The sequence below is a fragment of the Neovison vison genome, chromosome 6, assembly GCF_020171115.1.
Source record: "Neovison vison isolate M4711 chromosome 6, ASM_NN_V1, whole genome shotgun sequence".
Lineage (NCBI taxonomy): Eukaryota > Metazoa > Chordata > Mammalia > Carnivora > Mustelidae > Neogale > Neogale vison.
The window spans coordinates 139,712,572-140,000,777 of record NC_058096.1 but is presented as its reverse complement, the minus strand read 5'-3'; the positions used below and the strand labels follow the sequence as shown (position 1 = coordinate 140,000,777).

Genomic DNA, 288,206 nt, shown 5'->3' with positions numbered 1-288,206 from the left:
CTTTTACGTTTTGTTCACACGTATTTTTCTGCAAAAAAAAAAAAAAAAAAAAAGCCTACACATGAATAATTTTCACATAAAATTCTGAGTTATTAATAACACTTAGCTTGAGCCATGAGTTAATTTAGCCACTCAGCTCTCCCAGCTTAACCAAAATGTGCCACCTGAGAAATTGCTTCAGTATGTCAAGATTCTCCCAAAAGGGCACTGATTCTAGAGTCGGGCATTGACGCATTATTCCATCACCCCTCACATCCAGCCAAACACTGAATTAAATTTAAAAAAAAAAATGCCTTCATATCTGTTGACTGTTCTGTGGAGACCCTGTGATCCCTGTAACAATGTCTCATGTTTATACGAGGCATTCACGTTCTAAGGCCTTTTGTTAAACCACAAATCATAAACCATAGAACTGTTTTTATAGTTAAAATAATTTTTTCGTTCACAGTGATCTTATGAGATGACAAGGGCAACCATTACACTTTTACCTGTTTTAGAGATGAGGGAAACTGAGGGACAGAGATATATTCTTTTTTTTTTTTTAAGATTTTATTTACTTATTTGACACACACACACACACACACACAGAGGGAGAGAGAAAGTACAAGCATGGGGAGCAACAGAGGGAGACGGGGAAGCAGGCTCTCCACTGAGCAGGGAGTCTGACATAGGACTCTATCCCAGGATCATCCCAGGATCATGACCTGAGCTGAAGGCAGACACTTAACCAACTGGGCCATACAGGAGCCCCAACAGAGATGATACTCTCAAAATGATTAGCAGACTAGTCAGCGCAGAGCTCTCTCCACTGTATGAAGCTGCTCTATATGGGACAATAGGAAATCACAGGTACCATATTTCTCAACTCATTAGCTAACCCAGGCCAGTAGGCATACTGGCAAATGTTTAACAAGTGATCTCCAAGTGACAAAGCCATAATTTGTAGCACTTGTCAATTTCCATGGTATAAATACTGCTACCCATGCTGATTTCTGGGTATCTTGCGATATCAGCCAGTGCAGCTGGAAAGCAACACTCAGCAGTACACCATTGTTTAGGGATTCTGTACAATAGACCTAAGTAGCCTCAAGAACATGATAATAGTAAAATGTAGCAAAATCATTAGAATGTGAAGAATTTTGAGTATTTATTACCTCTACTTTTAAATAGAATTTAATCTTAAATTTGTATAATTTAATTTTTAATAATGCCTAAGTTTATGTGACTTAATTTTTAATATCACCCAATTCCTGAAAATTTAGCAACTGGCTCTCATATTCAGGAGGAGCTAATTCCACATGCCCTAGACATAAGCCTCCTTTCACATTACCTGAAATTCAAAATAAAATACAAATCACCCTGGGGCTCTTGGGTAGCTCAGTGGGTTAAAGCCTCTGCCTCTGGCTCAGGTCATGATTTCAGGGTCCTGGAATGGAGCCCCGCATCAGGCTCTCTGCTCAACAGGGAGCCTGATTCCTCCTCTCTCTCTCTCTCTGTCTTCCTCTTTGCCTACTTGTGATCTCTGTCTATCAAATAAATACATAAAATCTTTAAAAAAAATACAAATCACACTTAGGGAGCATGGTGTACACCTTAACACCATCCTCCCCAACCAACACACATACTTGGAGAATTTTTAAGTCGCACAAGTGAAGGCGTAGCAATTTGTGGATGGCCTAGGCTAAAAGTCAAAGAAAGGTGCTGGAACAAACTGTTGGTTCTCAATCTGGGTGGCACATTAGAATATCTTCAGGGAGCCTTAACCATTTCCGATTTCTGGGTCCCACTCTGATTTTAATTCAGACTTGTTCTGGGATGGGCCCTGGCATCATTTTTATTTGTTTTTAAAGCTTCACTGTGATTATTATATGCAGCCAAGGTTGAGAACCCCTGCATAATAAAAACAAGAATAATAATAACCATCTGAGCGGAAGACCAGATTAGTTAAGAAAGGGCACGTTTTATTTACCAGGGTGTTGAACATCAGTGTCTGTGTCCTTTCCCATTGTTAATTCATTGTATTCTCTGTACCCATAAAGAACTATCTATTTAAGAAAAAATGAAAACTGGGGACACCTAGGTGGCTGGGTCGGTTAAGGGTCTGCCTTCTGCTCAGGTCATGATCTCAGGGTCCTGGGATCGAGCCCCACATCAGGCTCCTTGCTCAGAGGAGAGTCTGCTTCTCCCTCTGCCTCTGCCTGCTGCTCTGCCTGCTTGTGCTCTCTCTGTGTCAAAAAGAAAATAAATAAAATCTTTTTAAAAAGTGAAAAAATGAAAATCAAACCAGCAGGTAGCACGTTGGCCTAGATGAAAGGCTCAGAGCCCGATTTGGTGGCAGAGAGAGACCCGGCCCAGCACGAGGCATCACAGTGTTCCAGCAGGCTGGACTTTTTTGCACTCTCAGTGGGAAAAATGCTTGTAAGGCAAATCAATATGTAAACAAGGGCAATGTTTGGTATTCTTAACCCACTGAGCCACCCAGGTGCCCCATAAGAAGGAAAGCTAAGAACTCTTTCTGAGTACTGGTAAAATTATTCTGAATAGGGCCCCTGACCAAACAATGACTTTGCTAATTTACAAACCACTCCTCTTACTGATTAAGAAAGACACAGAAGATCCTCCAAAGGGAAGAGTGGTTTTACCATTTTCATCATTGGTGTTTATCAGGAATTTGAGATAAGAGGTCTGCATTTATTCGGGAATATTCTAAAATAGAGGCTTTTCGATAGCACACATATACCTAGAGATCTTTATTTTAAAAGAGAAAATGTAAACTCTGTCAGTCAGTTGGTGGTGGGGTTATCTGATTGCATACCTTTGTCAAAACTCCAAGAACTGCAGACTGAAAGTAGGGAATTTCACTGTTAAGTAAATGACACCTCAATTTTTAAAAAATGAACACAGGGATAGGCACAGATAAATGTTTGCGAAGGGAAGGAAAGACACAGGAAGACTTTCTTTTCATTTTGCTAAACTGGAAAGTTTTCACTCTCTAAATAAAAATACATTAGTCTCAGCTATTAAAATAGCTCTTTTTAATTTTTTTAAAGATTTTTATTTATTTATTTATTTATTTATATTTATTTTATTTATTTATTTTATCTTATATAAATATAAGATTTTATTTTATTTTATTTATTTATTTTATTTTATTTACAGAGAGCACAAACAAGAGGAACAGCAGAGGGAGAGGAAGAAACAGTCTCCCCGCTGAGCAGAGCCCAACCCTGGGCTCTATCTCAGGAACCTGGGATGGTGACCTGAGCCAAAGGCAGACTCTTAACCGACTGAGCCATCCAGGCGCCCCTAAAATAGATCTTCTGTAGACGTTGTTTGCATTGCAGGCCAGCATCTCCTCTGCCCTGAGACTAAAGACCCACTCAGCTGCCTGTGTAATCGTGGGCGCCCTGTTTAAGCCAAGCTATTTGTCTTTGAGAACCAATAGAATCAGGCATTAGAAATCATGGTATCACCTAGAATAAATTTTCCGTGAATTCAAAAGCCACCATAATAGAATGTTTGCCATATGTCAGGCACTGTAATGGGATGATCAATTTTCTTTTTTCGAATGGGAGCATTCTGGCTCCTATGCTGAGAAGCGTTAGAGATGGTGGGAGGAAGGAGGTGTGAACAGAGTGGAAGCAGGGAGGCTCCTGGGAGGGTATTGCAACATGCAAGTGAGAGACGATGATGGCTTGTCCACAGTGAAGGCAGCGGGAGTGGTAAGACATGGTTGCATTCTAGATGTTTTGAAGACAGAGTTTACAATCTTTGCCAATAGATTGGATTTAAGGCATTTAGAGGAAAAAGGGAGTCAAATATGCCCTATAGATTTGAGCCCCTGAACAGCTAGAACAGCTAGAAGGAATGAGTTGCCATTTCCTGGGATGGGGAAGATAGAGGAGAAGCAAGTTTCAAAGGACAGAAGGTGAGGTGTCCAGCATGTTAGGGTTAAGACATCTACTAGCTGTCCAGTAGTGTTTTTAAATGGGTGATGGGATGCATGAGTCTGGAGGTCATAGGAAGTGTCAGCGCTGGGGGTGGATGAGCTGCAGGCATGACGCTAGATAACCAAGCATTGGGGGAGGGGAGGAAGAAAGAAGAGGGGCAAGGGCAAGGATCTCGGACACTGCAACTTTAGGAAGTCATGGAAGTAAGGAGGAACTGGCAGATGAGACTGAGCAGGAGCAGCTGAAAAGGTAGGAAGAGGGTGGTGTCCTGCAGGATGACGGAAGAGAGTGTATCAGTAGGGGAAAGATCTGCTGTATCAAGAAGATCTTGGAGGTCAAAACTTCAGCGAAGTATCCCTGGATCCCAGTCCATGAGGCCACCCTTCCTTCCTCACTGTCCCCTTCCCCACTTCTCTCTCTGTCACATGTCTTATTACTATCCCCTGTAATCTAACTCGAGCTCTGCTCTTGGTCATTTCACTGTTTCCAGGGCCTAGTATATGCTCAATAAATGGTTATTGACTAAACAAAAGATGGATGAATGAGTAAATGGTCAGGGGTGAGGACTGAACCTGAGAGAAGTTTCGATGCCTCTCATCCCCAACATCCAAGGAAATGTGTTCTTTGTCAAGGGCCCCCAGGATCAGGGTTGAGCTGGAGCCTCTTAGACTGACTCATGTCAACTGTTATATATTCAGGAATTCTGAGAGCTGGCTCTTTAAAACACCCATAATGTAAAACTATATTATGCAGGGATACCTGGGTGGTTCAGTCAGTTAAGCGTCTGCCTTCAGCTCAGATGATCCCAGGGTCCTGGAATTGAGTCCCACGTTGAGCTCCCTCCTCAGCAAGGAGCCTGCTTCTCTCTCTCTCTCCCTGCTCCTCCCTCTGCTTGTGCTCAATCTCTCTCTGACAAATAATAAATAAATAAAATCTTTGGGGGGGTGGAAACTATATTATTGCAAACATACCCAAATAAATACATTAAAAACAAAGGTGACAAATATTCAAAAACCTCTACATCCCCATTATTTCACTACATTTTACTGTTCTTCATGCCCTCCGCTTTACAGCTTCTATTGTATCTGAATGGTGGAGACACTCTAACATGGTTGGCTGCTGGCTACCCCCTCCCACCATCACATTCAGTGATACGTTGGGAGTTTGGAACAGACTATGGTGAGAAGACTGGCACCGCAGCAACAATCACTTTCTACCAATCAGGACTGTCCCCCCGAGTCTGTTGTTAAACATCTGCCTACTGACCACTGGTTATTCTGAATTTCCAACAACAGCCTCCAGTAGGCAACCTTCCTTCAGTGGGGAGGAAAAACACCACTGAATTCTCTGAGAAAGGAGCATCTTCTTCTTTCAGCTGCTTTTACTTGTGTGGATTGCAGGTGGACAAAACAGTGGATTCGCTGAATTCCTTCTCTCCCACCAGCGGTCTGATGGCGTGCAGACACCTGCCCTGTGTTTAGGGCCATCCATCCAATGGGTTTCAACATCCCCACGGATGACGACTCCTCCCCCAGCCACCGCCCCGCAGCCTCGTCTGCTGGGTTCTTATGAGAGAAAAAGTTTAGATTTATAAAAATCACTCATTATTATTTAACTGGGTCGGCAGCTGAGCTGGTTATGAAACATGTGTCTGGATCGGAAATGTGGGTATAAACTGCCAGACTTTAAGGAATTTTTTTAAAAAGCATATATGGTAAATGTGGAGGAGAGTCGGATTATTCTCTTTGAAAGCTAAGACTCCAGCCTGATTCCTCTCCAGGTCTCTTTCCAGCTCCCCAATGATGCAATTCTTCTCCCCACTGGAGTGCATTATGCTCTCTTTAAAGACCGAAGAGCTAATGGAATGCTGAGAAAATCAATCTTCTTATTATGCAGGCCTGCTGTTTGGTAAATGGAAAGCAAATTCTTTCTCCTTCTAAGTAGGCAAAAAGACAGCCCTGGGAGACACCTTGATTATACCTTCTACATGTCCTGAATGAGAGTCTACATGCCATATCCGTCCTTAACATACATTTATTTTGAAAGGCCAGGTGCATATCTACTCACGGTTCAATGGAGAGACTGCACACACGCACTCTCTCTATCCCTCTATCTGTCTCTCTCCCTCCTCTGAAGAGGGCACATAACAATGCGGCACTTTGGAGGAGATCTATTCAACTGACATCTAACATCCATAATCATATCTACCATTTATTAAATGTTTACCATGTGCCAAGTAACAGGCTCTAAAGATCTTTTAAAAACAACAACAATAAGGTATATTGTATTTTTATCCCCCTTTTGCATTGAGCAAACCAGGAGATAAATGGACTGAGATCGCTGTAGAAAGTACAGTCCAGATATAAACCCTGTTCTGTCCGACTCCAGAGCCAGGGTTACTAAACACTTTGTTCCATGCTGATGATCATGTCAGTCTTACTTTTCACTCTCTTGGTTAAAGACTTCTTCGCTCACATTGGCAGGCTGAGTTCCTAGGGAAGCAGAAATAGTCAGAGACTAGAAGGTCTGATGTCTACTCAGGAAAGCTCTTGAAATTAACACCCGTGGTGGGGAGGAAAGGGGAAGGATTGCATGGACACAGGGAGAAGTCCTGGCAAGAAAGTTTCAGCTAACCCCCAGGGGGACTTCTGACGATTGGATGGCCTTCAGAGTTCCCCTGAATTGGGATAAGATTGACAGACTCTACTCCCATGTAGACCAGTCATTGGATGTAGGCTGCTCCAGGAAGCTGGCATGAGCTTGGGCAAGATGGCTACCTTCAGGAAAGACCCCAAGAGGACTGAGAGGAAGGGCCATCTGCTAGCAGTACACCATGAAGCCCACAGAGTAAGCCCTTCAGTCCTGAAAGGGGATCTGGGCAACACGACATAGTGTCCCTGCTCCTCCCTCTACCTGCAGAATATACTCCACTCTTTTTCTGACCTGCGAGGCCCCTCACAACCAGCCCCTGCTACGTCTCCAGCGCCATCTTCCTCCACTCCCTATTGCCTAACCCAGATACATTCCGCTCCTCAGGAGGTTCTTAAATGTGCAGCTGCTTTCATGATTTGTGCATACACTTCCTGCCTACAAGGGTGCCCTTACCTGCTATGTCAGGCTCTTCTGGCCCTTGTAATCATCCACCAGTGCCTTAAAATAATGTACATTATTTCCTCACAGTCCTGGAGGTCAGGAGGCTGACCTCGGTTCCACTAAGGCGAAGCAAAAGATGTCATCAGGGCCATGCTCCCTCAGAGAACTCCGGGAAAGAATCCAATTGTCTTTTCCAGCCTCTGGAGCTGCATTCTTCACATTCCTTGACTGGCAGTTCCTTCCTCTGTCTTCAAAGCCAGCTGGGAAGTAAATATCTTGTTTCCTCATTGTCACCTGCACTTGTGCTGCTGTTACATCTGCCTTCGTCACCCTCCTCCAAGGGTACTTGTGATTGCATATGGGGGTGCACCAGATAATGTGGGGTAATCTCTCTCCCACCTCAAGATACCTACTCACATTTGTAAGGCTCTTTTGTCCTATAAGGTAACACGCGCAGGCTCCAGGGATAGGGACCTGGATATCTTTGGGGCCATTATTCCACATACCACAACGGCCTACCGCCTCCCTCTCTTTCAAGTTCCAGATCAAGCGGCACCTCTTCTGTGAAACTCCCTGACATTCTCAGGTAGACTGAATTGGCACCCCTTTTTCACTCCTCAGTGCGTTGTCCATGTGTCTCTTCTACCAGTTACCCTATTACGCCGTCATTCATTCACAGAAGAGTGAGTTCATTCGTTCACTGAGCACCTCCTGTGTGCCAGGCACTGTGCTTAATGGGGCCACAGCAGTGAACAAATGGGACAAAAAGCCTGGCCCTGTCTAGTTTCTGTTCCAATGTAGACAGACAACTTAAAAAGTTAAAATAAATACCGTGTTAGAAAGAAACAAATAGGCAAAAAGAAGAAGAAGAAGGAAAGAAGAGCACAAGTGAGAGCCAGATACAGGAGATTAGAAATGTGGCAGAGGAAGACGGAGACAGTTGCAATTTGAAACGGGTGGCCAAGGAAGGCCTTCATGAAATGGTGACAGTTGAGTAAAGCCTTGAGGGCGATTTGGATGGATATCTGGCAGAAGAGCTTTCTGGGTAGAGGGACGTGCCAGCGCCAAGGTTCTGAGGATAGAGTATGGCTTATGTGTTCAGGGAGGTGAGAAAAGAGCTCCTGGAGCATTTTGTGCAGAGGGGTAATGTGAGCTGACTTGTAATAGGACCCCTTTCCCGGGGCTGTCACATGTAGCCACATGGAGTGGACCGTCCACAGCACAGTCGAGGGGGTTCCTTTTACATTCAGTTTGTGTACATAGACCATACGTGAGACATAGCAACCGTAATGGCTCCTGGCTGAGGGAAAAGGAAGGAGATGCCAGGGTGGAAGCAAGAAGAATTATTAAAAGGTCTTTATAATAATAATCCAGGCAATGTATCTATTGCTAGGACTATTGCATCCCCAGCACCTAGAACACTGCCTGGGACATAGTAGGCAGACAAAGAATGAATTGCCTACATTCTGTATCACAGTATAAGGTAGACTTGAGGACTCACATCTGTGTATTCCCTGGGCACTCACTTGTTACTTCTTGGATTCATATTCTCAAATTAAGTGGTAGACCCGGTGATTTTTCAAATCTAAAATTCTGTCAACCCAACTGCCATCTGGTCTTCTCCACTAGGATGTTCCAATATCATCCCCAATTCCACATCTTTAAGCTGATTTTAACCCTTTCTCCCCTCCCCACCTGAAACAACTTGCTCCTGGCTTTCCTCACCCTGACGGAGGCATCATTTTCCTTCCCAGGTTTAAAATCTATTATTTTAACCAACCTTGTCCAGGTTCAAATCCTGGGACACCTCTTTTTTACAATTCCACTTCCCATCACCCAATCCTGCTCTTGCCTTATCTCCCCAGGAGCACACAATGCCTCCCATTCTCTATTTGCCACCAAGTTTCTGCTTCTTGCCATCCTTCCCCACTCTTGGGTTGTTCGCATATCCTTTACTCTATCTCCAGGACCTACATCCAAGCTCAAGTCCTTCGTAGTCCTTCGTTAGTCCTTACTGGCCCCATCTCTCCATAATCCCCATCCTCTTCAAAATTCCTCTGCCCGTTGTGGTCTGTCATTTGGAATTATCTTGGGAAAAGGTATTGGGTAGGGAAAAGATTGTAAGTTTTGGAGGCAGTCAGTTGGGATTCAAATCCCAGCCATCTCCTAGTGTGAGATCTTGGAAATTCATTCATACCCTCTAAGTCATAATTTCTTGATATTGAACCTTTTTAAAAAGATTAAAACTTTAAAAAGTCTATTTCATAGACCTGTGTGAGCATCCAAAGATAAGGTTTACAAAGCATCGCGTATGCATTAGGCGCTCCGTAAATGCTGATCCTTCTTCTTTACCTGCTTGTCCCTTGCCTGCAGTTCTGCTGCTTGCACTTGGCCTTTTGATTCCTTTCCATACCACCTTATTTTATTCAGTTAAGTTCTTATTTATAAACATAGATTAGTAACACACTTATTTCAGGCCATAACAGCCCAGGTTAGAACACAAGTTTTCGGAAACCCTTTCTCAGTAATTACCTACTTAGATGTGCATCAAAATCATCTTAAAATTGTCACTGTCAATTTTTTAAACTTATTTGGATATTTTCAAATACACTCTATGCTAGAAGAGAGTACTGTAATGAACCTCGTACCTGTTACCCAGCTTCAATAATTCTTAGCCCGTCTTGTTTCATCTATCCCTTACTCTAAATTTTTTATTTCCTAAGCATTTTTCCCCCTGAGTATTTTATTTTAAGATTTTATTTATTATTTGACAGAGAGAGACATAGTGAGAGAGGGAACACAAGCAGGGGGAGTGGGAGAGCCTGATGCGGGACTCGATCCCAGGACCCTGGGATCATGACCAGAGCCGAAGGCAGAGGCTTTAACCCACTGAGCCACCCAGGCGCCCGATGCCTGGAGTATTTTCAAGAAAATCTCAGTCATCATATTGTTCGACTCACAAATAATTTAGTAAGTATCTCTACTATGTAGGACTAGTTTTAGTTTACTAGAGCTACCATAACAAAATACCATAGATTCAGTGGCTTAAACAACAGAAATTTAGTTTCTAACAATTCTGAAATCTAGAAATCCAAGATCTAGCATCAACAAGTTTGGTTTTTCCCGAGGCCTCTCTTCTTGGCTTACATGCAGATGGCCACATTTTCACTATAATCCCACATGGCCTTTCCTCTCTGCGCATGAACTCATGGTGTCTCTTCCTCTTCGTATAAGAACATGCAGCCTATTGGATTAGAACCCCACTCTTATGATCTCATTTAATCTTAATTATTTCCTTAAAGGCCTGTCCCAAAAAATAGACACATCGGGGGTTAGGGTTTCAACATTTAAATTTGGGTGGGGGGCAACACAATTCAGTCTATAACAAGACTTTAAAAAAAACACGATTATAACATCATTATTATACCTTAAAAACAATAATAATTGTTTTATTATTAAAACAGATCTAATATCCTATCTATGTTCAAACTTTCCTAGTTGCCCCCAAAATATTTTTTTAATAGTTGGTATGTTGAGTATATATCCTGCGAAGTGAGCACAATGATTGATTTGTATAAATTAAGGTTCAGAAGGTGGCACATTGTTTTAGAAATACAGATTCCCAGGGCCTACCCTGGAATTGGGTGTTAGCTTCCACCTAGCTGCATCTTCAGAAGGCAGCTTCTATGGAGTCATGATAATTTTTTATTGTTATTTTACCCCAGTGGAAATTTGACCATAAATATTTTCATCAAAATTATGCCAACATTGGTAGAGTCCCATCAAGAAAGTAATTTCTAGAGTAAATGTCTTTTTTTTAATTGAAGTATAGTTGACATACAATATCCTATTAGTCTTAGATGTACAGCATAGTGATCGACAATTAGACACATTACATAATGCTCCACTCCATAAGTTTGGTACATCTGTCACCATGCAACATTATTGCAATATTATTGACCATATTCCCAATGTTGTACTTTCCATTCTTGTGATTTATTTATTTTACACATTTATGCCTCTTAATCCCTTCCACCTATTTTACCACTCCTTAACCTCTTCTCCCTCTGATAACTACCAGTTTGTTCTGTGTACTTACGATTCTGTTTCTGGTTTTTTGTTTGTTTATTCATTTGTTTTGTTCTTCAGTTCCACATATGACTGAAATCATGGTATTAGTCTTTCTCTGTTGGACTATTTCACTTACCACAATATCTTCCAAGTTCATCCATGTTGTCACAAATGGCAAGACTCCTTTTCCTTTTTATGGCTGAGTAATATTCCTCTGTGTGTGTGTGTGTGTGTGTGAGTGTGTATGACATTTTCATTCATTGTCAGTGGACACTTGGACTGCTTCCATAGTTTGGCTATTGTAAATAATGCTACAATAAACTTAGGGCTGCAATTTCTTTTTGAATTAGTGTTTTTGTTTTCTTTAGGTAAATATCCAGAAGTACAATTATAGGATCATGTGGTATTTCTATTTTTAACTTTGACAGTCCTCATACCATCTCTCTTCCTACCAACTGTGTGTGAGGGTTCCTAGAACAAGTATCATTAAGTAATAAAATTCATTGATCAATTTCCCCTAAAGCATAATTCATTTCCAGTTTTGCCACTTTTATTATAGTTTATGGGAATTTTTTTGTCAGCATTAGATCTTTTTCCATTTAAATGATACATCAAGATCTGATTCATTATCAGGTTTTCATCCATGTCGAATTTTACTAGTTATAACGTTTGCATTTGTGAGTTTCTTTTTGTGGCCATTATTTCTACCAACTCCAATTGTTTCCCAGTTAGATTTGGAGGTCTACATTTTTTTAAAGATATTATTTATTTATTTGAAGCCAGACAGAGGTACTGAGAAGAGAGCATGAGAAGGGAGGAGAGGGAGAAGCAGGGTCCTGCCAAGCAAGGAGCCCAATATGGAACTCAACTCCAAGACCCTGGGATCATGACCCAAGCCAAAGCCAGACACCAAACAGACTAAGCCACCAAGGTGCCCCCTGGAGGTCTAGATTTTGTCAAGATTTTATTCTTTGGGCCATTTTTCATCAATAATCATTTTTTCCCCTGTATGTACTGTTCTATTGTTACTCTTATTTTGTGTTGGTTATTTCCATCAGGGATATTCATTATTACTCTGATAATAGACTGAGAGCTTAGATTTATTTCTTTACTTTTCCAAGAAAAAACATTATGTATCTAAGACATAGCAAGGGAGATGAAGTGTAGGAGTTAGAAGATGTGGAAAAGAGACACGCACAAGGGAGATGGAGACAGATTGAGACAGAATCAACAGCTATCTTCAGATAGTATTTGCTAGGCTCTCCAAGGGGTCCAGTTGTCCAGAGGTTCAAAATGACAAGATTAAAACAATATGGAGCTTGCATTATGGTCGTTGAGCATGTGCTGGGCAAATGGTACCTGGGCTTTAAATCCTAGGAAGTTGAACACACAGTGTCACTCACCCCACCACCTGACCCTTTATGACTCTTCAGCTCCTTCTTATCCTTGCCAGGGGCCTGAATTTCAGCCCTCTGCTCTTCTTGAACTTTATAGATGGATGCCAGCCTCCTCCAAATCTCTCTTCCCTCCTTTCCCCTGCCCATTAAGTGCCTTTAGCAAGGGTGACCTCCCACTTGGTTTTATCAGTGCCTTGCACAGTGCCCTGCATGAGTGGGTGTCCAATAATTACTTGTTACTGGTTTATCTTAAACTATCACCCTTATGACTTAAACTCCCATAAGCTCGGCCACTGTTAACAAATCCAAACACATCTGACTCGACCTACCACTTCCTGGGGTGTAAGTGGGAGGATGGAGCCAGATTGGGCAATTCTGAACTGTTGGGGGGCCTCTCAATCTGTCTGCAGAAGTGAAGCTTGAAAAGTTTTATTTTTTGCCGACGTTCCCTAGCAAATGCCTGCTGCACACCCACGCACTTAGCCAGCAAGAAGAGAAGAGCTGCTGCAAGAATTTTCCCTCTGGGACCAATCATCAAGGAGCAGCCCTCCCTGAAGATTCATCCACCTGGGGGCGGGGTGGGGGGTGGCCCAGTCCCCCTGGTCCAGCCCCCCCAGCTGCCATCAGCAGAGGCTCAGGAGGAGGAGGTGTTGAGAGGAGGTGCTGTGATGGGCTACAAATGGCAGCCCCTCATGGAAGAGTGAGGTCCTTGGGGGTGAACTTGTGGAGGCCAGGAGGAGGCACACAGCATCCAAGTCAATGGAGAAACAAGTAGATAAGGAGGGTTAAGTTTTTGCAGTTGTCTTAAACGGTTTGTAAGGGCAGGACACATGATGTGAACTGTGATTACAGTGTTAAAACCTGAGGAATTAAAAAAAGAAAACAGAAGGAACAAGAGAAGTCTTCTGGCCTTTAAGGGAATAGGAGAAATGAGAAGGACGTGGGTTAGACTTGATGTTTCTCAGACTTGGCTGCAGGTGGGATCACCTAGGGAGCTTTAAAAAGACTGAGGTCTGGGTCTCACCCCCAGAGACTTAGTTAACTGGTCTGGGGTGGGCTCTGGGCATCCAGATTTTTTAAAAGCTCCCCAAGGAATTCTAATGTACAGCCAACTGAGACCAACTGAGCTAGACTAAAGACAAAGAGGAAATATGATCTGTTGTGTCTTCCATGGCCTAGCAATGCAAGAGAGAAGGATGTTGGGCCAGACGCCTCTCTGGTGTCTGTGGCAGGCTGTGGGGCTCAGTGGAGAGAGCTGTGAGTGAGCATCTCAAGGTCCGGTTTCTGGTTTGGGAATGACCACTGGCCATGGTGTGACCTTGGCCAGAGAAGACCCGAGATAACTCTGTGCTGGGCTGGTCACTTTTCCCTGCCTGCAGTTCCCCCACAACATCTCCAGCTCTGAAACATTCTGAATCTCTATTTTCATTAAAATAGCCCAGTCACTTCTAGTTCAACAGATTTTTTTTTCATGAATTATTCAAACTCGGGAGTTGAATGTTGAAAATAACATGTTCGAGTTGTCCTCATTAGGAAGCTTTTAGCTGCGGATCTCCTGTCTTCCACTATATTTACAAAGCCTGTTCTCTGCAGAGTTGAGGGGATGAACACAGTCAATCATTTACAAAGTCTCTAGAGAATGCCACGTGGAAATAAAGTAAGTAATAAAACCCACACAATAAACAGAGACGGTACAACCAAGGGACCAAGAGTTCACAGCTTTCACTAAGCTTCTCCTGCTCACTGGGCTTCCATTTTAGTTACGTCCATGAATATCTCTTTCATGCCTACCTTGTAAAAGGGGAATTAAGCAGATGACTTTTGCCTTTGGAGGACCCCTGATCTGGGGGATTGTGCCAGACGCGCAAATGGCCGATAGTAAGGGAATATGAATGAGAGGCAGAATGAGGTACAGGCTTTTAACTTCTGACTCCTTGACTTTTAACCATGAAGCAGGAGATCCAGAATAAACAGAAGGTAGGACCGAAGAGTGATAGCCCTTGGAGGGGCCCAGAATCTCTGCCTGTGGGACATCATGACAGATGTGGCCACCTTCCAGACAACACAGAGCTTCACTGTAACTGCAGCTGTAGAGATGGGATTGTTAAGGTGTGGAAATGAAAACCTCGTGATCTGCATAATTTGTAATAAAGTTATAAATACATTGTAACTCTAGAGGAAAGGTATCTTTAGAGAACAGAAGGGAGATCAGATTCGTTTGCCTAGTTTGCAAGGTAGTTCTCCTTTTTAGTGCCCTATGATTAAACAAACCCCACCCAGGGAGGTGGAGCAAGTTCTCTCTGATGACTGTGCTCATGCCTAGCTCTCCAAGAATCAGCAGAAAGTAACATCTGGGATGTATACAGCATACGTCAAGGAGGTGAGGAAATTGAAATGCTAAGACATTCATGCTATCATGTTACTTTGCATTGGAAAAGATGGTCGTATGCTGTTATAATGTATGCCAGGAATTCACAGCCTCAGGAGTGGACCTGAGTCCACATATAAGCTTTGCTGAAACACTGATTGGTGGTCCAGGCCCCAGGGTTTCTGATTCAGGAGGCCTGGGCCAGAGCCGGAGTATTTGCATTTCAGACAATTTCCCCAGTGATGCTGAAGCTGATTAGGAACCACACTTTGAGAACCACGGATAGCGGTATCTAATTTCACTATTCAAAATGCTGTGCAAAGCAGCAAATACAATGCATCTGAGGACTTCTTCTCTTCTACTGTATGACCTCTCTTTCCCATTCACGTTCTGACTTAGTTCTCATAACCTGTAGCACAGATCTGTGGTTGAGCAGCTGTAGAAAAACGTGTCCCTTCTTGGCCACCATCATCTTAAATTACTATTCGCCTATAGAGCTGTTGTAAAATCTGAAATTTGACTCACCAGAGAAGATCATTTCCTCCTCCAGTATTTTCATGAGTGAAGGAGATGATTTTTAAGAACTTGCCCCAGCCTAGAGTCCCATGATTTTATGAAGCAATGATTTTAAGAAGCACTGTCCAATTTGTTTTGGAAGGAGGAGGAAAATCACTTTATGTATGTCCATTCATCTACGGATGCACGGAGTCTCATTTAATTCTCCTGTAGCCATTCGGTTGATGGCCATCTTTGAGATAGAGACCTGGCAGTTCGGAGAGTTTAAGTAACCTGTCTGCATCACCCAGAGAATGAGCGATGGAATTGATTTTGACCTCTGAGCTGTCCTTGCTCTGTCCAGCACACTGCAAGCTTTTCTGCTGCAGAGGCAAAATGAGAATGATGTTGGGGAAATGCTTCTTCCCACGAACTTGTGCTTCCAAACACCACGCCACTTGGATGTTTGCACCCAGGACGAAGGCTTTGGCTCTAGGCCCCCTTGTTTATACATCTGGAATCCCACACACGGAAAGTGAATATGGGGCCAAAAGGAAGGGCGGAAGGCTAGGCTGAGCCTGGATGGCACAACTGTCAACACAGCAAAAATGTAAGGAAAGGGAAAAACATTTCAAAAATACAACCACAGCCATTTTCTTCTTGCTAGAGCCAAAAGCTTTTGACCCTTGATTTGAATGGGCTTTTATTTTCCCTAAAAAAAAAAAAAAAAAAAAAGGCTGTTCTATTTGTAGCTCTCCTAATGACAACGTTCACAGGAATGATAGGAGGAAACCTCTCCGTGACACAGGCGGATCTTGCCAATCTTAACATCAAGTAACGCAAAATCACAGGCTGGAGTGACACTCAGGGAGGAAAACAGATCTTCCTGAATCTGAACATTAGCGAGAAGGAAGTAAGAGCTATCAGCTACCACTTAACCAAGGGTCCCTTAGGGACAATCTAGTCTTATATAAGCAGTCTTCAAATTATTTGTAATGAGAAAGCCCAGCTTGGCCAATCCCATTGGCTGCTAGAAATTGAATCAGGGGACTTGTTGGAGAATTGAAGCCAGGAGCATGAGCAGCAGATGCTGAAGCCTTGTTTAACTGATAGCCTACCCTGGGAAGGAGCTCACACAAGGGCCAAGGACAGATTGCAGGCGATGAAGCCAGGTTTTGCCCGGAGGGGAGGGGCTGTGGTCCAGCCCGGTGTTTCTCAAGCTTGCATGTGCTTACAAATCACCCTGAGATTCTGTTAAATGCCGATTCTGATTTGGTAGGTCTGGCGTGGGCCTGAAATTCTGCATTTCTACCCAGCTCCCAGCTGATGCCCATGCTGCCCACACACAGGCCACACTCCAATAGCAAGAGTCTAGAGAACTTTCCATGTTGATTCTTGAATTGTTTTACTGGAATCAATGTTCAGATCCTCAAAGTACATGTTCACTCTTCTCTAAAAGCTACCTAAGAGTGAGCTCAGAGTTGTATGTTTCCCTTTTGAAATGGACTTCTTCTTGCCTTACAGAGCTAAGACCCTCCCCTCTTCCATCTCAGATCTTAAGGGGTCCATTGCCTCAGAGTGCAAAACCCACCAGGTTCCCTCGTAAAGCAACAATCAAACAATCATCTTTATTATTGCTGAGAAAGTGACTAACTCTAATAACTGGTTACAAATCTTTTCACAAGTCAAATGGCATTGATTCATTGCTCACAACAGAATTGAAGGAGATGTGAATTATCCACCGAGAGGTTTTTGAAATAATTTTGAGAAAAAAAGTGATTTTGAGCATTTAACTCAAAAAGAATTCAAAGAATCAAATGACAATTCTATAACAAAACCTGCAATCCCACTGCTTAGATATGAACGAAATGTCTCAGCATTCATATCTTAAAAAAAAAGAAAAGAAAAAATAGGTTGAGTATTGATGCTGAATTCTGTTCCCTTTTAGCAATAAGTAGTTAACATGGATATATTACTTGTTTTTTAAAAACAGAGCAACATGAAGAAAAAATATCTATGTCATGAAAAGATCTGTTTCCAATAAACATTTTGTTTAAAAACAATTACCAAAACACATTTATGTTGTTTCTATCAATTGTGTACCAGTAATCACTGTAGGACTCAATCCAGAAGAAATGTTTTAACACTTAGAGACTTATGGATTCTGAATTTATATACATTATTTTGTTATAGAAAAATATGAGACGGATTTGTAAACCCCGGAGTGAGGTTCTGCCTACCCGAGGCCGCTGCCGTGCGGAGACCCTGGGTGAAGCACCGTCACCATGTCTGACCAGGAGGCAAAACCTTCAACTGAGGACTTGGGGGATAAGAAGGAAGGAGAATACATTAAACTCAAAGTCATTGGACAGGATAGCAGTGAGATTCACTTCAAAGTGAAAATGACAACACATCTCAAGAAACTCAAAGAATCATACTGTCAAAGACAGGGAGTTCCAATGAATTCACTCAGGTTTCTCTTTGAAGGTCAGAGAATTGCTGATAATCACACTCCAAAAGAACTGGGAATGGAGGAAGAAGATGTGATTGAAGTTTATCAGGAACAAACAGGGGGTCACTCAACGATTTAGATATTCTTTTTATTTTTTTTTTCTTTTACCCTCAATCCTTTTTTACTTTTAAAAATAGTTCTTTTGTAATGTGGTGTTCGAAACGGAATTGAAAACTGGCACCCCATCTCTTTAAAACATCTGGTAATTTGAATTCTAGTGCCCATTATTCATTATCACTTGTTTTCATTGTGCTGATTTTTGGTGATCAAACCTCAGCCCTGTTCATATTATCCTCTCCTTTTTAAAAATTACATGTGTGCACAGAGAGGCCACCTTTTCCAGGACTGTGCATTTTCAGGCTTGTGATAAATAAGATCGACCAATGCGAGTGTTCATGATGACTTTCCAATTGGCCCTGAAGTTCTAGCATGTGATTGCTTCACTCCTGGACTGTGACTTTCAGTGGGAGATGGAAGTTTTTCAGAGAACTGAACTGTGGAAAAATGACCTTTCCTTAACTTGAAGCTACTTTTAAAATTTGAGGGTCTGGACCAAAAGAAGAGAAATACCGGGCTGGAGTCAAGATGACAGAGATGGTGAGAGTAATGACTAACTCCAAAGATGGCTTCACTGAAGAGAAGGCATTTTAAGATAAAAGAAAAGTCTTGTCAGAAGATCCCAGAAAAGTTCTAATTTTCATTAGCAATTAATAAAGTTATTCATGCAGATGTGTATTCAACAACAACAAAAAAAAAAGAAAAAGAAAAATATGACATGAATTGTGTTTTATAAGGATAAGGTTTTTTTTTTTTTTTTAAAGATTTTATTCACTTATTTGACAGAGAGAAAGAGATCACAAGCAGGTGGAGAAGCAGGTAGAGAGAGTGGGGGAAACCGGCTCCCCACCAAGCAGAGAGCCCGATGCGGGGCTCGATCCCAGGACCCTGAGATCATGACCTGAGCTGAAAGCAGAGGCTTAACCCACTGAGCCACCCAGGCGCCCAGGATAAGGTTTTATAAGGTAAAGGAATGGAAAGATGAATCCAAGAGAAGAAAGAACAATGTAATATTTAAGAACTTTTCTAGGGGTGCCTGGGTGACTCATGGGTTAAGCTTCTGCCTTTCGTTAGGTCACTATCCCAGAGTCCTGGGATCCAGCCCCACACCGGGCTCCCTGTTCCATGGGGAGCCTGCTTCTCCCTCTCCCTCTGCTACTACCCCTGCTTGTACTTTCTCTCTCTCTGTGTGTCAAATAAGTAAATAAAATTTTTTAAAAAATTGTTCTTCTATTTCTAAAAGGATGCTGATATCAAATCACATGGCATATAGGTTCCATTGAAAGCATTTTTAAAAATTATTTGAAAGTCTTACTTTAAATGTCAATAGTTTGAGTTCGTTCTTAGAGAATAACTTATTGTTCTTATTGGATATTTTATATCAAATTACTATAGAATATAGTAATTGGAAACATTTTTAAATTGTGTAAGAGGCTTGTTTTAAAATGTTGGCATTCATAATAAAGAGATTATCGCATTATTTCCAACTACTTAAACTTAGAATAAAAAAAATTTTAATGTAAACAAAAATTGTGAGCCATACGTAGCTTTTCAATTTTAGTATATGTGCTGCCGAAGCGAGCACCATACGTAGCTTTTCAGATTTTCTTTAAAAAGTTCATAGCAGGGGCGCCTGGGTGGCTCAGTGGGTTAAAGCCTCTGCCTTCAGCTCAGGTCATGATCCTGGGGTCCTGGGATCGAGCCCCACATCGGGCTCTCTGCTCCGCAGGGAGCCTGCTTCCCCCTCTCTCTCTGCCTGCCTCTCTGCCTACTTGTGATCTCTGTCAAATAAATAAATAAAATCTTAGAAGAAGAAGAAGAAGAAGTTCATAGCAAAACAAACAAAAAGTTTGAAGACCACATGTCTGAAAGCTTTTCCTCTGATCTTCAAGGCATAGCAAGACTTATCACGACACAGAGTCACCTTGTCTGTGATGTAGCCCTCTCTGACCCCTCAGGCAAGCAGAGCAAACTACTTGTGACCTTGGGCCCCCAAGTCTGCCCAAGACCTGATTTCAACCTCACACCATCATCCTACAGTGTGATCACCTCTAAGTCTTCTCCTTATCATCTCCATCGGGTTCCCAGCCCTGGCTAAAGGAGGAGCTCAGCACTGGAGGGCAAATGAAGGATAGATGGATCCATGCATACATGGACAGATTCTGAACTCTAGTATGCCAGGCACTCTAGATTATTCGGGATAAAATCACTCGGTTTTAGAGTTAAAAAACAATAGCTCTTTGGGACCCTGCTCTCTGTATAATAGCATTTCACCAGGTTATCACATCTCCTGCTCATATCATACAGTGAATGATGCATCTGACTGGGAGGAGTCAAGGACACGGCAGAGCAGTTCCTCAGCCTTTAGGGGGATGTCCTTGGTATCTTGGTTTTACTGATCCATTTCCTTGTTTATTTGTTTACTTTTTAAATAACTGTACCTGAATTATGGGTTATTTATGTTTGGTTTTTGTTTTCTTTTTTGGCAGTGGGGAGGCAGGAGTAATGAGGAGGGTTGATAGAAAAGATAAAAGAGAATAGAGATCGGTTTCTCCAAAAGATAGTACTTCCTTGAGTTATTTAATACATAGCCATCCATTCCAATCATCTTCTTCTCTCTTATCTCCATTTTTCTTCCTTTATACTTACAAAAAGTGTAAGTTATTAGTTATGATAATAATATGAACTTTCATGGATCTACCACACTGCTCAAGAAACAGAACATTATCAGTTCCAAGTTCTTTCTGTGCCTCACCTTTGTGCCATTCTCCTGACTTTTCTTCTCCTAAAAGCAAGCACTGCTCTAAATTTTGGGTATATCTTTCCATCACTTTTTTGAAAATAGATTCTCACACATGTCTTAACAATATATGATTCGGTTTTGCCTGTTTTTGCACTTTCTTTTTTTTTTTTTAAAGATTTTATTTATTTATTTGTCAGAGAGAGAGGGAGAGAGAGCGAGCACAGGCAGACAGAGAGGCAGGCAGAGGCAGAGGGAGAAGCAGGCTCCCTGCCGAGCAAGGAGCCCGATATGGGACTCGATCCCAGGACGCTGGGATCATGACCTGAGCCGAAGGCAGCTGCTTAACCAACTGAGCCACCCAGGCGTCCCTGTTTTTGCACTTTCTATGTTATCATATTGCATATATTCTTCCATAACGTGATTTTTTCACTCGACATTTTGTTTGAAAAAACATCCATATTGATGTACATAGCTGAAGTTCATTAATTTTCATTGCAGCAAGTTATTCATTATACAAGTATGGCAAAGGACCCATTCTAATGATAGCCATTTAAATTGTATTTTGTTGTTTTTACTACAAAAGAAATGTTGCTCTGTACATATTTGTACATGCATCAATTGCACATGTGTAAGAGTTGGAGTTCCTAGGAATTCCAAAGAATTTCTGGATTACAGAACATTTTGTGTATATGTTAAACTTGACTAGATAATGCCAAATTATTTCTAAAAGTTGTTGAAGTAATTTATATTCCCACCAGCAGTGTATAAGACTCTACATTAACCCATACTTTTACCAACATGTTTTAAAAATGTTTTAACAATTTGGGGGCTATAAAATGTTATCTCATTCTGGTTTAACTTGTATTTCCTTAATTATAAATAATGGAACATGTTTGCCTGTTTATTGGATGTTCATGGTTTCTCTTCTGTTAAATGGTTTTCTGTGCCTTTTGCCCATTTTTTCAATGAGGTTTTTGCCTTTTTTATTGATTTTTAAAATATGTGTGTATTATACATATGTGTTATAAAACATAGGTGTTATATATATTAAACAACATACATTTTTTTTCTGGATAGAATTCCTTGTCAGTTATGTTTTGCAAATTTCTTTTCTCAGATTAGAGCTTGACTTTCACATTGTTCTGCCATCTTTTTTTTTTTTTAAGATTTTATTTGTTTATTTGACAGACAGAGATTACAAGTAGACAGAGAGGCAGGCAGAGAGAGAGAGAGGGAAGCAGGCTCCCTGCTGAGCAGAGAGCCCGACGTGGGACTTGATCCCAGGACCCTGGGATCATGACCCGAGCTGAAGGCAGCGGCTTAACCCACTGAGCCACCCAGGCGCCCTGTTCTGCCATCTTTGATAATCAAAATTTTAATTGATAATCTTAATTTTAATGAAGCAGAGTTTGACAATGTTTTCCTTGTACTTTTTGTTCTTTATTTAGAAAATTCTTTCCTGTGTTTTCTTCTAAAAGTTTTGAAGTTTTCCTTTTTACACTCAATTCTTTGATTTACCTAGAATTGACTATTATGTACAGTGTGAAGGAGGAACCAAAATTTTTTTGCCTGTAAGTATGTCCAATTTCCCCTACACCAGCTATTGCATGGTCCATACTTTCCTCACCAATCTGCAGTGTCAGATCTACTGTATCAAACATTTCTGTCCATGTATGGGGAAGTTCTGGGATCTACTCTGTTCCGTTGGTTCTAGTTTTTAGAATCCCATTTTGGTTAGCTTCTTTCCAATTGTGCTTCAGTCAATATAGAGAAGTCACACCATTACCCTAATCTTGGCTAAGGGTTCTGGGGGATATCTGGGAACTACGTATATCTGTATCTATCTCATAGCATTGTAGTATCTACACCAATATATCTACCTTTTAGCATTGGTGTAAAGTGATCAAACAGGCTATGACATACACATTACTTAATAAAATACCTGACTCAGAGTGTACGTCCCCAGTAAACTATGATTAACATTACCATGGCAATTTATAATGTCCGTAATTTACTTTCTTTAGTGTCACAATGGCTACATTCCTCAAAAAAAAATAAATTAGCTGAGGATCTTCAGGGAGGGGCCAGGCCACATATGCTTTAGTTAGCATAAATTAACTAAAGGAAAAGAGGAATTAAGTGACCAAAAAATATGTGTGTATTTCATAAGAAGGAATAATAAAAGGAGAAGCGGGCTCTTTTGCCAATGACAAGCCCAGACCAGATCTGAGAGTGTTTGAAAATTTCATCAAGATTTGAATTTAAGGCATCTTATGGATTGTGATGGTATTACAGTATGTCCACAGATTCTTTAACATTCCTCTCAAAAAGTGGAGCCTAATTCTCCTTCCCTCTAGTGTGGGCCAGACTTAATGTCTCCTACTGACTAATAGATTATGGTGTATGTGATGTTTATGTGACTTCCAAGATTAGGATGCAAGATGTATGGCTTCCTTCCTGCTTTCTTTTGAATCAGTCACACCAGAGGAAGGCAAGTGATTTGTTGTGAGGACACTCAGGTAGCCTGTGGGAGAGGTCCATGTGGTGAGGAGCTGAGACTCTCTCCAATTGCATGTTAGGGAGCCATCTTGGCAACAGATCATCCAGCCCCAGTCAAGCCTTCAGATGACTGCAGCCCCAGCAAAATCTTGATTGCTACTTCATGAGAGAACTTTAGCCAGGACCACTCAGCTAAGTAGCTTCCAAATTTCTAAGCCCCAGAAACTGTGAGATTATAAATGTTAGTTGTTTTAAACCACTAAATTTTGAGTTAATCTATTATGCAATAAATAACAATATGTGGGTCTTCCATTAGAATGAGGAGCTGATAAAAATATATTTAAAAATAAATGTAAATTAATAAATGAAAAATAAAAAATAAATTAAAAATAACTAATTAGAAAATTAAAATTTTTTAAAAAATAAAGAATAAGAAGCTGAAATGGAGAAGACAGTGATATATATGAAGAAATGACTTTAAGTTTGGATCTTGACAATGACCAAGGTGGATAGAAGTTTCCACAGCCCAGTGATGTGTGTGCAAAATTAGAAGAGGTACTCTTCATTTGTTAATTTGAAGTTAACTTGAAGTTTGGATCTTGACAATGACCAAGGTGGATAGAAGTTTCCACAGCCCAGTGATGTGTGTGCAAAATTAGAAGAGGTACTCTTCATTTATTAATTTTCTTATTTTATTTAATGAGGAAGAAAGATTAATATGAAGGATAGCATTTTAAGTACATTATGTGTTTTCACTGTTATCATTGAATAGCTCTATTTTACAGAAGAAGGAAATATATAGTTCCTTACATGACTAGTAAGTGGGGGAGTCTGCCCAACTCCAGAGCCCTTGCCTTAAAATTTGTTATACTGGAATTTCTTATGATACCATAGTCAGTCTTATTATAGAATATCTAATTTCCACTATCTGATTTCATAAACTTATTGAACACCCACAGTGTAGTAATATCACTACCCATGTGAACCCAGATTAAATCTGAGCCAGTCCTTGCCCTTTGCCCTTGAGTTGTACACAATCTCAAAATATACCTAAAAGCTGTATGCTTCTGTCTACCTCTGCTGGCACACGGTACTCCAAAACACCATCATGCCTCACCAAGACCTCTACAAATAGCTTTCCCTGACTGATTGCCTTGCTATATTCCTGCTCTGCTCCCTGTTTTCCACATAACCAAAATGTTCTTGTTAAAACACCATTTTAATCATGCAATTCACCTGTTAATATCTACCAATAACTTTCCATGGCACTCAGAAAAAAATTCAATGCTTTCATCACAGCAGGCAAAACCCCACAAAGTCTAGTCTCTGCCTGTCTCTGATACCTCTTTATTCCCATTGGCCTCACTCTTCAGCCAACAGGCTACTTCTCCAGTCCTCAGTCCTATAAGTCCCCTTTCTTGCTGGAAAATTTGTCCTGCTCTTCCCATACTTCAGATCTCAGCTTAAATGTCTCCTCCTCAAGGGAGACTTTCCAGAACATACCCTCAGTTGCCCTCTCCCTTACTCCACGCACCTTTCTCTCTCACAGCACATCATGGGTTTCCTTACAGCAATTATCACAATTTTATGAACTAATATATTTGCTTATTTTCTGTCTTCCCTACTGCAATGTAAATCCCTTGAAGGCAAAAAACTATGTTTATCTAGATCACACTCTTTTATGTCCAACCTAGTTCTCTGCCTCCATAGAGTGGATGCTGAACTAGTTATTGAATGAATCAACCAATCAGCTGAGGGTGGGGAAGAATCAGCAAATAATTACAATGCAGGTGTCAATCATAATAGTTAGCGTTTCTCAAATGCTCCTGATGAGCCAGGTGGTGTATTCATACATTTAAAATCTTGTTTTGTTGAGTTCCTTTATTGTTCCAAATCCTTACAAATATCTTTTTTTTTATTTCCATAAAAATTCTGCAGGACAAATGCTATCATCCTCTTTATTTCAGATCAGGAAACTGAGGCTGTATACAATTTATAACAGAGTTTATAGATGTTTATGTGACTCCCAAGTTTAGGATCCAAGATGTATGGCTTCCTTCTTTTGAATAATTCACACTGGAGGAAGGCTTATAGAAGTCTTACAGAAGACTACTAGACCAGAAAGTGACAAACTCAAGATGTCCACAGAACAGCCTTGCTTCAAAGACTGCATCTTTGCCTTACAGCACATCATGTCTGTAAAACTTGACACCTTACCAAAAACATGGGCTAAGATCAAAGCCTTCCATCACCACCACCCTATTCTAGCCAATAAATAAAGAAGCAGCTACAACCAAGGGACATACCAAGTGCTATTAAGCTTCTGGCTCTTACCTCATGAAATATAATTAGATACATTAATGCATTTACATATGTAAGGTGCTTAGCATAGGGGCAGACACAAAATAGTCACTCGACAAATGGTTACTATAACTGGGAGGTGAACTCTCATAGTGGTTAACAGCATGGACTTACGAGCCAGACTTAACCTGAATTTGAAGCTGGTATCTTCAACTCACTAGTTATGTGACTTGGGTAAGTTAGCTCACATCTCTGCACCTCCATCTCTTCTTGGATTTGCTGAAAGATTAAACGCATTTCAAATGCTTAGCATAGTACCGGGCACAAGGCAAACAGCTAACAATCAATCATTTTCTTCCTGTTGGCTATTGAAGTATCCAGAGAAAGTATTTAACTCTCCCTAGGGCAGCTGCCTGCTGTGTCACCTGATGTTAGCACCTCTCAGGGGGCCACACGGCATGGGTCCATCAATGCTACCCCATTTATTTGGCCATAGGGCTGACCCTGAATCTTTCACAATGTCTCCTAATAATATGGAGTATTTGTTTCTCCTGAAATTCTTAATTTGTGGTAATGTTTACCAAATGAAAGAAAATTATAGTTAAAGTGACCCAGGAATTTTAATTGCAGAAAAAGGAAATATTGATTAATTTAATAATGCCATATTTTTAATGTAAAGGAATGTTGAAGCCAGAGAAAACTGACCTCTAAAATCAGCTCCACCTAGCTGTGCATGCTTGGGTTACTTAAGTAAATTTTCTGGGTTTCTGTTCCTTCATCTATAAAATGAATACAGTAAAACTTACTTGCTAGATTGTAACGATTATTTGAATGTATGTGAGCCATACATGGGAGAATGAATTGTGCATAGGAGGTCCTCAAACCATAGCAAATAAACATATTTTCCATCCAAGGAGACCCAGACCCTAAGTTAGATAGCAAAACTTTAAAAAAAAAAATCTTTCTTCATCATAGATTCCTAGCACATGGATTACAAATTGGTAGTTTCATTTGGATCACACAGCAGTATTGAAACATTTAGAATCTGTGGCCAACATTTAAATATTGGCAGATATATTAACACTGTTGGATGACTTCCACCCTCTTTGAGGTACATTTTCACTAGAAGTGTCAGTAGGTATTGTCTCCTATAAATTAAACACTATGTTAATAATTCACTAATTTACACTGAAAAACATTGACAGTTTTAGGAATCAGAACCCAAGTCTTCTCTCATCAGCACATTCTCTTCTAGGAGGAAATGCACATGGATGGCCAGAGTGTAGACAGAGGATTTGTTGGTGAAGAGGAAATCAGAACAGAGGGCAAGTTCAACAATCCCAATGGCCAGGGACATCAATCTATAATAAGCTCAACCAGCCATAGCCTCCACTAGAAGAGAGCTCCAAGGGGCAGTTGCCTGAGTCTTCTTTCTCTAACTGGCAGCCCTGGAGAACACCATCAACTTTTAATTCTTTTGTACCTTTGATTCTCCTTCTTTGGTTAGGCTCCATGCAGATGTAGTTCAGTTCCAGTCTTCCTATCTAATAATAATAAAATTTATAAGTGTAGTGTGTTAATAGAATATCCTTTTTTTTTTAAGATTTTATTTATTTCTTTGACAGACAGAGATCACAAGTAGGCAGAGAGGCAGGCAGAGAGAGAAGGGAAGAAGCAGGCTCCCTGCCGAACAGAGAGCCCAATGCGGGGCTCGATCCCAAAACCCTGAGATCATGACCTGAGCTGAAGGCAGAGGCTTTAACCCACTGAACCACCCAGGTGCCCCAGTAGAATATCTTTTAAAAGTAAATTGGAAACAAGTTCACTGGGAAAAATTGGGAAATTATTTAAAAAGACTGTATTTAATATTTTATTCCAAAACATTTAAAAGCACCTTCACATGCCAATCTTTTGATCTAGGGCTAAGGGCTATTCTTCCACTTTTACCTCATTTCCCTTGCACAATGCCCACCTGTAAGGCATCATCTACAATTTCCTTTTAGATTTCTTTAAAGTAGAGCAAGAACATAAAGACCCCTATGAAGCAATTTGAGAGCAGAATTCTAGATTTTTACAATTTCAGCCCCAATTTGTCTCCTTTACATATCATTCAATGGCAAATTTAAGGGGTGCCTGTGTGGTTCAGTCGGTTAAGCATCTGCCTTCGGCTAAGGTCATATATCCCAGGGTCCTGGGATTGAGTCTCACATTGGGGTCCTTGCTCCGTGGGGAACCTGCTTTTGCCTATCCCTCTGCTCCTCCCTCTGCTTGTGTTCTCTCTGTGTCTGTCTCTCTCTCTGTCAAATACATAAAAAGTAAATTCTTTTGGGTGGCTCAGTGGGTTAAGCCGCTGCCTTCGGCTCAGGTCATGATCTCAGGGTCCTGGGATCGAGTCCCGCATCGGGCTCTCTGCTCAGCGGGGAGCCTGCTTCCTCCTCTCTCTCTGCCTGCCTCTCTGCCTACTTGTAATCTCTCTCTGTCAAATAAATAAATAAAATCTTTTAAAAAAAAACAAAAAACAAAACAAACAAAAAAAACCTTAAAATTAAAAATAGAAAATGGCAACTTTGCTAAAAACACCTTCATCATATTTTTCACAGCACCTAACTTAATTTTCACCAAAACAGGCACTCATCATCTTTTGCACTCATTATTTCATCACGTGATACACTTTCTTTAACTATATAATTACAAAAGGCACAACTAACATAAACAGGTTTGGGAACAAACCCAACTGACTCTAGGAAAATCTATTACGTAATTGGTAGGCACACAACAGACTGGACTCCAGCTGGAGTTTTCAGTGAGATGTGGGCATTCATCAGTATATCTTACAGAGAAAACAGCATATCAGTTTCTGGCTTCTATAACTGGTTGGACCTATGCTCTCTTAGATACAGTCACAGCCCTCTCTTGCCTGCCTGAGAGCACACTCACTATTTAGCCACCCAATGAGTGATTGTTAAGTCAGGGAGATTCCCTTCTCATTTACCACGAGCTCATTTTATAACTCCAAGTTTGGAACTTGCTGTAGCCACTACCTGGTGCCTCCAGGATCTCTTGTAAGGATCAAATTAAACCATATCTGTGAAAAACACTTTGTAAACTCGAAAGCTTTCATCTAAAGGCTGTCATTCATTCCGTGTGTATTTATCACACCATCCTATTAGATTGTAGGTTCCCTGAGGACACGAACAAAATCATTCTGTATAAAGCCAACAGAGTACTGACCACATAGTGAGCACCAGGATTACTTGGGGATTGGTTTTATATGAATGTATGAAAATCTTTCTTGTTGTTCTTATCTGCCAGGTAAAGGCCCATGCTGGATAAAAGATCCCATCAATCCTGCCTGCTCCATAAATATGGAAGCATTGTCAGTGATCAAGAAAACAATGAATTTGGGAGCCTGGGTGGCTCAGTGGGTTAAAGCCTCTGCCTTCAGCTCAGGTCATGATACCAGGGTCCTGGGATCAAGTCCCGCATCGGGCTCTCTGCTCAGCAGGGAGCCTGCTTCCTCCTCTCTCTGCCTGACTCTCTGCCTACTTGTGATCTCTGTCTGTCAAATAAATACATAAATTCTTAAAAAAAGAAAGAAAGAAAACAACGAATTTTACAGGATCTTTTACTCCAGAAGGAATCAGCTGATGGCAGTTCCTAGGAATTACCAGGAATGACAACGGAGGTTGACAAGGAAGATGAGCAGGTGGTTTTGTCTGAAAGGAGCGGCACTTTCACATAAAACCACAGCTCAATTTTTTTGACATGTTTCTTTGCTCTTTCCTATGCTATTAAAAGTCTGTTTTTGCAGTCATTGAATATATATTTTTACAGGCAAAGTTTCTGGTTTTTTTCAGGAACAATAACAACTTGCTATTACTGATTTATTTCTTCCTGGTCACTGGCAATATCGTTGTGGCATTTCTTTTCTTTTTTCTGTTTTTTTTTTTTTTCTTTCTTTCCTACTTTTTTTTTTCCTCAAAGCTGGTGGATGGTGATGGAAGAGTATAAAGAAGCCTCTGTTACAGATAAAATGCATCTGGATTCTTTTTTTTTTTTTAAGATTTTATTTATTTATTTGACAGCGAGAGATCACAAGTAGGCAGAGAGGCAGGCAGAGAGAGAGAGAAGAGGAAGCAGGCTCCCCGCTGAGCAGAAAGCCTGATGCGGGGACTCGATCCCAGGACCCTGAGATTATGACCTGAGCCGAAGGCAGCGGCTTAACCCACTGAGCCACCCAGCCACCCAGCATCTGGATTCTTGATGTCCCAAAGCCAGAGCAAGTCTTCTAAGCTCTACTGTTCTAGAACAATTGTCTTTAAACTTTAACCTGCATCAGAATCTCCTGGAGGGTTTGTTACAACAGATTGCTGAACTCGACCTCCAGAGTTTCTGATGCAGTAGGTCTGGGATGAGGCCCCAAGAATTTATATTTCCAACAAGTCCCCAACTGATGCTGACACTATAGGTTTGGGACTGTACATTGAGCATCACTGCCTTCATCCTAGAATGTTAGTGCAGCTACCATATATTGTACCCCTACTATGTGCCAGGCTTTGTGCTGGGGACACCAAGAGAGGTGAGACTCATTTTATGCCCTTGAGGAGCTCATAGTCAAAGTGGGGCAACAAACAGACATGTACATGAACTCATGTGTTCACTGAGTACAGTTAAGGGAATACAGCACGAGTGTTCTTTCTCTGGGCCTCCATTTCCCTCCCCATATCCCAGGCCTCCGGTCGTACTATCTGGTAGTACTGATCTTTTTGATACTAGCTCTTCCCTTCTCTGACTGGTTCCAGAAGGTCACAGCTGAAAAGGAACCTTGGGTGTAGAAGGGCTGATTTCTTTTTACTAACATGTCAGTGTAGCTCCCTTCTGAGCCAAGAGAACACAGAGGAAGGATCCAGAGGGGCCTGGACACAGGACGGTAGCATTTTGTTGTGGAGGGCAAAGTGGGCATGTCAGAAATTATCCCTTTACCCAGTCTTTAATCCCCAAATCCTTATTTGCTCATATCCAAATGTCACCCTTACTCTAAAGCTTGGCTTAGATGTCATCATGTGTGAATCCTTTCTTGGTCCCCTACCCTTCACTGTCTCACTGAACACCAACCCCCCCACCCCCAACCCCTGTGAGCAGTTACAGCATTTTATTCTTGCTTCCTCTGGGGCAGCTGTGCCTTCCTGTCTTTTAGAATAGCCCAGCCTTATCTCTATTGCTGACTGTGAACCCCATCTTTTCTCAGAATCCTTCACTGCACAAGGAACCATGCCTCACGTAACATTCAACACACATCAGAGAAATAAAGAATGAATAAACTGAGAGCTCATGCTATACAAATCACTTCTATTCCCAAACCCACAATATGAAGCAAAAGAAAGTGGAAGACAAGTTAAGATAGAAAGAAATGGAACATGGAGTAGGTAAGCTGGCTGGTTCCAGAATCCGGCTTGAAACTGGACAGAGGGGAATATAGGCCTTGCCAGAGATTATGATTTAGTGGAGGATCACAGGAGTTCCAAGACTCCCTCATTCACTCAGGGGTTTGCTTAGTTTCTCCTTTCTTTCGTTTTCGAAGTGCGGCCAGGCAACCTTGGGCAACAACTGCTCTCACCCCGAACCCCCCTTGAAACAGAACTCAGCGTTTGACATGTCCCTCAAAACAGACCCACAAAGCACTCACAGAAGAGAATTTACTGCAGATTTGGTGGAAGGAAGGGAGAAGGGATTGGCCCCACACACCACAAAGCAAAGACTTCTTCAGCTCCTCAGGGGTATCTTGCTTCCCTTCAGAATCCTCTTCCAGTCATATCCCCCATCACTCCCTGCTGCCTTCCCCAAGTAACCCCTAAAGCCCTGTTTGCTTCCCCAAGTGCTTCAGGTCTTCACAGGTGTAATACTTCACTCTACAAAATGGAAGCCTACAAGTTAGTCAACTGCCATCACCTATGGTTCCTGAGCAAGTCCTCTGGGGGCCCCAGAACATCCTTCTCCCACACTTAGTCTACACAGACATATATGAGCTCTTGTTAGCCAACTTCCACACTGCTCCCCACTCAATGATCATGACCTTAGAGAGTTCCCTCCCGCACGAATTAAAATGGCCTTGAATTCTCTGCTTTACTCTTCCAGAATGCTTGACCAGCTCCTAGTGCCTTGACCAGCGTGTAAGATGTCCAGTCATCCTGAGGCCACAAGCTAGAGGACCACTGGAGAAATCTCAGCAGGAGGCTTGGCACTGTGTAAGGAGAGAATGAAATGCCCCACCAGCCCCCAGCTGATCTGCCCCAGCCATTTGAGTCACTCCAGCCGAGGGCACGGGTGTGGCATGAAGCAGAGAGAGACAAACTCTGCCCAAACTGCAGATTCCTGAGAAATTCCTATTGCATTAGGCTAGTAATTGTGGGGATGGCTGGTTATACAGCAACAGATAGCAAGAGTATCCTACTACTGAACTGCTAACTCACTGGGCACTGGGAAAGCCAGGAAAACACTGCTTCTTGAGGCTGTTGACCCAGGACACACCTTGGGAGATCCTACTGTTGTCCCGTGAGTTCCAAGTCAGCTCCAGAGCCCCTAGACTGAAGACTGTTAGGGTCCGTGATCAAAGGAACGAGACTGATACAAAGCGAAGGTCAAGCAAAACTTTATTTCGCGCCAAGCATCAGGAATCAAACTACCGGTCAGAGCTACCTCTTACGAAAAGGCGGTGACGATGAACCCAACAAGGTCACTTCCAAGAAGGCCACTCTGGACGAGGCCGCTCTAGATGACGTTGCTGCTCCACAGATGAGGCCGCTCCATGATTGGAGCCGTTCCCAAGAAGAGGCCACTCCCAAGACAAGGCCACTGCTCAATGAAGTTTCTCCCCGGACAAGGCCGCTCCCAAGAAGAGGCTGTTCTGGACAAGACCATTTCCTGGATGAGGCCACTCCCAATGACGAAGAAGCAACAATGACAAGGAGGACAACCCAGATGACACGGACTCTGCTCCCCACGATGCTACTCTGACCAGGCTTCCACCCAGAGGAAGCCACCACTGCGGACAAGGCCACTTGTGGTTCGGGGGTGGCGAGGCATTTTGCAGGGAGGCTGCTGGTGTCTAGGGGCCATTGGCATCTCAGGGTTGCTTACGCCTCCAGACTGCTGGCCTCTAGGGTCTGTAGGCATCAGGACCGCAGGCGTCGAGGGACCGCTGACAACTGGACCGCAGATGTCTCAGGACCGCAGGCGTCGAGGGACCGCTGGCAATTGGACCGCAGATGTCTCAGGACCGCAGGCGTCGAGGGACCGCAGATGTCTCAGGACCGCAGGCGTCGAGGGACCGCAGATGTCTCAGGACCGCAGGCGTCGAGGGACCGCAGATGTCTCAGGACCGCAGGCGTCGAGGGACCGCTGGCAATTGGACCGCAGACGACTGGACTGCTGGGCCGCCGGAGGCTGCAGGCTGCAGGCGATGGCTCGGGGCCGCCGCCGGAGGCTGGAAGCTGCAGGCGGCGGTGCTGGGGGCCGCCGCCGGAGGCTGGAAGCTGCAGGCGGCGGTGCTCGGGGCCGGAGGCTGGAAGCTGCAGGCGGCGGCGCTCGAGGCCGGAGGCTGGAAGCTGCAGGCGACGGTGCTCGGGGCCGCCGCCGGAGGCTGGAAGCTGCAGGCGGCGGTGCTCGGGGCCGGGGCCGGAGGCTGGAAGCTGCAGGCGGCGGTGCTCGCCGCCGGAGGCTGGAAGCTGCAGGCGACGGTGCTCGGGGCCGCCGCCGGAGACTGGAAGCTGCAGGCGGCGGTGCTCGGGGCCGGAGGCTGGAAGCTGCAGGCGGCGGTGCTCGCCGCCGGAGGCTGGAAGCTGCAGGCGGCGGCGCTCGGGGCCGCCGCCGGAGGCTGCAGGCGGCGGCGCTCGGGGCCGCCGCCGGAGGGTGCAGGCGGCGGCGCTCGGGGCCGCCGCCGGAGGGTGCAGGCGGCGGCGCTCGGGGCCGCCGCCGGAGGCTGCAGGCGGCGGCGCTCGGGGCCGCCGCCGGAGGCTGCAGGCGGCGGCGCTCGGGGCCGCCGCCGGAGGCTGCAGGCGGCGGCGCTCGGGGCCGCCGCCGGAGGCTGCAGGCGGCGGCGCTCGGGGCCGCCGCCGGAGGCTGCAGGCGGCGGCGCTCGGGGCCGCCGCCGGAGGCTGCAGGCGGCGGCGCTCGGGGCCGCCGCCGGAGGCTGGAAGCTGCAGGCGGCGGCGCTCGGGGCCGCCGCCGGAGGCTGGAAGCTGCAGGCGGCGGCGCTCGGGGCCGCCGCCGGAGGCTGCAGGCGGCGGCGCTCGGGGCCGCCGCCGGAGGCTGCAGGCGGCGGCGCTCGGGGCCGCCGCCGGAGGCTGGAGGCTGGACCGCCAAACGCGGTTATAGCTCTTACAAGAGCTGTTACAGCTCTTCTATACACCGTTGACTCCCCTGCTCTTCTGCGACTTCCACCGCTCTCCGCTCCACTTCACCGCTCTCCGCCGACTTCACCGCTCTCCGCCGACTTCACCGCTCTCCGCCGACTTCACCGCTCTCCGCGGACTTCATCCCTCCTGTAGCAGCCGCTGCTCTCCTGCAGCAGCCCCCCGGCCCTCCTGCAGGAGCCCCGGCTCTCCTGCAGGAGCCCCCCTTGGCAGCCTGGCAGAGCAACCTTTATGGGGGTGGTTGAGCCCCGCCCCTACACAGGTGGCCAATTGAATTTCAACCTTCCCAGTGGATATACATACGGCTTACTGATTGGATGTCTCCACGCAGTCTGCCCCACCCTTACATTCAGGGTCCACAAGCAAGTTCCTCTGGGAGGGGCAGACCCTTACAAAGACAGCCCTATCTTTCTGCTTCTTCATAATGCTCTTTGCCCCATTACCGCTTCTCCAACCTTCACTGGTCCCGTGAAAAGTCAAACTCCCTGCTTAGAATCCCCGTGGGTTTCATGGCTCCCAGAATAAAATCCAAACTTCTTACTCCTTTGCACAATTTAGCCCCTACCTAAGGGTGTAACCTCATCTCAAGGACTCCCTTCCACTCTTTCTCTGCCCACCACACCCAGCCCCACTGGCTCCCTTCAGTTCCTCCAGCAGACCAAACTTCCACTGCAGGGCCTTTGCCCTCACTGTTTCTTACCTGGATATTCTTTCCACACTGTTCTCAGGGGTGGTTCTTTTTGCTCATCTTAATTGGTCTCTCTCAGCTGGAATGACACCTTTTCCAAAGAGGCTTTTCCTGAGTTACCCTCTATACAAGAATCCCAGGATCCCAGTCCTTATTTTTGCTATCGTACTTTCTTAACTCCAAAAACATTTTAAAACTCTATCCATTGACCTACCCGCTTTTTCTTTTTTTAAGATTTTATTTATTTATTTATTTATTTATTTATTTAACAGACAGAGATCACAAGTGGGCAGAGAGGCAGGCAGAGGGGGGGAGAAGCAGGCTCCCCACTGAGCAGAGCACCCGATGTGGGGCTGGATCCCAGGACCCTGAGATCATGACCTGAGCTGAAGGCAGAGGCTTAACTCACTGAGCCACCCAGGTGCCTCCTACTTGCTTTTAGACAATCAGCCACACTAGAATGGAGGCTCCAAGGGCTCGGGGACTGGATCCACCTTGTGGAGAGCACACAGGAGGGTGCCTCACTCACAGTAGGTGCTTAATAGACATTTATGGGATGTTAATGCCAATAACTAATCTTGCACCTGTATGCACTGAAGCTTTCAAATATCTACCAGAACTTTCTTGCCAAGATTTCCCTTGCTTGTAAAGCCTATGACTGTCAAACACTATAAATAGATTGTATTTCTAGATACTACCAACTCTAGAAGGAAAAGAATTTTCTAGTTCTTACAAAACCAGTGTTACCTTTTAACTTTTTATTATAGACAATTTCAAACATACACAAAAATAAGGAAAAGGGATTAATGCACTCATGCAAATTCCACAACCAGCTTCAACAAATATCAACTGATAGCCAGTTGCGTTGCATTTATTCTATCTCCCACTACCCTCCATATTATTTTGAAGCAAATCCCAGATATCACATCATTTCATCTGTAAGTAGTTCGGTATGTATCTGAACATTTTTTTTTTTTTTTAAGAAAAAAACAACCACAACAAGCTGGTCACACCTAAAAATTACTTAACATCATAAAATACACAGTCTGTTCAAATTTCCAATTGTCTCATAAATGTCATAAATAGTGTGGTTATCTCTGTGTCTCTCTTTTTCTTCTTTCTGGTTTGTCTAAATCAGGATCCGAATAAGGCCCACACATATGCTTGGCAGATGTGTCTTTTAAGTCTCTTTAATCTTAGAGTCTCCTTCTACCTCCATCTGTTTCTCTGTTTGTTTGTCTGCCCTCTCTCTCTCTCTCTCTTTCTCTAATTGCAATTTATTTGTTGAAGAAACTAGGGTGGTTGTCCTCTGGAGTTTCCTATGTATTAGTCTGCTTGGGCTGCCATACAAAATAGCCTGAACTAGATGCTTAAATAACAGAAATTTATTTTCTGATTATTCTGGAGGCTACAATGTGTTGGCAGGGTTGGTTTCTGGTGGAACATCTCTTCCTGACTTATAGGCAGCCACCTTTTCACTGTCTCCTCATATGATTTTCCCTCTCCTTGTATGTCCTTGGAGAAAGAGAGGGGTCTCTGATGTCTCTTTTCTTTTCTTATAAGGATTCTAGTATTACTGCATTAGGGCTCCCCCCTCATGATCTTATTTCACCTTAATTATCTCCTTACCTGCCTTATCCCTCAATAGAGGCACATTTGGGGTTAGAACTTCAATACATGAATTTGAGGGGTAGGAGGAACATAATTCAGTCCAAAATATGTATAGTCTGACTTTGGTTGATTGCATCCGCATGGTGTCATTTAACATGTTCTTATGTCCTCTATATTTTCTGGTTTTTGTTTTTTGGGTTTTTTTTGTTTTGTTTTGTTTTGTTTTTGAGAGAGATAGCATGAGCAGAAGGAGAGACAGAAGGAGAGGGAGAAACACACTCCCCACCAAACAGGGAGCCTGATGCAGGACTCAGTCCCAGGATCCAGGGATCATGACCTGAGCTAAAGGCAGCCACTTAACCTACCGAACCACCCAGGTGCCCCAATTTTCTGTATCTTTGGATCAGATGATTTCATGTGGTACCATGTATCTCCATCTATAATATCAGTTTATATAATCGAAACCCACATTTCTTAATGAACTTATACTTTAATTATCCAAAAATGGAATTCAATTCCTCAAAGCACTCAAAATACAGAGTATATTTTCTTATCAAACCCTATCACATTTTTCAAAGGTAAAAATCATAAAACTCAATAAAGAGAGCTAATAGTTAATGCGCACTATGTGCCAGACACTTTGCCCCTATTCTTTAGAACAATCTTGTCATGTGGGAATATTGTGTCTTGCTTTTGCCAATTGGAAAAAATAAGATTTTGGAAATCTTAAACTGACCTTTAAAAACATTTTCTCAAATATTTGGTCAAACATCAAGAGACTTGAATTCACTTTTGAAAAAGGTTTAGATGGGATTGGGTGATGCATTAACTTATGAGCGTTCTCCCTGGGAAGGCTAGAATAGGTTGCCAATTAATATTCATCAAGTTAGTGATATCAAGTTTTACCGCAGTGGTTCAATCCATTGTGAGACTAAAATGCAAAATTCGTGTAGATGAATAGATTCCCCTCAACCCCATTATATTTCCTATTATTTGTTTGAATTCTCACTGCCTGTGCTTCTTGCTACATTTATACATTTTCACCAATTTTTATTAAAAACCCTCATTTGGTTGGACACTAGCCCTGCAGAGTTTTTTTATTTTTGTTTTTTTTTGTGAGGATGACTGTATATAGGTTCTATGATCCACTTTGTGGATTAACTCAATCAGTTTTCACAACACACTATTAGGTAGGTATTTTTATTATTCTTATTTCATAGAGGAGAAAAATGAGGGTCAGAGAAATGAAGTAACTTGTCCGAGATCACGCAGCCAGTGAGCTGGGGCGTTGAGATCTGGATCCAAGCAATCTGGCTCCAGAGTCTGTTCTCACAAGGCCAGATGCTTTCTGTGAACTCCGAGCCTTCTCTAACGTGCAAATGTCAAAGGTGTGGCCCTCACGGACCATTGTTCTTCAGGGGGCCACAAAGCCACAGGCACCATGATACAGTATCTGACTCACCACCACCTCTCCCAGTCTGAAACTTCTGGTTCTCCAACAACCAGGCACAGGATATGCTCCGTTTCACCCCAGAGCGATTCAAATTCCTAAAAACCAGTTTACACATCCAGTAAGTTCACTCTCAAGCTCACCAGGACCCTCCTGGGGGGCCAGTCTTCCATTTTTCTCACAACAGGGAAGGCTCTTTGGAAAAAGAACTTTGGGTCAGAAAACTCAGAGCCAAGGGAGTGAACAATGCGATGGAAGAGTGCGGCCCGGCACGTGGAGCTGAAGTGGGAGGAGGGAGGAGTCTGCCTAGTGTTCAGGGTATGAAGGAAAGCACTGTTCGATGTGTTCATGTGCTGGCTATCCTTGGCCTGCCCTACCCTTCTGCATACCTTCTCCACCTTTCTCTGTCTTACTCTGTACTCAGGGAAGTCATCCCAGTGAACTGCCTCAGCAGGGCTCTCTCACCAGCTGGCTTCTGATTGGACTTGGTAAGGAGAAACACCTGCAGGAGACAGGAGAGTGGGAGGAGACAGGATTCAGCTTTGCACCTTGTATGGCCCTGGCTGTGCCCCTCCACAGCTCCAGTTTCTCCATGACTCCAGCTCACACAGCCTATGGAAAGACTCTCTTTGCCCCTTGCCCCTAGCCAGCTTACAAGGGTAGTAACGGCTTCCCACTAGTCTCTGGGTTTGCCTCAATACCCTGTGGATTCCCTTGACCTGAATCACACCTCCGTAAGCAGTTCCCTCCTTTAAGTCTTTTCAGTTGTACCATCTGCGTGAAGTTGATTTCATGCTGGGACTCTGATTCAGGCGCCCACGTGTGCATGTAGGCTGAGCAAGGGTGAGTTGGTGAAGAACAAGAAAGGGCAGACTGGGGTGGGAGTGTTTGAGAGCTGGCCCTTCATGGAGGTGTGAATGTTAGATCCCCTCAGACACAGTGCTGGCTGGGCCCAGCAGGTGATTTTAAGAGGACTTATTTACCATTCACCCATCTGGTAGCTGGGGGGAAGCCCTTCCTTCCATATGAGAATGATAACCCAAGCCCTTTACAGTCTTCACGGTCACCATGACTCTAGAACAGAGCTGGAGAAATCCTCATACATGCTTTAGCTTTTGTTTTTGCAAACATTGCAATGTGCCCTTTCTAGTGTAAAAGTTAGATGTTTCTCTGCCTCAGTTCAGAGCTTGACTCTACTCCCTTGCTGGCCGTGTGACCTTGAATAAAGGTCTTAGATAAAGAACAAACTATTAAAAAAAAAAAGTTAAGAAAACTTCTGAGAAGTTGATTTGGTTTCATTTTGAGACTAATAGCTTAAAAGTACCTCATGAGGGGCGCCTGGGTGGCTCAGTGGGTTAAGCCGCTGCCTTCGGCTCAGGTCATGATCTCAGGGTCCTGGGATCGAGTCCCGCATCCGGCTCTCTGCTCAGCGGGGAGCCTGCTTCTTCCTCTCTCTCTGCCTGCCTCTCTGCCTACTTGTGACCTCTCTCTGTCAAATAAATAAATAAAATCTTAAAAAAAAAAAAAAAAGTACCTCATGAAAGGGGATTTCAATATATTATCCAAATTCCCTGATCATTAAACCAAGTATGAATAATGACTAAAATACACTGGATCAGATGCACTGAAATGAGTAAGTCACCCCAGGAGAACCCTAGAGGAGTGCCCCTACTTTCCCCACCATCCAGAGTGGACCACTCCCCTCCTCGGGGCAGCACACCTCCCTGCGCACACACCCAGGAGGCAGACAGCCACCATCTAGGGCCCAGGGTCATGACTGTGTTTTTTGGAAAATTAGACTCTTGAACTAGACTACTTTTGTTTTCCTGCCTTTCACTGTCTGCCTTTCCCTTCATAAAAATAAAAGCATTGACTTTGGGGTAAGGGTTTTAACATCTTGATACTGAAAGTATGGCGTGTGAACCAGCAGTATTAGCATTAACTGGAACTTGTTAGAAATTCTCAATCTCGGGGCACCTGGGTGGCTCAGTGGGTTAAAGCCTCTGCCTTTGGCTCAGATCATGATCTCAGGGTCCTGGGATGGAGCCCCACATCGGGAATCTCTGCTCAGCAGGGAGCCTGCTTCCTCCTCTCTCTCTGCCTGCCTCTCTGCCTACTTGTGAGCTCTGTCTGTCAAATAAATAAATAAAATCTTAAAAAAAAAAATTCTCAATCTCAAGGGGCACCTGGGTGGCTCATTAGTTAAACGTCTGCCTTCAGCTCAGGTCATGATTCCAGTGCCCTGAGACTGAGTCTCGCATCAGGCTCCCTGCTCAGCAAGGAGCCTGTTCCTCTCCCTCTCTTTGCCTGCCGCTCTGGCTGCTTGTGTGTTCTCTCTCTCTTTCTCCCTGTATAAATGAATTTTAAAAGAAGAAGAAGAAGAAGTAATGTTCAACCTTGGGCAGCACCCCAGACCTGTTGAATCAGAATCTGCATTGTAACACGATCCTCAGGTGATTCATAGGCTCATTAAAGTGTGAGAAGCACTGTTTTAAACTTTCTGAACCTCATACTTACCTTGCAAGGTTATTGTGGGAGTAAATGTATTTAAAGTGCCTGGTAAGCCTTAGGTGCTAAATACCTCATCATCTTTACCCAGCACCTGGCACTCTCATGCCTCTGCGCCCGGCTCCATCGGCCTGAGCCCTTCTCCTTGGCCTGGGCTTCTGAAAGCTGGCCTTAACTTGCTTACTCAGACTCTGCACTGGGCCAGTGCCCCAGACTGACCTCAACTCTTTCCTTGGAGTCCCTGGCAGACTCGCTGGGGCCTGTTGCTATACTTCTCAGGACTCCCTCCTGGCCTAGACTCTACTACACTCATCCCTGCCTTCCCCAAACCCCACCTCTCTTGGCCTGTCCCTACATTTGGATACCAAAAAACCCACAGCAGCACTTATTTTAGTCATGTTGCCGTTACTCAAAATGGCCTTGGAAATGGTCCTTGGAATTTGCCTTCACAACCTCACATGACACCTGGCCCAGCATAGGCACTAACTAAATATTCCTTAGTGGAATGAATGAAGAACAAGTCTTCATACTGGGTCACAGTGTTAGGGTTTACATCTCCTCTAGGGGATCCAGTCTCTTTGCTTGTCCTTCTTCTCACTTATCTTTGCCATCCAAAAAGTGTGATGCAGAAGGCTGAGATTCAATGTTAACCCAGGAAGAAAGGGCCAATGAGAATGTCTGACTTGTTAGGATTGTAGACCTCAATTCTCTATGCAAGGGAGCCCTCATGGCTCCAGAGTCCAGCCCTGCTCATATGATTCCACACTGGGGCTTGAGGCCAGAGGTAATCATGTCTGGTCCTGGCCTGGCCCTCTGTATATTTAGGAGGCTCTGGGTTATCAGAGACCTCTCCAGATCTCCTTCACTAGCCCGCACATGCATCTCCCAGCTGCTGCAAGTGCAAGAGCTGGAAGCTTCTATTCGTGACCGTCTTTGGACAATTGCTATTGGATGAGCAATCTTACCTAGAAAATTTGGGGATATATCATCCCCTCTCTCACCCAAGCAACCAACGACTGATGGATATGGGGCTATAAAGCTGGGTCCCCTTGCTTCAAGGTGGAATAAGTCTGTAAAACACTTTACATTGCAGAGTCCACACAGCATGGACCAAGGCAGGAATTTACCTGAGACCACATCCATGACCAGCCCATTCCTCTGCCTGTCATGCTTCCCTTACTCCCTTACGAGTTTCTTTCCAGGGCACCCCTCAATAAATTGTGTGCACCTAAAACTCTCTCACATTCTGCTACCTGGAAAATGGGCCTAAAACAGTGCTCTGTGAGTGAATGGCAGGACAAGGTTTCTGTGTTCAAGATCTTGAGGGCTCACCAAACGCCATCTCAACACCAGCCCAATATGACTTACACTGGCATCTCCTCCCCACTCCCAGCAGCCCATGGAGGCCCCAGAGCCAAGTCTAAGGGGGAGGGATAAGAGCCTAGAGCTGTATTGCCCAAAATGGTAACCACTAGCTACATGTGACTGCTGAACACTCAAAATTGGGCTCATGCAACTGAAAAACTGAATAATTTCACTTAATTTTAATTTAAAAAATTAGTATTTTTCTTCAATTATTGGAGAACTATTAAGCATGTTTGTAACAACTTGGGTGTGTAACTCTACATTTTCTCAAGTTGTAAATTTTATAAAATCTAGAATTCCGATGAAAACCTAGCATCCAAATTGAGAGGTGCTCTATGTATAAAAAATGTGCAAAACTGGGTTCCAAAGATGAAGTATTAAAAGATAACATAAAAGATATTTTTAATGCTAGTGATATGTTAAAATAATATCTACTTTGTTCAATAAAATGTTATTAAACTTCATTTTCAAAATATGGCTACTAGAAGTTTTAAATTACATACCTAATTAAAATATGCACTAATTACACATGTAATAAGAATTAATGTGAGGACCAGACAAAGTACTAGAGCTCACATTGGAATGTGACCAACAAGGGACTTGTAAATGCTGAGCCCCAGAGATGTTAAGATATCTCAGTTGCTCATATAGCCTCTCACTTAAGAGATGAGACATTTCTCATGTCTCAAGTGGGGTTCCCCAGAAACAGACATTGAAATGAGGATTAATGTGCAAAGCAATTTATTAAGAAAGTGCTCCAGGAGAAGCTGGTGGAAAGTGGAGGACAGGAGAGGGACGCAGGGAAAGCTCAGCGTGTGTGATTTCAGCAATCTTGCTCTCTCTTCGATTTGTCTTCTGGTTTTCAGAATGTTCTCTTCAGAGTTTCCTCTTGGGTCACCATTAAGCCAGGAGAGCCCAGCTGGTAAGAGCTTCCATGCCTTCTACCTGGCTAAAAGTGAAGCAAGTCTACTTTTATTTGTATTATGTATTGGGCTTCCATATATGCTCTTGCTTAAGCATAGGTCTCTGCAGCTAAAAGAAAGCCTTGAGAACTGCCGTGAGAGACCATGGTCAAAATGAGTGTATTAGTGGGGTGCCTGGGTGGCTCAGTGGGTTAAAGCCTCTGCCTTCGGCTCAGGTCATGATACAAGAGTCCTGGGATCCAGCACCACATTAGGCTCTCTGCTAAGCAGAGAGCCTGCTTCCTCCTCTCCCTCTGCCTGCCTCTCTGCCTACTTGTGATCTCTGTCAAATAAATAAAATCTTTAAAAAAAAATAAGTGTATTAGTTTTTTTGTCAGTGCATAACAAATCACCAAAAACTTAGAAGCTTAATATAATATACACTTTTTTTTCTCACAGTCTCTGTAGGTCAGAAGTCCAAGCACAGCTAAGCTCAGAGTCTTATAAAGCTGTCATCCAGGTGTTGGCAGAGGCTGTGTTCTCATCAGAGGCTTGACTGAGGAAATATCTGCTTCCAGGATCCTTCAGGCTGTTGGTAGAATTGATCTCCTTGTAGTTGTAGGACTAGGGACTGTTTTCAGACTGTCAGTGCAGGCTGCTGTCAGCAAATATTGGCCACTCAAAGTTTCTTGCCATGTGGTTGCCTTCCTAGGCCCTTTTGTGGCATGGCATCTTACTCCTCCAAGGCCTATTGGAGTCTCTGTAGTACGTGCTAGCAAGACAGAGCTATATATGTACATATTAACTTAATCACGAGAGTGACATATAATAATATAATCATAAGAGTGATACACTTGCCATATTCTAGGGTGAGTAACTAGTGCCACCCACACTCAAAGGGAAGAGATTATACAGGGCATAAGAATGGAGCCATAGGGGCACCAGGGTGGCTCAGTGGGTTAAGTCTCTGCCTTCAGCTCAGGTCATGATCCTGGGTCCTGGAATGGAGCTCCACATCAGGCTCTCTGCTCAGCAGGGAGCCTGCTTCCCCCCCCCTCTCTGCCTGCCTCTCTGCCTACTTCTGTCTACTTGCAATTTCTCTGTCAAATAAATAAATAATATTTTTAAAAAATGTTTCATTGGAGGCCTCTTGGTAAAGTCTTGCTGTGTAGAAGAAAGCATTGCTACATTTCTAATTCTTCCATTCACACCAACCTGGTCTTAAGCAAGCAAACAAGGTCTTTCCCATGCAGACCCTAAGTGATTTTGATCTATTCCCTTGCTTTCTGACCTCTCATATCTGTGTGCACAACACATTTTCAACTGGTACCTCTGGACCACTGGTTCCAGTCTTGAGTTCCCCCTGGCTAGTTACATAATCCTGTCTCTGTATTCTTATAGCTGTTGCCTGTGGCCCCACACCTAATAGTCTTTTTTCGGTTAATCTCCTGACTCAGTTTTCATATATTTGATCAAAACTGTCACATGGGGAAAAATTACAGCTCACAGGCTCAAACAAAGAACATTATAATTATTACATAAGCAAATCTTGGTTAAATTTCTTCAGATAAGGAGCTATTTTAGATGGACTGTATGTGACTACCTTGATAAATTTGACATCATTTAGATTTTTATTCTAGCCTTGTAGTAATTTTCAAAGAACATCCAGAGGATACCAGCTTTAGGGGATTTGGCCAGCATTACTAAAAGTCACATTTTGCTGAAAGCTTACTGAATTTAGAGCACACATTTTATGTAAAACTTGAAGACTTTGATGTTTAATAGCTCCAATTTATTATCTCTCTAAGGTCTTAAAATGTCAAGATATTTATTTCACCAGTGAAAACAGTTAATAGTAAACATCAGTGAATGAAACAAAAACATGTTACTCATCAAGCATTATCAGGGAAAAAAAAAAAAACAACAACTAAGAGTCACCAGAAAAACAAAGGAATTTGAGAACTGAAGATCATTTCAAAGACTGAGTGATCAGGAGTGGCCAACATTTAGCATAGATGCCTCAACTTCCCTGGCTTGTGCCTGTGGCAGACATCATCAATCCATCACTACATTCTTCTGCTGGGTATGAATGGAGCTTTGGAGTTCTCTGTTTTCGGAAACTACTACTGCTTTAGATAAGGCTTTTCAGTCACAAGTAATAGAAACCAACTTGAGCCACCATGAGCAAATAAGGAGGAAATTCATAGAAATATACTAGGCTATCATAAAATAGTCAAGCTCAAGAATGCAATGAGGCCTAAGGAACCAGGAACCAGAAATGCAGCAGAACTCTGTCCCTTATCTTTGCATGTTTCTGCCTGCTTGTTTCACTTTTGCTCTCTGCAGTCAGGCTTTCTTGGCCTCTCCAGTCTCCTTGAGGTCATGCGGCCACTCCTAGCACCATGTTTACTTCTTCCAATTACCAGCCTCCAACATTGACTCTACTGAATCTCGGCATTGAATTCTGGAAGGAGAAACTCTAACTTACTGTGCTTGGGTCAGGTGACCCCACCTGGTCCCATCAGCCCTAATCTAAAAGGAAGTGACAGTGCCCGCTCCTTTGGAAAGGGGAGCAGTTCTCAGAGAGGGTAGGGATGGCTCACCACCTGAGCGGAAACTATGAGGTGTTTCTATTACTAGAAACATCTCTTCTACAAAGATGTGTTCTATTACCATTATCAATCAATAGGGGCATTAAGAGATGAAACGTATTTTCTCCTTGGGGTCTAGATGAGGGTAGACTGACAAAACGTTCGTTGATAAAGGACATGTTCTGTATCCACGTTGTCAGATAAGATAGACACTTAGCGCACTGTGCTGTTGGGTACTTGAAATGTGTCTGAGGAACTGAATGTTTTATTTTTAAAAATTTTTTTAAAGATTTTTAAAATTTATTTATTTGACAGACAGAGATTACAAGTAGGCAGAGAGGCAGTCAGAGAGAGGAGGAAGCAGCCTCCCTGCTGAGCAGAGAGCCCGATGTGGGGCTTGATCCCAGGACCCTGGGATCATGACCCAAGCCGAACGCAGAGGCTTTAACCCACTGAGCCACCCAGGCGCCCCCTGAATGTTTTATCTTATTTATTTTTTATTTAAAGTTAAATAGCTATATAGAGCAAGTGGCTACCATACGAGGCAGTATAGTTTTAAAAAATAAGGAAACTGGGGCGTCTGGGTGGCTCTCTGCTCAGCAGGGAGCCTGCTTCCCCCTCTCTCTCTGACTGCCTCTCTGCCTACTTGTGATCTCTGTCAAATAAATAAAATAAAATAAATAAAAATAAGGAAACTGAGTTCCTGACCAAATAGTTAGTTATTAACACAACTGGGAGTGAAAGCTTTCTCACCTCCTTTAAATGTTTCCATCCTCTTCCTTGTAATTGAGGAATCTGCATATTTTCCCAGATAATTCAAATTTGCCATTTTCAATGTCCATACTTAACCATTCTTTGATGTAAAGCTTTCTGAGGTGTACTGCACAGTTTCCTGCCTTGGAAAATAGCCAGATGACCGTAATTGTAGACTTTTCTTAAGAACACAAAGCGTGAACCTCAGTTGTCGTTCTGGATAATAAGAATGAGGCCCTCAGAACAGGGCCTAGTGAGGCTTACAGGGCTGTCTTCCCCATACTTAATGTCTCTGCAGCTGGGAATGATTTGGCTGTTTCCTCTCGCCTTGTCACATCTTGATGTGGTAGCTTCTGACAGGATCCCACCTCCCTTTTCTAGCTCAGCAATGAACCAAGTACAGGAACTTGATCCATTAGTGAGCTTTATTTCACTTATGATTCTAAACCATCAGGCCTGGGGGAGTTTCACAACTGAGTCAGGTACACGGGGTTTTATACAAAATCTTCCCCAATGCACACTTTTCCTCTTAAAGGTGTATAATGACATGAGTATCACAAAACTGCTGGCGGGATAAATGGTACGCTGTTTTGTTTTACTTTGACTATGCCACTAGTCAATATTGCCATGTTTAGGGGACCAAAGCAGAATAGGTTTGTGCACAAAATATTTCAAGAACTGAGACTAGAACTAGGTGTGGATTATTTTAGATGACTTTCCTGAGCTTTTTCCATAGTGTATTTTCAGGTTGTGGGGTAGTAACAGTTCTACAAATCTTTTGAAAATATTCAAAAACCAAAGTGAATTCTAAGAACACTAAAAGAAATAATAATACATTCATTTCCATATTCTCTCCTTAGATAGGGGCCAGACTTGCAGTAATTGGATCTATACAAAACATAGCTGAGAGCATGAGTGCCAGAAAGGGCTCAAAGCAAAGGGAATAGTTGTCACAAAGCCCATGCACTAGAGCCCCTGACCTCTAGCCAAGAGAAACAAAACACTCTGATGGCGTTAAGCCTATGTCTCATGCTCTACTCCTCAGCCCAGACTGAGGGTACGTGAGAAGGGTGGTTCAGAAGGAACTCTGAGGGGCGCCTGGGTGGCTTAGTCAGTGAAGTGTCTAAGTCCTGATTTCAGCTCATGTCAGGATCTCAGGGTCCTGCAATTGAGATCCTCATGTCGGGCTCTGTGCTCAGCAGGGAGCTTGCTTGAGGATTCTCTCTCCCTCTCTCTTCCTCTGCTCCTATCTACTCCCTCAAACAAACAAACAAACAAATAAATAAATAAATCTTTAGAAGGAAATTGGGGCCTGGTTTCCTGGACCACTGAAAGCTAATATATGACTACACATTCTGTTCATCATCTCTGGGGAGAATATAATCCATTTTAGAAAGACTTTCCTTACACGGTTAAGATGTTGGGAGTTTTTTGTTTTGTTTTTTTTTTTGACGTCTGTGAGGGTAGCATTCAGTTCTCTGAAGCAATTGTTGATGTAGAAGCACGACCACCAGATAGGTGTTCTGCATTTTCGCTTGGTCTTCTGAAGCAGCTTGACCTTTTGCTCAAGGGAAGCACTTGGTTTGCCTGGGTGCTGCTTTACCAAATAACTTCCCTAATGCGTTCATCCTTTCATTAGTTATTTATAGTCAAGTTTTGATTATCCACTAGGCAGGTTCCTGGCACGGTTTTCAGCCCTCTGTTTGCCTTTCTCACCTCCCACTGACACACACTTCAGCAGCTTGTAGCAACTTCGAATTTCCCCTGAGTCACAGCTCCTCTACCTTGGTGCCAGCTCAGCCGCCCCTCCCCCAACGAGTCTACAAACCCAAACAACAGCTACCTACCTCTCCTCTCCAGATGAGGTCGCCAGAGAGGACGCTGGGACCCCTGGGCAGAGGGCCAGAGCTTCTGGGAAGGCTGGAGAAAGGTCAGTAAGCAGGATGGTTGGAGCCCTCGGATAGCTTCCCATCACACTCCGCAGCGTGGCATCATTTTGTTTGAAGTGTTATGTATTCCCAAGACATGGGACGCACTCTCCCCTCCTCAAATTCCTAAGTTGCAGGAGAGAATTCTTTCTCTTCTATCTGCACTCTGGGCCTCAGGGAGAGTGGCACTGGCACATTTTTATGCTGAGGGACAGCTTCTAGGTCTCCTGATACCTAAGCCAGAGCTGTTTCCATGTTACCTTAGAGCAGTGGTTCTCAGTCTCAGGAAGTCTGATGCCTCGGCTCCAGAAATTCTGATTTTAACTGGTCTGAGTTTAGGCCTGAGTATTGGGCTTTTCAAACATCCCCCAGGTGATTCTAACGTGCGGCCAAGGCTGAGAACCACTGGCTGAGAGCCTCACTTGGCTAATAGTGATTGTGGATACTGCTCTTCAACGGCACAGCTGTGGCTCCGCTGGGTTAGAATAAATGTTTGACTAGGAAGGGGGGGAAGACATACACACACACAGAACAATTCAGGAGCTGTTGTTCATTGCCAGGGACAACACTGCATTCACTCATTCAGTCAACAAACATTTACTGAGGGCTGCTACTAGAATGGGTAGATGCCAAAATGCATGGTAAAGTCACTACCCTCTCTCGGTATCTCCCTGAGATCTAACAATTCCCTAGAAGAAGCCTTTTGGGCATGTTCTCTGGACCCCCAGAGTCCATTACAGGGACAATCAATTCTAGCCCTTCCTCCTTCCTGGTTTATGCCCAATTAGTGACTCATAATTCCCCTGCACTTGCACATGACTTGACTGAACATATATAATCCTGGTGCCTATAGTCTCTGGTTGCTCTGCAGAGTACAGTTGCTTGAATTATGACAGTTATCTCTGCTAATAAAGTTCACTTTTTTACTGCAGAGTTATAAATACATATGCAGCTTGCATATTCGAGGAGGCATGTGGGAGGAAACGCTGAGCTGTGGGGCCCTTCTAGAACAGAAGCCACTCCCTGGAACCTGCACATACATAACTTTGCTGATACATCCCCCCCCCCCCGCCCCCCAAGGCTCATCTTCAGGGCTTTCTTATAAAAAGGATTTACTGTAAAGAACCCTGGTGAGAAGATCAGAAATTAGCATCCTTGACATTTGCATTCTTTCCTCTGCCCCCAGATGGACTCACAGCCACCAGCTTCCCTTCTCCCAGGGGAAAATGGGTCCCACAGTCTCTGAGGAAACTGGAATGGCATTAAATGGGATGTGAAGCAACAGCCAAATGGGGATTAGGAAGAAGTAGGAAGAAGGGCAGCAGGAAGGTGTGTGTGGGGGGTGGGGGGGGGAGATGGCTTGTAATCTTGTAAATTTGAACCGTGCAAATAACGTTCATTAAATCTAGGAGATGCTCAGGGCTTTGCTGGTAAGCCATATAAAGAAGCAGCAGACAAATGAATCTGGCCAGTTATCTGAAAAAGCGAGCTAATGGAGGCATTTTCTAGAAGGAACTTCAACTTCTTACTGAATGCAATAGCACTATACATTATCAATGTTTAGCTGACTATAATTTTACAATTTAGCCTGGAATTTGAACTGCTTGTAGGAGATTGTACCTTGTGGGTAATAACAGGTATGTATAGAGAATGTTATACAGCATTAAAAAAAAAAATTATATATATATATATATATATGGCGAGCTACTTTGGTAACAAATATGTTTATTTGCAAAGAAAATTATGATTATGCTGAGACCCAGCATGGAACAGGCACCACTGGTTGTCTAACCAACAGTTTTTCCTTACTTTCCTTGCTCATCAAACATGATTTGCGAGGGAGGCGGGTGGGTTTCAATCCTCCCTCAAGCAACATGTTGAGAGTGACTTTACCCTACCTACAGGATCAAAGGGAAAGCCTAATGGTCCTCAATCAATCTCAACCATTCCCCTTTGCTGGAGCTACTTTAGGGTGGGTATGCTGGATTGTCTGCTTTCAACGTGGTCCACTATTCCCCTCTAAGTCTAGGACCCATGCTCTCCAGAATCAGTCTCTGTCCTGCTCCGGGTCATTGCTCACAAGAGGAACTAGGCTCAGGATTTGCAAAGAGGGTGCTGTTCTTCCTCTAGAGATGATTGTAGCTGTATAGGTGGGTAGATGAGAGAGTCCCAGCAGCTTCCTAGCACAAATTTGAGGAATTACACACTTAGGTGTTTGAGGCTAAGGTTATTTGGGGTCAACTCCTCTGATCTTTAAGGAGAGAGTTTCTGAAGTCTGCTTCCCCGGCTTTCCCAGGAGTTGCATATGCCCCCAAATTCTATGTTAAGCCCCTCCAATCCAGAATATGTAGAGTGGCTTTAGTTTTCTATCTTGAACCCTGACTGATACCGTGGCCAGGGGTCCGTTGTGGCTGACAGGATGGAGGGCATTTCTTTCCTCCTGAGAAGTAGACTGTAGAAGAGACAGCCCCTATCTGCCTCTGGACAACGTGGCATTTGGATGTGATGCCTGGTACAGCTGTCACCATTTGTTGCCAGCCTGAAATAGAGCCAATATGCAAGTAAAAGGAGAGCCAAGAGAAATGTCCAGCGGGGGGTGGGAGGGGTGGGCTGAAGTCCCAACGCACCTGCAGCTGATGGTTTTCTAATTGGTGTAGACTTCTTCTTGAAGGAAGCAATGTTAAGATGGTTTGACAGCAGATGCCATGTTTTCTGAGGATGAGACATTATATGGAGATTCACACCTGTTTTTCATCCCTTTCTTCTTACAGTCTTCTTCCACACCAGGCAAATGAGTACCCAGGTGATCTCTGTCTCAAATGTATCACACACCTTTGAAATACGTACCTGGATTATTGGTTTGCCCTGGCAGATGTGTCTACAATATTATTGCACCTTTTTTTTTTTTTTTCAGACTCTAGTTATACTTTAAAATAGACTTATACTGCCAAGGCATTAGTTCAATCCCATCGTTTTGAATTTCTTCTTATTCTACCTGTATACAGGCCGTCCTCACTTTGCATGCTAGTGCAGGAGCACAAAAATGACCAGGCAAGCTGAAAGTGTACAAAGCAATCTTGATAATTAACAGGAAAAATGACAACTGCCCCATAATATCTTTTTTCCAAAATGTTGAAGACTTTCATTTACAAACGAATAGGGACATTTTAAAAATAGGAAATGTTACATTTACAAAGAGTGTTACTTAAAACATTAGAAACATTAAATGTTTTATTTCTTTGAAGAATTCTATCAAGAGTAGTTTGAACAGCACTTACCTTCAGAGTGTCTTTCGTCTGCCTTGGCAAATTGTCATATCCATTCTAACTTTAGGTCTGCTTCCAACATTTTATCCTTTAAGCTTATGGTGAAATACCCTTGAGAGTTCCTTTAATATGAGAATGTTGCCAGTGTCACTTCCTCTGAGACATCCTTCTTTTTGTCATGCCACTCACTGATGATAAACTTGCCTTCTGGTTATGTATCTAAGTTTCTTGAATAAGCTGCAGTATCAACATTCTCACTATAGAAATATATGTGTTATTTGCAATCCAAATAATTGTGATCTAGGAACCATTATTACTATTATTGTTGTGAAGTCCATACAGAAACTTCCTGGTGAGATCTAAATCAGTTATAGTAGTAGAACTTCAAGAGAACTATCTATAAACCTTGGGAGTTTGTCTCTGGAAAAGCAAAAAACACCAAAACAAAACAAAACAAACGACCAAACAAAACATGTTCTATGAATTCTCCCATCCTAATGAGTATTGAATTCCTGAAAGCCCTCTTTCCCAGGGCTTTCCCAGGGCCACAACAAGGGATTGTTTTGGTTAGAACCTATCTACTCTTCTGGAAAAAAAGAAAAGAAGGGTGTGAAGCCAAGGTTTTACATGAGGAAAGCCAGCAGGACACAAAGAAAATTCATTTTGTGAACTCATTATCCATCCAGGCTAGCAATCATTGGAGTCTTATGGGTCGAGTGGCAGGACCTCCCTGGGTCACTGTGTCAAAAAGAACTTTGAGACTATGTCTAGGCTCAATAGAAAAGAGTATTGCAATTGACTAGCAATGTCTGTCATGGTTAAGAGAGCAGAGAGTTGAGGGCACATGCTCTGTACAGGCCATTCCTAATCTAGGTGCTGCCTCTTAGTAAGGTCAGAGATTCAAGTTTGCCAGCATATGAAAATGTATTTGATACCTGAGGAATGAACTTGTGCCAGCCAAATTCATAAGAAACTGATACATAAATCCGAAAGACCATTTATTGGCTAGATTTAGGAAGACAATCATGAATGCGCACATGTTATTAAATGGGAGCTTGAATGTTATAATGAAGGAACTTGACCTTTGGAGTCAGGCAGACCTAGTTTTGTACCATGGCTGCAATTCTCCATTGCTACATAGCTCCTTTATAGCGTTCTGTTGATAAGGACACTGATGCTGTGTCTGGAGTCAGTAGGAAAAAAAAAATGTCCTGGTTAATTGACTACGTCTGAAATAGTCAAGATTGGTAAAGTGGGAGTGGCTATTATTGGCATATATTGTTATACGTTCTATTTTTTTACAATTGAATGCATGTTCTCCCAATAATAAAGTCTATTTTCTAGAATTAAAAACCTGCTTTGTGAACAAGGATATAAAAAATGTTTGCTACATGATTTGTATGGCTCGTACCATTGAGCCATCTTCACGGTATAAACACAAATGACACATAAATAAGAAATGACAGCTTGTGGTTGTGGACACCCACTCTCCTGCTCAGAGCTGGAGAAAAAATGGTCACATAGCCATTCTCCATTTTATATACACCTTAGAGATCAGTACTGACTGATAGAAATAGAATGCAAGCCATCCATGTGAACTACATAGGTTATTTTAAATTTTCTAATAGCCATATGAAAAAGATGAAGAGAAACAAGCCTGCTTTTACAAAAATTCTACCAGTTTTATTACCCATATACCTTGTGTTCCACACCCTCAATTTCAGAGGATAGTTTTTATATTTAGGTATTGTGGTATCTCTAGCTGAGGACTGTTATCTTAGAGGAGACTGGGGGCCTTAGACTTCTATAGTCTGCACTTCCTGCTGGATGGTAGATGGCAGCTGCCCAGCCTGACATTTGTGGTTCTCTCTGTGGAGCACTGGTCTCTCCACAACCACCACTGTCAGGCCCTCAGCCAAGCTAAACTATTTTTCTACCTTGGATTCTTTCAAAATTTCTCCTATAATCATAATTTTTTTTAACTTAGAGAAAAGAACAGGCTCCTTTTCCTTCTTTAAACTGCGTTTCTGAAATCCCTTACTGCTCTTCTCTAAACCAGTGGCTCCCATACTTGAGTGAGCATCAGCATCACCAGGAAGGTTTGTTAAATTACTGGCGCAGCTGGAGTTTCAAGTTTCGAATTCAGTAGGTCCAAGGTGGGGCTGGATCATTTGCATTGCTAAAAGCTCCTAGGGGATGGCAATGCAACTGGTCCAGGAACCACACTTTGAGAACCACTGATCTGTATCTTTCATGTCAGTGGAGGAAGGAGCTGAGAAGCTTTGGGTATTTGAAAGTGAAAGAATTTTTGGAAAGTGAAAAGCATCAGGTTACAACTTTCCTCCAAAATAAGTCAACCCCAATTCTGTTATTTCCCTGAAGCAGCATCTTAGAGTGATCTAACACCTCCTCTTCTGAGATTTCTCCCCCAGTATCCCACTAGAGGCAAAGCAACTGGGCCTCTCCCTTTCGCAGACCTCTGTTACAGCCCTCTATTGTTCCCTGGTGTGGTCAGCATCTGGGAATGCATGTTGACAGACACTCATGGGCAGCAGGGCTGGACACTTCTTCTGACAAGCTGCACCCTCTCCCTAACACCAGGACCTCTCATAAAACTCTCCCGGCCGAAGAGTACTGAATGATTGAGTGAATGAAGGATACATGTTTGGAGAACAAGAAGAGAACTAGTCACATGTTACTTAAAATTTTCCTAAGCATCATAGATAACAATGACACAAGGAATTGTTAAAAACCTAAACCAAAACAACAGAAACACTTGGACCTTCTGAGAACTCATTATGTTTTTAGTATCACATGGTATCTCTCACAAAGAGTTCTAAATACCTAGCATTGCTTTATAGAAGGACTCCTAATTAACACAGATGCTGTTACTTGGAGTGATGGACCTAAGGTGTGTTATTTTGAAAAAAATGGATTCATTGCCCTTAAACACTGGGTTCTCAGAGGGCTTTAAAAAAAAAAACTTTTTATTTTGGAACTTCAAATATTTATAAAGGCAAAGAGGACAATACAATGAACCTTCGTGAACCAATCGTCTAGATTCAGTAATATTAACTCTTGGCCAATCTTGTTTAATCTATAACTTCACCCATTTCAACAATACATGTAGTTTTTTGAAGGAAAACCCAGTGTCATATCAGTTCATACATGAAAAGTTTCAGTGTGCATCTCTAATATACAAAGATTATTTGAAGAACATAGCAACACTATCATTATCACATTTAAATAATAAATCTTTTAAAAAAATTTTTTTAAAGATTTTATTTATTTATCAGAGAGAGAGAGGGAGAGAGAGCGAGCACAGGCAGACAGAATGGCAGGCAGAGGCAGAGGGAGAAGCAGGCTCCCTGCTGAGCAAGGAGCCTGATGTGGGACTCCATCCCAGGACGCTGGGATCATGACCTGAGCCGAAGGCAGCTGCTTAACCAACTGAGCCACCCAGGTGTCCCTAAATAATAAATCTTTAACATCAAATATTTACCAGTGTTTAAATTTTCCATTGTCTCATAAACTTCTTCAATTTACTCAAACAACTTGTAGTCAAGTTGTATTGTTGTATTCAGAATACAAATAAGTTCATAAATTGTCATTGGTTGATAAGCACTTAAGTCCCTCTTTTTAATTGCTAGGTTCTCATTCTTTCCTTTTTGGGTTTTTTAAAAAATTATTTTTTTGAAGATTTTATTTATTTATTTGACAGAGAGAGATCACAAGTAGACAGAGAGTCAGGCAGAGAGAGAGAGATAGAGGGAAGCAGGCTCCCGGCTGAGCAGAGAGCCTGATGCAGGACTCGATCCCAGGACCCTGAGATCATGACCTGAGCTGAAGGCACCGGCTAAACCCACTGAGCCACCCAGGCGCCCTAAAAAATTATTTTTATTAACATATAATGTATTATTTGCCCCAGCGGTACAGGTCTGTGAATCGTCAGGCTTACACACTTCACAGCACTCACCATAGCACATACCCTCCCCAATGTCCATAACCCCATCACCCTCTCCCTACACCCCCCCCCACCCCCCAGCAACCCTTAGTATGTTTTGTAAGATTAGGAGTCTCTTCTGGTTTGGGATTTAAAAAAAGATTTTGGTTGAAGAAAGTGGGTTGGTTGTTTTATAAGGTTTCCCACAGATTGGAGTTAGAAGATTATATTCTTATTGTACCATTTACCTTATTCCTTCTTTCCCTCTGTAGGTAATAATTTCTTTTGCAAATTTTATATTTTATCCTTTCATTAAAAAAATAGTTAAAGAGTAGCATACCTTACACACTTTTTCTCTGCCTTCCTTTTTTTTTTAGCTCAATGTTACATGCTGTTGATTACTCCACCATACTTTGCTGAGGAATCCCTCATTCCTTTTTTATGGCTGCATATTACTCCCCCATGTGGATGTTACATATCTTATTCAGCCAGTCCCCTACTGCTAGATGATTGATCTGTTTGAAATTTGTTGCTACTACAAACAGTGCTGCAATAAATAGCTAATACCTCTCTCTCTATTTTTGCTAGGGTATCTTTGGAATAGATTTCTAGAAGGGAAACTGCTGAGACAAAGAATAACTATATCTGTAAATTTCTAGAAATTGCAGAAGCTCTGCTTTTAAATGCAATGTGTTTCTAGAAGTTTTGTTACCAAATGGATCCTGACACAGATCTTATTTTAGTTATCTCTTTCTACATAACAAATAACTCCCACAAGTAGTGGCTTAAAACAATAGCATTTATTATTTCTCATGATTGTGCAGTTTGGGTGGGGCTCCTCAAGGATGGTTTATCTCTGCTCCATTTGGTTGGCTGGGACAGTTTGGCTGGCACTGGAGAATCCATGTGATTTTATTCATGTTCTGTGCCTCAGCTGTAGTGAGTGGGATGGTTGGACACTGGCTGGGTTTCTCTCTTTCTCCAGGTCTCACATTATCCAGAATCCCAGGATTCCAAGCTTCTTAAACATGGTGTCTACATCCTGAGATAGTAAAACTGGAAATTGCAAGGTCTCTTAAGGTGTAGTCCCAGACTCATAAAACATTACTTCCATAATTTACAGGCCAAGGCAAATCTCATGGTCAACCAGATTCAAAGGGAAGGGAAACAAACCCCACATCCTGTGGGAGGAAGAACATGAATAAATAGAGATGAAAGCAACTGTTGATGGCCATCTTTCAGGCAATCTACCACAGATCCCAACTGCATATATGTGTTATATAAACCAAAAACTCATGCCCTATTCTTATCTACTTTAGTATCAGCAGAATCTGTGGAAAGAGTCCATAAAGGTGGTGAGAAATGAAACACCTCTTTATGTTGCAGTGTTAAGTGTGGGTGATGGTTAAACTCAAGGGAACCCAAAGAGGAAAAAACATCTATTAAGGAAAAGGGAGAAAGTCTTGCTTTGAGGTGCTTGATCACCTATCTAGAACATAAATAGTCAATAGCTATTGTATTCATTCATTCTTTTTGTGTTTATTCAAGGACACTGTTTCAGGTTCAAAGACTACAGTGGTGAACATAAGAGACAAGGTCCTAGCTCTTGGAGTACTTAACTTTCTAGATTGGGAAATGCAGAACAGGGTAAGGGATAGAAAGATAAGAGAATATCCTACCCTTGAAGAAGTTACAGTGTCCAGTAGTTGAAAGTGGGGATGATAAGTAATTGTGACCTAGCTAGAACCAAACAGAGATAATGGAAGACAAATACAACAAAGAGGTACAGACAATTTGGAGGAAAGGAGGGGGTTTGGAAAAATCTGGAGGAAAGGAGGGATCACTGTGTTGTGGGGAAGTCAGGGAACACTGTATAGTGGTAGGGAGGCATGGTGGGGACCAGAGTCCTCTTCTGTGTAATGACTGGGATGGTTGAACACTGGCTGGGTTTCTCTCTTTCTCCAGGTCTCACATTATCCAGAATCCCAGAATTCCCAGCTTCTTAAGCATGGTGTCTAAATATGACATACTGGCAAGTCCCAGGGTTGCTGAGTGATTAAAGGTTCTCACCAAAATGGCTTCCCTCCATGATGGCCTCCTCCTACTTGCTAAGAGAAAGGCAAAATGGGGTTTTAAAACTGATTGATCTGGTAGGTAATGCAGTTCTATATAAAATATATTATTCAAAGGCCCAAACTGGAGTCCTATGACAGATATTCAAGGCATAGTCCTCGCTGTCAGATCTGCATGTTCTTCCTTGGTGATCTCACTCAGCTACGTGGCTTTACATAGTATCTAAATGCCAATGACTCATAAAAGGATATCTTCAGCTCTGACATCTTGCCATACTCACATACCAACCATTTAATCTACATACTCATTTGGAAGTCTGATAAGCTTCACACAGCCAAAATGGAATGCTTGATTTTTCCCTGGAAAAATGCTGCTCCTCCCCCGTTTTCCCTATCTGTTAGTGGCATCACCAGGACCAAGTTACTTAAGCCAAAACACTGGAGTCTGTCTTGACTTCTTTCTCTCTTTCTCACACTCCACATCCAACCCCTAACCTTGTCCTGCGGTTCTACCTTCAGGATGGATCTCAAATTCAACTACTCTATGCCTCTTCTCTGATGCCAAGCCACCATCATGTCTCATGTCCTAACCCATCACCTGCCTCCTCTCATGTTCCCCTCAGTCTATTACCCACACAGATACCAGAGCAAACTTTTCAAAGTGAAAGTCAGGTCATATAATATCTCTGACTAAAACCGTCCAAGGGGTTACCACAGCAATTAAATTAAAACTCAGACTCCTAGCCTTGGCTTACAAGGTCCTACATTATTCTAGCCCTGACTCTTGCTTCAGCCTCACCTTCTGTCACACTGACCCACCCTTACAGCTCTCCAGCCACAATGACCCTTTTATGTTTCTTAAACATGAGGAACTTGTGGCTTTCTTGGGAACTTTACATTGCTCTTTCCCTGCCCTCTTTTTTGGACGGCTGAAAATGCTTCATTTTTTAGGTCTCAGTTCAGATGGCACCTTCTTAGAGATACCTCTCCTATTTAAAGGAACCCACAGTTAAATTTCACTGATCAAGGGGTGCCTGGGTATCTCAGTCGGTTAGGAATCTGCCTTCAGCTCACTTCATGATCCCGGAGCCCTGGGATCGAGCCCTGAATCAGGCTCCCTGCTCAGTGGGGAGTCTGCTTTTCCTTTGCCTCTTCCCCGTTTGTGCTCTCTATCAAATAAATAGAATCTTTTTTTTTAAAATTCACTAATCAAGGCACAGAGGGTACAATGATGAATAATAAAGTACTAGCTCTTATGAAACTTTCATTCTAAATGGAGAGAATGCAGAACATGGTAAGGGACATACTGTTTTATATTCAGGGATATACTATTTTATATTTTCCATAGCATTGATTATACACTGAAAAATACCTTATTCATCTTCCTATTTATGTCCATCCCTCACTCCATTCAGTATACATTGGCAAAGGGAGATAGGATAGGGCCCTTGGCTGTCTTGCTCTCCACAGTATTTCCAGCTCTTATAAAGGTGCTTACCATATAGTGGTTCTCAATGAGCATTTGTTAACTATATGACTGAATGTGTTTGCACATATTAAAAATTATAAAAATAACATTACAGTTATAAAGGAAGAATTGGTTAGAGAGGAAAACCTGTTTATAGCCCCTTTATTCTAATTACATCTTTCTAAATCTTGATTTCTAATCCCACCCCAGCATTATGCGGACGTCAAGGGTTATTGGACCCATTCATTACATCTGCCACCAGTGAAATGCATGTCAGCCTAATTACTCCAGAGTGACATACATTTCCTAGAGGGCAACATACCTCTTTGCTTCCTGTAAAAACGTGTTCTTTCAGGGCTGTGTTAAACATTGGTGCTCCAGTTATGGTTTCTGAGTCCTTTCTTTGTTCTTTGACATACACAATCATGATCTAGCCAGAAATAAATAGAGATAATGAAAAGACAAACAGAACTTTATGTAAGTGAAGGGAAAAAACATAGATTGGGACATCTACTCTGTACCCCGTAAGATCTAACACTAACAACAATGAACCTGACTTAATAGTCTGATGCTGAACAAATTATATAGTCACTCATGGTTCAATTTCCGCTTTCTGTAACATCTGAATAATAGTGCTTATTCTTCCAAACTTCCTTGTGAAATGTGCATTGTTTTATATCATAGAACTAGGGAATGTTAGGCCCTTGGGCATCTTGGGAATCATCTAATCAGTATCCAAATGCAGAAACTGAAGCCTGGTGAGGGTAAGCAGTTTACCTAAGCCCACAGCTAACTATTGGCGTGCCTGGAACTAGAACTCAGATCTTCTGACTTTTAGACCAGTGAGGTTGTTTTGACTTTACCATACTGCAATGTCCACTATTTAGCTTTCCATGGGCATCTGTATTATCTTCAAGTTAGCTTATACAATTCTCCAGGATCGTGATAACTTGTTTCTCTCACAGTGCTTACTTGTTCATATAAAAATATGTACCTAAAAAAAAAAGAAGAGTCTGTCCACAACACTTGCTACCCCTCCCTGTTGTGATCATCTCGAACTTTCCAGTTGTTTCCCCTGATTCATTGAAAATTTCAGCCCTTTACTTGCTGTCGTTTTTTCCATGTGACTCCATTTATTCTTGGTGATTTCAACAAGCTCCTAAATGAACTACATGATATTCTGACCACTTCATTTACTGAACTCACCTTTAATGAGATTTTTCTCTACCCCACCCCAGCCATCCCTTCTCATGCTCAGATATTTGTTCCCCTCTTGTTTTCTAGTTCACTTATTCTAATATCCTGACTCCAACCATTCTTTGACCCCATCAAGCTCTGATCCTTTGGCTCTATTCATGTTTCATGGTTCTTCCTGTCCGCCCTCTCTTCTTCATCCAGCCTAGAATCCCTGGTCCATCACTGTAATCAGTCTTTTGTGTATATCCACAACTCCACTGCCATTTTCTTTCTCTACCACTTGCTCGGAAAAACTCCAAACCTGCTTCAAGTCATCTCTCTATCCATCTTGTCCCTACACCCAAGCAGTGGAATGAACCTGGTTAAAACAGTCATAACTTGCAGTATTTAAATTTAGGATTATAAATTAGAGGAGGGCCCTCAGTAGAGCCCAGTAATTATTCATTTCCTTGGTTAATCCCCTCTCATTCTTCTACACTTTATGTTTACTTAAATCCCACATTCTCAAATGTCCAGTCCTCACTCTTACCTGATACTCTCACCCACTGATACACTGGGAAAAAAAAATTAAATTAAGCAAAAGGGAGACTGGCTCTTTTCCAGTAATCTTAGCTTCTCCACTTCCCCAATATCCATGCCCTAAAATGAATGAATTGTCCACGCTATTAAGGCTAAACTCTGTTAAGATATAGTTCTTCATGTGTCTCTCACATTTGTTTTGATTCAGATTGTCTTATCAAGGATATTTGTAGAGTGAATAGCCTTGGAAGATAGATAATGTCTTCCTTTGGAGCAAACAGTAGGGATGCTTACTGTCCATTATAATAAAAATAATGTCTTTTTCTGAAGCAAAAGACAGGCATGTTTACTGCCCAATGTAAAAGACTCAGGTTCACTAAACTCAGATTTTCTTACTTGTACAACCCACTCCATGTGCAGGCATTACCTGGCCCTCTTCCTACACTGCTCTGTGGGAATTGAGGTTCAGGAAATTGATGCAATAAAACTCTGATCTCTGGCTACTGCTATTGCTGTGAGAAATGAAATCCTTTGTCTCTGACCCAGGAGTCTCATGTTTTTTTCGCATCCATGAAATTATGAGAGGCTAACTTGTTAGTATGCAAGTTGGATAAAATCTCAGACATTTCAGAGTTCCTGGCACTTTCTACTTCTGAATTGCATCTCATTTCCTCTTGCCTTTTCAAGGATTTTGCTCCTATAGGTTATCTGCTCTCTCTTTTGCATTGTTAATTTTTCCCTTTTCACTGTATCATTCCCCAGCCTATACAGGTGATGTAATATCTACCACCTTAAAAGACAAAAACAGCTCCCCTTAGGCTTCTCATTTCTCTTCATCTACTGCTCCATTTCTCTGCTGCCTTTTAAAACAAAACTCCTTCAAAAAGTCCCCTTAATTCCCTTTCTCCACCTCTTCACTTTTCATTCCCTTCTCACTCCAATCAGATTTTTAATTATACCATTTTTCTGAACACTTCCAAAAGTTGTCCACAACCTTCATGGGGTTTAATCCAATTTTTCTACAAAATCCAATTTCTCTTTTTGTTGGACTTTAGCAGCCACCAACCAGTTTACACTTTCTCTTTCTTGAAATACATTCTCAGTTTCTGGTTTTTCTTACTCCACTTAATATCAGTTGCTGACTCTTCCTACTCTACAGAAAGACTATGTGGGTTTTGCCTTTATTCCATTAATAGCATACATTAATTGATTTTCAGATGTTAAACTAACTTTGCATTCCTGGAATAAATCCAACTTGAGAATGATATATTCTTCTTCTTCTTTTTTTTTTTAAAGTTGTTTGATTCGATTTGGTAATATCTTATTAAGGCTTTTTTGCATCTTTCTTCACAAGGGATATTGGTCTGAAGTCTTTTCTTGTGATGTCTGCCTGGCTTTGGTATCAGGGTAGTACAGGCCTCATAAAATAAGTTGGGAAGTGTTCTTTTTCTCAAAGAATTTGTGAAGGATTGGTCTTATATCTTATTTAAACATTTGATAGATTCACCAGGGACACCATCTGGGTCTGGCTTTTGTTAGTAAAATTTTATTATTTTATCTTATTTTAATCTTTTACAATGATTTTATTTATTTGTCAGAGAGAGAGAGCACACAAGCAGGGAGGGCAGCAGGCAGAGGGAGAAGCAGGCTCCCCACTGAGCAAGGAGCCCCATGTGGGACTTGATCCTAAGACCCTGGGATCATGACTGGAGCCTAAGGCAGATGCTCAGCTGACTGAGTCACCTAGTTGTCCCTGTTAGTGAGATTTTAAATTTCATACTCTCTCTCTTGCTCTCACACTGTGTCAAATAAATACAAGTCTCTAAGGAAAAAAAAAATTACTAATTCAATATCTTTACTTGTCAAAGGTTTATGCAGATATTTTGTTTCTTCTTGAGTCAGTTTCGGTTACTTGTGTACTTCTAGAAATTGTTCCATTTTATCTAAGTTGTTTAATTTATTGGCATTCAGCTGTTGGTAATTCCTTTATAATCCTTTTAATTCCTGTAGAGTTGGTAGTGATACCCTTTCTTTCATGATTTTAGTAATTAGTGTCTTTTCTCTTATTTTCTTGGTTAGTCTAGTTAAAGGTTTATCAATTTTATCGATCTTTTCAAAGAATCAACTTTTTAAAAAGTTTCTCTATCATTTTTCTGCTATAATATTTATTATCTCATTCCTTCTGCTTGCTTTGTGTTTAGCTTGCTCTTTGCTATCCCATTTCTTAATGTGGAATCTTTGGTTTTTAATTTTTCAAAATCTTATATAGGCATCTTAAGTTATGCATTTCTCTTTAAGCACTGCTTTATTTTTTTAAGAAAGAGAGAGTGTGTGCATATGTGTGCAAGTGGGGGGAGGGGCAGAGGGAAAGAATCTTCACGAAGATGCCCCACTGAGTCCGGAGCCCCACTTGGGCTTGATCCCACAGTCCATGAGATCAGGACCCCAGCTGAAACCAGGAGTCAGTTGCACAACTGACTGAGCCATCCAGGCGCCTGTAAGCACTGCTTTAGATATATGCCATGAATTTTGATTAACTTCCCTCATGATTTCTTCTTTGACTCATTGGTTATTTAGAAGTATGTTTTTTAATTTCCAACTATTTGTTGTTTTCTCAGGTATCTTTCTGTTATAGATATCTAATTCCACTGTGGTCACGGGACATACTTTGTGTAATTTTAATATTCAGTTTTCTGTATTTTATTGGGACTTGTTTTGGGCTATAGTATATGGTTTATCCTGGAGAATGTTCCATACACACTTGAAAAGAAATGGGTATTCTATAGTTTTTGGGTGGAGTGTTTTATAAATATTAATTAAGACAAGTTGGTTGGTAGTGTTCTTTTTTTTTTAAAGATTTTATTTATTTATTTGATAGAAATTACAAGTAGTCAGAGAGGTAGGCAGGGAGAGAGGAGAAGCAGGCTCCCTGCTGAGCAGAGAGTCCAATGCAGTGTTCGATCCCAGGACCCTAAGACCATGACCTGAGCTGAAGGCAGAGGCTTAACTCACTGAGCCACCCAGGCACCCCTGGTTGGTAGTGTTCTTAAAGCCTTCTATAGTTGTTCTATCAACTATTGAAAGTGGTATATTGAAATCTCTATTGTCTAGTTCTCCTTTCATTTTTGCCAGTTTTTGTGTCATACATTTTGGGGAGTTGGTTCTTTGATTGATATATATATATAGCTGTTATATCTTCTAGATGTGTTGACCACTTATCAAAAATGTTTCCAGTAATACATCTTAAAGTTTGTATATTAACATAGCCACTCTAGGCTTCTTATTATTACTGTTTTGTATCTTTTCTATTCTTCACTTTCCATCTACTCCTATCTTTAAACTCAGGTATGTCTCTTGTAGGCCTGTGACAGAGTTGGGTCTTGCTGTTTTATTCTGTCTGATAGTATCTGCCTTTTGAGTAGCATGTTTTGTGCAATCATACTTAATGTACTTATTGTACACTCAGAATTTCTCTTTGCTAGTTAGTTATTTTCTGTATGTCCCATATCTTTTTTTTTTCTTTTTTTATGAGAGAGAGAGATTGACCATGAGCATCCACAAGTGGGGGAAGGAGGGCCAGAGGGAGAGGGAGAGAGAGAGAATCTTAAGCAGGCTTCATACCAGTGCAGAGCTCAACTGGGTGATCCATCTCATGACCCTGAGATCATGACCTGAGCTGAAGCCAAGAGTTGGTCCCTCAACTAGCCAAGCCACCCAGATGCCTGGATGTGTCTCATATCTTTTTTACTCCACTGAAGTAATGGAATCATGAAGCACTAATATATTTGAAAACAACTTAAACAATTTCTCACTAAACAAAATATGCAGAGCATAGAAAAATAGAAGAAATGACTTGTACTTCTGTCATTCAACCACAACTTTATTTAATATTGTGGTATATTTTTTTCCAGTCTTTTAAACCTTTTTCTATTCAGATTTTGTTTTTTTCTTTACATAGTTTATTTATGCACACAATTGTATATCTATAGTTTATGCAGTCTATTATATCCATTTCCTATGTATTTCAGCCATGGAGCAGCCATCACCAACAGAGAGATATCTGAAGCAAAGAAGCAGAAATCCCTTTGTAAGAGCTTTTGACCAAATGAAGTCATTCAGAATGACCTTATTAAAATAACCACACTTGCAAAAACTGGGTATGTCAGAGGCTTGGTTTGGAAGACAAGGTGTCCGAGAAGCACCTGGTGCATCAAGTCCTGGTTGTACGTTTGGTTTTTAGCTTCCTACTTCCTGACACAAAACAAAGGAAAGGCATTTTCTCCTGTACACTTGGCAAAACCCACCTGTAAAATGGCTGGACTAAGTTTCTTGGAGGAATGGTATCTATTTTTTACTATTGATTATGGGTTGTATGTGTGTGTACATATAATCTCACATAATATTAAGCTTATTGATTCCTTGGTATTCTAACCTTTTTTCTACTTGTTTATTAGTTTTTGATGATGTACTTGTCAATTTTTCTATGTAGTTCCATCAAACTTTGCTCTATTTAGTTAAGTGGACATAGGTTCATGATTGTATCACAACTGTAGGATAGTTCCTTTTAAAATTACTATACGTATGAAAGTCGGAGGTTCAAAGACGATCAGATAAAATTACTACATGTTACCTCTTTATCTCTATCAATCCTTCTTGTTTAAAATTGTTATGTTGGATATTAATGTTATTAGATGAATCATTTCTTGGTTAGTATTTTCTTGGTAGTTCTTTAAAAAAAATTGCCTTTCTCCAAATGTTTTCGTGATATATTCCAACCATGGTTTGCAAATAGCACATGATTTGGTTTCTTCTTTAAAAAAACCCAATCTAAATGTGTTTTTTTGTGTCACTGTTTTTTTTTTTAATGATATAAACCATTTATTTTTTATTGTGACTAATAACACTTGGACTTCTCTCTAGAATCTCATTTCCTATGTATACTTTTCCTTTTCTTTTTCTTCTTTTTTGCCTGCTAATTCAGTAACTAAGTTTTCTCTAGGTGTTTTTTCCCCCCTCTATCAATTTGGAAGTTAGGCAATCTATTTTTCTAATTTTGATGAATACCCTTCAATGTTTAATGTGTATATCAGTAACAAACTGTCATTTTCAAGGCTGCCACAATCTTTTTTTTATTTTTTAAGATTTTTACTTATTTATTTGACAGGGAGAGAGAGAAAGAGAGCACAAGCAGGGGGAGTGGCAGGCAGAGGGAGAAGCAGGCTTCCCACTGAGCAAGGACCCTGATGTGGGGCTGGATCCCAGAACCCTGGGATCATGACCTGAGTTGAAGGCAGACATTTAACAGTCTGAGCCACCCAGGCACACCTCCCATAATCTTTTAAATAGCCCTTCTATTTTTAGGATAGTTCCCTGGTTATAAATCTCACTTTCCCGGTATAAATTTTGGAACTCAGATTTCCTGTCTCCATTGCAACCAGGATCCAGACCTATGACATAGGCTCTGCTAAGCAGAAGCACCTGTGGAAATGTGAAGATTATGAGAATACAAGCTCTGCACACACCTCCATTTTCCTGGTATAGGTAAAGATAGAAGAGGCATCCAGACTGTAAAGGTGGCATCGGTTGCAAGATCAAAGTTCTGACACAGAACTGGCTGATAGCAGGAACAGATGAAGGAAAGCTGAGTTCCTGGCATTTGGTGCTTGATGGGAATAGCAGCAGTTTCTTTATCATGTCAGTTCTGTTGCACGGTTTAGGGCATTTTTTTTCTGGCACTTTAATCCAAGCCTTCCCGTTTGTTTGTTTATTTGTTTGTTTAGCTTACCCAATGACTCTGGAGCTGCTGAACATCAATTTAAGAAATTCTTGCTTGTAGTGTGTTGTTTGCAACAAGGAATTTTAACCAATATCATAACTTGTCAAAGTCTAAACTTAAGGTGTATTTCACTTCTGAGGAAAAGAAATCAAGTCTTTAATTCAGAATTCCCTTCTACCATCATTTACCATATTTTTAAGGGTTAATACATTATTTTATGTTTAAGAGAGGGAGAGAGAGAGGGAAAGATAGGAGAGGAAGAGGGAGAGAGAGAATCTTAAGTAGGCTTCATGTCCAGCATGGGGCCTGATGCAGAGCTCAATCTTACCACCCTGAGATCATGACTGGAGCCAAAATCAAGAGTTGGATGCTCAATTGACTGAGTCATTGATGCTCCCCATTAAGGGCTAATATTTTAATATTACCTGGTTTTAAACTCCCAAATACTGATATGTAATAAAATATTACTGATTTAAAAAAAAATATTACTGATTTAGGTTAGCTGAGATATTTGCTCATTTGTTTATCCTTTCTTTTCCCATCTTACTTATTCTTTTTGGGTTCAGCCTTTTTGATATCGGAGCAAATTCTTTAGTATCTTTCAATGAACACCTGTGACTATTAAATTTAAAAATGTGTTTATTTTGTTCTTCCTCCTGAAAGATAGTTTAGCTAGGTATAGAATTCTAGTTTCTCTGTCATGGACTCTCAATACTTTAAAGATATTTTCCATTGTCTTCTGTCACTTATTGTTGCTTATAAATCTGCTGACAGGTCATTCCTGTCAACATGACTCATTTCCTGTCAAAAAGACTATCACTCCTTTTAGGATACTTTGATTTTTCTCAGTGGTAACTTTTAACATTTTCCTATTACATTTGGTATTCTGTAATTTCACTAGTAGGTACAGGCCTTAGTTTTAAAAATTTCTTCTGCTTGAGCCTCGCCATTTTCCTTTGGTTTGATAACTCATGGTTTTCTTCAGGTCTGAACAATTTTCACACATTTTCTCTTTGGATATTGCCTCTCCATATTCTATTTTCTCTCCTCTAGAAACTCTTTTAAATGTGCATTGGGCCTTCCATTTCTATCTTCCAGGTTTCTGAACTTATCTTTGCTGCTTTAGCAGTTTATTATATGCATTTTCCATGTAATTCAGTCTCTTCATAAAAATCATTTTTATAATATAAAGATTATCTGGCTCAAAAGTGATCAGTAGTGTATTTCCTACCACATTAGTTACTCTCCTGGCTTTCAAGGCTCTCATGCATCCAGACCCTGGCATTAGTTAGTTAGGTAACTATGGGCACACAACTTTTCTGGGTCCCAATATCCCAACACAGTGATTACTGAGATTATTGAAAAACTCAAATGAGGTAAAGCATTTAAGGTGCTGACAAGAGCCCAACACATAGCAGCATACTAAATAAAACTTACTGTGGTTGCATAGCTCGTAGCAATTTCCCCAGTGTTCACATCTGTATAACATCTTTCCTCCTCCCATTTTAGATATGAATTCTGAATGGAAGCTGTTACCAGTTCTAAGACCTTGCTTCTTTGGTTGAAATGACTGGCCAAGGCATGGTCAGATGAGTCTAAACCAACTGATTAGTCATTCCTTGAGACTTAAAATTTTGTTTCCTTTATGACAGCAGAGTACTTAAAATGTAAGTAAGGCTGCTGGCTGTAGTAAGAGAAAATGAAAATGACATTTAGAAAAGGGAGTACAGGAGGTGGGGGATAGATGGGAGAGAGATTTACAGACACCACTCAAGCTCCTGGTCTCATTAGCTTTGATGATACGGGACTTTTCAATACTATAGATTCCTTTAATATTTGAATACTTTATAATAGGGAAAAATAATTTATAATAAAGATTTTGAAAGATTTTTATCAGATTTTGAACAAGAATCTTAACTTCATTTTACTGCTCAGTTACATAGATTTTTATTCCCACTTTCCAGAATGATTGTTATCCTTTCTCCAGCTATGAAAATGTAGCTGTAATACATTATATTTGAATGGTCCTTCAGAGTTCCCACAGCCTTTCATGTCATTATCTTATTTGATTGTGTGAGGTGAGTGGGCCAGGTAATGTTAAGCTTAGTTTTTACAAATCATGATATTAAGACCCAAGTTACATGTTGTTCAGGATGGAGAAGGTGAGAACTGAGCTAAGTATTGAGCTAGGTATTAAGCATTCCTTACCAAGAGAGCTCAGAGCTTACTATTTGGAAGGTTGTCAGAGATGGTACATTATAAAACATTTTCATTAATTATTGTTAATTAGGATTTTCAGAAGAGCCCTGAAAAGTTTCATTAGCTCAATCATAAGACCTATTAAAATGCACTCAAGTCCACAATTTAAAATCATTCTTCCCAATGCACTTATCTTTCCCCAAAAGTTAATCTTTGCTATGTTCTCAATCAAGTTCCTGTTGTGCTTTTAAACTCTAGAACTTCAACCTTGAGAAGATATTATTGGGGGTGGAGTGGGAGAGAAAGGGGTGTATTATTCCTGTCTAGACATCCAGTGCTTAACAGGTTCAGATATAAATGAGCATAAATTCCTGCACCCCTTGACTAAGATAGAACTCTATATTGGCTATAGCACATGGCTAATTATTTACAAGGTAATCACAAAGTACTGGAGCAATATTATCACAACACCCTTGTTTTGGAGAACTCACATGCTTTCACAATTTAACTCATTTTACCCTCACTGAATCCACAAGGAGAGGCTAGATGACAAGTATTTGCTGAAGTTTTTGAAGTAGAGTGAGTTACTGAAGATAATGCAAAGCAAGCATGGTTTAGCTTCCTTTTTAGCCTCAGCATGATTGTACCTGTTATGAGAATCTTTCCATTTTACGTAGAAAACACAATTTATGAGGAGGATTGTTTCAATTTTAGATAAATTGTTTCTATGGAATCAAGGCATAAATGTGTCAAATACTGGAAGGATCATACTATTAGTTAATCAGCAGTGTTTTTCATTTTGCACTCTTAAGCCTTTTGTTTTAAGCACAGTATTATAATAAACTGACAGTCCTGGCGTAGCTCCCCTTTTCTCCTGACTGCCATTAGACTAAAATCGATCCTCTAAATAAAGTCTGTCCCAAGAGACACAATTGATGTAGGGAAAAGGGGACTTTTTTAAGCCGAGCCTGACGTCACACATCTGTGCTCTAACCATCTGTACCTTTTATTAACCAGGGGCTGGAGCCGCCCAGGCGGACAGACATAGGCGCACAACAGCCTTCTCCCACACAAGCCTGGAATGGCAACAGTGTGCGGCTGCCTTAGAAAGAAAAGCCGTTTCAGAACTCCGGGGTGGCATGGGGGTGTGTGTGGCAGGGTGAGGGAATCATTTTTTTTCTTCTTCTTCTCCATCCAAGGATGCTATTTATTGGAAATCCAGCACATCTTTAATTTTTTAAATTGATTTCTCTCGCGTGGGAGGCAAAACCCTTCAGATGCGAAGGAAGAAAAGGGAAAAAATGCAAGTTGGCAGGAGGATTCTGGAGAATTGCAGCCTTGCTTCGGATTGGGACTACAGGCAGAGAAAGACTCCGGCGTCCACAACCTGTTTGGCTGCAAAGATGCCGCCGTTCCGCCCCGAGCGCAGCATCGCTCCCCTCCCCTCCCCTCTGCCCCGGCCCTCGGCCCGGTTGCTGCCCCCGGGACGGCAGCAGCCCCCTCGCGTCACCTCTCACACCCTGCGGTGACTAGTCCACCCAAGTCCGGAGGGGCGTGTGCTGGGGAGGATCGCTCATTCTCCTTCGACGCGCGAGACCCGGGCAGTTCACGCTCCCCCACAGTCCCCTCCTTCTGGCCTTGCCCACAGCCCCCGGGAGAGCAGTAGCCTCCCTGTGACCGCCTCTTCATCCTCCACAAGCCCAGAGGCGCATTCTCACTGTCCCTCCACGTGCGCGTCGGGTTCGCCCCTCTCCTTTCGCGGCTCCCAGGAAGGCAGCAGCCACCAGGTGCCCACCTCTCACGCCCCTTCCGGCCCCTCACCCAGTTCCTTCATCCTCCTCTAGCTTTGGGGAGAGTCCACACTCCACCTCCACGTGCGAACCCAGGGCCGTTACCCGGCTTGCACAGGCCCCCCACCTCCAGCCCAGGCTCCGCCCACCGCGCCCCGGGCACGCGCCCAGGAGTACCTGGCCACCCCTCCCCCTGCTCGGCTCCGCTCCCCTCCCGCCTCCCCCGCCCCACACGCAGCAGCTCGCAGCCCACCCCTCGCAGCTTCCTTCCCTCCGCCCCCTCCCTCCCCAGAAGATGGGAGGGGGCACGAACGAGCGCGGTGGCGTGGCCAATGGGCGCTTGGCTTACTCTGGCCTCTCCCCCGCGCGGCCGCCAATCGCGGCAGGCGGTGGTGGTAATATTGTGGAGTGGAGTTTGGATGCCGCCGCTGCCGCGGGTTGGAACGGCGCGGCCGCGGGGGCTGCCAGGGTATATCGGGAAGGGGGCGTGAGGAGGCGGCGGCGGCGGCGGCTGTGGCAGCAGCAGCGTGTGTAGGCAGCGGAGAGAAAGAGAAAGAAAAGAAAGAAGAGGGCGGGGGAGTACTCAGAGGAGGAGGCGGGACCGACCGGGCTCCTCACCTCTCGGTAGCGGCGGCGGGCGGCTCGGGAGGCGGCACCGCCCCCTGCCCGCGGACTCTTCAACGCAGCCGGCCGCCGACCTGCGGACCCCGGGCAGCGGCCGAAGCGACGGGGGCGGACGCGGTGGGCCGGGGTGGCGGTGGAGGAGACCGCCATGGCGTTCCTCAAACTCCGTGACCAGGTAGGTGAGGAGCGGCGGGGCGGGATCGCGCGACGGGGGAGGAAGGAAGGGAGGGCGGCGGGCCAGCGGTGTGGGCCGCCTGGACTCCTGCCCGGCTGGGTGGGTGCGAGGGAGGCGGGGTGCCGCCCCGGGGACTGGCGCGCGGAGACCGGGCCGGGGACCGCGGCCGACCCGCCTGTCAGCTAAGCACCGGCCGTGTGAAGCCCACGTGCAGCTGGGGGGCTCGCCGCGGTCTCCGGTCGCCGCCGCGTGAGGGGCGGGTCCCTTTCTGGCCGCCTCGGCGTCGGCGTCCGGCTCACTGCCGGGTATGCGCCTCCTCTCCTACCAGGTGAGGTTCCGGCCTAACAGGTGGCTTCTCGCTGCGCGGCGGGAGCGGTGCTGGCGGCCGTGACCTTAGGTCACGACCTTGCGCGCCTGTTTGCTTCCCTGGTTAGTTGCAGGCACACTGTCTTGGGGTTAAAGGCGGCAGATTCTGCTTCGAGACCAGTTATTCAGCCGTCAAGTTCCCAGACTTGTTTTCTTTTGACGTCTTGTGCACCATCTTGGTTACTTTTCTTGACTTAGCAAGAGCTGGTCAAAGAATACCTGAAGTGCTGAAAAGAGTAGTGACTGATTTGGACGGAAAATAATTTTGTCTAGGGACGAAATCACAGCTGTATCAGAATGATTTGTACCTCTGAATACGTGGAAAGATGGATAAAAAGACTTTCAGGCGATGCAGAGGCTTCTAAACATTTGTATCTCTTCTTTAAGGAAAGGGAAATGAACGTGTGAAATTTGCCGAGTGGCAGTAGACGTAATAGTGCTGAGAATTTATTTTTGCCATTTGTTTTGTTTTGTTTTGTACATAAGATATTAGGCAGCTTTGAAGGGGAAGTAACTTGCATATATTGGGAAACTATTCTTAAAGTGAATACTCCTTTTGTGAAAACAGTGGGGGAAAATTGAGATATCTTTAATATCGTCTCTTAGTGACTGTTGGGCCTTAAATTCTGAATCTTGGTATCATCAGTTCTCATTTCATAAGTGAATTTCATTTTCTGTTTAGGCCGTTGGCTTAACTTATGTATCATTAGTTATCAGGAAGGTTTTAGCTGGTGTTAACATCCTCAGGCATGATACTTTGAAAATCTCTGCTGTTCAGTGAAGTTTGTACATTGTATTTCAGATAATAGAACCGCATTGTTCAATATCATAGCCACTAGCCTACATGTGGCAACTTAAATTTTAATAATTAAAATCAAATAAAAAGTTCACTTAGATTTGCTAGCCACATTTCAAGTGCTCAGTAGCCACATGTGGTTATTGACTATGGAATTGGACAGCACAAGTACGGAACATTTTTATCATCAGAAAGTTCTATGGGACAGGACTGTTAAAAAAACAACATATAACACAACTAATTCCTGCTAATTTCTATATAGTCAACTCACATATTTTTAAAGGTGTAAAACTCAAGATCTGGATCCTTTAATCTTTATCAGTCTAATGGCACTTTGTGCTTCCATTAGTAATAGTTGAGGTAGTGATTGATTTTTGTTTTGTTTCTAGTCCTACACTTTTGAAAAAGTTATTTTTGCAATTTGGATCATAGTGTGCATTAGGAATTTGGTGAACTTTTTGGAGACCATCCCTTTTTATTCGCCATCAAGTTTAAGCAGAAGCAGGATTGTGGTTTCAATTGGACATAAAATCCAATTGCACTTTTGCATTTGTGTATTTAGGAATTGCAATTATAAAGGAATTGTGAGGCTACTCCAATTTTATATAATATCTATTGATACTCAGTGGTTGCGATGATAATGTAAAATGTCACCTGTAAACTTAAGGATACTTGGGCAAGTTGAGAGGCATGGCTCAGAGGGGGAGGAACATTGAAGTTTACTTCTGAACTACTAAGTAGTGGACTCATCTGATCTCTCTTTTGGAAGACTTTGAGAAATGAGTTTGGTTTGTCTATTTCAAAGGGAATAGCTGCTTTTAGGTGTTATCTTGTATGTTGATATTTTATTGACTATTAGAAATGATGATAAAAATGAAATGGAATACAAATAGTATTTTAACCTTTCCTATCTATAGGAAAAGCAGTTCTGCTAGGTGAGTTATTTTATCTGGCAGAAAGGAAGAGAAAATGTGGATAAATACACAGAATTTTAAAGCTGGAAGGTTCTTGATGTAGCATTTAACTCAGTCTGCATTTACACTTGGAATAGGATATAGTTCAAGTTACTTTTTTCTGTTATTGCCATATTCACCATGTGTTTTGTTTTCTTTATAGCTCTGTAAATGCAGCCTAATACGTAGAACCTATTAATGGGTAGGAGTTGGTCTTTGTGTGTGTGTCAGGTGGGTTCTAGATAAAATATAAAATAAGGGAGTAAACCAATTTGATTTCATATCCAACAAATAATCTGGATAATACAGCTTTCCCCCTGGTATCTTAATATTCAGTGTAGTAGTAATATGTGAAATGTCACCTGTAAATTTGAGGATACAGGGAAAAGGACTCAGACTAGTGCACTACTTTTTTTTTTTTTTTTTTAAGATTTTATTTATTTGACAGAGACACAGCCAAAGAGAGAACACAAGCAGGAGGAGTGGGAGAGGGAGAAGCAGGCTTCCTGCTGAGCAGGGAGTCCGATGCATTGCTCAAACCCAGGACCCTGGGATTGTGACCTGAGCCGAAGGCAGTTGCTTAACGACTGAGCCACCCAGGCTCCCTTACTTTTGTTAATAGGTGAAAATAACTTTTAATTGTAAATGAGGTGAAAATAATTTTTCTGTTTGTAGGACTAGAAACATGTACCTTTCCCTTGATTTCGGCCCCTCCCATTACAGTGTTTATACAGCCTGAATCTCTGACAGTTGCAGGATTTTATTCAATAGGTATCACATGCAGATTTTTATCTTTACAGTTAGTAAAAATGTAATTGTATGATCACATTTAAATTTTAAAAATTCTATTTTTAGTTTTATTGAGATTATTGATATATAAGGTATACAGTGTGATGATATCATACATGTATATAAAGCAAAATGATTACCACAATATGATTAGTTGACACTACCAGGGGTGCGTGGGTGGTTTAGTCAGGTTGGTTTAATTGGTTAAGTGTCTGACTCTTGATTTTGGTCAGGTCATGATCTCAGGCTCGTGGGATTGAGCCCCACATCAGGCTCTGTGTTCAGTGCATAGTCTTCTTATCCCTCTCCCTCAGCTCTTTCCCCAGCTTACCTGCATGCAGGCTTGCTCTCTCTCTAACTCTAAAATAAATAAATCTTAAAAAAAATAGGCTAGTTGACACTACCATCCCTTCACACAATTACTGTGTGTCTGTGTGTATGTATGTGTGTGTGTGTGTACATAACATTTAAGATCTACTTTAACAACTTTGAAATATATATATACACACACACACACACACACATGAAACACAGTATTATTAATTATTGTTGCCATGCTGTATATTAGATCCCTGGAACTTATTTATAGTTGGAAATTTGTACCTTTTGGCCAATTGCATAATTATATTTTAATTTATCAGCAGTGATTCATAGTATACCCTGATAAGAAAGAAAAGACTGTTCAGGATGTGTAAGGTAACAAACTCACAACTGGAAAGCTAAATGGCAATTGGTACTTGGCTTTAGTATCTAGAAGACAGTAGGGAGTGATGGAGATCATGCTGATAGGAGCAGGTATGTTAGTTGCTGCTTAGCTGCAGGACATTGGTGCTCTGCAGGTGTGCCTAGTATTTTTAGAACTCCAGTTTTCTTTAGGTAGTTAGAGATCCAGATATTTATGAGAAATCTCTCTATAAATGTTGGCAAGTTGGTAGTTAACCATTGATAAAAATTTAAAGCTGTAGTTTTACATAGGGGTGAGCAGAGGACCGGTTTGTAATCACAAGTTTAACTTATCTTCAGAAAATGAACTTCAAAATAAGATTTCTATTTTATTTATTTTTTAAGAGATTTATTTATTTGAGAGAGAGAGAGAACTCACACTTGAGTGGGAGGAGGCACAGAGGGAAAGAATCTCAACCAGACTCCCAGCTGAGCTCAAAAGAGGGCTCGATCTCATGATCCTGAGCCAAAGTTAGGCGCCTAACTGACTGAGCCACCTAGGTGCCCCAAGATTCCTATCTTAAAAGAACAGTTTTCTTTCAGATAAAGTAGTCAAAAATGGTTTTAAAGTTAGGAAAATTGAGATATAAAAAATTGAGATACAATTTATATACCGTAAAAGTGTACAATTCAAGTCAAAGCTAATGTGAGAAAGAACAAAGCTAGAGGTATCACAATCCCAGATTTCAAGATCTACTACAAAGCTGTAATAATCAAAACAGTATAGTACGGGCACAAAAGTAGATATATAGCTTAATGGAATAGAATAAAGAGCCCAGAAAAAAGAAAACAAATACATATTTATTTGGTCAGTTAACCTACGACAAAGGAGGAAAGAATTTACAATGGGGAAAAGACGGTCTTTAGTAATGTAAATGGTACTGGAAAACTAGATAACTACATGCAATGTAGTAAATAGTGTTGGAAAAACTAGATAACTACATGCAAAAGAATAAACTGGACCACTTTCTAACACAATATACCAAATAAACTCAGTAGATTAAAGACCTAAATGTAAGACCTGAAACCATAAAACTAGAAGAAAATACTGGCAGTAGTATCTTTGACATTGACCTTGGCAGCATTTTTCTAAATGTGTTGTGCAAGCAGGAGAAACAAAAAAAGTAAAAATTTAAAAAACAAAAAAAGTAAAAATTGTTTACAAAAAGTAAACAATAAGGATTACACCAAAATAGAAAGCTTTGCACTGTGAAGGAAGCCCATGGACGAAACAAAAAAGCAACCTACTGAGTGGGAGAAGATATTTTCAAGTGATATATCTGGTAAGGAGTTAATATCTAAAATATATGAAGAATTTATAGAACTCGGCACTGGTGGGGGGGGGATAATAATATGATTAAAAAATGGACAGAGGACAGTTTTCCAAATAATACATTTTTCCAAATACGATGGCCAACAGACATGGAAAGATGCTCAACAACACTTATCATCAGGGAAATACAAATAAAAAAACATGTGAGCTATCAGCTAACACCTGTCAGAGTGGCTAAAATCAAAAGAAGAAGAAATAACAGTTATTGGTGAGGATGTGGAAAAAAAGGAACCCTGGTGCACTGTTGGTGGGAATGCAAGTGGGTGCAGCAACTTGGGAAACAATATAGAGGTTCATCAGAAAATTAAAAATAGAAAAACCATAGCATCTGGTAATGCTATTGGATGTTTACCTAAAGAAAATGAAAATGGTAATTCAAAAGGGGATCTGCACCTCCGTATTTATTGAAGCATTATTTACAGTAGCCAAGATTTGGAAGCAATGTAAGTATTTATCAGTAGATAGATAGAGATGTTGCACACAGAGAGGAATATTAGTCAGTCATGAAAAAGATGATCTTGCCATTTACTGCAACATGGTTATATCTTAGAGGTCACTATGCTAAGTAAAATAAGTCAGCAAAAGACAAATACCATATGATTTCATTTACATGTGACTTCTTAAGAAAAAAACAAACAAAAAGAGCTGAGACAGTCCCATAAGTAAAGGTTGTTGCCAGAAGGGAGATGTGGGGGGGATGGGCAAACAGGGATGAAGAAAGGGTACAAGCTTCCAGTTATGGAATAAATTATAGGGATTTTGTTTCAGCATAAGGAATATAGACAGTGGTAGTGTAATAGCAGTATATGGTAACAGATGGTAGCTACACTTGTGATAGTAGCATAATGAGTTGTTGAATTGCTATGTTGTATACCTGAAACCAGTGTAACATTGTGTGTCGTCGACACTTCAATTAAAAAAAAATTCAATAAATAACATCTCTAGAAACGTGTGCAATTCAGTAGTTTTTGGTATATTCACAAAGTTGTACAACCATTACCGCTATGTGATTCCAAAACATTTCTGTCCTTTCAAAAAGCAATTGGCCGTCACTCCCCATTTCCTCCAATCCCCACCCCTTCCCCATCCAAGTCCCTGGCGAGCACTAATCTCTGTCTCTGTGAATTTGCCTATTCTGGATAATGATATAAATGTAATTCTACAGTATGTGACTTTTTGTGTCTTCTTTCACTTAATGTAATCTTGTTAAGGTTCATCCATTCATGTAGCATGAATCAGTTAATTTATAAACTTTATATCATGTTTGCTTCTTCTAAAGAAAGTTCCTACACTTTTATGCTGTTTTATTGCTTTTTATATGCAAATCTATAACCTGGGATGTCTGTTTCTATTTTCTGAGTTGGTTTTAAAACTGGAGTTAGACTTTGTTTGCAGTAGTACTAGAGGATAGTAGTTTTTTTTTAAATATATTTTATTTATTTATTTGACAGATCACAAGTAGGCAGAGAGGCAGGCAGAGAGAGGAGGAGGAATCAGGCTCTCTGCTGAGCAGAGAGCCTGATGCGGGGCTCAATCCCAGGACCCAGAGATCATGACCTGAGCCGAAGGCAAAGGCTTCAAACCACTGAGTCACCCAGGCACCCCGAGGATAGTAGTTTTTACATCTGGGTTACTTTTTTGTGTGTAGGAGCTGTTTTTGTGTTCTCTTCTGGGCTAATGGTTATTAGGTAAAGGTTTTGATAAGTTGAAGGTTGATTTTTTTTTTTTTTTTGGAACAGTCTTGGCATATATCAGTAAGTAATTATTGAATGAATGAGAATAATTTGACTGCTATTTTGGATAGTTAGTTAGCTCTCACTTGATCAAGTATCCCTTAAGGTTAGACCATTATTTGACTTTTCAGTAGAAAAACAGTAAGTGATCCTTGAAAAATCTTATAATTAGGAATACAGAATATACAAAATGCCTGAAAAACATTTATGCTCGGATATTCAGGTATTCTATATTGAGTGTTGCCTTGCTTTGTGTTGGAGGCTGTGGGGCACACAAGGGTACAGTAGTCACTATCTCTGTCCTTAAAAATCTTATTGGCTAGGAAAAGACAAAAGATACATAAAGGCACAGTATCTGATACACTCACCTGAAAAGGTTTATAGAGGTTGAAGAAAAACATGTGGAGCATATTATTTAGAAATGTATCTAACATAGTTAAAAAATAAGTGTGTCTTGTGTTTACTGATTTTTTTTTTTGTGCCTTGTATAATACAGTGTAGAACATGTAAAGATGTAGAACATAAAAAATGTATATAACATACTTCACAATTCAGAAAGGAATAGATGATATGATTGTAGGCAGAGGGAAACTTCATGGTAGGGGAGATAGTTGGAGGTTCACAGGAAGGATTTGTTGAAAGCAAACAGTTGTGTAGGAAAGCAACAAGAGAGAAATAAAAAGGAAGCCAAAAAAAAAAAAAAGAGAATGGTGTATCTGTGCTGCCGTGAGGAGATAAACCTTATTGGTATGTGTAGTTGGAAAGTATAGGAGATAGATTAGCTCAATTAACAGTGACTACATTATGAAGTACTTTGAATATAAGGCTAGGAAGTTTGTACTTGACTGGAAGGTGTTGGGAAGTTGTTACAGATGGGTTACTTGTTCTAGGGTCTGTGAAATGCTTTTTTGGAGGAATGTGCATACATCTACTTAAGAGACTTCGTAACATCTTTTAGATCTTCTGAGGAGTCCATGACACCCAAAAGTTAAATAACTGCTATATTATAGGTTTTAGAAGAGTGAATTACAGAAGACAAACAACAGGAACACCCGAGACCAGTTAGGGGGCTACTGCTATAATTCAGAACAGATGTAAAACATTTTAGTGCAAGTCAAGTACATTAAGTACTAAGCAGGAGTTTGAATGGAAATGAGTGCCTCTTTAAAGGATCCTCATAGCTGTATTAATGGCTCACTTAAGTGTACAACTGAGAGTGTCCTATATTTATATGGCAGTTGACAATTTTTTTTGCTGCATAGTCCCACTAGGGTAAATTAAATAGGAAAAAATAGTTAAACATTGATAATTCAAGTAGTTAGACTTGGATTATATTAGGTTTTCCAGCATTTTATCTTATTTCCTTTTTATTTTCCAGTCTAGTGTAAAATTTATATTCAGTGAATGCACTCTACCTGGGTTAAAGTGAGTTGCTCCTGGAGAAAGTTTTGTGCCTGGAGAGAATAGTTGGGGGTTAAGTCTTTTTGTTCTGGACAATGTAGTCTATGGATAATTCACATTAAACACACACAGTGATACTGAATCACAGAGTTATACAATACTTTTCATTCAAAGCAAAAATTAATGAAATATTCAGTTACTTAAACTAGTAATGTTTTAAAGTGTAACAGTACATCGCACATATGATGAATAAAGTTCTCAAATACTTTAAATTTAATTTCTGCTGCTACTCCCTAGTCCCAGTTCTTAGTTAAGTGATTTATCCACCTTCCTTATGTGCTACTGATTTTTTTTTTTTTAAGATTTATTTATTTATTTGACAGAGAGAGAGAAAGAGATCACAAGTAGGCAGAGAGGCAGGCAGAGAGGGAGAGGGGAAGCAGGCTGAGCAGAGAGCCCGATGAGGGGCTCGATCCCAGGACCCTGAGATCATGACCTGAGCCGAAGGCAGAGGCTTTAACCCACTGAGCCACCCAGGCACCCCTGTGCTACTGATTTTTTAAAAAGGATTCTTCTGTGTGTATACTGATTGCCATGCAAAACTAAGTCTGAATAGAATTACTACTCCCACAGCTTTCGTGGAAAGTTCACTTTTGCCTAGTAAATTTAAGTTCAAATTCTTAATTGGTGATGGTTTATTTAAATTTATTTATTATAAGCTTAAAGGTATATCTTTTCTACTCTTAAGGATTTGAGGCCACAGATAATGTTAAAACATACAGTATGGGACAGTTGAGGAAAATCAGGAAGCAGTTGCTTATGAAACATATACTTGTGCCAGCACCTAGAGAGTTATTATGCTTCAGTACTACATTTAGCTTTATTTCTTTTTACCTAAGGTACCAAACCCCTGCCCCCAAACTTTTATATCTTATAATCATAAGTGTAAATTAGTCTGGAGTGGCAGCCTTTTCTCTTGTATCAGTTTCTGTATTAAAAAGTTTGATAGCTTTTTCTTTTTTAAACAGCTTTGTTGTAATATAATTCACACATCGATTTAAATTATACAGTTCAGTGATTTTTAGTATATTCACAGAGCTGTGTAAGTATCACCTCAGTCAATTTTAGATCATTTTATAATGCTGAAAAGAAACCTCTTACCCCTAAGCCATTATTTCCTCAAACCCCCATCATTCCTAGCCCTAAACAAGTACTAATTACTTTTTGTTTCTATATGTTTGTCACATATTTTATGTAGCATGTTTGAAAGGCTCATCTGTACTGTAGCATGTATCAATATTCTTACTGCTGGATAATGTAGTTTTACATTGAATCATACCACATTTTATCTGTCCATTCAACAGTTGATAGGTGTTTGGATTATTTTCGCTTTTTGGCTAGTAGGAATAATACTGCTACGAACATTTGTGTACAAGTTTTTGTGTAGGCATAAGTTTTCATTTCTCTTGGGTACTTAGGAGTGGACTAGTTGGGTCATACAGAAACTCTGTATTTAGCCTTAATTTTAATGAACTGCCAGTCCATTTTCCAGAGTGGCTGTACCACTTCATATCCCACCAGCAGTACATGAGAGTTTGTTTCTCCACATCCTCAATAACACTTACTATTATCTTTTTTTCCATTACTGTCATCCTAGTATGTGTGAAGTGGTATCTGCTTGTGGTTTTGATTTGCATTTCCCAATGGCTAATAATGTTGGGCATCTTTTCATCAGATCTTTTGCCCATTTAAAAAAATTGGGCTATTTGTCTTTTTATTATTAAGAGTTGTAGTGCTTTAGATAATTTAGGTACCAGTTCCTTATCAGATACGTGTTTTACAAATATATCTCCCATTTCTTCTTTCTTGCTAGTTATTTTTGAAGGGCAAAACTTTTAATTATGGAGTACAATTTGTCATTGATTTATAGGGTTTTGACTAGGGGCCTGTGTAGATAGGGCATGCAGGCAGTTGGCATGAGGGTGAGATGAATTCAGTTTTGGATATATTGCAGTCCTAGTAGGACAGTTATAGGAGGCAGTTAAATGAGAGGCTGGGTTCAGAGAAAAGTGTTTTCGCTGGTAATTGAGGTGAATAAGGTCTTTAATGAGAAAAGTTCATGGCTAAGGAGAATATAGTGGAGAATATGGAATGAGTGGAGGAAAGGAAGCCTGTGAAGCTACCAGAGTTAGGAAGAGAGTCAGGGTAGACTACTCATAGACCAGAGGAGGGAAGAATTTCCCAAGTTGTACTTATGTTATGTTCTCCTAGACACAAAGGCTCAGTTTTTTCATCACCTTTTAGCTTTCTTTTTCTCTAGCACATTGTTGTAAACTTCCCATGGAGATGTTTTTCCTATTTGCCCCAATTTCTTTACTTCCTTTGCCAGTAATTCCCAAGTTGGGCATACATCGAAATCCGTTGGCTGGCTTTAATATAGGGTTTTGGAGTCCTGTTAGACATGCTGGATGAGGATCACCTGGGGTAGTGTCCCAGAATCTGTATTTTAATACCTTTTAAGGTAAAGAGTGGTTTGCTCTTCATCAAGCCTGTTTACTTTTTTCTTGGATCCCAACTGACTTAGATATTCCAGCCCCTCTTGGATTTGGGGATGGCCATATGATTGAGATCTGGCCATAGGAAATTAAGCAGAAGTGTTGAGTGTTTCTTCAGCCCTGGCAAATACAAACTTTCCTTGAACAATCCTCTCTTCTCTCTTCTCCTCTCTCCTGCTGGCTGGGTGTTGTCTGCCAAAGCAACTTTGGAAATGATGGGTCCAAGAGAGCTGAACTTCTGTCAGCCTGGGTCATCTCCAGCCTCTTCATGCCCACAGCTGATCATTAACATGGATTTTTGGACTTCATGTAAGCATGAAATAAAAATAAACTATTATGTCACACTTTGGGATTTATCTATTATAACATCCATTGTTACTTTAATCTATATAACTCCTTAGTTTATTATCCAGAATCTGTTTTGGGATCCATTGCCCTTGGTTTGTACTGTTTTATATTTTAAAACTCATTTATATGGTAAGTTAGTCTTTAGCTGTTAACTTCAGGCCTTATACATAAATATTGTGTTTTCTTTGTAAAAATTTTCATGGAAATTATTATAATTAACATCCTGATTATTTTATTATAATACAAACATTTGTATGCCTGCTACCTCCTGGTCCTTGATACTAGGGATACACATGTGTATAAAACATGGTCTCTGTCTTCTAGTATGGGATAAGATGGAATTAGATAAGGCAAGTATCTTACATATGCTTTGAAAGCATGAGGAGAGAAATGGCTGATTGAACCCAATGGTGGAGTTGGGGATCCTTGAAGTTTATTTTAATGGGATTTTTTTTTAACCCATGTTCATTTGTAATCTTGTGCTCTCTCCTCCTTGGTGGATAAGAGCTGTATACAGCCTGTGTAAAATATCCTTTTAGAGGAGCAAAAAATACAAGTGCGTTTTTGGTAGATTTGTGTTACATGTGGGTATTTTGTTTTAGTGCGTATTTTTTCTTAACATCTACCACCAAGAAAGAAGAGAATGCTTTATGTAGGGGAACTGCAGATCTTAGTCCTGATACAGATCATATTGTTAAACTTTTCCTTTCGTTAACTAAGGTTTTTTGTTGTTTTTTGTTTTTATTTTTAAATAAATATTACATGTTTTCATTTTTCCTTTTGAGGGAACTTTTGGATTAGAAATGGTGAAAGTCAGAAAGAACCTATCTGCTGTTAGTATTGTATTCTTATTAGTGTAAATTGGGGAAAAGTCAGATAATTCAAACAGGACTTTGAAAGATTTTGTGTGTGTGTGTCTGTGTAAACAGGTAAACGAGAGCCTTCTGTTTTGACTAGTTCTCTGAATGGTGAGAGGCTTCCTCCACTTTCTGAAAGCTTACATGCTAGTCATTGTGGAGTTCCAGACTGTTGCATTGGGTCATGCCGAGAGTGAGGAGAGTGTCCCTGGGAGAACTAAAAACAACCAGGCAAGTGACAGCCACATCCTGAAGAAAAGGAGTTGAACTTGACGATTAAAAACAGCTGGCTTGGGGCGCCTGGGTGGCTCAGTGGGTTGAAGCCTCTGCCTTCGGCTCAGGTCATGATCCTAGGGTCCTGGGATCGAGCCCCACATCGGGCTCTCTGCTCAGCAGGGAGCCTGCTTCCTCCTCTTTCTCTCTGCCTGTCTCACTGCCTACTAGTGATCTCTGTCTGTCAAATAAATAAATAAAATCTTAAAAAAAAAACCAAAAAACAGCTGGCTTTTAGGGGATCTAAAAGTAAACTGCAGCATCCAGGAATGAGCAGTGGAGTTGAAACCAGAATAGATCAGAATAGCAAGTATAGTATAGTGTTTGATCCAATAAGTAGCCTAATCCAGGGTGTAGGCAAGTAGTTAGAAACTGGCATGTCTGTGAGAGCTTGAATGATTCATATAGTAAAGATATCTGGAATCAAGAAATTTCAATAGATGAGGCCAAGGGACTATAACCTTTCAGACCTTCTCATTTGGTACTTTGGCAGGGACAGTGAGAAGGAACCTGGTTGGAGCATTTCCCAATTTAGAATCTAGTCAAGAGGTGTAAATGAAATACAGTATAGATGTACTATAGAAATGTCCTGGAAGATTGTATATATGTTAAATAATGGTTAATGCACTCATTTAATAATGAGCACCTTCTCTGTTTTAATGAAACTTATGGTAAATTGTTTTAAATACAGAATTTATTAGTAAAACAAATTATCGTTCAGCTTATCTTTTACCATAAAGCTGAATATCTATATATCACCTTCATTTAAGCTTAGATATACAGACTGCTTAACTATTACAGATGCTTAGTAACACGTGGATTATATTGGATGTCTTGGTGTGTTCTTGGTTTTAGAAGCTCTGAATGTTTTAGCTATAGAATTATTGCTTTTGAAATGTCACTAATCCGGACGCCTGGGTGGCTCAGTGGGTTAAAGCCTCTTCCTTTGGCTTAGGTCATGATCCCAGGGTCCCGGGATCTAGCCCCGCATGGGGCTCTCTGCTTCTGCGGGGAGCCTGCTTCCTCTTCTCTCTTTGCCTGCCTCTCTGCCTACTTGTGATCTCTGTCAAATAAACAAAGTATTAAAAAAAAAAAAAAAGAAATGTCACTAATTAAACTATTTGTATTTTCTTTTCCTCACTAGCAATTTCTACCTTCTAAGACTTCTTTTGGACTGTAAGATTCTATTATGAAGTCAAACGAGCTTTTTACCTGCTCATCTTGTAGTTTCTTCAGCATCTTGGAGCTACAGTTTTGAACATGGAATTTCTTTTCTCTGACCCCAGCTTCTTTCATTACTGGTTCTCCCACTTCCTCAGCCGCAGTGAACCTGAGCTTTGCTGTGTTGGAATCTACTTTACCTAGTCTGCTAGGTATTGTTTGGCTACAAACTGGCCTCTTGAGAAGCCTGACTTTCTGATTTGAGCAGTACTGGCTAGGGTAGTGTTTTCTGAAACATGGGACAACTTTTACTCCTGGTGTTTTTCTTGAGATTTTTTTTGTGGGTGACTTGTCTACTTTGATTACTAGATGTTGACTGATATTTCCTTGCTTCCGGTCCCGACTCCTGAGTATAGCCCTATATCCTGCTTCATTCTCACTTTCCTCTGGCCTATTCAGGAGTCTCCTGTCTCACTTAATTGCAACCTTTTCTTTTTACCATTCTGTAGGTTTCATTTTGTCCTATTTAACACCCTCTCTCTTCCCCTCAGCCATCACCCATCTCTACCGTCTTTCAACTTTCTTTCATGTGTTTTCTGCCGTCACTTTTTTTTTTTTAACTCCTTTTGACCCAATCTCTTGAGCCTCAATGCCTGTCTTACACACAGTCTCTTCCCTTTTATCTTAGTGTTCTGCCTTTTGAAACTTGTCCATTTTCCCACTCCCACACCTTTCTTAGGCTGGACCCTTTTTTCAGCAAGCTTTGCTTCTCAGTGGGAACTTTCCCTGCTGTTCCTTCCCTTAGTGCCATTATGTCAGTTTTATATCCTATCTGTTTTCTACTCTTGTCTTTACCCCTAACACCACCCTTTCAGCTTATAGCTCCTTATAGCTCCATTCTTTCTTGCAGCCTTGTCAGGCAAGAGAAGCAAATGACTTAAATAAAAATGTGAAGTAAATAATAGTGAATGTCACCAAACATGGATATGGCAAACAATTATGATAATTGAATGTCTGAAATGGTGGAGTATGTACTTTTAATTCTGGCTCATTAGTTTTTTTGTCACTTCAGAAAGAAGCCCTGTAACCAGCAGTCACCCTATTCCTTTTTAGTCTCCCTCCCCTGGCCCACCTTTCCCTCAGCCTAATCTAGGCATCCACTAATCTGCTTTCTGTTTCTGTACATTTGCTTATTCTGGACGCTTCATGTAAATGGAATCATAAAATATGTAATCTCTTATGACTGACTTCTATCATTTAAAAGATTTTAGAGATTTATTCATACTGTAGTTACGTGTCAGAACTTCATTTCTTTTTATTGCTATATTGGGTTGTTTTCTACTTTCTGAATAAAATAAAATGGGCTTGGGGATATCTTCATTGAATTGTGAGAATGTTGAAAAAAGTGTCTAGTATGTAGTAGTTGCTCAATAAATGCTCACTTATCCAAACAATTTAAACTCCTGTATTCCCTTGACTTTTCAGTCAACCTATAGATTACTTCTACAATATTTATTCTCTTGTTTCAGCTCTGGGACCACTAAAAAATTGGTTAAGGAAGTAATGAAACCAAGTTGAATATATTCCAGTTTTCTGATGTCTAACTTCAGCTGCACCTTCAAGTCTGTTTCATCCTTACCATTCCTTTTCTATACCCATTAATATTTAATTTCTACCTTCTCCATTTTAACATGTAGTTGTGTCTCCTAATTTACTAAGAAAAGAGAATTCTGCCTACCCATGTAATCTTTCTTATTGATCTCCTTCCTTACTGCAAATTATTTATTGTACACTTTGCTTTATTCCTGTTATCTTTTTTTTTCTTATTTAGACTGAGAGAAATGAATATACTTTTTTTATTTCTCAGAGCATTTTTCTGCTGTAATCCTAATCATACCTTCATCTGAGATTTAGATGTATTATTTTTTATTTTTATTTTTTCATATTGTTACACTTATCTCATACTTTGTTATATATTGGTGCCCGGAGGAACACTACCTATTAATCAAGATTCTAATACTCATAGTGGGCAAAAACCAGGTAAGCAACACCCACTACAGGATTCAACCTTAACAAAGCTTATTTCTGTTTGGGTATGCCATATATTGCAATGTAACTTTTAAAATACTGCTTACTTCAGTCTGAAGTACTAAATCAAGGTTGTTTGAGTTGAATTTTTTTTTATTACGATAGTGAAAACATTTTCCTTTTCATTGTTCTGTGTTAAGGCTAGGTATATGTAATATATTTTTTTAAAGATTTCATTTATTTATTTCTTTGATCGAGAGCACAACAGGGGGAGCAGCAGGCAGAGGGAGAGGGAGAAGCATACTCCCCACTGAGCAGGGAGCCCCTATGCAGGGCTCAATCCCCAGGAGCCCAGGATCATGACCTGAGCCTAAGGCAGCTGCTTAACTGTCTGAGCCACCCAGGTGCCCCTATATGTAAAATTTTCTAAAAAATGTATCCTTTTTTTATTATCCTGGGAGACAGAAATCTAACCCACCCTTCAGGTAGTCATCTTTCTGAACCACATTGATTCTAAAATGTGCTCAGTCTGTATAGTTTTCATTGGTTCCACATTCCTATGCCACCCTGTCAGAAAATCTTCCTTTTTACCCAATTCAGTTCTCTCCAGCTATAATTTAGTCATTTTCCATTGTATAGTCTACAATAAGGATCCTGTATAGACCTTTCAAGTTGGATTCAGGGAGCTTTCAATTGGTTAGACAAGTAGCTCCTTTTTTTTCTTTAACAGTTTATTAAGGTGTAGTTTACACATTATAAAATTACTCTGTTTTAAGAGCACAAGCCAATTATTTTAGTAAATTTAAGGAATTTTGTACTCAGCACCACCCTCCAGTTTTAGAACATTTCTGTTACCCAAAAAGATAACCTATTTTGGAAAAACCTCGATTCTCCTCCTATGTGTTGCTGTCTTATTGACACATTCCTACTACACTCATCATACTTCTACACCTAACAGCTCTTCTGCAGTTCAACTTAATTTTGACACAGTTGACCTGGCGATAGCATCAGATCCCACAGGTTAAGGGCTTAGTTCTAGGAGACTGTCCTCGCTCCCTTCCCTACCCTTGCAGGTTCCAGGTGCTTCTGACTGACTGACTATAAATGAGAAGTTCCCAAATAATTCATAGAACGCAAAGAAACTTTCTGTTAACTAGATTACTGGTTTAGTACAAAAGGCTACAACTAAGGAATGGCCAAATGGAAGAGATACATAGGGCAAGGTATGTAGGATGGGACATTGAGCCTCTGTGCTCTGTGGGTGTGCCACTTTTCCCAGATCTTCATGTGTTCACCAACCTAAAAGCTAAGCTGTCTGAACCCCTTCTTTTTGGGTTTTTGTGGAGGCTTCATTATATAGGCATGATTGATTAAATCATTGATCGTTGCTGATTGAACCCCAGCCCCTCTTTCCTCCCCAGAAATCAGGGCTAGGAGTGGGGATGAGGGTGGGACTGAAAGTTTCAACCCTGTGATCACTCTAGTTGGTTATTTTTAGGCAGTTTCCCAAAGTTGCCTTATTAACATAATGAAAGACACCTATGGCTCACATCACAGGAAAGTCCAGTTCTCTGCCAGAAAAGGGGGATGAACACCAAATATATATTTCTTACTAAAAATCACAATATTTCAATACTTCATACCCATTTTGCAGTTACTCCTTTTCCACCTTCAGCCTCAGGCAGTAACTGACTAGTAGTCTGTTTCCATGATACGGCATTTTAAAACATTTTATATAAGTGGAATCATATGTTCATTTTTGTTTGGCATCTTTCATTTTGGGGTTCATCCATGTTGTAGCATGTATATTAATTCTTCATTGCTCACTAGTAAGCCATTGTATGGCTATACCACAATATTTTGTTTATCCATTCTCAAGTTGTTAGAAATTTGAATTGTTTCTGATTTTTGGCTATCATGAATAAAGTTGTGATGACTATTCATACGTAAATCTTTGTATACACATATGTTTCAGTTTCTTTTGGGAAGATTCATAGAAGTAGAATTCCTGGTCATATTGTAAGATCATGTTTAATGTGTTAAGAACAGTCCTTAAACTATATAATCCCTATTGTGTATTGCTGGATTTGGCTTGCTCATACTTTGTTGAGAGTTTTTTAATCTTTATTCTTTGGAGTTGTTGACTTCATAAAATGAATTAAGATGTGCTCTCTCTTTTTTAGAAGAGTTTGTGAGGGATTGGTATTATTTCTTCTTTAAATATTTTATAGAATTTGGCTGTGAAGCTATGTAGGCAAGGACTTTTTCTTTGTGGTAAGATGTTAAATTTCTAATTCAGTTTCTTCACTTGTTAAAGGTCTATTCAGATTTTTTTATTTTCTTTTGACTCGATAATTTGTGTCTTTTAGGGAATTTGTTCATTTTACCTAACTTGTTGGCATAAAGATGTTCATAGAATTTCTTTATAAAACTGTTAATTTCTCTGAGGTTAATAATGCTGTATCCCTTTTCATTCTTGATTTTGCCAGTTTGTCTTCATTCTTTTTTCCTGGTGAATCTAGCTCAATTTTATTGGTCTTTTCAAAAAAACAATTTTTGGTTTTGATTTTTCTCAATTTTTCTTTTTTCTGTGGTATTGATTCCCCCCCTTATAGTTATAATTTATTTCCTTCTGCTTGCTTTGGGTTTAGTTTGCTTTATTACTAAATTAAGATGGAAGCTTACTTAAGGTCTAGAATATTGTATGCAGCTATGAATTTCCATTTAAGCACTGTATTAGATATCCTATAAGTTTTGATGGGTTTTGTTTTTGTTTTCATTCATCTTAGAATATTCTAAGTTCTCTTGAGAGTTTTGTCTTTGACCCATAGGTTATTTAGAAGGGTCTTTGATATCCAGACATTTGTGGATTTCCCACTTTTTTTTTCTTTCTAATTTAATTTCATTGTGATTGAGGAATATTTTTTGTATTCTTTATATCATTTCATTTTTTTCTCCCCCCACATCTTTTTAAAGTTTTTAAAAAATTATTATTAGATAATTGGACACAGAGAGAGAAAGTGTGTGCTAGCGAGGGCAGAGTCAGAGGGAAAGGGAGAAGCAGACTCCCTGCTGAGCAGGGAGCCCAGTGCAGGGCTCTGTCCCAGGACCCTGGGATCATAACCTGAGCCCAAGGCAGATGCTTAACTGACTGAGCCACCCTGGCGCCCCTCCTGTATTTTTTTAAAAAAAGATTTTATTTATATGATAGAGAACGAGAGGGAGACAGTTTGCAAGCCCATGAGCAGGGGGAGGGGTAGAGGGAGAAGAAGCAGATTCCCCACTGAGCATAGAGCCTGACATGGGGTACCAGGTCCCTGAGATCATGACCTGAGCCAGTCAGATGCTTAACCTACTGAGCTACCCAGGCACCCCTTCCCCTCATTTTTATAACAGTTCAACTCAAGAAATTCAACATTGTTATTTGAATTAAAATCCACACCAGAATAATGAGTAAGATATGTTACATATTTTTATTTAAATTTTTTTTTATTATTGAAGTATAGTTGATATACAGTGTTTTACTAGTTTCAGGTATACAGCTTTGTGATTTAACAGTTCTGTAAGTAACTGAGTGCTCAGCATGTTAAGTGTGGTTACCATCTGTCACCATACAACATTATTACAGTATTATTGACTATATTCCCTATATGTATTTTTCATCTCTTTGACTTCTTTTATAACTGGAAGTTTTTACCTCTTAATCCTCTTCACCGATTTTGCCCACCCCCCATTCCCTTTGCTTTTGTCATTCACCAATTCTCTGTTCCTGAATCTGTTTCTGTTTTTTGTTTGTTTGAGATTCCACATATAATGAAATTATAGTATTTGTCTTTCTCTGTTTGACTTGTTTCATTTAGCATAACACACTCTAGGTCCAGTCTGTGTTGTTCCAAGTGACAAGATCTCATTCCTTTTTATGGCCAAGTAATACTCCATTTTGTGTATATATGCCATCTTTTTTATCCATTCTATCAGTAGACAGCTAGGTTATTTCCATATCTTGGCTGTTATAAATAATGCAGCAGTAAACACCAAGGTTCATATTTCTTTTCAGATTTGTGTTTTCATTTTGGGGGAGTAAATAACCAGTAATGGAATCCTGTGGTATTTCTATTTTAATTTTTTGAGGAACCTCCATCCTCTTTTCCACAGTGGCTCTACCAATTTGCATTTTTTTAAAAAAGATTTTATTTATTTATTTGACAGACAGAGATCATAAGTAGGCAGAGAGGCAGGCAGAGAGAGAGGAGGAAGCAGGCTCCCTGCTGAGCAGAGAGCCCCATGTGGGGCTCAATCCCAGAACCCTGGGATCATGACCTGAGCTGAAGGCAGAGGCTTTAACCCACTAAGCCACCCAGTCGCCCCCCAATTTGCATTTCTACAGGTAGTGCATCAGGGTTCCCTTTTTTTCCACATCCTTGCCAACACTTGCTATTTATTGTCTTTTTGATAGTAGCCATTCTGACTGGTATGAGATCATATCTCAATGTGGTTTTGATTTTCACTTTAGTTCTTTTAATTTGAGATTTGTTTTAAAGCCTAGCATATAGTGTATTGTAGAGAATATTCTGTGCATGCTTGAAAAGAATGTGAATTCTGCTGTTGCTGGGTAGAGTCTTCCACATATGTCAGTGAGGTTAAGTTAGTTAATAGTGTTGTTTAAATTCAGTATTGTTGCTGATTTCCTGTTTACTTTGTTCTCTCCATCATTGAGGGTGGGGTATTGAAGTCTCTTAATTGTCTGTTTAATAGTCTTTTCCCCCTTTCATTTCTTTCATTTATTGCTTCTCTTACTTTGGGTTGTTTTTTTAGGTGAGTATGTTTATATTCATTATATCTTCTTGTTGAATTGATGCTTTTAATACCCCTCTTTGTCTTGAGTAATTTTTTTTTTTTTTTTTACTTAATGCTCTGTTTTGTCAGACATTTATAGAGGTACTTCAATTCTCTGTTGTTACTGTTTACATGTTACATCTTTTTCTGTACTTTCTACCTATTTGTGCCTTTAAATTTAAAGTGTCCCTTGCAGGTAACATATAGCTGGGTATTGCCTTTTTATCCAGTCCAAGAAATATGTCTCTCTAATGGACTTTTTAATCCTCTCCTGTTTGACACTGTTTTTGAAATGGGTTTCCATCTCCCATTTACTTTTTGGTTTTTGTACATCTCATGTCTTTTTTGTTTCTCTGTTCCTCTTTTATAGCCTTTTGTATTTTCTTTTTACCATTCATCATATTTTGACTTTTTAAAATTATACATTTCCTAGTGTTTTTTTCTAGAGATTACAGTATCCATCAGAATTTATCACAGTCTACTTCAGATTGATACTAATAATCCTCCAGTATAGCTCCATTTCCTTTTCTCTCCTTTGTGCTATTTTTATATATATTATGTTCATTTATGTAATAAACTGAACAGTACATTGTTTTAGTTGCTTTAAATAATGTTTGTGTGTTTTTGTTTTTGTTTTTTTTTTTTTGAGAGAGAGTGTCTGTGTATGTGGGGTGGGGTTCAGGAGGGAGAGGCAGAGGGAGAAGGAGAGAGAGAATCTTAAGCAGGCTCCATGCCCTGCTCAGAGTCGACTCAGGGCTCAGTCTCACAACCTTGATATCATGACCTGAACTGAAATTAAGAGTTGATGCTAAATTGACTGAGCCACCCAGGTGCCCCAGTGATGTATGTCTTTTAAAGAAGAGAAGAAAGGAGAAGGATATTTATAGGTTTTTGTGTTAACCAACGTGTTTACCGTTTCCAGTCTCTTCTCTGTTTCTTTTTGTGGATTTGAGTTACCTTCCAGTATCATTTCCTTCCTCCAGTGTAGCTTCATTCCCTTTTTCCTTTTTGTGCTATTATTGTCATATATATTACATCTTTATATGTTATAAACTTAACAGTACAATTTTATAATTGTTTTATGCAAGTACCTTTCCAAGCCAAGGGAAGAGTAAAAAAAAATGATGATTTTTTTGTTGTTTTTCTGTTATCTGTAATTATCTTTGTCAGTGTTATTTTTTCATTTGGATTCCAGTTGCAATCTGGTATTATTACTTCTTTTCATCCTGAATAACTTCCTTTAGTATTTGGCTTACATCTCTATCTTTCTTTCTTTCTTTTTTTTTTTTTTTTAAAGATTTTATTTATTTATTTGACAGAGAGAAATCACAAGTAGATGGAGAGGCAGGCAGAGAGAGAGAGAGAGAGAGAGAGGGAAGCAGGCTCCCTGCCGAGCAGAGAGCCCGATGGCGGGACTCGATCCCAGGACCCTGAGATCATGACCTGAGCTGAAGGCAGAGGCTTAACCCACTGAGCCACCCAGGCGCCCCTTACATCTCTATCTTTCAAATAATACATGCCAAGATTAGTGAGCCCCCTCCCATCTTTTCAATTGGGAATTCATATGCCGTATGATCTTTTACATTGGTATTAGTTGAGTGAGGATTGAGAAGCGTTGGTGGGAGATCGGGCCGGGAGAAAGTATGTAGGGGCCAATTCCTAGAGTATCTTGTGTTCTCAGCTATGGGATTTGAAGCTTATAACTGTGGGGAGCAATCATTGGAAGATTTTTATATAGAGTTCTTTCATCAGATTTGAGCTTTGAGGAAAGGATTTTGCAAAGACTGGGTTCTGAATGCTTTTTTAAAGGAAGGTAAATTTGCTCTTTTCTCTGGAATCCCTTCTTCATTCTTTTGAGCAATTAAAAGTTGTTTAGATCCCTGTAACTACTTCCTTGCAGGCATAAAATATTTATGGAGTTGTGTCAGAGTGATAATTAGTTATATAGAGTGGAAACCATGCCAGTGGCCTGTGAAGTTTGTGAAACAACAGTAAGCACTGTTACAGGATGAACAGACTGCTTACCGTTTTTGTATATGGAATGGAGTGTATATTGAAACATTCAAACATCTTGGGACATCTGACCTTTTTTTTTTCTTTTTAGTCTTAAAGGCTGGGTGTACATAAGCCATACGTTTTACTTGTTTTGGTATGACAGAAGTGTTTGATTTTTTTCTTATTTGGTACTCACAGACTTTTTTACCATACAAAGGATACACACACACACACACAACCCCTGTATTTTGTGGTTTTCATTTGTACTTGTTAGGAAAAGTTAAACAGCAGAAGACTTATTTATTCTAGGTTTAGGCTATGAGTTTTTTACAGAAGAATAAAGTGAAAAGAAAAGTATGTCCCCATCTCTAGTCTTGTCAGATTCTGTTGGAAACAGTGCATGTTATTGTCAGCCTGTCAATGTTTTCACCTTTGAGTAATTTCTGTGGGAGATAACCTTGTTTCTGGACTTTTCTAAGTTTCTGCTGTTGGTTGTATGAATGCAGGAGCTCTTTTTTTCCTCATTAAATCATTAAATGATTTTCCTCATAAAGTCATTCAACTCTGCAATTTTCAAGAGTTTAACATCGTGTTTTCATTTAACTAATGGAAGTTAGAATTTAAACTGTAAGGAAACCTGCCTATTTAGTCTTGAGCTTAAAATTTCCCAAAGAGTAAGGGCCACGTAGTTTTATCCAGCACCATCACATAACAAGGAGTTTAGGCATTTAATTATGTCACAAGCTTTTCAAATACTAGCATGCAAAAATAACATTTTTACCTAGCACATTCGATACTTTGATAATATCTCTACTAATGTTGGTGAGAATGCAGGAAATTGGTCCCATTATACTGTTTGATTTCCCTGTAGCACTCTCTGAACTAATTATATTTGTTTATATTTCATGGCGTGTCTCTCTCTACTGGAATGTGAGCTCAGAGAGGGTAAGAATCATATCTTATTTAACGTGGTATCCCTATCACCTATAATAATGCTTTGCATCTGATGGCATTCAAATAATTGCTAGATGAATAAAAAATTCTGATTAGGTGTATCTGAAATGGAATGCTGGTAGTATATTTTTAAAGAGCAGCATCTCCAGTTATTTTGAAGTATACTCCCAAAGCTGAGTATCTTCCTTCCCTGATGTGCAGTAATGTGCATAAGATACAGAAAATACATGTGTATCTTTATTGAAAGATCATTGTTAGAAGCTTCCTTCATTCTTGAAATTGGAAACCTGCGACTGAGTCCCCTAGGAGGAAGAATTTAGTTCAGTACTATTTTCCAAATATTGTTTGCAAGTAAGACTCAGAATGGACAGTTCCTTTCCATCATCAAATGGTTAACTTTAGGAAGGTGAGAACATAGAGCTAAAATGGAATTTATTCCCTTTTTTAAAAATGGGAAAAAAGAAGGCAAGGACAGGTTTCCTAGATGATTTTTCTCTAAAACAGTGATTCTCAGTGGCATGGTGGGGGTATTTTACAATGACTGAAGACATTTTTGATTGTTATAACTGGAGAGGGGGAAAGGATCTGGCATCTGCTGGATAGAGGCCAGGGTACTGCTAAATGTCCTACAAGGAACAGGACATCCACCCCCAACAAAGAATCATCTGTTCTGAAATGTCAGTACTACACTACAGAGGTTGAGAAGCCGTTCTCTTAACAGGCTGCTTGGAGAAAGCATTGGTAGTTAACTTGGAGTTTGGCACTTACAGATCTGTGGAGTCTGCATGTTCGTACACCTGCACATACACAGCAGGTTTTGGCCCTGGGCAAAACTGAATGCCTTGTGTAGAGAAAACTGTAGGTGTGGAATTGGCTTTTATATATGTAGGAGTTTGATTGTGAGTAACCTAGTTTGGGAGGTTCCTAAGACCACACTCAGGTTCAGTAATTTACTAGGACTCAGGACTCGGCAAAGATTTTATATTTATGGTAATGGTTTATTACAGTGAAAGGATATAAATTAAACCAGGAATGGGAAAAGGCCCATAGAGCAGAGTCCAGGAAAGTTCCAGATAAAAACTTGCAGTTGTTCTCTCTCAGTGGAGTTATGTGGACAGTGCTTATTTCTCCCAGCAGCAGTGTATGACAACCTATGTTGAGTATTGCCACTCCATCTGAGCCTCGTGGTCCAGGGATTTTATTGGCGGTCAGTCATGTAGTCTCCAAACCCTTGAGAGGTCAAGTTGATACTGCATGGCTTAAAGCCTTTACGATAAATTACATTTTTAGACTATTTGTTGTGGCTCTAGGTTCCCAGGTAAACAAAGACAGTTTTTCCAAACAGGACATTTCAGGGGCTTAGAGGTTGCCTTCTAGAAGCTGGGGAAAAGCCAGATCTTTCTTTGCAAGGTTAAGCCTTTACTGTACACATCGGGCCTGCTTTTTTTTTTCTTTCTTTCTTTGAAAACTGCTGTCTCAGTGATTCTTAGAGTCTAGCTTAGGATGTTCTGTTACTGATTGTTTATACCCAAATTTTGTATCTTAGAGACCTTTTGGTGCACGTAAATCAGTGGTTCTCCAGCTGTGCTTCATGAACCCCTGGGAATCTATGAGAACAAAATTATTCTCATAATTAGAGTAAAATATTCTATGACCCTTTACTTTGTTAACATTTCCACCAATGGTATAGAAGTGATGGTAAGTAAAACTACTGATACCGTTTTAGGAATCTCAGCAGTGGCATAAGACTTTCTAGTAGTCTATATCCTCTACTGCCATGCACTTGTAGTTTAAAAAAAAAAAAAGGTGCCCATTTCCCTTATTGTTTTTAAGTATAAATTTTATTTGCTGACTTTTGAATCCATATGATAAAATGGGTATGTATTGCACAGGAAAAGCACTCTTGGGATGGAGATGCCATCTGAACTAGGCATTTTTTTCCATGAAGAACTTCTTACTTGAAAGAGCAACTGACAAACTATGGTTTTCCAGACTTGGATATTTGGCAAATATTTTTTTGAAAAGAAGCAAAGCAAACTTGTCATTTTGAGGAAAGCAGCTGTCAGTATTTGTTACTCTTGATAAAATTTGAGCTTTCCAGAAAGAAATTAGATTTTGAGAAAATCTGTGTTGTTTACCTTGAGTTTAGCAACATCACAGTACTTAAAAGACTTCTTAAAATATTGGTAATGATATTAATAAGTGTGACTTTTTTGATATTGTGTATAATGAAGTGTGTCAAGGTATGGAAGACCTGAATAACTCCATGAAGTAGTATTTTTTAAGGACTGATTGATGATGTTATAAAAACTCAGGGGTAAAATATGTATTCAAAGTATGTGGACTTCAATGTGAAAAAGTATGAAAAGTTTATTGATACAGTTTTATATTTCACATTTTAACTAGTCTTTGAGAGATACCACTTGAGAAGTTTTTGTAGTATCAAAGGAAGATACCCACAATTATCTGAAAAGGGTTTTAAAATATGCTATTTTCTGTCTAGTTATAAGGACAGATTTTTTTCATATACTTGAATCAGGGTAATTTATCATAGATTGAATGCAGAAGCAGCTGTGAGAGTCCGGCTATTTTGTGTTGTTAGTCATGAAAGTGATTTGTAAAAATGTAAAGCAGTGCCACTCCTTCCACTAATTTTTAAAACTTGTTTTCATAAAATTATTTATATTGATATGTAATATATTAAGTGCGTTAAAATAAATATTTTAACAATTTCTCAGTTTTAATTTTGAGTAGAGTAGACATCATAAATAGCACAAACAAAAAGAAACTCTTTGGGGCCCTCAACAATTTAAATGTGTAAAGGGTCCTGAGACCAAAATTTTTTTGAGCACATGGCTTGCTGAGATTCATCCTGCAGATATTGTTGAACCTAAGTTTTTGTCTCTTATAGGACTAGGCTACTACAGGCTGGAAGATTTAAATTCCTTGGGCTTCATTTGAAAGTTCTGGCTTTTTATTTCAATCTGAGTATATTTTTAATGTATAAAATACATAGCGGAATTTAGTATATGGCTAAAAATGTATTTTTCAAGATCAGATGAGTAGAGAATTATATCTGGAAGAATGACCAAAAAAATTGTGTGGAAATGATAAATAAATTTCTGAAAGTTTCTAGGCAATGATTGTAGAAAAAACAATATCGTATGAAAGTCTTAAAGAAAGAAGATCAGTGTTAGCAAACACTTTACATACCCATAAAAAAGGGTTATGATAGGATCGTTTTAATTATTGACATGTACTATAGCTTTATCTAATCCTGAAGAAATAATAGGTTTTCTGTTTCTATAAACACTGAAAGTAAACTCTGTGGGTTGAGTTAATTGTTGGTAGTTACTAGGGGTGTAATTTCAGGCAACATTTAGGAGAACTTTAACTAAATGGATTTAAACAGTTTTTTTTTTTTTAAAGATTTTATTTATTTATTTGACAGAGATCACAAGTAGGCAGAGAGGCAGGCAGAGAGAGAGGGGGGAAGCAGGCTCCCTGCTGACCAGAGAGCCCGATTTGGAGCCCGACATAGGGCTTCATCCCAGGGCCCTTGGGATCATGACCTGAGCTGAAGGCAGAGGCTTTAACCCACTGAGCCACCCAGGTGCCCCAACTAAATGGATTTAGAGGAAGAGACTTGCCACAGATCTTTTTTAACCTATACAGCGTTAATCAGGATTACTTTGATTTAGGATCCTGTCTTGGTTAAACCTTCGTTAGAGGGTAGGTTTGGCTTATAAGTAAGGCTTTCAGAAGTATCTGCAAAGTCAGTGAGTAAGTACAGTGGGTCTGCAAAGCTGTACAAGATTCAGAAGAAACAAGGGAGGAAAATTTGTCAGGGATCATATTAAAAACTTAAGGGCAATGATTTTTCTCCCTAGTTATAAATATTTTTGTTAAGCTGATTTTGTGTATACAATTTTTTGTATGTGGCTTTAGTCCATCCTGGGTTTATGACCCATAGTCACTACATAGCAAAGATTAAGAACTAGAATATTAGGAAAAGATAGTAATTTGTTTTTTGCTCAAGCCCTAGTCAAATAATACTGAGCATTGATATTTGTATACTTGGATGTTTTTCACTAGCAAAATGTGAGGAAGTTCTACCTTTAAAAAACCTTGCCTTGAGAAAAGATTTTTCTAATCAGTATACTTTTTGGGAAACATTTAAATAGATACAGTTATCTTTTTTTTTTTTTTTTAAGATTTATTTATTTATTTATTTGGCAGACAGAGGTCACAAGTAGGGAGAGAGACAGGCAGAGAGAGAAGGGGAAGCAGGCTCCCCGCTGAGCAGAGAGCCCAACTCGGGGCTCGATCTGAGGAACCTTGGATCACGACCCAAGCTGAAGGCAGAGGCTTTAACCCACTGAGCCACTCAGGCGCCCCCTACAGTTATCTTTTTAAATTCCATGTTAACTGTTTTTCTTTTCTACTCTCCACTGTTCATTTTAGATCAAGTGATTTGTACTTATATTTTCTACCCTATCTAAACAGAGACATGAGATATTTAGGGTTACAGGTCTTCGTAAATCTTTTGTGTGTATGATAGAATCCATTAGAATACTGTTTTACCTCAGGTATTTAAAAAAAGCTACTCTAAAATTAAACAAAAATATATATTATGCTGGTATGCCTGGGTGGCTAAGGCTGTCATGCATCCGCCTCTAAATTTTGGCTCAGGTCATGGGATTAAGCCCCACCTCAGGCTCTGGGGGTGGGGGGAGGGTAAAGCCTTCTTGGGATTCTCTCTCTCCCTCTGCCCCTCCCCTCTGCATGCGCGGGCCCTCTCACTCTTCTAAAAATGTGTGTGTGTATGTGTGTATTATAATGTCTGAATTCATTTACATAAAAACAAAAAATTATTAGTTTTTTATTGTGGTGAAATGTACTAAAAATTTGTCATTTTGACTATTTTAAGCTGTACAATCCATTGACGTTAAATACGTTCACATTGTTGTGCAACCATCATCACCATCTATCTCCACACCATTTTTTAATCTTCACAAAATGAAACCCATGCACATTGAACTTTTCATTCCCTTCGTCCCCTAACCCAAATAGGGGTTTGTCAAAAAATCCCACATCCTTTTGTGATTGATTTATTTTACTTATTAGTACAATGTTTTCAAGGTCTACATTTTTAGAATGTGTCAAAATATCTTTACTTTTTAAGGCTGAACAATATTTCAGTGTATGTATGTGCCACATTTTGTTTATTAGTTAATCCATCTATGGACATGGTTTGCTTCCCAAGTGTCCTTTGGCTCATGTGAATAATGCTGTTTGAAATTTGTGCATATGAGGGTGTTTCAGTTCCTGCTTTCAGTTCTTCTGGATATATCCACAGGTTTGTAATTGCTGGATCATATGGAAATTCTGTTTAATATTTGAGGAAAACCATACTATAATCTATGCATTAATGGCTGTATCATTTAACATGCCCTTTTTTTTTTTTCTTTCCTTTGAGAGAGAGAGAGAGCGCGAGAAGGGTGAAGGGCAGAGAGAAAAGCAGGCTCTCCCTTGAGCAGGGAGCCTGATGCAGGGCTCAGTCCGGGGACTCTTAGGGTGATGATCTGAGCCAAAGGCAGATGTTTAACTCACTGAGCCACCCGGGCATCCCTATCATTTAACATTCTCACCAGCAATGCACAAGAGTTTCCATTTTTCTGCATTGTTGCCAACATATTTTTAAAAAAATAATTGCAATTCTGATGTGTATGAAGTGGTGTTTTGTGGTTTTGATTTGTATTTCCCAAATTGTTAGTGATCCTGAACATTTTTCATGTGCTTATTGCCACTTGTCTTTGGGGAAATGTTTGTTGAGGTCCTTTGCCCATTTTTTAATTGGGTTCTTTCCTCACTGTTTTTGAGTTGTGTTCTTTATATATTCTGGATATTAACTCCTTATTAGAAACATGGTTTGCAAATAAGTTCTCCCATTCAGTACATTGATTTTTCCCTCCATTGATAGTGTCTTCATGCACAAAAGTTTTAAATTTTGATAAAGTTCGGTTTATGTGTTTTTTTTCTTCTGTTGCCTGTACTTTTCTCATTGTGGAATCCAGTGTCATGAAGGTTTTCCCTTGTTCTAAGTTTTTTATAATTTTAGCTCTTGTGTTTAGGTCTTTGATCCATTTTGAATTAATTTTTGTGTAAGGTGTGCGGTAAGGGTCCAACTTCATTCTTCTGCCTGCATTTATGCAGTTTTCCCAACACCATTTGTTGAAAATACTCCATGGAATGGTCTTGTCACCTTGCTAAGATCATTTTATCACATAGGTATGGAAAGATTTATTTCTGGGCTCTGTTTTATTCTGTTGGTCTGTATGGCCATCTTTATGGCCACTTCCACACTGTTTTGATTACTGTTTTTCATAGTAAGTTTTGAAGTCAGGAAATGTGAAACCTCCGAATTTGTACCCTCCCCCCACTGAATTGTTTTGGCTGTTCGGAGTTCCTTGAGATTCTGTGTGGATTTTAGGATGGATTTTTTTTTTTTTAATTTATAAATAACAGTGTTGGGAATTTGAATTTGATAGGGATTATATTGAATCTGTAGATTGCTCTACTCAGAAAAGGATATTTTAACAATATTAAGTATTCCACTCCATGAACACAGAATAGCTTTCTATTTATTTGTATCGTCTTTAATTTTTTTTCAGCAGTATTAAAGGTAGTTTTCAGTGTATAGCTCTTTTGCCTCCTTGGTTAAGTTTATTCTTAAGTATTTCATTCTTTTCAATACTGCTGTAAATGGAATTGTTTTCTTAATTTCCTTTTTGGATTGCTTGTTTTTAGTGTATAAAAAAACAACTGATTTTTGTGTGTTGATTTTGCATACTGTAACCTTGAATTATATATATAATTACATATATATGTATGTATGTATAGGTATATGTATATATACTGTGCGTGTAATCTTTGGGTGTTTCTACCTGTATGGTCATATTGTCTATGACCAGAGCTGATTTTACTACTACTTTTACAACTGGAATGCCTTTTCTTTTTCTCATCTGTTAGTATCACTGATGGAGAAATTAAATGGGAAATGGTGTTAGGTGATTTAGAAATTTGTTTATACAAAGACTTACTTTGGAAAATATATCTTAAAAGTTTTAAATGTTCCATGGAAAGCTGTGGGGTTTTTATTTATAAAGTGATAAAGACCACCTAATTGCAAAGAAAATTTAACTCAGTTTGTAGATTTAAAACAGGGTTTGTTTTGTTTTTGTTTTGTTTTGCTCTCTCTGAGAAAGCCTAATCACAGATGTAGTTTTCTTTTAGTCCTTGACCTTGTGCACACTTTTTGTTTATCTGCTTGCTTTTAAAGGTAACTAATTAGCATCTAATAATACTTTGGAGTTTTTGTTATTGTTAAAGATACTTGTATAACAGATACTTATAACTGACATTATAGAATAATAAGTAATCTTATCTATAGGTAAAATGTGAAATCATTAAGACACATGGTAAACTGGAAATTTCATTTCATTTTATTTTATTTTCAAAGATTTTATTTACTTGTTAGAGAGCACAAGCAGGTGTAGTGGCAGGCAGGCAGAGTGAGAAGTGGGCTCCCTGCCAGGCAGGGAGCCCCATGAGGATCCCAGGGCGCTGGGATCATGACCTGACCCAAAGGCAGATACTTAGCTGACTGAGCCACTCAGGTGTCCCTACACGAGAAATTTTAATCATGTATATAAAATCTTAGCTGAGAGAACTGAGGCCTGGAGATATGTTAGCTTGCACAATACTATACCGCTATTATCAGCGCTAGGACTAAAACGTTTTTGGTGATTTTTCTCTCATTCTGTCCACCTGAACCTTTGATTACTGCAACAGCTTTTAACTTGTCTTTCTGCACTTTAGACTCATCCTTTAATTTATTTTGGCTACTGGCTCCAAAGCATGTTTCTAAAATATAAATATGACTTATCAATGTGACAGTTTTTCATTTACTAGCCATTATGTTCAGGATAATATTAGCATTAAATATACTAAGTCCATTACATGTGTTGTTTTATTTAATTCTTTAAACAGTCCTTTGCTATTATCCCGGTTTTATAGATGAGGAAACTGAGACCAGGACCTAAATGCAGGATTGTCTGATTTCAAAGTTTATATTCCTGGGTACTATGTTACGCTATTTAAGTAGGATATTCAAGACACCTTGGGAAAAAAAAAAAAAAAAGACACCTTGTATTGTTATTCTTAACCACTTCTCTAGTGTTTGGTTGATCTTTTTAACTGTAAGTTCCTTGTAACTTGGTAAAAGTTTTCACTGTAAGTTCCTTGATTATGTTCCTGACACAGCAATTGCATAGTACATAGTAGGTACTTGGTAAATGTTGAATAGATTTTAAGCAGTGAGTGAATAGCACAGCATAGTGAAAACAACCCAATGTGGGAAGACATGAATATTACAGTGAAAGGAAAAGATTCCTCTGATTGGCCATGTGAATCAAAGGTCAGTCTTGGGGTTAAAGCAAAATAGCAATGATAGAATGAGGGAATTGAAATCCAGGGAAATGATGAAAATAGCAAGTTGGAGCACCTGGGTGGCTCAGTCAATTAAGTGTCTGCCTTTAGCTCAGTTCATGGTCCCCAGGTCTTTGAATTGAGCCCTTGTGTTGGGCTCCCTTGCTCAGTGGGATTCTGCTTCTCTCTTTCTCTCTCTCTCTGTCTCTGACCCTTCCCCCACTGGTGCATGTGTGCATGCTCTCAAATAAATGAATAATATCTTAAAATAGCAATTATTTGTTCTAACATGAATTTATATCATTAGATTATAAGAATTTGAAAATTGAATTCTCTGACTTAATGTTTTCGGGTCTTGTGGAGTTAGGGGGAGAAGTGCATAAAAACTACAGACAAGGTTACTCCATTTTTCACTAAGGGGAAGAAGGAAAATTACAGAGCTTGATGTGACTTTCATGTGAGATTCTAATAAATTATTTAAAGAGTTACTTGTTTTCAGGAGAACTGAAGCCCTAATCAGTGGAGCCTAACTCATTTTTGTTTGTGAAGCCTGCTATCTTAAATGGATTACAAGAGATTTAGAACCATGCTTCTCAGATTTGCTGATAGCATGGTTATGGGAGGAATAGTGCATTTGCAGGGATGGGCTAGATTTTGCTGTAGTAATAATACCCAGATATTAGTAGCTGAAAAATAAGAAATTTATTTATTGCTTACAGTACATGTCCATTCTCAGTTTAGTACGGTACTCTGCCTTGTGTTTTCCTCAATTAGGAACCCAGGCTGGAGTTTTTAAACTTCTGGAACATTGCTTGTATTTGTGGTAAGAGAAAGGGAACTTGATGAGTTACTTAGCTTTCAAAGCCTTCTGTCACATCGCTTCAACTCACATTTAATTGATCAGAGCAAATTATATGACTACATGCAATTTGGGTCGTATGAAGTGTAATTCTGCCATAACTTGAAAGGATGAGGCCCAGAAATATAACTGAACATCAATATTGACTGAATAAGATTTTTGATGACAGATTAAGGAACTAAGAGGATTGATCTTGATAGGCTGATTTGATCAGCCTAATTAAAAAGAAATTGAATGGGAAGAAAGTAAGATCATGTCTTTGCATCCAAAAATGAATTCCAGTAACAAATTGTTGATGGAGGGTGGGATGTGGTGGATATATGTTGCTAGCTTATCAACACCTGTGACAAAAAGTGTAGTGGTTGGTGTAAGGAAAATGACAAGGAAGTCTCAATTCTTACTATTCTGCACCTGAATTATCACATTTCTGGCTATAGGTGCATGATCAGAGGGGAAATACACTTAAAATTGAATATACGAAATGAATAAGGCAAGTAGGAAAGTATAGCTGGGAAAATTATCCTAAGCAGGGGAATAGGGAGCACCAGTGCTTCCTCAAATATCTGGAGGTCTGCTATGGAGAAGTAGAAATGAACTTTTATCATATGTCAGACTAAGAAATAGTGGATGAAAGCTACAGGAAGAGATTTCAGCTCAGTGTAAAGAAGAATTTTCCTAGTTTAAAGATGGCCTAGAATACTTCTTCCTGGAGAAAATGAAGCATCAAATTGATACCCCTTAAATTCCATAATGCTTAATGACAATACCTGTTATATGCCAGGAACTTTCATAAACACTTTAATACAGTGAGTATGTAAACATTTTAGTAATTATTTGTAACTTTACTGGTGAAAAAGTAAGATTTAGTGAACTAGTGAGCTAATAAAAACACTACTATCTTAAGCCTTATTATATACTGGAACAGTGTGAATTTTTTTTCCTAAATCTTACTTTAGTTTCATTTTATAGATGAGAAAACTCATTCAGAGATTATAATTTGCTCAGATTCATTGCTGGCTGGTTGATCAAATAAGAATTTTAAACCAAGATCTCTTCAATTCCAGAAACTGTTTTTTCTATTGTCCCTCTGCAGTAGTTATGTTGTTTTTGCTCTAAAATGTTTGTGTTTTGGGGGAACAATGCCCCTTTACTTTTGGATTCTATCTATCCATCTTTTTTATCTCACTACATGGTTCTAATGGGACTTCCCAGAGTTCCTCACTACTTGGTCACCCCCTGCTTCCCTTCACATAGGCTGGTCAGAATTCCCTGGGCGTTTTTAACTGAAACCGGGAGAGAGAATCATTCTTCTGTGAAAGATGTGTCAGTGTTCTTTGAAGGAAGCTGGACCGCACTGAGAGAGCGTGATGTCTACTATCTGAAAAGCTGGTGTCTTGGCTGTGTGAGTGTGTGGTTCCAATTGTTCCTGATGCCCATCTGCATTCCTTTCTTTGCTGTGGTTTAGTTATTCCATCCTTCTTCTATGTGAGATATCCCTAGTAGTGTTTAAAAATTCCCCTTTTCACAGGAGCAGAAAGGATCGAGCAGGGCCTTGAGCAGTACTGGTTGCTTTTAACAGATGAGCTGTGGCTCTGGGGGCTATGTGTTGGGGAAACCCTCTGACAGGAAAGAAATTAACCATAGAAGAAGACAGCCACATCAGTGGCTCTTGAAGGTGCAGTTTTTATGTATATGTATGTGTTGGGGAAAGGTGGGATTGTCAAAGGTGGTGATTTTTCAGAATTAATTTGTTAAAAACCACTGGATCCATTTAACCAAATGCAGCCTGTGGTATACCGAAATCTTGACAAAGGCAAAGCTCTCCTAGTTGAATAGTGTTTGGAGCCCTGGCTTCTCCTCTTACCCCTTTTCTGTCCCCTTTTTGGCTACTACCTGAGACACCTTAATATGCTTAATAGGATCTAGAAAGTTTTTTATTTTATTTTGTTTTTTTAAGTTCCCGAAGTCTACTTTTCTTTCTTTCCTTTTTTTTCCCTTTTTCTTTTTAAGATTCTCTTTATTTGGGGGGATGGGGAGAGCATTAGTGGGAGGAAGAAGTGGGCAGGAGGGGCAGAGGGAGAAGCAGAAGCAGACTGCCCACTGAGCACGGAGCCCAGTGTGGGGCTCGATCCCAGGACCCTGAAATCATGACCTGAGCTGAAGACAGACACTTAACTGAGTCACCCAGACGCCCCCAGAGTCTACTTTTTTGTATTGGTTCTTAAAGACAAGAGACCTAGCAGCTACTCTGTGGATTGGTGGAGGAAAGAAGATGGGGAGGGGATTTATGTTTATTAAGTACTTAAAGTATAGTGAATACTTTATATGAATTTGAGGTAGGTGATATTCCTATTACAGTTAAGGGGATTTAGGCTTAAAGAGATTAAATTAAATGGCTTTACCAAAGTTACAGGGCTAAACTTAGATCTGTTCTAATTTCAAAACTTGATCATTTCATATAAATGCTAGAGTGTGAGTAACTGTGCAGTTGTTCATATAAGTCAAAGATCAGACTTTAGTTGCATCTGACTTCATCCAATAAAAGACAAAGACAGGACAAAGGTTTGCAGGAAGAACAAAAGAGGAAAAATGGTTCTCTAAAGGACTAAAGAGAGAAAAACACAAAAATGTTGATAGTGTTAATAACTAACGGGATTAAGCTCAGTAGTACCCAGAAAGATATGTCTCCATCACACTACTGAACAAAATGCTGTATTAGCCAAACAGCCAAAGTTTTAACACATCTTTGCCTCTAAAAATAAATGATTCTCAAAATGAGAATTTTTCTGTAGTACAGATTTAGCAGGAACAAACTTTTTCCTTTTCCAAGTGGAATTAAGACATGTGTATGGAGTTTCTGAAGGGCAATGGTCTTGGCATTACAAACTGAAAAGCAGCTCTTTATAAGCATTAACTAGAGCTGAGGGTAAAAGAAAGTACATTTTTTTTTCTTAATTTTTTTTTTTTTTGAGTAAAGTCTCTCAGGCAATTTATGCTTATAAGTAGATAATCTTGAAAGAAACTAGTGTTCAGTTCTAAAACTTGCATTATCTTACTATTTAAACAGTAACAAAAAAACCCCATTGTTTGTGTTTGTGTGTGTGTGTGTGTGTGTGTATGGCTGCTCTTTAAACAACAACAAAAACGCCGTGTGTATATATATGGCTTCTGGGGCTTAGCATATTTGGTAATGAGAGCAGTGTATTTCATATGGTGTTTCTTCAGGGTCCTAGGGTCTTGCTGCAGTGCTTTGTGACTGGAATTAGAGTGGTGACCTAGTGGACCTCTGGGCTGCATTCTCTTTCTTAGTCAGGGTTGGGTCTGTTTGGGTTGTCTTCTATCTCTACATTCTCATGAATGTGTGTGAATACATAGGCATATACACATCCATTAGATGAAATAGTCTGAAGTCTTAGTTTTGATAAAAGGATACTCTCAGATTCAAATTATATATATTAGGACATTACTGTTCAGAGGAGTTAACTCTTAAGTGTTCTTACATGTCTTTTTGGAATTTGCAGTGTTTTGCCTATAATTCTGTTTGGATTCAGTGTTAATGACTGTTTAAGCCTGTGTCTGTGGAATTATTTTCAGGTGATGATTAGAGATGATGAACTTTAAAAAAAAATTTATTTAAAAAATTTTATTTACTTATTTGAGAGAGTGAGCAAGGGAGTGAGAGAGAGTACCAGTGGGAGGGAGGAGCAGAGGGAGAGGGAGAAGCACACTCCCCGCCGCCTAGGAGGGAGCCCTATGTGGGGCTTGATCCCTAGACTCCAGGACTATGATCTGCGCCAAATGTAGATGCCCAACCCACTGAGCCACCCAGGTGCCCTGAGAATGAATTTTTGTTTATAAGCTGTCGGCTTTTGTGTGATACACAAATAGTGAAAGTGACAGGTTTGGTGTAGGTTAACAAGGATGTGTCTTTGGTACACTGGGTTACTAATACAGACCTAATAATACTGTGACTCAGATTTAATAACAGAAGTGTAGACCTTCTGGATAGAGGCCCCTCACGTTTTGATATTTACTAAATAATTTTATAGAAGGCAGCCTAAGTTCCTTTTAGGTTCCTGACCTAGAAGGTGGTATAATTGGACTTAAATTTATAAAACAGTCTAAAAATCAAGCTCATATTGGGGTACTATTTTTTTTGTGTGTGTGTGTAGTGTATATGCACAAACATTTCAGCAATATAGAAGATCCAAGAAAATGACCCATAGGCATACCAGTATTTCATAACTGTGTGAAGAACTGTCTGGTCCTAATTCATATGTATTTGTAATATAGATTTCTCTCCTTCCACTGTTGTGGTCTCAGTTCATGCTGCTGTCGTATCTTACTTGGATTGATCTAGTAGTTCTCTGACCAGTATACCTTTTTTCAGTCTTGCCCCCATTTCAGTTTAGTTTTTTCCTTGTCCATTTGTTTTGTTTCTTAAATTCCACATGAGTGAAATCATATGGTATTGGTCTTTCTCTGACTAATGTCCTTAATCCACTTTGAGTTTATTTTTATGTGTAGGGTAAGAAGTTTCATTTTTTTACATGGAGCTGTCTAGTTTTCTCAATACCATTTGCTGAAGAGACTGTCTTTTCCCTATTGCATATTATTGTCTCCTTTGTTGAAGATGAATTGACCATTATAATCATGGGTTTATTTTGGGGCTTTTTGTTTTGTTTCATTGATCTATTTTTTTTTTTTCAAGATTTTATTTATTTGACAGAAAGAGACACACTGAGAGAGTGAATAGAAGCAGAGGGAGTGGGAGAGGGAGAAGCAGGCTTCCTGCTGAGCAGGGAGCCTGATGTGGGGCTTGGTCCCAGGACCCTGGGATCATGACCTAAGCCGGAGGCAGACGCTTAACAACTGAGCCACCCAGGCGCCCTCCACTGATCTGTTTTTGTGCTGGTACTGTACATACTGTTTTGATTACTGTAGGTTTGTAGTATGTCTTGAAGTCTGGGATCATGGCACCTCTAGCTTTGTTCTTCTTTTTTAAGATTTCTTTGGCTGTTTGGGTTCTTCTCTGATTCCATATGGATTTTAGGATTATTTGTTCTAGATCTGTGAAAAATCCTGTTGCTATTTTTACCAACATTGCGTTCAGTCTGCAGATTGCTTTGGGTCATATGGACATTTTTAGCAGTATTTGTCTTTCAGTCCATGAGCATGAAATATCTTTCTGTTTGTGTTGCCTTAATTTTCTTTCATCATTGTTTTATGGTTTCCAGAATATAGGTCTTTCACCTCCGTGGATAGGTATAGTTCCTAGGTCTTTTGTTATTTTTGGTGCAAATGTAAGTGGGTTTGTTTTCTTAATTTCTCTTTCTGCTACTTCATTGTTAGTGTACAGAATGCAGTGGATTTCTGAATGTTGACTTTGTGTCCTGCAACTTAATGAATTCTTTGATCAGTTATGGTAGTTTTTTTGTGGAATTTAGGGTTTGCAGATGTCATCTGCATATAGTGAAAGTTTTACTTCTTCCTTACCAGTTTGGATGCCTTTTATTTTTTTGTTTTTGTCTGATTGCTGTGGTTAGAACTTCCAGTACTGTGTCGGATAAAAGTGGTGAGAGCAGCCATCCTTGTCTGATTCTGATCTTCGGGGGAAAGCTCTCAGTTCATCACCATTCAGGATGATGTTAATTGTGGGGTTTTCCACGTATGGACTTTATTATGTTGAGGTATGTTTCCTCTAAACCTACTTCGTTGAGACTTTCTGTCATAAATGGATGTTGTACTCTGTCAAATGCTTTCTCTGCATCTTTTGAAATGATCATATGGTTTTTATCCTTTCTCTTGATGTGATGCATCACACTGATTGATTTCTGAATATTGAACCACCCTTGCATTCCAGAAATAAATCCTACTTAATCATGGGAAATGATTTTTTTAATGTATTGTGGGGTTATGTTAGCTAATATTTTATTGGGGGTTTTTGCATATGTGTTCATCAGAGATATTGGCCTGTAGTTCTCTTTCTTTTGTAATGTCTATCTGTAATAGACCTTACAATGAGTAATGGACATGAGTAATGCTGCCTTCACAGAATAAGTTTGGAAGCTTTTCTCCCTCTTCTATTTTTGAATAAAAAGTTTGTGAAGAGTAAGTATTGAGTCTTCTTTAAATGTTTGGTAGAATTCACCTGTGAAGCCATCCGGTCCTAGACCTTTGTTTGTTGTGAGTTTTTTGATTAGTGATTCAATTTCATTGCTGATGATTTTCAAATTTTCTATTTCTGATTCAGTTTGGAAAGTTTTTATGTTTCTAGGAATTTATCCATTTCTTATAGGTTGTCCAGTTTGTTGGCATATAATTTTTCATAATATTCTCTTGTAATCCTTGATATTTCTGTGATGTCAGTTGTTTCCCTTCTGATTTTGTTTATTTGAGTCCTTATCCACCACCACCCCTCCTTTTTTTTTTTGATGTGTCTGACTAATGGTTTATCCATTTTGTTGGTCTTTTCAGTGACCCAGCTCCTGGTTTCATTGATCTGTAAGAATGATCTTTCTGGATTTTTTTTAAATTTATTTTTTGTATTATTAACATAAAGTATATTATTTGTTTCAGAGGTATAGGTCTGTGATTCATCAGTCCTGCACAACACACAGCACTCACCACCACACATATCCTTTCCAGTGTCTATCCAGCCACCCCATTCCTTGCACCTCCCTCCCCTTCAGCAACCCTCAGTTTTCCTAAGATCAGGAGTCTCCCATGGTTTGTCTCCCACTCTGGTGTCATCCAGTCATCCCATCCATCCTTTCCCCTCTTCCTCCATGGTCCTCTTCCCTACCTCTCAAATTCCACATGTCAGTGAGATCGTGTGACAGTTGTCTTTATTTCATTTAGCATAATACTCTTTAGTTCCATTCACATTGATACAAATGGTAAGACCTTATTCTCCTTGATGGCTGCACAATATTCCATTGCATATATATAACCACATCTTCTTTATTCATACATCTCTGGGGCGCCCCCCACAGCTCGGCCATGTGGATATTGCTGCCACAAACATTGGGGTGCAGGTGCCCCCTCAGACCACATCTTGATAGTTTTTTTTAAGATTATTTTTTATTTATTTGTCAGAGAAAGAGTGCCCAAGCAGGGAGAGCAGCAGGCAGAGGGAGAAACAGGCTCCCCGCTGAGCAAGGAGCTGGATGTGGGAATCAGTCCTAGGACCCTGGGATCATGACCTGAGCTGAAGGCAGACAATTAACCAACTGTGTGACCCAGGCGTCCCATATCTTGATAGTTTTTTAATTAGATTTTAAAACTAGACTGTATTTTTCAATTTGAATGTAATTTTCAGACACACTGGATAAAATAAAATTCAATAGAGATCTAAATACCGGGTGCCTGGGTGGCTCAGTGGGTTAAGGCCTTTGCCTTCAGCTTGGGTCATGATCCCGGGGTCCTGGGATCGAGCCCCACATCGGGCTCTCTGCTTAGTGGGGAGCCTGCTTCCCATACCCCCTCCCTCTGCCTGCCTCTCTGCCTACTTTTGATCTCTGTCTCTCAAATAAATGGGTGAAATCTTTAAAAAAAAAAAAATCTAAATACCTACCACCAGGAATAAACAGATATTAATACTTTACCATATTTCCTTTGTGCCTCTTTAGAAACAGTTTTATATATGTATCGTTATATATACAGCTGGAGCCCCATTCCCATTTTTCCCTGGGTAATTGCTTTGAAAGTTTTTTAAACATTTAGATTGTGTTTACATATCCATAAACAATATATGCTATCATTTTTATGTTTTCTAAGCTTTTAAATGATGTGTCCTTTGCAACACTGTTTTAAAAATTTATGTGTGTGGATACATTTGTTATAATCACTGTATTTTTCATACTAATAAGCAGTTTTTTCCCTTAATACTGCAGTTGGGCAGTTTCCAGTTTTGAGCTATTACAAATAGTGCTGCAGTAGATGTTCTGGTATGTCTCCTTGTGTACATATCAAAGTTTTTCTGAGGTTGATGTGGGGAAGTAGACTTATTGGGTCATAGCATATATACATGTTCACCTTTACTGTGTGGTTTTTATATTCTTCCAAGTGGTTGTACCGGTTACATTGTCTCTTTACTCTCGACCCTTTTTTTTTTTTTTTAAGATTTTATTTATTTGAGAGCATGAGCATGAGTTGGGGGTGGCAGGTGGGGTGGGTAGAAGGAGAAGCAGGCTCTGGGATAATGACCTGAGCTGAAGGCAGATGCTTAAGTGACTGAGCCATCCAAGTGCCCCTCAAACTTGTTAATAGTTGTTTTAGTTTGACTTTAGTTTTTTCAGGTTGATGTGTATGAAGTAATATCTTGTTTGAATTTGTATTTCCCAGGTTCCTAGTGAGACTGAATGCATTTTCACTTGCTTTGGCCAGTTGGAATTTTTTATATGAATTGCCCATTTTGTTTTTTTCTTGCTACACAGTTATACGTGTGTGTGTGGTCATTATGAATTTTATTGGTTTTGCTATATAAACATCTGGGTATATTGCTAGTGTTTTCACTTTGTTTACAGGGTCTTGTTCAGGACTTTCAATTTGTGGTATAATTAGACTTATCAGTGTTTTATGTCCTTTGTTTTCTTGTGTAAGAAACCCATCAAGTTTTTAAAAATATTCAGTTTCTTCTTAAAATTTGCAGTTTTTTTACCCACATAGTTTTCTGACCCATCTGGAATTTTATTTATGTATATGGTGTGAGAATCAATTCTTTTTTTCAAAATTGACTTTTCTTTACCCTTTGGTTTTCTATATACTTCTTAAAAAGCTTCACATCCCCATGAAAATTATTGAGCTTAACCAGTATTCCATTGAAATTATAGATTTAATTTGGAAAATTGACGTTGTACAATAACGAGTCTGGAAAATAGATGATTATCAAGCAGCAGCTACTCCAAACCTATGCCTGTTGTCTGCCTGTGCATTTTCCCACAGTTGTCATCAAACAAAAGTAGCTCTCCCTTGTTTTCATTAAATCTTGCATGAGTGTTCCTCATTGGCAGATGCTATCCTTGAATCATTTGGGGGAAAGGAATACTGGGAAATGTAGTTCCAGACTTCTGTCCTGTGATGCAGAGAAGACTATAGAAGGGGGTATTGATGATGATGCAGATTTTATAATATACAGGCCAAGCAAGCGTAAACAAATATGGTCTTATTTCCCTCCCTCTTTTACATACAGGGGGGCTTGATTGATGTGTACTTTACCTGTCCCCCCCCCCAACTGATTTCTTTAGGAGATTTTTTTCAGTGGGATATACATTTATAATTTTGCTCACTATTGTCCGCTGCCCTCTGCTGAGGTTATCTCAGTTTATATTTCCACCCATAGTGTGTCACTTTCTTTTGTTTTGCATCCTGGCTAACTGCATTCTGCTCCCCCAGTAAAAATATTTTACCTTCATTTGGTAAACTCTTTTTTGTTTTAAAATTGTTTTGTTTAAAAAGTTCTTCCTGACAGAAATGGTAATCTGACAGTATGGATGGATGTACACATACTCAGTTCATCTTACTCTACTATATTAAGATAGTTGTGCTTTCTCTGTGATTATATGACGTTTCATTAATTAATTAGAAACATTTTCTCTCTGCCCCTTTGTAGACATGGGCTTTTTTTAGTTGTGACTATATATCCTTCTATCATAAACACATTGGGTATGTGTTTGTCTCCTTTACTAAACTGTAATCCTTTAGAACAATGCTGTGCTATTCCTTTGTTGGCAGCACCTAGCACATAGTAACAACTCAGTAACTGTTGGAATGAAAAATACATAATTCTAAGTAGAGGGTTTATGCAACTTTATGACCTTTGTGAATTTAGCACAGTGTATTACTCTAGGTGTTTTACATATATGAATGAGTATGATTCATTAAAACCATTATTTAGTCTTTGCTGTTGAGTTGTATGAATATTTTGTATATTCTGGATACTAGACTCTGATCAGTTGCAAATAGTTTTTCATTCTCAGGGGGCATTTTCCTACTTTTAAAAATAGTATCCTTTGCACAAAAATTTTAAGTTTGGTAAAGTCCAGTTTGTCAATTTTTGGTTGTTACCTATGCTTTTGGTGTCATATCCAAGAAACCTTGCCAAATTCAGTGTAATGAAATTTACTCTAAGATTTTGTCTAAGTGCACATGAAACATTCTCCAGACTAGATCACATACTGGGTCACAGATCAGACCTCAACAAGTACAAAAAGACTGAAATTATACCATGCGTATTTTCAGACCACAATGCTATGAAACTTGAAGTCAACCAAAAGAAAAATTTTAGAAAGACTACAAATACATGGAGGTTACAGAACATTCTACAAAAGAATGGATGGGTTAACTAGGAAATTAAAGAAGAAATTTAAAAAGTACATGGAAGCAATAAAAATGAAAACACCGGGCGCCTGGGTGGCTCAGTGGGTTAAGCCGCTGCCTTTGGCTCAGGTCATGATCTCAGGGTCCTGGGATCGAGTCCCGCATCGGGCTCTCTGCTCAGCAGGGAGCCTGCTTCCTCCTCTCTCTCTCTGCCTGCCTCTCTGCCTACTTGTGATCTCTCTCTGTCAAATAAATAGATAAAATCTTTAAAAAAAAAAAAAAAAAGAAAACACCACAGTCCAAAACCTTTGAGATGCAGCAAACACAGTCCTAGGAGGGAACTATATTGCAATATAGGCCTACCTTAAAAAGCAAGAAAAGTCCCAAATACACAACCTAACCTTACACCTAAAGAAACTAGAAGAAGAACAGCAAATAAAGCCTAAAGCCCGTAGAAAAAGGAAGGTAATAAAGATTAAAGTAGAAATAAATGATAACAGAAACAAAGCAGTAGAACACATCAATGAAACGAGGAGTTGGTTCTTCGAAATAATTAATACAATTGATAAACCCCTAGCCAGACTTACCAAAAAGAAAAGAAGAAAGGACCCAAATAGATATAATCATGAATGAAAGAGGCGAGATCACAACCAACATCACAGAAATACAAACAATTTTAAGAAAATATTATGAAAATTATATGCTAACAAGCTGGACAATCTGGAGGAAATGGACAAATTCCTAGAAACATACAGACTACCAAAACTGAAACAGGGGAAGATATAGAAAATTTGAACAGACCCATAACCAGCAAAGAAATTGAATCAAAAATCTCCCAACAAACCAAAGTCTAGGGCCATATGGCTTCCCAGGGTAATTTTACCAGACATTTACAGAAGAGTTAATACATGTTCTTCTCAGACTCTTCCAAAAGCTGGAAATGGAAGGAAAACTTCCAAAATCCTACAAGACCAGCATTACCTTGATTCAAAATTCAGACAAACCAGAAACAGTCATTTCTATACACCAGACCCCACTAAAAAGGAGAATTACAGGTCAATATTCCTGATGAACATGGATGTAAAAAATTCTCGACAAGATAGTAGCAAATCAAATCCAGTAGTTCATTAAAAGAATTACTTACCACAACCAAATGGGATTTATTTCTGGGCTGCATGGTTGGTTCAGTATTTGCAAATCAATCAACATGATACACAACATTAAATAAAAGAAAGGCTAAGAAGCACATTATCCTCTCAATAGATGCAGGAAAAGCATTTGACAAAATAAATCATTCATTCTTGATAAAAACCTGAACAAGGGCCCCTGGGTGGCTCAGTTGGTTGGGTGATTGCCTTCAGCTCAGTTCATGATCTCAGGTCTTGGGATCAAGCCCCTCATCAGGCTCCCTGCTCGGGAGGGAACTGCTTCTTCCACCCCCTCTGACACTCCCCCTGCTTGTGCTCTCCTGCTCTCTCTTCTGTCAAATAAATAAATAAAATCTTAAAAAAAAAAAAAAACCAACAACTCTCAACAAAGTAGATATGGCCTAAAGGCCATATCTGAAAGACCCACAGCTAATATCCTCAGTGAGGAAAAACTGAGAGCCTTTCCCCTGTTGTCAAGAATGAGACAGTGATGTCCACTTCCACTGTTACTATTTAATATAGTATTGGAAGTCTTAGCCTCAGCAGTCAGACTACAAAAAGAAATAAATGGCATCCAAATCAACAAGGAAGTAAAACTTTCACTGTTTGCAGGTAACATGATACTCTGTAGAAAACCTGGAAGACTCCACCAAAAAATTGCTAGAACTAATAACATGAATTCAACAGCCGCAGGCTATAAAATCATTGTAGAGAATTCTGTTGTATTTCTATACACCAATAACAAAGCAGCAGAAAAAGAAATCAAGGAATCAATTTGCAATTGCACCAAACCCCCTAAGATATCTAGGAATAAGCCTACCCAAAGAGGTAAAAAATATGTACCCTGGGAACTATAGAACACTTAATGAAAGAAATTCAAAAGGACCCAAATAAATGGAAAACAGTTCATACTCAAGAATTGGAAGAAAAACATGGTTAAAATGTCTCTACTGCCGAAAGCAATCTATACATTTAATGGAATTGCTATTCAAATACCACCAGCATTTGTCACAGAGCTAGAACAAACAATCCTAAAGTTTGTATAGAACCACAAAAGATCCCAAGTAGCCAAAGCAATCCTGAAGAAGAAAAGCAAAACTAGAGACATCACAATTCTGGATTTCAAGCTATATTATAAGCTGTAGTCATCCAGACAAATATGATACGAAAATAGACACCTAGATCAATTAAACAGGTTGGAAAACCCAGAAATTGACCCACAGTTCTATGGTCAACTAATCTTCAAGTCAGCGGGAAGGAATATCCAATGGAAAAGAGGCAGTCTGCTCAAGAAATGGTGTTGGGAAAACTGAACAACAACATACAGAAGAATGAAGCTGGACCTCTTTTCTTATACCATACACAAAAGTAAATTCAAAATGGATGAAAGACCTAAATGTGAAATAGGAAACCATCAAAATCCTATAGGAGAGTAGAGGTGGCAACCTCTTTGACCTCAGCTATAGCAGCCTCTTACTAGACACGTCACTGGAGGGAAGGGAAACAAAAGCAAAAATGAACTTTTGGGACTTCATCCAGATAAAAAGCTTCTGCACAGCAAAGGAAACAGCAAGAATAAAAGGCATCCTACAGAATGGGAGAAGATACTTGCAAATGACATATCTGATAAATGGTTAGTATCCAAAATCTATAAAGAACTTATCAAACTCAACACCCAAAAAGCAAATAATCCAGCTAAGAAATGGGCAGAAGACATGAAAAGACACTTTTCCAAAGAAGACATCCAGATGGCTAACAGACCTATGAAAAGATGCTCAACATCACTGATCATCAGGGAAGTGCAAATCAAAATCACAGTGAGATACCAGCTCACATATGTCAGAATGGCAACAGTTAACACATGAAACAACAGGTGTTGGTGAGGATGCAGAGAAAGGGGAACTCTCTTGAACTGTTGATGGGAATGCAAACTGGTGCAGCCACTCCGGAGAATAGTATGGAGGTTCCTCAAAAATTAAAAATAGAACTACCTTACGATCCAGCAATTGTACTACTAGGTATTTTACCCTAAGGATAAAAAAAAATAATAATAATACAGATTTGAATGGGTACACACACCCTGATGTTTAAAACATCATTATTAACAGTAGCAAAACTATGAAGAGAGCCCAAATATCCATTGACTGATGAATGGATAAAGAAATGTTTATACACACACACACACACACACACACACTCACGAATATTACTCAGCCATCAAAAAGTGAAATCTTGCCATTTGCAATGATGTGAATGGGGCTAAAGTGTATTATGCTAAGTGAAATATGTCAATCAGAGAAAGACAAATATTGTGTGATCTCACTCGTGGAATTTAAGAAACAAAACAGATGAACATACGGAAAGGGGAGGAAGATAAAATGGGAGAGGGAAACAAATCATAAGACTTCAAAATTTTTTTAAGTTATTTTTTTTAATTTTTAAAATTAATTTATTTTTTAAAGGTTTTTATTTTTTATTTGTCAGAGAGAGACAGACAGACAGCACAAGAAGGGAGAGAGGCAGACAGAGGAAGAAGTAGGCTTCCCACTGAGCAAGGAGCCTATTGTGGGACTCAATCCCAGGACCCTGGGATTATGACCTGAGCTGAAGGTAGCTGCTTTACCAACTGAGCCACCCAGGTGTCCCCCGTAAGAGACTCTTAATGAAAGGGAACAAACAAACTGAAGGTTGATGGAGGGATGTGGTAGGGGATGGGCTTGTTGGGTGATGGATATTCAGCAGGGCACTTGTGATGAGCACTGAGTGCTGTATCTAAGTGACGAATCACTGAATTCTCCTAAAACCAATATTGCACCATATGCTAACTAACTAGAATTTAAATAAAAATTTTAAAAAATAAATATTTTTCTAAGAATTTTACAGTGTTAGCTCATACATTTAGATCTTTGATCTTTTTTGAATGTCGTGAGGTGAGGTTCTAGTTTCTTTTGCATGTGGATATCCAGTTGTCCTAGCACTGAGTTTTGAAGAAACTATTCTTTCCCATTGAGTGGTCTTAGCACCCTTATCCAGACTAATTAACCACACATAATATGCGTGTATTTTCAGACCCTCAATTATAGTCTGTTGACCTAGTATCTGTCTGTCCTTATGTTAGTACCACATTGTGGTTTTGATTACTGTAACTTTGTAATAAGATTTGAAACCATGAAGTGTGAGTTTTCTGTGTTCTTGTTCTCCAGGAATGTTTGGACTACTCTGGGTTCTTTTGTTTCCATATGAATTTTAAGATCAGCTTTTCCATTTCTGAAAAAAAAAAAAAAAGAAAAGAAAAGCTGTTGTGATTTTAATAGTAATGGCATTGAATCTGAAGAACACTTTGGGAAATATTTCCATCTTAACAATATTAAGTCTTTCAATCCGTGAACACAGGCAGTATTCCCATTTATTTAACATTTCTTTATTCTTTCAACACTGTTTAAAAGTATAAGTCTTGCACGTACCTCCTTGGTTAAATTTATTTGAAAGTATTTCATTCTTTTTGATGCTATTGTAAATGGAATTATGTTTTTTAATTTTGGATTGTTCATTTCTAATGTATGGAAAGAGGTGAATTTTGTGGATTGATCTTATATTCTGTAACTTAGCTGAATTTGTTCATCAGTTTTGACAGACTTTTTTTTCCCTTTAGAGATTCTTTAGGATTTTCTATATATAAGATCAAATAAGAAATAGTTTTACTTCTACCTTTTCAATTTGGATGCCTCTTATTACTTTTTCTTGCTGAGTTAATCTGGCTAGAACTTCCAGTACAGTGTTAAATATAAGTGGCAAAAGTGGATATCCTTGTCTTATTCCTATATCCTTGTCTTATTTCCTTAAGAGGAAAGCATTGAATCATTCAAGGTCAACTGTGATGTTGTGGGTTTTTCTTTCTTTCTTTCTTTTTTTTTTTTTAAGATTTTATTTATCTGTCAGAGAGAGAGAGGGAGAGAGAGCGAGCACAGGCAGACAGAATGGCAGGCAGAGGCAGAGGGAGAAGCAGGCTCCCTGCTGAGCAAGGAGCCTGACTCGGGACTCGATCCCAGGGACCGAGTGACCTGGGATCATGACCTGAGCCAAAGGCAGCTGCTTAACCAACTGAGCCACCCAGACGTCCCTAGCTGTGGGTTTTTCATAAGCATTCTTTATTATGTCAGGGAAGGTCCCTTCTAGTTTGTTGAGTAATTTTATCATGAGAGAATGTTAGGAGAGTCCAGGATGAAGAGGAGAAGTAGGAGACCTTAGTTTTGTCTGGTCCCAGGAATTCAACTAGCTAGCTATCTATCAAATCATTCTGAACACCTGTGAACTCAACCAGCTAGCTATCTAAGAAAAGAATAACTGCAACTCTGCAAATAGAAAAGCAACCACTTTCTGCAAGAATGACAAGACAGAAATACTCACCTCAAAAAAGAGAAGATGCAGTACTAACTGCCAGAGACTATGGAAATAAGTAAGATGTCAGAATTAGAGTTCAGAATCACAATTGTAAAGATAGTAGCCAGTCTTGAAAACCACATAGAAGTCACTAGAGAGTCCCTTTCTGGGGAAATAAAAGAACTAAAATCTAACCAAGTCAGAATCCAAAGGCTATTAATGAGATGCAGTTAAAACTGGAAGCTCTAACTGTGATAAATGAAACAGAAAGAAAGAGTTTGTGATATAGAACACTAAATGATGGAGAGCAAAGAAGCTGAGAAAAAGAGAGATAAACAACTTCTGGGTCATGAGGGGAGAATTCGAGAGATAAGTGATACCATAAAGCGGAACAATATTAGAATAATTGGGATCTCAGAAGAGGAAAGAGAGAGGGGGGCAGAAGGTATATTGGAGCAGATTATAGTGGAGAACTTTACTAATCTGGGGAAAGAAACAGGCATCAACATCCAGGAGGCACAGAGAACCCCCTCCCCCCCAAAAAAAAGTAGGCCAATAGCCCAATGTGTAATAGTGAAACTTGCAAATCTCAGAGACAAAGAGAAAATCCTCAAAGCAGCTCAGGATAAGAGGTCTATAACCTACAAGGTTAGAAACATTAGATTGGCAGGAAACCTAACTACAGAGACCTGGCAGGCCAGAAAGAATTGGCATGATATATTCAGGTCTAAGTGAGAAGAAAGCACAGTCAGGAATACTTTATCCAGCTACAGTGTCATTCAAAATAGGAGTGATAAAAACTTCCAGGACAAACAAAGACTAGAAGAATTTGTAATCACCAAACCAGTGCTACTAGAAATACTGAAAGGAATAGAGACAATATATAGTAACAGTCACTTTACAGGCAATGCAATGACACTAAATTCATATCTTTCTGTAGTCACTCTGAATAGGTTAAAGGCCCCAATCAAAAGACACAGGGTATCAGATTGGATAAAAAAGCAAGACCCATTGATATGGTATCTGCAAGAGGCTCCGTTTAGGTCCAAAGACACCTCCAGATTGAAAGTGAGGGGGTAGAAAACCATTCATCAGGCCAGTGGACATCAAAAGAAAGCTGGTGTGCAATTCTTATATAATACAAATTAGATTTTAAACCGAAGACTGTAATAAGAGATGAGGAAGGACACTCTATATAATTAAAGGGTTTATCCAACAAGAAGATCTAACAATTTTAAGTATTTATCCCCTAACATGGGAGCAGCCAGTTATATAAGCCAATTAATAATAATAACAAAGAAACACATTGTAATAATACAATAACAGTAGGGGACTTTAGCACCCCCCTCACTGCAGCAGATAGATCATCTAAGCAGAAGATGAACAAGGAAGTAAGGGCTTTAAATGACACACTAGACCAAATGGACTTCACAGAACATTCTATGCTAAAGCAACAGAATGCACATTCTTCTCGAGTGTACATGGAACATTCTCCAGAATAGATCACATCCTGGGTCACAAATCAGGTCTCAGTGGTACCAAAAGATTGGGATCATTCCCTGTATATTCTAAGACCACGCTGCTTTGAAACTAGAAGTCAATCACAAGGGGGAAGTTGGAAAGAACTCAAATACATAGAGGTTTAAGAGCATCTTACTAAAGAATGTATGGGTCAACCAGGAAATTAAAGAAGAATCTAAAAAAAAATTAATGGAAGCAAATAAAAATGAAAACACAACTGTTCAAAATCTTTGGGAAGCAGCAAAGGCGCTCCTAAGAGGGAAGTATATAGATAGCACTACAGGCCTTTCTCAAGAAACAAGAAAGGTCTCAAATACACAAACTAACCCTACACCTAAAAGCAGCCAGAGAAAGAACAGCAAAGAAAGCCTAAACCCAGCAGGAGAAGAGAAATCATAAATATCAAGCAGAAATCAATGAAACAGAAAACCAAAAGAACAGTAGAACAGATCAGCGAAACTAGGAGCTGGTTCTTCAAAAGAATTAATAAGATCAATAAACTGCTGGCCAGGCTTACCTAAAAGAGAAAGGACCCTAATAAAATCATAAATGAAAAAGGAGAGATCACTACAAACAATTATAAGAACATACTATGAACAATTTATATGCCAGCAAATAAGGCAATCTGGAAGAAATGGATGCATTCCTAGAGATGTATAAACTACCAAAACTGAGGCAGGAAGAAATAGAAAACCTGAATAGACCCAGAACCATCAAGGAAATTGAAGCAGTAATCAGAAATCTTCCAACAAACAAGATCCCAAGGCCAGATGGCTTCCCAGGGCAATTCTACCAAACATTTAGAGAAGAAATAATACCTATTCTTGGGAAGCTATTTAAAAAAAATGGAAATGGTAGGAAAACTTACAAACTCTGTGAGACCAGTATTACCTTGATCCCAAAACCAAAGACCCCATCAAAAAGGAGAATTACAGACCAATATCCCTAATGAATATGGATGCAGAAATTCTCACCAAAATATTAGGCAATAAGATCCTACAGTTAATTAAAAGGATTATTCATCATGACCAAGTGGGATTTATTCCAGGGCTGCAAGGGTGGTTCAGCATCTACAAATCAATCACTGTGATACACTACATAAATTAAAGACAAGAACCATATGATCCAGAACTCAGGAAAGTGCTCTACTTATTTTATAATTTTCTTACAGAGATCTGAACCTGTAAAAGGGAAAGACACATAAGATGAGGTCTGAGAGGGTACCAAACTCAAAACTTTCTGTGTCCTCAGGATCTGTTACCCTCCTAGAATGTTGATGCTCAGCTGAGCTTCAGTGTCAAGACTTTTTATCAAGGATTCAATTTATAGGTATGATAGGTTGAATCGATGGTTATATGGTTAAATTCATCTTTAGTCGTGTTCCTCTTCCTGGAGGTCAGCTGGTCAGGTTAATAGGATATGGCTCACAGCCTCAACCCTCTTATCACATGATTGTTCTTTCCAGCATGGCCAGCCTCAATCTGGAACAATCCAGGGGCCTACCATGAGTTACCTCATTAGTATATCTCAGAGCCCTAGATACCGTCCTAGGGGCTCACTGTGAGTAACAAAGACACGTGTATCACTCAGGAAATTGTTAGGTTTGTAGAAGCTCTCAGGTATCCAGGACAAAGACAAGACAAATTTTTTTTATTTAACATTTTACATATATTGCTTTGTTCATGTGCAGATGTGTCAACTATAAAGGGTAAATTTCTTTCTCCTCCCCCTTTGTTTTCCTACCTTTACATGATTGAATAATCAAAACCAAAGAGAGCTATCCTGGAGAAATCTTTCTTCCACTTTGAGACCTATGAATAAAAACTTGTGCGATGGGGCGCTTGGGTGGCTCAGTGGATTGAGCCTCTGCCTTCGGCTCAGCTTGTGATCTCAGGGTCCTGGGATCGAGCCCCATATTGAGCTCTTTGCTTGGTGGGGAGCCTGCTTCCCTCTTTCTCTGCCTGCCTGCCTACTTGTGATCTCTCTCTCTCCGTGTCAAATAAAATCTTTAAAAAAACAAAACAAACTTGTGCAACCCACTCCAAATGAATCAGCATGTTTTCTTTTGTACCTTCATATTTTTCTGTGCAAATAAAAGCAAACATATATCTTTTTCTTTCTATACAGTCTACACTATATAGATTCCAGTGTAACCTGCTTTTTTCACTTAAAAATGTGGAGATACTGGGGCACCTGGGTGGCTCAATGGGGTAAGCCGCTGCCTTCGGCTCAGGTCATGATCTCAGGGTCTTGGGATCGAGTGCTGCATCGGACTCTCTGTTCAGCGGGGAGCCTGCTTCCCTTTCTCTCTCTCTGCCTGCCTCTCTACCTACTTGTGATCTTTCTCTGTCAAATAAATAAATAAAATCTTAAAAATATATATATATGGAAATACATATCCAGGATATATCAGTTCAATATGCATTCACAGTTTGGTTAGATATTGACAAATTGTTCTCCCACAGGAGATTATATTAATAAAGTTATTTCAGTCTAGAACTCAAATAGTTTCAGACTTCTTGATCTTTGCCAGTTTGAGAGATGAACAGTGGTTTATACCTATAGTTTTAATACGAATTTATCTTATGAAGTCAAGCATCTGTATATGTTTGCACATTTGTGCTTCCTTTTGTGTGAATTGTTCATTTCTATTCTTAACCTGTTTTTTAGTGGAATTTTTTTTTTTTTTTTACTTATGTTTGTCATTTGTTGTACTTTATGGTTACATCTACATTTGTTGTACTTTGGTACAACATTTGTTGTACTTTGTGGGTACATTCTACACTGAAAAGTGTAGAAATTTAACTTGCAATAGTTAGGAACATGAATTTTTTTATGACTTTCTAAATGCTTGTGTCTTTCCTATTAGATTATTTTAATTAAAATATTGTGTGGCTTTTTCTAATACTTTTATACTTTGTTTATTAAGGTGTAATTTAGCAGGGCACCTGGGTGGCTTAGTTGGCTAAGTACCTGCCTTCAGCTTAGGTCATGATCCCAGGGTCCTAGGATAGAGCTCTGTGCTCAACAGAGAGTCTGCTTGTCCCTCGCCCTCTGATCCTCCCACCTGCTTGTGCCCTTGGGTACGCACAAACACTCTGTCAAGTAAATTAAAATCTTAAAGCTCACACGTGCTCTCTCTCAAGTACATAAAATCTTAATTTAAAAAAAGGTGTAATTTAGCTGTAGTAAAATTTATCCTTTTTGGTATACAGTTTTGTGATACCTTACAAATGCATTTAATGACTTCCATTATCCCTAAAAATTCATTTGTGCCCTTTTGTATTCATCCCCTCTTGGAGTCCCCAGGTCCTGGCAACTACTTATCTCTTCTCTGTCTTTAAGGTTTTGCCTTTTGCAGAGTATAAGAAACTGAATCATTCAGTATGCAGCCTTTCATTTAGCATAATACATTTAAGATTTACCCATGTTGTTGGTGTGTTCAAGTCATTGATTCATTCCTTTTCTGTTACTGAATCATTTTGTAGTATATGAATTTACCACAGCTTATTTATCCATTCTCTACCTGAGGAGTGTTTGGTTTATTTCCAAGTTTTGGAGGTTATGAATAAAGCCAATATAAATGTTCATATACAAGATTTTTTTCGAGCATAAATTTTTTATTGGATTCATACCTAGGAATAGAATTGTTAAGTTATATGTTAATTATATATATATGACTATAAGCAACTGCCCAAACATTTTCCGTAATGGCTGTACCATTTTACATTCCCACCAGTAGTGTATGAGAATTGTAATTGCTCTGTATCCTTTCCAGTATTCAATATTGTCCGTGGTTTTTTTTTTAAGTCGTTGTACTAGGTGTGTAATAGTATTCCATTTTTCTTTAATTTCCTTTTTCTTAGTGATTAATGTCTGTTTATTGTCTTTTGTGAAGTGTCAAACTGTTTACATCTTTTGCCCATTTTAAAAATTGGGCTTTTCTATTACTGGATTATAGGAGTTCTTTATTTTGTATATAAATCCTTTGTTATATATCTGATTTGTAAGGATTTTCTCGTTGTGACTTGTATTTTCATTCTTTTAATGATCTTTTTCAAAGAGCAGAAATTCTTTACTTTTATGAATTTTAATAAATCAATATTTTTATCTCTGGATTGTACTTTTGATCTTGTCTCTAAGGCATCTTTGCTTGTTCCAGGCCACAAAGATTTCATCCTGTGTTTTTTTTAGAAGTCTTATAGTTTCAGATTGTATGTTTAGATCTGTGATCCATTTTCAGTCATTAATTGTGTTTGATATTAGCTAGAGGTGTAAGTTTGTTGTTATTGTTGTTGTTTTCCTTGCCAATTGATTCTTCAGTTGTTCCAGACCATTTTTGGGGAAGATTACTTTTTCTCCTTTGACTTGCTTTTGTGTCTCTGTCAAAAATTACTTGACCATGTATGTGTGCATCTATTTCTGGACTCTCCTGTTCCATTTCGGTAGATCTGTATGTCTCTCTTGCAATATTGTACTGTCTTGGTTACTGTAGCTTTCTAGGAGGAGTGTGAATTCTCCAAATTTATTCTTCTTTTTAAATACTGCTTTGGTCTTCTGTATAAATTTTGCCTTTCCATTTGAATTTTTGAATCATTTTATTCATTCTACCGATAACAAAGATACTTTGAGATTGTATTGAATTTGCAGATAAAATATGGAAAAAGTGACATCTTAACAATATTGAATCTTTTAATCCGTGAATGTGGTATCTCTTCATTTATTTAGGTCTTTGATTTCCTTCAGCAGTTTAGCTTACAGATTCTGCGTCTATTTTGTCAAATTATGTCAGTATGTCAGTTTCTGGGATGCTGCTACAAATGTTGTGCTTTTAAATTCTTTATTTCCAGTTCATTGGTAGTATGTGCAAATACAATTGTATTCCACGACTTTGCTAAACTAATAGATAGGAAAACGTTTTCAGAGATTCTGTGGCATTTTCCACATAGATAAACATGGTGTGTGCTAATATAGGTAGTTTCTTTCTTTCTAAATTATATGCCTTTTATTTCTTCTTGTAGCCCTATTGCAGTGGCAAGGACTTTCAATATAGAATAGAATAGAATTGGTGAGGGCAGGCATCCGTGCTTTCTTTTTCTTTTTTTTTTTAAGATTTTATTTATTTATTTGACAGAGATCACAAGTAGGCAGAGAAGCAGGCAGAGAGAGGAAGGGAAGCAGGCTCCCTGCTGAGCAGAGAGCCGGATGTGGGGCTCCATTCCAGGATCCTGGGATCAAGACCTGAGCCGAAGGCAGAGGCCTTAACCCACTGAGCCACCCAGGCGCCCCAGCATCCGTGCTTTCTCTCCCCTTAGGGAGAAATCAGTCAGTAGTTTCTGAGTACTTTTATAGTTCTTTTAACACAAACAGTTTAGTACCGTGATCACTTAGCAAAGGAATCCTATGATTTTTTTTTTCCATATGGCTTCGGTGCCCCCCATACATGAACTTCAGTCAGAGCACTTACTGCATTGCTTTGCTGTTTGCTTTTTACTTGTCTTTCTCTTTTAATAGAAGATGAGCATTTTGGGGGGAATTAAGAAATGGTGCTAATGTTTGGAATAATTGATATTAGGTTTGACCATATGAAATTGCCAGTATTCATTTTTTCTTCTTACAAGGTCTAATTATCAGTGTGAGAAATGTTTGTGCATGAGAAATTGTGCATCACTGTTGTGTGCTCATAAGCAAAGCCATTAAGCCTGGAAATACTGATATAAATGGAATACAGCCACTACCCTTGAAGGAGATACTCTCTCTGTGGAAGACAGGGTCTTTACAACATTCAGATATGTTTAATTCTGTGGTGGGTCTGTCGGTATATGTATAAATTTAATCCCAGTTGGAATATCCTGTGATCTTAGCTTCATACTTCTCAGTATCTTGGACTATAAAACACTTTGGCAGTGATTTCTATAACTTACTGAGAAGCTTGACATACTTTTATATGTGATAACTTTATGTGAAAATATACTCTGTACATTGTTCAGTTTGATGTGACTTTTTTTTAGTCACTGAGTATCTTGTAAATTTCCTTTTGAAGTAACTTGATATTTTAAAAGGAGAAAGACATTAAGGAAGTCATAATACAAATAAAACTGTTGCATTTCCCTACTCCAATTTTTTGTGTAATTTTTAAAATTGTAAATCATATATGGGGAAACTATAATATTTTGTACTATATATATTTGTGTAATACTTAGGCTCTCAGTGGTCTTTCACTACTCTATTGCAAGTCTGGAAAAAGGAATATATATGAGAGACTTTGTGTAAGCTTCATGAAGTCAGAAACTGTTTCTTTTATTCACTTATATTCCTTGCACTTAGCACATTACATAGTTATTAACAAATGATCATTGAATAAGTATTTGTGGTGGGGGGAGGCTAAACTAGCTGGACTTGATTACAGTAAGTATATGTGCTGCTGAAGCAAGCACTTGAAACAGTAAGAAAATATAATTTATACATGAAACATGTTGACTTTAGTACAGATAAAAGTTACTGTAATCGCATGTTTGATAAGCATCAAGATAGTTACAGTTTTTGAGGCAATTAAATTGTACTGTAAATATATAGTAACAAGACTTTTTAATCAGTTGTTCAAGAATTTGCTTATGATATTGTTTTGGGCTTGACTATTAACAAGATTAGAATGTAACATTAAAATCTTTAAAGCACCATTTTGTTTCATTTTAACTCTTGTTTAAAATACATGACTCAGAGAAGACTACCTTTGTGTTAGTAATAATCAGTAGATAGAAGTACCCAGAAAATTTACTTTCTTTTGTATTTACTGCCACCAAATGACAAATTAATAGTATTACTATGTCTGTTATATTAATACTGTAGAAGACATACTAAAGGTAATGCCCCTTTAGTATTATTCTGACAGAGTTAATTTGTTCATAAAGAGTTGGGACAAGAGAAGAAAAAACAAATTTTAATCCATTTAGAACTGTAGTTGATCTTCTACCAGAGTATATAGACTGGTTTCAGTCTTCTTTAACATACAGAAAGGTATATTAGAACAGCGGAAATCACTATGACAAAGATGATAAAAACTTGATAACTCATACCTAATAAGAAATACATTTGACAGTATACTTTTATACAAGGAATTTAATTCTTACATTTATTCTGTCTAGGTTATTGTGCTTGAGAATGATGACTCCAAATATTTTAGGCCTAATTTTATTTATTTGCAGATAAGCATTTTCCTGAAATTATTGGAATATTATCCTGGAAAAAGTATTATATAAGAGTGTAAAAAAAAAAAATAGAAGCAACCCAAATTTTCAGTCTTAGGAAAATTGGTTAAATACAATAAGGTCTTACTTTAACTTAATGTTACATAGTAACTGAGCATGTAGTAGAGGAATATATAAGGAGATGGATAAAGGCCCATATTAGTAAATGAGGGAGATGGGGAGAAGTAAGTTACTGAACAGTGTATTTTCTTAGTTTTTTTTTTAAAGTGCATTTACTGAAAATAACTATCAGTCTTTATCTTTGGGAGATACTATGGTTTCTTAAATTTATGCATTTCTAAAATGAACATGTTTTTAAATATTCAGAAATTATGTAGATCGAATATTATGCTTTATAGACACATCATTCAATTATATTATAGTGAATATATTCAAACAATTTTGGGGGGATTTTGTTAAATAATGAAAGTGTCTTACTGCAGGCAGTTCGATTCGGACTTCACTTTTTGAGTCTCTTCTGATTGGTTCATATTTAAAGAGAAGCTTTGCAAAAACTCTGTCTTGTTATACAGATTAACAGTTTTCTTTCTTAAAACATCTGAATTAGTAAGATTTTGAATATTACCTAATAATTCAGTGCTTCGTTAAGGTGCTCATTATGTTTATAACCTAGCCCTTCGTTTCTAGGGTCAGCATATTCTTGCTTTTGATATCTGTTTTCTGCTACAGGCCTGAGATTGAAATTGAAGCAATACAACTACTGCCTCTACCAGAGGAAAATAGTATGGGGATTCCTATTATGGTAGGTTATTTTCTAGTAGTCTCTCTGCAATAATATAGGCAGCTCTTGTGATTCATTGGTTTGTTGGTATTTATGCCTCCTCATAAATTAAGCATAGCTTTTCTACATTCTATATAACTGTATGTAAATCCTTCCTGTCAGTCAAAATCTTTTGTTGTAGACATTTTGTTTAAGTGTGGTGGTGCATGTATTCCTGGAAAATTTAATTATAACAATTGAATTCAAATAGGTATTTAGTTGAGGAGCTGAAAAACCCAATTTAAGAGCTCTTTGATCTCTGTGTATAGTTTGGAGAAGAGAAGAATGAAACAGTTGAATATTAATGGTACCGCAATTAGTGTTTTCTCTTTTTTTCTTTTTTAAACTGGTATTACTGGATGTTTTCATTCTTCTCTTGTTCATACATCACTTTGTTCATACTTATGTGTAATATGTTTGTGGAGCACTTTTTTTTTTTTTTAAGATTTTATTTATTTATTTGACAGACAGAGATCACAAGTAGGCAGAGAAGCAGGCAGATAGAGGGGAAGGGAAGCAGGCCCCCTGCTGAGCAGAGAGCCCGATGCGGAACTCGATCCCAGGACCCTGAGATCATGACCTGAGCCGAAGGCAGCGGCTTAACCCACTGAGCCACCCAGGCGCCCATGTGGAGCACTTTGTAAACACTGTCAGTCATTCAGTATCACTGGTTAACCTCAGTTATGTGGTGGTGATTCCTGTGTTTTTAGTGAAAGTGTTATAAAAATCTCATACAATTTGGAGATATTAGACTGAAGGCACTTGTGAAGACAACATAAGCTAGGTTTGATACCATTGGCATTCTTTTCTAGGCTCTTATTTGAAATTCAAACATTGAAAGGTTGTGTAGAAAGGAAAAACATGTGGCTCAGTAATTGGCTTCTTTACCATTATCAGGTTTCAACTTGCTATACGTTTTGTTAACTATTTTTAATCCTAAAAATCCTAAATATTTTTAAATCCTAAATGTTAAATATTTTTAATCCTAAATACCATTTGAGATTAAGTAGGCTTGATGCAAAGTTGTTTCACCACAACAAAAAATCACCCTTACCTGGGTTTCATTGTAATTTGTTAGTCAAACTTTTTTTTTTTTTTTAAAGAAGAGAAGATGATTAGAGCTCTATTATGCTGAAAGCTGAAAGATTCTGTCTATCTGTATTCTGGTACAAGGGGAAGAGATTATTGGGAAAACATTTATTAGATTGTGTTGTTGATTGGAATAATTTTGGTTGGCATTTAAGATTCATACTTGAGACATTTTGAATTCTGTGTGAATTAACCAGTTGTGACTCTTCACCTGACCTTTCAAAATTGTCTACTAAATTACCACTAAAAAAACAACAACTCACGCAGGATGGCTTTTGCTGACTAGAATCCCACTGGAAATTCATCCCCTCATACAACCTTATTTTTGTTCCTTAGAAGTCATTTTCTAAATGGGTGGTCTGACTTCAAGATCCTGGGAGTCTGCTTTCCCCTCTCTCCCCTCCAACCTTCATGCACTCCTGCTCATGCATGTGCTCTCTCTTTCAAATAAAAAGCAGGTGCCTGGGTGGCTAGCTCAGTGGGTTAAGCCTCTGCCTTTGGCTTGGGTCATGATCCCAGGGTCCTGGGATCGAGCCCCACATTGGGCTCTCTGCTCAGTGGGGATCCTGTTTCCCTCTCTCTCTCTGCCTGCCTCTCTGCCTACTTCTGATCTCTGTCTGTCAAATAAATAAAATCTCCAAAAAAATCAATAAGATCTTTAAAAATTTTTTTTAAATCAGTCAGTCTTTTTTTAACCATTGATTCAATAAAAGCTTTGGATGAGTCTTGAAATACTCTAATTCAATCAGATTTGAATAATGGGTATGCCAAATAGAAAAAGAAAAGAATGTCAGACTTAATATAGTAAGGATAAGATTTGATTGGAAAAATGGTAACAAATAGCAGACACCATCAGTATCATATATTTTTCCTTTCCTGGTAACGCAAGGTCAAAATTTAACTAGTTTTGCTATGTGATCGTTGTATAAATTGTAATTTTTATCTTTTACCACTGGATGGTGCCTTTGCATTGGTTTCTGCAGACTGTCTAAATTTACTTACATAAGGAACATTTTAAAATTTGTAATAAAGAACAATGAAATTAAAATTTGATAGTGATACAGTAGGTTAAACATATAGTTAAACATAACCATTATTTGTGACATAATATATACTGTAATTATTTTCAAAAAAGAAATTCTTTCATATGAAAGAAAGTTAAGAGCTATACCTGACCGTGTTTTCTAATAGTCTTCACTACCTTAGAAACATTTTAGATGTTTTGATTTTTTTATGCAGTTCTATAATTTAAATGGCATCTAAATAAACCCATTTCTTTTCTTTTTTTTTTTTAAGATTTTATTTATTTATTTGACAGAGAGATCACAAGCAGGCAGAGAGGCAGGCAGAGAGAGAGAGAAGGAAGCAGGCTCCCGGCTGAGCAGAGAGCCCAATGCGGGGCTCGATCCCAGGACCCTGCGATCATGACCTGAGCCGAAGGCAGCGGCTTAACCCACTGAGCCACCCAGGCGACCCAGTAAACCCATTTCTTGATTTGTAATACACACACACACACACACACACACACACACACACACACACATACAGATAGCTCAGGCTTTTAAAATTGTTTTTGATGATCATCTTTCTTCTACATAGTAGCCATCTATCAAAGCCTTTTATTTCACGAATACTGTATTCAAACTCTCTTTTGTTAGTTGACCAGGGACTTTCTGATGGTTACCCTGCTTGGGCAATTTGGGTTTATTTAGGATTGTAACAAACAAAAATTGAGTTTATTGGGATTGTAACAAGGCCATAGGGAGATCACAATTCAAGGAAATAATAATCTTAAGTAATAAAGCATTCACTTATATTTTAAGATATTTAAAAAGCAAAATAAGCACCAATTCTAGAACATGAGTGTCTCTAAACCTTACTCTGAGATCTTTTTTGTCCAATTCAGTCTGTTGTTTCCTTTTCTGTTATTTAAAGGATTATTTATATGAAAACAAAGTTATAAAAACAGGTATCTGAAATTACCCCTTCTTGTATTCTGCTCTTCAGTAGCTATATGATAGATAGCTTTTGAGGAGTGAATTGGAAGGCATGTATACCAGAACAAGTTTCAAGTCTCCGTTTCTTTGCTCTGGATTCAGTGCCCGGCTGTTCTAGTCTTTGGAGCTGTGGGTATGGAACTGCTAAATGGCTTTGGCTTGATAGGCTTGCTTCTTAACAGTGAAGCTTCACCTAGGCAGTATGCAGATTTTGGTCCTAAATTTTATTACTGGGCCATCTGCCTTTGGCTCAGGTTGTAGTCTCAGGTCCTGTGATGGGGCTCCTTGTTGGGCTCCCTGCTCAGTGGGGGATCTGCTTCTCCCTCTGCCCTGCCTCCCTGCTTGTGTTCACTTTCTTTCTCTCTTGACAAATAAATAAAATCTTCAAAAAAATAAATTTTATTATTTATTGGGATGTGAACTTCTGTCATTTAACCCTCATAGAACTTAATTTTCTTACCTCTAAAGTAGTGCTTGAATTCAGCAAGTAAGCATCATGACTAAGTGGTAGTGTTACTCAGAAAAAATATATATGTACACATTGCAAGGAAAGAACACAATACTCATAATCCTGCCACTGAGTTAACTAATCTGTCGTTGCTTTAAAAAAAAAAGAAAAAAGATCCTTCTGATCATTATTTAACATAATTAGAATCCTATTTTATATATTGTAGGTTTCCATTTAATACTTTTGTAAGTATTATTTGTCCCACTTTTTGGAAGTTCTGTAAAAATTTTGTTTCTAAATATTCATTTGGGGCCCCTTGGCAGCTTAGTGTTTTAAGTGGCTGCCTTTGGCTTGGGTCATAGTCCCAAGGTCCTGGGATTGAGCCCTGCACCTGCCTCCTTGCTGGGCAGCGAGTCTGCTTGTCTTTCTCCCTCTGCTCCACCCTCTCCCACTTGTGCCCTCTCTTTGTCTCTCTCTCGCTCTCTCTGAAATAAATAAATAAACTTTAAGTATCATTCAATTTTATTGTAATATATGCTATATTTTAAATCATTTTATTGTTCAACATTTAGTTTTTTTAATGTTTTGTTATAAATGATGCTTGAGTAAAATCATGATATGCAGAGTTTTGTAGGCCTCACTTTCCGTTCTGTCTACATTCTTGTAAGAAATGCTAGCTTAAAAACTTGGAAGACTTACCAATGAATGCTACTGACAGCAGTTGGCAACCTTTTTTCCCTAGAAAAGTTCCAGTTTACTCATTTTATCATCTCTCGTGGTCTCTGGCATGGACAGTTGCATCCAGTAGAGTAGCCTGCTATTGTTTTCTGTCTTTAGTATCAACTCATTTTTTTTATTTTTTTTATTTTTTATTTTTTTTTTCTGTTCTTTTTTTTTTTTTCCAATTTATTTATTTTCAGAAAAACAGTATTCATTATTTTTTCACCACACCCAGTGCTCCATGCAAGCTGTGCAGTATCAACTCATTTTTAAGCCATCTTTTATATTGCATCCACAATGAGGCTTTGAAGATGCAAATCTGATTATGTCACTCTTTGACTTAAAGCTTTTTAGTGGTTTCCTCATTTTTCTGCAGGTTAAAATGTTTATACTTTAATGTGGCATTCAAGGCCCTTCATGATTTAGCCCCTGTCTGATTTCCCACCCTTATTTTTATGCAGCCCTATTATATATTTTGTTGATAAGTAGGAAGGTAATGTTCTAGGCAGGGGCAGCATCATATTTAGAGGCACAGCTGCAGGAAACAGCATGGTACATTTAAATTGTGACAAGTACATTTATAGATGTGAAACTTAAAGACAAGGTAGTGGTGGTCTTTAATAGAGTGTACTTTAATAAAACTTAGTTGACTAAATAAAATTTTATCTATGATTTAGAAAGTAACTGGTGATAAAGAGAATTATTAATGAAGAGTCTTGGTTACAATGTCAGAAATCCCAACTCAAAATGACTTAAATGCAAAAGGAAATGTGTTGGCCAGCAGTAGCAGGGTTGTCAGGCAGAACTAGATCTAGGATTTGGTGACAATAGATTTCCCACCAACCCCCCACCCTTTTAAAATTTTGTCCCTTTTTTACCTCTCATATAGGCAGTTTAGCTTACATTGTCCTTACTTATAATCCTGAAAGAAAAGAAAGTATCTTTTTCCTGATAGCCTTGGCAGGAAAGCAAAGTCCTGAGGAAGACCCTGTCTGACTTGATCATTTGTTCATCCCTGAATTAAACATATGACTAGGAGGAAGTGGTACTCTGGCCAGTCCTGAGTCTCCTATATATCTTGGGACCAGCTGAACTCCTGAAAGGAAGGGATTCTTGTGAAAGAATATATGTTTACTACAGGGATAGATAGAATTGGTGAAAAAGGAGACCAAGAATTGAGAGATAAGAGGTGGTTTTGTTAACTTGGGTAGGGACTGAAGTGGGTCTGAAGTAGATAGCTATGAAGAAAGGAAGTTCAGGAGGTTTTAGGTAAAATGCCTGCAAGTAGGTGACTAATGAGAAGTGGGAGATGAAGTAAGGGTAGGCTTCTAGATAATTCTTTTTGTTCTGGGCTTTTGTATATATGGTGATGCTCTTACTATTAATCAACGTGGGAGGTTTAGAAAAAGAATACTCTGAGGCAGTGGACTAGAGATGGTAAGTTGATTTTTGACATACTGAGTCAAAGATAATCTGGAATATGCAGGTTAAATGGCTCATTGTGCATTTGAAAGTTGTATCTGAAGGTTAAGACTGGAAATAAAGACTTGTAAGTTATCACATGTGATGGCTGACACTATAGCTATAGATGAGATTGTCCAGGAAGAGCTTGTAGACAGAAAAGTGGCCTGAAAGAAAAGCCCATATGTAAGTATGAACGGTGGAAGAAAAGCCATGTAGAAGGGACCAAAAGAGAAGGTTTAGAAATACAGATGAAAATTTTATGGAAGAGAGTTTTAATAAAGATCATTGGTATCCAGTATTGTAGAGTAATTTGAGAAAAATGAAGATTTTGCAATAATTACCATTGGTGACCTTAGACCAGTTTCAGTTGAATGGTGAGTATGGAAGTCAGGGTGAAACAAGTAGAAAATGGAAGGGTAGCTTGTTAAGGAAGCAGAGAAGTTTGGTGTAGGTGAAGATGAAGGGATAAAGACAGCAATAAGGGATAAATCAAAGTGATAATGGAATTAGGATTGATAAAGTTTATAAAAAGATGGAAGTAATTTTGAAACAAGTAGAAAATGGAAAGGTAGCTCGTTAAGGAAGCAGAGAAGTTTGGTGTAGGTGAAGACGAAGGGATAAAGACAGCAATAAGGGATAAATCAAAGTGATAATGGAAATAGGATTGATAAAGTTTATAAAAAGATGGAAATGATTTTGAATAAACTTACTGTTTCTTCTGTGACTATAAGCCCCTTCCCAGTGACTGCAGAGTCACTGAGGTATGGTACCTGGCATGTAAGAAGTGTTTAATAAGTGACTGCTGAGTGAATGAAGGCTCAGAGAGGAAACCTGAAGATACATACATGTTTAAAGGTAAACCAGATGGAAGTTAGAAGAATTCATCCTTGTTCTCTTTCTCTCTGAGGTAAAATGCCAAGAAATAGTGCCTCCCCAACTTGCTTACCTCAAAGCACAGCTGTGAGAAAGCAGTGTGAGAATAGATGTGAGAGCATTCTCAAACTAGGAAATACTGAATACTAGGAAATAGAAGGGAATAATACTTTTCATTTCTGGCATCTTAGAAATCAGGGACTTCAAATCGCTTGCTATTTGGTTCTCACCAGCTCAGAAATCCCATTTGCTTTAACAGCTAATTTAACTTCTCTTAGTTACGTGATTTGTAGGAAGAGCTAGGCTTTGGAGACAGATGGTCCTGGGTTAGGATTTTTCTCCACTTGTCAGCCAGGTGATTTCCAGTGTTTAACTTCTCCAGCTCGGATTTTTATCTGTAAAATTCAGAGTAGAAATACCTTGCAGTCCTATTGTTACAACTGAGTACACATAAAGTACATAGAATCATTGTGGGTATTCACATTACCTGGGATGTTTATCCCAGCCCTGTATGAGTAGCCAATCTTGTTCCATCTTCACATAATATAATATTGCTAGATAAAACTACCATCTTATATTGAATTTGATTTTATGCTGCTACTTGTTGTTATTCATTGATCTAGTTCTTATCTCTAGACCTGTACAACTTGGTATCTCTTTATAATGATATCACTTCAAATATTTTAAAGCTGTCATAGTCTCTCTGACTCCTTTTCAGACAGAATACGTGCAACTTCATTGACACCTTTTTTTTCCTTAAGATTTTATTTATTTGTCAGAGAGAGAGAGAGAGAAGCAGGGGGAGTGGCAGGCAGAGGGAGAAGCAGGTTCCTCGCTGAGCAGGGAACCTGATGCGGGACTTGGTCCCAGGACCCTGGGATCATGATCTGAGCCAAAGGCAGATGCTTAAGTAACGGAGACCCAGGTGGCCCTTCATTGACACTTATATGGTTTTTAGATCCACTATCGTTCTGGCTTTGAGTATATTCTAGTCTCATTACTTTAGATGTGGTTTGACCTATGTCTAGGAAATAATGTACTTTTTCTAGAGGAGAAAAGTGAGATGAATAGGAAGCATTTTTTGAAATAAAAATTCCATTTTAATTGGTCAAAACTAAAGTGTAATTTTACTATTTCATATTCTAAAGTATACTGTTTCGTCAGTGACACTTACAAAGCGATTACCTTCAGTCTCTTTTAATATAAGGTACTGATAACTGATTCCCCCCTCCTTTTTTTTCTTTTAAAGATTTTATTTATTTATTTGACAGACAGAGCTCACAAGTAGGCAGAGAGGCAGGCAGAGAGAGAGGAGGAAGCAGGCTCCCCGCAGAGCAGAGAGCCTGATGTGGGGCTCGATCCCAGAACCCTGGGATCATGACCAGAGCCAAAGGCAGAGTCTTAACCCACTGAGCCACCCAGGTGCCCCTGGTTTTTTCCCCTTTTAAAAATAAATCTCTAGAGCCTTCAGTATCATTCTGGCATTAGTGTGTTGTGCGGCATTAATAAAGGTGGAAAAAGTGAACTATTGAAATAAGATTCAGTTTTCCATGTAAATCATAGTGTACTTTTGGTTGCCTACTCACCAGTCATTACCCACTTCTTTCCTTGAGGGTCCCCAGTTTTATTTGGAGGCTCAGTCCTCTCCTACTTGACTTGGGGAAGTCCTTATTAGTGTAAGCTAAGCAAAGTAATTCTACTCTGCCTTGTAGTGATTTAAGAAGGAACATAAGAGCCGAAACTGGTCATATGTCAGGAAAAGTCAGTTTAGGTAGTTTCTAGAGAAGTCCTTTTCCTACCTAAAAAGGGAGATGCAGCAAGAAACTTCCCTTTCTGCTGGGCAACAATATGTGTCTGATTGGATGCCTTGAAGTATGGCAGATCTCTGTGACTATGACCGGAATTATCCCTAAGGTCCATTTTGAGCCTGACAGAGAAGACTCAGCTGGAGCTTAGGGTCAGTCAGGTACCTTAGAGCTACATTAATTTCACTTCTTGTTTATGATAAGTCTCTTTATTGTATAAGTCAATTGAGTGTAATGTGCTGTTTTATTTTAGTTTAGGACAGCCCTAATGTTAAAGAACAAACATACTTGAAAGTCTGCTGTACAGAACAGGAGACACTTTTTGGGAGGCCCATTAAGCCATAATGATGAGTTTCATAATTTTAAGATCACATTAGAATCATACTCAGGTCCAAAGCTTCATGAGTATTCTCATATACTAAATGTTCTGATTGTGAACAAGACAGACAAAAACATTTCTGTACTGCAATAACTGATAAAGATTTAATTACCCAGTTAGTGAAGAATGAGCTAATTATCAGTTTTGACAGGGGCCCCTTCTTTCTATTTAAGAAGTTCAATATTGACTACATCTAAAGGAATTGACCTTGTTTTACTCTCAAGTAACATGAAGTTATAAGCATGGATTTTTTATAAGTTTATCAAGGGCATGAAAATTTATTTATGCAAAAAAATTCCATGCCTGATACACATTAGAAACACCCTTTCCTTTTTTTAACAATAGAAGCTGTTCTCTAAAATTTTAGATAGCACTCTTTAATAAAGGGAGCTGAAGAATATGAAAAATGTTCTAATTATCTGAGTCATTACTTGGACTTTAAAATAGTTACCAGTTTCAGTATTTTTGTCTCCACCTTCTATAGTTTAGAAAGATGTGAATCATTTTCTTTAGTATTTCCCAAATGATAGCTGCTTTGAAAGGGAAGTGATGATGTATGTGGTCCTAATTTGTATGTGAAATAACTAGTGTACACTTCAGTTACTGATTTTACTGCACTTTGTGGGATTCCCTTGGATGTCTCATGTAATTAACTGTTTATAAAGGTAAACATTGGGTAACCATAGCAACTTATTTTTAAATTGAAAATTTCCCCCAGTTTTAAAGTGCAGTAACTTGATACTACATTTATCCCAGTGTTACCACGTTGTAGAAACCAGAATGATTTGTAAATAACCTCTTCTCAGTTTTTTTTTTAAAGAAAGACAAAAGTTCAGCCTGTTTAAAAATTTTACATTCTAATTTGTAACACTGGACCTAAGTTGTCTTTGACGCAGTTGCTTAGAGATAATTACATAAATAATAATGTAAAATTATATTTCAGAGAATGTATTTATCCTGGGTCTGGCAGGACATAAGTCATATGCCAGAGATTCTGCTAATTAACATAAATCCCAACAAAAATTATACTAATAAGAGACAGATCATGTAGGATATTTAAAAATAATACAGCTTAAATAGTTACTTCAGTCTGGCCTTCAGTTCTGTCTAAATGATGAATACTTTTGCTTAATTTTAAACTACTTCTTGAGGTAGTCAATAATTTGAAGAAAATAATTCAAATTTTTAAAATATTGCATAAATGTAGTACTACATGCTTGACAACAGAATGTTTTCCTCCCCCTTTTCCCTTAGTTTTGGCGTATTGGGTGTATTCTAGAAAACTATCTATATTGTTATATTTGGCTTATTAAATTTTTTTTGCTTGTATACTTTTGAAGGAAATAATTATTTCTTTTTAAAACTCAAATCTAAAAAGTCATTTTAATGTTGATTTACACCGTAAGTTCTCACATGTAACTCTTGAATATATATACTCTTTCCGGGAAGCCCATTCCATTTCCTATCTTGACTGAAATTCTATGTTTTCATAAGTACATGATTCTCCAGAGGTCATATGTATCTTTGGAATGCCTCTGTGTGTGTGTGTGTGTGTGTCTCTGCGCGCGCACGTATGTGTATTAAGGAAGGAGAGGAATAGAGTCAGCATTCTTCTAGTCATCCACTATAGCTATTAAAATGTTACTTGTCTACCTAACTATAAAAAAATCTTCCTTCTTTTGAGGCACATGCCCTCTGGCTAGGTAACTTTTCTTGTTGTTTGTTGCTGTTGTCTGGCAAATCTCACTCCAATCTTCTACATCTGGATCAGAGTTCTATCAGTCATCTACATGTTTCATTTCTTTGTAGATGACATTTTATGTATCATATTTCACAATGTCACAGCTTCCACACTAGTAATCCTCTCCACTTGGCTCTAACCACATACTCCAATATCCATATCCCACAGTTTGTTTCTTGTACTACCTTCACGTCTGTATTTTTGTTATCCAGTCTAGACCCCATGACCCATTACTTTCAACTGCTACACACTCACACTTTTCAACTTCATGCTTTCTCTTCCACTTGCCTTACCCACATCAACCCTTCCTTCCTTTTTCAGAAGACAGAGATCTTCTCTTCATAACTCAAGGTAATTTTCCACCTCCATACTAGAATTTCCCTTTTTCTGCATCTGTGAAATTTCCTCTTTTATTTTTCAGTTATTCCCCCTTTTTAATCTTTTTAAAATATTTTTTCAGCATTAGGTTTTATTTTCTAAATTTTTTTAAAAATTTAAATTCAGTTAATTAACATATAATGTATTACTAGTTTCAGAGGCAGAGTTCAGTGATTCATCAGTCTTACATAATATCCAGTGCTCAATACATTGTGTACCCTCCTTAATGTCCATCATGCAGTTACCCCTTTTTGGTGGTACTGAGTCTTCTAATTCATGAACACAGAATATGTTTCCATTTATTTATGTCATTTTTATTTCTTTCATCAGTGTTTTCTTATTTTTTTTTAAAGAATTTATTTATTTATTTGACAGACAGAGATTACGAATAGACAGAGAGGCAGGCAGAGACAGTAAGGGAAGAAGGCTCCCTGCTGAGCAGAAAGCCCAATGCGGGGCTCCATCCCAGAATCCTGGGATCATGACCTGAACTGAAGGCAGAGGCTTTAACCCACTGAGCCACTCAGGTGCCCCAGTGTTTTGCAATTTTTTAATGCACAAGTCTTTTACCTCCTTAGTTAAGTTTATTACTAAGTATTTTATTTTTTATGATGCTATTGTAAATGAGGTTTTTTTTTTTTTAAAGATTTTATTTATTTATTTGACAGAGAGAAATCACAAGTAGGCAGAGAGAGAGAGAGGGAAGCAGGCTCCCTGCTGAGCAGAGAGCCTGACGCGGGACCCGATCCCAGGACTCTGAGATCATGACCTGAGCCGAAGGCAGCGGCTCAACCCACTGAGCCACCCAGGCGCCCCATGAGGTTATTTTTTTAATTTCCTTTTCACATAGTTTATTCTTAGTGTATAGAAATGCAAGTGATTTGGTTGATTTTATATCCTGCAACTTTACTGAATGAATTCTAAGATTTCTTTGTGGAGTCTTGAGGGTTTTGTACATAATGAGATCATGTCTTCACTTTTTTTTTTTTTTTTTTTACTTTTTTCTGATTTGTGTGTCATTTATTTCTTTTTCTTGCCTCATCTAGCTAGGAAATCTAGTACTTCATTAAATGGAAGTAGTGAAAGTGAACATCTTGGCCATGTTCCTAACTATAGAGGAAAAGCTTTCAGTTTTTCATCACTGAATGTGTAGGCTTTTCATATATGGCCTGTATAATTTCCTTCTACTTCTAGTTTGTTACAAGTTTTTATCATGAAAAGGTGTTGAATTTTTTCAGATTTTTTTTTTCTATCTATTGAGATGATCATGTTCTGTGTGTGTGTGTTTGTATGTTTTATTACATTAATTGATTTTTGTGTAATGATCTATGGTGCATGTCAGGCGTAAGTCCCATTTTGCCATAATGTATGATCTTTTACTTACCTATTTATTTTTTAAAATTTTACTATTTGACAGAGAGCAAGAGCCCTGAGCAAGGGAGGGGCAGGGAGCTGCTGTGGTACTCCTTGCTGAGCAGGGAGCTTGCTGTGGGACTCAATCCCAGGACCTTGGGATGTTGACCTGAGCCGACCTGAGCAAAGGCAGATCCTTAACCCACTGAGCTACCCAGGCACCCCATGTGTGATACTTTCAATGTACTGTTGAATTTGATTTGCTGGCACTTTGTTGACAATTTTTGTGTTTATGTTTGTCAGGAATTCTATGTTCACCTGAAATTTTATTTTTTTGTTTTGTTTTTGTTTGGTTTTGATATCAGGGTAGTGCTGGTCCATAAAATTAGTCCAGACGTGTTCCTTCCTTTTCAGTCTTTTTTGGAAGAGTTTGAGGATTGGCATTATTTTTTTAAATGTTTGCTAGAATTTACCAGTAAAGCCATTTGGTCCTGGGCTTTTCTTTGTTGGAGATTTTTGATTACTGATTCAATCTTTTTCTATTCATGATTTAGACTTTGGTAGTTTGTATATTTCTAGGAATTTATCTGTTTATTTTAGATTGCTCAGTTGCTTTGCATTGTAACTGTTCACAGTAATCTCTTATCCTTCCCCCTTCCCATGACATCAGTTATAATATCTCCTCTTTCATTTTTTATTTCATTTGAGTTCTCTTTCTTAGTCTAGCTAAAGTTTTATCAGTTTAACATTTTCAAACAGCTGACTCAGTTTTGTTGATTTTTTTTTCTATTCTCTTTTCTTTAGTTCTGCTTTAATCTGTGTTATTATCTTCCTTATGCTAACCGGGCTTAGCTTGTTCTTTTTCTAACTCCTTGAGGTGTAAAGTTAGGTTATTTGAGATATTACGTTTTTAATGTCGCTGTTTATCCTAGTAAACTTCCCTCTTAGTACTGCTTTTGGTACATCCCGTAAGTTTTGGTATATTGTCTTTTCGGTTTTGTCTCAAGATACTGAGATACTTCCGACTTCCCTTTTGATTCTTTCTTTGATCCGTTGGTTGTTCAAGAGTGTGTTGTTTAATTTCCATATATTTATTACTTTTCCAATATTCCTTTTGCTGTGGATTACTAGTTGGTATTTGGTATGATTTCACTCTTAAATTTGTCGAAATTTGTTTTGTGACCTAAGATGTCATCTATCCTGGAGAATGTCCTGGGTGTGCTTGAGGACAGTGTATATTCTGCTACTGTTGGGTGGGATGTTCTGTATGTTTCTGTTAGGTCTATTTGGTCTGTATTGTTCAAGTCACTGTTTCCTTGTTGATTAGCTGTTTCAATGTTCTATCCATTACTAAAAGTGGGATATTGAAATCTGCTACTGTTATTATTATATTGCTGTCAAGTTCTCCTTTCAGTTTGTCAGTGTTTGCTTCATATATTTAGATGCTCTGGTGTTGGGTGTGTATATATTCATATGTGTGTGTGTGTGTGTGTGTGTGTGTGTGATGCCTCACATGACAGTTTTTGACTTAAGGTCTATTTTGTCTGATACACGTTCAGCTGCCCTGCTCCTTTTTGGTTAACATTTGCATAACGTATCTTTTCCATCCAGCACATCTTTTCCATCCCTTCATTTTGAGCCTGCATGTGCCCTTAAGTCTAAAGTGAGTCTCTTGTTGGGACACCTCAGTGGCTCAGTTGGTTAAGAGCCTTCAGCGCAGGTCATGATCTCAGGGTTCTGGGATCCAGTTCCACATCCAGCTCCTTGCTCAGCAGGGAGCCTACATCTCCCTCTGCCTGCTGCTCTCCCTGCTGTGCTTTCTCTCTCTCTCTCACAAATAAATAAATAAAATCTTAAAGTGCATCTCTTGGAGACAGGATATAGTTGGATCTTGGTTTTTGTTTTGTTTGTTTTTGTTTTTGTTTTTGTTTTTTATCTATTCAGACATTCTCTTTCTGTTGGTTAGTGTTCTTTTGAAAATAGAGTTCTTTAGCCTTCAACATGTTTATCTTGATCATTGCCTTTTCTTCTGTAACCTTTTTTGGGTTAAATACTGCCTAGTTTATTCTTTTCTCAGGATTGCATTTATTAAAGAAATCTAATCTATGATCGCTACCACTACTTTTGGTACCTTCTTTCCATGAGTCAACGTATTTTTCTCAGAAACAGGACAGTAAGTCATAAAACGGTAGAACTGAAAACAACTATAAAAATCATTTAATCTCTTTAACTTGCTTCAACAGTAAAATGAAGGTGCCAAGAGAAATGAAGTAATGTGCTGACAGCTAAGTCAATTTTGGTTAATGTCAACTTAAGGAATTCTATATGGACCTTAATATATGTGAAGAAGCCTTTGATTACGGAAGAAAATGGCACCTATAAAATTGATGTGCTTTGCTTCATACAAAAATAATACTGCCCTCAAACCAGGTTAATATTGTGGTTAAATGAGATATTTGTGTGTTTTCAGGGAAGAGACAAAAGGTAAAAGAAAGACAGTGAGCCTTTCAAGTTATGATAGAAATATTTAGGGCGCCTGGGTGGCTCAGTTGTTAAGTGTCTGCCTTCAGCTCAGGTCATGATCCCAGGGTTCCGGGATTGAGGCCCACATCAGGCCCCCTGCTCAACGGGAAGCCTGCTTCTCCCTTTCCTGCTCCCCCTGCTTATGTTCCCGCTCTCTCTCTGTCTCTCTCTCTCTACCAAATAAATAAATCTTTAAAAAAAAAAAAATAGGAAAAGTCAGGTAAGGCTGATAGCTCCTGTTTTGACTATTTTACTGTGGAACATTGTATATTCATATTACTTGCTCTGAACCATCATAAAAATCTAAACTTTGTTCTTTTCCTTTAGACAGTAATGTAGGTAGCATGTTTTAGATGAACAGTTAAACTTTTAAAAAGTTAGTATTTATAGTTCTTTATAGTATAAAGTATAGTATTTATAGTATCTATCGTATTTATAGAACTATTTATAGTTCTAAACCATTGTGTAATGGTTGTCACTAGCCAGATACATATGGCTAGCTAATGTAACTGAGGAACTGAATTCTTGATTTAGTTTTATCTAAATTCTAAAAATACTTGATTTAGTTATTGGAACTTTAACATATATTTGCAACAACTCAAGCACACATATTTACATCCTCAGTTGTAAATTTCTTGAGATCTAAATACAAATCTATTATTTCTAATGAAAATTTAATGTTCACATTGAGATATGCTTAAGTATAAAATATAAACAAAATTTGAAGACAATAAAAGAATGTAAAATATCCATTAATTCTGTATTGGCTATAAGCTGAAATAATATTTGTGATATATTTGATTACATAAAATATTGTTATAATTTTACCTTTTGTTTCACCATTTTAAAGTGTTTACCTAGAAAATGTTAAATTACTTACGTGGCTAGTTTTTCATTTCTAATGTATGGCAGTTGTCTACACTTTGGGTAACTAAACTATTACTCTGTTATTATAAGTAGTTTTAATGTTAAATAAACCTAATAAAATGGTTTCAGCCATTTTCTGAGAAATGTGATCATCAAGAGAAAGTTTTGATATTAGATGTTCTAACTAGTTGACCATTGGTTTGAGAAAGCACTCTTTGAATAAATCAGAGGAAAGAGTAGCAACAGGGAAGATTATGTATAACTTTATAAAAGCTATCATTTTTTAAGAGAATGGACAGTTACAAGATATCTTTATATACCACTTAAATTAATAAATTTATATGCTGTACTCTTGCCTCTGATTTAATTAGTAGCAGGTTTGTCTTGTACCTCTAATTTAGGTCTTCCGTATATACTACCTTTTACTGTCTTTTTTGTTCTTACCTTGTATTGGATAGTTTTTCTTGTGTGCCTCATTTAGGCTGCATAAGGTCTTCTTCCCCCTGCTTTACTGAGGTATAATTGACTAGTAAAAATTGTATTATTTAAGGTGTACAATGTGATGATTTGAAGTACATAGCCATTGTGAAATGATTACTGCTATCAAGCTAAAAGTGTGTTAATTAACACATCTGTCACCTCTCATAGTTACCTTTTTTTTTTTTTTTGGCGGTAAGAACACAATGTCTACTCTCAGCAGATTTAAAGTACATAGCTCAGTACTCTTAACTATAGCCATCCTGTGTGTGTATAGATCCCCCAAAGTTACTGTTCTTTAAACTGAAAGTTTGTACCCTCTGACTGAGTCTTCCCATTTCCCTTACTCCCATGCCCTTGGCAATCCCCATTCTACTCTGTTTCTTTGAGTTCAATTTTTTAGATTCCATATGTAAGTGGAATAATGCAGTATTTGTCTTTTTGTGTCTGGTTTATTTACGCTTATTTTATTAACATAAATATTGTATATTGTATATACACATAGCATATTTTTTTTGATCCATTCATCTGTTGACAAACAGGTTGTTTCTGTTTCTTGTCTTAGTTAATGTCACAATGAACTTGGGGGTATAGACAGCTCTTTGAGATACTGATTTCATTTTCTTTGGATATATACCCAGATATTTAACTTCTTAAGGAACCTTCATACTTTTTTCCATGGTGGCTCTACTAGTTTACATTCAACCAGGAGTGTATAAGCCTTCTCTTTTCTCAACTCTTTGCCAACATGTTTTCTCTTGTCTTTTTGATCCTAGTCCTATCAGGTGTGAGGTGAAGACTCATTGTGATTTTGCTTTGCATTTTCCTAATGATTAGTGAGTAGAACACCTTTTCATATACCTGTGGCCAATTGTATGTCTTTTCTAGAAAAATATTTATTTAGGTCCTTTGCCTATTTTTAAAAATAAGGTTATTTATTTGTTTGGGTATTTGTGTCATTGGTTGATTGGGTTTTTGTTTGTTTGTTTTTATTGAGTCATATGAGTTCCTTATAGATTTTGGGTATTAATCTGTTATTGGATATATATAGAGAGATTACAGACATTTTTTCCCATTCCACTGGTTGTCTTTTCATTTTGTTGATACTCTCCTTCCTGTGCAGAAGCTTTTTTGTTTGATGTAGTCCCATGTGTTTCTGTTTGCCTTTGTTGCCTCTGTTTTTGGTGTAATATCCAAGAAATCATTGGGTTGCATAAGGTCTTTGAAGGTGGAGATGATATATGACATTTCATAATCTCTTGGTGTGTGAATAGTAGAGTGGAAATATTAATATGAAATATTTGTTGAATCAGTTGCTGGTAAAAAATCAGGTATTCTTGCCAAAAGGTTTTTAGATTATTTCAGTGTAGTGAATTTTGAGTGGGATGGAACCAAATCTCACCATCCTGTAGGAATTTTTTAATAGTCATCTTAGAATTAGACAAGTTCAGGATTCTTAACACTTCAAATCATGAGAGTAGATGTCAGGATACAGATTTTTTATTTAGATACAGGTTTAAGATTTAGAAAGGACATAGAGCCTGAAGGGTCCTTGGGTATGATACAGCAACTCATATTACCTCATTTTAGTTTATTTGGAAACTGAAGAAGGCCTAGATTTCTTAAGCTCTTGTAAGCACTAGTTGCTTATGTAAAAAAGCTGGGAGTTGCTTGTGATTACCATCTTCTTCCCTATGGCCCATCTAATAGCATATCCTGTAAATTGCTTTCCTAAAATATATCTCAGTCTCTGCATTTACATATCTAACATCCTAGTTCAAATTTCTTAATTTGGGGATTATTGCAACAGTCTCCTAACTAGTCCTTTGGCTTCTGTTCACTACACTGAAGCCCCATAAACTTTGTAAAGCACATCATGATGATTGTCTTGCTTAAAAGTTTCTAGTGACTTTTAAGTCACTTAGAAAATACCAACTTTATAATTTGGCTTACAAAGCCTTTTATAGTCTTTTGAGTTATTTCTCCCCACTACATCTGTTACTATTCCTCATGGTTGTTTGCTGCAGCCACATGGACCTTCTTCTGGGTTTTTCTCCCCAAGAAATTTTTTTCTTCTACAGTATATCGCAATTTTGTAATATTTATTACTGTGTAAGCTCTTTTAGAATAAGGATTAACTGTTTATTCATAATTTTGTTTCCTTAGCATAACAGAAAGCTTGGGACATAGTCGATGATGAATAAGTGTAGATGAACAGATGAGTCATTGACTGACTGGATGTTACTGAGCCTCCACTTCTCATATACAACTTGGGTAGTAGTACCCATAAAAAGTGATGAGGATTCGGTGGGAATATATTTTTTTAAGATTTTATTTATTGAGAGAGAGCAGCAGGCAAGGGCATGGAGCCGACACAGGTCCCAGTCCCACAACCCTGAGCCAAAATCAAGAGTCGCACCCCACGGTGAGAATATTTGTAATAAATATTTGTTTCCTTCTCCCTCCACTTATTTTTCTTTGCTTACCCAGTAATATAGCAGAGTTGTTCCTTAAGCTGTTTTCTGCTTATTGTTTCTATTACAGTTTGTTATAGTTAATGTTTATAATCCATTTTATTTCTTGAAAATTTAAGTATACTGTACTAAAATGTGGATCACTGATTGAAGCCTGAAGGAGGAGTAAGGTTATCATTTAGTGTTAGCTTGAAGTCTGAGTAAAAGTTAAGAGACTCAAAAGCAGATTGACTTAAGGTAGAAATTCTGTTTCTCTGTAATACAAGTGTTGGGAAGTGGGCAGTTTAGGGGTTTTATGGCAGTTCTGTCCCACTGAGTCCTGAAGGGACCCAGATCCCCTCTAGCATACTCTTCTACCACCCTAGATTCTGGTCCTCGTTTGGATTTGGATGGTGGCAAGTCATCCATGTTCCAGGAAGCAGGATGGATATACCATTTGTCCTTGTAGGAATAGGAAACCACTAACACCTCTACTTAAAAGTGCTGGTCAGAACTTTGTCTTGTGGCTTCCAGTTACAAGGGAGGTTGAGAAGCGGAGACTTTGTTCTGTGAGGCTCTGAACTTACCTAAAAATTAAATGTTCTAGTTGAATGGAAGGTGGGAAGAATGGATGCAGAATATGGATAGGTCTTTGTAAAGAACACTTCAGAGTAATAATAGGTAATATTAATATATGTTAACAATATACATTAATAATGTGTATTAGTTATATTGTTATAAAGGGTGAACAATTTGTTATTACCATTATAACATACCAGTGGGATCAGACTGCTTGAGATCATTGGATAACAGTGGTTGTCAGCCATTTTGGAAGTATGGGTGGGTAAACATTTTAAAAATTAGCCTTGTTTGTAAATACATTATGTGCAGAGAATTAATATGCATGTATTATACGGATTTTGAATTCAGCATTTTAAAAATACGTAATGTCATTTTTCGGTGGCTGTACGAAGAACAGGGAAACCTGACCAATAACCTTAAAGAATAGCTATTTAAAAATTTTTTTCCTTCTCTATTCTTCTACCCCATTTTCTTTTAAATCTGTTCATAGGACTTTTTCTAAAGTATATGGGCAGATGAAACCTAGCTCAAGAAGATTGTTCAGGATTCTTGAACTATGAGAAATGTTTCAAAACATTATTTAAATCCACTTCCTTACCATCTTTCACCACAAGCTTTTCATTTTTTAATACTCAGAGAGTAGCCACTTTATACAGCCTGAGTAAAATTCCTTTTCTGTGATAATCAGTATGAAGGTCACAGATCAATATGGAGGAGCACAGATAAGATGAGCTTTGGATTGAATCTGTAAGAAAGAAAAAATGATTTGTGTCAGGAAAAGAAATTCTGGTGTAACAAAATTAGGAACCTAAAAAAAAATCTTTCAGGACGTTTAATATCTTATCATTAAAGGTTTAAACCAGCTTTACTGTTACATGATTCTGTGAAGAATAGGAGTAAGCTGTTGTTGGGATACGTTTTAGCACGAAGAATGGAAGGATTATGAAGTTGTCAGAGTTTAAATTTGTTGGCTTATTAAAAATTAAGTCTAATTTGTCCTAAAAAGTAAGTACCTCAAGAAAAAAAAAATCACATCCCTTTGCCATTGTTCAACTGGAAAAAAAAATTGTTTTGAATATAAGTTTGCCCAATCTTTATCAGTAATTTTTCATCATATATACTTTGTACATTCTTAATTTCTTAAGTAGTTATTGACCATCTCCTTTTCCTTTAAGATATAAATTCTTAGGGGCCTTTAAGATATAAATTAGGGGACTGTTCTTATTCAGGAGAAGGTATAAAACAGTGCTATATGGTGTTGTTAGCTTAAATAATAAAAAATAATGAAGTATTTATCTTTTTTTTTTTTTTCACCTGTTCTTGGTTATATAGGCTATCTTGGGCCATTTATCTTTACCCTTTCTCTTCCCTTAGACTGTAAAATATAGTGAATGCAGTAGTATGGTAAAACCCCTAGTCCTACTTCTTGCCTAAGTTTACTGCTTCCTCCCCTTGGTAACTTCAGTAATGCTTAATTTGGTTATTGCAGTGTTAGCAGTCCATTAAGAGGCCTGAAAACTGGGGGTGGGGTTGGGGATGGGTGCTGTAGTTAGCAACTGAATTGCAGTCTCTGACACCAGTCTGAATTACCTCACCACTGGGGAGAGAAATCATTAGTAGTCCTCTATTTACCGCTGCCCTCACAGGGGATATCATTCTGTTATCCTAAATCTCCATCATAATAAGACTATCTTCATTTTATTTCAAACTAGATTTTGTAAATGTCCTTTAATAAATGTTGAAATGAGACACAGAGAGGTTAAGTAACTTGTTCAAGGTTATAGTTAGGTTAGTGGGAAGGCAGATTAAACACAGTCAGTTTGCCTACAAAGCCTATGTTCTCAATCAGTCACGATGCTATTAATGTATTTCTCCTGGATAAAAATCTCTGGAGATTATTATTCTTATAAGTGTGAAACAATTTAGGCTCCAGGAATTTGCCTTGCCTAAGGACACAGCTAATCAATAATGGAATCAGAATTTGAATTCCAGGGTAGGCTGACTCCTGAGGGCCTTAATTTTAGCTGTCATCCTCTATCATTGTTTCATATCCTGTCAACTTCTGCATGTTAAGTTGCTTACCTCCTAAAAGTACAAAACTCACTTTACTGCACTTTAGTGCCTCATGTGTTTTCTGATTAAAGTGTGTGTGTATGTGTGTGCATAATATATATACTCTTTTTTTAAAAAATTTATTTATTTTAGAAAGAGAGAACATGAGCAAGAGGGGCAGAGGAAGAGGGAGAAAGACTCTCAAGCAAACTCCAGGCCAAGTGTGAGCTGTTGTGAGACTTGATCTCAGGACCCTGAGATAATTATCTGAGCTGAAACCAAGAGTCAGAAGCTAAGTGACTACACCTCCCAAGCACCCCTGTGTTACTCTTAATATATATGTATTCATGTATACATATGAATTCCCTGTTGTGTTTTATACTTTTGCCACTCAGTTCCAGAGTCTTGTGACATACTGGAATTCTTTTCAATGAAATCGTTTGTAAGTGGAAGAAAGTGGAAGGGAAATGTTTATGTGTGCATGGTGTATATAAAAACGTAGTCCCTGCCTTCAAGGAGCTTGTGCTCTGGCCAGGAAAAACCTATGTGTGGAAGTTGATGTAGAACAAGAGACAGGATGTACCTGTTTAAGTGGGTGAATTTATATACTAGATACTTTGAAACAAGTTAAAATTGCCTATATAAAAAGAGATTTTGTTTGGGGTGGGGAAAAAAAACCCAACAATGCTGAAGATAGAATAGAGGATACTGTTACCATAGTGGTTTCATTTTCACATGTTTCACATATCAAGATGATATTTTTGATTTAGCCATGTGGAGATGGTTAACATCATTTTATATGTCAAAATATTTTCACATATTTAATTTGGTTTTAAAATACAGCTCTGTGAATTGTTAGCATATTTTAGTATCTTGATACAGTTATATTAGGATTATAGGTTTTTTCATAGGTTTTTTTCATAGTTTTGTCATAAATAGTATATTCCTTTGTTATCTGAACTTCTCACAGCCATTATAGGTTACCGGTCCTTTAAGATTACTTTTACAGTCTAGTATTTAGTATTACAGGTTGCAAAGATGTTGAGAGTGGAAGGTTGGGGGGGTACATGTACAAACGATTTCATTGAGAAGAATTCCAGTATGTCACAAGACTCTGGAACTGAGTGGCAAAAGTATAAAACACAACAGGGAATTCATATGTATATTTGTTTAAAAGAGCCATAAGTTTGGAATTAGGCACAACTTTACTAATTTATATGCCTTTGGATAAAATACTTAATTATTTCTTAATTACATGTAACCATAAGGTTATTTTATTAAATGAGAGTGTACAACAGCTTGTCATAAATGTTCAAAAATATTTCATTTATGAATAAAAGTGCTAGTTGATAGGAGAAAGAACAAAGCTTGAAGGGAAACCATGGTATGTTTATGTAATTTTTTGTTGGAAATATCTGACTTGTTTAGTAAATAGGGAAAGAAGGGGAAACACAACTATAAATTGGTTGTTTTTGACACCTGATTTATAGCTTTAGGGAAATTTTATAGAGGAAGGAGAATCTTTGCTTTCTTTATGTTACCCTGTGCTTTTTTGACATAGAAATTTAATGCTAAGGACTTTAAACAATAGTTTTATGCAGCTATTTAACAGATTTTAAGGCTTATTCCATTTCCAGATGGGAAGGTAGAATTATTTAATTTCTTCAATGAAAATGATCCATAGAAGTTTTGAGCTAGGATTTTTGCATTTTGAAATGTTTATTTTTTTCCCTTAAATATATGACCTGATAGATTAAATTTAACAACCTAGAAATTGTTAGTAAATCTTAAATTTCTTTGTTTGAACTTCTTTGCATTTTTGAAAATAAATACATCTGCTTTATTAAAAAATGATCTTGGTAAAAAATAAGAATAAAATCTTAGATTTGTGTTTTTATAGTCTCTTAAATACTCCTTCATTTCCCTTTTATTGGCTCACTGCAGACATTCTTATTGCAGCTGTCATTATAGGGTTAAACATCTGCTGTATTGTAACATACGAAAGCAGTTAAGCTGTTTGGAATTGTTTACTTGCTAAAACCAGTGTTAGTCAGCAGAGGCAGTACACCAGATTTCCTTGTGGCTTTTAGTGGAAAATGTTAAAAGCGCACTCATTTTTCAGTTATAGAATTTTTCAGTTTGATCTGGATTAGTCACAGAACTGGCATGAACCTTCTAATTGTGAAGGCTGTCCAAATGCACTATTTTTTTTCTCCTGCTAGAGGAAGTTACATCCCGAGCAGTAGCTCAGATCTCTGGTAAGTGTAACATGTGAGCATTACTAGGCATTTCATCCTGCGGTTCTGCAGTCTTTGCTATTCAGACTGTTGCTCAGTTGGAATGCCTCTGTGGGGCCGATCCTGAGGTTCCGTAGATATTTTTTAAGGACCTACTCATTGGAGGTATCAGTGGCGTTTTGCAAGATCATCTGAGGAACGGAAAGCATCTGAAATGTACTGAAAAGGATAACTGTAGCGGTTTTTATAGTGGAAGGAAACTATATTGGCACAGAGCAGATGACTGAATAAAATAGTTGGCTCAAAGAAGATGCACAGTCTGCTGTTTTTTCCTGTGAATGAAGACTATTTAATGGAAGCTGTATTCATGTGGAGATCAAAGGAAACACTGGAATGATAAACTACTGGGCTTTTCTCTCTCTCTTTTTTTTTTTTAAATGAAAAGCCTGAAGCAGTAATTTGAGCTCAGATGCCTTCTAATTCCTTCACAGCCTGCCTGTTCCATTAGGATCTTCTGCTAACACTATTTCTGCCTGGTGCTGTGCCCTTTTGCTGGAGCAGCCACAGACAACTGCCTGATGGAGAAGGAATGAACGCTCTGCCTTGCTTGTGCTATCGATGGGAATAAAGCTATCTGTGTTTCTTCTATTATATGGGATATCTGGATTATTCAAGCTGTATTCTAGTACCAAGAGCCCTATTGTCTCTTGTAGTCTGACTCATCGCATGTAAATGTACTGCAGCTTCGCTATTAATGCAGAGTGTTGTTGTTTTTTCTTTCCCAAACACAGAAAAAATTGTCAACCTCTGAGCTTCGTTCTAAGAATTTGTGCTGAGCTGTAGATTTTTTTTTTTTTTCTGGATAGCATCTGCATTAACTAGAAGCTGAAGAAATGAAGACAAGTTAGAAGTGGAAACAGAATAGTGGGATTTTTTTTCCCCCCAATTACAAGCAAATCAGCTACTTGTAACTATATGACCTTGCAGACAAGAGTGGGTATAACTGTAATCATCTCTGTCACAGTAATTGTTTCTCATTTCATTTTGTATTGTGTGGTGTTGTCACCCCAAACAATGATCTTTTTAAGCAAGTAAATTTCTGTGAGACAGAGAGCATTATGACTGTTTTGGTAGGGGAAAAATATTTTTAAATGAGCTTGTACTGGACTTCGTTTTCGTTATTGACATGTTGATGTGACATTTCTTTTAAGTATTACAGTAACCCAGCAGAAAATAATAGAGTTTTGTTGTTTTTAGGAAGTTATGTTATTTAGTCATACTTTTAAACCTCAGTTTTTCTGATAGTACTTATTAACTTTAAAAAACCAGCTGCGCTATTCAGAGAATGATCCTAAGTGTTGTACAGAAGAGGAGGAAAAACTACTTGTGCTCTTCCAACTGTGACTTTTATCACATAGCTTGGGATTTAGTCTTTTAAAAGAGCGAATGAGTCGAGTGTGTATTGTTGTTTTGGAGGAGGTAGAAGATGAATCTCCTGCATTCATTTCTAAGTTGCCACAGGAAAATAAATCCCTACATTCACCACCTTCCGGAAGTGTATTGGTAAGATATGAGAATTTATGTTTACTGTCTTCTACTGAACTAGTAGGATAAATTTTATCTTTTAAGAATAAACAAGTTGGTTTCCGCTAGTTTCATTAAAAACCCAAATAAAGCAATATAAGTATGTAAATATGATACATATTACTTGGGTATAAAATGCACACATTTCTGATTTTTACTTGTTTAGATGTTTAGATAACATTTCAGACTTTACTATCTCTTACTCTCTTGAAAAGACTTTTTTTTTTTTTTTTTTTTTTTTTTTTAAGAAAACTTGGGGCTTGTTCTGGCAACCACGTTTCTGTTTTCATTTTGTGGTTTCAAAAACTGTTGTAACAAGAATGAGGAACTGTATGTTTTAGGAGAGCTCCTGCTAGCAGTACCGAGGCACAGCCTTTTCTGTAATGAATTTTATGTATTTACATTTAGCACTTTTATATGAAAAAGAATCAGACTTCATCCTTAACCTTACTTTTAATGTTGTCGGTTGATTTCTTTTGACTCGTATAATATGATACCTTATCAGAGAGAAACTGTTGTTAAGAAATTGTTATATTTAGATACACACGTGTTTGCCTCTTTGTGTTTTTTAGGTAGATGATATTTTTTGAAAGTCTTTGGATTGTTGTGATTTTAATCAATTGCTAGATTTTCTTTCTTGGATTTTTATCTGTATAACATGTAATGCTAAGCCATGCAAGTTACTTAATGCCCCAAATGGAACTTTCCAAAGAGGCCTACCTTCATGGGCTTCAGTGTGGCCTAGGAATAGCTTGTTTGACAACTTATGTTCCAGAAGTAGATGTTGAGATGTCACACTTGTATTTGGAAGAGACTTTGTTTTTACCATATGTATACACACATATATAAACAAAAGACTTCTCACGAAAAATAAAGTTTGATTGGGCTTACAATCTACCTAATTTTAGTCATACTGAATTCATTTTTTTAAAATTAGGCTTTTTAATTCGGGGGGAATCCTGTATTTTCATATGATTTGACTTCATGAAAGTTTTGGTTAATGTCAGAAGCCAAATTGATTATTGTTCCTAAAGAGAAGAAAAAATTTAGGTTTAAAAGTTATGTGTAAATACCTTTAGAATCACTCATACAGTGTGATTAATATTTTTATTGCTTTCTTGTATTTTAGCCATCACTGGTGCAAGCTATATTTAATGGAGATCCTGATGAAGTTCGGGCACTAATATTTAAGAAAGAAGATGTTAACTTTCAGGTAAAACAATTCACTGACACTGGCCTTTAAATCTATGTATAAAAACGGTTTCTTAGAGTTGTGATTCCATTAAAAAGACATAACACAGTTCTGTAACAGTTGTTTTAAATGAAGGCAGAAGGGTCTTAACGTAATTGCCTCAAAAGAAAGGGGCTAGACATACATTCAGGATAAAGAATGTAACACATGAGAACTAGGAACCAGTGAGGGTTCTTTATTTGCCAGCTTTTTACTTGGAAATTTTTCCACAGAAAAGCTGAAAAAATACCCTGAATATCCATATACCTTCCCTATAGATTCAGCATTGATAACATTTTGCCACATTTGCTTTCCCTCTTATAATTATGCCAAAACCACACTCATGTGGTTTTTCTTTTTCTTTTTCTGAATCCCATTTGAAATAAGTTGTAAACATGAGACTTCACTGTTAAATACTTGTATGCATTTTGGATGAGGCTTCTTTTTTGTGAACTTTAAATAAAAGACATTTCTATTAAGTTTATAATATATCTAATTTAACTGAAATCAAATTTGTTTTCTGTAAATAAGCATTGTAAGCATTATATACAGATTCATCTGTTTGAGTCTTTTTTTTTTTTTAAATATTTTATTTATTTATTTGACAGAGAGAGAGAGATCACAAGTAGGCAGAGAGCCAGGCAGAGAGAGGGGGAAGCAGGCTCCCTGCTGAGCAGAGAGCCCCATGTGGGGCTCGATCGCAGGACCCTGAGATCATGACCTGAGCTGAAGGCAGAGGCTTAACCCACTGAGCCACTCAGGCGCCCCTGTTTGAGTCTTTCAATAAAGAAAGACGTATTTAAAGTCTCCAAACTGAAAGGTACAGTGCATTTAATGTGCAGGACTGACATGAGACACATTGGGTATATGTATAATTTCCTCTGTGTTTGTCTAGTTGCCAATAGTTTCTTTAATTTACTAAATTGAGGCTAAAAATATGTAATTTACTGTAATAAGATCAGATTTATTAATGTGTGTTATTGACACTGGAAACACATTGACAATACATTTTTCATATGTAAGTCAGTCCTCTGAATTATTGTGGTGAGGGGGTCATGAGTCAGAAAGTTGCTATAGGAACACCAAAACAGATGACATGAAATGATTGGTAATTCTACGAAAGCCTGCAAGTTCGTCTCATCTTTTCCTTCACACTCTTTCATACAGTTCTACTGTGGTAATATTAAGTAGATAGAAAAAGTATTTATCTTTTTAAAGTTGGATTATCCAAATAAATTTGATCTTCAGTTAAAATGGTTCATTATTACATTAGGAAGTGATCAAAGAAATGCTATATTTTTTTAAACCTTCCTAAGTGAATTGACTTCAAGTTGATATTTATTGGATACATGCACCTAATTCATGATGTACATATTTTAAATGGAGTGCCTGGTTACTTTACATAATTGGGGTGTCCTAAAGAAATCTATTTTTCTTAGGACAGAAAATAATTTTAGTGGTATAGACCTATGAAAAGGAAGAAAATGGCTTTCTGTTCTGTTTAACTCTAGTCTTGGGTTTCTTTGTTTTCTTGTTTTCTTAATAGTGTTAATAGTGCTAACAAATCTTATCTTGGTGAGGAAGTTTGTTCTATATTGCTCTTTACCATGATTAATGTCTCCATCACTACAAAGTCTCATTATAGCCAGCACTGTCTTTTGCTGTACTAATCAAATTATTTTAAATTAAAAAAAAATACTCAATCATCTTGAGCATCAGTTTATTTTGGTGTGATATCCTTGGGAACTGTTGTTTATGTGTCACTAGCATGTGACCCCCAAACATTTGTGATTTTTATCCTCTACTTATAGGTTCCTCCCTTAACTTACTTTTAACCATCATTTCTTAACATCTCCTCGCTTGGGCCCTTACTCTGAAACTTAGTATTTCAACTCAGCTGACCCTTCTTGAGGGTGGGTGACTCTTCAGTGGTCTTCAGTGATTCATGGGTTTTTGACAAGGTTTTTTTTTTTTTATGGCTATTTTTTGGTCTTTTCTCATGTGACTTAGTAGTTGAGAGTATTGTCATATATTTTACAATTTGTTAAATCTGTGGCCATTTTTCTAATTCAAGATAGTAAATTTTTTCTTTTAAGAGGCAATGTATATATTTGGTAAAACAATGTTTTGTCATATAAAATGACTCTTGATAGGTAATAAAAATAAAAATATTTAAGCTTCATGTCAGTGTGACAGTAGTGTTTTTCAAAAGTTAATTTAAGTAACTGAGAATAATATCTTTTTGAAACTTATAGGTTTTGAAGTTATTTTTATAAATTTTTAGAGTGGATATACAAATTCAGATTTCTTTCTATGCTGAATAAACATAATAAACATTGTATTATTTTAGATATATTATTTTAGTTTCTTCAGTCATGTCCTGAAGTTTTGGATACTGTGGACCACCAAGTAACATCTTTTTTTACTAATGCACCTAATTGATTTTTAACAAAATTCTTAATTTAAAATGCATTTATATTATTTGGTCTGAGAAAGAAGACTTGTTGTAGAAGCTATAGGTAAGATGATTTCGCTAGAAATACTAAAGTTGGACCACAAATAATTGAATGCCTAACTAAATACAGGTTTATTGCTCATATAATTTAATCTAGAACAAGGTGATTTTGGGGTTGGTTAAGACAGTAATTTCAGAGCTCTGGATGAGCTTTTCTATGAGACTTTTAGCTTTCTCCTCGTAGTAGATAAGACTGCTGCATTATATGCTTACGAAAAACAACCAAAGAAAGTGGAAAGGGGACCTTTACTGTAAGTGTCCTTTTTTAATCAAGCAAAATCATCTTTTCCAAAATCCCCTCAAAACTCCCTCCTCAGGTTCCTTTGGTTACTAGCTTACTCTAAACGCTCATCTACCAACAAAGGTAGAATGGGGTTAACTTCCTGCTTAGATCAATCATTGTTTATTACCTGCTTTATTTCCTGGGGCAGGAATTGAAGCTTACCATCACTGGTTGTCTGGCCATTTTTGGCCGTTACATATATGCAGAAAATCAGCATTTTCATAGGAAGGCATAAAGTAGTTGTTTGGATAGGTAACCTGATAGAAGATTTTTGATTGCCTAGAAGCAGTTGAAATAGCAAACTTTTCAAAAAATTAAAGTCACTTGGACAAGGAAGAAGCACTGTTAATTAAAAAGGCAAAACAGTCAAAATTTATAAAGGCAGAGTAGTATTACATAGTGTAAAAGAACAATTGGAATATAAGTTATTAGACCTAAGTACTCATATTTTCTTAACTTATTACCTGTATATACCAGTTGACCAAATCCATTTAAGTTCTTTGTGACTCACTTTTCTTTTGTAAATGTGTGGGGTTATAATAATGAACTTCAGTTCTTTTTTTCCCACTCCAAATTTAAGGTGCTCTAAAAATTCTGAATGACCTTGAATGACCTGCTTTTGCCCAGAAGGTTTCATATTTCTAAGTATACATAGCCAAGGGTACCTGAGTGGTTCAGTTGGTTAACTGCCTTTAGTTCAGGTCATGATTCCAGGGTCCTGGGATCAAGCCCCACATCAGGCTCCCTATTCAGCAGGGCAGTCTACTTCTTCCCCTCCCCCTGCTCATGATCTCTCTCTCTCTTTCAAATTAATAAATAAAAATCTTTATAAATAAATAAAGTCAAAGTAATAATTATATTTATTTATTATTTATTAATTATTATTAAATAATAATAATTATTATTATTATATATATCATTGCCCTAGGATTTACTAGGATTTAATGCCATGTTGTGGAGTCCAAATGATTTAGTCTGAAATACTAATAACACATTTCAGAGGAAAGGTCTGACTTTGAAAGAAAATTATTTTCTACACATAGAAATTTTCTTCTATCCAGAGTGGTAAAAATCGGTGTTAATTACAGAATTTTATTTCAGAGATAGTTATATGCCTAAGCGTTCTTATCTTACGTGATTCAGTTCATACAACAATCTCATAAAGTTGGTAGTTTAACATTCCATTCTACCAGTAGTTAACAAAACTAAAACTCAGAAAAGTTGAACATGTCCAGGATCAGTAAGTATAGCAGAACAGGAATTTTAACGTGTGTCAGACTTGATAGTGACTGGGGAAATAAAGTAAATTGGAGAAAGAGAAATATATTTTCTTTATAGCCATAAAGCTGCAATGGTTCAAAAGTAGATTTTTCCCCCCCTAGAAGTTATGGCCATGTTCTATGGATTCCTACCTTTTAACTATAATATAAGCCTGATCCTAATTTTCATGATACCAAGGGCTATTAAATGTCAGCATTGTGAATCAAGGAATACATAAGCCTCCTGGTGCCAAATTTTTGTTAGACAAAAGCGTTATTCAAAATAATATCAAACTAGGAGTAATCATAATCTAGCCAGTGCTGTTTTTAGTGTTTAAATCAGAGGAAGGCTTAGATGGTAAGTGACCCTTTTTAAACACAAAGGAGTTGATCTAAAAGCTAGTCAATAAGTAGATCTCGCCTATATCTATCATATAACTTAATATTTTTGAAAATGCTGTTTTGTATATTTTACTCACTCCTGAATTTAGTTTTGTCATTCAAAATATTTGGGGATTGATTTGTCAAAATAGCCTTTCAAATTATTAACATCTTTTAAGCTTTCAAAAATACCTTTTGGGATCATTGAAATGATGTTGATTTTACTTTGTCAGATGAAGTGCTTAGCAAGTACACATACATACACACATATCGCAGAAGCATATCATTAGTTTTCATTATTATTTTAATAATATTGTTGGCAGTTAACACAAAGTAGTGAACTCTCCATTTACACAGATTGCCTGAAATTCCACACACACCCACCCTTCACCATGTTCTCTAGTCTTTTCTAGAAATGAGCAAGGAGTGCTCTTATATTCAGCCAGTCTTTCTTGTGGTCATATGTCACTTCTGGTGGCTGCCAGTATACTAAGCTGTTGATGTTCCTAAGCTCCTAACCTCTTTGCTCAAGGATTTGAGGTCATACGTATTCTCTGTCCTAAAGCTGTATACATGTACACACTGTACACATGTACATGGTCTTCTGTAGCTACTCACAGTTGCTAGTATTGGAACCCATAACTCTCAGCCCCATCTCAAGTGTGCCCACCCAACTTCCAGCTGACTTCCATGGGACATGGAGTTAAAAGGAGGGAGTGAAGAGGAAAGAAGAACCAACTCCATTAACACCCAGGAGAGAATTTTCCAATAGTTTCTCCATGCCTAGAAGTGGTACCTCTCCTCTATTCTTGCCCGTGCCTTTAGATTCCAGCCTCAGATTTTTAAGTTTTCATGACCAGTGTTCAGTTTTCCCCAAAGTTCTATAAATGAGTGTATGTAATACTAAATGTCATGGTGACTAAATGGCTTTTGGGTGGTACTGAAACAAAGAAGGCATTGTCTAAATGAAACCAGCTGCTTTTGCAGCTAGAAACTGATGGTGGCTTAGTTTTATATTCCAGTCATGTATTGCTTTTTATTTAGCATATACACATTCTGCATCTTTTATTTTTCATCCCCAGTATATTTGGAGAGTATATATTGGGAATGTGGTATATCAGTAGTCCTTGTTAGTAATAAGAGCTTCCTCATTTGTCTTGGTAGCCACATAGTTTTGCATTGTTTATAATGTAATTTATTTTAGAAGTCCCCCTTTTAGAGAGCATTTGGATCATTTTCAATCTTGCTAATTGGAAAAAAAATTGGGATCCAAGAAAACAAAAATTCTGCTTCAGTGGACATGCAAAAATTTTAGAATGTTTGTATTTATTTTGAATTATTAAACAAATTATCATCTTTCCAAATAGACTAAGTGTAGTCTAAGTTCTTTGGAGTAATTTTACTGGACATGTATATATAAATAGGTGTTGGGTAAACGATATTTTTAGTAAAGTATCTTTACTTGTAAACTCAACAATAATGCTGATGATTTTTTTATACTTACTACGTATGAACATAGTAATATAATTATATTAACATAGTATAGCAAAATGTCATAAATTCTGTCCTAAATTTTAGACAGAACTGAAGTTGCTAATTGGTCTGTTGGGTCTTAGCTACTACCTCAGCTTTTTTTTTTTTTTTTTTAAGTTTTAGTGAGGTATAATTGACATACAATAAATTGCATATATTTAAATTGTACTATTTCATTAGTTTTGACATATGCATATACCTATAAAACCATCACCTTAATCCAGGTAGTTCACATTTCCATCACTACCAAAAGATGCCTTTTGCCCCTAACCTCTGATCTGTTTAGTCACTGTAGGCTAATTTTGTATTTTCAAGAAGTTTATATAAATGAAATGATACAATATATCCTCCTTTTGTCTAGCTTTTTTTTATTCAGCATAATTATTTTGAATTTCATCCATGCTGTGGCACATATTAACAGTTTATTCTTTTCTGTGTAGTAGTATCTTTTCTGCTTAGTATTCCATTGTATCTGTGAATATAGTTTATCCACTGAGCTGTTGATAGACATTTGAGTTGCTTCTCTTTTTCATCTATTACAAATAAAGCTAGTATGAACCTTTCTGTGTAAGTCTTTATATGAACATAGTCTTTCCTTTCTCTTGGGTAAATATCTAGTTATAAGGTCAGACCATATGGTAGTTTAACTTTTTAAGAAATTGCCAACTGTGTCCAAATTTGTTGTATCATTATACATTCCCACCAGCAAGATATGAAAATCTGTTTTTTCACATTCTTACCAATGTTTGGTACAATCAGTCTTTTCTCATCTTAAAAATTCTAATAGAATGGATGCACTGTATCCATCCGACAGTGTATCTCATTGTAGTTTTAATTTGCACTGCAGTGATGACTAATGGTATTAATCATCTTTTCATGTACCTCTTGGCAATCTGTGTATTCTCATTGGTGAAATGTCTTTTCAAGTGTTTTTGCTAGTTTTTTTTTTTTTTCTTAATTGGATCGTTTTCTTGCTCTTGAGTTTTAAGAGTTCTTTATATGTTCTGGATACAGAGACTCATGCTGTGGCTGTCTTTCCATTCTCTTTTAAGAGTTTATTTGAAGAGCAGAAGTTTTAAATTTTGTGAAGCCCAGTTTATTCATTCTTTTATGAATCTTGGTTTTGGTGTTGTATCTAAAAAGCTATCTGTCTCATTGTCATGTAGTTTTTCTTGTATCTTCCGAGGTTTCATAGTTTTAAATTTCACATTTAGATCTATAATCTGTTTTGAGTTAATGTTTGTATATTATTTAGGGACGCCTGGTTGGCTCATTCAGTTAATGTGTCTGCCTTCAGCTCAAGTCATGATCCCAGGGTCCTGGGATCGAGACCTGTGTTGGGCCTCCTGGTCAGCGGGGAGTTTGCTTTTCCTTCTGTCTGTGTGTGCTGTCTCTTTTACTCTCCCAAATAAACAAACAAATCTTCAAAAAAAATCTGTATTATGCACAATATATGCACAATATAGGCCAAAGTTCACTTTTTTAATATGTGGATATATACATTTATTAAAATATTTGTTGAAAAGAGTGTTTTTTCACTGAATTGTCTTTATATCTTTATCAAAAGTGTGTTGTTAAGGCCAGTACCGTACTGTTGTGATGGTATAGCTTTATAAGTCTTGATCACCAACTACTACCTTTTTCAGAAATCTTTTGGGTAGGTCATTTGTGTTTTTATATAAATTTTAGAATAAGCTTGTCAGTTTCTAGGAGCAGAATTGGATTGTGTTGATTTGTAGGTCAGCTTGGCAAAAATTAACATCTTAATAGTGCTGAGTCTTCTGAACCATGAACAAGTTACAGCTCTCCTTCTATTTAGGTCATTTTTAATTTCTCTCAGCAAATTTTGAAATTTTGCTGAGGATGGCCTTTTATTTATGGTGTTAAATTTATACTTTATAAATTTAATAAATGTTATTTAATTTCTAAAAGTGCTAAACCTGCTGTACAGAAGTGAGTTTTTCTTGAGTATTCTGTCCAGTGCTCCAGGAAATTCGAGTTTTTCACGCTAGCTTGTGGAACAGGACACTTCCCAGTATGCAACTCAAGCACTGTTCCTTCAAAATCCATGTATTTTCGCTGGGGATAATATCACCTCCAACTTGGCAAAATTTGTTTTTTTGCTGTGAGTATGTATGTGTGTATGTGTGAGAGAAAGATCAACCATATTGTTACAATGATTTATGGCCCTCCAAAGAGCCAAACTTTAGAGGTTAGGTACACAGTAGTAGTAAAATTTCATGGGGACAGTTAGGGAAGAAAAAGAAAAAGTCTCAAAAAACCTCCTGGGTCAGGGTGATAAGGAGAAAAGAGTTGAGAAACATTGCTTTAATTACTTTGGATGCTTCTTTTCGCTAGACTAGGTAGTATTTTTATATACATGTGCTGTTTTGTACTTAGCTGAGTACCCAAGGGGATAATCTACAGATCTGTGGGATTTTCTAGGAGTACCAACCTTTCTCTCTGTTTACTCTGTTCTGAGAATTCTCACCCCTTTCTCCCCAGACTGTCAGCTCTGTCTCTTTAACTCTGGCAAATATGCCTATTAAAACATACGTAGCTCTGTAAAAGCCATTAAAAATAATTTTTTTGATTAAAACAACTGACTGACATTCCACTGTATGTTTTCAGATTTATACCTTACATATTTTCTGAAATGAAGTTTTCTGTTTTAGTCCAGCAGTATTTTTGAAATAGGCATTCTGGACATTAGTTTTCTAAACAGTAGTATTATATTTGATAATTAAAATGCCCATCATAGATGGCAATACCTCCTCTAATTCTAACAGGAGTTGGTATTGATACATAATTTGGGGGTGTCTGTCTGGCTCAGTCAGTAGAGCATGCATGTCTTGATCTCAGAGTCCTGAGGTCAAGCTCCACTTTGGTCATGGAGCCTACTTTAAAGAAATATTAAAAGATATGTAGTTTTGGTGTTTTATTTTTTTATTGTGAAAAGCAAGTAAACCTTAGCATAAGGGTATCTGATCACCATTAAATTTGTAAAAGAGGGTAAATTCCTTGTTTAGAATAGGTTTCTGTGTTGATTTGTCTTTTTAATATTACTGCTGATAGAGCAATGTCTAGATTACAGCATGAATTAATACTACATTCTAAACTTGCTAAATAGAATTTGCCTCAGGGCAAGAACCATGCCTTCCATTTTGTAGGATAGTTAGTACTAGAAAGGGGTCTTAGAAATCAAGTAATTAAATCATCTCTGTTGAGGGTGAGGCAGAACTGAAGCCCTTGGAGTTTGTTTGATTTGGTCATTTATATTTAGAAGAGATACAGGATAAGAGCCCGTTTTCTTAATGTCCAGTTCGTTTTTTGTCCATGTTGTCTCCTGTAGTTTGTCACTCCTCAGTTCTGCCTTGTGGTTTAGTACAAATACAAGAAATTTCTTAGCTTTTTTCTTGCAGCTATAAGTAAATAAGCCCTTAGTAAATACTTGCTAGCTCAATTTGGTGTAACTTGGTAGGTTCATTCCTTGGCAAATTAGTCCTGGTTACTTTGCTGGGGACTAGGAAGACAAGTCCAGTCATACATACTTTCCCCCCCCTACTCTACATGCTCTTTCCTGACTCATGATATCAGTTTTGCCCTCATTGTCTCCAGCTCCCTTTGCCTCATCTTCAGTTTCTTTAGGTTGCCCTTAACAGTAGTCAGAATTCCTAAATGGCCCATAGGAATCTCGTGATCCCCCCACCCCATGTACATCTCCTGTATAATCTTCTATACCATAAATAAATGAACCTCAAGGTAGATTCTTCCTTAGGTCTTCTGGTGAGAACACTGAGCAGAGGAGAGAGATCCTGAGCAGAGGACTCAGTCACACTATGCCTGGACTTCTGCCCTGCAGAACTATTCATTAATAAATGACTGCAATTGTGAGCTGCTAAGTTTGTCGTAATTTGTTATGCAACAATAGAGAACAATAGAGTCCCTTTTCTGGAACACCTTTCTTGGTCCTCCAGGTGCTATTATGGCAGCCTAATAGATGTCCGCAGCTCTCTAGATGTTTGTAGCACTCATACTAGTTAACCTGTTTCCTGTTTAGCACCTTTAACTCTCAGTGTATTAGGGACCTGGTTTGAATTATTCCCTGTATTTAAACCCAGTCTGCAGTAAATAGTAGCCATTTAAAAAGTGTTAGAAGTGAATGAATAAAAATAAGACATAGATCTGGACTTTAACTATTCCAAATTTTTAATCTAAAAGGTGGTTTGGCTATGTTGTATGTGGGTATTCTTGTTATTGTTTGTGTGTGGGATGTACCAGCGAGTTTCCCTGACAGACTAGAAAACAACTTTACTGTTAATATTAACATTTAAATCATTATCAGTAATTAAATTTGTAGGATTGCTGAATACATAGCACAAAGAAACACAAGAAAAATGGAAACTTCACAGGTGAAGAGGGCATGCTGGGAGTTGCCATTCATTAAGAACTGCCTATAAGCCAAGTGTATATAGTTTTTGATAAAGTGGGGTTCACTTTTCATACTGCCAGAATGGTGGCACATATAAATTATAAGCAAGTCTAAATAGCTGATACATTGGTAAACTAAAGCACTTGTATGTAAACTATGTATATGTAAACTGTGTAAACTATGTATATGTAAACTATGTTATGTAGCTATATGTATGTATGTAAACTAAAGCACTTGTAAAATAGCCAGTCAGATTTCGGAAAGGAAACTTCTTGTCCCATCCCACCCCAAATCATGTATTCACAAAAAAATATATTTTATTTGAATTACATAATTATAAATTATCTAGTATAAAAATGAGTGATTTAATAATAGATTAATTAGTAAATGAAGGTTTTCGATAAAATTACGTTAACAAAACCTTGAGATACATTTTCTCCAGTCTTAGAATTGTTGAGTAAAACATGTCAGTTACATAAATATTTTATCTTATTTTAAAGATTTTAGTTTTTTACTTGACAGAGAAAGAGCGCAGCAGAGGGAAAGGGAAAAGCAGACTCCCTGCTGAGCAGGGAGCCCAATATGGGTCTTAATCCCAGGACCTCATGACCCGTGCCAAAGGCATATGCTTAACTGACTGAGCCCCCCAGGAGCCCAGTTACACAAATATTTTAAACTAATGTAGGATTGTTTTCTGTGATAGTTTTTATAGATAATTAAGGATTTAAATATTACTTACTTGGTGCCTGGGTGGCTCATTCAGTCAAGGGTCTACCTTTGGCTGAGGTCAAGATCCCAGGGTCCTGGGATCAGATCCCGAGCTGGCTTCCTGCTCAGCAGAAAGTCTGCTTCTCTCCTTCCCTCTTCCTCTCCTTTCCCCCACCTTGTGCTCAATCGGGTGTGTGTGTGTGTGTACGTACGCGCGCGCGCATGTATACATGGTCTCTCTTTCTCTTTCAAATAAGTAAAAATCTTTAAAAAAAAAAAAGAATGTTACTTAAAGTGATTGAAAGCATCTTATACAAAGTCAGTAAATTAATAAGTTAATCATTTTAATATTTATTTTTATTCTTAATTCCTTTGTAGACACAAATTGGTGGTTGAGGGGAGGGCATGGGTAAAAGGAGTGAGTGGCTTCTTTTTCAATTTTCAGGTGACTTTTTCATTTTCATTTTGAACATTAGTTCAGGAGAATAAAACTTGCCAAACGAACAAGGGAGTCTACTGTTGTTGTTCTTAAGCTCAAATACTATGTCAGAGCCTGTGTCTTCTGCCAATTTTTTAAATATGCTTTTCCTTTTAGTTCAGCTGTATTTTAATTGATGTTTTAGAAGAATGGTTTAGAAGAATGTTTTAGAACACTCATGTCCGGTGTTTTTCTCCTTCTTTCTTTTAATCTTTTTAAAAATTGTGAAGTATAACACGCTCAAAATATGTAAAACAAATGTAGACTATTATGAGTTATTTAAATGTAACTTCTTCCCAGATCAAGAAACAGAATATTACTGTTGCCAACAAAAGTGCCCTTGGTGCCCACCTTATGATCAGAACCGTCTATTCCCACCCTGCAATGTGGCCATTAATCTGACTTTTATAATAGTGTCTCTCTCTCTGTTTTCTTTTGTAACTTTGCCACCTAATTATTCCTCTCTAACGAGTACAATTTAATTCTGCGTGTTTTTAACTAAATAATCTTACAACATGTATTCTTTCATGGCTGGGTTCTTCTGCACGACACTGTCTTATTTCAGAAATTTACCTGTGTTACATGTATCTAAGATTATTCATAATCCATCAAATGCATGCACCACAGTTTATGCATAATCTGCTATTGATGGATAGTTGGGTTGTTTCCAGTTTTTGCCCATTATGAACAATGCAGCTATTCATGAGCATGCCTCTGTTGCATATGAGCATTTCTCTAGGATATATACCTCAGCATAGAATTTCTGGTATATAGGCTATACAGATTAATAGAGAATACCATATTATTAAACAATTTATACTCCCAGGAAAACTATGAGATTTCTTACTGCTCCACATTTTTGGACACATTCTTGGTTTTTGGTTTTTGGTTTTTGTCAGACTTCTTTATTTAGCCTATTTGTTATGTAGTATCTCATTATCTATAAAGTTTGAATTATTTGATGACAGCATCAAGTACTTTTTTTTATATGCTTGTTAGACATTCACATAGCTTATTTTATAAAGTGTCCGTTAAATCTCTTGCCCATTTTTCTTTCGAATTTTCTCTTATTAATTTACAGTTTTTTATATATCCTAGATCTGACCTCTTGAGAACTGTGTGTGTTGCAGGTGTCTTCTCCCATTCCAACTTGACTTTTCACCCTTTCTTGTGACATTGAACATGGGGTGTTAATGTAGTCATATTTTTCAGTATTTTCCTTCAAGGTTAAAACTTTTGAGCTTTTGATATCTTAAGAAGTCTTTCCCTAACCTGAGTCATAAAGATAATATCCTATATTTGTTTCTGAGAGCTTTATCATTTTGCTCTTTACATTTATCTTTACAATATATTTGCAGCTAAATTAGACCTATAATGGGAGGTAGTGTTTTTTTATTTTTGTTTTTTTTCCCTTTCCCAAATGGGTGCTAAGTTGTTCCAACACAGTGTAATTACTCATATTTTGTTGAGCTTTTCTCTGTCAGGTATATGATTTGCAAATGTTTTCTTCCAGTGTATATCTTGCTGTTTTATCTTCCTCATGTGTTTTCCTCAAAGCAAGAGTTTTTCATTTTATGAAGTTTAATTTATCAACTTTGTGAATTGTTCTTTTGGTGTCCCATGCAAGAACTCCTTGCCCAACCTACACATTTTCTCATATCTTTTCCTCTAGACATTTAAAAACCTTTGATTTGGCCATTAGATCTATGATCCTTTTTGAGTTAATTTTTGTATTCAGTGTTAAGTATAGATTGGCGTTCGTTTTTTGGCATTTGGATATCTGGGACCATTTGTTGGAAAGGTAATATCTCCTTTTAATTGCTTTTGTACTTTTGTTAAAAATCAATTGATCAAATTTGCATGGGTTTATTTCTGGATTCTTTATTCTAGATATCTCTCTTTTTTTTTTTAAAAAGATTTTATTTATTTGACAGACAGAGATCCCAAGTAGGCAGAGAGGCAGGCAGAGAGAGAGGAGGAAGCAGGCCCCCTGCTGAGCAAAGTCTATAGTCTCTCATGGTTCACCTCCCCTTCCAGTTTCCCTCAACTCCCTTCTCCTCTCCATCTCCCCTTGTCCTCCATGCTATTTGTTATGCTCCACAAATAAGTGAAACCATATGATGATTGACTCTCTGCTTGACTTATTTCACTCAGCACAATCTCTTCCAGTCCCGTCCATGTTGCTACAAAAGTTGGGTATTCATCTTTTCTGATGGAGGCATAATACTCCATAGTGTCTATGGACCACATCTTCCTTATGCATTCGTCCGTTGAAGGGCATCTTGGTTCTTTCCACAGTTTGGCGACCATGGCCATTGCTGCTATAAACATTGGGGTACAGATGGCCCTTCTTTTCACTGCATCTGCATCTTTGGGGTAAATACCCAGTAGTGCAATTGCAGAGTCATAGGGAAGCTCTATTTTTAATTTCTTGAGGAATCTCCACACTGTTTTCCAAAGTGGCTGCACCAACTTGCATTCCCACCAACAGTGTAAGAGGGTTCCCCTTTCTCCACATCCCCTCCAACACATGTTGTTTCCTGTCTTGCTAATTTTGGCCATTCTAACTGGTATAAGGTGGTATCTCAGTGTGGTTTTAATTTGAATTTCCCTGATGGCTAGTGATGATGAACATTTTTTCATGTGTCTGATAGCCATTTGTATGTCTTCATTGGAGAAGTGTCTGTTCATATCTGCTGCCCATTTTTTGATATGATTGTCTGTTTTGTGTGTGTTGAGTTTGAGGAGTTCTTTATAGATCCTGGATATCAACCTTTTGTCTGTACTGTCATTTGCAAATATCTTCTCCCATTCCATGGGTTGCCTCTTTGTTTTGTTGACTGTTTCCTTTGCTGTGCAGAAGCTTTTGATCTTGATGAAGTCCCCAAAATTCATTTTCGCTTTTGTTTCCTTTGCCTTTGGAGACATATCTTGAAAGAAGTTGCTGTGGCTGATATCGAAGAGGTTACTGCCTATGTTTTCCTCTAGGATTCTGATGGATTCCTATCTCACATTGAGGTCTTTTATCCATTTTGAGTTTATCTTTGTGTACTCTCCCATCATTTTTACCAGTTTTTGCTTGCATATATTTTGAAACTCTGTTATTAGTTGTATATTATGTTAAGATTGTGATGTCTTTTAGATAAATTAATCCTTTACCATGTCCTTCTTTATCTCTGGTAATTTTTTTTTTTTATTCTGCATTCTAAGTGATGTTATTGATGTAGCCACGTTAGCTGTCTTTACTGTTTAATGGTATATCTCTTAACATCTTATTAACGTTAAGCATATCTGTGTCATTACATTTAATATGATTTCTTATAAGTACTGTATATTAGGTATTGTTTTTTCATCCAAAATGACGATCTGTATCTTTTAATTGGTATGTTTAGATCTTTACATTTAATGTATGTGTTGTTTCGACTGGATTTAGGTCTCCTGTTTTTATTTGTGCCTTTTAAGTTTTGTTCCTGTTCCCTCTTTCCTTCCTTTTGGATTATTTGGATTTATTTAGGACTATTTTTATGTTCTTCACTGGCATTTTGACCGTATCTCTGTTTATTTTCCTTAGTAGTTGATCTAGGGATTATAATATATTTATCTGTTCACAGTCTACATAGAATTGATATTTAAACTCTTCAGGTTTTTTTTAAGATTTTATTTGAAAGATAGAGCATGAGATGGGGGAGTGTCAGGGGGAGAAGCAGACTTCTCACTGAGCAGGGAGCCCAACCTGGGACCCAGTCTTGGGACTCAAAGATCATGACCTGAGCTGAAGGCAGTCACCTAACCAACTGACCCAGGCGTCCCACTTCAAGTTTTTTTCATTTCATTTTGTTTATATTTTATTAAAATATAATGTATTATTGGTTTCAGAGGTACAGGTCTATGATTCATCAGTCTTATACCCAGTGCTCATTATATCATGTGCCCTTCTTAGTGTCTATCACCCATTTTCCCCATTTCTTCATCCTCCTCCGCTCTAGCAACGCTCAGTTTGTTTCCCGAGATTAAGTGTCTCTTATTTTGTCCCCCTCTCTGGTTTCATTTTTTTATTTTTTCCGCTCTTCCCCTATGATGCTGTTTTCTTTCTTAAATTCTACGTACCAGTGAGATCATGTGATAATTGTCTTTCTCTGATTAACTTATTTCATTTAGCATAATACCTTCTAGTTCTAGCTGCATTGGTACAAATAGTTTTTTGATGGGTGCATAATATTCCTGTGTCTCTGTGTGTGTGTGTGTGTGTGTGTGTGTGTGTGTGTGTGTGTACACACACCACATCTTTATCCATTCGTCTGTCAGTGAACATCTGGGTTCTTTAAATAGTTTGGCTGTTGTGGACATTGCTGCTATAAACATTGGGGTGCAGGTGCCCCTTCAGGTCACTGCATTTGTGTCTTTGGGGCAAAAACCATAGTACAGTTGTTGGGTCGTAGGGTAGCTCTGTTTTCAACTTTTTGAGGAACCTCCGTACTGTTTTCCAGAGTGGCTGTATCAGCTTGCATTCCCACCAGCAGTGTAGGAGGGCTCCCCTTTCTCTATATCCTTGCCAGCACCTGTCGTTTCCTGACTTGTTCATTTTAGCCATTCTGACTGGTATGAGGTGGTATCTCACTGAGGTATTGATTTGTATTTCCCTGATGCTGAGTAAGGATGAAAAATGGAACATTTTTCCATTCTTTTGTGTCTTCCTCAATTTCTTTCATGAGTGCCTATAGTTTTCTGAGTACCAAACATTTAATAAGAATTAATACCTGTTCTTCTGAAGCTGTTTCAAAAAAACAGAAATGGAAGGAAAACTTCAAATCTTTCTATAGGCTAACATTACCTTGATCCCCAAACCAGGCAAACACGCCACTGTAAAGGAGAATTACAAACCAATATCCCTGTATCCACAAATAGATCAATGTGATACACTACATAAATAGAAGAAAAAACAAGAACCATTTAATCCTCTCAATAGATGCAGAAAAAGCATTTAACCAAATACATATAGCATCCTTTCTTGATTAAAACTCTTAACAGTGTAGAGAAAATGGGAACCTACCTCAATATCATAAAAGCCATCTATGAAAAACCCACAGCAAATATCATTCTGAGTGGGGAAAAAAACGGAAATTTTTTCCCCTAAGGTCAGGAACATGGCAAGGCTGTCCACTCTCACCACTGTTGTTCAGCATAGTACTAGAAGTCTTAGTACCAGCAATCAGAAAACTAAAAGAAATAAATGGCATGTAAATCGGCAAAGAAGTTAAACTCTCACTCTTTGCATGATACTATATGTGGAAAACCTAAAAGACTTTACCCCGAAATTGCTAGAACTTACAAAGGAATTCAGCAAATGGCAGGATAAAAAAAATCAGTACACAGAAATCTGTTGCATTTCTATACACTAACAATGAGACAGAAGAAAGAGAAATTAAGGATTTAAATATACTTAGGAATAAACCTAACCAAAGATGCACTAAGGATTGTACCACTTCAAGTTTTAAAAACCAAAAGTCCCTACTCTCCCCACTTTATATTAGAGTTGCCATGTAATATATGTAATACATTGAATTCTTTCCCAGAAAACATTAAAATTTTTGCTTTCAGTCAGCTGTGTTTCCTTCATACTTAAAGATCTATGTTTCTCTCCGGTATCATTTCCCTTCAGCTTGAAGAACTTCCTTTAGCATTTCTTTTTAGACCAAGATTGCTGGAAATGAATTTTCTTTAGTTTCCTTTCATTTGAGAGTGTTCTTAGCTTTCCTTCATTTCTAAAGGATGTTTTCAAGTGATGCAGATTTCTTGTTTGACAGGGGGTTTGTTTTTGTTTTTGTTTTTGAGTCTTCTGGCCTCCATGGTTTCTGGTAAGAAATACATAGTCCTTAAAATCTTTCTTTTACACGTAAATAGTTTTTAAAGCAGTCTAAGAAAAATGATTTTTGTCTTTATTTGGGTTTTAACAATTTGATTGTGTGTCTTGGCATGATCTTTGTGTTTATCCTACTTGTGATTCGCTAAACTTCTTGAACCTGTAAATTTATGTCTTTTACCAAATTTGGGAAATTTCCAGCCATTATTTCTTCAAAACATTTTTTTCTGCAACCCTTTCTTTTTTCCTTCTGGGACTCCATTGACACAAATGTGAAGACCTTTGATGTTGTCCTAGTTGGTACTGTATTAAATACAAATTTTCATATTGAGGATCTCCAGAATAAAAGCATAATTTTTTTAAAAGGTGTTGAAAACTCTGTTTGATAGGTACCTAAGGGGGACAAAACATGCTTTTAATTTAGCTGCTAAATAAAAAGCAGCATATAAATCACTTAATATATAAAATTATAAGAAATCCCCATTCAGACTTGATTTTGAAACATTTTTATTATTTAGTAAGATCGACCATTTTGTTTCTTGTCCCCCCAAAAAAGGTTTCTCTGTGTTGAATATTTACATTGATTTTACTGGTATCGATCAACCGCAGATTGCCATGTTTGCATATGCCCACTGTATTGGAGTTTGTGCATAGAGTTCTAGAATTGAAATAGATCCTTCTAGTAAATCTAGTGATTTACCTGGTATATTTCAAGTTCAAGAGTTTTTTTTTTTTTCTTTGATAGTAGCTGTATTATCTGATACTGATTTTTCAGGTCTACTCTAAGTTAAAGGCTATAAAATACATAATTTTCTAATAGTGCATATTCAGATTACCTTTATTAACTTGGGATATATGCTTAATTTAAAGGTCAAATATCATGGCTATGGGTAGTATATGTGCATGTATTTGTGACAATCTAGATTTCTTTTTTTCAAGTTATTGCTGTTTAAAATATTACCTTGTGCTGTAGATTAATACTGAAAGTTGAGTGGGGCATCTTTGGGTAGCCTTGTCTTTGTTTATAAATGGAGTGGACTATCCTGTTACTTCAAGACACTGATTTAGTTTCAAAAAAAAAAAAAAAGCTTGATCAAGAAGTATGAGTAGTGAAATTGATTTGTTAGATGTATCTTCCTTGTTTACTATCCATAAAGTGAAACTGTTAATAATTGGTTTAAATGTATAAATCTTTCAGTTACTTATATAGTCTTGTAGACAAGATTGTGATATTTTAATGCTCAAATGATTTGTCTTATAATAGGTTCACCTTTTTTCTGTGATTCTTTCCTAAGAAATGAAAATCTCTCACTCTTCTTCCCAGACTTTGTACTTTTTAAGTGTCGCCTACTTGTAACTAACCAAAATAGAGAGCTATAAAAAATAACATTTGTGGAAAAATTTTCTAGAGTAGGACCATACTTCTGCAGTTATAGAAGGGTGAGGAAACCCTTGTTACTGGTATGATTTTTAAAGATCTATTCTTTTCCAGAATCTAACATATGCCTGGATATTTAGAGGTAAACATGTGGACATCAAGAATGACTGCTACATCACTGTTGCTGTTAACTTATTTAAACTGTAAGGAAATGAAGAGGTTCTCAGGGACCTTGATCTAGGTTAGGCAAATTAGACTCTTTTCTCATTTGTAAAATGAGGTAATTGTACTTGATTTCTAAAGCTATTTCTATCCCTAATGTATTACTTTGACAATTCTGTAAACTATTATATTTGCTTTATGAATTATATCACGTAAGCCTGGGTTATTTCATATTAATTTTGGATGGAAGCAGATTTTAGCTTAGAATCAGCTAAATGATCCTTTTTTCTTCTGTCACCTTTTTCATGTCAGTGGATAGTACACATTGATTGGAATATTTTCTCTGGGTATCCTTCTTACTCTGATATTTCCCTGTTACCACATCAGAGGCAGTATAAAAAATCACAAAGTGGAAGAAACTTTGGCTACTTAGTGTCCATTTATTCTCCAAATTCCTTTAATGCACAGTATTTCCATTTTGTTTGGGCATTTTATCCCCCATCTCACTGGAAAAGGACCCCTTTCCCACCTGCAGTGGTGTCATAATCAAGTGGCTGATTTAGGCATAGCAGATGACACAAGACTTGCCAATGAGAAGTGAAAGGAAGTATGTGAATGCCTTCTGGGCAGTTTCCTCACTGATTAAAAATAGACACAAGGGTGGGGGGTTGCTGGGTAGCTCAGTCAGTTAAGCATCTGCCTTTGGCCCAGGTCATGATCTCAGGGTTCTGGGATCTAGTCCCTGCATGCTGCATGGGCTACCTGCTCAGCGGTTAGTGTGCTTCATCCTTTCCTCTCCCTGCCCTGCTTGTGCTTTCTCTCTCTCTCTGCCTCCCTCACTCAAATAAATAAAATCTTAAAAAAAAGTAAAAATATAAAAATAGACACAAAGGAGACTTCCGGTTTCTAGTTCCACATGTAAGAAACTTGGAAGTCACCAGTCTGGCCTAACAGGTACAAATCTGAACAGACTGAAAAATTAACAGCTTTTCCTGGGTCCGTAAGGGAGAGGACCCAAGGGCAAATCATTGCTCCCAAGATTGGAAAGTCACAAATGAACGGAGAAAGCTGAGGCTTGAAGACTCAAGAGTGACTCATGAGCAGAAGCTGCTCAGGAATCAGTGCTGGGGAAGGAAAAAAACTTTAGTTGACAAAATTGTTAAGAGGTTCAGTATGGATAACTCAAGAGTTAAAAACACTAGAGGACCCAGTCACAGGCTCCCAGAATATTACAAGGTTTACTCCAGGAGCTGGACTGGGTTCTCACAGTAAATATTGGAGAAGACCCCTTGTGGTTCTAGCAGGGGTGGAGGGAAAGGGAACCATTTTGAAGTCATCATAGTATCCTCCTCTTCTTAACAAGGCCTGCCCTCAAGGGAAACTAGTTAACCAGGGCCTAACTAACCCAAGGGAAGACAGATACCCAATTCCAGCTCCCTCTAGTCATTTTTTCCCACCTGGAGGCAGGAGAGGGTAAACTGGGAAACACTTGTGAAGTTCACAGACCAGGGGCGTAGGCTCACTAAAAGACCTAATCAAGAAGCACTGCCTCTCCCCCACACTTCACAACACATTAATTACTAAAGGACCTATTTACTTACAGTGCTTATTTACTTTTATCCAATACATCATATCTAGTTATCAAGAAAAAACTGTGAGATATACCAGAAGGCAAAAGCACAATTTGAGAAGAGATGGAAATCCTAAGAAAGAACTAAAAGGAAATACTAGGGATTAAAAAAACACTGTAAAAGATTTTTAAAAATGCTTTTGATGGACTTCTTAATAGGCTGGACATAGCTAAGAAAAATCTCTGAGCTAGAGGATATAGCATTAGAATCCTCATTAAACTGAAAAAGCAAAGAGAACAAAGACTTAACAGAATATAAACAACTACAAAAGGTGCACATTTTTTTGTAATAGAAATGCCAAAAGGAGAAGAAAGAGAAAGAAACAGAAGAAATATTTGAAACAGTCAAGACTGAGAATTTTCCAGCTGTCAAGACACTAAACCACAAATCAAGAAGCTCAGCAAACACTAAGCAAGATAAATGTAAACAAAACCTACAACAGCAAAAAAACAGGTATATCATTTTGTAAACTGCAGAAAATCAAAGATATAAAATACCTATAGAGGAGCAAAGGTATTCAGTTTCTCAGAAACCATGCAAATACGAAGAGAGTGGAGGGAAATATTTAAAAAGGCAAAGGAAAATTAAAACTTTCTCAAACAAATAAAAATTAAAAGAATTTGTTATTGGTAGACCTGCTTTGTAAGAAATATTAAAAGAAGTTCTTAATATGGAAGGAAAATAATAGATATCAGAAATTTAGATCTACATAAGAAAGAAGGAATATGTCCCAAGTAGAATGAAAATAGTTTTCTTATTTCTAGCTGATCTAATACAAAGCTTGTTTAACAATGTAGGGGCACCTGGGTGGTTCAGACAGTTAAGTGTCTGCCTTTTGCTTGGGTCATGACCCCAGGGTGCTGGGATCAACCCTGAATCGGGTTCCATGCTGGGCGTGGTTCCTGCTTCTCCCTGCAGCTCCCCCTGCTTGTGTGAGCTCTCTCTCTCCCTCCCTCTCCCTCTGTCAAATAAACAAATAAAATATTTTTAAAAAATCAAGTATTCCATTATGTGTGCTAATGTGTGAATATATATTATGAATATGTAGCATATATTCATATTAGTATTATGAATATATATTATCTTTCATATATATGTACTTATGCTTCTATGTAAATGAAATGGATGAAAGCAGTGATGCAAGGGAGAGGAAGCAGAATTAGGATTAATTTGATATTAAAAAGTTTGCAATCGGGACGCCTGGGTGGCGCAGTTGGTTGGGCGACTGCCTTCGGCTCAGGGCGTGATCCTGGAGTCCCGGGATCGAGTCCCACATCAGGCTCCCAGCTCCATGGGGAGTCTGCTTCGCTCTCTGACCTTCTCCTCGCTCATGCTCTCTCTCACTGTCTCTCTCAAATAAATAAATAAAATCTTTAAAAAAAAAAAAAAAAAAGTTTGCACTCGATACTAAGTGGTGTGTGATATTTGAAAATAGGTTTGGGTTAGTTATAAATATATACTGTAAACTCTAGGGCAACCATTAAAAATTGTTTCTAAAGTATAACCAATATGCTAAGAATAGAGAGAAGATGGATTCATACTGTATGTTCAGTTAAAGCCACAGAAGGCAGAAAAAGTGGAAGATAAAAATAGGGACCAAAAAAAATGAGGGAAACAAAACTGTAACAAATATAGTATATATTAATCCAGTTGTATCAATAATGCTCTAAATATACCAGTTAAAAGCCAGAGCTTGTAATAGTGGGTCAAGGAAAAAAAATTTTTAAATAAAAAGAAACTGGGACGCCTGGGTGGCGCAGTTGGTTGGACGACTGCCTTCAGCTCAGGGCGTGATCCTGGAGTCCCGGGATCGAGTCCCACATCAGGCTCCCAGCTCCATGGGGAGTCTGCTTCGCTCTCTGACCTTCTCCTCGCTCGTGCTCTCTCTCACTGTCTCTCTCTCTCAAATAAATAAAAAAAATAATAATAATAAAAAAAAATAAATTTTAAAATTTTAAAAAAAAAAATAAAAAAATAAAAAGAAACTTACAGAGTAAAAGTAATTGGATAATGAGAACTTACCATGCTAATAACACTTATCAAGTAGGGATAGCTATATAAACAGGTAGTACTGGAACAAGTGGATAACCACATGGAAAAATACCAATCTGTTCAGGTTAATATTCTAAATAATATATGTAATATAATATTAATACTCTAAATAATAATCTAAATAGATTAATATTTCACCATTCACAAATTTAACTCAAAATGGATCACAGACCTAAATGTTAGATGCAAAACTGTAAAGTTCTTGGCACGTAATACCAGAGAATACCTAGATGATCTTCTGTAATAGCAGTGTCTTTTTAGAGACACACCAAAGGCATGATCAGTGAAAGAATTGATAAGCTGGGCTTCATTAAAATTAAAAAAACTTCTGGGAAAGACAGTGTTAATAGAATGAGAAAACAAGCCCCAGAATGGGAGAATATATTTGCAAAGATCCATCTAATAAGGGGCTCTTAAAACTAAAAAATAAGACAATCGGCCTGATTTTTAAAATGGCCAAAGTCCTTAACAGACACTTATCTAAAGAAGATAAAGAGATAAATAAGCATGTGAAGAGCTGCTCCACATCATCTGTCATTGGGGAAATGCAGATTAAACAAGAGAGAGATGACCACTGCATATTGAATAGAATGGCCAAAATTGGGAATACTGACAATACCATACCAGGATATAAAAAAACAGGGAACTCATTCATGCACAGCGGGTACAGCCACTCTGGAAAACAGTTTGGCAGTTTGTTAAAAAACTAAACATACTTATATAATCCAGCCATCATATTTATCCAAATATGTCAAAAACTTATCTCCATCAAAAACCTGCACACAGGGCGCCTGGGTGGCTCAGTGGATTAAAGCCTCTGCCTTCAGCTCGGGTCATGATCCGGGGGCCCTGGGATCGAGTCCCACATCGGGCTCTCTGCTCAGCGGTGAGCCTGTTTCCTCGTCTCTCTCTGCCTGCCTCTCTGCCTACTTGTGATCTCTGTCTGTCAAATAAATAAATAAAATCTTTAAAAAAAAACCTGCACACAGATGTTCATATAGCCACCTTATTCATAATTTCAAAAACTTAGAAGCAACCAAATTATCCTTCAGTAGGTGAGTGGATAAACATACTATGGTACACCCAGACGATGGACTGTTGTTTAACACTAAAAAGAAATGAACTATCAAGCCATAAAAAGATACAGAGAAACCTTAAATGGATATTGCTAAGTGAAAGATGCCAATCCAAAAAAGCTATATACTTTATAATTCCAACTTTATGACATTATGGAAACATCAAAACTATGGAGACTAGTATAAAGATGAAGGGTTGTGGGGGTAGAGATGAGTAAAAAACAGGATTTTTAGGGCAGTGAGAATACTCTAATGCCATAATGATGGATACATGTCATACGTTTGTCCAAATCTGTAGAATTTACATCACCCAAGAGTGAAACTCAAGGTAAATTTTGGACTTTGGATGATCATGATAGTGTTGGTATAGTTTCATCACTTGTAACAAATGTATCACTCTGTTAGGGACTATTGATAATGGTGAAGGCAGGCTGTGCTTGCATGGAAGATACATATGGAAGATACTTATGCTTGGAAATTTCTGTGCTTTGTCCTCAGTTTTGCTGTGAACCTAAAACTGCTCTAAAACAATTGTCTTAACTTAAACAAAAAAAAGATTAAATATTAAAAATAGGAGTGAGAGGAAGAGATGGCTTCTTTCCTGCTACTGGCTGTTGTTTGTGGTGAACTAGCTTGAGATGAGCCTGTATACTGTGGTTGTATAGTTGTGGTTGGCAGGTGGAATTTTTGAGAGAGAACTAGATGATGTCTTTGAGTTGCTCAATCAAGCAGCTTTGTCCCCATCCTATGTAAGAATAAATCATTTTTTTAAAACCATTTTTAATTGATGTTCTTCTGCACTTGAAATCTACAAAGGATACAATTAAAGAACTAACCATAAACATTAATTTTGTGTCCTGAAAGAGAGTGCTGCTTTAAAAATCTCAATACCGTATTGAGTTAGGAGAATAACTTTTCTCCCTCTTCTGTCTTTCCCCCTTCCCTGTCTCTCATTACCTACCCCCCACTCCCCACTTTCTCCAGCTTCCTTAGCGTATGTTCATTACTGTTCATTACTGTTTCCTTTTACAAAGATTGAGGGGCATGTAAAATCTCTTTGCCTGCTGTCATCCAAAGTGATGGTGGTTCTCAAAAACTAAACATTTCTAGTTACTTTACATTGTGAATTGTGCTTCTCTTTGACTTTAATTTTTACCTGTCTTATGGATTTTGTCCACGAGTTTGATACATTCAAGCCAGCAAATATTGAGCATCCATCCTTTGTATTGTTCTGGACTTCTCAAAGTTTGGATTGTATTTTTTGTAGTGAAGAGAATAGGTTTTGTAATGCATACCTTGCCACTTGGAAGATACATTATTTGAGATGAAATGTTTCAGTTTTTTAGTTTAAGCAGCAAGAATTAACTAATTATTTTATTTAAAATAAGTTATTATGTATTCATTGGTGAGTTGTCTGATAGAATTATTCTTGCTATATATTTTCAGTTTATGAGACTTAGGCAATGTCTCTAGTATTTAAATACATACAGTCCTGGAGTCCAGCCACGACCAGCCGAGGCGCATGCGGCTGAGGCTCTTGAGACCCCTTCTGGCTGCACCCTGTGCAGATTCCCCCCAGGTCTGCAGAGGCTCCTCTCACCCTGTGCCGTGGACATGTCAACATCTCCGGAGGGCGCCCTGCCCACTCTGCTCCTCCTCCTCCTGGCCTCGCCAGCCCCTCTCCGTTTCCGGAACTTGGCAGCTCCCGAAGAGGCACGTTGGGTCCATCACCCCCCAGAACCTCGCCGCCTCCTCTTAGATTTCACTGTAGGGGATAACCTGCCTTCGTGGAGTCTATTCAGTTATGGACCAGTGGAAACAGCGGCGTGTTCACAGTCGGACAGAATGAGGTTAAGTACAGCACAGACCGATGTCTTAAACCTGGAGATGATGAAAAAAGCTAAATATGATAAAGTGGTTGACAAAAGACTTTAAAGCCTAAAAATATATCCCCTTATGGCGAAGATATACAAATATGTGGCATGGAAACATGAACTTAAGGAGAAAAAGGGAAAAATGTAAAATTTCCAAGTCTTGAGGAAGACCTTGTTCGTGGATTTAAAAACCTGGAGATAGTGGGAAAATAAACTGTCCCTAGAGTTTCTCTTGGGAACATACTTCATCCCATCAGGGGTCCTCTCTGGCAAGGCAGGAGAAGTAGTTGTGAAAAGGAAAGCCAAAGGCATCTGATAAGGGCTTAGTATCCAAAATACAGAGAGAACTTACACAACCCAACACCCAAAAAACAAATAATCCAAGTTAAAGATGGGTAGAAGACATGGACAGACATTTCTCTGAAGAAGACCTACAGATAACCAACAAACACATGAAAAGATGCTCAACATCACTGATCATCAGGGAAATGCAAACCAAAACTGCATGAGTTACCACCTCACACCTGTCGGAATGGCTAAAACCAACAACATGAGAAACAACAGGTGTTAAAGAGGTTGCAGAGAAAAAGGAACCCTTGTGTACTGTTGGTGGGGATGCAGACTGGTACAGCCACTGTGGAAAACAGTGTGGAGGTTCCTCAAGGAGTTAAAAATAGAGCTGCCTTATGATCCAGCAATCACTTTACTGGTATTTATCCAAAGAATGTAAGAATGCTAATTCAAAAGGGATACATGCCCCTCTATGTTTGTAGCAGCATTATTTATAATAGCCAAAATAGGGAAACAACCAAGTATCCATCAAGTGATGAATGGATAAACAAGATGTGGTCTATGTATATATTAGAATATTATTGAGTGGTAAAGCATGAAATCTTGCCACTTGGAATAGCATGGTTGGAGCTGGAGAGTATAATGCTGAGGGAAGTAAATCAGTTGGAGCAAAACAAATGCTATTTTATTTCACTCATATGTAGAATTTAAGAAGCAAAACAGAGGAGGAAGGGGAAAAGAGAGAGAGAAATAAGTCAAGACACAGACTCTTAACTACGAGCACATACAGATGGTCACCAAATGGGAGGTGTTGGGGGGGGATGGGGGAAATAGGTGATGGGGATTAAGGAGAACACTTGTGATGAGCACTGGGTAAATAAAATAAAGTTTAAAAAAAATGAATATATACAATCCTGGATCTCTAGCTATTGTAGCTTTTCTAAAGGGATGGAAAGAAAGATGGCATGCTTTGTTACCTAATTATTCCTTAGCCATTTCTTTTCCTTTCTGTGCAACTGTAGAAAGGGAATAGAGAAATGCATCATTTATAGGCTAGTAATAGTTCTGTTCTATAGAAGTATTAAGCTGGATTTCAGCTTTCTTAGGTATGTGGAAACTCAGTCTCCAGCCCAAATTGCTGAGCAGTTTACTTGTAGCAGTTTTGCTGCTCTCAAGAGAAGCCACAGCTGGTCCAGCTTTGAATAAATAGGGATTGAACTGATTGGGTACATTTAATTGAAGTCGTCAGTAGAACATTTTGATGAAGAGCTTAACTTTGGAGACCGTTTCCTCGTCTTTAAAAATAATGTTAAACTATACAGTAATTTTGCAGACTAGAACAGCTATTTCAAGTGCTTTATGCAGTGCTTACCACAAAATAAAAATCTGTAGGGTTGCCCCTGTAATATATGTATTTAATAGTAACTGTTAAGGACAATATGAGAACTAAACTAATGTACTTAGTTAAAACACTTTTTACTTCAAGTTACTTTGCTCTGAAAAATACTGATGACTTTTCATCTTATAATCTGAAACTTCAGGGTTCCATAGAGGTTTTCAAAGTATTTCTTGAGAAAGAATCGTAGCATACATCTTAAAACTGGTTTTTAATTCATTTGTGGAAAATTATCTTTACCTAGGAATTTGAGTAACTGTCTGTTAGAGGCAGTTCTAGAATGTGCTTTGTTCTAGGACCCCAAAATCAATTATAGAAGTCTTCTACTAACTTCAACACATTAGAATATCATGTTTCATAGCAAGTTTTCTTCATTAACGTTTTATTTTGTTTAAACTTCTCTAGTGCCTGTGAGATACACTTCTTTGAGCCAGGTGCTATATGGGCATAAAATTAAGACAGTTTGCTTTCTCTAGATATTTATTACTTAATTATGAAGCCATGGCATAAACCTAAAATTGAGCTGTTACTAAAATGCCTACTGTATGGTACAGATGATAGCATCAGGATAGAGATATCTGAGTATACTAACATGGTAGGAGATAGAACTTGACCTGGACTGTGAAGAGTAGAAGGGATTTGGGCAGGAGAAAGTCATTCTGGGCAAATGGAACAAAGGGGAAAGATGAAATGTGCATTACTAATTCTGTTAGTAGAGATTAACTGTTGTGGTTCCAGCTACAGGTTAGTGGCTTTTGAATATCAAGTTATGGCAGTAGAAGTGATTTGTGGTGATGATAGCCACTAAAGTTGATTGAGCGGGGTAGCTACTGGTTTTAGTAAATGTGAAATGGCTTTCTAAGCTTGATCTGCTGGCAGGTAAACCAGTTAGATCTCTAACTAACATGCTTGCGGATGAGAGAATAATGTTGGTGGCTAGTAGTGAATTTAAAAATCAAGTTAATTAAAACACAATCTAATAATTTTTCCGAATCACTGTAAGTATACAAATCATGTACCAAAGTAAGCTAGAGTTCTCTTATTTGAAGCAGCTACAGACATCCACCAGCTCCCTGCAGAACCACATCCCCAAGGCTAAAGTTCACCATGGAGATTCCTTGAGTGCAGTTTTGAGAACAGCCAGGCATCATAACTTATTTATGAAGGGGTAAGACAAGTTTGGATCTGATAAGGCCTAGTTAAGTCCAGCGGAGCTCTGTGGACTGGAAACTGAGCATTGGAGGATAATATGCAAATACTAAATATGGGAGTTTCCATCTGACAGCAGTGCAAATAAAAGAGAGGGAAAGAATTACTGAGAAAATTATGATAAAAAATTGACAAGAAAAATGAAGCCAGTCACAGAATGTTTTGAAGGAGAATGATTAGTTTTAAGCAGACTGTGGTTAAATGGGTAGTGGAGCATTACAAATAGAGGCTACATGGTAAATTAACAAATGGCACATACCTTGGAGCCCAACTACCTGTGCTTGAATACTGATTCTGCCACTGCCATATGATCTTGATTAATAAGTTCCTAAAACCTTTGTGCTTTGATTTATATGTTAAATAAGGAAACACATTCAGTTCTTAAATCCTGCAGTGTAAAGGGCTTAGAGCAGTCCTTAGCATAAAGTAAGCACTACATAAGTGTTAATTGTTGTGATTGCTAGGATTACTATTCTTAAATTATAGCTCATATACAGGAACACTTTCAGTACCCTGTCAAGGGCAAAATTACAGAATTGACTTCTTGCTCTGAAAGTTGTGGTTGAATCCATGTAAGTGGATGGATTCTCACAGTCTCTAAATATTTCTTCTTGTACAAATGTTCTGTTTCACTTTCTTTCACTTAATCATTTCTAACTTTTCACCTTTCTACTTTCCCATCCTCTTATTCTAGCCTGATCCTGAAATTTGCTTTATATTAAAGCTTCTACACAGGGGTGCCTGGGTGGCTCAGTGGGTTAAGCCTCTGCCTGTGGCTCTGGTCATGATCCCAGGGTCCTGGGATGGAGCCCCATATCAGGCTCCGTGCTCAGTGGGAAGTCTGCTTCTCCCTCTCTATCTGCCTGCCTCTCTGCCTCCTTCTGCCTACTTGTGATTTCTCTCTCCTTCAAATAAATAAAAAATCTTTTAAAAAAGAAAAAAAAGCTTCTATACAAAATATTGAGAGTATACAAGTGGAGTTTTTAGTTCCTAGTTTGCTTGTTTTTGTTTTTTGTTTTTGTTTTTGTTTTTGTTTTTTGTTTTAGGATTTTATTTATTTATCTGACAGACAGAGATCACAAGTAGGCAGAGAGAGAGGAAGGGAAGCAGGCTCCCCGCTGCGCAGAGAGCTCGATGTGGAGCTTGATCCCAGGACCCTGGGATCATGACCTGAGCAGAAGGCAGAGGCTTTAACCCACTGAGCCATCCAGGCACCCCTAGTTCCTAGGTTTTACTTAAGCTACCTCCCTTGCATCTAACCCTTTTCCTGGCCTGTGCTTGGGACCCACCATGAATTCCCTTTTTTCTCACAGCCTCGTTCCATACGTTACCCAACCTTGTTGACCTGTGTTTCGTAAACTGCCTCTGGAGCTCACTGTAACACAACATATAAATCAAAATATAGTTCATGATTTTTCTGAATACTTCTTTAAAAACTTTATTTTGAAGGAATTATAGATATGCCAGAAATTGCAGAAATGGTACAGAGAGATCCTTTGTTTCCGTCAACTAGGTTCTTCAAATGGTGACATCATACTGTACATTACCAAAACCAGGAAACTGATATTGGCACATACAACTAATCAAAGTGGAGACTTCTTTTGGAATTCACTAGGTTTTTTGCATTCACTCATTTGGAGGAGGATTAGATGTGGTAGTAATGTCCATGTGAATAATTTTATGACATTTTGTCACATGTGTAGATTCATGTAACTACCAACATGTTTAAGCTACAGAACTGTTGTATCACCGTAAAGCACTCCTTCATGTTCTAATCACTTCTGTAGCTCTTCTGTGAAGTACCAGACCAGCATATGCCTGTGGCCCAACCCCCAGGTGGTTAGCAATCACTGATCTTCCTAAACTATCTAATGTGTATCATCTTCTTTCAGGATAATTGCTTATAAAAGTTATAGCTATTTTTTATTTGGGGAGGGTAGGGATTTAATTTTTTTGTTGTGCTAATCATATGCACAAAATATCTTTTCTGATTACTTACATAAGAACTTTAAGAAATGTGTAGTTCAGATGATCAAATGATGAAAACCATGTGATTGAATGGGTTAACCTTTGTTGTTTGAGTCCAGTATGTGTATTGAATAATTCTAGTTGAGATTTGTTTTTAGGAATACTACATTGAGATGCAGTAGTTTCTTTAAAAAAACTGACTTGATATCTAAGAAACTTTTTTTTTTTTTTTTTTCCCAAATGGGTACCTGATACTTGTGAAATGGCTGGCATGGTAAATTATTTTTAAGAATTTTTAGCAAGTAGCTTTTCAGTTGGTTTTAATGTTATTTTTAATTTTTTTCTTTTTTCATTTACTTTTTGAAACCTGCACATGGTAATACCTCCAAACAATACCAAAGGCCACAAATAGTGAAAAATAACTCTTTCTCATACTTTAAACCCTAGCCCGCCAGTTCACCCACAAGTAATCACTATATTAGTGTCTAGAGTATCCTTCCTTCCAAAGGATACTTATTTTACCCATATTAAGACCTAAGTGGGTGTATTAACTGCTTTTATCAAAACAGTTTTTCTGAGCCTGTATTTTTTCATTTATCACTGTGCTTTAGAGACTTTTCCATTGATAAGGAACATTGAGGTCTGCTTGTTATTTTAAATTGGGAGCATAGTGTGATACTGTGATTTTATAATCCTATTTCTGACACTCAGGTCCTAAAAAACCTTGGAATTTCCTGTGAGAGAGCAATGAAAGATGTCTTTTTTGTGTTAATGATGTGACTTTTAGAAAGCTTAGAATGGAGTCTAGTTGCCTGTGGAGCCAATCTTGTGGTTAGAGGATGGGGACTTTTCTCTCCCACCCGCCTGCCATTACCTTTAGGGAGTGGAGGAACTAAGCTCATTTGCCAGTGGATGGCAATTTAATCAGTTGTGCCTATGTAATGAATGAAACCTCCATAAAAACCCCGAAGGAGGGAGTTTGGAGAGCTTCTGAGTTGGTTAACCAGAAACACTTAATAATTACCACTGTGCTGGACACTTGGTATAACCAGGATGGAAGTTCTTTGTTTAGCATCTCACTCTGTTTCTCTGACATCTGGCTAATTTGTATCTTCTAATATCCTTGTAATAAACTGGTAATCTAGTGAGAAAACTGTTTTCCTGAACCTTGTGAACACCACAGCAAGGTGGGAGCCAGGGGAACCTCTGATTAATAGCTGTTGAGTTAGAAGCACAGGTGTACACAGCCTGGACTTGCTATCAGCATTTGAAGTGGGGGCCAGGGGAAGGAGAGTTTTATAGGACTGAACCTATAGCCTGTGGGACCTGATGCTCTCCTAGTTGATGTATCAGAGCTGAATGGCAAGACCACCTGGTATTAGAGCACTGCCTGGATGTGTGGAGGGAAAATAACCCACACAACAGGATTGGATGTAGAATGCTTACATAGTGTCTCATGTTATGGACATTCATCTAGAAGTTCTCTTACTGGTAACTTTCATAATTGGTAGTTAAGAAGTTAAATCAGTCTAACAGAGGGAGCAATAAAAAGTGATCTTTAAGCATTTTACTGCAAAAATGTGTATTTGCCAGCCATTTGTTTTATAATTGAGCCAGGGCTTTTTTGTTGACACCATTGTTCATTTCTATCTTCCTTGTACAGATCTACCCCCAGTGCATTATCTTTAACCCATTTTGGGTTTCTCTAAGTGCTGGGAGAATTTAGACATTGAAGAATCAATTATCTTCATTTGTTTGCTATTTGCCTTAGTGATTCAATTTTCAGCCACACCTAATTCAGTAGCCCCTTCCTTTTGTGGTAGCTTACCTTTATTGAGTCTTCATGCAATGTTCAACCTAGTGATCATAGAACCAATTTGCTTTTTTCATTCCTGTTTTATCAGTTTAAATAATATTTAATTAAATCACATAGTTACAATTGCAGGTGCAATTTGCACAAACTGTTGTGGTAACAAACATATCCTACCCTTGATAAATAGATACCCAGTGGTGGGAACGAAAGTGTAAGGGCTTACTAGTGGTACCCTAATAGTCAAAATACATGGTGTGCCAAAGCCACCTTTAGTTTTACTCAGGAAACCGAGACTATTGATTAATCCTATGAATTGGTTAAATGAAGGTTGATCAGGAACTTCTTGTGTTTCATTTTAATCATTCCCCTTTGGTAGGCATTTAAGTTGTTTCCATTATTTTCCTTCCTATAATAATCTATAAATATACTTAATTATTTTGTTTGCATATACATTAGATTATCTTTATCTTAAAAAGATTCTTTGAAATAAAATTAGTACATACAAGGGGATAGTCATTTTTTTATTTTAATAAATTTTGCTGAAGAGACCTTAAATATTTTATTGTGTAATTTTCAGTATTTAATTGTAGTAAATTAAATATGATTCATAAATTTATTTCTTTTAAAATTAACCAACTTGTTTTTTTCCTTCAATTTGATTTGTAGAAAGGAAAACTATGCTCATGAGTCATAAAAAAACATGAGTAGTATTCAAGGCATTGAGTCATAGAATTGCAGACATCTCTTACACATAAATGACTCACTTTGTGTGTGCACTGTGTGTGTGGTTTATCCTTTGTAATAGATATGTTTCTCAATTTGAGTAAGTGATCATACTTAAACATTCTAGAGAAGTTTACTGTCTTAATGATTAACACTGAAAAGCCTTAAACCAAGGATCTTTTATTAAAATGACTAAATTAGGGTTCAGCTTTGAATAAAGCCTGAAATTTTGGTGGTTCTATGTTAGTTTTTTCAACAACTATTCAGTGATTTTTGTGCAAAGCATTCTGTTTGCTGAGGTATATATTGGAATAAAAAAACATGCTCTTATGGAAATTAATTGCGGTTAGAGAAACAAGCTTTTAGCTTGTTAAATAACATTGATAGTCACTATGCCAACCTCCTCTTACTGAAGTACCTGTTACTATTATAAGGACAAAAAAAATGTTACAAATATATTAAAATTATATAAAGAAGCCAGTGAAGAGCCGGTGATAATTGTTTTACACACATATTTATAATACCTTTATATGCTACTGTTAAACCTTTTTTGGATTGCCTATTAATATTTTTTTTTCCAAAATATTTATTTATTTATTTGACAGACAGAGACCACAAGGAGGCAGAAAGGCAGGCAGAAAGAGAGGAGGAAGCAGGCTTCCCGCTGAGTAGAGAGCCCGATGCGGGGCTTAGATCCCAGGACCCCAGGATCATGACCTGAGCCGAAGGCAGAGGCTTTAACCCACTGAGCCCTGCCTATTAATATTTTTTAACCCCTCTTTTGACTAGCAGCTTTTTTCCCCCTAATTTATTCTCAATTTTCTGACTATTCTTTTTTAGAGTAAGTGGGGTATTACCAAACTAGAAAATTATTATGATGTGAAATAAACTTACTCATTTTCTTAAATCTTGAAAGCTAATATGGTAAAATAGCACCCAATACGATACCTATTTAAATGAGAAATTTAGAGATGCCTGGGTGGGTCAGTCTGTTAAGCATCTGCCTTCAGCTCAGGTCATGATCCCAGGGTTCTGGGATCAAGTCCCGTATCAGACTCCTTGCTCAGCAGGGAAACCGCTTCTCTGCCTCCCTCTCCCTCTGCTCTCTCCTTCTCTCTGGGCTCTCTCACACAAATATATTTTAAAAAGAGAAATTTATTTCTCCTAGTTGTTATAGGAGTTAGTGGTTCAGGTTTGTGGAGCAAGTCTGTTCTATAAGATCATTCAAAGTCGTGACTGTCTTCCAGGATATTGGCCTACCTCTGTAGGGTTAAAAGCAGGCTCAGTTTCACATCTGCCTTCCAGCCTGTGGGAAGTGGGATAGTATTAATCCAGATGTAAGGTGACTGTCTTTTAAGTTGAGGATGACCTGAAAGTTGTGTCTTTACTTCCATTTCACATACCACACTGGTCCACATTAAGTAACAAAATTTAAAGGCAGACTTAGGAGTATATTCTCTCACTGCATGGGTGAATTACCAGATGCAACTTTATTCCTATGGACAAACAGAAAATAAATAATGGAAAACAATTAACAGTCTATCTCAAATTCTCTATCCAAAAAATGGGTGTAAATTTCAACATAAATCTAAATAAGTGTTTATTTAAATCTAAATAAGTTGTTTCTCAGAAACAACACTTTTGGGGCTCTGGGGTGGTTCATTCGGCCCAGGTCATGATCCCAGGCTCCTGGGATTGAGCCCCATTTTGGGCTTCCTGCTTGGTGGAGAGTCAGCTTCTCCCTCTCCCCTGGCGTTTGCTCTTTCTCTCATTATCTCTCTCTCTCTCAAATAAATTAAATCTTTAAAAAAGAAAAAGAAACAACATTTTTGTAACTTTACCTGAAGTGTAAATACGAATTAAAAATCCCTGAATGTGATTCTGCCTCAAAATCTTGCTTCTCAAACTGGATATCATTGGTGTTTGGGGGGGAGGGGAAAGGAGGTACATCAAGCCTTGCATTGGGTGTATCTTCTTTCTTGAAGGAAGATTTGAAAGAGTATTTTTTTTTTTTTTATGGGGCACCTGGGTGGCTCATTGGGTTGGGCCTCTGCCTTCGGCTCGGTTCATGATCTCGGGGTCCTGGGATCGAGCCCCGCATTGGGCTCTCTACTCAGTGGGGAGCCTGCTTCCCCCTCTCTCTCTGCCTGCCTCTCTGCCTACTTATGATTTCTCTCTGTCAAATAAATAAATAAATAAAGTCTTTTTTTTTTAAAAAGTGTTTTTTTTAATTGAAGTATAATTAAATACATTATTATTATATTAGTTTCAGGTGTACAGTGTAATGATTGAACAGTTTTATACATTTCTCAGTGCTTGTCGAGATAGGTGTACTCTGAAACCCCTTTATTTATTTTATCGATTCCCTCAACTCATCTCCCCTCTGGCAACTACCAATTTATTCTCTGTATTTTAGAGTGGGTTTGGTTTTTGTGTGTGGGGTTTTTTTTTTTTTTTGGTCTCTCTTTTTCTTTTTCATTTGTTTTGTTTCATAAGTTTGTCATAAATTCATATGGTATTTGTCTTTCTCCGAATGACTTATTTCACCTAGGTACCCCTTAAGTCCATCCATATTGTTGCAAATGGCAAGATTTTGTTCTTTTTTATGGCTAAATAATAGTCCATTGTGTATGTATACACGTCTTCTTTATCCAGTTATCTGTGGGTGGACATTTGAGCTGCTTTCATAGTTTAGCTATTATATACAATGCTACAATAAACATAGGGGTGCACTTGTATCCCTTCGAATTAGTGTTTTTGCTTCCTTTGGGTAAATAGCCAGTTGTGGAATTACTGGGTCCTATGGTAATTCTATATTTAATTTTTCAAGGAAGCTTCATAGTGTTTTGCACAGTGGCTACGCTGCATGCCCACCAACAGTCTCCACATCCTTGCCAACTCTTGTTATTTCTTGTCCTTTTGACTTTAGCCATTCTGACAGGTGTAAAATGATATCTCATTATGGTTTTAATTTGATTTACTGATGATGAGTGATGGTATTTAGTTTAATGTGTCTGTTGACTCTATGTATGTCTTCGGAAAAATGTCTATTCAGGTCCTCTGCCCATTTTTAAATTGGATTGCTTGTTTTTTTGGTCATGAGTCATTTAGATTCTTGATGTATTTTGGGTATTAACCTCTTGTGGGATTTATCATTCCCTATCAGTAGATTGCCTTTTTGTTTTGTTGATGGTTTCCTTCACTGGGCAAAATAGAAGACTATGTATTTTTCATATTTCCAAAGATAGGAATATATTTTAAAGCCACAAATAAAATTGGCAGGAATTTTAAGAAATCCTTAAGATTGTTTTAAGGGATAGCTTCATATCCCCAGAGAAAAATTTTGGGGTACCTGTGGAAACATTTTTTGATACTCAAACCTTTTGTTAAAGTTTGTTTCATTTAGTTAGGCCAACAGTTCCAACCTATGTAAAACTGTGGAAGTATATTGAGGGGAAAAATAGGGTGAAATAAAGGAAATTTGCCTATGTATATCAGCAGCATAGGCATTTTTATTCAAAGAAAGCCTAAGAAGCTATTTTTCTATCACCTTAGATATTATTTTTGCTTTACTTAATAAAGCCATTCCTTTAAGACCAATTTTTTTGTTTGTTTGTTTGTTTTTTGTTTTTTGTTTTGCCTTTCTTCTCCTAGCACAGAAAAAAATCTGTTAATGTTGCTTAGACTAGGGTTATGGAACCAGTAAGTTGGCAGTTAATGGTTTTCAAATGAAATTGATTTTAGATTAAAACTTATATTCCACCTTTCCTCTTCTTATAGGACAATGAAAAGAGAACTCCACTGCACGCTGCTGCCTATCTTGGAGATGCAGAAATCATTGAACTGCTTATTTTATCTGGTATGGTAAAGCTCTGGTTAATAAGAGCACATCATGCATATTTTTGTCAAATTAATATTTATGAAACCTGGTTGACTGTTTCTGTATATTTGTTTCAAAGTGCCAGGTACTGTTCTCGTGCTTCGAGTATGTCGAAGAGCAAAACAAAGATGACTGCCTTTGGCGGGTATATACTCCAATAAGGAAAACAGGCTGTAAATACAAGTAAATGTTAGAGCATGTTAGAAGATGATTAAGTGCTATAGAAAAATGAAAAAGTAGGTCAGGATAATAAAGTGAGATGAACAATATCTAGGCTCAGGCATTATATAGAATATTCATAGTAGGCCTGATTAACCACAGAGTTACTGGGAGACAATTACAGTTCTGCTAGAAGGAGGTGATATGGCTTGGACCAAGTGCAGGAGTGGAAGGAGTGAGGAATGGGGTGATTGGGATATATTTTGAAAGCAATGCCAGCAAGGTGCCTGTCTTTAAATAGCTTTTATCTGACTCTTTTTGAGGGCCTGTAAAAGAGAAACCTGTACTTTATCTTTTAATTTCTCCTAAACTGTTTAAGACTTTGCAGGATGCAGTAATGGTGGAACTGTTTCTTACGGAATAGCTCCTATTGTGATCAGACTGCCTACAGTCAGACAGAGCTTGGAAATATTTTTGTTGTAGCCAGATTAGTATATTTATTGGAAGAGGATGCACATTTTTGTATTGTGCTTATGTTGCCAGATTATAGATTGACACATAATGCAATTGGAGAAATGGTATCCTCTCATTTCATATTTGGGAGTAGGAGCACTGAGAGAAGTTTTGAATGAAGATCTCATTCGGTAGCCTAAATAGAGGGGTGCCTGGGTAGCTCGGTCACTTACATGTCTTACTCTTGATTTAGGCTCAGTTCTGATCTCAGGGTCATGAGATTGAACCCTGCATCAGGCACCGTGCTAGACATGGAACCTGCTTGAGCTTCTCACTCTCCCTCTGCTTGTGCTCTCTTCTGCTCTCTCTGAAAAAAACAAACAAAAAAAAACCCACCTAAACAGAATTTTGTCATTTCATAAATATATAAAAATTTTAAAATCTGGGGGCTCCTGGGTGGCTCAGTGGGTTAAAGCCTCTGCCTTCACCTCAGGTCATGATCCCAGGTTCCTGGGATCGAGCCCCGCATTGGGCTCTCTGCTCATTGGGGAGCCTGCTTCCCCCTCTCTCTCTGCCTGCCTCTCTACCTACTTGTGATCTGTCTGTCAAATAGATAAATAAAAATATTTTTAAAAAATTTTTTTAAATCTGGGTTTTATAACAGATTGCATGATCATATAGAATTAGATATAGCTGAATATTGACGCAGCTAGTTTCGGGGGTACAACATATACATTACTTAGTGCTCCCCAGCTGGTATTCTTCTGTTAGCTTCTTCATGAGTAACTTCATCATAGAAGCACTCTCTTGAAGGTATCTGTTCCTCTATGGATGCTAGCTCACTAGTTAGCAGCTTAAATTTACTAGAAATGAGAACTGAGGAGATATGAGAAAAAAATCGTATTTTCTCTTAATTGAGGCTTCTATTATAATAATATGAATTGATGGGATATAGGTTTATATATGCAGTTTTCTTTATAAACATTGTCTAAGAAACAGTTTCTTTTTTCTTTAAGACATAGCTGTGTTAGAAACAATACATTCTAGTTAGTTTAATGTCTTAGACTTTGGATAAGAACTCTACTTCATTTTTTATTTTAACACAGATTTCTGTTCATTTACTTCCATTTTAACATAAAAATTTTATGACTTAAAATGGAGGGTTCTTCTTCCAATTTTTAGTTTATAACCTAGGAGAAACTTCAGATGTTCTATTTGACTCACTACCTGGCTTTTAAAGTGAATTTTTGCATCAGGGATTTTGAACTACTTACAGAAGGTTGACTTCTTGATATTTGTAAGTACAGTAGTCAGATGAGCTTTATGAATATGGTAATATCAGATATCAGCTTTGAAATAAGCATTTGAAAGAATGCCTAATTTCTTTTAAATAATTCAAAGAGAAATAATGTATAAAATTAACCACTATATATGTATAAATGCTATTTCAACTTGTCTTGGAAAACTACTTTTAGTATTATATTGTGTTTTACCAGTTTCATGAGGTAATAGCTCATGTAGCTGTTTTTGGCTGGAAAAATAAAGTCACTAATTAATTTATAGTTTTCAGAATAAAACTAAGTTTTTACATTGGTCTCATACCGTATTTTCCTTGCTCCAAATTTCTTTTGACTTCAATTTCTACTGCTCTCCCTTTTGCACATTCTACTCTAATGGCACTGGCTTACCATCTCTGGGTATGTTCTCTGGAAATGTTCTTTCTTTAGCCTTAAATTCTCTTTTATCAGGTAACCACATGACTTGTTCCTTTACTTGTCTTTTTATGTCCTTCCTGAAATGTTACCTCTGGGATGAAGTTGTCTCTGATCACTGCCACCACTGCCACCATCCTTTTCCTCTCCATGTTATCTATTTTTTTCTAGTACTTATTATTATTTGATATCCTTCTAAAATTTTACTTAGTCATTTCCTATCATTCTCTCCTTACTAGAACGTAAACTCTCATGGTGGGGTGGGGAGGGGAGGGGCAAAAGGAGAGGGAGAGAGAGAATCTTAAGCAGGCTCCTCACCCAGCACAAGGGGTGGGTGGGTTGAGGGGCCAGGACACTCCATCTCATGACCCTGAGGTCATGACCTAAGCCAAAATCAAGAGTCAGATGCTTAACTGACAGAGCCACTCAGACTCCCCAGTAATACAAGTTTAGGCTTTACATTTTGATCTCAGTTTCTCAAGTCTTTAGTTGAAGTGAGAATGGGAGAGGTGGAAATGTGGGAATGTGGGGTTGCAGGGTTCAGGTAGGTAAAAAGGAAAGAAAACAAATGATTTGTTTTTCTTCAGACTGCCACCTAGGCTCTAAGAAAAAATAAATAAATAAAAACTTACTTGGATCTGGAATGAAATCTAAGGCCAAGTATCTACTAAACCGGAACCTTCATTTTCAACTTACAGAGAAAAATCAATAAATATGTCCGTATGTTGCCATGAGAGGCCCTGCAGATAGTGTCCAGACAGAGTTAGGTGCAAATCTTGGTCCCACCTAGTAGCACCTCTGTGATCTTTGGGAAGTTATTTAATCTCTCAGGCTCAACTTCCTTTTCCAAAAAGTGGAAATAATACAGATTTTATAGGTTTAAAGCAAATGAGATGTTGCAGTTAAGATACCTAGAAAAGCCACTGGTACATCATAGATGCTCAAAATTTGGTTATTAATATATTTTTTTTTAGCAGCCCTTCTTTCTTTACTCAACTTTATTTGGTCCTGCCAAATAAGTAAATTCCTGGTGTCGGGAATTACCTTCTTTTTTTTTTTTTTTTAATGATTTTTAGATATAGTCTCTTAAAAATTCTCTCCTCCCCATTGTGAAATCCAGTCACAATCTGAAATGATAAACTGGAAAGAGTTACTTAACTGTGAGGGAAGTACGGATAAGAGTTTATTTCCACAGTCCAGAGAGACAATGAAACAAAATAGACTGTATAGAATAATCTTTCTCAACAAATTCTAGAATTTTAAAAAAAGCCTTTAAAACTATAGGTAAGTACGTAAGTGTCTTACTGAACACAGCCCCAGTAGCTCAGCAAATAATGAGTGAAAAGGCTCTTATAATTTGTAGAAAATAGAGCTCTAACAAGTCAGAAGATTAGGGAGTAATTAGAAATGTGTTCCTAACTTTTAAAGTTCGTGCTGTATAGACTGACTGTCATGACCTTCTATAAAAATACCTTTTTACAGGGGCACCTGGGTGGCTCAGTGGGTTAAAGCCTCTGCCTTCGGCTCAGGTCATGATCACAGGGTCCTGGGATCCAGCCCCACATCTCAGGCTCTCTGCTCAGCAGGGAGCCTGCTTCCTCCTCTCTCTGCCTGCCTTTCTGCTTACTTGTGATCTCTGTCTGTCAAATAAATAAATAAAATCTTAAAAAAATACCTTTTAACATAGTTGAAGACTGAAATCTGAGTCAGAAGGAATTTTAGTTTGATGGGTTTTAACATTTGCCATAATTTTATGTATTTGAAGGTTCATGCTGATATGTATAAAATTAGTAATTTTTAAAATAATTATTCTATCATGTTATATCAATTTAAAATTCCCATTAACTCTTTGACAGTTGATTAGAATAGTTTTATGGAGGATGTAGTAGATAACTTAGAAATCAAAATGTGTAAGCTAGCTACTGAATTCTAAGTATTCATTAGATATTCATTAAATAAATATTCATTAAATAAAAACCTAATTATATTCAAAGAATTTTCAGATAGTAAATAAATAAGACATTGGGCTTAAAGTACACATGAGAGCAGGTGGATTTAGCAGATGTTTACAGAATATGCCATCCAAAAGCATCAGAATATACATTCTTCTCAAGCATATGTGGAAGATTCTCCAGGATCATGTTAGGCCACAGAACAGCCTTTCATAATTAAGACTGAAATCCCATCTAGCATCTTTTCAACCACAGTGATCTGAAACTAGAAATCAAAAGAATGAAGCTGAAAATTCACAAATATGTGGGGGGTTAAACATTTCTGAACAACCAGTAGGTCAAAAAAGAAAGAGCAAAAAATATCTTGAGACCAATGAAAATGAAAGTACAGCATACTTAAAACTTAATGGGATATGGCAAAAGCAATTCTGAGAGAGAAGTTCATAGCAATAAATGCTGCATTAATAGAAAAAAGAAAGAACTCAGCCTGGCTTTTCACCTCAAGGAATAAGAAAAAAACAAGTCCAGAGTTACTAGAAAGAAGAGAATAACAAAGATCAGAGTAGAAATAAGTGAATAATTTTTTTCCTATGTAATGTTTTTTTTTAAATTAACATATAATGTATTATTTGTTCCAGAGGTACAGGTCTGTGATTCATCAGTCTTACGCAATTCATAATGTTCACCATAGCACATAACCGTCACAAATGTCCATCACCCAGCCACCCAATCCCTCCTACCCTTCTCCCCTCCAACAACCCTCAGTTTCCTGAGATTAGGAGTCTCTTTTTTTTTTTTTTAGATTTTATTTATTTATTTGACAGAGGGAAATCACAAGTAGACGGAGAGGCAGGCAGAGAGAGAGCGAGGGAAGCAGGCTCCCTGCTGAGCAGAGAGCCTGATGCGGGACTCGATCCCAGGACCTTGGGATCATGACCTGAGCCGAAGGCAGCGGCTTAGCCCACTGAGCCACCCGTTTCATTTTTCCCTCCCTTCCCCTCTGTCTTATTTCTCAGATTCCTCATATCAGTGATCCTCTGTCTTATTTCTCAGATTCTTCATATCATTGAGATCATGTGATAATTGTCTTTCTCTGATTGACTTACTTCACATAGCATAATACCCTCTAGTTCCATCATCATTGCAAATGGCAAGATTTCATTTTTCTCTCTGATGGCTGCATAATAGTCCATTGTATTTATGTATGGATGGTTAGATAGGTAGATAGATAGATAATAGATATATAGACCACATCTTCTTTATCCATTCCTCTGTCAGTGGACATCTAGGCTCTTCCCTTAGTTTGACTATTGTGGACATTGCTGCTATAAACATTGGGGTGCAGGTGCCCCTTCAGGTCACTGCATTTGTGTCTTTGGGGCAAAAACCATAGTACAGTTGTTGGGTCATAGGGTAGCTCTGTTTTCAACTTTTTGAGGAACCTCCATACTGTTTTCCAGAGTGGCTGTATCAGTTTGCATTCCCACTAGCAGCGTAGGAGGGCTCCCCTTTCTCTGTATCCTTGCTAGCACCTGTTGTTTCCTGACTTGTTCATTTTAGCCATTCTGACTGGTGTGAGGTGGTATCTCACTGAGGTTTTGATTTGTATTTCCCTGATGCTGAGTGATGTTGAGCTTTTTTTATGTGTCTCTTGTCCATTTGGATGTCTCCTTTGTAGAAATGTCTGTTCATATCTTCTTCCCATTTCTTGATTGGATTATTTGTTCTTTGGGTGTTGAGTTTGATAAGTTCTTTATATATTTTGGATATTAGCCCTTTATCTGATATGTCATTTGCAAATATCTTCTCCCATTCTGTCAAATGTCTTTGGTTTTGTTGACTGTTGCCTTTGCTGTGCAAAATCTTTTGATCTTGATGAAGTCCCAGTAGTTCATTTTTGCCTTTGTTCCCCTTGCCTTTGGAGACATGTCTAGCAAGAAGTTGCTGTGGCTGAGGTCACAGAGGTTGGTGCCTGTGTTCTCCTCAAGGATTTTGATGGATTCCTGTCTCATATTGAGGTCTTTCATCCACTTTGAGTCTATTTTTGTGTGTGGTGTAAGGAAATGGTCCAGTTTCATTCTTCTTCATGTGGCTGTCCAATTTTTCCCAACACCATTTGTTGAAGAGGAGACGGTCTTTTTTCCACTGGACAGTTCTTTCCTACTCTGTCGAAGATTAGTTGACTGTAGAGTTGAGAGTCCCATTTCTGGGTTCTCTATTCTTTTCCATTGATTTGTGCATCTGTTTTTGTGCCAGTGCCATACTGTCTTGATGATTAGAGCTTGAAGTCTGGAATTGTAATGCCATTAGCTTTGGTTTTCTTTTTCAATGTTCCTTTGACTATTTGGGGTCTTTTCTGGTTCCATACAAATTTTAGTATTTATTTGTTTCATTCTGTGAAAAAAATTGATGGTATTTTGATACGGATTGCATTAAATTTATGGATTGCTCTAGGTAGCATAGACATTTTCACAGTATCTGTTCTTCTAGTTCATGAACATGAAAATTTTTTTCATTTCTTTGTGTCTTCCTCAATTTCTTTCATGAGTATCCTATAGTTTTCTGAGGAAATAAGTGAAATTTTTAAAACAAAGGAAAAATCAGTGAAACTAAGAGCTCATTTAAAAACAAAAATAAACAAGGGGTGCCTGGGTGGCTCAGTGGGTTAAGCCTTTGCCCTCGGCTCAGGTCATGAACTCAGGGTCCAGGGATCAAGCCCCGCATCAGACTCTCTGCTCAGCAGGGAGCCTGCTTCCCCTCTCTCTCTGCCTACTTGTGATTGCTCACTCTCTCTGTCAAGTAAATAAATAAAATCTTTAAAAAATATAAACAAAACAGACAAACCTTTAACTAGACTTACCAAGAAAAAGGAGAGTACTCAAGTTAAATAAGATCAGGAGACATTCCAGCTGATACCACAGAAATATAAAATATTGTAAGAGACAATGAATAGTTACATACCAACAAATTGGACAATCAAGGAAAATGGATAAATTTGTAGATGCCTGCAAACTACCAAGATTGCATCATGAATGGGAAATCTGAACAGACCGATTACTAGTAAGGTGATAGTGTCTGTAATTAAAAACCTCCCAACAAAGACAAGTTAGGACAGATGTCTTCACTTGTGAATTCTACCAAATGTTAAAGAGGAAAGAACACTTCCAAACTTTTTTTTATGAGGCAAGTATTGTCCAGATAACAAAACCAGACAAGAATACTGTAAGAAATGAAAATTATAGGTCAGTATTCTGGATGAACAGAGATGCAGAAATCCTTAACACAGTATTAGCAAACCAAATTCAGCAGTACATTAAAAGGATCGAATACCATTTTCAAGTGGTATTTATTGCAGGGATGCAGGAATGGTTCAACATCTGTGAATCAGTGAGATGTACCAATTAACAAAATAAAGGATAAAAATTATATGGTCATCTCAGATGCAGAAAAAACATTTGACAAAATTCAACATCCATTCACGATAAAAACACTTAATAAACTGCGCATAGAGGAAACATACCTCAATTGAATAATGCCATATATGACACGTCCACAGCTATCACCATACTCAGTGGTGAAGAGCTGAAAACTTTTCCGCTAAAATCAGGAGCAAGATGTAGATACCATTCTCATCGCTTTTACTCTAGCCAGCAATTTGGCAAGAAAAAGAAATTAAAGGCAATCCAAATTGAAAAGAAGTGAAACTGTCTCTACTTAAAGATGATATAATATTACATACAGAAAACTGTAGACATCACAAAAAAACTGTTAGAACTAATAAATAAATTGAGTAAAGTTTCAGGATACAGAATTGATATACATAAGTGTGTTGCATTTCTTTCTATACATTGATAATGCACTATCAGAAAGAGAAATTAAGAAAATCCCATTTATAGTTGCATCAGAAAAGGTAAAATAGCAACAGATGTAGTTAAGCAGGTAAAAGGTCTGTACACTGAAAACTTGTAAGACATAATGAAAGAAATTGAAGAAGATAAAAATAAATGGGAAGATACTCCATGCTCATGGATTGGAAGAATTGATATTGTTAAATGTCTGTACTACTCAAAGTAGTCTACAGATTCAGTGCAGTCCTTATCAAAATTCCAATGGCATTTTAACAGAAGTAGAAAAAACAGTCCTGAAATGTGTATGGGACCACAAAGACCCCAAACAGTCCAAACAATCTTGAAAAAGAACAAGGCTAGGAACAGCAGATTTCAAACTATATCACAAAGCTGTAGTAATCACACCAGCATAGTATTGATATAAAAATAGACACATCAGTGGAACAAAAAGAGACCCCAGAAATAAACCTATGTATATATGTTCATTTGTGATGAAGCCAAAAATATGCAATGGGTTAAGGACAATCTCTTTCATCATTGGTGTTGGGAACACTGAATAGTCACATGTGGAAAATGAAACCAGACCAGTCTTACACCATACACAAAAATCAACTCGGAATGGATTAAAGACTTGTATGTAAGACCTGAAACCAGGAGCGCCTGGATGGCTCAGTCGGTTAAGCAGCTACCTTCAGCTCAGGTTATGATCACAGGGTCTTGGGATCGAGCCCCGCATCAGACTTCCTGCTCCATGGGAAGCCTGCTTCTCCCTCTCCCACTTCCCCTGCTTGTGCTCCCTCTCTTGCTATGTCTCTCTCTGTCAAATAAGTAAAGAAATAATAAAATAAAAGACCTGAAACCATAAAATTTCTAGAAGAAAACAAAGGGTATAAGTTCCTTGATATCAGTCTTTCCAGTGATTTCTTTTTTTCTTTTGCCTTTTTTTTCTTTTCTTTTTCTTTTTTTTTTGCATTTGACAACAGAAGCAGAAATAATAAGCAGGACTACATTGAACTAAAAGGCTTCTTCAGTACAGCAAAGGAAATCAACAAAATGAAAGAGCAACCTACAGAATGGGAGAAAATATATGCAAATCATATAGCTGATAAGAGATTGATATCCAAAATATAGAAAACTCATACAAATCAATAACAAAACAAACAATCTAATTAAAACTTGGGCAAAGGAACTGAAGAGACATTTTTTCAAAGGAGACATACATATGGCCAACAGGTATATAAAGATGCTCAGCATCACCATTCATCAGGGAAATGCAAAGCAAAACCACAATGAAATACCATCTCACCCTTGGTAGAATGGTTTTTATGAAATACAAGGATAAAAAGTATTGGAGAGGATGTGAAGAAAAGGGAACCCTTGTATACTGTTGGAAAGAATGTAAATTGGTATAGCTACCAATGGATAAAGTTCCTCGGAAAATTAAAAACAGAACTACCATGGAATCCAGCAACTCTAATTCTGACTTTGTATCCAAAGGAGATGTAATCACTACCTCAAAGAGATATCTGCACTCCTATATTAGTGGTAACATTATTCACAGTAGCCAAGGCATGGAAACAACCTAAGTGTCTGTCAATGAATGGAAAAAGAAGTTTTATTTTATTTATATATATATACATACGTGTGTGTGTGTATATATATATATACGCGTGCACATACACACACATCTATATATATAATGGAATATTATTCAGCCATAAAAACAATACCTTGTCAGTCTGGACCTCAAGAACACTATGCTGAGTGAAATAAGTTAGGAAAAGATAAGTAATCCATGATCTCACATTTATGGTGGAATCTAAAAAAAACTGAACTCCTAAAAACAAAAGAGGTTAGTGGTTGCCGGGAGTGGGGGAAATGTGTAAAGGCAATTAAAAGGTACAGACTTCTAGTTTATAAGATAAGGAAGTTCTGGAGATGTAATGTGCAGCATGGTAGCTATAGTAAACAAATATTGTGTATTTGAAAGTTACTAGGAGAGTAGATCATCAAAGTTCTTCTCACACAAAAAAATTTTAACTCTGTGAGGTGTTGGATATTAACTAAACATAACTTTTCATAATATATACGCATCGAATCATGTGCCTTTTAAACTAATAGTGTTATGTCAATTATATCTCAAACTGTAAGAAAAAGAATAAATATTACTTAGAACAGTAGTCTTCTTGCAGTGTACTTGAAGTTTACAAAAGTAGACTTTAAGTTTGGGTAGTGGTGCTTCAAGGGTTGTCCTTAAATTTGGTGTAATGCTGTGGTTGTTGAGGCCCAGGTTTGAGACTTATTGCAAATTCTGCCTCCACCACCAACCTTATAATCATATTGAATGAATTTTTAAATAAGTTTGGTTAGAAATTAGAATTTCATCTAGGTTTTTGATCTGATCGAGTCTCTAGATCGAGAAGAGAATGAAATACATGGAGAGGAAAGTAGGCAACAAAATTAGGCTAATTTGTTTGTGCTATCAGCAAAAATTGGTGGTGTAGAAAGTTCAGGATAGATTGCTCCTGCCTTTTATATTAATTATTAGTGACATTTTACAGTAGGAATTAGGTTAACCTTAACTGCTATCATCTTAAGAAAATTAAGCAATATGAAATAATCTCCATTGAGCTCTTGCATTATACCAAAGTCATGATATGCTTCAAAAAAATGCAATAAATATTCTAGTTTTGTTATTATAAAAACTATTTTGGTATCAGTGGCAAGGTTATTTGTTGCTACAGTATTTCTCTAAAATGAAAAACGAAGAAGATAAAAAGGTTGATACCAGCCTATAGAGCCATGTTCTTCCATGTTCACATTTCAGATTTTTATTGTTGATGAGAAATTAGGAAACCGTGTTCCCTAATTTGTTCCAGTCTGTGTTTTCATTCTTAAAAATTATGACTTCACATTATATTTTGTAATCAGAATTCTCACTGTTTTCACACATACCCTAATCCTAATTCATAGCTTCTCTAGCTCCAAGTTTTTTATTTTTATTTATCTCTTGGTTGAATAGACATCATCATCCTCAAGTTTTTGGAGGGTTAGGTTTTTTTCTTTTAATATTTAGGAAGAGCTCATGGATGTCATATTCTTACTTATTTGAGACTATTGCCTTTTTTATTTAAATGAAGGGTAGATTAATTACTCTTAAAATTCTTGATTCATGCTCTTTCCTCACAACTTTATAGATGTGAGGAATTCTTCTAGCATTGAGTGGAAGTCTTGGATCAGGCTTTTCTCTCCTCACCGTTTCCGTCCCCCATACCACCTTCTACCACCATGATCACTTCTTTTCTGCCTGGATGCCTGTAGGATTCAATTCTTTATCCTTAAAATTCAGTACTAACTTAGGCTAAATCTATTGATTATTCTTGCTGGGACATAATGTGAGTATGCATTTTTAGTTCTGAAATTTAGATTTTTATTTCATGTATATTTTCTGTTAAGCCTTTGAATATTTTATTTCCATGTTTTTCTGTCTGTATCAGGCACTATTCTAGGTGCTGCGAGTAAAACAACGAATAAAACAGATGCAGGTCCCAGCCTTAGTGGAGTTTATATTTTGGTGGGGGAGATAGTAACAAGTTAATATACATAGCTTATCTTGTGATAATTGCTGTGGGAACATTAAAGGAATATATGTTGGGTGGGGATCAGTTGCAGTTTTATGTTAGATTATCAGGAAAGGGTTCAGTGATACATGACATTTGAGCAGATAACTGAAGCAAGCCTTGTAAACTGAGAGAATAACAAACACCATGAGATGGTAGTATGTTTGGAGGCAAGTGAAAAGAACAGTAGGAGATGAAGTAGAGGAGGTGGCAAGGTTGCAAATCATGTGTGGCCTTGTAGGCTTTGACAAAGACTTGTCTTGGCCCTTAAAATGATGTGGAAGACCAAAGGTGAGTTTTGAGTGGAGTGACATGGTCTGACTTGGGTTTTTAAAGATTCACACTGGCTGTGGTTCAAATTCTTAGCTGTGTTCTAAATTGTGTTTATTTTGTTTTTGTTACTTCTGGGCTTTTTATCTGTAATTGTTTTATTTTTCTTTTTTTCTTTCCTATCTCTGCTAGCTCTCATCTCTTTGCATTGTCTGTCCTGCCTCTGTCTTGGAACCCTTTGAGAGCTCTCTTCAGCACTTAACTCTCTCTGAATTTGTGTATAAAGAGTAGTTTGCAAGTTCATCCTCTCCTTTTCTGGGGTAATTTCTCTCAGATACACCTATTAATTGTATTTTACTCAGTTTACTCTGCTCCCATATATTTTTTCTGTTATGCTGAATCCTTCCAGAATAGTTATTTGCTAATGAATAGAGTAGGGAGGGGCTAAAAGTGAGCGTCAGTTAGGTTTGTCTGTTCCAGTAGCTCTCAAACTAAATGGGCTTTTTCTCAGTCTAGAAGAGGAGGGTTTTTTTTTTTTTTTTTTTTTTTTTTTTTTAGTTCTTTGTGTGCTATATGTTGTTGGAGTCATGTGGCAGCTCTTTAGATCACAGTCTTAGTAATGATCTGCTGGTGTTTGGCCCTTTCCCTCTATCTTCAGCTGGGTCAGAGATAGTAAAGATTCCTCAGTGGTTCTTCCTTATCAAGATTTGGGTAGACAATTACTTTTATTGAAGAACTTCTGTTTTAAAGACTGAATTTTCTGGCTACATAAGTATAGATACTTTCATGGGAGCTATTCATTTAATGTTTGTATTTAAAAATCATAGGTTTTAGCAGTATCTCAGACTGTTGGAACATGTGGTTAAGTGGTTAAATGGCTTTGTAGTGTAAGGCATTAGTCAAAAATTCATATGATCAGTTTATTATAGAAAATAAAAGACTGTTAATAAGGAAATAGGAATGTTATGTATTAGGAATTAAACCTTAAGTGAAAACCTTGAAAACCTGCAGTGCTGGTATATTGGTTTGCTAGGGCAGCCATAACAAAGTATCACAACTTGAGTGACTATAACAACGGAAATTTATTTTTTCACAATTTGGAGGTTGGGAGTGTGAGATCAAGGTGTTGCCGCATCAGCTCCTGAGGGCTGTTAGGGAAGGAGCTGTTCTAGGCCTTTCTCCTTCCGTCATAGAGACCGCATTCTTTTTGTGTTTTATCTGTACTTGTCTGTGTCCAAATTTCTTATGCTTACAAGGATATCAGTCATATTGGATTAAGGCTCACCTTAATTACCTCCTTTTAACTTAATTACCTCTGTAAAGACCCAATTTCCAAGTAAGATAGCATTCTGAGTTTTTAGAGTTAGGATTGGGGAAGGGTGATGGGGGACACAGTTCAACCCACTATATCTGGGTCCATAACACTATCTTAAATGATACAGTGCAGCAGCTGTTACCCCCCGGCATTGCAGGTGGAAAAGTGGAAATGTAGTTGCTTTTTGCTTATTCCACTCCGACCTGAAAACAAAATCTGAAGCTTTTGCCTTTTTTTTTTTTTTTTTTAAGATTTTATTTGTTTATTTGACAAAGAGAGAGAGGGAACGCAAGCAGGGGGAGTGGAAGAAAGAGAAGCAGGCTTCCCACAGAGCAGGGAGCCTGATGTGGCGCTCTATCCCAGGACCCTGGGGTCATGACCTGAGCCGAAGGCAGACGCCCAATGACTGAGCCACCCAGGCGCCCCTTGCCATTACTTTTGGTAGACAGCCAAAGGAAAGCATTATTTCCAGTTTGAGAAGAGTATTGAAAGTATTTGGCTCCTAGTCCAGCTCACTGGACATGGACTGTCTCCTCCAAGGTTTAGAAGTAGAGAACTAGGGGCACCTGGGTGGTTCAGTGGGTTAAGCCTCTGTCTTCGCCTCAGGTCATGATCTCAGGGTTCTGGGATCGAGCCCTGCATGGGGCTCTCTGCTCAGCAGGGAGCCTGTTTCTCCTCTCTCTCTGCCTGCTGCTCTGCCTACTTGTGATCTCTCTCTCTGTCAAATAAATAAATAAAATCTTATATTAAAAAAGTAGAGAACTATTCTCTGCAAGGAGAAGTTTTAGAAAATTATTAGTGGGACTAATAATTATTATAAACACCTGTGGAAATAGAAATAGCTTTAATAGTATCTAGTATCAAGTACTTAGCCTAGATCAGAGGTCAAAAGACATTTTATGTAAAGGGCCAGACAGACATCTGGCAACTACTTAATTCTCCTTCTGTAATGTAAAAGCTATATAGTTAACACTTTCAGTGAATAGGTGTGCCGTATTACACTAAAACTTTATTTACAAAATAGGTGGCTGGCAGTCTGCGGACTGTAATTGAAGATACCTTGGTATAGATTATAAAAGTTGCTACCTTATCTACTTAATGTTAAGGAAGGGCAGGGTATTTAATAAGTATGAAATAATTTATTCTGGGTACCTATTTCAAAATAGGGTAGAACGTTATAATAGGAAATGGATCATAGAGATCACTTAGCACAACCTTATTTTACTGATAACTTAGTTTCAAAACTCGAAGAATTGGCAGATCTTATTCATTGTTTAGATTAAGAAAAAAACAGATGAGTTGAGACCTAGAGTTAAATGGGATGCTCCTGATTTCAGTTCCTGACTTGTGGAACCCACTTTGCAGAAACAGGAGTTCCCTATGTTGTTTCAACCTGGGGTCCATCCTCCCTCACCCTCCACCGTCACTCCCCAATATACACAGAAGGCATAGGAGGCAGAGATTATGATTAACAACATGAAGGTCTAGGCTCTGGGGAATAGCCCCAGGTCACACGACATGTTGTTACAGAGCCATTATTAGATCATAGGTCCTGCCTCTGGGCTCCTTCCTCTAATGCCTGAGTGTGTCCTCACAAGTCCAGACTTCTCTTCAGCTACATTGTTGTCTAGAGCTCAGAATAGACTGATGTAAGTAAATCAGATTATTTATTTATTTATTTGAGAGAAGGAGATAGAGAACATAGGGGAAAGAGTTGTAAGCAGACTCTGCCTTGAGCATGGAGCTGGACATGGGGCTTGATCTCACAACCCTGAGATCACTACCTGAGCTGAAACCAAGAGTCAAATGCTTAACTGACTGTGCCACCTGGATGCCACAGATTTTTTATTTTCAAAATTATTTTCTTGTTTATCTTCAGATGAGCTAGACATTGACCCAATTCTGGAAAATCTTAATTTTTTTCTTTCAAAAACTCTCAGTACATTTTTATATGTATGAATTATTAAGTGAAAAGACTGGATGAGAGGAAACTGGTTATCTGAATTTTTCTATATAATCTAATGGTGGTATCAAATGGATACAACCTGTTTGGGTTACCCTACAGTTTTTGTTTTTTAAAGATGTTATTTATTTATTTGACAGACAGAGATCACAAGCAGGCAGAGAGGAAGGCAGAGAGAGAGAGGGAAGCAGGCTACCTGCTGAGCAGAGAGCCTGATGTGGGGCTCGGTCCCAGGACCCTGTGATCATGACCCGAGCTGAAGGCAGAGGCTTTAACCCACTGAGCCACCCAGGCACCCCTACCCTACAGTTTTTTGCTTGCTTTTTTTTTTCTTTTTGCTTTTAACATTACAGAAATCTAATCACATCTCTACTCTGGAAGATGATTCTAAATTCAGATACTTGATGTGGCATACATCCTGGCTGCTTATTCATCATCTTAAGGGAGAGCTCATGGATTTCCCTTATATGTGAATTTTGTGGGGCGGGGGGGAATGGAAGACTGGTAAAGAAAGTATTTGATACACAATTGGGCATAACTACCTTGGATTTAATGAGATGTGCTCCTAGCACTTGGGAGGTTTTCTGGAAATGTTGGTTTGCAGTAGTTATCAGTTACCATCTTTAAATTGCTATCTTTATTGTCTTCAGTTTCTTAACAGTGCTTCCTCTTATCCTAGGGTCTCCCAGTAACCTAACTTCAACATTTGGGATGGGGCTGCTATTTTATATGCTCTTCATTTTTAATGACTAGGAAATAGTAAAGTAATTAATCTTTCCTTGGTGACTCAAGATTATCCTTATAAACTACAAACATTATACTCTGCCATGTTCAGAGTATGTGATGTTTCCACCAGAGCTGTTACATTTGATTGTCAAAAACTTTTATGTTTTGAGTCAGTATGATTTTTTTTTTTTCCTTTCTCCATCTTCATTGTTAACCTTTGTGGCTGGTTTTCAACTTTTAGACTGAGAAACTTTACTCTGGAAGTATTTTTCATTACTGGAATGACTTTGTAGCTTGTGTTTATGAATATTTGGTTAATTTTGGAGCTGTCTGTGTAGAACAAAAGCCTGGTTACCTTCAGAATTCACATGAGATGAACTCTAGGCACCTGGACATCTGAAGTGAGCCATCATGTTTGTTTTTCTTACTCCATTTTTCATTTTACAGATAGTTGCCACTTTGTAATGTATATTGCTATGCCATATTTGTTTGTTAACATGTAAAGTGTATACTAATTAGTGGATGTGTGCAGGGGAGATATTTGTTCTTTAGGTGTCCTTAGAAATAGTTAACCATTTCTTGTATACTTGACCTTTAATCTACAAGGAATTAAAACATTTTGATTAGTGCTATTAAAAGAAGCACACGACTTAACAAAGATAAGATGAGTGCCTTCTGGAAAGATTATGATCAGAGGTCTAGAATGCTATGGTGCTGATCTTCCTGGGGATAAGTGTTTTTATTTTTTTTTATTTTTTTTTTTTAAAGATTTTATTTTATTTATTTGAGAGAGAGAGACAGTGAGAGAGAGAATGAGCGAGGAGAAGGTCAGAGAGCAAAGCAGACTCCCCATGGAGCTGGGATCCTGATGTGGGACTCCATCCCGGGACTCCAGGATCACGCCCTGAGCCGGAGGCAGTCGTTCAACCAACTGCGCCACCCAGGCGTCCCGTTGGGGATAAGTGTTTTTAGAATCTAAAAAGGACAAGTCACATTTTTTTATACATCATCTGTTACATTAGTACCAACTAGTAGTATTTTGTATCCTCAGTAAACCATTACTAGATTCTTTGTTGTAGTCACTTATGTTTTTTGATAAATTAACTTTGAATTTGTTACTAAAGTTGTTACTAAAAGTGAAGACTAATTAATTAATTATCATAACTTAAAATGGAAGAATGAAACCAGCAGTGTCTTTTACTTTAGGCTGCTAAGTGGGCATCAAAATTAGATTTTCTTTCTTTAACTGTGTATCTTATAACCCATGTTCAAAAGAAAGAACTATCTTTACCCTCAACCTAGTTACTTCCTAATTTTTTTCTTTGCACTTGAAGCCAAATTCTCGGAATTTTTTAATGGCCTCTCTTTTATTCCTTCTCAAATACATTTTTCTCTTCTTTCTTTTTTTTTAATAAGTAGTATTTCAGTTTTATTCTAAAATTTTGAAATTTATATAAAGTTATGTGGTATACAGTAAAGTTGCCTTTCTACCTCAGTCCCCTATCACTCAGTTCTCATTGTACCTCACTACCTATACAAATGCATAGGCAGCCACTGTTATTAATGTCTTAGTGTTCCTTCAGGGTTTCCTTATGTATATAAAGTAAATATGAGTATAGATATTTATACTTACCTATTCTATTTTCTACATAAAATTAAAGAACATTACTCATCCAGTTCTCACTGCTTTGTTCACTTTTTATTTCTCGGCTCTTTATGAGTACATGGAGATTCTTCCCATTTTTTGTGATAGCCACATTCAATTTCCTTGTTAATTAATGCCTAGAATCAGACTTAATGATCCTTCCCATTTGCTGAAGACCCATTATCAGACCTCATTCTTTTCTACCCTTGTCTTTCCAGAGTACCTATCTTTTCTGAGTGAGTCACTACCTTTCAGGCCTTAATGCCAGGATTTGCCCTTCTACTATGCACATAACAGAAAATTGTAGAAAGAGGTACAAGGATTATGGAGAACCTTTGAAGTTCCAACCAGATAAATGGGAGAGTGAAAGAGCCAGAGCCTAGCTTCTATATTATCCCTTTACCATCTCTGCAGACTCCAACCTTTTAACCTATGTGCATTTTAAATGTTTGCAATATCTACATTCTGCCTTTTACCCAGAACAAATGCTGACTTCGTTGTGGTCTCACAGTCTATGTTTTAACCATCTTGGTCTCCTAAAAGCATAGCAGATAGTTGTTCACATTTATTACATAAATATACCATTCGCTCTAGCTGTTTATTCTGCCGAGTCCCTTTCTTCTAAAGCCTAGTTGAGCAGTCGCGAAAGCTATCATATTGGTTCTTGAAGAATTAAGACAAGTGTCCTCACTTGTCTCTACTCAGGAGTTCAGTTACTCTCAGAATTTCAACTGTTTCATTTATGAATGATTTTTATACGCTTGTATTTCACTTTTTTTCTCTTATTTTTTTAAATCTATTTTTAACATCTGTATCTAATGTATCTAATGAATTTGTGTTTATTATGTCAAACTTTAGTTACAAGGCATTAGAGGATCTGCTCTATAGATGAAGAAACTTTGTTCAGAGGGATCACACAACTAGTTAGGAACCCATAGGTAGTAATTAGAGCTATGACTCAGAATCACTGCATTTGATTATTCCCTGGAACCTCACTCTCAAAACATGGAATGCAAACATTAGGACATCTGAATTCTAGCCTTGATTCTACTGTACTGGACTTTGATGTTAAACTATTCTCTGTACCTGTGTTTTGTTATCTAGAAAATGAGGAGGTTGGTCTAGATTTCTAAAGCCCCTTCTTACTTGCTAGCTGTGATCCTGGATATAAATCTAAGGTTGCTTACAGTGTAGGACCTGTCACCAGTTTCTCTATACTTTTAAGAGCCAGGGCTATTTCTGTCTAGTTCGATATATACCTGTCCTATAGTTTGCTTGCTTCTTCTGTTTGGGGTTTAGGTACCAAATCAGTGGATTTTATATAAGCAATAGATTCCACCTCCCCACCCCAATTACATAATACATTTTTTTGTCTTACGAAGTGCATTTATATTCTGTAAAGGATAATTTTTGCCCATTGACTCAATGATTTTTAAATAACTGTATGTAGTTGATTTTTTAAAAATTCTTTAAAGCTTTAGGTATAACCCAGAAAGATGTGTGGGTTTGTTCATTTCTTTCTCAGTTTTTTTCCTAAGTCTATACCTACTGTATCCATTTTACAAAATAACTTTATAGTACTAATGCATTTTTAATCCTCATTGGAGAAATATTTTGATATTATATTGCTTTATAACATGATACATTCATTAGTAAAGAAATGTAATGAAGACTTTGTAATGGTCTGCCTTTTACATAGGAATATTCTTATTTTGAGTTTTTAAGACACATTCTAAAATGGGGACTTATTTTACTTTAATATGCTCTGTATAAAGGTGCTTTTCTAGTTTATATATAAAGTGATGTTTCTTTTATTTTTAATAAAAAGAATACCTTTTTTGGCTAGTTTTGTTTTTATAACAGTAATTTATTTGCAGAAAGTATAAAAAATAAAGTACCATTTTTTCAATTGTTACTTATCCAATTTGGACTATAATATATAACTAATATTTCAGGAGATTTATTTAAAATATTTATGCAAAATATTTCAATTTATTTTTTTCTTCTTGTTGCAGGAGCTAGAGTTAATGCCAAAGACAGCAAATGGTTGACACCTTTACACAGAGCAGTTGCATCTTGTAGTGAGGTATGAAATTTCTCTTAGTAAATATATTGTATATAAAAGCATTAAGTAGGCTTGCCTTTGAGCCCATATTCAAGTTCTTTGTTTTCAAAAGAAGGAAAAAGCAACTAAAAATACCTAGACTGGTTATTTTACTTTAGAATTTGTACAGACCAAGTTAACTGTTCTCCCATCTCTTTTGTGACAAGTTCTCTTGGAGAGTCTGAACTGCAGAGAGTAGAAAACCCTTGTCATATATGTCCTACAAGAGAGATTACTTTCTATACCTATAAAATCCTCCTCAGTCTTTTCTCTCCTGAACATGCTGCAAGGGTTCTCCTGACCATGATCAAGAAGTAATCTCAGCAGTATGTAACAGTTCATTGAAATATTGTTTTAACACCGGGGGCGCCTGCATGGCTCAGTGGCTTAAAGCCTCTGCCTTCAGCTCAGGTCATGGTCTCAGGGTCCTGGAATCGAGCCCCACATCGGGCTCTCTGCTCCGTGGGGAGCCTGCTTCTCCTCTCTCTGCCTGCCTCTCTGCCTACTTGTGATCTCTCTCTGTCAAAATAAATAAATAAATAAGTCTTTAAAAAAGGAAAGAAATACTGTTTAAACACCGAAATTAGCGTCAAAAACATGACATGATCTCACATTTTACCAGTTCTAAATATACAACCTAAAAATGTTAGGTATCTTATGGGGAAGAACAGTTTCTTCTTATTTATAGCACTGTGTATGATTTGTTCTTCAAGATAACTGACATTTTTGGAGAACATTCATTTTTATGTTTTTCATATCTTCTAGTCCTCTTGATATCCATATAGGATAGATATTTTGAGGGGATTGTAGCTAATGGTTTGCCAGAAACCACTCAACTTTTCAGTAGCAGAGATGGAATGAAAACCTGGACCTTCTTTTTTCTGTCATCTTACTCTCTTTCTAAAATTATTAGATGCATTTTATATTAGGTGCATTTTTAAAAAGCATTGTGCCCAGAGAACTCTTATCTCTTCATTCTTCTTTGTATTCCTCATTGCAAACTATGTGTTGAGCCCAGAACAAGTGAAGAGAAGTAGGGGCACAGTGGCTTGGAAGGATTTCAAACCCTGCGATGTGACAGAGGAGGCAGTGTTAGATGTAGCCTCCTAGTTGGAAGGAGGAGGGAGGGAATAGTAGTAAGTGGTATGCTGTAGCACACATCTTACTGTGGATCTGGGAGCTGTTGAAATGTGGAACTTGCATCTGGAGAAACTGGCTGTACTAGCTGTGGGATCTTGGGCAGAACTGGGGATTATCATGAAAGCTAAGACATTAACCAAAATACTTTGAACAATGAAATTCCATGGGAATGTTAATTAAGTTAGTGGTTACCCCTCTTGTAAAGAGTTTCTGTAAACAAGGGCAGTTAAGGAAGATAAACATACTATCTTTGGAACCTATTAATAAGTTAGACCTATCCATTTTTTAGTATGACTCTTGGAAATAATGATTTTTTAAAATTGGTGTTTTGCCAACTTAAGTCATAAGAAGGAACACTTTGGTTTATTTGTAGAGATTGTAAAACAGGCCAAAAATTCTTAAAGAAAATAATATTAGAGGAAGATGACAAGTTCTTCCCAAAGACTTGACAGCTGATTTTTTAAAACTGTGTGCTTAGCCTGAGCTTGAAGGCAAGCTATAGGCTGGAAAGCAGTGATCCTAAGAAGTTTCTTAAGTCTGCTTTCAGCCTAAAAATTACTGGGCTTTGTAGTATATTACTCTTTTGCAGGAAACCTAGTCAAGATTATCGGGGTGCCTGGGTGGCTCAGTGGGTTAAGCCACTGCCTTCGGCTCAGGTCATGATCTCAGGGTCCTGGGATCGAGCCCCGCATCCGGCTCTCTGCTCAGCAGGGAGCCTGCTTCCCTCTCTCTCTCTCTCTCTGCCTGCCTCTCCATCTACTTGTGATTTCTCTCTGTAAAATAAATAAATAAAATCTAAAAAAAAAAAAAAAAAGATTATCAGTTTCACCCAGGTTCTTTTAATTTCTTCAGTTACATCCTGGGAGCAAAAGAGAGTTAAGACTTTTTTTTTTTTTTTTTTAGATTTTATTTATTTGTTTGACAGAGATCACAGAGTAGGCAGAGGCAGGCAGAGAGGGTGGGGGAAGCAAGCTCCCTGCTGATCAGAGAGCCCGATGAGGGGCTTGATTTCCTGACTCTTGAGATCATGACCTGAGCCAAAGGCAGAGGCTTAACCCACTGAGCCACCCAGGCACCCAAGAGAGTTAATTTACTTCAATAATTTGATAATTAGTAATAGTTATATCAATTATTAATATTTTATACATATTATATTATGTATTTATATATTTTATAATTATATAATATATACAATATATTGTCTTTATTAATATTGATAATTATTAATAAATCAATAATTTAATTAATTTCATTTAATAGTAAGTATAGCCACAGAGGGGTATGGAAAAGACAAAATTTTAGGCAGCTTTGGTTTATGTTTTTGAGATACCACGAGAGAAGTAAACCCTACGACAGGGTTATCAGTGACTGTTTTCTCAATCCTCCAAGGCCTCTGGAAGCTAACACCATTATAGAGCATAGTGGAGAAATTAATTCATCACACAGAGGATGCCTTAGGGCTAATTCTTTCATGGTACCTAGGTTGAGAATGGCTGCTTCTGGTTTTATATCCTGAGCTCCTCACTCTCCCTCAGTGACATGGCTTCCACACACTTCATATTGGCTAGCTGATTTGTTTCATCTCCACCAGTGGTTTGTGGCTTCCACTCTTCTAGCGGACTGTACAGTTCTGCTCTTTGTAAATGCAGAGTATTCTTCTGAATAAATTGATTTCTGAGTATTAGGATTTTGTGTATGTGTCTGTGTTTGGGTTTTGTTTGCTTGTTTTTTAAGAAGCCCATTACACTGCTAGATCCTCTGGAAGATACACACATACACTTTTTTAACTTAGCTCGAGAAATTACATCTTAGTTCTATCAAGAAACTGAGTTTATATTATCACATGAGATATTAACAGCCCATCCAGCAATTAAAGTTTATTTGCAAATGTGTTAGCCCTTTTTCCTGTGCCTGACTTCAAATCAATGGGAAGAATTCCTAAAAGGAACCACAGATGACGAGTGCTCCATAGACTCTTCTAGATTGACCCAAGTGATGAATAAATACTCTTTAGGTAAAATTATTTAAACCTTAGTCATCACCCCATATTTCATAATCTTATTAGAAATATCCTAGGAGCTTTTCTTAGATGTTTTTCCAAAGTCAAGGCACATGTGCAGCATTTTTTACACATACACAGTGTCTGATAATGGAAAAATTGGGATTGAGGTTACTTTGGTAATTATTTGCTATTAGTAAAACCATGTGTACCCTTTATTATCCCTATATCATCTTCTAAAAGCTTATAATGTAATAATGTGATCTAGAAATTAGTTTATGACATCAGGCTCATTGATTTGTAATTTCCAGAAATTTTCCCTTTTAGATGGCTCAGTCTGTTGGTGTCCGCTCTTGATTTTGGCTCAGGTCATGATCCTCAGGGTTGTGAGATCGAGCTGTGGATTGGGCTCCACAATGGGCATGGAGCCAGCATAAGATCCTCTCCACCTCCCCCTCCTCCGACTCTTGCATGCTCTCTCTAAAAAGAGAGACAGAAAGAAATTTGCCTGTTTGATTTGGTTTAATGTCTCCCATCCCATCTTTAGATATGATTTTTCTGAATTTTCAAAGATCACTGCTGTTGTGATCTGACATACTATTCTGAGTGATAATAGTTTTGGTTGCCATAACAAAATATTACAGACTGGCTGGCTTAAACAACAGAAACTGATTTTCTCATAGCCTGGAGGCTAGAAATCCTAGATCAAGATCCGACAGAGTCCGTTTCTGATGAGGGCTGTCTTCTGGGCTTGCAAACTGCTACTTCTCACTGTGTGTTTGGGGGTATCTTTCTCTTCCTCCTCTTAAAAAACGGCCAGTCTTATCAGATTAGGTTGCCTCCATTCCATCTCATTTACGTTTAAGTAGTTCCTAAAGACCCTATATCCAAATACAGTTACACTGGGAGTTTAGGGCTTCGGCATATGAGTGGCAGGAGAACACCGCCATTGGTCTATAGCAGTGAACCCATGGTTCAAACTTTGCTCTCTGTTGATTCTAGGATCTTAGTAATTGTGTTTATAGCCTTTCTTAGGTACCATCTTACCCTCCTTTACCTACTGTATTTATTTCTGCTTTTCAGTGAAACAGAAGAATAGTTTTGATTTTTCTATTTCTTGCTAATGGAACATAAGTATTCTCCAGACTTTTCAGAGGATTTAATGTATGCACTGTGAATTCCAGAGTGGGAATGAATAAGGCAAGCCTGGCATCTGTATTATGCTGTTTGCCAATTTATCCAATTATAAATTGTTCATTTTATTTTTAATTATTTTCTGGTATATCCATTAGCACACTAACATTTTCCAGTATAGTGTTAGTTTTAATCCTCTAAGTCACAGGATGCCCTTCTTAAGATGGAGAATCCTGATGGTGTGTTTGTACCATTTCCTTTCTGTATCATTTTTTCCATATTCCTTTTTTTTAATTGCAGTTTAACTTAAAGTAAATGCAGAGATGCTGTGTATAGTGTTGAGTTTTGACACAGGTATCCATCCATGTACCCACTCTTGTAACTTTTTTCCCAATCAAAATATGGAAAATTTCCTTCAGTCCAGCAAGTTACCTCATGTCCATTTCCAATCAGTCTTCCTTGTCCCCAGAGGCAACCACTGTTCTGATATCTTCTACCATAGGATAATTTGGCTTATTCTAGAACTTTATAAAAATGGAATCCTACACTATGTATTCTTGTGCTGTGAATTTTTTGTTCTACTTAATATTTTTGAGAATCCTTCATATTGTGTACATTTGTTGCTGAGGAGTATTTCATTTTATGATACACAACAGTTTGCATATCTGCTTTTTGGTTCTTATGATAAACCTACTGTGGCTATTCTTGAGTGGGTGGGTCTTTTTATATTTCTCTGGGGCAGGGGCACCTGGGTGGGTGGCTCAGTGGGTTAAAGCTTCTGCCTTCAGCTCAGGTCATGATCCCAGAGTCATAGCATTAAGCCCCACATCAGGCTCTCTGCTCAGCATGAAGCCTGCTTCCCTGCCCCCACCCCCCACCCCCCACCTGCTTGTAATCTCCGCCTGTCAAATAAATAAAATAAAATCTTTAAAAAAGAAAATTTCTCTGGGGCAGATAGCTAGAGTAGAATTTGGGGGCCTAGAGTATGTCTCTGTATATATCTTTCTTTGCTGGCTGATTTCCTTAGGAGATTGATAGACTACTGGACATTTCTCTAATCTTTTATCAGTCTTGTTAAATACTTACACTCTTTTCCATATTTCAAATAGTTCTGATTACTTTTTATTTGAAAGGTGTAAAAAACTATTTGTAAATCACAGATAATAGTATTTTTAGTTGTCTTCCTTCCTACTTGACATATTGATAGTTGCTTGATGCTTGGGAACACTTTTTAATTTTGTTTATTTTGTTTTTTGTTTTTTTAAGAAAATCAATGGTCACTGGGGGGCCTGGGTGGCTCAGTTGGTTAAGAGCCCATCTCTTGGTTTCAGCTTAGGTTATGATCTCAGGGTCCTGGGATGGAGCCCCAAGTTGGCTTAGGGATTCTCTCTCCCTCTCCCTTTACCCCTTCTCCTGCTAGCTTGCACATGTTCTCTCTGTCTCTCTCTCTCAAATTAATAAAAAATCTTTTTTAAAAAATATTTTATTTATTGGAGCACCTGGGCAGCTCAGTGGGTTAAAGCCCCTGCCTTCGGCTCAAGTCATGATCCCAGGGTTCTGGGATCGAGCCCCGCATCCGGCTCACTGCTCAGCAGGGAGCCTGCTTCCCTCCCTCTCTCTCTGCCTGCCTCTCTGCCTAATTGTGATCTGTCTGTCAAATAAATAAATAAATAAAAACTTTTTTAAAAATATTTTATTTATTTATTTGACAGAGAAGAGAGAGAGATCGCTAGTAGGCAGAGAGGCAGGTTGGGAGGGGGGACAGAGAGGCAGGTTGGGAAGGGGGGGCAGACTCCCTGCTGAGCAGAGAGCTCAATGTGGGGCTCCATTCCAGGACCCTGAGATCATGATCTGAGCCAAAGGCAGAGGCTTAACACACTGAGCCACCCAGGCATCCATAAATAAAAAAAAATCTTTTTTAAAAAAAAAAAAAGGACAAGAAAGAAAACCAAAAGTTAGTATTAGTGGGCTTAGCTCTGATTCTGGTCTTTTTCATTTCATGTGTACTTTGTCATTCATCTGCCAAATATAGGATTATCACTGCAAGGAGAAATTATTGCTAAGTTTAGTTCTGACTGTAGTGCTTAATGTAGATAGCATACTGGATTCCTTAGTATCTAGCCATGAGTCCCAATTTATAGATGTATTGTGAAGTTTTCCTTATGCTTCTGGGAGATAAATCCCTTTGGATACTAAGCTTTTAAATAAACTTCTTTTTTTTTTTTTTTTTAAAGATTTTTATTTATTTATTTGAGAGAGAGACAGTGAGAGCATGAGAGGCGAGAAGGTCAGAGGGAGAAGCGTACTTCCCATGGAGCTGGGAGCCCGATTCAGGACTCAATCCCAGGACTCTGGGACCGTGACCTGAGCCGAAGGCGGTTGCTTAACCAACTGAGCCACCTAGGCGCCCTAAATAGACTTCTTAACAATAACTTTATCACAGCTTCTACTTCTCTATCTTTCTCTCTCCCTCTGTCTCTAATAAACTAGATACTAGTGATTTTTCCATTTGTAAAATATAATGTATACTAATTTGGGAGATAGTATGCTTTAAATTTTTATATATTTTATTGCAAAACAATCAATTCCTTAAAACTGTTGTGAAAGTATAAATTAATTGTATCTTATTATCTAGAAAAACAAGAGAAGTAATGAACATTTTTTTCTTTTTCCTTTTTTTTTTTGTTTGTTTGTTTTTTTGGTTTTTTGGTTTTTTTTGAAAGCATGGGCAAAAGTGGGGGGAGAGAGAGAATCCTCATGCAGACTCCCTGCTGAGCACAGAGCCTGACATGGGACTCCATCTCCCAACCCTGAGATCATGACCTGAGCCAAAATCAAGAGTTGGGACATTTAGCCAACTGACCCACCCAGGCACCCCTATAATGAATGTTTTTAAAGAATATTTATCAGTATCTGTTTTTGCACATTTTGATCTTGTTATGCCTTTTATAGGAGGACAGAAAAAGGGAATGTTTTATCTCAGTGCATCTTTTAACAGCTCTGAGTAGTACTGCCTTTAGTCCAAAATATTTTGTTTTCTTGGGTAAATTCCTACTTTTTATAGCAGGTTCTACCAGACTTTTTATTTCCTCTGGAAATATTAGTTCCTTAATATATATACAGTTTCTAAAATTGTTAACTCGGGGCACCTGGGTGGCTCAAGTCAGTTAAGTGTCTGCCTTCAGCTTAGGTCATGATCCCAGGGTCGTGGAATTGAGTCCCCCATTGGGCTCCTTGGCTCAGCCAGGGAGCCTGCTTCTTCCTCTGCCTGCCAGTCTCCTTGCTTGTATTCTTTCTCGCTCTCTCTCTCTCACAAATAAATAAAATCTTAATAATAAAATAAAACTATTAACTCATTTGTCTTTTGTAACTTTTATCTTCTTATGTTTCAGGAAGCAGTGCAGGTACTTTTGAAGCATTCTGCAGATGTTAATGCTCGAGACAAAAACTGGCAAACCCCTTTACACATAGCTGCTGCTAATAAAGCTGTAAAGTGTGCTGAAGCTTTGGTACCTCTTCTGAGTAATGTAAACGTGTCTGATAGAGCGGGGAGGACTGCATTACATCATGCAGCTTTTAGTGGACATGGTGAGGTAGGTGGTGTTTGATTAGACAGTGATTCTCTCTCATCCTGCCACTCCCCACCCCAATAATTAATTAACTTACCCTTTTTAGTGATTCAGTCCATGGGAATAGCCCAAAAAAAAAAAAAAAACTTTCTTGTTTGTTTTTATCTAATTTTGCTTTTAGCAAATCCTCAGACTTCTATTCATGATATAAATTTCTCAAATTGAGAAGTTTACTTCTCAGATAGAACCCATGCTTTTGAATATCCTGGTCAACCTGAAAAGACAAAGGAGAACACTGTCAAGAATACACAGTTTGAAAAGTATGTCCTGTTGTGGAAAAAATAATAAAGGAGGAGCAGTTTCATAGGGTTCCCAGAAGGATAGTAGCAAAGGAAAAAAGAGTTTGGAAAAGATGTTCTTGTAGTTTATTATCAACATTTAGTCAGAAATTTTTTGATAACAGACCCTCAAAAGAAAAAAAAATTAAGAAAATTAGTATTTAGTTATCTTACACAACAAGCATTGCCTAATGTTAGGTGTTGTAGTGGCAAAGAGTGGGGTTTATGTGTACATAGAAGGCTTAGGAAAGAAGAAAACACCAGAATTACAAGACCATTTGAGGACAACTTGTCCAGTCCTTTATTTTTGTTGCAGACACAGAGACTCAAAGAGGTAAAGTGACATTGCCAAGATTCCATGGTTGAAAGCTAGTGGCTACAGTGTTGTTTTCACTGTTTCTCTGTTTTTTGCAACATAAAGAATCCTTGCCTTCACTGCAATTAAGGTCACAGTTGTGTCCCTTTTTTGAAACATGGGGTGCCCTTTTCCATGGGGGAATCCATTGTAAATATGGTTAGATGGAATAGAAATACTGTTCTTGAAACCTTATGAGGTAAGTAGACTGTGTGGAGGACCTTCAGATCTAATCATATTATAGATAGTGCATTTGTGTTTGAATTCAAGACATTTCTGGGATAAGAATGCACTTTATATTTTAAAAACACCTTGGGCTTTTAAAAGAAATAAACCTGTTGTTAACTATTCCGCCTTTAGACCTTCCAGATTTGTACTTCATTGTTCATAAAATATCAGGACACAAAGTAGGATCTTTAAAAGATACTGATACCTGCTTAATAACTCCCATTGCAAATCCTTTTTTTCATATTTTGTTTTACTATTTATTAAATTATGTTAAAGAGTCTTTAAGATTTAGTCTAGCTCCTTCCTTTCTACAAATGCAGAAATTCAGAGAGATTGAGATGAGTAGTCATCATGAGGGACATTCATGAATAATTCTGCTTCTGAATTTAATGAAAATTTATTTTTATTACAGATGGTCAAACTACTCTTGTCTAGAGGTGCCAATATTAATGCTTTTGACAAGAAAGATAGACGGGCTATTCATTGGGCAGCATATATGGGTATGTACATTTTGAATTTCATTTTCTGACATTATGTACTCAGGAAAATTTGTACGTTTTAGTTCCTGCATTTGGTATGACATCTGTTTTTTAGGATAGTGGGAAGTTACACCATATCTAAATTTGCTGCCCAAGTGGAACCAGCCTGGTAGTGGGAGGGGTTTGCCAGAACAAGAATGTATTGGGTCCTCTTCTCCTAAAAGCTGATTAAAAATAATTCTGTTGGGGCGCCTGGGTGGCTCAGTGGGTTAAGCCTCTGCCTTCGGCTCAGGTCATGATCTCAGGGTCTTGGGATCAAGCCCCACATCGGACTCTCTGCTCAGCAGAGAGCCAGCTTCCCCCTCTCTGCCTACCTCTCTGACTACTTGTGATCTATGTCTGTCAAATAAATAAATGAAATTTTAAAAAATAATAATAATTATTTTTACCTTTAAAGGGAGAGACACTAGACACAGGTCTGGGAAACAAAATTTTTGTAAGTTGGTGTTTACTGAAAGCCCATTCTTATATCCATCCTTGTTTTTATGGGAATATTAAGGTAGAAGTTAGGAAGATGCTTTAGGAATCCTATTATTTTGGGCTACCACTGTGTTGAATAGGCATCATTGTGTTTGATTTCTACAACAGTAATTTCATAGAAGGGAAGTAAGGCTTAGAGTATATAGATTTTTCTGTAGTAACATGATATATATGTTCTTGAAAAATCTTGGGATTTGCAAAATTGCACTCTAAAACTAGCAAAGCTCATGGGAAAACAGTCTTGCAGTAGACCACCCCAAACCATGCAACATTGTGTCCAGGGTACTACCAAAAACATTAGCTGGTTCTGGAGGTAACTTGGACAGCCAGAGAGCAGGCAGATCTTGAGCTTACCTCAAGATATTTTTAAGTGCAGAAAAAGAGCAGGGTAGAAATACTGACTCGTGGGTGCTAAGACCATGCATATAGAAGTACATCTCTAAGCATGGAGGAAGTATAACCTGCCATGAACCTTGCAAGTCCTACAAGGCCAGCGTTGTACCTCTGAAAGATATGAATATAGACATTAATTTTTCAAGTTTTCCAAAATAAAACTGAAAAAACAGCTCCTCCTTTTTGCAGCCGTGGAGTCTCAGAGTTTTTTTCTCTTCCCTGACAAAGGTGTAATTCTGCTTCTGCTCTTCTGGCTCCTGTGGCTTAAGAAAAACTGCATATGGACTGACCTGTGTAATACTGGAGTTATTCCTTGATTTACCACTCATACTGCCTGATTACAAACACATTTAGCCAGCTACCCTTCTTATAGGCATAACTTAACCTCAGTACTTCCTGCTCTTGGTTTTGTCTTTTCCTTTCTCTCACATTAAAAATAAAAGATTAAAGGAAAATTTGATGGAAGACTGTTAATTTTTAAAACTATATAAAACTATATAAAATTGTAAAATATTATAGTGGAAGAAAGTAAATGCACTCAAACCAATTATGTAGCTAACCCAAGGTCCAGGAAAATTTTTTGCTTATAGTAGAAAAACAAAAAGAGCAGAATCCATATTGAGTTGCAAGTCTGTCCTTTAGCATGAGTGTAAAGGAGTATCAAAAATGAAAATTCCTGAAAGTTAACATCCTTTTCAGATGTCCCTCTTTTGAAAGCCAAAAGCTGAACATTTTGGGCATCTGATGTTTCTCTCACACCAAACATTCGTGCCTCTGGTTACATCATGGGCAACTTTCTTCTGTTACTTGGAGGTAAACATCCAGAAACAAATCTCCTATAGCATCCTAAAGTCCCCTCCTCACAGCCTGTACATTTTCATATTTTAAGTCTTGGGGGACTTTTCTGAATATTCTAGTGTACCTTATCCTTCTAGACAGTTTAGGAGCAGCTGATCTGCATCATTTAAAACTGTATACCTTATATTAAGGGGTTTAAACTCAAAGCAGAATGCATCAGGCCTTTTACCTCCAAAGAATTAAGACTTAACTAAACAGCTATTTTCATGAAATTGAAGCCCAGAAGATTTTGTGGGTTGCCTCTAATTGAGCTCTCAGAATAGCTGGGTGTGTATATATCAGGAGCCCTCCTCAGATGGCTTTGTTTTCCTTGATGCACTAGGTATTGCTTTTCAGGCCAGTAGTAGATTTAAAAAGATGTTCCCTGTTTCTTGGGTCTTATTTAATTTTTGAGCATAAACATTGAAGGATTTATAATTCTTTCCCTACCTCTTTCAGCATGGAAAAAGAGGAGTATTGACACATAGCTTCTAAAATTGTTCAGCTATCCGAAGCATTCAGGATTAAAGAGAACTAAACAAGTAAAAGTAGGGAGCAATTGACTGGTCTCATAGACCAGAAGTCCAGGTCATTGTTCTCTCTAGGTGTTATATTCAGGGAATTGGTCAATATTAGTGCAAAAGACATTAAAATTACATGTAGTCTTATACTGTATTTCTCACAGACTTCCTTATTTGCCCTGGCCCTGTGTCCCCTGGTTGAAGTTCCCCTTTTCTGTTAGGCTGTATAATTTATCCTTATGCTGTTATGCTGAATTATCTGTTATTAGGTCAGAGCGACATCTCTTTCCCCGAAGAATTGATCATTTTCTCCTCCCTACCCCGTGTTTGCTCTGACCATGAACCTCTGTAAGATCCTTTTTACACATTCATCTTTCCTCTCACTTTCAGTACTTCTAGCAGTATTCAGCCAAGTTCTACCTCCAGTCACCTTATGGTGATGATTTTGACATAGAAGGTGCTGAATAAATACTATTTACCTTGATTACCATCTCATGTTAACTCATGCACTTAAAGCAGTGCATAAAAGTAATTTGGGGCAATTAAGTAATGACTCAAGTTAAGAAACTATCAGAAGGTATTATATACTTATTAGATAGTATTTACAAGTATATGGTGCTTTTGGCTTTTAAGACTTCTAGGAAAGAGAAATGACAGAGTTGATCAGGGAAAATGAGTACTGATGTGGGCCTTCAGGGATCAGTACAGTGCTTGCAAAGGGGCATCTAAGCAAAACATTCCATGCAGTAAAGGAATCTCATTAACAAAGGCACAGAGGTAGGAAGCATTATCACTCACAGAGGAAGAAAGCAGTGTATAATCTAATCTGATAAAGACCAGGGAGATTAATAAAAGGAGCATAGTGGTTCTCCCACCTTCTGGATACCTGTCTCCCTTCCTGGCCTCCTTGTGTGGTATATTGGGGCCTGGGACTAGTTCTGACTAGTGAATTATAAAAGCAACATCACCTCTGGGCCAGAGCAGTAATTTAAGCATTTAATTGCTGATTTGAGATTCTACAGTCTATTCTGTATTTGAATACAGAAAGTCTATTCCCTATTTGGCACAGTGACTGGCCACATTCAAGATGATGTCAGCTGTATGAGCCTGTGTCTTTGAGTGACTTAGCAGACCCCTCTTGCCAAACTATCATAGTGTTGATGAGAAATAAAATGCTAGTAATTGATTGTTAACCACAACACATATAACCCTGTCCTGATTGATATAAAGGTGAGTAGCAAACTGCAGTTCGTTAAGGACATCTGGTAGAAATAATAGGGGAAGAGAAGTTTTTAACCACATGTTCTAAAAGCTAAACATTTTTAAGAAACAGGACCCAGTCACTCCCAGGTTTTCAAGTAGAAGATTCCACTAAGGCAGAGAAAAGTAAACTAATGTGTTACACTGGCATAAAATGCCAATTTCAGAACTTGAGAATGTATTAAACAATCTTAAAAACAATAAGATCTAGGCAAAAAGAGGGTTATCTAGACAAAAGGTTGTCACTGGATAAAATAAGCAAATATGATGTTTTCAATTAGTTACCTCTGTCAACATTTATTAAAATTACCTGAGGCACCTGGGTGCATCAGTGGGTTTTAGTGTCTGCCTTTGGCTCAGGTCATGATCCCAGAGTTCTGGAATCAAGCCCCACATCAGGCTCTCTGCTTGGCTGGGAGCCTGCTTTTCCTCTCCCTCTGCCTTCCACTCTGTGCACTTGTGCTCTCTCTCACTCACTCACTCTCTCTGTGTATCTCTCTCTGTCAAATAAATAAAATCTTTAAAAAAAAATTTACCCTTGATTTATTGGTGACTTGTGCATTATTTAGTTAATTTGTATTTTTACTTTTTTTAAAAAAAGATATCCAGGATTATATTTCATATTTTCTTATACTCATCTTTTTTTCTCTCCCTCTCATAAACACATTTTCAGGTCACATTGAAGTAGTGAAATTACTTGTGGCACATGGAGCTGAAGTGACATGCAAGGATAAGAAGTCTTACACACCTCTTCATGCAGCAGCCTCTAGTGGAATGATCAGCGTAGTCAAGTACCTTCTGGATCTTGGAGTTGATGTAGGTGTATAGATTGAGCAGTATAAATGAAGGAGGCATTTTATGTGTGTATGATTTCATTGCTGGCAGAAGTTATTTCAAATTTTAAGATAATTTTATAGAATAATATTTTTGTCTTTTAATTAGTTATTTGTAGTCCTTTACATAATATATAGTATGTTAATATCTGATCATGTAATTAGTCAAAGTATATTAAGAGGTAAAGGATATTTCAAAGGTGAATGAATGATACAGGTTTTTCTTCTTCATCACTATCCAGGATTAATAGCTCCATTCTAGCTGATCAGACACACTTGGGTTATTTTTCCCAAGTGGCTAGTTTACTGTTAGTCTTATTTGCTCAGTCTAATACTCCCTTTAATTGACTGTAGCAGTTCACATTACAGGATATTGGCAAGAGCTAGGCAGGAAAACCAGAGGCTTCTTGCCCATAAACTGTAAGTGTTCCTTACTGTATAAATATTTTTAGTTAGGAGAATTGCTGCTTTATATTTGATTCCTGCATTGAGATAGCTAACAATACCTGTCACTTTCACAGGCCATCCTTTAAGCACTTGAGTTTTATGCCCCCTTTGTATATTTACTCTTATTTTAGGTACGTTCTGACAGACTTGTCTGGTTCTTCAAAACAGATTAAAAAGAACAAATTAGGAGAGAGGGTTAGGCTCTGCTAGAGGGAAGACTTTAGATCAACTGCAAAAACAAACCAAAAAATGTACTAGTCTAGTTTGATAAAGAACACAAGGCAGAATTGTAGAGCTGAAGCTTTAAGGATAATATGAAGCATTTTGTCTAAAGCAAACAAGTAGGAACTGAAAATGTCGGGATTGTGAGATGTTGCAGAAATCCAAACATACTGTTAGGTAGGGTCTTGTAGATTGCAAATAGATAGAAGTTTTATTTTTCAGCAGCTCTTCTAGCTCTATTTCATCAGAGTAGCATAATGTCTTACAGTACCCTTGATCTAGATAAATGAGCATCTTATTTCTGACTGCTGTTTCACGTCCATTCTGATGCAGTTTTTTAAATTTGTGTTATTGACAGTAAAATAAACATTTGTAAACTCTAGTGACAGTTCTTTGGAATAAATGATGAGACTTAGAGCTGTTTACTGACATGTGGCCTCTAATTGCGTGATTTATTAGTTTCCCAGGGCTTCCATAACAAATTACTATAAAGTGAGTGACTTAAAACAACAAATTTAATCTTTCAAAGTTCTGAAGACTCTAAGGGAGAGTCTATTCCATGTCTCCTAGTTTTTAGTGATGAAATGTAGGTACTTTGACTAAAGTTAAGTGTTATTTTTTCACTTTCTTCAATTTCTGTTATCAGGGATTTCAGAAGAGAAAGTGTTATATACAGTTGTGATAAGTTGAGGCCAACTTCAGAGTAAGAGAGCATTTCCAAATAAGGCTGCTCTTACTTCTGATGAATTACAGGATTGGGGCATTAAGTCACTAGAAGGATTAAAAAAATTCACTGAAGGAGCACTGGGTGGTTCATTCAGTTAAGTCTCCAGCTCTTAATTTTGGCTCAGGTCTTGATCTCAGGGTTGTGAGTTCAAGCCCCATATTGTACCCGTACAGGGCATGGAGCCTACTTAAAACAAAAAAACAAAAAACCTCACTGACAACTATTATATTCATAGTTTATTATACAAAAAAAAGATGTGAATTAAGATCAGCCAAAGGAAGAGACACATAGGGCAGTGTCTGGAAGTATTCTAAACAGAAAGCATTCATTCTTTCCCCATGGAGTTAGGACTCCTTGCTCCCCTAGCATCAGCGTGTGAAAGTATACACATAGTATTGCCAAACTGGAAAGCTCATCTGAGCTTTGTTTTCAGAGTTTTTATTGGGGTTCCTTTACAAAGGAGTGATTAATTTTTTTATTTAAAAAAAATTTTTTTTAAGATTTTATTTATTTGAGAAAGTGAACAAGAGAGAGAGAGCACATGAGCAGGGGCAGAGGGAGAAGGAGAAGCAGACTCCCCACTGAGCAGGGAGCCTCTTATGGGTCTCAGTCCCAGGACCCTGGGATCATGATCTGAGCCAAGGAAAGATGCTTAACTAACTGAACCTCCCAGGCGCCCTATAGGTATGATTGATTGATCACTTGCCCCCATGGTTGATTTCAGTTTACAAGTCCATTGATAACTGAGGGCTCCAAATCCTGCATCCTAAATCACATGGTTGGTTTAGGTGGCATTGGCATATCCTACCCTCAGAACATTGACTATGGCCAGTCCTACTCTGAGATCCAGTGTAGCCAGCTCCCACCCTAAACGAGAACACTCCTATTGGATATGCCATAGGTTACCTCCCAGAAGACAAGGGTGAGGACCAGACATCTCTTTGGGCAAAGGTCACATTTTTTATGTAAAAGTCATGTAAACTTTAAAATATTCACCCATTTTATTTATTAGAAACAGAACTAAAAGAGAAACTTGTCTCAAGAATTATTTCTTAGTATGGAGAGCACATTCATTCTGGTAAAATGTTAACACGTTAAGGCTGGAAAATATCTAGAGCCCAACTTTGTTGGAATAATGAAATAGATAGAAAAAGGTGCCACTCAGTTTTTTAAATCCTGCCCTTCTCTTCGTTACCAACTTCAATCTTTTGTCACTGCAAGTGTAAAGGCTGAAAATAAGCATGTTATTCAATGTCTCTCAGAATTTTTAGTTTGAGTTCATTTATCATGATTCTTAGAGTTAATTCTTATGACTGTACCTTACTTTGAAGACCTTTAAAAATATGTTGTTTTCAGGGTACCTGGGTGGCTCAGTGGTTGAAGCCTCTACCTTTGGCTCAGGTCATGATCTCGGGGTCCTGGGATCGAGTCCTGCATCAGGCTCCCTGCTCGGCTGGGAGCCTGCTTCCCCCGCTCTCTCTCTGCCTGCCTCTCTGCCTACTTGTGATCTTTGTCTATCAAATAAATAAATACAGTCTTTGAAAAAAAAAATGTCGTTTTCATTTTCCTAAAATTTCACTCTTGGAATCATTCAGTTTTGTCTGAAGTAGACATTGCAAGTGTAAATTATATTCCCTGAATGTGAAAAGTCTATTTGACACCAGAATGCTATTGTTTTGTTTGTTTTTGTTTTAAAGATTTTATTTATTTATTCAACAGACAGAGATCAGAAGTAGGCAGAGAGACAGGCAGAAAGAGGAGGGGTGAGGGAAGCAGGCTCCCTGTTGAGCAGAGAACCCGATGCGGGGCTCGATCCCAGAACCCTGGGATCATGACCCGAGCTGAAGGCAGAGGCTTTAACCCACTGAGCCACCCAGGCGCCCCCAAAATGCTATTGTTAATGTTCATTATTTTAAAAGAACTTTAGAATTCTAAGTCTTAACCTGTGTATTTACCCGTTTCTGACGCCATTAACATGCTTACAACCACAACATTTCTAAAAGAGCTCTCATTCTTGTAGTAATAAGACTACTTTAACACTGAGATTTTTTTTTCTTCCAATAGATGAATGAACCAAATGCCTATGGAAATACACCTCTTCATGTAGCCTGCTATAATGGACAAGATGTTGTAGTAAATGAACTTATAGACTGTGGTGCTAATGTAAATCAAAAGAATGAGAAAGGATTTACCCCTTTGCACTTTGCTGCTGCATCAACACATGGAGCATTGTGTTTAGAGCTTCTAGTGGGCAATGGGGCTGACGTCAATATGAAGGTATGAAATAAAATCAGAATCCATACTGTAGTATTTAGGACTTTGCTGTTTAAAATAGTATCAGGGTGCCTGGGTGGCTCAGTGGGTTAAAGCCTCCGCCTTTGGCTCAGGTCATGATCCCAGGGTCCTGGGTTGGAGCCCCACATCAGGCTCTCTGTTCCATGGAGAGCCTGCTTCCTCCTCTCTCTCTCTCTGTCTCTCTGCCTACTTGTGATCTCTCTCTGTCAAATAAATAAAATCTTTAAAAAAATAAAATAAAATAGTATCAGTAACAAATACCATTCAGGAGTAAAAAGGAACAAATTATTTATAGACAACACAGGTGAATCTTTAAAAAGTCTTACACACACAAAGTCTTACACAAGAATATACGTATTAGTCCCATTTGTATAAGGTTCTGGAAAAGATGAAATTCCACTTATATGGGGTTCTAGATTCTGTAGTTGAAAAAAAAAAGTTGCCTCTGTGAGGGTGGATTGATGAAAAATGGGTCTAGGAGAACTTTTTGGGGTGATGATAATCTGTATTTTGACAGGCTTTTTTAATGTAAATAAACATTTAACAAAACTCATAAAGTGGTACATTTAAGGTTTGTACACTTCATTGCATGTAAATTTTCGCTTAGGAGGTAACAAACCAAAGTGATGTTGAAGCCTTGTTAATGATAAGCATACCAAAGTGCTTAGAGGTAATATGTAGTCAACTTTTGAAAAACATCAAATAATTAGGTGGATGGCTGGTTGGAGAGATTGATATATGATGATGTGTGTATAGTAAAATGTTAGTGATAGAATCCAGCTGGTATATATATGGGTGTTCATGGTAATCTTTTAACTTTTGTTTCGAAGCTCTTTTCAATTTTATAAAAATTAAAAGACCACAGTGTGTTACATATAAGGAATAGTTGTGGGGTTTTTTTGTTGTTGCATTCACTTTTAGGAATGGGCATTTGAATTTTAGAAATGACGTGAAAATTCTGGAACCAAAATAAATGTACTTTCTCTGTAAAATTATGTGAAAAAGCACGTGCAGCCACAGTTTTGAACACTAGTTTATAATGTGTAATCATTGTTTTGATTTTTCCAAGATGCTTTCACTGATTGTTTCTATATTTATACATCAGTTCATTCTTAGAGTATTTGCCAGTCTATATCTTGTGTTATATAGAAAAGAAAACTACAAATAAAATTGAACTGTTTAGGATTAGTAAAAAAATTTAACCTTAAAATGTGTTTTTCAGAACTTTAATTACTTAAGATTTCAGCTGCTTTTGTGGGTATCATGAGCCAGTCTTCAGATTGGTAAAGAAAGGAGTACATTTTCTTATATTTCTTCACTTTAGAGAGACCTTTAGTGACACTGCTGACCCTGTCTGATAGCTACAGTAGCAGCAAATCCATCTATAATAATCATTGCTCTAAATTTTCCTCTCTCAGCTATAGGAAGAATTTATAGTCATCACACCCAAGGAAGGAATGGGCATGAGGTATTATAAAGAACTCCTGTTATGATTATGTTTAAAATGCCTTTTCTAAGAATATACATTTAAAGCTTCCAGTTCCCAGTCAAATCACCTACTAAAGTTTTTTTAATAGTTTAAATAATTACTAAAAATTTATTGATAATAAATTTGAACTCCTTAGTAAAATTTGAAGAATTCCTGCTGTTTGGATAATCGGGGAGTAGAGCAGTATCTAAACTCTTGTGAAGGAGAGACTTTTGTTACTTGTTTCCTTAAAGGCCTAGTAATATTTTTTAATGAAGATTAGATTTTAACATTTTTCAAAATATCATAACCAGTTTTTTTAGTCCCTGAGACCTGTTTATGATCAGGTGACTATAGTTAAATCATTGTTGAGTATTAAATATTAAGTATCACGGCTTACCTATATCATTAGCTGTGACACACCTTTTAGTTTCTGTAGTGCTGTCTTTAAGGGGTAAAAATTAGCCTTTTTATGTATTTTATACAGTGCCATTTAGACATGAATATTTAATATAACTTGCCGGTAGATCATTTGATTCATATGTGAGTGCCTACACAGCTGACTGTAGTAGCTAAATAGATTTGAAGGGAAAAAGCCAATGATACTGGTTTAGAAATCGATTTCCTAAAAAGTTGCCTGAATCTTGCTTGGGGATGTATGACATCCCATTTATATGCAGTTGTCCAGTTTTCATATAGCCACGTTCCTTTGGAACACAGGTCATGATGTTAATGACTTCTAAGGTACCTTCCAGCTCTGAAATTATATAAAAATTATTAATAACTATGTATTTTCAACCAGTAAGAATATATATTCACTCAAGAATATATCTTCATTCCTGACACCTGTATTTCCTATATTATCAAATCAGTGCCTATCAAGTTGTTGCTTTATTAAGGAACTAATAAGGCTTTGACATTTGCCTTACATTGTAAAAAAAAAATGTAACCCTTGTGTTCTCCCTATCGTGTCACCTCTTACTCCCTGCTTCATCTTTTTTCTTTTACGCCATTCTCCATTTTGGTGTTTCTGTCCCTGATCAAGTTGTGGATGACTAGAAATTGGATTATGAATTTAGGCTTGAAATTACTCAATTATTTGTTCATAGGTTTATTAATTGGCTGTTTCACAAAGTACTACATAGAGATAAAATGAGTGAAGTTTAAAAAACAATCCAGGTCTGGTTTTTATAACCTTTCTTACTGATTTGAGCCCTACTGCATTGATTGTATCCCTTAAATGCACATTTTTCCCCCTTCACCTTATTCTTAAGAATAAATTTTGGTCAGGTAAAGTACCTCAAATAATTTGATTTAAAATTTAAACATAAAAAGTAATGTGTGTGGCTTATTTTTTGTTGCTATTTATGGTCACTTGTGAACTCAACTCTTAGAATTTTGGTGGGTCTTTATTTCCTGTTTAAACTTCTAATTTGTTCTAAAATTAATTAAGGTGACTTAAAAAAAAAAAACTACCCATTGTCTCCCCAATTCAAAGAGAAATAAATGTGCTCTCCTCCATATAACATGTCTTTAAGGTGGACTTTTCAGTTGGTAACCTGAATCTTTTGGAGGTTTTTTGTTTGTTTTAGTATATTTGGAATACTTTTGTGATCAGTAAGTATGTAGTAGAAAGTAAAAATGTTAATCCAGTGCCACCTGGATTAGCTATGAGATCTGGTTACATTTCTTAACACCTTGACCTGTAAGATACGGTCAATAGCACATAAGTCATAGGGTTTTAAGACACAAATGACTGATATATATATATATATATATATGTAAAACTGCTTGGAACATAGTGCTTACTATGTATATAAATGTTAGCTATAATTATATTTCACATTTCATCATTTTATGAACTTAAATTTATATTACCGTTTAGTTTTTATTTTTACTTTTTTTATGTCTGTAAGGTAAAAGATTAAAGAATCAAGGGGCGCCTGGGTGGCTCAGTGGGTTAAGCCACTGCCTTCGGCTCAGGTCATGATCCCAGGGTCCTGGGATCGAGTCCCGCATGAGGCTCTCTGCTGAGCGGAGAGCCTGCTTTCCTCTCTCTCTCTCTCTGCCTGCCTCTCTGCCTACTTGTGATCTCTGTCTGTCAAATAAATAAATAAAAAATCTTTAAAAAAAAAAAAAAGATTAAAGAATCAAGATATCTTAGGGAACATTTTGAAAAAATATTCCAAACTGGAATCCCATTATTAAAATGTTTTTGTGCTTTTTGTTTTGTTTTGTTTTGTTTTCTGGTTGAAAGAATAACTGGTACATAGATGAAAACACCCATATATCATATGGTTGGTTTATAAAAGATTAGTATATTCTGTATAGTAGGACTATGAGGTCCAGGTAGTATATCCATTTCCAGTTGAGAAGTGAAGGCCCAAGAAGATAGACAGCTTCTCCTAATTCTTGCTCTGGTAACTGGCAGAACCAGGATTCAGCTCAGGTCTTTCTGACTCCAGAGCCTACCTTATTTGTTTGCTTGGGTTTGTTTTGGTTTGCTTTGCTTTGTTTTCCCTCTTGTGTACACACTGCTTCCAAAGGTTTGAGAATTCCTTGAGATAAATTGCCTGTTGGGTAGTTTGCTTGAAAAAATTAATGTAAAATTATGGAATCAAACACATTGATAGGTAATTATGTTCATCTAACATTCTAGTATAATGACAGAATTTCTTGAGATCTGCATTATACAGTTTTAGTGTGAACTTAGGACACTTGTTGCATTTCATTTTTAAGTATATATACACACAGAAGATAGGCTGAATATTGCTGAGGGATTAGAAATTGCAGAATAGATTCTTTCTTTGTAATGGTCACATTGTATGTTCTGATTAAGTCCTTTAGAATTTCAGAGTTTGTACATTAAATACGCACATACCCAGCCAGTATGATTATTTTTTTAAGTAATTTGAGAAAAAAAGCTAACAGATTGATTACAAATAATTGTAAACAAATTAATGTATTAAATTTTTAAAGTGAATTATAGTGGTTGAAGTTAATTCTGACTTTCACTTTTCCTTGGTTGAGGGAGGGATTAAGCATTTCTTAGAATGAAAGATCTGTAGCAAGGTCAAATTTTGGAAAGGTGGGAAACATCCCAGTTGTACCACTACTGACTATGTGACCTTGGTTGAATCATTAATATCCTTGTGCTCCAGTTTTCCCACCTTTGTAATAGGAATGATACTAGGATTACACTACCTTGCAGAGCTTTTGGTAAACTGTAGGCATTGAGGGTTGGTTGTTTTGTTTTGTTTTATATATTTGTGCTTTATAATATCTGTACTTTAAAAAAAAAGTTCCTAATTCTGAACAGCTCTTTTACCTCCATAAGTTTGAGCTAAACTTAATGCTTGAATAGTAGTTTTACAAGATAAAGATGCAGGAGCATATTCAAAATAAAACTAAGGGTTACATATGACAGATATAACAATAATTTTAAATCTTTCATATTTGATTATTTCAGAGCAAGGATGGGAAAACCCCACTGCACATGACTGCCCTCCACGGTAGATTCTCCAGATCACAAACCATTATCCAGAGTGGTAAAAAGTATTTCTGTTTGTTTTTTTTCTTAAATGTAGTAAAAACATCCACAAAATGAATGGTATTGAGAAATTATTGTAGCTGTCTATATATTTTTAATACTTGATTTCAGATCTTATGAAAATCAAATAATAAAGAGTATAAAATGCCATATATATGTATCTTTCATAATTTGTTTTTCATTTATTTTTTGTTTCACTTGAATTAGAAATACAATTTCTCTAGCAGTTGGTGTGGGCTTTTTTAAAGCATTACTAAATAGAAAACTTTGCCTTTCCACCACAGTTGGTATTTGTATTATACATTAACAAAATTCTGTTGCATTTATCTTTTTTCCCCTTTTGGATATTCTGAACTATTTTTAGGACTTCACTTTCAGAACTTGTATTCTTTTGCATTTGAATTAGTACTAAGCAAGCTAAACCTTTAAATAAAAGTTCTTAGGTACATTACTTTAGTGTTTCCCAAGCCATATTCCAAGTAACTGTTTGTTATGTTTGTTAATAGTCCTCAAGATAATAGTTGTTACGGTTTTGCAAGGAAAAAGTAGTAGTTTTGTGATCAAATAATTCCTGAAGCATTGCCTGCAATTTTGATGATACTTGGCATGTGTGCATTAAAGCTCTGAAGTCTTGCTCTAAAGAAATGTATTTAATTTTGTTTTAATATAGTGGTTTCCAAACTTCTAGGACCCCAGAACCCTTTCATCATTTTAAAATGTATTAAAAGCTGAGCACCTGGCTCAGTGGGTTAAAGCCTCTGCCTTCAGCTCAGGTCATGATCTCAGGGTCCTGGGATCAAGCCCTGCATTGGGCTCTCTGCTTATCTGGGAGCCTGCTTTCCCCCCCCCCCCCCTGCCTGCCTCTCTGCCTCCTTGTGATCTCTCTCTCTCTCTCTCTCTTTCTCTCTCTGTGTGTCAAATAAATAAATAAAATCTTAACAAAAAAACAAATAAAATATATTAAAAGCTTATGCTTAGTTCACAAAATTGTTTTTAAGTGTAAAATCTGTAACCTCAGTGCCTGGTCCATTATTGTCCTATGAGTGAAACCTAGTCAAATCACTATATCCATTAGTTTATGCCTGAATAGAGTTTTGTGTTACTTTTGGTGTAATAAATTTGACTTGATCTTAATATAGTCCAGCATCTGATCGTACATTATTTATTGCAGGAGCTGTAATTGACTGTGAGGATAAGAATGGAAACACCCCTTTGCACATAGCAGCAAGGTACGGCCATGAGCTGCTAATCAACACTCTTATTACAAGTGGTGCTGACACTGCAAAGTAAGTACTTAACCACAGTGTTGATAGCTGTGCTGAAAAGGAAACACAGATGGAAGTGAATTGCAGTTTTCTAGAGATTTCAAGTAGAAGTATGGATTTCTGTACCCAATATGGTACTAATTGCTTGAGCTTTTAAGTTCTAGGATGTTGTGCTAGAATATTTAATGTGATTTCTTTGGTAAGCCAGCATAGTGCATTTTTTTTTTTACCCAAGTGAATTCTAGATTATGAATAATGCACAGTTTTAGTCAGAGCTTTTCACTGTTGTAATCTATTTATTTTTAATCTAAAAGTAAATAAAAGACCTGAAAGTATTTATGTACTGAATGCTTTTCTTTTTCATTCAGATAATATCTGTAGATTTTTTGCCCCCTGCCCCCTCCACTTTGGTCAAAACAACACACTTTGTCTATTTTATGTATTGAAGTTTCTCTTTAAAGGTTTTTTTTGGAAAGATGGATTCTCTTGCATGCCATGTAGAAGTAAACACCCTACTTAAATTGATGTTTATCATTCTTAGGTGTGTCTTTATATTTTTATTACATCTTATTACATTTATTACATATATTCATTAACATGTTTTAAACCTTCTTTTAAGCTTTCTGTAAATGTGATGGAACTCTACACATTTTTGCAGTCTCTTATTTAGCCATGTAGAAAATTTGGACTTTCTTTCGTAATCTCTACAAATAACCTATAGTCCACCCATTTTATAAAATGTAATTATTATATAAAGATTTCATAGTTTATTCATTCTACTTATTTGCAAATTTAAATTGCTTCCAATTTTACAAAAATTACTACAGTGAGCATTCTTGAACATTTTCTGTCATGGTAATGATTCTCACTGGCAAAGCGGAAAGAATGAATTTCATACCCTAGGCAAATGTCCAGAGACAATTTTGGTTGTCATACTTTGGGAGGAGGGTGTTACTGGCATCTGGTTTGGATAGAGCTCAGGGGCACCTCTGAACATCCTGTATGCACAGGGAAGCTGCCCCTCCCCAGCCCTCAACAAAGTCCATCATGGCAATAGTACTAAGGTTGAAAAATTCTACTTCTGGAGGAAAATTGCTGGATAATAAATAAGCTATGCCCACCTTCAGCCTTTTGCCAAATTGCTATTTAAAATATTAAAGGTTTGGACTCATCTAATTATCTTTCCACTTTAACTAGTTTCTTTGTAATTTATTTAAATGGTTGTGTTATTCTTGATTGTAATGAGGTTACTATCCTACTTACACTTCAGGCGTGGCATACATGGAATGTTCCCCCTCCATTTGGCAGCCTTAAGTGGTTTTTCAGATTGCTGCAGAAAACTTCTTTCTTCTGGTAAGTGGAACCATTGTAGACTGAGTCTTTTTTTTTTCCCCCCCCAAAGCCCTTCATATTTCAATACACTCTCTTTATCCTGCTTTTCCAAAATTACTTGTAGATATGTATAAGTGTGAATCATTTATTAAACTCTTACAAGATGTTGGGTCTTTTTTAACTTTAAGATTCAGTTTTATCTTCAAATCTGGGAAAAGTTTTATTTTTCCAGGATTTCCTTCTGTTAGCTGGGGAATGGGATATGGAGTATTTCTAGAGTAGTTTCTATTCATTGAATGGTAGTTTTCTTGGATCATCTCCATATGTCTAGAAACAGAATATCATTTGCATGCTTCCTTTTTAGGAGCTGATAGCCATGCTATAGTATCTTCCAGGTTTGTGAAATTATTTATACCATATCTAATTACTGTGTTATAATACTATAATCATAGTCTGTTTGAAACAAAACAGGATCTGTAGCTTTCTACAAATATTCTAAAACTGTGGTCCTTATTAAATGCATAGAATTACTGAGTATATATAATTCAGTTGATTTTAAATGATAATCTGTTTCTCAGTGTTAAAAAAAGTTGAGCACATTTTACATATTAATACTTAACGATTGCTGAAAGAATTATGGGAAAGTTTGGTGAAAATTAACATACTCTGTGAGACAGACACTTCTGAGTTTTTCTTAGTGATTTTTTTAAAGTTTTTTAAAAAAACTTAAGTTTAAGTTTTAAAGTTTTTAAAAGTATGTGTATGCCTACATACATAAAAACATAAAGTTTTTTAAAAGTATGCTTTAAGTTTTTTAAAGTATATGTTTGCCCACAAGTATTCACAAACCCATTTGTCTATGAAAGAGAAGTCGAAAATTTCTCCTCAGTGTTAGTAATAATCCACAGGTAGCAAAGCATCTATGGCTTCTTTTAAAAACAGTTTTTTGTTTGTTTTTAAGATTCTTATTTATTTGAGAGAGGAAGAGAGCACAAGTGGCAGGGAGGGGCAGAGGGAGAAACAGACTCCCTGCTAAGTAGGGAGCCTGACACAGGTTCCATCCCAGGACCCCAAGATCATGACCTAAGCTGAAGGCAGATGCTTAACCAACTGAGCCACCTAAGGCACCCCTAAAAACATAATTCACATAACATGCAATTCACCCATTTAAAGCATATAGTTCAGTGTCTGTTAGTATATTCAGAGGTATGTGTCCATCATTACAGTTGGGTTTTTTTTTTTTTAAGATCTTACATATTAGAGAGAGAGCGTGCACGGGGCGGGGGGAGGTAGCAGAGGGACAAGCAGACTCCCTGCTCAGCGGGGAGCTACACACGGAGTTTGATCCTAGGACCCTGAGATCATGACCTGAGCCGAAGTCAGATGCTTAACCCAACTGAACCATCCATGCACCCCTATAGTCAGTTTTAGAACATTCTCATCCTCCTATTAGCAGTCAGTCCTCATTTCCTCCCTCACCTCTCTAAGCAACCATTACTCTGCTTTCTGTCTAAATTTGCCTGTTCTGGACAGTTCATAGAAATGGAATCACCCAAGATGTGGTCTTTTCTTTCATTTAGCCAAGTGTTCTCAAGGATCATTCATATTATAACATGTATCAGTACTTCACTTCTTTTTATTGTTGAATAATACTCCGTTAAATCCTGTGGTTTTTAAACAAGTTCTCCAGCACTTATCCTAAAACTAGTCTCAGTCCTTTAGAGGCAGTTTTTTTGGGTAATATTATATATTATTATCTACTTTCAATAATTTTGTGCCTATTTGTAATTCAGTTTTGTTTGAGATTGGGGTTCATATGATACATGACATTTCTTGACAGAATACTTTAATATGAAATAACTTACCTATGATACTATGTAAGATGTATTCATTCTTACAGGATTTGATATAGATACCCCAGATGATTTTGGCAGGACCTGTCTACACGCAGCTGCAGCTGGAGGGTATGTTAACAAAATTTTTACTTTTTTAAGAAGAAGGTAGCTGGTCATGTCAGTTTTTCTCTTATCTTTGTTTCTCTTTAATAGTTCTGGGCTGTGTCAAAATGGAAAACAAACCATAAAAGGAATGGTTTGGGAGAAGAAAGTCCAGAGTAGTAGAAATTACTTTTTCTAAATCCTCTTCCATCTAAGTCCTAAATTATGAGTGGGAAGAGAGTTGGAACAAAACTGTAAAAGGCTACAGTAATGTGGGGGAGGTGGAGCAAAACTGTAAAAGGAAGTATTGCTTTTTGTGAGAGAAAATTATTTGTGGGTAAATGAAAGGAATAGAGAGTAATGAAATATTAGAGATGTTCTGAGTAATACTAAAAGCTGTGTAGGGTTTTTTTAATCATAATTTTAGGAGAAAAAAATGTCTGTGGCTTGTTTATGTCTTTCCTCTACCCAAATAGGAAAAAGAAAATTTTTGAGATTAAAAAATTTTTGACAAAGTTTTAAATACTGCTGCTAGGGGTAACTAGGCTCTTGGTTTGAATGAACAACAACCTTCAATTAAAACTCATCATCTTTGAAGCATGCTCTAATCTATTGTTTCTGATCAGTTAGATCCTAAATCTGCAGTAAGACATTTAATTCATGGTGACTTATCAAAAACATTATTTACAAGAATTTTATTACTAATAATCATTCTTTAAAAGTTCCCAGTGGTTTCAGAGGACAAGTATACTGAACCAAGACTACTACTAGGCCAGTCACAGATGCAAAGATGGATTGTGAACATATGACTGGGTCCTCTTGTTCTTCCAAGGTCGCCAAAGGACTTTCCAGTTAAAACCTAGCTTCCATATTACTGGCCTCCAAAGGGAGGGACGAAAGACAACACGACTGTCTGATTAGATGCTAATCTCAATTTCTAGTGTAACATAGTAATGATGTTCAGGGTTTTGAAAGTTAAACTACAGAAAGACCCATGCATGTACCATACGCTCCTACAATTTTAACTAAAGATACTATAGGAGAAGATAAGGGAAAACAAATTGGAGCATTTTCAGGTTTGATTTTTTTTAACCCATTTTCTTTTAAGTTAGTATTAAAAACCATTTAAATTTAAACCATTCTGTTAAAAGCATGTTGTTTGAAGTTTGTTTTAAAGGTTCCTAAAAACTCTCGGGAATTTTTTAAGATTTTATTTAGAGAGAGTGTGAGGTGCCAGGGGTGCCAAGGAGTGGGAAGGCAGAAGAAAAAGCAGACTCCCCACTGAGCAGGGAGTCCAAGGAATCGGGCTGCATCCCAGGATGCTCATTAGCTCAAGACCTGAGCCTAAGGCAGCCACTTAACCAACTCTCAGGAACTTAAATGTGAGCTTTCTTTTAAATAGTGACAACATGACTCACTGTTATTTCCTATCAACATGCCAATATGTATATATATATAACTTCTTAAAATTCTAGATACAATGAATTTTAATGTTTTATTTTATTTTTAATGTTTTATTTTTTATTAAAATATCATGTCATTTTTTTTTTCACTTTGTCTTCATTTGAAAACATGTTTTGGTACTTAAACTACCAATTTTGTTATGAAATTACTGACAGTTAAGTCTTCTAACTGTATTTTCCCTAATAGGAATTTGGAGTGCCTAAACCTTCTGCTGAATACTGGTGCAGACTTCAACAAAAAGGACAAATTTGGGAGGTAGGCTGTGATGACATTCCTCTGTAGAACCTAATTAATGTTGTTTACTAAATGACTTGCATGACCTTCTGTTAATTCTCAGAAAGAATTAACAGTTGAACATCTTTTGCATTGTGATCATGATTCACTGAGAGGCCTGAATAAGTCAGTAGCTTTGAAATAATTCATTTTTACCCACAGTCTTCTTCCACTTGGCCCCCTGCCACAGCCCCAGGCTGTCAGCCACAGCTTTACCTTATAAGCACCTCTGAATCTCTCGATATCATTCTTCCTCCTCCCATAATTATACTTAGAAATGTAAAACCCCATGGTGCCTGTGTTCCTTCAAGAAATTCACAAGACCTAGAACTCAGTAGTACAATTCTCCTTACCCCTAAGTCATTTCATTGTCAGAGACTTTGGTGCCCATATTTGGTTACAGACCACTAGAAACCGGAATGAAATAGGTAATAAATATATATGAAACTTTTGTTCTCCCCTCATATAACTCCCCACATTACCTATACACATAATAGCATATCCACATATACCCCTTCATATGACTGGTAGGAAAATAACTGTGAAGTAACAGAACCCCTTTGTAGTCTTTTAGCCAGTCCTCATTCTTACTGTGACTAGCATTGATGGTAACGGTACTTAAAGTCACCAGTATCTACTAAGTTACTTAGAGTAGGAGTTGACCTAGCATGTGCTAAAACCATCCAGGAAAGAATTGAAGGCAGTTTGAATTGGTTAAAAAAAAGAGAGGTGGCAGGCAGTCTGAGCAAAATTGTGGGTCATGAGTTTGAGAATTATATCAAAGCGTGTGACTAGAAAGGGTGTGTGTGCCATAAGGAAATGTGTGGATGTACATTCAGTGCATGGCATGGAGTTAGTGCAGAAGTAAACAATTATGTATGGTAGGGAATCAGAAATGCATATTTTTTTTAAAAAAACTGTTTGACCCCATAATTACTTTGAGGAATAGACAGCTTTCATAAGCCTAACTAATAAAAGGAACTAATGACCTGTGAAACCAAAATCATTTTGTTTGGCTTTGCAACGCAATATTTTTACAATTGACTTTTACAATTCTACTTTAATCCATCTTACATTAGTTAATTTGTAGCACTTGAAGCATTTTTTTATTACAAATGGCAGCAAGGGCTTCTGAAGCATATTCTGAGTTTAGAACCTTGGAAGTAATTCAGGGTTAATTATATTTCTTAATTAAGAGGGAAACAAACCATAAGAGACTCTTTTAATCTCATAAAACAAACTGAGGGTTGCTGGGGGGTGGGGGGGTAGGGATAGAGTGGCTGGGTTATGGACATTGGGGAGGGTATGTGCAATGGCGAATGCTGTGAAATGTGTGAGACTGATGATTCACAGACCTGTACCCCTGAAACAATGCATTATATGTTAATAAAAATAATTTTAAAAATAAATAAATAAATAAAAAGGGGGGAGCCACCAAGACCAAAAAAAAATGCTATTACTATACTATGTTGTTATCCAATAAAGTAAAATAATGTTTTTCTACTGTTTAGTAGTACTGTTTTACTACTGTTTACCTTCATTTTTTGTTTTTTTTTCTTCTATCCTTTTTTTTTTTTTTAATGAAAAGTCATGGATTATAGAGTTGCAATTCAAAGACAGGGAATTTTAGTAACATTCCGTTGCATTTCAGTGAACTGGGAGGAAACTGGCTACAAATACTCAGTCTTTAGAAATTAAAAACCGTACTCTAACTGTTCTGAATAAAAAAGAGTCTTCAAAACTATGCAGTTCTTGCTTGAGAAACCTGATACTACTGTACAGCTTTACTGTATGGTTGGTAGAGTAGGGCATTCTATTTAATGCTTCTGTATTTCTCTTATCCTTTATTCCTCCTGAGACATGAACAGCAGCTTCTACCCCTGTACTGTGAAACATTTTTGTTAGTATAAGGGAAGTTTTGTTAAAATGAAAGTGTTCAAAAGTTTCTGAGCAGAATATGAAGGTGTCTGTAATTCACTCAAAAGACTAGAATCGTTACTGTGGGGACCATGAAATGATTTTACTGTGTTTCTGTCGAAATGATTTTACTGTGTTTCTGTCGTAATTTCCTATTCTTAGAGGTTTTTTGCTACCTTACTTTCTCATACTAGCTTCATTTGTCCCGACCTCCAGAAGACTTAGTATATGGTAGAAATCAATCTCAGACTCACTATAAATTCAGTATTTGTAACTGGGTCGAGTAAGAGTCAGCTGTGCACTTATTTACTGGTATATGTCCCTGGCTTTTATTTTTCTTATATTAACTTGGGCACAAAAGATCTCCACTGCACTATGCTGCTGCCAACTGCAATTACCAGTGCCTGTTTGCTCTTGTGGGATCAGGAGCAAGTGTGAATGACCTTGATGAAAGAGGATGCACACCCCTGCACTATGCAGCCACGTCAGACACAGATGGCAAGTAAGTATCATGTGGTGAGAATGAAGGATTATTTCTGTAAACAAACATATTCCATGTGGATGGCTGTTTTTATTGCAAGTTCATATTTTTATACTTTTTGTGGTATTTTCTTGAGTCTCTTGTGTGGAAATAAATTGGTTTCATAATTATTCCTGAATCATAGTTTATTACCTGTTTCTACTCAGCAACCTGCTTTATTGACTGATCTGGTAGAAGAAAGATAAAGGCCTCTTCTTGTCCTCCCTGCCAAAGCACATCTTAATATCATCTCCATGTTTTTTCCCTCTGACTTCTCAGAGGCAGCAGTTTTGAGTTTATCATAGGGAAAGGGACAGAGGAGATGTGGACAATGCCAGTGGAAGGTGGGGCAGAGATTGGAACACCAGTATCAGTCAGAGGTAGAGAGTTTGTGTTTGTAAGAAATCCTTATAAATGGGTATCTATCCAAAAAGGGAGTAGCCAGTATGACAAAATCTGGCACTTGTTGGTTCTAAATATTGCTTAAATAAGTAAATGAGATAATGGAATAACCAAATATTGGCCAAGAATGCCTGAATAACCAAAGAACAAGAGATGTGTAAATTATTTTTTATAATTAATATTCACCTAAAGCTGATCAGAATTGTTCATAGTACCTTAATATATATTGCCTTCTTGGAAGAAAATAAATTCATTGGCGAGAGAGGATCTTCAGTTTGTGGTATTCACAATTGTGTGTGGATCAATTAAGAGTAAAAATACCCAAAGGGAAAAACAAAGAGTGATTTGTAAGAGGGGTTTTATAAAATATACTTCAAGGAAGCTTTAATTAACATAGAACTATTTCTGTGGTTTTTAATATTTGCTTTTTACCCTTAAAATAAAAAGCATAACTTGAAGATATTATTCACAAATGTTTATTATAAATTCTGTAACTAATATCAAAGCCATTTCTATCAGTAGCACTTTGTTATCTTGGATTCGAAGCTGAAGTTCTGTAATCTCAAAAGCACTAGTAAAATCTTACTTTTGTTTACAAGAATGTATCACTTTGTATAATTTCACATAAACCTAGAGTAGTTAGGTGTAGATAGATTTTGGGAGAAGTTAAATTACTTGAAGTATGTTTTTATAGATAGTAGCTCTTTAAAGAAAATCTGTGGTAAAGTCTTTGTAAATAAGAAAATATTTTGGTGGGGCACTTGGGTGGCACAGTCAATTAAGCATTGGCCTTTGGCTCAAGTCATGATCCCAGAGTCCTGGGATCAAGCCCTGCCTTGCATCAGGCTCCCTTCTCTGCCTGCCACTCCCTCTGCCCCACCCCCCTGTGTCAAATAAATAAGTAAAATCTTACTTTAAAAAAATGTTGGTAAACTTGGGTAAGTAGATCATCCTCTGATGTATAAATTCTGTAACTTCAGAGTTTAATTTCTAGATTTTCTTAAAATAGATTATACCTAAAATGAGCATATCACCACCAATGATCCTTTACCACTGTTCCCACACACTAGTTATTAGGTGTCACTCAGTGGGATCTACATAAATTCCACTGAGATGTCGATCTCTCTCTCTCTCTCTCTCACACACACACACACACACACACACACACACACACGTAGAGATTACCCAAGGTCCTCCTGCCCTTACATTAAACCTGAATTCTTATGCAGAAACCAAGAGAATAACAGTGTTCAATCCATACTGTTTGGGATTTGTGGTTTTGTTTTAAACCAATCAACTTTTTTTTGTAGAAGTGTATCAGTACTAAAGTGATATAAATCAGTTCTTTCACCTAATATAAACTGCCTTGAGCAACAGCCTAGTGATACTTATTACTTAAACATTTAATTCTCAGTATCTACACAAAGCAGCCTAATGTGCTAGAAAGAACATGAACTTTGGGATCCAAAAGACCCAGTTTAAATCTTGGGGTTTCTATATTATACCCCTTTGAGCCTGAGCAGGTAATTGCCAAGCAAAATCTTTATCTGTAAAATTGAAAAGAAACTTACTTCTATACCAGGAGTTGGTCTCTTAACTGACTGAGCCACCCAGGTGCCCCTCTCACACTGTTTCTTAGAGCCTCTGTTTCTTTAAAGTATCAGAATCCCAGAGGTCCTGTCTAATGCCATCATTTATTGTCTCAGTGATTTGGTCTTGAGGACTTTCTGGAAGCTATAAGCTACAGTAACTATTTTAGGATACCAGAGGCATCCTTTCAATAAATGATTGTTTTGGAGACTCAATTAGTAGCACTGTAACATTGATAAAATATTGGGGCACCTGGGTGGCTCAGTGGTTAAGCATCTAACTCTTGATTTCAGTTCAGGTCATGATCTCAGGGTTGTGATACCCAAACTTTGTGTGGGGCTTCACGCTGGGCATGGAGCCAACTTAAGATAGTCTCTCCTGTCCCTCTGCCCTCTCCCCGTCCCAAAAAAACCAAAAACAGAAATGTTGTCTTATTTTTCCCAGGTATATAAACTGGGAATAAAAGAATAAAAATTTTATTTTTATTTTTTTATTTCTCATAAAATAATCTGGAATGATTAATTCATACTTAGAAGTGTGAAATATTTTCTTAAAAAGGACACAAAATCCCCATAACTTCAAATTACTACTGTTCAGTAATGTGTATTTGTGGTTTGTTTTTTTATGATCATTTGCTAATCCCCTGTCAGCATCCCCAGGGAAGGTTGTTTATATCTTGATTTTCTGGCTTTGATAAAATCAGTGTGTTAACTTACAATCAGGAAAAAAGAATACACTCTCTCCCCTCCATCTTATTTGCAAATTAGATGTGAGGTCCACATATTCAAGACCAAGGAATTTTGTGGTTCAGTATTTTATAAGCACCCAGGTTAAAGTGCCACTCTAACTCATTAACCCCTGTGCTGAAGTATTTGGTAGCATGAAGAGGACATTGGATGAAGAGAAGACCTGAGGTCTGGTCCTTGCTTTGCTGTATGCTAGCCAAAAGATCTTGAATATAATTTGATTTTCCTGAGTGTCAGTAATTTTTTCCATTTGTTGAAGATAATGCTTTATCTCACAAAGTAGTTAATGAAAGTTGATACTGCTTAGCAAAATGTAAAAGGCAGGCCAGTAGAAGGAATTTTATTTCAAAGTAACTCTTAGTCTTTGTTTTTTTATAGGAAACCAATTATATGAATAATATGAATGTAAAAAAAAAATAAAGAAATCATATGATTTGATAAGAATTAATGTATAACAAATTATTTGAAGCCATTTAATGCTGTATCCATGGACCAGTCATTGTAAATGTATTGAGATGTGCTCTCTTACTTTAGAACGTAAACACGAACTTACCTACTTGTTTTGCTTTCCTTAAATAAAAATTTTTTTTTCAGTACTCATGTATCAACAAGTTATCTTAAAATAGTTTTTTCCACTGATAGAATCTGCTTTGTACTCAGGTCTCAGTTGGAGAACTATTTCTGTTTTATCTCTCTCATCTAGAGAATTTGATTAAAGATAAAAAGATGTGCCCTTGGGTGAAATGTTTGTGCCTACAAAGCAATGGGACTGTCCTCCAGGCCTGCAGGTCTTTTATCCATTCCAGTGAGCACTGACCTCTGACTTGGACACCTAGGAAAGAAAACTAGACACAGTTTATACACTGTCTGGAACACTCTCTGCAGAGCCCTCGAAGCTAGTTTATGAACACCCAAAAAACACCAATCTTGTTACTTTAGATTCAGATTTGGGATTTTTTGATCATAGTGATACCCAGTTCACCATATTTGACTAATAATTTTAACTATACATAAATGTCAAAATTCCACTTGAATGGATAGACAGACATTTGCTACCATTGAGGATAGTAAATAGAGAGTCTGCAAGTAATTACTAACGGATCTAAAGGATTTTAAGCAATTTAGCATTAAAGAAATGCGTTGGCACTGAAAAGAAAGGCCCTTATAGGTAGATAGATGATTGATGCATAGATAACATATATGATAGTTATGTATATGTGTAATACATATACATAATACATATATGTGTAATACATAATGATAGTTATGTATATGTGTAATACAGTCTATATATATCTATCTATGATACAGTTACTAAAAGATCAGTTACATTGCTTTGGAGTTTGTTTGTTTTTATATAATTTAAGTATGCTTTTAGAAACTTGAAATTTTTTACACTTTTTTTTTTTAATTCTAGTATAGTTAATCATACAGTGTGATATTAGTTTAGGTATACAATATAGTGATTCAGCAATTCCATATATCACCCAGTGCTCATCTTAGTAAGTGCACTCCTTAAGGAAACTTGAATTTTTAACAAGTAATTTGATTATAAATTTTCCCTCAGTAGTTGAATTAATATTTAGTTAGACATACTATAATATTAGACAAATTATCAACAAATAATTATGGATGTGAAATTTGAGCATAAATGGAGTTTAGCATTCTTAGTTGGATTTCTGTTCCCCACCCCATCTATAAAAGGAACAGAGGCCATTTTACCACAAAGGTGAAATGATTTGATTTGCTCAAGATCATTGGTAAGAGACTAGTTCTATAGACAATCTTCTAATTTCTAATTCAGTGCTCCTTTTTTGCTACATTAACAATAAAATGTACTAAAATTATAACAAATCGTGAATTGTACCTTTTAAAATTATTTTTCTAATGCTTTGATAGCACAGGAATCCGATAAATCTGCCATGGGAGGATCTTTCTTCTTACCTACATATGACTTTATACCTTTTGCAGCCTTCTCAGTCCTCTGATTCAAGATCATTGAATTCTGATCTTGTTATCCTGAGATTTTTTTTATATCCTTTCTTCAGCTTCCTAATGAGATACTAGACTCACTATGTGTTCCAGATACGTCAACAGTAATATTGCCAACATTGGATGCTCACCACCACTAAGTTTTATCCTGTCAGATATTGTTTGAGTGGAATAGGTGGTGCCATACATAGTGACTGTGTAAAAGACAGCCAGCCCTCAGGTATACTGAGCTGGTTGACAGAATTTGGAGATACTCACTTTGAATGAAGGATATTCTCTAATGAACATTTCATTTGTATTCTTAGGATAGTTATAGTCAATGTCATTTAAATGACATTTATATAATGTAGATGTATTTGTAATTTTTACTTTTCTCAAGAAAAAGAAAAATTGCAAGAAATTATAAGGAAAATTGTCAGTTTTTAGTTTCAGATTGTCTTTATCATTGGTTAAAATGCAAAATTTAGAATTTTGAATATTACTATATATAGGTGCCTGGAATACTTATTGCGAAATGATGCAAATCCAGGGATCCGTGACAAGCAAGGATACAATGCAGTTCATTATTCAGCTGCTTATGGTCACCGTCTTTGTCTTCAGCTGGTAAGATTTGTGAATTGTTGTGGAAAGACTAATGTGATTTTATATTCTAATAACATAATGAGAATGAGAATAAATGAACCAAACAAACTCTTTTTAATATTTTTAGATCCATTATATACCTCTAAAATTCATACTTGCTTGCCTCAGTAAGATATCTCTCATTCCCTTTGCCTTTCAAAGAGAACGGAGAAAATTAGATCTCTGGGAAGGGCTTCTTGTGTCCTTCCCTTACTACCCTGTGTTGATGTAGCATTTCTTTTCTCTTTTCCTTTAAATAAATGTTTTCCAGAAATTTCTAAAGAACTGTAACTATGTGTTATGTGAGAAATGTCCCTGTAAGAGGAGGGTTTTTTCCCATATAAATTATTTAGAGATTTCTGAAAGGCCCATTCTTTTTACAGTCCCTCCTGATAGGGGAGACAGTACATCTGCAAAGGAGCTTTTTATTTCAACTGTGATCTCATTCTTGAATATACACGCCATTCACCATACTTTGCCAAACCAAAGAGAAAGCAAGAGACAATTTAAAAGATTATCAAGTGTGTAACAGATACTCCAAGTTATAAGTTTCTTTATTTAGACTTACTTATAAATTATATTAAACTTTGCTTCTCTTCAACAGAGAGTGGATATTAAAGATAGAAAAAGGTTGACCTGTTTAATGCAGTACTTAAAACCCTGCTATCAGAAATAACAAATATTTCCTTGGGTTATTATGGTATCTTGTACACTAAAGTCTTAGACCCATGAATAGAGATATGTGGTATATTATACTGCATACTTATTTATTTAAAAAATTTAATTTTGGGGGTGCCTGGGTGGCTCAGTGGGTTAAGCTGCTGCCTTCGGCTTGGGTCATGATCTCAGGGTCCTGGGATCGAGTCCCGCATCAGGCTCTCTGCTCATCAGGGAGCCTGCTTCCCTCTCTCTCTCTCTGCCTGCCTCTCTGTCTACTTGTGATCTCTCTCTGTCAAATAAATAAATAAAATCTTTAAAAAAAAAAAAAAAGATTTAATTTTTTTGAGGCAAAGGGAACACAAGCTCAGAATAGAATTTAACAAAGCTTTGTGTAAATAGAGACCTGTAACATTTAGCTCTCATATATATGAATATTTTCTAAGCTAAATATTCTTATTTTGAATTTTATTTCAGATTGCAAGTGAAACTCCTTTAGATGTTGTAAGTAATAATCCGCCCCCCATTTGGAGTATTGTAATTAATTTATTTGCTCTCACTAGAGCTGAAGCCCATTCTACACATTCCTGAGAACAAAAAGACAAGTACATTTAGGGTATGGGGCTGGGCAGGTGGTTCTTACTTAGTGGTGAGTAAATAGCATTTCCCTCAAGCTAGTATATAGCCCTACCTCAGAGCTCTTATTCTGTGGTCCTCACCACCCTTTTATGATGATCTATTGTATAAGCTTGCTGAGTGGAATCTTCACAGTATAATGGTCTGAGATTTTAAAATTCATATTTAAGTATCAATTTTTACTCTAAAATGTATTTAAACATGAGGAAGGAGGCAGGAATAACTGCTGTAATATATCTAAAAGTACCATTTCTGACATTTCAAATACTTTTCTTTCAGTTAATGGAAACCTCTGGGACAGACATGCTGAATGATTCAGACAATAGAGCAACAATAAGCCCTTTACATTTGGCCGTGAGTACTGCCTTTACAGCCAACATGATGCCTGGTTTATTGAAAATATCTCCCATCTGGTTGTTTGACTCAAACTAGTACTTTTGGGCCATGTATGATGATCATGAAATTAAATCTTCAACAACTTTTTAAAGTCAGAGACTTCTTGAGTGTACCTGTTAAGATTTATTTAAAAAATAAACAGTGATCTTTGGGTTTCTCCCAAAGCCTACTCTAAGGGAGAGAATATACCTGTGATGTGAATTTTAAAATGCACTGCCCTAATGGAATGACTTCTAACTAGCTGAGCAGAACTGTATTTTCTGCTGCATTTCTACAACTTTTTTTATTTTGGAGCACTAAGTGTGTGTTCACTGGTCCTTCATTTGCTCATACCATAGAATTTGGCTCTATGATTTGTAATTTCTGTTTTAGCGTGAGATGCCTTTGATTTTTTTCTCATAATGTCAGTCACTAAGAGGAGAAGGTTAGTGAAGTAAAACAGTTCTTTAAGTCAGATGTGGGAATAAATTACTTCAGGAAATTTCAAGCAAGGGCCAATCTTGTTCTTTTTGTGCTGAAAGAAGAATCTGTTTTTGAAACAGAATGTTAACAGTTGTTTGGGGTGAGATGAAGATTGAGAATCAGGAGACTTGGATATAGTTACTAGCTATTTGGGAGATTGCTGGATTTACATGTAGGTAAAATGTTTATAAGGGTTTATACCTAAGTTAATGAGGATCACTACAAGTTCACTGATCCCTTTGTTTTCTTCTCACGTGTGCTGGGTTTTTTTTATAAGATTCTCCTGCATATTTTCTAACACCAATGCATCTGCATTGAATTTTCTACCCCTTTCTCCCTGCTTAGTACTTCCTACCATTTTCTGAATGACTAAGGAGGTATGCTGCAATGTCTTGCTTCCTTGCCCTTTGGTTCTTTAGAAATACTGTCTGCTCTCCCAGACTTGCAGAGTAAATAAGTCATCCAGAAGGGCAAAGCAAGCATGGAGAAGATAGCTATTTTACTGTTGATGCCAAGAAATGAAGTCTGAGCAGATGACTAGGCAGTTCTTACATCATCATCATCATTCTTAAACTAGAACTGCCATTTCCTAAGCACTTACTAGGTGCCAGACTAAGCACTTTGCCAAGTTTTTGAATATGTTATCTGAAACTTTTTTTCTTTTTTTAACTAGTTTTTGTTTACTTCGTGGCTGTTATGTGTAGTGGTGTTATATATGAACATGGCTATTTGTGCTGAGTAGTGTTTTTAAGCTGAAATGGAAACAATTTTTAATTTAGTAATTAGACTCAGTGAACTGTGATGATACCACCACTTTTCACATTTTGTATCTGTTCCCAGGAGGTTTTCAGAAATTAACTTGAAGTGATTTTTTTTTTCCCTTCCAAACTTTCCCAATCCAGGACACCTTGATGCTGTGAAAACACACTAGCTTAAGGTCTTGGTTCTTGTCTTTGCATATAGTACCTGTTCAGATTCCTTGTTTCCATCTTATACAGGGACATCTTGAGGGGAACGTCCCTCTGGCAAATCATCATGGCTTCTTGTCATCCTTACTTGTCTCTTGTTGTTGTATACTGTCTTCTGCATATACGGTATTTCTCAAAAGTTCTTTCTGCTAGTAGCAAGTTTCATTGACCCAGTATTGAAGAACAAGATTAAGTATGATCCTAGGGCAGTAGAGTTCCTAAAGTAGAGTTACTTAAATCTTTGAGGTGGTTGAGAATCTCTGTAGGTAGTCAGAAACAGCAAAGAGATCAGTAAGGCCCAGAGCAACTATACGTCTTCCTGGTACTTTCTGACATTTTCTGCAAGAAGTAACTTTACAGTCCTTTGTTGCTGTTTGGGGCTTTCTTCTAGCTATATATCTTTTTTCAGATTTAGTTCAAGTTTGGTAGAATTTTACATATTTCAATTCCCAGTGAAACATTCGCATGTGATTAACAAACTACTAAGCTTTAGTTCTGAATGGCATTAGCACTGGCATATGAAAGTCCTTTAGCTACAAAATGGTAATACGAGTGAACTAAAGAAAACATTGTGTGCCACAACTAGGTCTTGTTAATTGCTTTATGTCTTGCTCAGCATCTAGCCCAACAAAAGTAATAGATGTTCAGTTGACATGTTGGTTTTGATACGAATTACATGGAAAGCCTCTTCATCAAACTGTGGTAAAGAAAGGGACTTCAGTCTGACAAACCTTTACATTTTTATCCTCTAATTATATAGCTGGTACCTGGTACATGGCAGTTATTCAAGCAGGGCTCAGTGTTAAGTATTTTTGCACTAAAAGAAGTGTTTGTTTTTCATATACAGCATGTTATGAAGTGTGAGGATAGTCATTTCAGTTTAAGAAATCAGAAGACTCGAATACTAATTAACTTCAGTTGCTGGCTATCTCTATAATTTAAATATAGTAAAATTTTATCAGAGTTAAGTGGAGCACTAAACTGTGATTAATAGCATAGGCTTTGCAATCATGGACTTAGAGTGAAAGGTTTAATTGAATCTGTATTATACACTCATTGAATGCCAGGAACCAGACCATTGTATGTTAGTGATAAAATCACATGTCATTTGAACATTTATTCTCTGCTTAATACCCATTCTCTAACACTGTAGTTTACTATTTGGTTATTAGAAAAATTTATGCTTAACTTTTCTCAACTCTCAGTATGCACGTTTTAGATTATCTCAGGTGTAATAATGTGAAAACAAGTTTGCTTGTTACTTTGTTTTCTAAGGTATCTGAGAAGTTAAAGTGTATTCTTTTTTAATTTATATTTTTATTTGTTCCTAGGCCTATCATGGTCACCATCAAGCACTAGAAGTGTTGGTACAGTCTTTATTAGATCTTGATGTGAGAAATAGTAGTGGAAGAACACCCTTAGATCTTGCAGCATTTAAGGGCCATGTTGAATGTGTGGATGTACTCATTAATCAGGGAGCCTCAATTTTAGTAAAAGATTATATTTTGAAGAGAACACCTATACATGCTGCAGGTATGTTAAAAATTATGCATGATTTTAGTTACCACTTTGTGTCTAATACTCTTTTTAAATTTTTTGTGTGTTATACTACTGGTAATTATTTTAATAATGTTGACTTTAAACAGTTGAATGAGGAATGTGCCTGGTTAAGCATCTGACTCTTGACTTTGGCTCAGGTCATAATCTCAGAATCCTGGGATCAAGCCATATGTCGGGCTCTGCTCTGCATGGACTCTGCTTGTCCTTCTTCCTCTGCTCCTCCCTCCTCTTGTGCACATGCACTCGCCTGCTCTCTCAAATAAATAAATAAAATCTTAAAAAAATAAAAGGTCAGGTGATTCTTTCAAGAAAAAGCCAGAAGCAAGATTATGATTGCTTTAAAACATTATCTACCTTAGAAATTGGATTTAGGGGCACCTGGGTGGCTCAGTGGGTTAAGCCTCTGCCTTGGGCTCAGGTCATGATCTCAGGGTCCTGGGATCAAGCTCTGCAACGGGCTCTCTGCTCAGCGGGGAGCCTGCTTCCCTCTCTGTCTCTCTGCCTGCCTCTCTGCCTACTTGTGATTTCTCTGTCAAATAAATAAATAAAATCTTTAAAAAAAAAAGAAGAAGAAGAAATTGGATTTATGTAGTAGTCTAACTTCGGAAATACTTCTTCAGTAAAACAGTGAAGTATTTTTTACTTCTTTTTGATGGAAGTTATTTTGGATTGGTACGTGCTTTCATTTAACAGTTGGTGAACGTTTTGGATTCTTGTACCAGAGTGATGCATTAAATACATACAAAGGCAGGAGTTCTAGAGCACCTGCTTCATGCAAGATCTACTCCATGGTGTGATTTTGTGATGTTACAAATGTGTGAAATTGCAAAATTATGTAATTTTGTTGTTCTATGACTTGGTACTGCTGTATACCACTGCAGATGTAAATTCACAGCTCTCTACAAGAATTACCACAAGTTAGTATTTATTTTATTATATTATATTTTATTTTATGTTTAAGATTTTATTTATTTATTTGACAGAGAGACAGCAAGAGAGGGAACACAAGCATGGGGAGTGGGAGAAGGAGAAGCTTCCTGATGTAGGGCTCAATCCCAGAACACTGGGATCATGACCTGAGCCAAAGGTGGATATGTAATGACTGAGCTACCCAGGCGCCCCTGTATTCATTTTAAATAGCTAAGACTGGTACACTGAAAGAAATCCTAACCAAGTTTTTTTTTTTTCACCCCCATTAGGCCTCCTTTAAGATTTTTTTTTTTTTTTTTTTTTTTTAATCAGAGAGAGAGGGGGGGAGACTCAGACAGAATGGCAGACAGAGGCAGAGGGAGAAGCAGGCTCCCTGCCGAGCAAAGAGCCCGATGTGGGACTCGATCCCAGGACGCTGGGATCATGACCTGAGCCGAAGGCAGCTGCTTAACCAACTGAGCCACCCAGGCGCCCCAGGCCTCCTTTATATGATTAGATTCATTTCAGTTAGTCTGTTTTTACAGAGTAATTTTTTTTTAAGATTTTGTTTATTTATTTGACAGAGATCACAAGTAGGCAGAGAGGCAGGCAGAGAGAGAGGAAGGGAAGCAGGCTCCCTGCTGAGCAGAGAGCCCGATTCAGGGCTCGATCCCAGGACCTGGGAATCATGACCTGAGTTGAAGGCAGAGGCTTAACCCACTGAGCCACCCAGGCACCCCTACAGAGTGATTTTTAAGGACACATTTTAACATGGGTCGTGGACTTTGCTTCTAGTCCTTTAGGACACTTGCATTTTTGAAGACTCTCAGTAAAACCCACTATTGCTCCATAGCAGTCTTTCAGAAATTATCAGATATTCAAGCAGGGCTCAAAAATGGAAAAATTTTTAAGTGGATTAAAATTCCTAATACATGTGTATATATGGGGTGCCTGGGTGGCTCAGTGGGTTAGGCCTCTGCTTTCAGCTCAGGTCATGATCTCAGGGTCCTGGGATCGAGCCCTGCATCGGGCTCTCTGCTCAGTGGGGAGCCTGCTTCCCCCTCTCTCTCTGCCTGCCTCTCTGCCTACTTGTAATCTCTGTCTGTCAAATAAATAAATAAAATCTTAAAAAAAAATAAACGTGTATCTATAAACTGCTATATGGTAAGAATTAAGTCAAAATGCCATCCTTTTCTCTTATTCTGGAAAAAAAAAATGAAGTTTATATACCATTCTGCAACTTAATAATTTTTGTGTTGTAAGCGCAGATCATTTGCAGAGCTGATTTAAAGCTTTCATGGAGTGGTTTGCACTCTTAATTGATAAATATTGAAACAAGACACTAGCCAGTCCCTTAGAAGTGGCTAACCAATGTCAGATAGTCTATATATCCTATCCCCTGAAAAAGCTACAGGCTATTATTTGTGCCTACCTATTTAATAAATGCACACCTAGTTCTGTAGATACCTTTCAAATGTGGAGATTGTTAAAGAGCACCTTAGTCATAAGTAATGAGGAGGACATTGCAATTTTTTTTCCAAAAGGGAACCAGTTTTCTCCTACAGTGATGTTATGCTTGATGTTTTAAGTATTGAACTTACAAAACAAAACAAAAAACCCTCAGGAGCTACTGTGAACTGAGTGTAAGTGAGTCCATTAAAGAAGTGGCAGGCCAAACAATTTCCTTGATGCATCCCCAAGTGAGATGCTTCAGTGTTGGCTGTTATTGATTACATTGAGAGCTGCTGGCAGAGTGCAGCATATAGATATGGAATGATTTTGTACCGTAAGTCTTAATTAATAACTATTAGAATTTAATATAGCTATTAGAAGGTACTGTAGAATATTAGGGCACCTAGCTTTCTTTCATTAATTTGTCTTTTAATTAGGAAGAACAGTGATAGATATTCCTTTTTGCAACATTATGTGACTTATATATTTAAAGTTCAAATTTTACTGTATTATGGGAAGGACCTGAATTTTGCTTACCTTAAAAGCTTACTGTTTTGGAGTGCCTGGATGGCTCAGTTGGTTAAACATCTGCCTTCAGCTCCAGGCATGATCCCAGGGTCCTAAGATTGAGCCTTGCATTGGGCTCCCTGCTCAGTGGGGAGCCTGCTTCTCCCTCTCTCCACTCATGCTATCTCTCACTATCTCTGTTTGTCTCTCTTCTCTCAAATAAATAAATAAACCCACTCCCCCCAAAAAAGATTGCTGTTTTCTCTAGGCTACTTCTGTTTTATACCATTGCCCATTTTATGTTTAGACATTTAAATTCAGTCTTTAAGTAGATGGTTTCTTCTTTGATTATATATGTATCCATTGGAATACTTTCATAGTACTCAACTAAAAGGTGGCTTAAGTGACAAGTGTTTATCCTCTCACAAAATGTTCAGAGGTAGAGTCAGCTCCAGGATTGATTGATTAAGCAGTGGTATCAGAGCTCTCTATTCTCTTGCCTTTGCAGTCATGGCACAGAATAGCTACTGCTTCTTTACAGGATTCACATAAAAAATCAGGAAAAGAAGAACTTGTCAAATATTTTTTTATTTGGGAAATATTTCCCAGAAGCCCTCAGACTTCTTAGCATCTCAGTGGTCAGACTAGACCAAGACTCATCTTGAAGCCAGTCATTGGCAAAGAATGTAGTTGCGATGAACTTGATCTAATCACAGTTTCATCCCTTGGCTAACGACGGCAGGGTGCCTCCCCTTGATCACAGTTGCTACCATCAAAGCACCAAATAAAATGAGCATTTTGTTGGCAGGACAGTTGGTGAGGGATGGCTATGGCCGTATTTTACCGTGGGGGATTTAAATCTATTCAGTTTCACCAACAAAGGCAATAGAAACCTTCTTTGTATCTATACTTATTTTTCTTTGACTAGTAAATTCAGGGATAGGATCTCACAGGTACATCTAGAAAATATGCCCTAAGATGGAAATTCTCTGTTTTACCATTGTAATTACTGAAATTTTAAAATATCACTCTACAGCAACAAATGGTCATTCAGAATGCTTGCGGCTACTAATAGGAAATGCAGAACCACAGAATGCAGTAGACATTCAAGATGGAAATGGACAGTAAGTTCTAATGATTTTTAAATTATTTTTAAGATGTGTGTTGAGGGGCGCCTGGGTGGCTCAGTGGGTTAAAGCCTCTGCCTTTGGCTCAGGTCGTGGTCTCAGAGTCCTGGGATTGAGCCCCGCATCAGACTCTCTGCTCAGCAGGGAGTCTGCTTCTCCCCAACCCCCACCCCCTGCCCCGCCTGCTTGTAATCTCTGCCTGTCAAATAAGTAAATAAAATCTTTTAAAAATAATAATAATATGTGTGTTGATCTTCATGCTTTTGCCCCTGTTTTAGTAAATCTATCATGATATGTTAACTGAATAGCATCAAGTGTAGTTTTCTCATCTAAGTATACTTTAAATTTGCATCACAAAAAGACATGTTTAGAAAACAGGACAACACGCTGTTTAATTGTTTTTCATGGAGTGGAGTCTTAGGTACTTAACACTGAACCTATTCCTGTTGTTGCCCAGGACTCCTCTGATGCTATCTGTTCTCAATGGGCACACGGACTGTGTTTACTCACTGTTGAACAAAGGAGCAAATGTAGATGCCAAAGATAAATGGGGAAGGACAGCATTGCATAGAGGGGTAAGCAAAAATGTTCCCATTGCCTTTAATCAAAAATTTCTTAGGATCTCATTTTCCCTAAAACTAAACTAGGCTGTGTTTATTTTTCTTCATCAGATATTTACTAAATAGTTTTGGGTCACTAATTTTAAACAGCTACAAAACACAACTTAATTTAGGAAACAGTGTTGGAAGAAAATTTAAAAACCCCAAAACCTTGAGTAGACTTAATGTCCATTTTACTTTTTCTCATTATTACAACTATTTCCTTACACATTTTTGTCTTTTCCCCTTTGCAGCCATTCACCTTTTTTGCCTTCATTGTTTTTACTGATTTATAAGTTCCTTTATTCCTGTTTCTCATAATACTTGTGTTTTGACAAAGTTACTGCTTTACATGAATTTTTAAGCCTTTTCCAATAAAAACACTTAATTACTAAAAAAAAGATAAATGCTTTAATTGATGGACAAATATGGGGAATACAGACTTTAAAAACTTTTTTAAGTTGCTACATAGTACCCAAGATAATATATTCAAATACCTACAAATACTTTTTCTTTCAGGCAGTTACAGGCCATGAAGAATGTGTAGATGCATTACTTCAACATGGTGCTAAGTGCTTATTTCGAGATAGCAGGGGCCGGACACCTATACACTTGTCAGCTGCCTGTGGACACATTGGTGTTCTCGGAGCCCTTTTGCAGTCAGCAGCATCTGTAGATGCAAACCCAGCCATAGCAGACAATCATGGATATACAGCACTTCACTGGGCCTGCTACAACGGTTGAGTATAAGTTATAAATCTACATTAAATGCCTGTTAATGTACCAAACAGAGACAAGAAACTATAATACACTATGATATTATGAATATTTATTAGGCAACTGTGAGATCAGTAGGAACATAGAAATACTATACCTATGTAGTTGTAAGCTTACTCCTATCACTTGTCATGGTAAAGCCAAATATCTTTTGATATAAACTCATCATTAAGTTTGAAATTTTTCTTAGATCTTTGCTTCAACAGGTATTTTTGCATTTTTAACATACTTCTATTAATATTTACAATGTCCTTTATATATATAATATGCTCATAGTTTGATTTTGTTCTTTTTCTTTCTAAGTGTACTTGTATTAGGGGGGAAAATGTAGCAAAAAATAAAAATGTATCACATTCTAAACTGAAATCTGTATATGTTTTCTGAGTACGTTGCAAGATAGATCCTTCTAGCAACAGTAACATGTATGCTCCACATTTTAAGGGACTAAAATCTTAGCAGATCACAGACCTAGAAACTTAGAAGCTTTTATGGTTAAGTTAACTTTGCTACACGATCAGAACATATTGACCTTTGGCTTCCTAGAAGCTCACAGCCAGTCAGTCCTTTTATAGGTGGGCTTACTGACAATCACTCAGAGAAGTATAAAGCTGTTTAAGGTTTAAATGTTCAAAGTGAAGTTTGGCTTATGAAATGTCACTAATTAAGGTAATTTAAGCGAGGAGGCATGTTGAGAGATAATGATTTTTTTTCCTTGCATAGGGCCACAGATCTGATCATGTTAGAAAATGCTAGGGTACATTATGTACATTGTAAACATCAACTCTATAAAAGTTTGGGCTTAGGGCTTTAGCAGGGATAAGAGGGGATTTTTAATTTGTTTTGAATTTCACTGTAGCATTTAGATTACTCTTCGTTTTGAGAGCATACCTGAAAAACTAGTTCACAATTCTAATAACTTTCCCTCAAATTATTAAGAAAATATGAATTACCTCTTGATATAAATATTGACTTACTTAAAAAATAAGTATAGTATCTGTTTTAAAATCCAGCTGACTGCCTCACCAGAGAGTTGAGGTTTCTCCCTTTCTGTAATGTGCTCCTTCATGGTTCTTTTACTAGAGAAATCTTGATAGATAATGTTGAATCACAGTGAAAGGGGAGAAACCTGAATCTTGCAAAATTATAGTTAATTAAATATTTTATAAGTATTTTCTAAAATGCAGTATTTGAATTTTCGTATTAATCCTTGCGCCAGAATTGAGAGTTCTAATCTTTTGCTGTGAGGAAGTTTTTGTCTCTTCTTGAGTTTTGTTCTGTGATGACTATTGGGCATCCATCATCTCTGAGTACCGTCTCTGGTACCATTTGTTGGTATCATCAAAACTTGAATAGTTAAATGTATTGCTAATTCACAAGCTCAGTTTAGTCTGTTTCATTTTTACTGCCTTAGATCCCAAGCCAGAACAGTTTTGAAGATTAAAACCTTTGGATTTCAACTTCTTTTTTTTCTTTTATGCTCAGTAAAATTGGTATTTAATGAATATAGTGAAATGGCCAAAGACTAGTCCTGAATTTAAAAAGATAACTATATTTTGCCATTGGAGTTTGATTTTTTTTAATAATATAATGATATTTTGCAAGTATGAGGAAAAACAAAACCATCTAATATTGTAAGGAAACCATACAGATGGGAGTTTTACCATACTACAGATGTGAGTTTTATTTAAGAAATGAAACTAGGGTTTTTTTGTTTTTGTTTTTAGAGAGGGCTGGAGAGTAGCAGAGGGAGAGAGAATCTTGAGCTGGCTCTATGCCCATCGCAGAGCCTTTGTGGGGCTCAGTCTCACAACCCTGAGATCATGATCTGAGCTGAAATCAAGAGTTGGATGCTTAGCTGACTAAGCCACCCAGGCATCCCAAGAAATGAAACTGTTTTAAAGCAGATTTTTATTGCTTGGTTCTTTTTTTCTTTTTTAATATATCAATGAGAAATAACCATTGTAAAAATCACAAAATAAGCCGTCTTTACTCGGGCAGGGCATTTAGTTGTAAATAAACTGCTCTTGTAACTGCCCTTTGGAGAGTTACTATTATGACATTTCTTTTCAGGTCTTTATGGAGAGCACTGTTTCCCTAAAGTGAATTCCTACTCTGTTACTGCTAAATTTAGATTCTCTAAGCACCTTGTGTACAAGAGACAAAACACAAAATTTTGCATGAACTACATGCTTGGTTGCCATTTAAAGATGATAGCAGATGTGTCTTAATTTTCAGACTGTAGCAAATTTGTGCATTCTGAATTGAGCTGAAAGGAATTAGATGTGTGTTGGCTATACAAGCAGTCTAAAATTAATACCATATTTATAGTCAGAAGTCTGTTTCGTAATGTGGCATTCTGAGAGTAGAAAATGTAAAATGGTTTTACTTCCACTAGTAATTATTCCATGGCTAAAAACAAAATTGGAAGCACTCTAACAAACCAGAAAACAACCTTTGTCTCAAAATTAAAATGAAATGATGACAAAGTTTTAGAAAAGAATTGGTTATACATACTACATTTAAAGTCCAGATTTTCAGTTTATATAGTCATTCAACACAGAACTTAAAGAGTACTTGTATTATCCCTTTGTTTCTTTTAAAAATTGATAAATGTTTTTGAAGCTCTAAATGTCCTTGGAATATCCCTCTGAAACATGAAGAGACCAGTTGTGTCATCCTTTCATAAATAAGGACACAAAGTTTTCAGCTTGATATGATTGCTGGAGGTAATCAGTAGCCCAGAACTCTCTTTTTGCAGTATACAGTCTACTCTGTAATTTTCAGACCTTTCAGTCTCATGATCTGGGAGTTAGAGCATCAATACTTACTATATTGGAAATGAGAAATGAAAAATTTGAGGATATTTATTAATTTACTTTAAAATAATAAATTCATTAATTATTAATATAAATAACATTTTTATAAAAAATAACTTCTTTTCAAAACAAAAAACAGGGGCGCCTGGGTGGCTCAGTGGGTTAAGCCACTGCCTTCGCCTCAGGTCATGATCTCAGGGTCCTGGGATCGAGTCCCGCATCCGGCTCTCTGCTCAGCGGGGAGCCTGCTTCCCTCTCTCTCTCTGCCTGCCTCTCCGTCTACTTGTGATTTCTCTCTGTCAAATAAATAAATAAAATCTTTAAAAAAAATAAAAAATAAATAAAATTTAAAAAAAAACAAAAAACAATTTTATTGAGAAGGGTGGTAAATTTCTTTACTGCCTAGTTTAAGAAAAGACTAATTTGCAACCATACCCCGGGGTTCCCCAGACTCACACCTTGAGAACTGCTATTCTAGGGTGATAGGAAACTCTTAAATCATGGAAACTTTCCATGGCTACTTCTTTGTAATGAGTTGATATTTGGAGAAAGAGTTAAAGCAAGTCTTCTCAACCTCAGCACTATTGCCATTTTGGCAAAAATCCTTTGTTGTGAGGGACTGCCGGTGGATGGAAGATGTTTAGCAACCTCGCTAACCTCGACCCACTAAATGAGAGTAGCACCCTCTTACCCCATGCCCAGTTGTGATGAGCAAACATTCCTCCAGACATGGCTGAATGTCTCCTGAAAGGCAAAATTGCTCCAGTTGGGAACCATTAGATTAGAGAAAATAACTAACATAAGATGAAACAGTTATAGGTTACCTAAAACTTACTTTTTTCCTGGTAAAAACAATTATAGGATAAAAATTAAGTTGAGCTATTATTTGAGAATGATAGAGTAACTAAAAAGAAAATAAATCTAGCATCACTTTGTTAGACAAATACTGAGTCATAGAAATAAATAAATAGCCTGTATAAGAATCTAATTTATTCCTTTTTTAAAATTAATTTATTTATTTTCAGAAAAAAACTATTTTTTCTCCATACCCAGTGCTCCAGGAAATCTGTGCCCTCTGTAATACCCACCACCTGGTACCCCAACCTCCCACCGCCCCCCCTGCCACTTCAAACCCCTCAGATTGTTTTTCAGAGTCCATAGTCTCTCATTATTCACCTCCCCTTCCAATTTACCCCAACTCCCTTCTCCTCTCTAACACCCCTTGTCCTCCATGCTATTTGTTATACTCCACAAATAAGTGAAACCATAATGATAGTTGACTCTCCCTGCTTGACTTATTTCACTCAGCATAATCTCTTCCAGTCTGGTCCATGTTGCTACAAAAGTTGGGTATTCATCCTTTCTGATGGAGGCATAATACTCCATAGTGTATATGGACCACATCTTCCTTATCCATTCGTCCGTTGAAGGGCTATTCCTAAAACAGGTTCCAAATTACTAATGAAGTAAATGATGCAACATTTCATTTGCAACAATTATTATAGCAATTGGATTTTAACTAAAATCCTTGCTTTAAAAATTAAGTAAAGAAAATCTGAGGTTTAGGTTTTTCCCTGTCTTCAAAAACTGTGGGCCTGGGAATCTGACTGGTTCAGTTGGTTGAGTGACTCTTGATTTTGACTCAGGTCATGGTATCAAGGCTGTAGGATCAGCCCCGTATCTGGCTCCACGCTCAGTCCGAAGTTTGCTTGAGATTCTTTCTTCCCCTCTCCCTCTTGCTTCTTCACCTGAGTTATTCACATGTGCACGAGTGCTCTCCTCTCCCACCCCACCCCGCCCCCGCCAGATAAATAAAATCTTTAAAAATAAATAAATAAAAACTATGGGCCTATCTATCAGTAATCTGTACTTGTCCTTCAACCCAGCAATACCATTTCTAGGAAATTATCCTACAAAAATATTAAAAAAAAAAATAATACAGGGAACCTGGGTGGTTCAGTGGGTTAAGTGCCTACCTTCAGGTAATGATCCCAGCAGGCTCAGAGTGGGGAGGGGGGTCTGCCTGTCCCTCGGGCTCCCCCTACCACTTGGGTACACTCACAAAAATAAATAAGTAAAATCTAAAAAAAATTTTTTTAAATAAAGTACTGGAAGATTTCATTACAGCTTGTTTGGTTATATAACAGATGCAAACTAGCAATCATTTCAAAATACATAATTAGAAATTAAAATAATTTATGATATACGTTAATGCTGTGAAGTTTTTCCAAAGATTCAAAAATAAGATTTCTATATGTTACTATAGAAGGATATGTACTATTTATTAAGTGAAAAGCAAGTTGCAGAATTAAAATTTTTCATAAAAATTTTAAAAGGAAGTAGTACATGTTTATGTGCATGCAGTTGTATATGCCTAGAAATTTCTTGAAACTGTTTAGGTAATAGTGGTTACAATCTACAAAATGGAACTGGAGATGATGGTGGGGACAGAGACTTGTACTTTTTCCCTCTAGACACTACTGTAATATTTGAGATTTTATCATTAGCTCATTACTAAAATCAAAATACTTACATTTTGAAGTTAATTATGCTATATAAATATATATTAATCTTAAAGTTATATTAGGCTATATAGGACATTTTTTTTAAATGATTAAATAGGGGCCTCTGGGTGGCTCAGTGGGTTAAAGCCTCTGTTTTCAGCTCAGGTCATGATCCCAGAGTCCTGGGATCGAGCCCCGCATCAGGGTCTCTGATCAGCAAGGAGCCTGCTTCCTCCTCTCTCTGCCTGCCTCTCTGCCTACTTGTGATCACTGTCTGTCAAATAAATAAATAAAATCTTTACAAAAAAAAAAAATGACTGAATATCTTTAACTGGTCATCATAAAAAGAATAGTGAGAGTAAATTTTTTCCCCACAAAACAAATATTTGTTGTGTCAGTAATAAACTGCTATAAAATTGCAAGAAGCTTCTGAATTTCAGGCCTTGAGGTCGTAATTTGGATTTTAAAACTCCTAGAGATGTGATGTTTAATGCGTTCAGTGAGCTCAGTTAGTTCTAATCCGCGTGAAGTTTTTTCTTATTTGTGTTAGGGATATGTGGGTATATTTGGGCAATTACCTTTTTTGGATTTTAATATCTGATTCTCATTTACTTATTTAGGTCATGAGACATGTGTAGAACTTCTTTTAGAACAGGAAGTTTTCCAAAAAATGGAAGGAAATGCTTTCAGTCCTTTGCATTGTGCTGTGTAAGTAAAGGCAGGTGAATCAGATTTGCTTTGACCATATAAGAAATACACCATTGCTGTGAGAGTGATCACTTTGTTACCTTACACAGGATAAATGACAACGAAGGTGCTGCTGAAATGTTAATTGATACTTTAGGTGCCAGCATCGTGAACACCACAGATTCAAAAGGAAGGTAGGAATTCAACTACCTAGAAAATAGCTTGACTTGCAATAGGAAAAAAAATTTAACTAAATTATATGGAAAATTAACTAGATTATGTAGAAGAATTAACAGAGAACCCATTATTAAATAAAAGTTGATTTTTATATTTGGAAGTATAAATTGTCATAAAATCTTAATGTTTATAATGTATTATAAATTACATAATTATATATTTAATTAATATTTATATGCAATATATAATTCTCATTATAAAAGGCTTTTTTATTACGATTTTTAGCCAGTCTTCCTCTTTAAAACTTGTAAAATGTAAGATTTTTTCTTTTCTTAAAGGTATGTTTTCTTAAAGGTATGTTTGTTACCGAAGATGATTATTAATAAATGTAACAGTTTTCTAAATATAAATAAAGGCTGGAGAAGAGTCCACCAGTTGTAACAGGTGGCAATATTGGGTCAGGATTTATTTCTTCTAAAATTTCGTTGGTGATGTAATTTTGTTTAGCAATTTTATGTTGTACTAGTTTAATTAAGGGCCTTTTATATTATCAAATACCAATTACTCTGGCAGAAATTATTAAGCTCCATTAAGCCTATTTGTATCGAGGCAATGATTTTATAGCCTAATATGTAAACCCTTGGAAATTACTTGTCATAAATTCAGGAATAATTTATTCTAGACTATGAGACAAACAGATTTAGTGAAATCTCCCTTTTTCTTTGTATTACAGAACCCCTCTCCATGCGGCCGCCTTCACAGACCATGTAGAGTGTTTACAGCTGCTTCTCAGCCATAATGCTCAAGTTAATTCTTTAGACTCTTCTGGGAAAACCCCTCTCATGATGGCAGCAGAAAATGGACAGACAAATACAGTTGGTAAAGACACTGATTAAGGCTTGTATTATTCTAATGCTATAATACTGTATTGCTTATGTGTGTTTAACTTATGGAAAACTTAGATCCCAAGCCTTCTGACTCTGTCAAATTTGCCACAGTTATCTCCTGAGATTTAAAACCTCTAGCTTGCTTTCAACCCACATTTTTATCTAGAGCCAAAATGTTTTCATTTGCCCTTGCTGATTAAACAGTCTTACTATAGCAAGGCAGTGTGGGATAATGGTAAAGACCCTGTCTCTGGAGTTAGATGGACAGCATATGAGTCCTAGTTTTACCAATTAAGTGACCTTATGACTCAATTTTTTCATTTTTGAAGTTTAGGAAAGTAACAGTGCCTACTTTGTGGGGTTATTGTGAGAGTATGAATCCAGAGTGTTTAAGGCATTATTTGAAATTTAGTAAGCTCTCGCAGCATAAATGTTGCTATTGTGTCTGTGACTTACAGGATAACCTGATGATACAGTGTGTATATTTTAGGTTACAGTATTTTTCTTAAACTTTCACTAGAGGGATATTGTTGTTTTGTATCTTTATATTTCTCTACAGTGAGTTTATTAGTAATCTAAGATATGTGCTCGTAAATATAAGACTTGATGTAATTTTTCCTGCCAGAGATGCTGGTTAGCAGTGCTAGTGCAGATCTGACTTTACAAGATAACAGTAAAAACACCGCCCTCCATTTGGCTTGCAGCAAGGTAGGTACACATTTTAAGGGTATGTTTTCATTGTTTATATTAACAGTGGCATTTTCCCCAAACTTAGTAAAGCTTTCCTACTGCACTGAAGTGAACAAAGCTAGAAATTGAAACCTCTCTACTGATCACTGGCATCAGATTTCTTGAGGGGGGAAAAAATTAACTGTCCTGTTAGGCACCATGATATATCAAAGTCTCCAGTGGGCCAAGTAAGTTTTGGAGTGTAAGTCTAAATGTAATCTCTCCAAACTTAAATATTCCTGTCCTCTCCCAACCCTATTCCACCAACACATTCAGACAAATATAAATATTCAGGGCATTGTTAGCCAAAAATATCTATGGCATGTATATGGTGATGTACATATTGTATGAACAACAGTTGAGGTTTATTGATTTTGTATATTTATTTTTAATGATAATTAAGTTTTTAAGAGTTATTTGCCATAATTTTAGGGTCATGAAACTAGTGCCTTGTTAATACTGGAAAAGATAACAGATAGAAACCTCATCAATGCAACCAATGCAGCCTTGCAAACGTGAGTATTTTCAGTCTGGTGTAAACCTGTTTTATGAAAGTCGACTAGAATAATGTTATTTGATCCCAGCAATAAATGAGGTAAAAAACTTGCCATGTATCTATAAACTAGAGAGATTTCAGAAAGAATGAAGTTCTTAATGTGAGCAGCTGTCTTTCAGGTGACCCCTTAGATCTTAGATCAGAGTCTCCCATTTTTCTCTTGCAATTTCCATTTGCTATTTTACGTTGAGTCTTGGTTTAAAAATAAATAAATTATAGTACTGGTTCCCATTCACATGTCAGATCTCTTGAGGGTCCAAAAACTAGCCACAGAACCTGTATAAATTTTTTCAAAGCCTATTGAAATTTGTACTATTTCAATTAGTGGGTTTTATTGTATATTCTATGTATTTGCCAACATCATTTTTTAAAACAACTTAAGAATACAGTTTATTTAGTAAAACCTTTTTAACCATTGAGTCTTAGAAGGAAGCAAACAGAAGGTATTGGTAAAGATAGATGGCTCTGGGGCCAGGGGATAGTGCTATGTTTATGCACGTTGGGGGGTTTGGCAGCGCACTCTGCACTTTGATTTTGTCCCCCATTCCCATCTATATTGCTGTTAGGATTGGGTTCCTCAATTTTATATTTCTGGGTCATCACAACTTAGCAAAAATGCCCTTCAACAACCAGAATTACAAAAGAAAGTGTGTGTGTGTGTGTGTGTGTGTGTGTGTACCTACTGAGGGCCACGTACCTATGTGTGTGTACACATGTATTTTTTTTTCTCCCAGACCTCTGCATGTTGCTGCCCGAAATGGGCTGACAATGGTGGTTCAGGAACTTTTGGGGAAAGGAGCAAGTGTGCTTGCAGTAGATGAAAATGGTAAGTAGTTATGTATTTTTCCTTAACCTATATTTTACTGAAGGTTTTATTTTCCTATTGATATTTGAAGTGAAATAAATGTGGATATTTTGTGTTGGTTAAAGAGGAGAGCCGAAATTAATATTGAATAATACCATGTGGCAAAGGAAATAAGGGCAAGAAAAATAAGAAGAGTCTGTATAAGAGATAAACTTCTGAATTTTACTACCTGGTTTAATTCATTCATCTTAGTATTCAGATAATTTGTTCGGTCAGCAAATACTTATCAAGGCCCTTAAGAGCCAGGTTCTTATCTAAAGTTAATCTTCAAGGATTCCTGGGTGGCTCAGTTGGTTAAGCATCTGCCTTGGATTCAGGTCAGGACTTTTTGTAGGACCCTTCCTAGATTATTCCCGTGTGTATAAACATTATTTCCCTCATCTTAAAATATCTTCTATATAAGGGGCACCTGGATGGCTCAGTCGGGGGCCGTCAGCTCAGGTCATGTTCTTGGGGTCCTGGGATCAAGTTTCCTGTTCATTGGGGAGTCTGCTTCTCCCTCTGCCCCTTCCTTTGGTTTATGCACTCTCTTAAAATCTTAAAAAAAAAAAAAAATTAATCTAACTATTCCTCAAGTACAAGTACTGCAAAACTGTACCCCTTTGCAGCACAGTTACTCAAGTGTTGACTTGAGGCGTTTGTGCTGCCACCTTCCCCTCTCTTATTCTCTTCTGAAACCCCTCACCGAGTCAGATCTTTGCTGCCACCACTTCTTTGCCCCCACCACACTGGTACACTGTCCTCAAGATCACCAGTGATCTCTACAATACTGAGTCATTTCTTAAGTTCTCATTGTACCTAACTTATCAGAATTTGGCACAATTGATTATTCCTTTTTCTTTTTTTTTTTTTTTACATGAATAAGGGTTTTAATATAGAATTTAAAGTATATAGGATATAAGGGAGTACCTAGGGATGTGCAGGTTGCAGTCTGCCATGGCAAGTGTTCAATATTTCCCCCAAATAATCTCCATATTTTCCTTTATACTGCACACTATTACATGGATAAATAGGTACAGATCACTTTAGGTTGGGGTAAGAGGGAGAGTCATTTGGTTTGATTATAGTACCCTTCTGTAGGTGAACCCAGTCTGCCTTCATTCATAAATACCTGGTTCCTTCAATTGATAACTGGGTGAGGGTTTGTAACTTTGCTGTTTTGATGGTTGGATTAAGTAGCCAGATTCCCTGGGACTGAAATTTTTTTTTTATAATTTTTTAATTAAGGCATAATTAACATGCAACATTAGAGTTTCAGGTATATACTTTTTTCTTTGTTAAACTTTGTTTACTTGGACACTTTTTTGTTTTTCACCCGGTGTTACTCGTTATTCCTTCTCAGTTTCTTTTGTGAAGTTTCTTCCTAACTTCTTAATATTTGAGGGCTCTGGGACTTGGTCCTTGGTTCTTTTTGCTTCCCCTATCTATATCCAGTCCTTTGGTTCTTTGATACAATGTACATGCTGAGAATTTCTGGATTTATATCTCCCGCCCAGACCTCTCATAGGAGGCTCCCGCCCAGACCTCTCACCTCTATAGAGATGTGATCTTTGCAGATCCAGCTGCCTAATTGACAGTACTATGTGGCTGTCTAATAAACAGCTCAAACCTAACTCGTCCAGAATTGAATTGACTCTTCTCCTTTCCCTGCCAACCCTGTTCTCCCCACAGCTTCCTGATCTCAGTTGTAATGATCCCATCCTTGTAATTGTTCAGGACAAAAACCTGGAGTTCTTGACTTCTCTTTCTCATACCCAGTGTACAATCCTTCATATACTACTGATCTGCCTCCAGTAGTTCCACCTTTTCTATGCTTACCACCCTGGCCTGGATCCTTTCAAAATATGTGACAAGATACTACTCATTTGAATCTCACTTGACTCACAGTAATCTTCAAGGCCCTTCATGATTAGTCCACTGCCCTATTTCCTCTCTAACCTCATCTCCTATTCTTTCTTCTCTCCATTTTGTGATCCCAGCCCCTACACACCAGGGATCTATGTGCATTGTGATCTTCATCCTGACTACTTTCTCTGCCTGGAACACTCTGTCCTCAAGCAAGTCTTTGAGTAAATTCCTTAACTGTTTCAAATCTTTACTCAAGTTTTATCTTCTTAGTGAAGCCTGTGGTGAACCGATTTATACTACACCTGTTATAGACTCTGCCACAGCATTCTCAGTCCTTGTCATCCTGCTCTTTTCTTTCTGCTTTCTTTTTTTCCATAAAGCTTATCTTCAAATAGATATATTTATATATCTATTTATATATAATTTTGCAAATTATATATAATTATATGTAATATATGTCTATATTATATATAAATATTATATTATTTATATATTTTATATATAATATATAAATATACATTATATATCATTTATATATCTATTTATATATAATTTAGTTTTTTATTATGTCAATTGTGTGTCTCCCCCACTAGAATGAATAGAAGCTCCACAGTGCCAGGGAGTCTGTATCAGTTGCATTACTGTTATATTCTAAGTGCTTAGGAGAGTTCCTGGACATGATGAGTGATTATTTACTGGGTGAGTGATTGTGCCAGGCACTGTGCTCCGTTTTGAAGATAGGATATATAGAGTAAGACTGTCTACTTCTTTAAATGGAGAGTATAAACAGGCTGTTACAATGCACTGAAAGTGGTTCATTTGGACTAAACTTAAAATGCTGTGAGAACAGGTAAGACAGTGTTTGAAGTCTTTTCTTACAGGATCAGGGAAGGCATCCCCCCCCCCAAAAAAAAAGGGGACCTGTAAGCCGAAATTTAAAGGACAAGTAAGAGAGTGGGGAGAGAGCTTTCTAAGCAGAGAGAGTGGCATATTTAGAGATAGAGCACAGGACCAGTAAAAATTGGAGTTGTGCCAGAGCCTCTTAGATTAAGTGGCAAAGGATCTGTGCACTGGGAAGTTAGCAGTTAGTCTGAAGGAGAGAGCAAGATTAGAATGGGAAAACAAATAAATGTTTGCAGGTGAGAGAAGGTGGTAACCAGAATTAAGGTAGAGACACTGGAGATGAAAAGATATAAATGTTTCTAGAGATCTTATGGAGGGAATCATTGGTACTTTGTGAGAGAAGTCTCATACCTCCTGGCTTGGAGTGCTGTGTGGATGGGAGTGCCATTGTTTAAGACTGGAAAGTAGGAGTAAGAGCTAGATTCATACGGGGGCACGAGAAAATTTCACTGGAAGCTCCCAAGTGGATAATGGGACGTACGGATCTAGAGACCAAAAGCAAAATCTAGATTGGACATAAAGATTTGGGAATCATAAGTATGTATAGTCATGAGATCCAAAGAAGTGAATGATATCACCTGTAAGTTCAGACTACAGAGTTTTAAAAGAAATTTTCATTTTCAGTAGATCAATTTCTGGAAATATAGCTACTCTGGAAATACTCTCTATAGAGAGTAAAATGAGCAGCCTAAAATGCTAACTTTTTATATATTTGGCCACATAATGAGACTCGGAATCATTAGCTAGTATTCAGATCTTTGTTGATCATTTTCAATATTTTTTATATTTTTTTCCTTATAAATAAACAAAAGGGATAATATAACAGATGATAATGAAGGTCATCTGTGATCACCTGGGTATCTTCTAACACACTTTGCAATGTGAAATAGTAATCAGGACCCAGAGTTGACAAGTCATAGCAATATATTTCCATGGATTTTCTGGAGGAACAAAATATTTTATACCTGCATGGGATAGATTAGACCCTCATCCTGAGGCAATTTGCTTCTCTTTTCTCTTTAGCTGACCCTGTCAACTCCATGCAGAGGAGAGGAGCCTGCTTTTTGTCATATTCCAACTGTAGAACACTTCTGAGATACTCTTCTCCCCCTCCACCCTTAACTCTGATCCAAGGCATCGTGGCGTGGCTAAAGGATTGTTCTGCCTGCCTGTTCTGCAGTCCAGCAGGCACCCTCAGACTTACAGAACTCTTGAAAGAGCTCTTTCATTTTGAGTAAACAGGGTTTAATTTAAAAATGCACACCCGAGGCACCTGGGTGGCTCAGTGGGTTGGGCCTCTGCCTTCGGCTCGGGTCATGATCCCGGGGTCCTGGGATCAAGCTCCACATTGGCCTCTCTGCTCGGCGGGGATCCTGCTTCCCCCCTCTCTCTGCCTGCCTCTCTGCCTACTTGTGATCTCTGTCTGTCAAATAAATAAAATGTTTAAAAAATAAAAAATAAAATAAAATAAATGCACACCCTTCAGTCACTCCTGCCAAGTTTGCAGGAGCATCAGTTGTTCCCTTTGACCCTTAAAAAGGGGGAGAGTTTTGAAGGGAAAAAAATGTTTCTTCCTTCTCAAGGCTAATAAAGCATGGATAAAAATATATATAAGAGAACAGGAAACAGCCAAATGTCCAGTAGCTAGAATGGATAACTAAACTATGGTATAATCACAACAATGGAATGTATAAACAATGAAAATGAATTGACTATAGTTATATACAACAACATGGATAAATCTCACAGACATAATGTTAAGTGAGAGAGGTCAGATATAATATATACTATATGATTCCATTTATATTCAGTTCAGAAAAAGTCAGAACTAAACTATAGCATTTATGAATATAACTAAAACGAAAGGCACAGCCATGATTACCATATAATTCAGGATAGTAGTTACCTTTATGGAAGAGTAAAGGGGTAGTGAAGGAACATGTGGAGCTCCTGGTTTGCTGGTAATACTCTCTTTCTTAATCTGGATAGTGGTTACATTAATGTTTATTTATTTTTTTTTTTAAGATTTTATGTATTTGATAGAGATCACAAGTAGGCAGAGAGGCAGGCAGAGAGAGAGAGGCAGAAGCAGACACCCTGCTGAGCAGAGAGCCCGATGGGAGGCTCGATCCCAGGACCCTGAGATCATGACCTGAGCTGAAGGCAGAGGCTTAACCCACTGAGCCACCCAGGCACCCCTTGACTTAGGAGTTTTTAAAGTTTACCTGTTTATCTCCTGTTTTTCTTCAGTGTTGTGTGTCCCTAAGAGAAAAGTTGATCAACGGCCAAGTGTCATTCCATTCATTGAACACACATCTTTGAGCACCTGTTCAGTGCTTCTTCATGAATCTGTACACATTTAGATTTCTCAGTATGTAAGCATTAAATATAACTACAAATTACTAAGATTCTTTCACCACTCTGAAGCAAGCTTGATCAGTCTAAGAGTTTTTGTTTGTTTGTTTTAATTTTAGTTCTGTAACTTCTGTGAATTTAGGTAGTTATGGATAAGTTTTGAGATCTTGGAGAAATCATCCATCTCTGGGCCTCAGTTTCCTTTTCTGTAACATCATACACACACATACACACACACACACACACATCCTCCTCCCACCCTAAATTTCTAGGACTTTACTCTTTTCTGCTGATTGGAAATTTCTGAATCATTCTATTAAACCAATTTATCATAAGCCAAGTAATTTAAACTGTCTAGAACTACAGGCCATTGGGCTTATTATCTTATCTCCTGATGTTTAATTACTGAAATTTTATCTTTAATTCTAGGCTATACCCCAGCTTTGGCCTGTGCCCCCAACAAGGATGTGGCTGATTGCCTCGCTCTCATTTTGGCCACCATGATGCCTGTCTCGTCAAGTAGCCCTTTATCATCCCTGACTTTCAACGCCATTAATCGTTACACCAACACCTCAAAAACAGTCAGCTTTGAAGCCTTGCCCATCATGAGGAATGAACCTAGCTCCTATTGCAGTTTCAACAACATTGGTGGAGAACAGGAGTACTTATACACCGATGTGGACGAGCTCAATGACTCTGATTCTGAGACCTACTAAGAGGCCGAGCCAGAGGTTTGAATGAGGAGTTCGGACACTAACGCTTCAGATTGTGCTTTTTCAGGAAAAAGGCACTTTCTGATTCACGTTATAAATGCAACCTAGGAGGGAAGATCGCAGAGTGAGCAAATAAGAGAAATGTGATGACATTAGGAAGAAGAATTTTAAAGGCAAGTTTTGCAAAAGGAACTTCTAGAATCTTGAAATAGACTTGACCAGAGGAAAACACTTTGATGTCAAGTTACTTTGTGGAATTGTTTAATTTGGTTTTGCAGTGCCAGGAATAATTTGGGACACTGTGCACCCTAATCTGCTTACACAAGCAACACTATTGTTAAAGAACAGATAAGAACACTAGATTTAAATTTTACCAGTAAAACTACAACTAAATTTAAGGGCAATAAAAGTTTGATACAGTAGGCATTATGTGCACAGCAAATTGCCAAAGGACCAAGTAACTTAAAAGTTTTTAATAGAATGCCATTTTGTGGAAACCAGAATAGGTGAAATGAGACATTATCTAAACCAAACTTTAATATTTCTGAAAAATGAAGCTGAGATATGGTTTTAAATTTTGATTTTTTTTTTAAAGAAAACATCTGAAAGCCTTCGAATACTGTATTAAACCATGAGAGAAAGCAGATGTATTTTTACATTTTTTCTTCTACATAAAAATTTAAAAATTCCAACTTTTATAATATTAGAATTAAAAACCAGCTGACTGAGTGCAGTCAGGGTGAAAATACTTGTGATGTAGACATGAGATATATTGAGGTCAGGCCATCGTTGGCCAGTTTTGAATGGTTTAGGTTTAAAATTGAACTATTTTTGTTTGAAAATGTAAAGAATTTCCTAGAAGAAAATTTCATGAAATCAAAAAATAGATTATTTTCACCCTGTTGCAGCTTAAGTGGTCCTGGGAATGGAGTTTTTGACCTTGCTACTTTGGATGGTATACCTTCATCACTTATGTTAACTTTCGTGCCTCCACAATGGATTTTGGGGGATTTTTGTTTTCATTGATTAGTGAATAATCAAAAAGGAAAAAAAAATCCCTTGTTATTGATAGTTAACATTATCAGTCTCTTGGAAGGCATTTCTATATTGGGTCCTATTCAGATTTAAACAAGCTACTACTTGGGGAAAGAAGCAATTGCCTGCTGAATTGGAAAATTGCCTTTCAAATAATAGAGAAAGGCTGACATTTAGGCTTTTAAATGACAATTGATAAGGTTCTGCTTTTACTGTAACTGTCACTTTCCCAGTAAGAATGATTTCACATATGTAGGGGGTCTTACAGATCTGGATAAAGTTCCATAAATTTTCACAAAATGATACCCAATTTCATTTTATCCTTTTTGTATTGTGAAACTGGAAACCTTATGACATTGTAAATTTCAGCTGGTTTTTCTGAATATAAAGTGTGAAAACACAGAACAGTATTTTGATCTATTTGATAATTTTGTGGGGTTTTTGAAGAATTAATGAGCATGTACATAGAAATAGTGACTGCTTGAATACTGTATTTACTTGCACTCTTTCAGTACATCAAGATTCCTGTATATTTTAGAGTATAATAAAACACAGATGTGAGTTGTATTTAATGAATAATGTATTTGTATCTGTGCATATTACCTAAAAATCTATAAAGTTTCTAGGGCATTGACTACTAGATTTTAAGCATTTTTTCTAAAATATTTACAGAAATTATAAATGTAATCCTCCATCTTTTCTTTATAATATAAAGAAGTCATAATGGACCCTTCCTAATTATTAGTGGTAGGAAGGTGAATTTGCATTTTAAAGACAGTGGACTACATTTTCTATTGTACCTTTTGGAAAAAAAAAACAAAAAAACAAAAAAAACTTGAGGATTCTAAAAGTATGCATATGTGTGCTTTCTCTTTCCTTTTAGGAATTCTCTTCTGAATTCCCTGAGGGAATTTTCTAGAATCTCAGAATTGAAAGAGACCTGAGGTTCATCCAGTCTAACCTCTTAACAAATGCAGGAGTCCCTTCTACAAGGGTGATCTTTCCACCTTGAACACTTCCAGTGACTCTACCTCACCAAGCAGTCCATTCAGTTGTTGAGCAGCTCTAACTGTTAGAAAGGTCTTCCTTAGATGGAGTTGAAGCCTCCCTCCCGGTAACTTCTGTCCTTGGGCCCGGGTCTCTGTCCTCCAAGAGAACACGAAAATGTTGGAAGGATGAATCTCACGCCTTCTGCCATGTCTTCTCTTTTACAGGCTGTTTGACTTACCTGCTGAAGTGATTTCCAGAAGGACTCATTAAACACAGATTTACCTATCTAATGAAATCCAAGGTGTAGCTATAAAGTAACAAGCTGTTTTTAACTTGTCCTCACACATGGCAGAACTTAAATCTTGCATCACTTTATGTAAATGATGCTATTACTGAAAATATTTGTGAGGTGGCTCTTTCAATTGCTTACCCACTAGGAAGTCTGTTTCATTGCTTTGTGATCGCATTTTGTGATAGTCTATCCCCAGCTTGATCAGCCACTTCCTTTGGTCTGCACCTAATGAAGGGAAATCCCAAACTACTGGTCCAAATAGTATTTGAACAGCCCTAGTATTGTTGGAGTACGTACATGGACAACTTCAGTGAATGAACACAGCAGCACAGTAAGTTCCTTTATAGTTACACCTTGTATGTCAAAAGCATTCAGGCCCTGCTCTGTAGTGGTTTTTATACTCAAACAGAACAGAAAAGCCTGTTTGCTTTTTTAACCTCTGCATGAAAGATGACATCTGAAATATCTGATGTGTATTATAATAATACCAGCTTCTGTTCTAGAACTACTTTGGGGGAAATGGTGGTAATAGCAAATGACCTCCTTTAACAAGACACTCAAACAGTGCCATTTAGTTCAGGAGCTCTAAGTATAGCCGTCAATTTGGGGTTTAATTTGGCTTATATTGGACCTTTTAAATGAAATAAAGTTTTTTAATGCAATAAATCAAGTGTCTTTCTTTTTTATATGTAAACTTCTTTCTCTTTTAATGTGTAATATTCCAACGAGTTTTTAACCTTTCTTTGAAAACTTGACGGCTTCTCAATAAAAAACTTAAAATTTAGATGAATCTACGTGGGCTTCTCAAATACATTCATTCAACAGATACTTATTGCTTGCCTGCCATATACTAGAGGGTGGGAATGGGCAGAAAGTGAGCCTAGAAATTGTGGTGTCCTCTAGGAGTTATAGTCTTCTCATGGACATACACCTGAAAATAGAAAGTATAAAATTGTAATTGAGGTAGAGATGAACTGCTAAGGAAGGTCAGAGAAAGATGACTTTGGAAAAGATCAGAATGGGCTTCCTGGAAAAGATGACATTTAGGCTGGGCACTGAGGAATGTCAGCTATGCTTTGAGCAGGTGGAGAAAGGGGCAAATACCATCTTAGGTGAAAAGAACAAAATAAGTAGTTTGTAAAATGGGTTGGTGGGAGAGAGAGGATGGAATAGGTGTCAGCATTTAACACTTCAGAGCACAAAAAGACCATGCCAACCTACAAAAGAGCTAATTATACACATGTACAGAGATGAGATAACAAAAGTGAGAACAAAAAGATATAAATAGGTGACTGGAAGAGCAGGCAAAGAGGACTTTAATAACCTTGCTCAAAATCATCTTATGCTGGTAATAACTCAGAATGCCTCTAAATGTTTATCACGTACTGGGTAAGGTTGTAAGTAATTGAAATACATCTCTTAATCCACACAACTATCTGTGAAGATAGGTACTATTAATAGTACCATTTAACAGATGAGGAATGAGGCAGAAAGGTGAAGTAATTTGCCCAAGACCACCTGGCCAGTAATTGTAAAGCCTGGATTTAAATCTGGGCAGTCATTTCCATAGTCCACACTCTTAACCACCTAACAACCTCTAACGTGTTTTCTGGTCCTTTTTGAAATTGATACTTTGGAAGTTTGACCACATGCTTTACAACTAAACTATGTAAGTTCCTTTCTGTTTTGTTCTCCTAAGTCACTAATATTAGAAGAAACATAAATGTGACTACAACAGATGTTTATTGCATATCTGCTAATTACCAGAAAGTGTGCTAGATTCTGGACATGTAGCAGTGAAGGAAGAGGTAACAAGATTTGCCCTTAGGATGAGTCTAAGAGAAAAATGTGTACTTACGTTTCAGCTGCTATTGCTGCCCCAAATCTTAACTTTAATTTATTCTCACTCATGCTTTTGCAGGTTGGCTGGCAGGCTTGGGTCTGCTCCCTCTGTGTTGTTGTTCAGACTTGGACTAGACTGCAGAAGTTGTCCAGAACTTCGTGATGATGACAAAAGCACAAGAAGGCAAGCCTTATCACACAAACACAGTTTATGCTTCTGCATGCATCACATCTGCTAATACTCCCCTGGCCAGAGCAAATCCTATGGCCAAGCCCAACCTCAATGGGATGGGGCCATTTTGATACTGCGTGTTGGGGAAGGATAGTTTGAGCTCAGCTTCCACATTTCACTTAGCCCTGAAATGATAAGCCAACCAGTCATTGTTTTTAGTTTGTCCATAGGCATTCTTGATAGTCTTTGCTTTTTGCCTATTCATTCTTTCTTGTGGATCCCTTCTCATGTAGGTAGTTAAGATATGAAACTGGGTAGCAAAAGTAGATCTTGACTTGGAAAGTTCTTTGACAGTGCAGAACTGATTAGAAGGTATTGGGTTTACTCTTTTTTCCAAAGGTGAAGAATCTACCCTTTCCCTTACCTAAAATTCCACAAGAATGTAGCATCAGTCCCCTCTTGTCTTACTGTGACATCCGTTCCAAACCAGAGCCCAGTCTAATGTAAGATAGAAAATAAAGCTTGACTAGTGACTACTTCTAAACAAACAAACAAACAAAAACACTGGTCCATAAAGCACTCCACTTGGTCTAGATCATTTCTCCATCTCCCCATCTCCAGCGCTTGTTTTTTGTTTTTTTTTTTCAATATCTTATTTTTAAGTAATCTCTCCACCCAACGTGGGACTCAAACCACAACCAAAATCAAGAGTTGCACACTCCACTGACTGAGCCAGCCAGGCGCTCCCGCTCCAGCACTTGTAGAAGTCGCCATTTCTCCGCTTCATTCCTCATTTTTATGTCCTCATTTTCTTTGTGGTTTTTTTTCTCCTCTTGCCCTTCACAGGATTTTTATTGGTCTTCTTCTTAACTTAGGACTAAGTACAGGCTGAAATAGTATTTCCTTAATTAGAAAAGCCAGTAATTTCATCTTAACATATTTTTTCCTCTTTTATCCTTCTCTAAACTTTTTAAGAAAAGTTGCATTTTCACTTGTAAGACCTATTTAGCCCTTTAGCAAACACTTCTTGAGTACATATCCTGTGACAAGTTCCATATAAATACTGGAACTACACCAGGGATATAGCAGTGAACTTGGTAAGGTCCCTGCCATCAGGAAGCTTATGTCTTAGTTGAGGAGACAGACAAGAAAGATAATGGTAATTACTCTGCAAAGAAAGATTTGTGAGAATAACTGGATAACTATTCGAGATATTGGTATTTGGGGGAGATCCTTGAGGATAAAGACTGCCTTGCCTGTTTGTACACTAGGGAATTACACAAAAATTCTGACATAAAACAAAGATTTTGCTGAGAAGTGGAGGAATGTTAAAGTAACAAACTAATAAAAGAGGAAAAAGTAGATTGAGAGGGTGAGCTAATCTACAAAAGCAAACCTTAGGATTCTGCTGACGTTACCTAACCCAAAAGCATGTCATGGGCCAACCTGGGATCAGTTGTCATTTGAATAGAGAGAGGTGGTCATTTGATCTGGATTGATTGAAAGTGTTTACTAGATGCCTGCTGGGTCAGCCATCCCCAGTCCATGGCATGTATCTCTTCACCTTCAGCTAGGAATGAAGGTGGTACAATGCTTAGGGTTGGACAGGTTAGCACTAAAGCTCCAAGACTTGAGCTTCATGCCAATATAATAGTTGGCCAAGCTTCTCTCCCTCAAAAATAGGAAGTTGGTTCATTTCTGGTACCCAAAATAACAGCAGTGCTGTGAGTAACGTTTGAGACCTAGTAGAAATAATAAAAATGCATTTTTTTACTTGATGACCTGCTTCTTGTTAACCTGCTTTTGAGCCCTTATGTATACCACAAAGATGTCAGGCCCTAACACACATGAGAGAAGAGTTGCCTGTGGTTATGATACTCATTTTAAGAAATGCCAAAATCCAAGAAAATGAATTAAGAGAATTCAAGGGATAGGGACTTCTGGAGAAGAGCTTTGTCTTTATCCACCTATAGGTACCAATAAATACGTGGGGGCATGGAGGGAAAGGCCATCGATTGTCTGCAGTAGGTGACTAATAGGAATAGATACTGTAAGTGGTCAAATAGCTTTTACCAGCAGATGTCAGTGAAAATGGCAGAGAAAAGAACTTCTGAGTCTCACAACAGTGACCTTTGTGGCATTTTAACTTGCTCTAGTGGCATTCCTCATTCCAGCTCTGCAATAGTCTTGACACCACATTACTGGTGCAGTTTAGTAGTCACAAGAGAGAAGAAAACAATGCTAGAGCTCTTTCAAAGCCTCATTCCCAAAGAGTTGCCATTATTTGGCCTGATGGTTCCCTGGAATGCCTCACTTCCAAGGCTGTCTGCAGTTGAGCTAAGTCAGAGTGGACCCAGTTTGAAAAATAGTCTCCCTGGGGAGGTGTTTGTTGAAACAATTATAGGCAAGAGTTTTAACATTGTACTTGATTTAGATGATGAGTAAGAGCTGAGGCAAGCAATAGATTAACCAAAGTTTAAGAGGAAAAGCTGGGGGAATCAATATCCAATGGAGCTTTGGAAAGCTCTGGCATAGTTCTAGGAATCTAGAATGCTGTGTGCACACATAGAGCTGTGGCCACCAGTGGAAGAACTGAGACAGCCCTGTATTCTCACCTATGGCTAATTTTGAGGCTCTGCACAAATAGGATGTGAACGCCAATTTTCAGCTGCCAGGCTGAGGTTTGAAGGCATGCCTTAACTCACAGCCCCTTTGCAAAAACTAGGAGATATTTGTTGTTGTTGTTGTTGTTGTTGTTGTTGTTGTTGTTGTTACAGGTGATTAAGGAAGTCTCTGATCATTAGCTGGCTGCTAAACTAGCTGAGTAAAAATTTCATTGGCCACACATAACAAAGTATACTTTATAGAATTCTTTTAGAAGAGTCACTAAATAACAAGTAGCAATAACAAATCTTGGGGAGGGAGATAAACCTGATTTCCAGAGTTGCTGTGTTATTTAAAATGTCCAATTTTCAACAAAAGATTATGATATGCAAAAAAAAAAAAAAAACAATGGATGGCCCAAACACAGGAACAGCACCTGTCCTTCTTCAAGGACATTGGGCTTACTAGACAAATTATTTTCAAGGAGCTAAAGGAAACCATGTCTAAAATATTAGATGAAAATATTTTTTAAATGCTTCACCAAATAGAGAATATCAATAAATAATATAGAAATTAGATATTAGGGGAGCCTTGGAGGCTCAGTTGGTTGAGCAGCCAACTCTTAGTTTCAGCTTAGTTCATGGTCCCAGGGCCATAGGATTAAGTCCGTTTGGGATTCTTTCCCCCTCCTTTTTCCTTCCCCTCCACTCTCCACCCTCACTTGCATACATACACATACTCTTCCTCTCTCTCTCTCTCTCTCTCTCTCTCTCTTTCTCTTGAATAATTAACGGATAAAATCTTTTTTAAGAAGTTTTATTTTAGAGGCACCTGGGTGGCTCAGATGGTCAAGCGTCTGCCTTTGACTCAGGTCATGATCGAGCCCTGCATTGGTTTCCATGCTCGACAAGGATCCTACTTCCCCACTTATGGTCTCTCACTCTGTCAAATAAATAAATAAAACCTTTTTTAAAAATTTCCATGTTAAAAAGCAAATGGAAAATCTGGATTTGGAAAAATATAATAGCTGAAATAGAGGGCCTCAGTGTTAGATTTGAGCAGGCAGAAGAATCAGTGAGCTTGAAATATATCTGTGGTGACTGTCCACTGTAAGGAATGTATCTGTTGGGAAGAGGGGAGAATCATAGTCTCAGGGACCTGTGTGACACAATTAAACAGACTAGCATATACATAACGGAAGTCCTAGAAGAAGAAAAGGGGGACAGAAAGGATATTTGAAGAAACATGACTGAAAATTTAACCAAGTTTAAAAAATGTTAATGTATAAATTCAAAGAGCTCAACACCAAGTAGAACAAATTCAAAAAGATCTACCCCACACACATTCCAAAGAAACTATCAGAAGACAAAACAGGAATCTTCAAAGCAAAAAGAAACAACTCAAGAACAAGTAATCCTCAATATGATTAATGGCTAGTTTCTCATCAGAGTCCATGGAGGTCAGAAGGTAGTAGGTTGACCTATATTAAAGCTGCTGAAAGAAAAATGGTGTCAATCAAGAATTCTATATCCAGGACAATTACCCTTCAGAAATGAAGCTGCTGAAAGAAAAATGGTGTCGATCAAGAATTCTATATCCAGGACAATTACCCTTCAGAAATGAAGAACAAATTAAGACATTATCAAATTAGCAAAAACAGAATTTGTCGCTAGCAGACCTGTCCTACAAGAAATACTAAAGGGAGTCCTTCAGACTGACTTTAGAGCATTAGACAATGACTCACATTCACTAAGAAATAAAGAGCAACAGTAAAGGTACCAGCAAAGTAAATTTAAAAGACAAGATATAAATGTATTTTAGTAACTATTTTTTACTCCTGATTTAAAAGACAGCTGCATAAAGCTGTAATTATAAATCTATGTTGATAAGGCATACAGTGCATAAAAATGTAATTCTTGACAACAGCACAAAGGTACAGGAAATAGAATTACATAAAAGGTTTGTGTAGTACTGAAATTTTGTTTTATTAATCTGAACTAGATTTTTAAAAATTAAAATATTAGTTGTAAATCCCCAGGACAAACACTGAGAAAATAACTATAAAATACAGAAGAAAAGACTAGAGAATTAAAATGGCATCCTAGAAAATATCTAACACAAAATTAGCCAGGAATGGAAGACTAGAGAAACAAAAAAGACAAAAAATGAATAGCAAAATGGCAGATATAAATCCTACCTTAACAGTAATTACATTAAATGTAACTAGATTAAACTCTAATTATAAGATAGGGATTAACGAAATGAATATAAAACGTGATCCAATTGTATGCTGTCTGCAAGAGGCCTGCTTTACATTCAACAAAAGTTGAAAGCAACAAATGTTAAAATAAATACCATGTAAGTAGCTACCTAAAGAGAGCTGTGGTGGCTGCACTCCTAAATAACCAATGGGTCAAGAAAAAAGTTAGAAAATATGTCAAGGTAAAGGAAAACAAAAATGCAACATTCCAAAACTTATATGCTGTGAAAGCAGTTCTTACTGGGAAATCTAGCAGAAAACAATAAACAAAAAAAAAGGAAGAAAGATGTCAATTCTGTAACCTAATCTTTGACCTTAAAAAGCTGGAAGAAAGGAGTGCAGACTAAACCAAAAGCAAGCAAAAGAAAGAAAATAATAAATATTAGAGCAGAAATAAATGAACTAGAGATTTTAAAATTCAACAAAGTTTTTCCTTTGAAAAGATGAACACAATTGATAGATCTGTAGTGAGAATAACCAAGAAAAAATGAGAACACTCAAGTTACTGAAATCACAAATGAAGAAAGGACATTCTACTGACTTCATAGAAATAAACAAAATTAGAATAAGATTAATTATATACCAACACATTTGCTAATCTAGATGAAAGGGACAAAGTTTTAGAAGGACAAACCATCAAAACTGTTTCAAGAAGATACACTGAACCTGGCGTACCTGGGTGGCTCATTGGTTAAGTGGCTGCTTTTAGTTCAGATAATGATCTCAGGGTCCTGAGATGGAGCCCTGCATCAGGGTAGGCCCCCTCAGGACTCCTACATCAGGGTAGGCCCCCTGCTCAGTGTTGAGTCTGTTTCTTCCTCTCCCTCTGCCCCTCTCCCTTCTGGCACACTCTCTCTTCCTCTCAAATAAAATCTTAAAAAAAAATCAAAAAACAAACAAAAAAATCTGAGTAGACCTATAAGGCTCAAAACATTGAATTAGTAATTTTAAAAATTCCAAAAAGAGAAACCCAGGACCAAAGGACTTCAGTGATGAATTCTACAAAATATTTAAAGAATTACCAGTCTTGCAGGCACCTGGGTTAACCATCTGCCTTCAGCTCAGCTTTGATCTCAGCGTCCTGAGATTAAACCAGGAATCTGTTTCTCCCTCTCCCTTTTCCTGCTCATGTGCACTTGCTCGCTCACTCTCAAGTGAAATCTTAAAAAAAAAAAATTACCAATCTTTTTTCACTGACTTTTTTCTTAAGAAGTGGAAGGAATATTTCTCAACTCTTTGTGGTTGATACTAAAACCAAATAAAAGTATCACAAGGAAACAACACAACAGACCAACCAATATCTTTTCTGATTATAGATGTTAAAGTTCTTAATCCAATCCTACTGAATCTATCACTATCTAAAAAGTATTGTACACCATGAATATCCCTTATGAATACATATGTAAAAATCATCAAAAACATACTGTCAGGGGCACCTGGGTGGTTCAGTGGGTTAAGCCTCTGCCCTCAGCTCAGGTCATGATCCCAGGGTCCTGGGATCGAGCCCCCCATCCAGCTCTCTGCTCAACAGGGAGCCTGCTTCCCTTCCTCTCTCTCTGCCTGCCTCTCTGCCTACCTGTGATCTGTCTGTCAAATAAATAAATAAACTTTAAAAAAAAAATACTGTCAGAATCCATCAACCCATAAAATCATTATATACCATTACCAAGTGGGATTTACCCAAGGAATGCAAGATAGTTTCAACATACAAAATTAAATCAATGTAAAACACAATATAGTATCAATACAATAAAGGGAGGGGCCCCACTGGTGTTTCTCCATTGATGGAGAAAAAGCATCTAACAAAAATCCCATACTTTCTCATGATAAAAACAGTAAGGGCAAATTTTTTTTCAACCTGATAAAGAGCGTCTGTGAAAAACCCACAGCTAACATCATATTTAATGATAAACGACTGAAAACTTACCATCTAAGATCAGGAACAAGTCAGGGATGTCCACTCTCATCACATATATTCAGTATTGTACTAGAGGTTCAGACCAGAAAAATTAGGAGGAAAAAAAAAAAGACATCCATATTGAAAAGAAGTTAAACTATTTGTAGATGACAGGACCCATGACCTTTTATGGAGAAAACCCTAGGGAATCCACCCTAAAAAGTATTAATGCTGATAAGTTCAGCAAGGTTGCTAGATATAAAAATCAATTGTTATCTTTATACACTTACAGTGAACAATCCAAAAATGAAATTAAAACAATTCCATTTATGATAACATCCAGAAAAATAAAAAATACTTGGGATAAATTTAACAAAAGTATAAAACTTGTACACTGAAAACTGTAAGACATCATTGAAAAAGTAAAGACTACCTAAGTAAATGGAAAGACATCTTGTGTTCATGAATTCGAAGACTTAATATTGTTAAAAATGGTAGATCAACTTAGGGAATATTGCTATTTTAACAATATTTTAAATGCAATTCCTATGCAAATTCCATTGCCTTTTTGGCAGATACTGACAAGCCTAAAATTTTTAAGGGACTGCCAAGGACTCACAATACCAAAACAATTTTAATAAGCAAGAATAAAGAAGACTCAATTCCACTTCCTAATTTCTAAACTTACTACAAAGCTACAGTTATCAGTACAATGTGGTACTTGCTTAAGTATGGACAGATAAAGCAATCAAAAGAATATAACTGAGTGTATAAATAAACCCACTCATCTATAGCCAATAGATTCCAGTAGAGAACCAAGATAACGCAGTGGGGAAAGAAAGATCGCTGCAGAAGATGGCTTTCAGCAACCCTTTACTCACCCATAAGCACCAGCTGAACCCATAGACTCACAGCAAAAAGGCAGCTGGGACCATCCACACCTGAGAAGGGGTGTTTACCTGAAATAGAGAAAGTCTACACTCTGGCATAGCACTTGCAATATGCCTTGTCATTCTGTTAATAATTACATGAAGTAGCCTAGTAAAGTCATTAATTTAACATGCATACACTGCCTGGGTTCAAAACCTGGCTGACAAAACTGAGTGTCCTTGAGCCAGTGGTTTAACCTCTTTGTCTCAGTTCCCTCACCTGTAATACTTGGATAATAAAGATCTCTATCTCATAGAGTTAGGGAAAGAATTAAGTGAGTCACTCTGCCCAACAAGACTCAATAAATAAAAACGGTATCAATATAAAAATCTGTTTTGAGGTAGATTTAGAACAATCCCAGATTTTTTTACACTCTTCCCACCAGTTGGTGGTGTCTGTATTTCTTCCCTTTGAGTGCTGAGAGATGGGCTCTACAGCAACTTTACCAGTCGGCTTTGGTAGAAGACGGCTGCCCCCGCCTTCAGAAACTGACAACTCCCCCTTCCTGTCTCTTCTAACACATGTCCTTTTAGAAGCCTGACTATCCTGAGACCACTGCACCCATATGGAGAGGCCCAGCAGAGCCTGCCGCCTGCCTCCCACTGGTATGCCAGCCATGTGAGTGGAGGGACTATCTTGGAAGTGGGGGCTCTTGCCCCCTCACTCTAGCTCTAGAGAGACGAGCTGCTAGGGACTTTCCAAGCCATGAGCAAATTAAAATGGTTATTTCAAGTTACTACATTTCAGAGTAGTTCTATCTCTTAGCAATAGTTAATAACAACACTGATTATGAAAATCTAAACAAAAAACAAATGAGTTGGGGAAGAATCCTGGGGGGAAGATGATTCATATTACAAATTAAGTCTTCATTTTTGTTTGTTTTACAAAGTATTCTATAAGAGCTTCCCTGTCAAATGTGGATGCTGTTTATTTCCTTGTTTACTGCTAGAAAGAACACAGGAAAAAGAGTCTCCAAGAGTGGTTGAGCTGAAATTGTCTAGTTTGACCCCCTTTTATAAACAGGACCTTAGACCTAAAGACGGGAGCAAAGGTACCCCAGGACATGCTGCAAGTTAGGAGGCCTGACTTTGTACTCTTCAGCCAGAACTTTAAAAATATTATTTTATTTCTTGGTTTATTTATGTTTTTGTTGTGCTACCTTGCAAGAACAAATCTGTTTTGTGACACACATCTATTTTACACATTCAGTATACACTGCCCGTGTCCCTCGGAAAGGTCGGAAACAGAATTTTATCAGGGCCTGTGTACTAATTGCAAAACAATGAAATTCTTCACCCTTTTCAGATTCATTTGTAATGCTAAAAAGTGGCTTTTATTATATCTTTTTGTCTCCATATTCCATCACCCTAGTAATTATCCTTACACATTTCACACTCCCTGTATGATTCAGCCCTCGGAACTCAGCACACTGAGATTCAGAGAACACATCCTTCTTCGTTTTTTGGATGGTTGCTGAAAAATTTGGACTACAACCATTCTGCAAAGATGTGATGTTACTGAAAACAAATGCCTTTCTGTTATCTGCGAATGTGGGGGTTCTTTTACCCCCTTTGTTTTGACATATCCTAAAAACTGATGCAGTATTATATTAGAAATATCAAAATGGATAATCTTGAAGAATTACTTTCTCCCTTAAATTGCTATTGATTTTATTATACATCTTAAACATAATTTTCCCTTAAATTGCCATTTATCATAGTCTCTTGGTGAGTCCTCATCGCTGGTCATGAGATGTGACTGGCTCAGGAAGGAGTAGGGCTTCAGGAAACGCTACTAGCAGCCAGGGAATCATTTAATTGACCCATGCCATTCTCCTGCTTAATACCCTCAAACGGCTTCCCATAGAAACCCAAATGCCTGCCTCAGCCAGCAGGGCCTCCACATCCTGAAGTTTGACAAACTTCTATGGTTGATTTGAGTCATTCTGACTATCATAGATAACAAACCACCTCAAAATGTAATGGCTTAAAATAACCCCATAATATTGCTCATGAATCTGCAAACTGGTCAGTGCAAGGTGGGGGAGGCTTGCCTCTGCTCCACTCGCTGGGGCTGTTCTCTCAGGGTGGTTGGGTCTGAGCACTCCGTCAGAGGGTTGAGAAGCTGGCTCTGCTGTCGGCTGGGAGCTCAACTGGGGTGAGGGTTGGAGACCTCCATTTCTTCATGGTCTCCCAACGTGCTCTGTTTTTCCTCAGAGTGGTTCGGGTTCCAAGAGTGAAATCCTTGAGAGAGAGAACCATACAGGAGCCATATCATCATTCATGACCTACTTTTGGAAGTCATGCAGTGTCACGTCTGTCACACTGCAGCCATGGAGATAGTCACAGAGTCCTGCCCATGGTCAAGGGAAAGGGCATAGACCCCACCTCTTGATGGGGACTGCCAAAGTTTTGGAAGAGCAAGTGGGACCGGAAAGGTTGCAGCTGTTTTTGGAAAATAGACGGCCACAATATCTCTCATGGATTTTGTTTAGGGGTGTGTGTGTAAATCCCATGTTTAAATGATCCCTAGATGGTAAGCTCTCTCTAAAGGTTTTTCTTTTTCTTTTTTTTTTATTGTGTTATGTTAGTCACCATAAAATACATCATTTCTCTAAGGGTTTTCTTATGTGACAACAAATTATGATTTCTAGCACAGTGTTTTACATGGAGCTAATGCTTAATTTTCCACACAATGTTAAGACAGCTGTAAGATATCCGTAGCTGAATCAATAATTTTTGAAGAATTTGAATTCCCAAGTATATCCTATCTTAAAATCACACTGTATGTAATTTCATCTCTATTTGATTACTCAGGAATCATTTTAGAATACTGCAATTCTTCCACCAATGGTAGGGATTTCAACTGTCACATTCCAATACTTGGAGAAAATGTACAAGGCTGACCTCATGTTCTGTAGGAATATTTAGAGTGTGGAAATGAGAAAGATGCTGTCTTTACTTCAGAGTAGTAATGTCTTTAGTTATCACATCAGGACCCTATGGCAACAAACTCAGGATTCATGAGATATATAACTACAAAACAGGTCTTGAAGTTAAAGAGCACAGTATCAGAATTTCATTCTGCCATATCAGGTACTCACAGATCTACTAGTAATTTTATTTTTAACTGTTCGGTTATTAGATTTTTACTTCAGTGCTAGAAAATAAAATGAGAAATCTTTCCAAACGGAAAGAAAATGTTGTTTT

At 37.8% G+C, this 288,206-nt stretch overlaps 2 protein-coding genes across 8 annotated transcripts; both read left to right on the top strand.

The window, feature by feature from the left end:
* The first annotated feature begins 17,583 nt into the window (after positions 1 to 17,583).
* LOC122910566 (small ubiquitin-related modifier 1) lies at positions 17,584 to 18,586 on the top strand. The gene has a single exon (XM_044255187.1). The coding sequence runs from the start codon at positions 17,660 to 17,662 to the stop codon at positions 17,963 to 17,965; it is 306 nt and encodes a 101-aa protein (XP_044111122.1). The 5' UTR covers positions 17,584 to 17,659; the 3' UTR covers positions 17,966 to 18,586.
* A 52,071-nt stretch (positions 18,587 to 70,657) lies between these two features.
* On the top strand, positions 70,658 to 275,958 carry ANKRD28 (ankyrin repeat domain 28). 7 transcript variants are annotated; one of them, XM_044252505.1, is made up of 29 exons: positions 70,708 to 70,722; positions 128,479 to 128,551; positions 154,721 to 154,804; positions 191,625 to 191,703; positions 211,403 to 211,473; positions 219,157 to 219,357; positions 220,667 to 220,754; positions 224,958 to 225,100; positions 228,578 to 228,790; positions 233,746 to 233,824; positions 234,998 to 235,112; positions 236,362 to 236,444; positions 238,324 to 238,387; positions 240,011 to 240,079; positions 242,376 to 242,516; positions 247,756 to 247,867; positions 249,020 to 249,046; positions 249,458 to 249,532; positions 252,336 to 252,537; positions 256,469 to 256,556; positions 257,017 to 257,134; positions 257,678 to 257,897; positions 263,876 to 263,963; positions 264,053 to 264,136; positions 264,853 to 264,998; positions 265,632 to 265,714; positions 266,168 to 266,250; positions 267,026 to 267,117; positions 272,692 to 275,958. In XM_044252505.1, the coding sequence occupies exons 2-29, from the start codon at positions 128,534 to 128,536 to the stop codon at positions 272,976 to 272,978; spliced, it is 3,153 nt and encodes a 1,050-aa protein (XP_044108440.1). In that variant the 5' UTR covers positions 70,708 to 70,722; positions 128,479 to 128,533; the 3' UTR covers positions 272,979 to 275,958. The 7 variants fall into 7 exon arrangements, with proteins under 7 accessions (XP_044108439.1, XP_044108440.1, XP_044108437.1 ...); XM_044252502.1 differs by lacking the exon at positions 70,708 to 70,722 and adding an exon at positions 81,663 to 81,680; XM_044252504.1 differs by lacking the exon at positions 128,479 to 128,551 and having other exon boundaries at positions 70,658 to 70,722.
* Positions 275,959 to 288,206: the final 12,248 nt, after the last annotated feature.

Excerpts from the sequence above, each read along its gene's own strand:
- LOC122910566 (XM_044255187.1), top strand. The coding sequence starts at position 17,660 with ATGTCTGACCAGGAGGCAAAACCTTCAACTGAGGACTTGGGGGATAAG.
- ANKRD28 (XM_044252501.1), top strand. The coding sequence starts at position 153,454 with ATGAGTCGAGTGTGTATTGTTGTTTTGGAGGAGGTAGAAGATGAATCT. Across the intron at positions 240,080-242,375 it reads AAAAAGGACAAATTTGGGAG|ATCTCCACTGCACTATGCTG; the intron begins GTAGGCTGTGAT and ends TGGGCACAAAAG. Across the intron at positions 247,868-249,019 it reads ACCGTCTTTGTCTTCAGCTG|ATTGCAAGTGAAACTCCTTT; the intron begins GTAAGATTTGTG and ends ATTTTATTTCAG.